The following is a 238,688-nucleotide window of genomic DNA, read 5'->3' as shown; positions in this document are numbered from 1 at the left end:
ATTTCCTGAAGGAAAATTGCAGACACCAAGCCCTTCTCCTAAAATAAGTTGGGTTCTGTATGTCCTTGATGCAGACCTCATGAATGTGCTGCATTTGGAGCGTTGTGTGTGTCAGTTTTTTTCGGGTCATTTCTCACCCAAACACTTTCAGCTGTTTATCAGATTTCAGGCCCAGGTATTAGGTAGCTAAGTGGAAAGAGGAACCAGAGATTACAGTTAAAACGTAAACTTGATTTATACTTTCAAAGATTTTTTGTTTGTTTGTTTCTCAAGAGATCTGAAGTGCAGTTCTTCTGTATGTCCTATTTGTGTACCAAGGGGTTTTGTTGTCACTCCACCTCCCTTGTAATTCCCTACATTTCAGGCAATCTTCACTTCCAAACTCTCATATTTCCTTGAGTGTTCTTTTCATGGTGGGGTGTGTGGTTTGTGTGGCTTTTTGTTTTTTTGTTTTTAACAAATTCAGAATTATTACACCTGGCTCTATCTTGAGGCTGAGTGCTTTAGGCCTACAAGAGTTATTTCCCCTTTTTGTTTTCAGTGAGATTGGCAGCTATCTGCCCTGTATTTATCCTCTCCCACGTGGATGGGGCTACTAATACTCATTAAGTAATATATCTTTGCTGTGTCAGATATGAACAGATAACGTAGCACATTAACATAGAGACTAATACGTTGTTCCACCTCCAGCTTTTGCATTCCTGCATCAGCTGGAAAATTACGTGGCACCAGACAGCCCTGGAGATTTGACACTCTAGTTTGAACAAGCTCAGCGGTTGTGGAATCGATGGGATAACCATGGTTTTAGTTCACCCTGTTTTTTCTTTCCTGCTGTAGGTTACAAGCACCTTGGGGCACCACAGAACTACGTGCAACGTTAAAATTAAATTGGAGACTGAAATAGTGGGTTTTAGAATTTGTGACAATGTGAGTGCTTGGATTTGGCCTTGACCATTGCCTTTTAAACACATATATTAGGAATTCTGCTCTTATTTGTCACCTAATTTCAATGGAAAGAGTAGCAACCTGATCATACTGGTCACCCCAAAGCTGTGGGGCTGCATTTCCCAGCTGGTGTGTCTGAACCCTGCTCTTTCTCCTCTGACTCAGCCCAGCTTCAGCTGTAGTTAGTTACCTCCTCTACATTTTGGGACTGATTGCCTCTGGGAGGCTGGGGCTCCTTAGGGATGGGGCTGGGAGTAGTCATGTTGATGAATGCACCTGGTGAGAGCTTGTTCAGGTGGGATCCAGGTGTCTGTCGGGCAGATTTCTCTTCTGGGCAATGCATCCAGGTGGCTGAAAGGCAGACCCAGGGTCTGATGCGGGGCTGTGTAACAGGGGGCCTGATGCGCAGCTGGCAAGTTGCTGAAAAGAACTTCACCAATGCAGATGTAAAACCTGCCAAATATAGTAGAAGAAAGCAAAAAATGTTTGTCTGCTCTGTGTCGGGTGGGTAATTTCCTGTAAGAAGCAAGTAGCAGTTTCCTTATTTTGTTTGTAGGTGAAGCTATCTCTGAAAAAGAGAAGACCAGATCAGTGGAGAAATTTTTTTTGCATGTGAGCTTGAATCTCAATTTCATTGTAAAATGGGTTGTCATGGACCAAACTGCAAGTGTGCATGTTGGGGATGTATTCCTGGACTGATCAAGTCTAAGCTGTTACCCGTAGAGTGGGATATGCTACCCTGGCTTGTGTTTCTTCCTCATTCTGTGTCTGTGGCAAGAAAAATTTGGCTGTGAGAGCACAGGCATTAAGACTTATGTCATACATCAGCCCACTTCTCATGTGGTGTTCCTCTGCGGGCACTGCCCTGTGTTCCTCTGGTCCTGTCCTTTGGCTGTGGCTTCAACAAGCACGCGATGGCATGCCAGGTCCTCCCTGTGCCTCCTGAGAGCCTGCTGCTGCCCTTCAGTGCAGTGCCTCTGTCCTGGGCTGAACAGAGGCACTGTGCACTTGTGTGAATTAAATTATTTCAGCTGTTTCAGAAATTTTCATCTCAGAAGACTGGGAAATGAGAACACCAGGCTTTGTAGTTGGTCTGACTTTTGTGCAACTGTGTCTGTGGTGGCCTGTGCAACTTCTTCATTTTGTCCTGTAGCTTCCCAGAAGCCACAGGCCTGAGTAGGCAAAGCATTGTGTAACCTGTATGCTGGTTTGGTTTTCAGTGTAGCCTGACAAGTCGACACACCTCCTTGCATCTGCTCACAGACCTTGCGCTTTCCTCAGTCTTATCTTTCCTAGGTGTCAGCAGCAGCAGTGATAGCAGCCGCGTGTCCGAAGCCTGGAACAATGGAGCTGGTAATTACAATGATTTCGAGAGGCATCTTGCAGAAAGCACAAATGGGAAAGTCAGCAGAGGATACACCAGGAAAATGTGATGTCCTGTGCAGGCCAAAAGAGATGTGCATCACATAGACTGTATAGCCATTTCCCTAAAATGGGAATGGTTGGTCTGGTTTAGAATACAATAGTTTTATTTTTTTTTACCCTGTCAAGCAGAATATAAAGCCTGTGAAAATGGTACCACAAATACAGCAGATAAACTGTGGGAAGTGACTAGCAAAGATGGATTTCCTTTGAGTGTTAAATTACACTTAAAGTCAAAAAAAAAAAAGTTTTAACTGTGGGAAAAAAATATATTTTAGAGCAAACTGACTTGTGCTTTCATCCTAGGTCAGCTGTGCAGTGTGGGTAGAAGAGATTTGGCTCGGGGAAGACATTTTTCTTCTCCTGGAGGAAATCCAGTAAGTATGGCAACAAAGTTCTTTTTAATGAAGTCCAGCTGTAATAACCAAAATTGCATTTATCTTTTTAGTCCCATCTGATTCTTGGTGGCATTCACCATTGGAGTTAGTTTGGCTAAATAACTTCTGGAACCTAGTGTCAGAGTGAGGGAGCAACAGCCAAGTATCATCGACTCATGTTTCTTGGCTAAATATGTTTGGTGCACCCTGATATTTTGCCATACAGCAAGGGTGCCTGTAGTTGAAATGCTTTGAGATACTTTAGCACTGATACAGATTGTGATACAGGTGATAGGAGACCTGCTTCCAGCAGTGATCCAGCTGGTTCTTTAGTTACTCTTTGTGTTTATGTTCTGGTGTGGCCACAATTTTGTGCAGAGTGTTTAAAACAAAACAGTGACAACAAAACCAGACACAAACCAAGGGACCCAAATGTTAAAGTACATGTTAACAATTTCATCAGGGTGCACACAAATGACAAGGTTTCAGTCTCTACCTTGTTGCTCAGGAAATCCTAATATCCTTAATTAGCCCATCTTTTCCCAGAAAAAAGCAGCTAGCTATGGTTTTGGGCAGCCACCTTGAAGAATATTCTGATCTGTGCATCAGCTGTGTATCTGCCGAGGACTACGTGGGACACTGGATGCAGAGCGGGACATGAAGCCGTGGTTCCTGCAGATATTTTCTGGTTGCTGTTTCTCCTAGGTTGTTGCCAGCGTTTTGCAGTTGTGTGTTGCCTGGCCGCAGTGATGCCTCAGGAACGTGCGGTGAGACTTGAAGCTCTCCAAGATCCCTTTGGAGATCTGATGCAAGCTGCGGTGTGGCTGCGCCTCTGATGTGGTTACGTGCAGAGTGCATGTCGGGGCTGTGACCCGTGTGCACCTTCTCATCCTCTCAGAGCTGCCATCTTTCAGAGGGAGTTGATAAATGTGTGCCTGGTGGATGCCCGGGTAGGCATCTTGGGGAACTGCTGGGCGTGTCGCTGTGACCTGGCAGAGAGAGCTAAGGAGTACGGAATTAATTCCACTGAAGAGGATAATTTGTTCCCTCAGGGCAGTGTGACACCTGAATAATAACGTAGGCATCTAAATTGTAGCTGAAGTCATTTCCAGAGTTGTTGGTGTGCTTGGTTCACTGAGTCAGAGTGGGCTGGGCTGTGGTTTAGGCATTGCTGCAGGCAGAGTCAGGAGCAGTGACCAGCATCTGCCCTAGCAAAGCAACAAGGAAGTTTCTTACCACGATGGTATGTTTCTTGGGCTCGTGCTTTTGGGCAGTGACTTGTGACAGAGCAAAGTGTGGAGATGCAGATACACTACGACTCTTGCAATCAAGCTTGAGTCCACTAAGCAAAAATGTGTATATTCTTCCAGGCTTTGTGGAAGAAATCTTAAGTCAGGTTTTCCATGAGTCTCACCTAAGGCTTTCTGCTCTTTTCTCTAAAGCAGAATTTCTTGTTGGCCACAGGCTGTAACTCCAGATCAGCTGGGCTTCTTATTTAATATAACAATTTCCATGGCCTTGTCACCCAATGTGTAATGAATAATTATGCTTTCTCGCAATTTATGTAATGTCACGCAGAAATAAAGGATGCACTGAACCATAGAGCAACTTCCTAAATTAATGCAATGATAGATTTGAGCCTACTGTAATTGATCTTTGTTTTAACTTTACACAGTGGTTGATTTAGGATAGGAATTCAGAAAACATGCAGAAAGCTCATCTGTCTTGCTTGTACCTGAGAGCACAGGGTGTTCAGGGTGGCCCCTTCAAAATCTCAGGTCCTGGTTTGTGATGGCCAGAAGCAAAGATTTTTAAGGAGCCATTGCCAAAAAGCCAATGCCTGCACAGTGAAACTTTGACTTTGGAATCCTGCTCCTTACAAATGTAGATAAACAATTCTTTATTTTCTGCTGATTGCCTAGACCTGTGCCCATGTAATCTATTTCTCTTCCGACTTACATCTGGAATAAAAATAGTGGTTTGCTTGGAATTCTTACTGATTATTGGGTTATTGTGTCGTTACTGTACAAAGTTCTCTCTGGGGACCTCCAACCTGAACCTCTCCTCTTCCCTACAGGCCTGTGTGGCTTGGCTACGGAGAAAGTTTTGGAAGAGGTCCACCAACGGAGAGAATGGATCTTCTTCCCCACCTGTAGAAACCAGTGTCTGAGGTATCGAGGAAAGTGTCCTTCTGTGAAAGGAACACAGAGTGGGAACACGGCCTGTGCTGCCCTGTGGTTTTGCCAACGTGATGGTGCAGAGGATGGGAGAGAAAAGGACGGAAAACTGAGGCGGACACTTAAAAGCATTGTTACACGAGTTGTGAATAAAAACAAAGGGGCGGGAAACGGGGTTGTGTGAGAAACGTGCTGTTCCAAATGACACAGGGCAGTACTTAGAGTGGGCTGGTCCCCAGGGAAACGGCTCTGTGCCACTTAGCACGCAACACAGGGAATCTTTTGGAGGAACTTTCCAAGTGATGTCACCACCCCGGATGTCATTCTGAAGCAACGCGTCTGATGGGGACCAAGTTCTGTGGTGCACAGCCTATCCTAAGCTGCAGTTGGAATCTCAAGCTGTCATCTCAGCTTGACTGGCTCCTGAAGTTGGAAGTATGCAGAAAAAAATCAACAATGTGCTCCACCCTATTTTCCCGTAAGGTCTAATCTGTGGTGGTTTGCAAAGGGGTTTTGTGCCCTGGCAGGAATACGCTGAGGTAGTTTTCTGGCAATGCGATGTAGTTTGGGAAGTTGTCTTGCCCTCTTATGCGTCTGTAACCTCCTCCCTTCATCGAGATGAGACATCACGAAGCTTGAAGCTACGAATCTCTCATGCAGAATATGAGCCCCACAAAGTCTTGGAGGGGGTACGTCTGAATCAAAACTCATCTTTAGGACCCAAGCAAGACGTTAAGCTCTTTCTTCTAATAGGAGCATGAGTTTTTCCGCCTGGAACACGATTCAACAGAGCAATCAACCATTTCTTTAGCTTTGAAGATGCGGAAATGGACGCTGGGTTAAAAAGAACCAGCTCCCAGCCTGTCTCTAAGAACAATTGCTTAGGGCCAAAATCTGAGTTTCCTTTCTGTTACATGAAGGTCCAAAGAGACTCCTCCTCCCTTCTCAGTTGAGTTCGGTGCTGCCTAGTCTTAAGATTTTCAGTACTCAGTGGTACTCTGTACTCTGTGTGTACCTCAGACCCTCATATTTTGAGAGGGATTGCACTCCCCCTAAATAATATGGGAATCCCGTTTTTCTGTCTCAAGGGGGAACGGTGTAATCATTGCAGATTGTGGTTGTAATCAATTGCCATGTAAATTAAGGCCATGCAAGTACCTTGTAGTGTTTCATCTTCCCTTTCATTTGTAGTCTGGTTGCTCCTAAATATTACGTATCGGGTGAAATGTCCTAAGAAAACATTACTTTTTAATTTGAACAACCGTCTTTTTTTTCCACACACCCCCCCCCCAAGTCTGCCAGGAGCTGACACGGTAGAAAGATGTGCTTTTCTCTTTTGTTCTCAAGAAGTTAGAGGCAGTGCCAATTTAAACTGCGACAGAGGCTCCGCAACGATGCAAGTCTATCTTACTACTTCAAATTCAGTGATGCTACCTGAGTGACCATTAATAAACTTCCAAGGATTCAACCGATTTAAAGCTTTTGGACAATGCCAATTATTTGAAAACATTCCTACAGGTTTATTTTCTTCATTTACATTTGTTTGCTCTCTCCATCCCATTCAAAGCAGTCAGGACTGGCTTGCTTCTCTCTTCTCTGGAAATTTGCACTAGGACCCGTTGTTAGAATCAGAATCCTGTTCTAAGAGCATGATGAAAAATGTTGCACTCCAAGTTGGAAATTGGAGAGGAAAATGTTCCTGTAGACGTAAGAATTGTACTCAAACAGCTGATTACACTTTTTCTTACCCCTTAACAGATGCTTACACCTTTTAACTTTAAACCTGAGAAGCAACGGGTAGTTTCCACGTTTCCCTTGGGGATTTTGTACTCTTTGGTATTTTGCTTCTCTACAAACAGTTCAAAATTTTAAAGTCATGTTGTCAGTCATACACCCAAACAACCTTGCACGGCATTACATGTTCCCACCCCGCAGCCCACCCCCAGACAGGTCAAGTCCTGAAGGCAAGACCAGACAAGTAAATAATGTGAACATATAAAACTAACTTGTGAATACATTATGTTTTGGCAGTTTATGATGCTATGTTTTCTCTGCTGTTCAGTGGCAGACCATAGGTGATAAGCTGCTGTTTTTTCCAAGCTGGAAGCATTAATGAAATGTGCTGGAGTTCCAGACGTCTCTTGGTATAGTTATACTGGGTGGCACAGACAGCTGCTGAAGAGCTAACAATATTTGACCACAGGAAGTTTTTTTTATTCTCATGATTAAATGGTAGTCAAATCTGCAGTGCACATGACTGTATGACTAGTGGCTGAGCAAAGCTTCTAGTTAGGTTGTCTTTCTGGAAGCAGCTTGTAATGGCAAGATCTTTGATCTCTTGGTTCAAGTCATCGTGGAATACACAGAACAGAACTTCTCCTGTGTGCAGCAGCCACCAGAGGTTGCTTTCACTTCTGCGCAGACAGAACTGGTGCTGGTGGTGGGTTGCAGTCTGCCACTCTGCTGATCTAAATTTGTTTTTGTGAAATCCATAGGGGAGTCAGCAAAGTAAAGACAACTGCTTGTGTTGTCATGCTTTACTCATCAGTCATCAGTGTGGCCACCTGACCTCTTGTGACAGTTGAACTGATTCTTTTACTTCTGTTTATTAATAATTTGCATGACACTCTCATCCTGACTTTCTCACATGCAAGAAAAGGAAATTGTTTTGAAGGCTAACTTTTCTCTGATATTGTAGTGATACTTTGCCAATACTGAGAACTGTTGTAATTCCCACACATTTAATCAGACAATGTGGCGTTGTGACTTCAGCTGCTTTTTCACTGTGCTTAGGTTTTAGTTGTATGTAAAATGGATCGGGAGGCTTCTTTTTGGCCTTCTGTTTGTATGTGCTTATTTCAGATTAAAACACTGCTCTTACTTCACTGCCCAGACAATATTCAACAGTAATTAGTCTAAAAATCAGAGAACACTGGAGACTGGAAGAGACTCCTAGAAACTGTTAAGTCCACCCTGCTGTTCGGAGCAGGGTCACTTAGTGTGGGAGGCTCAGGTCTGTCTCCAGTTGGGTTTTGAATATCTTCATGGACTGCCCATTTGGCCACTCTCCCATGAAGTATTTTTTTCTTCTTCTTAAATGACATTTCCTGTATTTCAGTTTGTGCCAGCATGCATAACTGAGAAGAGTCTCTCCTTACTTGCCCCTGTACACATGGATAAGATTCCCCTGGAGCTTTCTCACCATGACGCTTCTCAGGATAGATCCCAATACTTTTGCATGTGTGCATCTTCCCCCTGCCACACTGAGTTCCAGTCTTGCCCATCTTCAGTTGAGTGGTTCTGCTTTTGGCTTGAATATTCCTATCTCTATGTCTCTTATCTTTGTCCTGATTGTTGCTGTCTTCTCATTCCTTCCCAGCAGGGAAAAGTAGGACTTAATGAATGAATTCTAGGAGTAAATTTGATTACAGACACTTTCTTAAAAAAATTATATGCTAATGTATAGTGTTTTGGTGAGCACGAGCTAAGAATGAAGTAGCTGTTATAGCCTTTGGCATTGCATACTAAGAAAGCATTAAACTTTGCTGTATAAGCAACCAAATAAAGTCCACAAGGCATGTCACCTTTAAACAGCCAGCTTTCCTATCCACCTCTACATTCTTGTGCCTCCAGTGTGAAATCCATGGCAAAAATGTCATTTGGCTTTTCTGTATGCATTCTGTCATAGGACAATATAACCCTACCCTGCTTCTCAGCTTCTGGCCACAGGCATGAAGCACTGGTGCTGGGTTTTGTCTGGGATCTGTTCACAATACATTGTGCACTTCCAGCCTTTATACCTGTAATGCTTTTCCACATAGGCCTTGCACTGATCACAGCAATAACTATAACCTGTTTTGTAGTAGCAAAGGCCTTGTTCCCTTGTGAATATTCCTCAGGCCAGCCTAGAGACCTCAGCCGCTCCTCATACGTCTTCCCCTCTAGGCCCTTCACCATCTTTGTAGCCCGTCTCTAGACAGTGTTAAGGTTAGGAAGGGAACAAAGTCTAGAGCTCCACTTAGACTATGAGTGCAAAGGAGCCACCAAGAGGCTTCCAAAGAGGGGTTGAGGCTTCCAAAAGACCTCTCCCCTGAGAGCTGTTTTGCCTAGGTGAGGGCTGGAGGCCGAAGCTGTGAAAAAGGGTAGAGTTAGGAGCAAGGCTCCTCCAGCTCCTCATGGTGTGGGCTGAGAAATGCTGCTATGGAAAGGGTTGGGCTGCCAACAGGCCTCCCAATGAGAATGGTTTTGTTGGGGCTGTTGCTGGGATTCTTGGCTTAGTGCTCTGGCTGTGCCAGTCCTTAGGGTTAGGACCGGTAGAGAGACAAAGCCTGAAGCTTCAGCTGGAGGAGGGCTGCCAAGGGGCTCCTGTATGAAGGGGCAGGCTGCCAGCAGCCCCCTCCCCTGAGGAGCTTTGTGTCTGGGTTACGACTGGCCTCTGAGCCTAAGACTCAGCCCAGTCCTAGGGTTAGACTTAGAAATGAAATCCAACTTGGAGCTGCAGATTAGGGTTGTGAAGGGACTGTTTGCCTTCTGTTATTAGTTATTTCTGATGGTTCTTCTGCAAGTCATTTTGCTGCCTTGGTTGCTTTTTTTTTTTCATCTTGTCTATGTTCATTTTGTCATAGAATTTCCCACTTTGTTTGAATTCAGTCTGTCCTTGATGTCACTCATCTCAGGCCTGCTCTTGCCATCAGCTGTGTGGTAGTTTCCTCGTTTCTTTCTGACTGTGCTATTGACACTGCCATGGGTGTTTAGTGATCCTTATCTTTGTGATAAGAGATTAGGAAATGCAGACAGGTGGTGGGTCAGTTGTGCAGACTGTTGCCGTGTGATATATTTTGGAATTGGAGCTTCACCATTTTGACAGAAGAGGGAGACGGTGTGCAAGGGAAGGCTCTACAGGCTGCTGGAAAGGCCTTGCTGGAGAGGCAGGTGATTTTATGAAGCAGTTGTTCTTCTATTTGAACTGTTTCTAGTGCTTTCATCTTCCTGCTCTCCTGTTTCCTTCTTTGCAGTGCTTTACATCACTGGCGAGCCTTCAGAGGCTGCATGAGGTATTACGTGTGGACTCTCCTTTGCAAACTCTTTCAGACCAAGTGCAGTCTTGGGTCCATTTTTCCACTTTCAGTTTTGTCTTGTCATACTTTCCCTAGAGAGGAATGAAAATTTAATTACAGGAGGCCTCATAACCACCTTTTCTGTTTTTGAAGTCTGCTTTGAAAAGCCCATGCAAATTTATCACTGAAGGCCCAGTATTGTGAATAAATACCTTTCCTTGTGCTACATTCCTGTTCTGTATGTATTAAGCTCTGTGATCAGAAAGGAGGTGTTGTTATTTGAATGACAGAAAATACTCAGGGCCTGTTCAGAAATGAGATGAGTTCTTTGATTGCCTCCTGGCCAAAATGGTTCATCTGCTTTTATCTCTTAGTCAGCAGGGACTCGGGTGTTAATGGAATCACTGCCTCAGACAGCAGTGTTGGGGCAGGTATTCTACCTCAGACTAAAAGATGGGATTTTCAGCTTATGTTTTAGTCATCAGGGGCTTTGGGTTTTAAATATGGATGAAGTACTGTTCGTGAGCCTGTGCCTGTTCTCTGCTGTCTGTACAGAAGGCTTGTCATCACCACAGCCTCTCTTTGTTCAAGCAGTTTCAAAAAGGTGCTAGATATTCAATGTTTTTATGCAAGTGTCATTTGGTTCCTTCCTTAAGGGCAGCTTAAGAGTGTTTCATGTGCATGTTTCAGAAAGGACTGATACTCTTATTAAAAATGCTGAATATTTTCATAGTATGGTATAACGAAGGTCAGATTTTATTTGTGCACATATTATATATCTTAAATTGGAGTGACACCTAGTGGTGGGCATATTTATAATGCAGGAATAAACAGTGGTATACATTCTATGGATCCTTTTCTTGTGGTTTCTCTAAGTTAAGGCTTCTTGAAACTATGTTTTTATCAAAAGAGGCCAGAGCAGACCTGGGTTTGATTAAAAGAGGGGCTGTCCCTGGAATTCCTGCCCTCCACTCTCCTGAAATTCCTGTCTTCCTCCTGCATGCTTTTCCCTTCTGGCATCCTTTGGGGTGCGCTGCTTTGCCATCTATTGCCAGATCTCTACGTTAATGGAACAGATCAGACTATGGTAGTACTTCATATAAGTTTTCCTGCTCTTTCTTGCTGAACAGCTGGTGATGCACTTTGTGTCTCTAAATTAGAAACTGAAGGAGATGTTTGGGATGTTTTCTGCCAGTATCCAGCTGATTAAACAGTCTGTGTTAAAGAGGCGAAGCTTTCACTTGATCAGACCTTTAAGGAAAAAAAGTCTGTTTTTTAAGGGGGTGTAACGTAAAGCCTAAATCCCTGGGCACGGGCTTCGAGAGTATCTTGAAGAGGGCTGGGGGGAGGAGGGTTAAGGGCCAGTTGATCCAGAGGGAACAGCTGATCTGGAGGAGATGTAGCATACTGATAATGTGCTTGCAAAGGGCCACAGGTTTAAAAAAGTAGGTCCCCACAGCTGGGAATCAAACAGCACTGACAGCTGTTAATCTGATGGGTAGGGGAGAATGATCAATGGAAAGAGACCACCTGTTTGCCAACGACAAATGAATGGGCACAGCACTCAGTTCTGATTTCCAGGTGATTGTCCATCCATGAGGGCAAATTCCTCCAATAAATAGCAAAGTGATTTGTTGGTTTCTTCCTCAGGCTGGATCCAGTGGTGTTGGTAGCAAGCTCAGGATCCACTGTGTCAGTTCAACAGCTCTGCCCAAGGTGCTTCATCAGCAGGGAGAGGTGATAGTAGTAAGCAATGCAAGTAACACAGCATCCATATATGGCTCTCGTTATGAATCATCTCCTACACTGTTGTGATAAACTGCTTGAAGCATCTTCAGATAGCCCCAGTTACCCAGAGAGGCATTAGCAAAGCCAATCCACAAAGACAAACAAATAAAAAAATCACAAACATCATGTTGCCTGTAACTGTAGAGGAGCATAGAGACAATAAATTTTCTCTGAGTGATTCCAAATGCTGAGATGACAGGGACTGGCTAAGAAGGCAGGATTACATTATGGGGGTGGGATAAGTCCAACATCAGTGCCAATAAGGACCTTTGATCTCAAGTCAGTCACTTTTCTTTATCAATAACTAGGACTCCTGTAATGACTAAAGATATTCTGCATTTCTTCTTTACCATTCTGTGACTATTTCTGTTCTCAAGCATGCAAGTTTCAGGCATTGTTGCTTAAATAAATTTATGAATTGCATGACAAGTGTGAATGTACTGAATATCTTCAATGTGTAGTGACAGTGCTTGAAGTTTGGTTAGGTGAGGGCATTGTGTCCTTCCCATCCAAACAAGCTCTCTGAAGTACGTCAAGTGATCTTCAATGGAAAGGAATTTTTGGCCACTTGCCCATGTTTATATATTGAAGCTTACTGGTGTTGATTTTGGTGCAAGTTTTTGGCCTTTAATTTCTAGTAAAAAAGAAACTTGAGTTCTTAATTCCAAGTTGTACCTTGAATTTTGTTGAAAAAATCAGTCTGGGTTTTCCGAGCATTATGTAAATAACAAAGCAAGCAGAGCTTTCAGGGAAAGGTGGACATCTTTTCTTTGATCTGTATTTTTCAAATGGTTGTACTGTGGTCTGGTGGCTATTAACAACTTTTCATCTAGATGACGTGGTAGCACATCAGTCCTTCCTATGAAGGAAGAAGCAGCTGTAGTTAGAAGCTTGAGCTGTAAAGACTTGATCCCTTGATCACTGGAACAGGTTTAGTTCCAGTTCAAAATTTTGCTGTATTTCCCAAATTACTTACCATATCAAATGCATTTATGATATATTTTACATATATTTATATTTTATTTGTGTAACACTATAATGTTAGAATTGAGTAATATTTTAATTTTGTTGCACAACTTCTGTAATTCTTAATTTGTGTTGCCATTAATAAATTGGGCTGAAATGGGGAGTGAAAGGGAATGTTCCTCTGGTTTAACCCAAGTCTAATTTTCAAAACATAAGTTAGCATCCGTCTTTTTCTATAAAGATGGACACTATATATTTTCTGCAGCTTAAGTTATGCTGTTAGTTTTTCCAAATGGACTTATTTGCTTGGAATTTTGTTTTGAGTTACAGGCAAATTCTAAAATCTTTTCCCTTAAGTACAGCTTAAGATCAGATCATGTCAGATCAGTATGGGGAGGCTTGAAGTTCATCTCAAATTATTTGAATAACAGTAATGTGAAAGTCCTCATCTACAAAAAGCAAAAAATTAAATTTCTTTCACTAGCGAATTAAGCATATTCAAGGCCTGTGCTGATATCAAAAAATTATAATGGTGCTATCAGGTACTGCGATGGAGCATGGAACTGACCTGAAATGTGTTGCTGAATGTCAGCTTCCTAATGGTGCGTCTCCAGTTGGTGTGGATAACTGATGGTCACGCTGAAACTGTATTGCACCTAGCAGAACACAATATAAAGTAAGGCAGTAAATGCATTGCCGAGCGAGCAATGATGCTCAACACGCTGTCACCAACACCGAATACATAAACAGAGCACACCTACGTACATGTAGTTCTATAGTGCTTGTGGTGCTGTGGAAGCCTTTGTCATCTATTTGTACTGGCTGATGTTATGTTGGCAGTAAGGTAAAAGCCATGAGAGGGTTAGTCCCATATGTCAGCTAATGTTCACCGGTGTGTCAATTCCTCCATGCTCCTCCTTTCCAAGGAGGTTAAGTGTGTCCAAGTGCTCCTGGGGAAGGCAGCAAAGCCTTTGGCTCAGGGTGCTTCCAGTAGCACAGCTGCTTGCTGTAATGGGCATTTAATCCCAATGTTATCACAGGAGTGGGGGTCAGCTTTCTGGCAGGCTTCCTACTGCATCAGTTGGTGATGTTTCAACTCTGGGAAAGAAGGGGTATGATTTTACTTATTTTCACAGAATCACAGAATCATCTAGGTTGGAAGAGACCTCCAAGATCACCGAGTCCAACCTCTGACCAAACACTAACGAGTCCTCCACTAAACCATATCCCTAAGCTCTACATCTAAACGTCTTTTGAAGACTTCCAGGGATGGTGACTCCACCACTTCCCTGGGCAGCTTGTTCCAATGCCTCACAACCCTTTCGGTAAAGAAGTCCTTCCTAACATCCAACCTAAACCTCCCCTGGCGCAACTTAAGCCCATTCCCTCTTGTCCTGTCACCAGGCACGTGGGAGAACAGACCAACCCCCACCTCGCTACAGCCTCCTTTAAGGTACCTGTAGAGAGCGATAAGGTCGCCCCTGAGCCTTCTCTTCTCCAGGCTGAACAAGCCCAGCTCCCTCAGCTGCTCTTCATAAGCCTTGTTCTCCAGACCCCTCTCCTTTTTCTTTTACTTAGTGTTGCAGGTGTAACCGAACATTTCTCAGAGCTGATCCATCATTCACTTTGGTCACCAAATAACACTCGACATCATGTGCAGTGTTGGTTGCCTACCCCAGTAGTGGGCCTGTCCAGCTACCCACAGCAGGGCCTCTTTTGTGGCTATGTCTTTAATGGAGGAAAATAAATAATAAACATTTATTAGGGGAAAATATTAATTTAAACTGCATCTTGGCTGAGTTTTTAAATAGAAAAGAAAACGAGGACCCCATATGTGCTGTTCATTGCCCTGCCTAGTTGGACACTGTGATGTCTCAGGAGAGAGTGTCCCCAAGTCCTGGTCCAGGTGGCGTCTGGGGGTAGCCAACAGCGTGGAAGGACCAACGAGGTTTGGTACTGTGGAAACTTTGCACATAGGAGAGGGAGGCAAGCCTGCTGGGAGGATGGCATTCCTTGCAGAGGGCTGGAACAATGTCATGTCAGGGCCACGTCACCCTTCCCTACCCTGGTCTTAGATGAGTGATCACAATCAGGTGCTGCTAGTCTACTGGGAGGTGTCGCTGCCTATGGTGGAGGGCTGGAGTTAGATGATTTTAAGGTCCCTTCCAACCCAAACCATTCTATGATTCTATGAAGTACCTTCCCTTAAGAGTGGGAGAACGTAGAGGTTTTCCTCATACTACCACCCATGCCCCCCTTAGAAACAGCAAGCCTAGATTTCATCTATTTTCAAGCATTTTTTTAATGCACAAAGCTAAGCGGTGAAGTCCACCTGTAGGCTGCCTGAGATGTTTCTTTGAAATTGCTTGAATAATTAATCTTGTGTCTTTAAACATCCCTGGTGCAGAAGGAATGTCTCTGTATAAAAGAATACTGCGCTGGTGGAGTTGTCTCCCGGGTAGTCAGCCAGCAGTCCCACACAACATGAACTGCAGCACTTCATTTCTCAGTCACAAGCACTGTATTTAATAGTGTTATATCTCAGCTGGTTTTGTCTGCTGCACAGCTTGAAGAGAATCTCATATGAAATACTCGTAGACTTCAGTTACTAATCAAAGCTCAGCGATTTCCCTGAAGGGTTTATAGTTGGGTATTTGATACCTTGCATTTCACATTTTGAGCAGGTCTGTCATCCTTCTTTCTCCACAGGATAAATTAAGATTTGGTTCCTGCAAATATATTCTACAATAAGACTTTTAATTTCTTAAGATCTTTGTAGTCTGTGAAGTAGGACCTATTCTTGTAGCTATATGGCATCAATGTGCTGTTCCTATGCGTCCCAAGGCTAAAATCAGTCCCTGGTTAGGTGCATGAGTTGGAGTGTAGTGACAGGAAGGAGCACTTAGGAACTGCAGGAGTATTCCAGCTGTTTGTGTTGTCAATATGTTGGTGCAACTGTGCTCTCAGTAAGATAAACCCTCATAGCAACTCTCAGATAACACCTCATTTTTCATTCCCAGAATAATTTTAATCCTGACAATATTTGTCTAGTGCTGGAGAGCATCTTACATAGCAGCCACATCACCACATTCCTCTCTTCCCACAACAAAAAGTTCTGTTGCTCACTTAAGGCTCATTTCCTAAGGACAAATCTCCTACATACATGTTCTAATAAAGGAGTTCAGTGCCATCCTCAGACTAAAAATTCCTGGCCTTTCAATAGTTACTTGCATTTCATTTCCCATCTTTCAGCATTCATGCACACTAGGACATCTGCCCTGCCCATGTACTTTTGGATTCTCTTGTTTCATGATAAAATCTGGGTCAAAATGATCATGAGTAAAGATTTTGCACCTAAAAGATAAGTATAAATTGACAGAACTTCTTAAAGTGTCAGTGAGGCAGAAATAAATGACATTTTATATTCTATTAAAATACTGATGAAAGTCACTGAACAAAACATTCAGTTTTTAAACTTACTTCATGTTAGTGGCTGACACACTTTAGTAAGTCTTAATTCCACTTATGTTATACTCCAGGTCTTAGTATCATTTCTCAGGTCTGCGTACCTTGGTGCTAGTCATCTGAATTCCATCTGAATTTGCAGCCAGGCAACAGGTCCTTGGTCCAATCTTTCTGAATAGCATTGCTGATCAATCTGTCACTGGTTTCCATATATTGTGCAGTCTTTAAGTTGGTCGTTCTTGGTAGGGAAGTTGTTTTGCTCACTTCTTTTTGTCATGCATCAAATTAAAGCCTTGTTTTGCACTCGTTTTGTGCAGGTTCTTGCAGTTGTAATTCACTAATTCACTTCTCCCACAAAATAGCGGATAGCATGTGGTGTGTCGCTGGGTTGACCATGACTAAGAAGTCATTGAAGCTGAGAGTTAATTTTAATACTCATTAGCTGAAATGATTTCAGCACTACTTTGTTGGAAGAACATTTCTTTATGTGAGGATATTGCTTGCTCCTATTGAAACAACATTAAATTTCCCTTTATTGCTGTTATAGCTGTCCTTTTCTGCCTCTAATCATATTGGTAGGAAATGGCTGTAGATAAGTCTTGTTCTTATTTGGTCAATTATGCTTTGATTTAGTGTTTTATATGGGTAAAAAATAAAGTGCTTTGAGCTATTTTGAAGTGTGTGCACTGGAAGGTTTTAAATTCAGCCAATTTTGGTATATCCTATTTTCTGTTTCTGTCTGGATATCATTCAAGGTTTTTACTGTGCAATTACATTAGATTTTTGGCTTTGGACAGAGCCATAAAGTGAGACTGAAGCATTTTGTAACAAAGCCAGCTCCTCCAAAATATCTGTTACAGAGCTAGTTTAATTTAAGAAACTGTAATTAGCTGTCTTTTTCATCATTCTGGTGCAAATGGAAATTTTTGATAATTAAGTATAAAATGCAGAATATTTGTAGTGGAACATTGACTACAGACAGATCCAGATCTGGATCGTAACACGTGCGAATCTGATCAATTTTCCTGTTAGCATTCAGGAACTTCTCAGAATTTAACTTGATTTTATGACTTATCACAGACGAAGTGCTTTTTATCCAGCAGTGTTTGTAAGTAGTTTATTTCAGGTATATCATCACCCAAATCAAACTGCAGGCAGTAATTTGCTCTGACACTGGCAAAAAGACGACAAATATTAAAGTAATTGGATCTAAATCGCAGGTTGTAACCTTTATATGTAATAGTATAAAAATATTTATAATAATACTGTATGCACACATCTATACGTCCTGAGATAAGTTGTGACACATGGATTCTGACCTTGCCTCTCCAGACTGAGGTTTCCAAAATCATTTTGTCAATTAGGGCTTGTGTCAGTGAAAGAGATCCTCTTACAGGGTATGGGTTCACCCTTCTTTGTCCCAAAGCTCCAGTTCTCAAAGGCCAGCCCAGATGTAGCTTGGACATAGCTCAAGGTTTGGTTGCTGTTAGATCTTTTGCTTTGAAGATGCCTTTGACACTGCTGCTAGGTAGGATACACACAGCACAGTCTCCCTTCTGTGTATCTGTGCTTGGCCAACCCATGACTGAAAGCAGGTTTTTATACACTCTGGCCAGGAAGCGACCTTCTGACAGACTCACAGGCTCTCAGAGGGACCTAACCCTTTCAGTTGCTTTTCCTCATGCCAATGAAATAGTGCCAACACTTGCAAATGTTCTTGCTGTTTTGTAATTATTCCCTGGGCTTTTTGATGCTGCGTTTTGTCTGTCTGGCATAGTTTCACACCTTCTTTGAATACAAGAAACTGAACAAAAGCTCTGTGATGTAGCACTTCTCCATATTTCCCCTGTGGCCTTCTCACTGGGCTGCCTTCCCAGGTGGCTTTTTGCTCTCATGGACAGACAGGATGAAGATGAGATGATTTTTTTTGGAAAGGATTTGGATCCACGGCGGTGGTGTGGGCTGGTCTTCTCATACTCTGCCAGGCGCTTGGCTGTATACCTGCGTATCCTGTGGATCTTCGTAGTGCTGTCTTATCAGCTCAGCTCATGAATAGGTGCTAGTGTAGAAATTTGGCCCTCCATTACAAAGGGTGTGGGGGGAAAGTCCTTCTCCCTCACCACAGCTTTTTTTTCTGTAGTGATTATATTTTTATTAAACTTTATTTGAGGTGGAGGAGGCAAAAGAAAGCTGTCAACATGAAACCCCAGGCACTGATTTCCAAACTCACACACAAAATGTGGTTTAGAAATTATACATGCGTTGAGATGACTTTTTAATTGCTCTCTTGAGACATCTGGGGAGTTCTACCCTGCCAGCTTCATTCTGAATTACAGCTCAGCTGAAGGGTTATGCCTGAGGACTGAGAGCTCTAGACGTTCACATGATGGATATGGCTTGGACCTCACCCATTTTCTCTGGCATAGCTCTTACAAAAGTAAGACACCACCTAAATGGAAAGGGTGGTGGCATCAGTCTCACAGCTGGAGGACACATTGTGCAGCAGTGAGATGTTCATTGCCTCACCAAAATTTATCCTTGTTCCAGTCCTCCAGTATTCACTCCGGTTTTAAACTTGGAAAGCATGCGCCTTAACTTGTTAGGGTTAAATCGATGTGTAACAGATGTCTTTGCTGCTGCACATGAAACCTAATTAGAGCCATAGCTGTTTGCACAAATACTGAACTAACAGTCCAAATTATCTAAGTCTATATAAAAGCCATACATTCAATAAGTTCACTCAAATACACATACAAGAATAAGCTCAGAATTCAAGTTTTATGTTTAAAACATCCAGGGCTATTAGAACAGTTAAAAAAAATATGGTGGTAATTTGCCATTATCATTGTTTGTCAGAGTGCTTCTCGTCAGGAATTTAAAAAAATACCTAAAAGTTTGCTTTTGATAAAAAGCAACAATGATAATTTCAATTTGCTAACTGAAGATTTCATAAATGAGACTCAAAAATGTGCCGTGTTCCTATATGCCCATTATCCTGTTAGAGCAGAGAAGTCTGACAAGAAAGTTGATGCGATTCAATCTCATTCACTAGCCTTACTACACTCCCTGCAATAATCCTTGTATTTAATGTTCAGTCTTGCACTGTTTTTTTCCATTTCCTCTGCAAATGTCACGGAGGTTAACCTGGGGTTTTGTTTTAAGCATGGTTCTGTTTTGTGAATGTCCTTTTTGCGTTTCACTTCTTGTGTTAGACCTGTAAGTGTTCATTAGGGCACAAATGCTCAGCATGTGCGCTCCTTAGATGCTGCTGAAAATAATGTGAGTATTGCTTCCTGTTATTGCCATAAAGTGTTGATCTATCTTTGGAAAATCAGTCATTGCATCAATGGCATGCATCATATATTTGATGTCAGGCCTGCGTTTCTTGCTGATGAATATGCCTTTGAGTAATGTGCACTTGTTTTGGAGGTATACCATGGAAATCTAGTTGCTGCTGTTCTGTGCTAACGTGCTGTTTTTTTTTCAGGCCCCAATTGCTTTGGCAAACAGTGAAAGCATAGAACTGAGGAAGGTAACAGTCTGAAAATGTAAGGTGATGCACCAGGGCTGAGGCAATCCCAAACACAAATATAGCCAGGGTGGAGAATGTATTGAGACCAGCTCTGAAGAGAAGGACCTGGGGCAGCTGGTTGATGAGAAGCTCAACATGAGCCAGCAGTGCGTACTTGTAGCTCAGAAGGCCAGCCATGCCCTGGGCTGCATCAAAACAAGCATGACCATCTGGTCAAGGGATGTGGTTGTACCCATCTACTCTGCTCTTGTGAGATCCCACCTGGAGCCCTGTGTTCAGCTCTGAGATCCCCAGCACAAGAAGGACATGGATCTGTTGGATTGAGTCCAGAGGAGGGCCACAAGGGTGATCAGAGGGCTGGAGCATCTCTCTTATGAAGAGAGGCTGAGGGAGTTGGGGTTGTTCAGCCAGTGCCTAAAGGGGGCCTGCAGGAAAGCTGGGGAGGGACTCCTTGTCAGGGGGTGTAGGGATAGGACAAGTGGGAATGGCTTTAAACTAAAAGAGGGGAGATTTAGATTAGATGTTAGAAGAAAAATCTTTACTCGGAGATGGTGAGGCCCTGGCACAGGTTGCCCAGAGATGCTGTGGCTGCCCCATCCCTGGAAGTGTTTAAGGCCAGGCTGGATGGGGCTTTGGGCAACCTGGTCTGGTGAAAAGTGGGGTTGGAACTGGGTGATCTTTAAGTTCCCTTCCAACTCAAACGATTGTATGAAATTAAGCTAAATATCCAGAGAACTTGAAGCAAATTTATTCACAGCTGCCCAAAGCAGAAGAGCACACCTGGTACTGGGATCAGATCACAATTAACACTGCCCTGCAACTCAGAATTAGTTATGCATATTGCAGTAGGGCCAGCATATATTCCTGTTAAAGGTCCTTCTAACCCAAAGCATTCTGTGAATGTGGAATTCTTATATGAGCAGAGCATCCTTTCTTGTAGAGCCATGATAAGCAATTTTTGAGTGTTTACCACATTTTAAGCAAACCCAATATTGTTATTGACAAGAGTAGCCAGCATTTTTGTAAGTGATACTTGACTTTTTTGCTGTGGTATAGTCCAGGAGTTTTCATGAATACATTCCCAAAAATCTGAAGGCTTTTTGCCATCTTCTTTATGAAAATAATAAGTAACAGTTAATAACATTTCTTCTCTCATCTTTGGTGCATCTATGCTGATAAAAAAGGACTATAATATATGTTTTTTTCTGTATGGAGAGGCAAAAAATTACTCAGACTTTGCATGTACACACTTTACTGTACACATGCTGGAAAAGTTATCGTAGCTGTAATTTTTGTTTCCATGGTCTTGTACATCACCCCTGTGGCAGTGACTTATCTCATGAATGGTTAAAACATTTTCTGTAGATGCTACTTGTTTCTCTCTTTGCAGCTGTTGTTTCTGTCACAAGAGTCCTTTTCACTGCCTTGTGTAGAAATGTTTCTCTTCCCAGGCTTATTCACAGCTCTAAAGCCATCATGCTCCATTGTGAGGCTCAGTAGATGCAATTAACATCATCTTCTCTCTCAGCAACATCCTTTTTTGTACTCTTTTCTTGAGCTGTTCATCACTAAATGGTTATGTTAATGTATAATCTGTGGTACGCTGACATCCTGAACATTTTATAATTGGTCCTCCCATCTCAAGGAGAACATAGTAGGACTGGAAAAGTTCTAATAGGTGGCTGGTTTTCTGACAGCGATCAAGGAATGAAATTATTTCTGTACAAGGATGTAGCAAACTATTCCTCAGCCATACTCTCTGGTCCAGAAAAGAGAACTGATCTGGGTTACAAGCGCATAAAATTGTGAATAGCACACACTGTGTAGGGAACTTCTGTCCTTTTTCTGTGCAAGAATTAGTGGGTGTCAAATGAAACTAGCCAGTAGTATGTCCAAAACAAATGCAAAAGATAATTCTTCATAACATGCTGTTCAGTTGTAGAACTGCTCATCGCAGGGCATTGTAGACGCTAAAGATTTACTTGTTTTCCAGAAATGATTTGATTAAATCATGGAGGAAAAATGTCAGTGACCAACTTAAATACAAAGATTCACTTCTGCCTGAGGAAGTCCCAGAGGTGCTAATTCCTGGAAGTAAGCTGAAGCTTGGACTGAGCTGCTCAGATCAAACCTTGACATCTGGCAGTCTGTTCCCACTTGCTTGTGCAGTGCTATAATCTGGCACTCAAGGTTTTAATTTCATCTGCTGTGCAAATGCTGGGGAGAAGTTTGTCCTGAAATACCTGTGCAGCTGAGGAAATGGAAGGCATCACCAAAATGAGAAATAGTCCTGATGGTTCAATGAGACTAAGAAATGTGGAAACCAAAGAAATGGGGTATAGAGCCTGGCTTCATCTTTGCAGCCTCCCTTCAGGTATTTATTTACATTGGTCAGATCCCCTTGAGCATCCTCTTCTCGAGGCTGGCCAGTCTTAGCTCTCTCAGGATTTCCTCATATGTGAGGTGCTCCAGTCCCTTAATCATGTCAGTGACCTTTGACTGGATTCTTTTCTGTAGCTTCATGTATCTCTTGAACTGGGGAGCCCAAAACTGGACGTGGTATTTTAGTTGTAGCTCCACCAGTGCTGAGCAGAGGGGAATGAACAACTCTTGACTTGTTGGCAACATTCCTCCTATGGAAACCCAAGATACCATTAGCCCTTTTTGTAAGAAGGGCACATTACTGAGCCATTAATTAAGCTAAAGAGACCTTTTGGATCTGAAATGCCAATAGCATCAATGATATCTATGCACTGGGTGCAAAATCATATCAGTACAAAAGATGGATGTTTTTGCTAGTAGTACAGAAGCTGTCGCTGGTACAGAATATATATATTTCCACATGAAATATATATTTATATATATATAAATATATTTCTGTGAGAAATATATTTGCAGTTGAATTCAGAACGTGTGGCTCAGCACTTGCAGCCTTTTTCTGATCCTTGCTTCCTGGAGACTCGGTGTTATTTATAGAAAACTTCCAAGATTTCTCCTAGCAAGGCTAATTTCCTGCCTATGCCAGAATAGTAGAGGTGGTATATGGTAGCTTTGTAGTTTGCTAATGGTTTCATGCGGACATGTTCTGCTTATTGCCCCTTCTCCAGAGCTAATGAATAGTTAAATACAGCAGTCAGCTGAAGAGACATGATTCTATCTATTCTAATTAGAGCTATTTCCCTTCAATGATTGTATGGATCTTGGACATAATCTTTAGCAGCTGTAGCAGTGGTACATGCAGCCTCATGGGAGAGTTTTTATGCCTGTCTAGGAGACAGATCCTAGAGGGTCTAATGTCTCAGGTAGTGATGGGTGGGCAACATCTCTGACTGCAGATAGAATAGTTCTTAAAATATTAAAATATTTCTTTTTCCTGTTCTCCTTTCCCTGCACATGCATTGTTCAACTGTGTATCCCAGTCTCTACCTATATTTTGTTAACTCACTGAATTCTTCCTTCTCAACCCAGAAAATATTTGTATCAAAGTCATTAAACAAAACACAATTAAACAAATATTACTATTAATCCAAGGCAAAATGGAAGCAGCTAGCAGCTTGGTGACATGGCAGTGAACACCACAGTCTGGAAAAGTAGGGAAAAATAATTAAACTACATAAATATCAAGCAGGAGTTTGCAGTAACTTAATGTGTTCTTTGTCTTCTGTGCAAAAGAAAAAAAGTGAACATATCCAGACTCCTACTAGTGACTGAACAGAATCTGATTATATAATTTTTATATAATTTATATTAAAATTATATATATATATATTTAATTTTATATATTTTTTTCAGCAAATATAATTTGAAAAAAATGGTATTGTGGCTGCTCTGTATAGCGTAGACCGATTGAGACATGATCTAGTCAATGCCAAAAGCTGGCAAATGCCAGCAGCTACTTAATATGAAATGCTCCACCTCTCACCCAGACACGCATTTTTTTTCCACACAGATGTTAACAGCAATCAATAACAAGTTATGGCATTATAAAAATTGAACTTAGATGAAATTGTTGATGAAAAAGCAAGTTGGAACACATTCAAGGCTATGTTGTCTATCATGAAGGTTTTATCTTTTATGCTGCTCTGAAATATATTTTATATTATTCATGCTCTTGCAGTATTTCTGTCAACCTGCTGTGGTGTTACATGATTTTCGACAAGTTGGTGCTGCCACCTCTGTGCCATATTGCACACCACATGTCAGGATAAACCTCGCAGCAATGATGCTCTGGAATGTAATTGGTTATTAGAAGATGAAGCCAAGATGTTTGGGCCAGCCTCTATCTGAAATGAAAGGCTAGAGACAGCTCTGTCTTCTAACTTGAAGCAGGAAACGAGCAACACTGGAACACAATCAGTGCTTCCCCAAGGCTCAACCTTGGGTCCGGTGCTGTTCAATAATTTTATCAGTGATCTGGCTGATGATACTAAACAGGGAGGTGCTATTGACTCTCCTGAGGGATGAGAGGCCTTGCAGAGGGATCTAGATAGATGGGAGCATTGAGCCATCAGCAATGACGTGAAATTTAACACGAACAAATGACAGATTATGCACTTGGTACTCTCTTCCTAGAGAGGTCATTGATGCCCCATGCCTGTCAGTGCTTGAGACAGTTGAAAAGCTCTTAATGATAGGTTTTAAGTTTGGGTCAGCCCCAAAGTATTCTGACAGTTGGACTCGATGATCTTTGTAGGTCCCTTCCAACTGAAGCCTATTTTATTCTAGTCTAGTTTAGTCGAAATCTAAGGAGTATGAGATTACTGATAGTGGCTAAAAATGGCAGACACATAACAGGTTGTACTGGTGCTGAGCAGTTCAAGTTGGAGTGGGCTAATGGCAAAAATGTGGTGATAATGCTGAAACTGATGCAGAAGTCAAGAAATGGTGTCAAAAACACTGGTAGTTCATCAGGTAGAGGTCCTGGTTGTTTGTGAATGCGTCGGTAGCTAACATAGAGAAGAGATGGTAGCCACCACAGAGAACCCTCACAGTTGGGTTATTTAGCTAGATTTGTATGCATGAAGCGTGGTGCTGCCAGCTGCAGCATGTTTGATTTCAAAGGACGGTGCAATGACATGCTGGAAGGAAAGGCTGTCCTCTTCTGCTCATCAGCAGACTTCAAGTGCAGCTCTGGACTTAGAGAAGAGGTTTTATTACCAGAGTCTCTGTCTAAGCTCTCTAATCCCTATTCCCTGCCAAAACCAAACTCAACACAGAAATCTGTTCAGACAGATGGAGGCAGACTGTCATTTTATACAGTTTTATACTGTTGATATTCTGAGCATTATCCTTTGACCTGCCTGCAAACAGCTCACTTCATCTTTCCCCTTCTTAAATTCCCCTGCCCCAATTCAGTTTTGTGTGACAACACTGAAAACTGAAACCACAAAATGATTCTAATCCTCTCCCTCCAGCTTTTGCTCAGGGTCCCAAGCATCTGACACATTTGAAATCTTTCTTTAAAGAAGTGTGCTTTCTCTGCTTCCTCAGCTCTGCTAGCGCTGCTCCCACAGGGGAGTTCAGCTGGCAAAACAAGAATTTGCATCACCCGTTGACATGTGTTAACTCCTTCCTGACTTCACAGAGGATGGCCATGATCCTCCAGATGCTGAAGAACTGGGTCCACAAGTGTGAAATCTGTAGGTTGTTAGAATTGTGGGATATATCCACTGACTCCAAGGTGCATGAAGGAGGGCACATTTGGCATAGAGGGCTGGCTTCTCTTAGGCAGGTATTTTTAGGACTATTGGAGAAGTGTAGCTGTGATCGTGTCTCTTCAGGGTAGCTGAGCTTGAATTTGTAGATGTTTGTCAAATTAACTACTTCAGGGACTCTCGGCAGAGCAGATGCTAACTTCAGGCACACCATTCCTCACTGTCATTCTATTCAAGTACAGAATCACAGAATCATCCAGGTTGGAAGAGACCTCAAGATCATCGAGTCCAACCTCTGACCTAACGCTAACAAATCCTCCACTAAACCATATAACTGAGCTCTACATCTAAACGTCTTTTAAAGACCTCCAAAATGGCAAAGAGTTGGCTCCAGTTTTGGTCATGAATTCCTCAACATAACTGACAGAATATTTCTGAGATCACGCATCGCTGTGTGGACACTGGGGTGATCCTTGGATTTTCAGTTCTTCGTCACTATAAGCTCCTCTCTGAGGAGGTGACGGCTGCTGCTAGCAGAATGCCTCCAAGCATGGAATCCACCCAGAACTGCGACTTGCAAGCATCTGTGTCAGCTTTCTGCTTTCAAGTCAAAAATGGTGACTCCTGAGAGTCGTGTTCTGTAGTTACTAGGATGTTACCAGAGTTATTTGTATCTGCCTTCCTGAAAAGCAGATCAATGTGTAGCAACATTACTAATGGCAAAGAGTCACAATCGGTGAAAATTTCTTGGAGCTTAGATGGACAGGTTTTCTTCTGAACACCCAGGTACATCATGTGGTTCTCACAAAACATCCTTTGCTGGTTTTAGTCAATAGAACCTATTGCCAGTACGTTTTGAAGTTCCTTCAGTTCCCAAAGTCATAATTCATGGTCACAGTATCAATTGCTTCTCATTTCCTGAATAGCACTGATTTTTTTGCTGAATTCCATTAAAAAATGTAGCTATCCACTGCAGGGCTCCATTGGTCAGCATCCGTTTGCTTCATTCTCTTATTAACAAATCATTCTCTAAAACAGATGAAATATCTGTCACCTGTCTTATCTGATAGAGAGAAGTTAAAGGGTACACTACAGGATCAGAGTTTTACCAACATGTACATGGATGCTTCAGTCTTCTAAATGATTCCCAGCTTTCTCGGATACCCAAAGAGTTTGGAGACTGTGGATGTTTAACTTGAACATCAGTGTCACTGTGAAGGGATTATCTAGGCTGGTAGATAATGCTCAGTTTGTAACTAACGGGGTTGTGTTTTGCACGAGAACATCTAGCTGGAGCCTCTTCAGCCGGGAAATACTGGTTCTCTGCACCTCCGATTGATATCATAAACATAACCTCAACTTTATTTATTTATTTATTTATTTATTTATTTATTTATTTATTTATTTATGTGAATGAGACAACGAATCGCACCACTGGAATTTTACCTGGTTAGCAAAGGCGGGTGGTTGCTGCTCCTTGATGCATCACTGCCATGGGAGCACAGCAATCGCTTCTCCTGTGCTGACACCTGCATGTGCGACAAAGAGAGGAGCAGGACTGAGGAATGGCTGTGGTCTGGGGATTCTGGATCTTTCTGTTGGCCCCTGACTTTGCTGGACTGTCTCATGTAAATAGACCTGGTTTCTGGGCAGGTCACTTGGCTGTTCAGTTATGGCGGTATTTATTTTTTTTAATGCAAGATATCTTTTTATGTAAGGTGTTGTAGTTGGGAAAGTCCATGAAACTTTTCCACTGTGTAGTTTCTTAACTGCAAATTACATAACGAGGGACGTCTCCCTTTTTGGGACCAACACCTTGTCTGCACACACTGTTTTCTCAGTCAATATGTGAGCTTCTTGTTCTTCAGCTGTTCACTGAGAGAGCTTTAGGTGCTTTTGTGCCTGTTCCATGGGCTCTGCTGGCTCAATCCATCTCAAGCTCATGCCCTTCCTATTTCCTTCTTCATTGGCCAGATTCAAGAACTCCTTTAATTGTTTTGCATTTGGTCAGAGTCAGCTAATTGTAGGCAAACTCCTTGGCTTTGTCATGGATATGTGAAAACACAGGCAAAGGACAGTTCCCAAGTGCCATTTTTGGTGGGAGAAGACTATTTAGCTGTAGGGGCATGAGCTGTATGGTGCTACTGGCCCTCAGGGCCAGAGAATTGGTCCTGGCCTTTTTTAGTACCTCATGTCTGCACAGGCCATTTGTTCAAGTTCACTGTTTCTTTACCCACAGATCTCTCTAGCGATGTCTTCTGGCTCTGACTGTAGGCAGAAATATAAATACCATCTCCTCAGGACTGGCAGGATTCTTTATGGATTTCACAGACGTCAGTTACTAATGCCAACTGGAGAGTTCTTACCCTTCAGGGTACAAAATGCACCCGGAGCTGAGCCCCTCAGACTATCGTGATTTTTTTTTTCTTTCTATTTTTTTGAAATAGAAATGTCTATACTTTAGAATTTCAGAGTTATGTGCAAATGGATCTTCGCTTGGTGGCATTGACCTGTGATTAAAAACAGCAGCGATTTCCTTTAGGAAACTACCTGAGGGCCTGCTGCAGAACTTTTGTATATTTGGGGAAGCAGCCACATTTAGGGCTGGGGTAATTGGCGTTCACCCAGTCCCTGGAAGTTTGCCATCATGAGCTCAGCTGACAAATGCAGACACAACTCAAGGTCCTGAAGATGGTCAAGGCAGTGGCAGTGCCTCAGTGAATGCCTGCATGGTAGTGTTAGAAGGGGATGCACAATATCTGCCAAGCCTTACACTGGTGTTTGAACTTTGGACAGGCTGGTATCTGTGCCTGGAAAAGAGGATCTTGGTTTTACCTTTCTGGTTGAAAGGTGATCGCATGGCTCGTAGAGGGCAATGGTAACTCTTATTTCCAGCAGTACTGTATCCTGGGAGATGGTTTGTTATTGGTGAACAGTGAATGCTAGGTTCTGTGGTATCCAGAAAGCTGTTGTGCTCCTGCTGTTGTTCACCCTGTATGTATACATCAACTGTTCCCATCAGAAAGAGAACCACAATGGCTCAGGTGAGCTTGCCAGCCACAGCAGTACCACATACCTGAATGGGCAGCTTGATGTCCTGCTTAACCTGGAGTAAAAACAAGGGTCTGTGGGGCAATCCTCGTGATACATCTGTAGGAAAAGCCAGACCAACAAACTAGGGAGAAAAGATTATCAGAGGTTCTCTGACAGGAGCACAAGGAGCAAATGCAGTGGATGTGGAGGCATCGAGAGCAGCACATGCAGATGCCATTGTAAGGAGTGCTACACAAGGGTAGGAGCCATCCTTAAGGCACCTGTTACTGGGATATAAACGGGCAAATAGTGCATTCAGTGCAAAATTTGTACTAAGGAAGTATGTAGGTGAGGAGATCTAAGATCCCAGAATGGATACTGAGACCTTCAAGTGCAGTGTGGATGTGATGGAGTAGATGTGCTCTGCTTTGTACTGCCTGGCTGCAGAAGGGAAACTGCTCCCCTGGGAAGATGTTTTTGTCCACGTAAATGTGACCTGAGGTAACTGTAATGCAGTTTCTGGTACCTAACCACACACAGCTTAAATATGCATTGCTACTAAGTTAAAGACATTTTATTAAAAGCCACGTGTAAAGAAAAGCAAGAGGTACCGATACAATTTGATCTGCAGGAGGTTGTTTTTTTGGTTTTGTTTTGGTTTTCTGTTTTTAACTCTAGCAATAAACCATATGTTTCTGTGGTATGGATAGATTTCATACCTTTTAGGTAAAAATCTACATTGACAAACCCAATGAACCAGGTCTACCTTAGCAGCAATTATGTGGTAATTAGTCCCTTTTTTGGGAACAATCAGAGCTCCTCCTACTGCCTTTGGAGGAATACTGTAGGAGGAGCTGTACCAATTACGCTCAAAATACCTTGTAATTTTCACAGAAATAAAAAGTAATTAGAAGCTTGTCTTAGTGTTCTCATTATCTAAGCTGAGAACTGTTTCAGGGCTAGGATTTTAATTGGAAAATGATTGGAAAGCTTTCCCATAAGAACCATTCCTTTTTTCTTTGTATCCCTACACCTTTACAAGATGACTGTATAAACAGATTTTAGAATGCTTATTTTTTATGATCCCACTGCTAGGGAAAACAATTACTCCTCTGCTTTATTATTGTCAGGCAACTAAGAGGGCTACAAAAGCCTTTACATTTTCATGATGAGACTGTTTAAAATTACACATCAGCATGGGTAATTATTTTCAGTTTATATTATATTTTCAAAACAGATGTAAACTATAAAGGATACTAGCCAATTAATTGTAACTGGAATCTAAGCTTTGTATGACAGTAAATCAAAACAAAAGGTAATTCTTCTAACTCACTTTATTTTATAGTCGCTTTCTTCCTAGATTTTGAATTGGTTTTTAAAGCAAAATTTTACTATACTGAAGACTTACAAACAGTATGTAAGTAAAACTTCTGTAATATGAGAACACTGAGATTTTCCACAATTTTGTAAACATAATTATATTAAAGTTTTATGTGATATAGTCAAAGCACAATGTCAAGGTCAGTTTGGGAAGTTCCACTTTTTCCTTGTGAAGGCAGGAAACATATCAATAATTACTTTGGTCATGTTAAATTTACGCTACTACCAGGAGGCAGCAGCAATTGCTTTTGGTTTGATGCAAAATCACATTTAGGTGAAGTAGCATGTGGGCTTCAGTCAGGTGAAAATCTTGGCATTTGTTGGCTGAAATGTTCTGGAGCTTGATCAAAAAATCTGGCATGCCATTGGGTACTTTGACTGACAGTGTGGTAGAACTATTCAGCTTTAGGAAACCAAGACGGTTGGGCAATTCAGATTAGCTGAAAGAATAAAAGCATTTGGAAAGATTTAGCTTCTCAGGAGTATTGACTGGTTTTGTTTCCTTTTAGGTGCAAATTGAGGACATCTAGATAGCTGAGTGTAATTGTTTAGACATTTTCACCATGACTTCATCATCCCAATCCACACTTTTCTACTTTCCTGTAATCTTGTGAGAGCAGTTTTGAAAAGCATGTAATTATTCATCCTTGAGAGAACAGAGGATGCAGGGCTCTTGATGAGTTAGTGGACTCATTAGGACAGTAACAAATTATACTAATGAGTGGGGTACCTGCTGTCAAGTGTGATGCAGCACCTGGTGCTGGAGGCCTGTTGAGCATGGGATGAAGTTTGACTTTCATTTTTTTTCAGCTTGTTATAAAGTTGGCTTCAGAGATGACTTGGATGGTTAGTACATTGAAAGGATTGTGCTTATGGCACTAAGGACATCAAATTGTTTTCAGAGCCTGTTATTCTTCTTGCTGCTGAAGAAGCACCATTGATATCTAGGACCATTTTAGGTTGGTATAATAAAATCTTGCTTACCTAGGGAGGTAAAGAATGGGAAACTCTAAGTCTTGTAACCTTTGAGTGCTATCTCATTTTCTCCCCTTACCACTCACTGGTAAGCCTCTGGTAAGCCTTCCTAGCCTTTGGAAGGAGCCCAAAATTGACCTGGATTGTGCAGTCCTGGACCAAACTCAGCAAGAAGAGAAAGCATCTGCTTTGTAAGTTACTGCAGAGATGGCTTATTAAAAGTGCATGTCTCCAAGATGTGTCTGTTTGATTGATGGTAGTGTTCATGGCCATGTCTGTCCAAGCAGGATTATTTTACTTGCCAAACTAGTCTGGTAATGAAACAACAGATTTATCATGGAGAAAAGAGTCTACTAATAATAGGCAAGTGGTTTTGCTTCTTAAGGTGATTTCACCAGGCCATTGAAGAATATTTAAGAGAAAGAAAATATACTTCTTAATGCTTTAATTTACAATATTTTCAGATGATTTTTTGTAATTACTCTTTTTGAGGAAGAGTAAGAGGTTTTCAGTTTTGGAAGTAGTTCTTCATTTTCTTTCATTTTCTTTTTTTTTTTTAAGAAAAAAATGAAAGCAAAAGTCCTTCTGCTTTTGCAAAGTGACTGGTTACAAGAACTGACATACGAGTTATACTGCAGAACGGGTTGAACACTGAATATAGATAGCTGGCAACTCCTACTCAGGCATGCTTTGAAGCTGCATGTGGGCCCTTTTGCTGTTGGGAGGGTTAAAAGAAGACTAAATCTGCAGCCTTTCCGTTCAGATTCTTATTCAGTACTGGGCATTGCAGGATATATTGTCAGCTTCCTCCCTACCATCCCATTAATGAGAATCTGTAACAGAAGCTCTTCAATCTTATTTGATCAGAAGTGGACAGGTTGAGTCCTGGTACCAATCTACACAACTTGTACCTACACAAAACTCAGATAACTCCAGGTGTTAATTTTTATCTGTGTTTCCTTAAGTGCGTTTTTCCTTTGCTGGTTGTGCAATTACTTACTGGCCAAGCGTTATTTGTCCTGCTGGGCTGAAAAGCAGATTTTAATATGATGCAGAGCACAGAAAGTATGCTGCCTAAGCAATGAGCTGATGATAACATCTTCATCATTACCAATTGCACCATTTGTGTAGGAGATAACAATTGGTTTGGCTGAGTGAACTGAGATATTTCTGAACTGACTTGGACATAATTTTTGAAAGATGTCTGTTGGCTTGCAATAGTTTTATCTGAGACAACAATCAATCACAGTTGAAATTAGAGCCATATATCTCAAGCATACATTGAAATTCTGCATCTCTTGAATCTGAAGCTGTCGTAATTCTAAATAGTTTTATAACCTTCCTGTTTGAATTGTGGTTCAATGCTGACCATTGTAAAAGCAATCACTTCTCAGTAGATATAATGACAGTATTCCTATATTTGGGCATCCACTTCACTCCTATCTGCGTTTGCTTAGGACTTTCTCTGTTTCCTTGCAAGCTCATGCTTTCTGACCATTGCCACTTGAACTATTTCTGTATCTGTTGGCAGGTGTGCCTTTTGATTAAGTGAATGGAAATAAAATAGATCAACCTTATGCTGTGAAAGACTCCAGTACTTGCAGACACATTATATCTGTCATGTTTAGAATGATGGTTTATATAAGTATTGAGAGGAAAGCAACACTTCCATTTCATTTTTTTTTTATTTTATTTTTTTCCCATCAATTTAAAGTCTGATTCAAGGATATTTGAAGTATATATGCTGATGGAGTTTTAGTTGTATACTATAAAAGATCTCAGATAGTGAAGCCCATACTTTTGCATAGGATTTGTTGGACAGGGAACAGTGAGGTGTTTACAATGCATTAGCACAACATATTAAATTCTGAAGTACAACATTTCTTTCAGGTAATTTTTATTGCATAATTTCAATGGTGGCTTTTTGGATCCTATATAAATAGCATTCTTATCAGGTCAAATTCAGATCATTAATAGTCACATAAGACCTTTTTGATTGTTGTTGTTATAGTGCTGTTACACTGAAATTCCCTTTCAGTGAAGAATTTTTTTTCCAAAATCCAACCTAAACCTCCCCTGGCACTTGAGGCCTTTTCTTCTTTTCTTACCACTTGGTGCCTGGGAGAAGAGCCCAATCCCCACCTTGCAATAGCCTCCTTTAAAGTAATTGCATAGAGCAATAAGGTCTCCCCTGAGCCTCCTTTTCTCCAGACTAAACAACCCCAGCTCCCTCAGCCACTTCTCGTAAAACTTGTTCTCTAGACCTTTCACCAGTTTTTGTTGCCCTTCTCTGGACACTCTTCATCACCTCGATGTCCTTCCTGTAGTGAGGGGCCCAAAACTGAACACAGGACTCGAGGTGCAGCCTCACCAGAGCCATGTACAGGGGGACAATCACCTCCCTGGTCCTGCTGGCCACAGTGTTTCTGTCACAAGCCAGGATGCTGTTGGCCTTCTCGGCCACCTGAGCACTCTGCTGGCTCATATTCAGCTGACTATTGACCAGTACCCCCAGGTCCCTTTCCTCCTGGCAGCTTTCCAGCCACTCTTCCCCATCCTGTAGTGCTATGTGGGGTTGTTGTGCCCCAGGTGCAGGACCAGCGCCTTGGCCTTGTTGAACCTCATGCAGTTGGCCTCGGCCCATCAGTCCAGCCTCTCCAGATCCCTCTGCAGAGCCCTCCTACTCTCAAGCAGATCAACATTTGAGCCTAACTTGGTGTCATCTGCAAACTTACTGAGGGTGCCCTTGATCCCCTTGTCCATAAAAGATAAAGATATCAAAGAGAATTGGCCCCAGCACTGAGTCCTGAGGGGACACCACTAGTGACTGGCCTTCAGCTGGATTTAATCCTATTCACCTTTGAATGGACTAAAACTTTGTCATAAATTTTCTTTGCTACTACTGCTGTGGAAAACTTATTTCCTAACTGTATTCTCTGGATGCTTAAAATTATCCTAAAATGTGTCAGTGGCAGAAGAAAATCCATTCAACAACAGCAGGTGAAAATCTAAAAGCTGTTTTATGCTAGATGTTGCCCACATCAGTTAGTATACCAGAAGTGTGAAACTAGGCTTGAATCATCTTGTAGTCTTGATTAGACAATGATTTTATTTATTTATTTATTATTATTATTTTCCATGTACTAAACTGTTCTGGAGTAAGATGGAAAAGACTTGTGCTGCATACATAATTCCTGTGCATTTAAACTAGCTCAGGCTATGACTGTGCATTAAAAGGTAGGCAACAAAATATATTATATTTCAGTTTTCTTTAGTTTGCCACTTCAACTTCTGAAAAGCTAGTCGCTTTCTTGCTGACCAACTAGGTTTATAAGCTGTTAAACTTTTTAAAACTTTTAAAAAGTGTTTGTTTTCTTGCACAGCCATTTCTGTAGCTTTAAAATCTTAGTTTGTATCTGTTATTCTTAATTTCCATGTGAATAAAATGAAGTCTTGAGGCTTTCTCAAAGCCAGTATGTTACAATACCATAGTATTGTGTAAATATGAAGTGACTGGATTAGCAGAGAATGTTAGTACCAGGAAACTTTCTGGAAGATGAAGTGCTTGTTGGCTTGGTCTCCTACTACCAAGCAAGATGTGTTTGGAAAGCATATGGTGCTCCGTGTTAAATTACTGAGGGCTGGGCTGTTTGTCACAGCAGGCATTGCTCTGTCAGGACTCAGGTGCACCTCTTCTTAGTACGTTCAGGTTCACGTACTAAGATTTTTTCCTAATCTTCTGTTCAGACAAGTCAACTGTAAAATTAACCTTTCCATCTGACACTGAGCTTAAAGGAAAACATACTTCTTCGGGGTTAGTAGATACCGTGCTTAATCTCCATTGTTCCAAGTAGCTCTGGCAGTGACTAAGCCCACTTTGCTTCAGAACTGATGATTAACATTCCCTGCAAAGGTGAGTTTCCAGATGTGGCCAACCTAGCAACAACAGAAAACAAGTTCTTCAATAATAATTAATAATATAAGTAATTTGGGAGGAATTCCTGGGCGGTTTGAGATAAATAAGTAATGAGATTGGATTAAAGATCTGGGTTCTGTTTCATTATGTTTTATTTTTGAGATTAACCTTCTTTTGTCAGTCTTTGTCTCTATTTTTATTACCTTTTATGTCATGTGTTTTTTATGGTACTTATAAAAGTTAGTGATTGATAAACTTTACCAGACAGTGAAATACAAATTCAGTTCAATATACAATATAATACATTACATGTTTATAAACATATTTCTGTGACTCTAAATTCAGTTAAAAAGACGTTAAAAAGCCAGACAAGTCTCTGGGCACAAAGGAAATGCATCAGAGGATGAGCTGGCCTTATAAACTTGCAAATATAGTTGCATTAGGCTGAGCTAATCACTGCTGAGGCAAATGAGCACCAGACTCCGAATACTAATAGTAGGTTCTGGCCATAGCCTGTGGTTCAGCCACAGGGGGAAATCTCATTATTTGGGGTTGGCAGCCCGGGACCTGTGGCTGCCAAGTCTGAAAAAGGAGAAACGACTACTAAAAATGGGAATCTGAGAAAGAATTTAGAAATACACAAACAAAAATCAAACCCAAACAAGCCCTACTGGATGAGGGAACGGACTCTTGGAATAACACTTGTGTGTGGCTTAGGGCTAAGAACAGAAGGTTCCCCTTGTGTTTATACTAAGTCTTTGCCAAAAGCCTGAGTAAAAGGACTAGATTTGGTTGAAAGAGCATGTCAGCCACTTGCTCATACTTAAACAAAAGAGGTCAAGGAGAAACTGATACAGCCTAGTGAGATGAGGAGGGGGCAGTGTCAAGTAGTACATTGGGGGTGATGTTGCTACAATATATTTCACAGTGACATTAACATGTCTTTCACCACTGATTTGTCTTGAGCAGCATAAGCAACCCTGAATGACAGCTTAGTCCATTTTTCTTGTTGCACAGATTAAATTCCTTAATATAATTTCAGAAAAAGGTTGAGGTTAAGAAAGCCACAGGCAAGCATTTGAGGACTTGCTATCTGCCCTGATGCAGTATTTTCTCAGATACTTAAAAAAAAAAAAAAAAAAAAAAAAAAAGGGGGAAAGAAAAGAAAAAAGAAGTGGTGTAGTGGTGTTTATCAAAAACAATCCTGAATACAAATGCTGTCATCATATTGTGTACATCATTGATCCTTGGTTGGTAAGTAAGGTTATTGTTGAACAGTAGTTGTGGTGGTGTTATACTTGGGAAGGCCAAAGTCTATAGGGAAAGGCAATGTATATAGGAAGAAATGTTATCTCTGTGTTATTAATGTACGTATTATTCATTTTATCTTTATTTTAACCAATTAATAGAACATTGAAATTGGGCCCAATTTTCTGACTGTACCACCGCACAGCATGCTTTATCCTGTTTCAAATTATGACCATTTTGAAACTTGTGGGGTTTTGCTCACCCCAGCCTCCAGTGCCCTGCATAAGTCAAATATACAATTATCTCCCAAATCATGCTCTTTGCTAAGCTTGTGCCCCTGTCAGTTCAGTGATTTTCTGTATAAAGTCCCTGAAGTTGTCTGTTTGGTGGAAGAGGATTAAGCTCCTGTTGTGAACATCTGAGTTCCTTCCTCAAGGTCTGCAAGAGCAAAGGCTTTCCCTATTTATAGGATAGTCCTACATGTTCAGGGAGTGGTCTGTAGCTCTTGTATTGAAGCATTTGGTGGATAAGTTTTGCATTTGGCTTTTCCTCCACCTTTATGATTTTGTAAGCCTGGCTCATGTGCCTTCTCAGCATTTTTGGTTCTTCTTGCAAAGCAGCTGATCTCTCTTTCATCATTTTAGTTGCCCTTTTGTGTTATTTCCCTAACTCTGCTATTTCCTTCCTGAGATGGGGGGAGTAGGGCTGCAAATGAGTCTTAAGATGAGGGCTCAGCAAGGATTTTCACAGAGACAGAACAGTGCCCTCCCTTGCTTTAAGTGCCTTCTAAGCACTTCTTCTTCTTGCCTTCTGTGGAAGTGACAAACTTCATCATCAGCTGTTCAGTGCTGCGAGGTGCAACCCCTATCCCAGCCATTTTCCTGGTGCATCTTCCAGATCTTTAGGTCATGTCATGTACTCCCCAGAAGCATCCTGGGGACAGTTCTGACACCTGCAGGTGAATCTTGCTTCTTTTAGACAGCTGCAAATAGGGCTTACTCCTCTTAACAACTGGAGGCTGACTGCCCTTCCCCATGGTGTGGTTAGTGACCAGGATGATCTCCTGATGTGTTTGTGGTGCCCACCAAGCTGATGTCTCATTCCCCTTGTCAGCAGGACAGGGAGAGAAAACCTGATGAAAAAAACTTGTGGGTCTGCTGCTCCTTCATGGTCACTCTCTGCCCCTGCTCCATGTGGGGTTCCTCCCACGGGATGCCGTCCTTCCCAAACAGCCTTCAGGGGCTGCCCACAGGCAGCATCTCTTCAGGAACTGCTCCCACGCGGCTCCGTACCACGGGGTCCATCCCCCAGGAGCAAACTGCTCCAGCACGGGTCCCCACAGGCGGCAGCTCCCCCCAGACCCCTGCTCCTGCGTGGGCTCCTCTCCACGGGCTGCAGCTCCAGCCCGGGGCCTGCTCCTGCGGGGGCTCTCCATGGGCCGCAGCCTCCTCCAGGCCACATCCACCTGCTCCGCCGGGGGCTCCTCCACCCCTGGGGGGGCTGCAGCGTGGAGATCTGCTCCATGTGGGACCCATGGGCTGCAGGGGGACAGCCTGCTCCACAAGGGGCCTCTCCACAGGCCGCAGGGGAATTTCCACTCTGGCACCTGGAGCACCTTCTGCCCTCGTGTCCTGACCTTGGTGTCTGCAGGGCTGTTTCTCACTCTTCTCTCCAAGCTGTTGCCAAATATTTTTTTATCCTTTCTAAATCTGCTCTCCCAGAGGCCCAACCACCATCACTCACTGGCTCGGCTCTGGCCTGTGGCGGGTCCCTTTGGAGCCGTCTGGAGCTGGCTCTGATCTGACATGGGGCAGCTGCTGGGCTCTGCCCCCAGGGGCCACCCCTGCAGCCCGCACCCAGCCATCCCTGTTGCTACCAAAACCTCCCCACATAAACTCAATAAGGGTTATGCTGGCACAGACCAGGGGCACAGGGTAGGACCCTTCAGAATCCTGTTTGTGATGGCCCTTGCCCACATAGGGGCTGCTCACACTGCTGGGTAGGGAGGAAAATTTCCCATTTCTAGCAATGAAGGTTTGGCTGTACATCAGCTCCCACCATTTATTTTGATTTCCAGATTTTCTTTCATGAAATGTTCAATTCCTTTGCATCACAGGCTGTTTACCACATTAGCAATTCACTGTAATACCAATTTCTTTCGAAACTGTCAGATTTTGAGAAGTAACTGGTAGGAGTAAAACAGTTTACGTGACCAGAAAATGAAACCTACTCAGTCATTTCTGCAAGATTTTCGTTAAAATTTACTCACAAAGAGCTATGGATATTTTATTTAGAAGAGAATTGTATTCCCAGAGCCATATTGCTGGGTAGTGAGGCTGTACTTCTCAGTGGGGCTGATAAGGAGTCCCTGAGACTCCTCGTCCCAGATGGTCCTTGGTGTTCTTTCTCCCCCACTCCCTGCCATGGTCCAGTTCTGTTTGTGTCAGAGGCACATAGGCAAATGCTCCTTTATGGAGGCAGACGCTGAGAATGGTACCCATTTCATTGTGGGTACTGCTGCTGTGGAATTTCAACATAAATTTCCCTAAATGTGATGGGAACAGAGGGTATGAACGCATCTTAAAATGCATTGTTTTGGTTCCAATTTATTTTGAGGATGGGCACTCAGAAGCTGCATCTGTGCTGGGCCCCATGTGGTACCTCTGTGACTCAAAAGCATTATTACTATTGTTCATGTCATTTCAGTTCTAAGTTTCCTGATTTTCTTGAGTTTCTTCTCAGTTTGCCAGGCAACTACATCTGCAAGGTGAAGTCTGCTTTCTGATTGCTGACTATTAACCAGGTTGTTGCTCACGATCCCAGCTGCATCTAAAGTGCTACTGCAGATTGCTTTGAAGAAGGACCCTCATTATGAAACCTACCTTCTCTCAGGAAAAAAAATAAAAAAATAAAAAAATAAAAAAAGCTCCCAAGAATGTTGTCTGGGCCCATATTTGCCACCATTACAGGAATGTACTAAAATATGGGCTGCTGACAGATGCTGCTATTGGCCCCATCTTCTGTCCTAAGAGGCACACTTGAGCTGGTGCCAAAGAAGCTACTGGCTCCTTGGGATTTTGGAAAGTCTGTCCAGAATTAACTGTAACTTGTGACTTTGGTCTTTCAGTCCTTGGGGAAATAAAGAGCTGAGGCCTCTTTCTCTGAATGGGTGTAGCATCTTGTGCAGCCAAGCCGAAGGTTGAGCTCAGGAACTCATGTTGTTCTGTAGCAGAGCTCATGCAGATACTGGCTAGCGGATAGAGAAAGGGCTACTGTCCATATGGTCTGCACAAATGAGCACAAAATAAACCTGTAGCAACTGACAGTACAATAAAATTGCAAAAGATGCCCCAGACATGTACAGACATTTTACTCAGATGCCTATGCATGCCTGGATGGGATGATAGTTCTTTCATGGAGCATGTACTGGGGGTTAGTAATGATGTTAGCTCTCACCAGAACATCTAGCCTACTTTACACAGGCATTTCCATCTCAATGGAAATCAAACCCATCCTTTGCTTTCATAGGGCCCCTTCAACAGAAATGCTCATATTAATATAGCAAATGGCAAAAGACTGGGTCTCAAGATATACTGCAAAGGAAAAGTGTGCAGGGACTCCTGGTAGGAGATGCAAACCCTGGTCTGAATACACCGAGCTGATGCACTGCATGTGTCACCACAAATGCCTCCATGGGACATTTACCTGTAGTGAATCAGCTACTGGCTCCTGTGAGACCTTGTTGGGATGCCCTCATCAGTAGTCTTTCCTGTGTTTCCAGGATGCTGGGCTGTGAGGCATTTGCACTGTTGCCGCCTCTCTATTTCTCTGGGCTCCCAATGCTCAGAAGATGAGGCAATCAGAAAGCACAGTGTACCATTTGGGGGTGAAGTGGGCAATCCATGTCTAGTGTGGCATTCTTTAGAGGAAAAAATATTTGAGAAGTCTTTTTCTCAGTATTTTATCCCTTGAGAAAAAAATATTCCATTGGAAATGGAGGAAGGAACATGTCTTTTCTTTCATACATGTTTTTTGTTTTTATGTAGGTCACCATTCATAGACTGTGCACATTAGTCAAGAGCCTGTTTTTCTTCCTAAGGCATTTTTGTAGCTATGTGATGTGAGCAGTAGCTGTGTCTGTCATCCCTACACAGAAGGTGGAAACACCTACAAGGCACAAGGAAACTTTTGGATGCGTGGTAGGTATTGGGTCTACAGCCTGAGGCTGACAAGGACTAGTTGTCACTAGTAACTCCCTATAAGAAGCTAAGCAAGACTGAGAAAAGGTAGCATGTGAACTGTAAGTTCAGCAAAGTGCTTGCTCCAAATAGCTGGAGAGAGCGCAAACAAGACAGATGGTGTTCATCTGTGAGATCTCCTTGTTTGAGATGTTTTGGGATGATGATAAACCACCCTCAAAAGTAGAGTTAGAAATCATCTGCCCTAAAAGAGATTGAACAACAGCAGGTCTTCCTACAAGAAAGAGTTCTATGGTTTGAAATAGATTCCTCAGCTTTTCTGCAAGAGCCAGATACGTCTGTCTTCTGAACACACTGTAAAACCTGCTTCAGGAGGTTAGGAAGTGCATTTATGTGACGTGAAGATGCTTTTCTTTGTATTGGGTGGGTAGAGTTCTCTGATGTCTGAATACTTGTTATTGGGGAGTCTTTGCTTAAGTACTGGCTGGACAGAAGGTCATCCTACTGACTTCGGTGTAAATGTAATGCTTGTATGTTCAAATGCTAAACGTTTTAGAACATTTATTAAGGAAGGGAAAGGAAGAGGAGTGCAGATGGGGAAGACTGGTATCAAGAAAAGATCTAAGAACCAGTGTTGCCTTTTTTTTAAGAATCTCTCTCAACTCCTCGGTTTGTAACAGGTTTTTGATATCCACCAGGGGAGGTACACCGGGCTTCAGAAGCATTTCTTCTGCGTAGCATAGAATTCTGATCAGCATTTGTGCAACTGTAAGCTGCTAATTGCTATCTCCTTTCACTCTCTTTCAGTCCTCAGGATAATTTTAGCAACTGCACAGGAATGCTCTATTTTGCACAAGCATGAAGCGTCCCTTGTTCCCAGCCCACCAGCCACAGCAGCTGTGCTGAATAAGTTGCAGGATAATGTGTGAAATGTGTCTCCTTTAAGGTAAAGGATATAGGATATAGTTATAGGATGTCCCTTTTACCTTCAATTCCAAACTTATAAGTAGGTCCCACGTCTGTTGGCTACCTGCCTGTGGGTCCTATTTTGAGCTGTCTCACTCCAGGCTCTGGGAAGCAGTGGGAACTCCAAACTAAGCTGCTATGCTAGCAGCCAGCCAGCACAGGTAATTTGAAGGCTGTCAGCTGTGGTGGTAGAGGTTCAAGGCAACAAATCTTAATGCTGATTCCCGACAACAAAAATGTTGCATCTGAATTTAGCACTCTTTTTTACTCTTCTACTTGAAAGATCTGTTTTAAAAGGTGAAGTGGAGCACACATGGGAAAGATTTAGGTGCATCTTGTTGGACACGATGGTATGATATTCAGTGTATGTCTTATCCCAGTTTTTTCAATAAAGTCCTTAATTCCTACATGCCATCTAGAAATATAAGTAGTGGGGAAAAATGTGTATACATGAAGAAATACATCCATGTGTATTGCATGAAAGCTGTGTCATTGCCCACAATTAAGGCCAGAAAGATAAATAATAAGCTGTAAAATAGATTTTCCAATATGAAATATAAGAAGTGTGGTCTCTTCAGCTATGAAGGTGATTGATGATGTTACATAAATGCTTACATGTGGGAATGAGAAATGAAAAACCTCAGTAAGCAGTGGAGAAAAGTGTGTATACGTGAATAAATACCTCCATGGGTATTGAATGAAAGCTGTGTCACTGCCCACAATTAAAGCCTGAAAAATAAATAAGAAGCTGTAAAATAAATCTTCCAATATGAAACATAAGAAGTGTGGTCTCTTCAGCTGTGAAGGTGATTGATGATGTTGCATAAATGCTTACATGTGAAAATGAGAAGTGACAAACCTCAGTGCTTTCAAGAAAAGCAGAATAGCTTCAAGGTGAAGTTTCCACGAAGCTGTGATTTGGAAGGTGGGGATTTCCACACGCCAGGTAAATTTGCTGATATGCCCAGAGCCACATCCAGCCTTACTTCACCTTACACTTCTTATTCTTCATACACTGCAATATTCAATAAGCTCTTAATGCTTTTTTAATTCACTAATATTCTATAAATTCCAGCAACTGGCATAAACTAGGTTAGTTTTTGTTTTAAAATCAAAATCTCCATAAGGCATTGACAGATGTTGATATCAAAATAGCAGCTGTAGAGAACCACATTCTTGCATTAAACTAGGAAACAAAATGTTGTTGTTGAGAGTTAGTGGTATGTTTGTGTCAATATTATTAGACAGAATGAATATTAACTCTTACTGCCAAAACTTCCTAACCACTTTTCTCCAGATCTGTGTGCCATTTTCCAAGTGTCACATGCGATGGATTGCAGCACACAGGGTCTAAAGCAGTTTCCATGTTTGAAACTCCTTATGAAACAGTTTGCAGAACTTAGCTGATAAAGCTGCTGACTCTTTTGGGTTTGTTTTAGCAGCCTGGGATGCTGGAGGATAATTAGGTTTATATTTGCCCTACAGCTTTTTGTTCAGAAATCCCAGAAGAGACTGACTTCCATCACAACCTAGAGTATTGCTTAACATCAAAAGTAGTGGTAAATTTAAAAGCACTGGTCAGATGAACTTCAGTGATAGGTTTAGACCAATAAGTAGGTTCAGACAGGGAGATCATAACAGCAAGAATGAATGCAGGTTATCGGAGAGAAGCTAATTGGTGCTTTCATCAGCCAACTTCAGTTAAGGAAAGCCAGAAGCGTCCTACCACATGCTGCAGCTACAGGAACGTGTGACCTCAGGTACCAAAACTGCCTCCACTTTACTGCCACCTTCTCTTCCCTTGGTCCTGGCAGTTTCAGTCCCATCTGAAGGATGTCTGGATAATGCTATTTTCCAGCCATTTGGGGAATTATACAGCAATACACTCTTTTTTGGGGGGTCTTGTTCTTTTTGTTTCAGGGCCCCAAGCATGCTCCCCACTCCTGGGGTTGTGTGTCTGTGCGTGAGGTGAAGGTGCTGCTGAGTGACCATGGTGCTGGTGAACTGTGTGAGGAAGAGCTGTGTGAAGAAGAGCTATGTGAGGAGTAGCTGTGTGAGGAAGAGCTGTGAGAAGCAGCCTCTTCACTCAGCAGCTGTGCTTCAGCTCAGGCCCCGGCCCATTTGGCCGTGCCCATGCCTGGCCCCGTACCCTCTTTGTCTGCACCCCAAGCACAGACTCGACTCCCTGGCACAACCAGCCCCATTAGCCCCATGTTATAAAAGGTCAATCCTCTTTTCAAAACGGAGCTGTACTCCATCTTGCTATATGTGACTTCTGCCCCTGTGGTTACTCGCCATAGAAAGTTCTTGCTGTAGACCTTGTGGAGACACTATGCGTTGTAACTGTTATCCGCATGTAAGAGTAATGCTGTCATATCTAGTTTTCTTTGGTGAATGTCTATTTTATGAAACAACGTAATACTTTCCTTTAAAGCAACATATTCTTTGGTACATTATTGTTTTCAGGGGTATTTTTGAACATTTACAAGCTTCACTTGAAAATTCAGAGCTTTTTTCTTGCTGGATAGCACGTACAAGCAAGCCTGACCCTTTAACTATTTATATATAGTAAGTAGAATCCCTTGAACCCATTGTGACCTCTAGGTTGATTTTTTTTAAAGGATTCACCCCCAAGATAAATTCATGTTGCAGAACACAACTGGTGTGGCAGTTTGCTGCTGTACCACCACTGCTTACAACAGATGTAGTCCATTATGCTACGAAAGTGTTTTACTCTGTTTCATCAAAACCAGACAGTTTGGGGACACAACGTTCTTAATGATTGAATAGGAAGGAAATAATAAATGATTCTTCTGGCACAGGAGAATGTGAGGTCCAGCTGTTACCATCTTCAGGTATGGCTTACTAATATGAAAGAGTTTATATTGCCTGCATGAAGTTGTTCTTTATCAAATGACTTGGGTAAGTGCAATAAAATGGAAGGCTGTAAGCCAAAGAGTGGTGCAGATGTGCTACTGAATTGTCAAGAATTCAGTGGTACCTGGGCTACCAGTTCAACGCGGCTTTCATTAATGCAATATTCAGCACTACACTAGCAAAACCTGTGCTTTTGAATGACAACGCAGCCTGAAGAGATCTCTTGGGTGGCTAGGTGTACCACAACCTGCTCTAGTTCAGATACATATTCTTGAAGCTGCTGCAATGTGTGGTGCATAGGTACTCTCAATTCTTCAGTTAAAGTTGTTCAATTCTTCCCATTGGAAATAAGACACAGTTCTAACTTCATTAGACTGCAGTTTGTCACTTATCTCAGTCTGCTTTTTTTTTTTTTTTTTTTTTTTTTTTTCTTATGGTAAATAACTAAATAACGGTAATTTTTTCTAAGGAATAAATGATGAAAGAACATATTGGTTTGACCACATCAGTAACAAAATATCCAATTCTTATTCTTTGTATTGAGAAGACCCACAATCTCATTGCTTTGGACTCAGGAGACAATGATTGCTGGGAAGCAGAGGGGCTTGGATTCGAATGTCTGTTTTGTGATTTCTAAAAAGAGACATTAAAACCTTCTGTAAACAAACAAACAAAACAAAACAAGAAAACAAACAGGTTGGGAAGCAGATCTCAGTAGAGACTTGTGAGAGAGTCTCAGCTGTTCAGAAAATGAAGCTGAAGTGAATATGCCCCACTCTGGAAATGCTGGTCTCAAGCAGACATTTGTACTGGCCCTGAACAGCAGGTCTCTCTTTGTGCCCTTCTTAGCTTATTTGATTTCTTGAAGGGTTGGATGGAGTCTGTCTAGAATGGAAAGTCCATCCCTTTCATCGAAGGGGAGACTTAACTCGCTAAATGACCAGCAATTAGAAAATAAAAACAGGATAACGTGGTGATTCTTAAAATTGCATCACATTAGAAAGATGGTCTGAACTGAGGTGCCCAGAGAACAGCAGCTTAACCCTGTGGGCATCTCAGGAGCTGTAGGTAGCATCCAGAAGAGTTGCAGCAGCATACCCAATTTAATCAGGAATAGAAGCAGGTCCCATCCCAGGGTGCCCATTGGAAACATGTTTGGGTCTGGTGGGTGGTGATGCTAGGCAGCATCAGGAAGATCCCAATGGTGGCAGCTGACATGGCCACAAAGAAGGTAACACCCTGGAGGAAAGAATATTGCTACACTTGTAACTCCCTCCTTCCCCCCATCCCCAACAAATCAATGCTCTATTTAAAAAGATTTATTTTCTTTCATTAGTAAATCTTTTCCTCAGGAATCTTAAACATCTGGAAGGATCCTTCCCTCATCTCCTCTCTTACCCTAAATCTCATACACTTTCTTTGATGTCTGTTGGTGAACCCTATTTTGCAACTAGTTATGAGAATCTGATGACTAAAAACGTACTTTTTTTTTTTTTTTTTGTCCTTTCACATAACTCCCAAAGCAATGGCTGATGCAGAAATTTCAAGCGACAAGCACTGATGTATTAATACTAAGGAAAGTTCCAGGGTAATTTGTGACACTACAGTGCCCTGCCTCTCTTCCCTGTTCCCCTTTTATGGATAAATTTGAGGAATCATCACGCCTGTAAGAAATAATCCGTCTCCCAGCCTACCTACCTTCCCCTCTTTCTCTCTGGTGGGCAATGAAAAGGACTGTGCAGCTAACATAACAGCAAACTGCTCGCGTTATATATCATCTCTGTTTTCACTATATCTAAACTTACAGGGCAGGATCTGTTTCCTAAGATTGCTGTTTGCTCAAAAACCTAACATTGTTTTGAGGCTCTGCTGGCCCCAAAGCACAATGTAATATACACAGCAAGATTATCGGGGAAAATAGAAAGATCGCTGTGCTGCTGAAGTAATTTTTCCTGTTCAAAGAGAGCTGGTCAACACAGCAGTTTCTCTAAGTGTGCTGCTTGGAGGAATAGGAGAAAATACATTGCGAGAGGACATTTGTGTGTGGAGGGCAGCAGCCAGCCTGGTCTGCGGGGACCAAAGCAGGGAGCAAGGCTTGGAGGATGTGAGCTGCAGGTGAGGGAAGATGTCTGTCATGAGGAGGCTGAACGCTGTGCAGGAGCCAGAGGCCAGTTCACAGCCATTTTCATGGGGGACAAGCTCGTCCTGGCCTCATCTGTGTGTCCATGATGAATGACACAGTTGCAGAAATGCAAGCCTTTCCTGGTTTGGTGGCCACTTGCCGTCCTCCAGCAGCAAGGGAGGGCTGGAACTGCCAGGGAACCGGGCCCGCCTGCATCTTCCAGTGATCGCAGCCTTTGGGCATGGGTTGAAACCTCAGGGCACTAATGCTTTTGCTGAGGCAGGCTAAGTTGGCAAAGGCTGATTGCAGAGAAAGAAGGCTACACGTAGAAGAGAAGCCCATCCATTCCCCTCGTCCCCACCTCACAGAGAGGCTGGGTGAGGATAAACCTTTTGGAGACCAAGCAGCTGTGTTATGTCCTGCAAAGGGCCTCCTCCACAAGAAGCTTGGGCAGGATCCTGCCAGAGAATCACCTGCAGGTCTGGGTATGGGGCTGAGGCTTGGAGACTGACCAAGAAAAAAAATAATAATATCAAGGCTCATGCTTCCTGCAAGGAAACCTGGTAAAGGTCTGTCTTGTGCTTCAGTGGAAGTTCCTGTTAACAAATAGCAGCTCCTTGATGCACTGCTTCTCTGTCAGACTACAAATGATGCAACTGGGACTTCAAAACAATGTCAATCTCAAAAGTGAGAGGGAGCATAGGGAGAGATAGTGTCATAAAAAGGATTGCTCGTTTACTCCTTTTCTTCCAAATATCATTAATGTTCTGAATTTTTGTCTTAAAAGCTGCTGCTTGATGATCTCCTGACCTAACCCAGCTGGAACCGGTGTCTAAAACTTAGATTTCCATCTGGTTACTCTCTGCGTCTTTTTTTTCCTGTCTCTCTCTTTCTCCATCTTCACTGCTTGAAAGTTTCCAAAAGGCTACAGACCTATTTATATATTTGATTCTGACTTTTCTCTACTGTACTGCAATTTTTGCTTCCCCTGCCAATTTATTCTCTTCTGTTTCACTCTTTTTTTTTTTTCTTTCCTTTTTTTTTTTTTTCTTTCTTTCCTCTCACTTATTTTATGCTATCTGCTGTGGTGCTATTAAAGCTAACACTGGTTCTCTCCCATTCTCTGATTTCTAGTTGCCAGTTTTGAAGAGCTGAGCATTAAGAATAAAAGGACAGCATCACTTCATGATTTGTCATTGGTGCAGAGCAACAGCCACCCCGTTGTTCACAGAACTGTATTTTTATGTTAGTGGTGAATACATTCACTGTCATGTTCCTCGACTAGTTCTTATTCACCTGTTTACTGTTAGATAAATATAGACCAGTTAAATTCCCACTACTTAATTAGGTGTTTTCCTCTGAAATTAAAGTTTTCATAAGGATTAGCATACAGTTGCAGAACTGCAACAAATAAAATGGAAGTTGTGTAGTCTTGATTGATAAGAGTAAGCACACATTTCAACTGGCCCAACCTCTCACACTTTCTTAATCTGTTTATAGTCTCATGATCTTCTTGTGAAGAGTATCAGTCTCACTGCACAACTCAAAATGCAATCCTTCAATGTGTTGTCTCCCCATGCCCTTACATTTACATACCTCCGTGTGAGCTTTTGGCTGTGTTTCACAGAATCACAGAATCATTAGGATTGGAAAAACCCTCCGAGATCACCTGGCCCAACCACCCCCTGCCACCAATGCCACCACTAACCCATGTCCCCAAGTACCACGTCCAACCTCTCCTGGAACACCCCCAGGGACGGTGACTCCACCACCTCCCTGGGCAACCCGTCCCAGTGCCTGACTGCTCTTTCTGAGCAGAAATGGCTCCTCATTGCCAGCCTGAACCTCCCCTGGCACAACTCGAGGCCATTCCCTCTGGTCCTGTCACCAGTTCCCTGTGAGAAGAGGCCGACCCCCAGCTCCCCACAGCTTCCTTTCAGGTAGCTGCAGAGAGCAATAAGGTCTGCCCTGAGCCTCCTCTGCTCCAGACCAAACACCCCCAGTGCCCTCAGCTGCTCCTCACAGGACTTGTGCTCCAGGCCCTTCACCAGCTTCGTAGCCTTGCTCTGGACATGCTCCAGGGCCTCAATGTCCTTCCTGTAGTGAGGATTTCCTCATCCTTAGGATAAGTAGTTTCCTTAGGATGTATTCAGGATACCTGCGCTATTGATTAGCAGTAGTTACGTGCTGTTTCTGTGCTAACTGCACAGTTAGAGTCACCTAAATTTGTCATTGTCAGAGCTGGAAGCTGCACGTATCCTACACTGCATTGCTAATTTCTTAGAGTGAGACTGAATACTAAATCATCTTTATTACCTCATATATTTCAAATTAGCATATTAATAAATAAAATGCATATTGCTTTATTTCTCCACTGACAATACCATATGTTGCTTTCTGTAAGCCAAGACCTCACATTTATGTCTGTATTACGAGGCTGAGCCTCTCAGGGACCTAATTGTTTTCCATAGTAAATGCGTTAGCACAGGCAGCATGCCCAGTTGCCTACATTGAGGTGGGTTTTCACACCATCTGCTTTAAGCGTGTAAGCAGAAATGAAGAGGCAGGAGCTACAGCTCCCTACATGGTCAGCAGAGAGGGTCTTTGACCCTGCTAAATGAAACAGTTCACCCCAGCCTCCATTTCGGAGCAAACCACTCAGCTCTGAGACAAAACCTGGGGATGGGTTGCTGCAGGGACCATCCCTGCAAGCAGTGGGAATGTGACTGCAGCAGTCGTGGTTCCCTGCCTCGCACAGCCCTCCAGCATGGGCCCAGGACCCCTTGTGCCACTACACCCGTGGTGCCCAACAACCACCTCTTACATGGAAAGAAAAGCTGTCTTCTTACCCAGGACACTCCTTCAGATCAATGTCCCAGGGATAACATATACCCTGGTGGCCAGGTGCATAATTTGCAGCTGTAGAGGGAGGCAGGTGTGCAATTTTTCCATAATTAATGAAAGCAGACCGCTACCTTTGAAGGACTCTAGAAAGAGACCCTATGGGTTCAACTCCCACCCCTCCTCTTTCACCTAGAGTACCAGGCCAGAAGTGCCTCCTAGATGTGTTTGTGGCCACCTGGCAGGGCCAGATTGTAAGCAGGAGTCCCCACCGAGCCCAGAGAGGCTTTCTGAGAACCAGAGGTGTCATTCTGCAGTGAGTATCAGCGACTGTTCAACGCTTCCTACTGACAGCATTAACCTGCCCATGAGATTAGCATATACGCAATATCGGTTGCTTTGAAGGGGTCAAGAATCACCCGTAATGTAATTTTCATGAGTGGTTAAATTCATGTTTAAAATTATCACTCTGGCAGGTGTGATGCTTGTCAGGGAATTTGTTAAAATTTCTAGAGGGAGTTCCATAAAACAGTTCGCAGAGGACCTACTTAAAAAGTGCAGCGGATTTTAATGCCGTCAGTCTAACAAATTAGTCCAATAGATTAAAAAAGATGCCTATCTGCAGTGGTGAAAGTAGGACTTTTGAAGTACAGGCACAGAAAGAAATAAGCAAGGAGGCAGATAAAAGTCTCAGCTTGCTGCTGTTCCAGCCTGTTTCCCCACCACGGAAAGTGCTGGCTTTCATCTTTCATGTGCCAGGATGATGTTCTGGCTCCTATCAGTCCATTTTAAGCACCCTACGTGTCTACTTTGCCTTTGCGCAAGGAATTCATGTGGTCCAATTTCCTTTTCAAACTTGCTTATCCCCCATTGTACAGTTCCGTCAAAGAAAAACAACCAAACACGTTGTGACTGATTCGCCATCTGTCAGATCCGGAGGCTACGACCAACTCACTGAGTCAGTAACTGAATTCCTCCCAGCCTCTTTTCGGTTTCATTTGCAAACCTGGGATACAGCAGTCCTGTACAGCATCCTGCTCGGCGGTGATGTTATGTCAGGGCCGATAGCAGAGGCAGCTCATAGCCTGCTGCTTAAAAAATGCGGTTTCCACTTCGTGGGACTCTAATTTGAAGCTTAGATTTTACTCTGATGGGGTGGGAGCTTATAAGGCAGTGAACTCATACGGGGTCAGCCGCTACTTTTTATAGGAATGCAGAACAGTGTGGAGTGATCCATAAGCCTAAAAGCCTTTCCAATTTATTTTTTGGTTTTATTTCATTAACTGATGGACTACTGATGCGCCAGTCTGACATAATCTGTGGGAGGATTTGGTTTAGAAGTACTGTCTACCTTTTAGAGAGATAGGTCCTCAGAAATCAAATTTGTTCAGTGGCCAACAGAATCAAGGGCTTTTTACTAAAACTGACATTTTTGCATGTGGTTCTCTTTTTCCTGCCCGTGTCTTTCCTAGGTGATAGAGATGATCATCTTCAAACAAGAGCTGGTTACTGTATGATCCCAAGAACCTGTGTTTGTTGAGAGATGAGCTGCTGTTCTGGGCCCACCTGCAGCTCTTGAAGAGGTTTCTCGTTGGCAGACAGAGGAACCATTCCATGTTGACATGTATTAGGTTGAAGACACGGTGTATTGAGAGCAGTGCTTCTCTTGTATCTTGTGGAAGTCCTTGATTTTTATGCTGCCAGGTGTTGTAGCTACATAGCTACAACTTCTGGAGGGTAACAATGACTTGATAAGGACGGTAAGCCATCATTTCAAGTACATGAATGTAAAAATTCCCAAACTGTACAATAGTAAAAGACTCCCTCCCCCTCCATTTTGCACTGCCACTGCCTTTCAGCATACGTGGGGCTGCTTTTTGAGGCAGTGCATGCAAGTGGGCTGGCCACGTCTCACCCTGGGAAGCCTGCAGAGAGCTCAGTGCACAGCCATCGGTGCACCAGGGCCGCAGACCCACGCAGGGCATGCTTGGGTTTAGCAGCACTCTTACACATGTTGCTGCTGACTATCGGAGGCTGTTTCAGTCAAATCTTGCTAGTTCTTTCTTTTGACAGCCAAAGGCAGAAAGGAACTGTTCTCCTGCCAAAAATCCCGTCCCCACTCTACAGCATGAAAAAGCTGGAGGTCTTAAAAATAGCCAGAAAAATTTAACTTCAGAAAACACGTGTCTCTTACAATTGCGTTTTCAATGGGTCTGAAGTGGGTTTGCTGGGATTTATATATTTAGCATGAAAGAGAGAGCAATTATGCAAAATATGAGCTCAAATGATTACTTTGGTAAAGTTATATGGAATTAAAAAAGCTTATGGTGTGAAGTCTTCGGCAGCCATAGCTCCAGTGCTGCCAGCGCTGCCTGTCAGGCAAGAAACGTGTCATCCCACAGTTCTGTCAGCTTCATCCTGCACTCACCATCCACTGCTAATACTGCAGCTCCTCTCACTTGCTCAGCAAATTATTTCCAACACTTGACCAGTAGGATTAAATGTGCGGTGTCAGTAGGTTCCTTACTAATAACTTCTGACTTTAATTTTGAAAGGGTTTTACAGAGGATGTCTGTAGTGTTGCCCCAGATTCAGGTAACTGAGGTGGAAGGTAAATTATTGGCCTAAAGGCATCCTGCACACCAGGACACCCAGAAATTTAAAAGAGTAAATTTAAAATGTGAAAGAGTTAAATGGAAGAGAATGTAAATGAAGAGTGACTTTTCTTCAACTATTGATGTTGGGAACATAAAGGAGAACCCAAAGCAGGCACGAGAAGGAAAACTGTGTTTGATTTTTTGAGAGGTAAGGGTAGATTCAGATAAGTGAACAAAATGAGTGTGTCAAAAGGGTGGAAATGGCTGGACAAGGAATGCTGTATGAGGATCACAAAACTGTTCTTCTTTCCAAAGAAACCAAAGAACGTTGCAAGAACAGGAGGATTTTGGAACAAATGAAGTTTTAAGGCAATACACAGTTTATTTCAGATTATATTTATTCTTAAGTTCCTATTTACATTCTCCGTTTTTCTTTTTTAAACTACAGCCTTCCTTACAGTCCCAGCCCTCTGTAACCAACACATATTCACAAATTCAACCAACTGATGTGATTGAATCAGGATCAGGATTTGTGCCTTGTCAGAGGGCTCACTTGTAAGAAGGTACCCAACTACATTCCTTGGCAAACTGGCAATGTGTCATTCTGTGTTCAGAAGATTTCTGAACCTTGAGAACTACATACAAACGTAGAAAATGTGTAAGAGAGGGTTTTGACATTACTAGCAGTGAACAACAAAAGATCATTGCTTTTCCCGTGTTAAAGACATTAGATAAACTGCTACTGGAAACAGTATTTGCTGATTTATTTATTTTCTTTTTCTTTTTCATATTTAGCTAGGTGATTTCCCTCAGGCCAATGCAGTGATAGATATCTCTAAACTTATGTAGCAACTCTGCTGATAGCAAAATATTGTGAATATCAGAGGGGGTTTCCCATCACAGTTTAAGGCATCATAACCTAAAGAACATGAAAGTAGTTTTGGAGCCCAAAAACTCAAGGAGTTGCACACTGTATTGCTAAAGCTTGCATGAGGCTAAAGACCAGCTGCCTACCCCCAAAGCATTGACTGAGATGGAAAGAATCCTTTACCTCAGGATCTTTTTTTTTTTTTTTAAAATGCACTGTCTGCTTCATGTACAAAATATAACCAGCATTGAGAAGGCAGAACCTTCTCCTGCCACAGTCAGATCATCTTCTACCTCGATGTCCACGTAGCTCCATGGCTTTACATTCTTGCACAGCAACCCAGTTTCTGCTAAGAAGCCATCTTTTTAAGATGGGTTCTTTTTTTTTAAGACCACCATCTTTTTTTTAAGACCACCTACAGTCTTCTTGGGAGGTGCGAGAGACATTTAAATCCTCTTGGGATGAAGCAAACCCATGATTCAGGTGTCCTGCTTCCTAGGTGAACCATTAGGCTGTAAAATAAAAAACCTACTGAATCTCACTGTGCATCTTGGCTGGATTGAAATAGCCAGGAGATTTAGGCACTGATCCACCTGCTTTTGAATGCCAATAAATCCTGAGACAGCAGCTAACTCCCAGATATTCAGGCCTGGGGGAGTTCTGGGCCATGTACTAACAATATATAAGCAGTAAAATCCTGTAATTATTCCTGCTGTATGCTGAAATGGAAAAAATCATGTGGGGTTTATTAAAGCTGGACAAGTTCTTTGACCTAGTTCACAACATGACCTTGCAAACAGTTGTGCAAACACACCTTGAAGGGAGGGATGAACCGGTGCAGCAAGTCTTGAACAGTCTTACAATTAAACATTTACTCTCCTGAAAGAATAACGTGGCTAAAATCCACACAAATCCTTCTTTGGATCTGACCCCCACATCTTAGATTACTAATCACACCCATGACATATTGCACTACTGTGAAATCATTTATAAGGCAGCTGCTATCACGAAATCCAGGTGCTACGGAGAGATGATCACAGTAATGAAAATCTACACACAAGACAAACAAATCCTCCCTCTTTCTCATGCAGTCACCCTTTAGTGTAGTGTATCCTGCAGCTGAACTTCTTTGTTGTGTTTCTTCAGGGAATACTTTCAAGAGAGAAGCTTGACAGCATGATCTGAAGAGAAATATGTCTATTTTTGATTGTGTTGGGCCAGCCATGAAAAAAAAAAAAAAAAAAAAAGCTTTTTTTGTTAGCTCTCTTGAGTCCCTATTGACTATAACGTACAGAATGCCTCCAGCTTCTGAGATGGCTGTTAAAAAGACAGGTTGTTTTTGTGACAGCCAGCTGCTGTGACAATATGCTATGAGAGTATTCCTTCTAGCTGGCTGGGGATTTGGTGTGAATATTTTCTGTTTAATGCACTGTGTCCCACATTTTATAGTTGGGCCTTGCACATACAAGTATTGAGTGCTGTGCTTCTTGGGTGCGTCGGGAGGTTTCTGGAACATTACAGATCTCTCCACTGGTGGCATTTTAGAAATGTGAGCCAGTCTGCTCCTGGAGAGCTCCCGGACCTGAGGGGGTGACAGTTTCTTGCAGCATGCCTTTATTCCTGATCCTACAGCTTGGATGGGCTGCCTGGGTCTTGCTTGAGTGCTGGGCTGGACTGTAACAGGCTGTAAAGGAATAAGGAACGCTCTGTGGCAATTACACCATATCATCCAAATCTCGATTAAAAGCATCAGAATGTTAACATGTAATTCTTACCTAGGTTTCTCAAAAGTGGAAGCTGACCTATTATATTTAAAAATCCTCTGCCACATCTGTCACTAACTGGATTCACTGCATAGACAGCTGTGCGTATCTTGTGTTTAGCAGCCAGAGCCCACTGTTGTATTCAATCGGTGTTACCTGGATGGAGCACAGAGCACCAGCCTTTCACAGCTTGCCTCAAAAAGGCAGAGGCAAAGCACAGACATGGTTGCATGCAGCAGGCCCTGTAGGACTCTGCTCCCCTTCTCAGTTAATAACTGATGTGGCTGTGACTAGTACTGCTCACAAGGTGTGGGCTGAGAAGTGCTGATCCGGTTATTATCAAAACTTTCCATCTATGGGCCAGGCTCGTTACGATGACCTTTACAGAAGACATTTTAGTCAGTAGGAAAATTGTGTTTATTTATTTCAATACGTGCCGTTAGATCAGGCCTCAGGAATGAAGCACATCTGGTGATATTCTGCTATGACTTCTGTCAAGGTTTGCCTTGCACCTAGGAGGCTCTGCCATGGGTATTGGCCAGCAAAGGCTCCCGTTTCCTCTGAAGGAAACACGCACTTTTACTTCATGTACTCTCCACCAGGAGGCACAGTTTTCCTACCAAACCACTGGAAAAAAAAAAGATTAAAAAAACGAGTTATTCCACTGTATTCCGTCTGATTTAAACCTTCATCTTTATCCCGGTGAGAACCCCAAATAAAAACGCTTGAAGATGGGATTACCAAAACGCTGCGCTTTCATTTTTGCGAATAAACATGAAAAAATCCCCAAGATTTTTTTTCTTCCTCTTTCACGCTAACAAATCTGTTCCTCTTTGACACTAAGGATTGCCCTAGATCTCCCCCCCACCACACACACACGCACACACTTTGACCACTCGGCGCTTTACAACACCACAGGTTTTGTAAAAAAAAAAACAAAAAACTCTCAATTTAGCTCCACAAACGGCCGACTTTATTGATTTTAACCGCGGCTCCCCAGCGGGGGCTCCGTGAGGCGGAGGCACCGGCGGACCGGCGCTCGGCAGCGGGGCCGAAAGGCGCGGCGGGGAGGGCGACAAAATGGCCGGGCGGCGGGACGGGGCGCCTCACGGGGCGGCTTCTCCCCGTCGGACCGGCCATGAGGGCGATGATGGGGGTGAGGGAGGCGCTGGGCGGCGCCATGGCGGCTCTCAGTGCGCGGGCGCGGCCCCGGGCGGCTGCGCGGAGCGGCGAGGGGCGGCCCCTGGCTCCCTCCGGGCCGCGCTGGCCGCTGTCCCCGCCCGCCCCCGCCTCCAGCTCCGCCCGGGCGCTGGGAGCGGCGGCGGCGGCGGCAACTTCCCCTCAAGTGTGGCTATGCGACCCGGCTGAGCGCTGGCCCGGGAGGGGCGGGCAGGGCCAGCACCGCCACCACCGGCAGCAGCCCTTCCAGCCACCGCCGCAGCAGCCCGGCAGCCGCCCGCCCGCCTCCCCCGTCCCCGCTGCCCTGCCCCCGGGCGGGGCGGGACCCGCGGCGGCCGTCCCATGTCCCGCAAGGCCAGCGACAATGTGGAGTACACGCTGCGGAGCCTGAGCAACCTGATGGGCGAGAAGCGGCGGCGGCAGCAGGCGGAGGGGGCCGCCGGCTCGGCGGCGGCGGCTGCTGCGGGCGAGCGGAGCCTGATCGCCGCCGAGTCGTGCTCCAGCCTCAACAGCGCGGCGTCGGGCGCCGAGCTGGAGCGGGCGGCTCGGCGGCAGTTCCAGCAGGACGAGACCCCCGGCTTCGTCTACGTGGTGTCGGTGTTCTCCGCCCTGGGGGGCTTCCTTTTCGGCTACGACACCGGCGTGGTGTCGGGGGCCCTGCTGCTCCTCAAGCGGGAGCTCAACCTGGACGCCCTGTGGCAGGAGCTGCTGGTCTCCAGCACGGTGGGCGCCGCCGCTCTCTCCGCCCTGGCCGGCGGCGTCCTCAACGGGCTGTGCGGCCGCCGGCCCTGCATCCTGCTGGCCAGCGGCCTCTTCACGGCGGGGGCCGGCGTGCTGGCAGCCGCCCGCGACAAGGAGACCCTGCTGGGGGGACGAGTGGTGGTGGGACTGGGCATCGGTGAGTGGCCGACCCGCCGGGACCCCCCCTTACGGGCTGCTTGCGGGGCGCCGAGGTGGATGCTGTGGGGTTTTGGGGGGTTCCTCCGGGGTGCTGTGGGGTTTTGGGGAGGCTGCTGGAGGAGGGGGGGGTCCCCATCTCTGACGGTCCAGCCCGGGGGGTCACGCCGTAAGGTGGGTTTGAGGGGGGCTGAAAGCATGCCCGGCTTTCTTGGCCCTAAATACCTCTCGTCCCGCTCCCTGCGTGGCTCTAGATGCTATGGGGCACCCAGGGGATGCTGTGGGGACAAAATCAGGTAGTAGCGGTGAGGCAGCAGCCTCTCTTCAAAGACATCTGCTTTGGGAGGCTTTGGGCTTTGTTAAGGACATCAGAACACGCTCACCTGTACCCGTTGTGTAACTCACAAGGAGTTGATTCTGCTAAAACTTTCGCTCTACTTGTCCCAGAGAGCTTGAAGCGATGGGGAGCATTTCCTCCAAGCTTTCAGACTCCTTTCTGCTCCGAGTAAATCCTAAATATCCCCAGGATTTTGGTTGCTCTTCAGCTGCCTCCCTGTCAGGCTGTAGTTTGGGCGACGTTCATCATCAGGGAGAGGCACTGTGAGGGTGTTTAAAGTCCTTGCAATATAGTATCTAAAAAAAAAAAAAAAGAAAAAAAGAAGTAAATCTGTCTGGCTACAGCCTTGCAGCCCTCCCTGTCTAAAAGCATGAGGACAGGTTAAGAATTAGACTGGTTTCCTCTAGTTAACTGTGTTCAGCTTCTTAACCATTGAATGATTTTTTTGAATCCTCTGGCATGCTGTAAACACGCTAGCTGGGATGCAGCTCGTAGTCTTATTAAGGAAAGAAGTTAGTGAGTCATAATAAAGGCTGTCGGAAATAAAATTGGCTCCGTCCTCAGAAGGGCTCCTGCTGGTTTTCCTGTGCCGTAAGGGACATCTTTCACTTGCGGTTTTCCTACCCCAAACTGGGGGCTTAGTTCTTCCTTTTTTTTTTTTTTTTAAGTGCTAACCCCCTTACCCCCTTTATACTTTAAATCCAGGCTTCAGACTGCCAAATGTTGATAACCTCTATAACGCTTAGGAGACAAGAAAACAGAATTATGATGTGAGGGGGCAGAATGGGTTCTTTGAGGGTGTCCTTATGTTTAGTGGTAGCTACTGAAATACCAAATGGGACCCTCTTGTGCACTTAAAAAGCTTCTCATGTTATTTGTTGATCATAACCAGTTACATTGACATCTTTGGAGGTGGAGGGAGTGGAGAGGAAAGGGGATGGTTTGCTTGACTTTTGTGAATGTATGTCTCAGCAGGGTGCATGGGCCTGTTTGAATTGTTTTATGGTGGCGCAAATAAATGCCAGTGGTGTCCTCTGAGGGATGTCAGGCTTGGTGCTTAATGTATAAAATATCACAGTGGAAAGTGGGAGCTAAGGGGTTGCTGTTTTGTAGAGCCAAGGACCTCATGTGTGGCCTGGGGAGAGAGATCTCTGTTCCCTACACACATCAGGGAGAGAGGTGGTCGCTCGCTGGGGTCTGGAAAGCTGATGTAAGGACCGGGAACAGTCCTGAGAATTTTGGAGCACAAAGACACTAATTTATAAACAATAATTAAAAATTTATAAACAATAATTAAAAAAAAAAAGTGCTATTTCCTTCTTTTTATCAGAGGTTGCTCTTCTTTCCGTGTGGTAGAGCTCATGGCTGAAAACAAAGCATTGCCTTAGAGTGCTGTCACTGAAACACCACAAGAGTCAAATTCTAATCAGATTTATTTTACAAAAGAAAAAATTGGGGTTGAAAACTGTTCTCACGCAGCAAACGGCGTTCACCGTTGTTAAATGCTGCACTAAATCCTCCACCAGAGGGAGCCTGGATAATTTCATGAAGGCGTTAGAAATTGAAGGAACTTTTAACCAGTTTTTTTTTTCTCTCTCTCCTTTGGCTGCCAACAGCAAGCAAGAGCCTCCTAGCCCTGGTTTAAGGAGATCCCTCGGTGAAGCGTCGCTTCGGATGCAGTGCCAGCTGCTGAAATGCAGAGGCAGAAAGGGGTAGGGGCAGGAAATAAACTGCAAATCAGTAAAAACTGTTGTGTATAATTTGAGAAGTTTTCGAAGTCTTTCTTGTAGCACTCTATGAATTGCCCGACAAGAGTTGCACTCCATACGTGTGCATTTATTTACTGAGCTACTGTGTTACGTGCAGTACTGCGGTGCTCTGAAAGTAGATGGAGTGAGTGGTGGTTGCCTGTGTGACTTTGTTCAGCCCTATCTGGTACAGCGTGGATCTGTGCTGATTGTGTCTGTGGGAGAAAGCGGGCTTTTTTCCTGCGGCTGTGATTTAGAAAGGGCTGTGGTTAAACTGAAGGATGAAAACCACAGGGCATGGGCTGAAATGAGCAACATCTCTCACCTGTCTTCTCCATTTCTTACCATTTTCCACAGAGCTATTTGTAGACAGAAGAGCTCTCCTTTTCTCCCCAGCACTTTTCCAGATATTTCTGGAAAATAAAGACCTTCTCTCAAGGACAAACAGAGTCCTCGTATATTGCATATTGCAAGTGTTGAGCAGGTCTTTGTGGCTGGAAGCAGTCGTGTTGTGTTGTTCCTTTCCTTCCCCCCAGTTGTAAATTCAGAATATATGGAATGCCAGAAATGGAAACCACATCCAGCATGATGAGTGAGCTAATAAGCTGAGGTCTCTTCAAGTCTGGGTTTTTAAATGCAAAGTTCAAGAAATGCAGTGGGTAAATGTCCATCCCAGGCTGAAGTTCTTCAGAAAATTTGCGGTAAAACAGATCAGGAGCAAGGCTGCAGCCATCATTCCCTGCTTCCCAAGCAGCTCTGATGTCCCTGACTCTTCAGGAATTTGGCTGAGCCTGCTCTCAGGAATGTAACATTTGGAGGGATGTTCGTTACAAAAAACGTGGGCGAAAGGCAAACATTTGAAAAATTGGATCGCAGGGGCTTGGTAGTGCTTCGTGTGAGCTTAGCTGGGAAGAACTGCATCGGTATGGAGCATACTTGGACCTTTTGCATCTGATGATGCAAAGTTAAGTGCGCAGCTGATGAGTGTGGGTGTTGGCATGGTGTTTCAGGTAGCCTGCTGCCCAGATCAGGCTTTCAAAAAAAACTTAGATACCAGCTGTGGAAGCTACCCAGAGTTTAGGAAGTGGCAGAATTAAGCTCACTTGTGCAGTATTGGTTGCTGTCATAATGTACAATCATCAGTTGCATGATTAGATTCCCCTGCCTCGTTCAGCATGCGGAATAGCTGGTACACAATTAATGAGCAGCTCCTCAGCATTTTCTCTTGCTCAGTGCATAGCTTGCTGTTCGGGGCGTATCTTTGCAATGCAAGCCCACTGAGCAAGCAAGCTCACTGCTTGCTTGCTATCCAAAATGTCTAGCGTTTGTTTTACATGCTGTATTTGACCATGGCATTGATAGTGTTCCTGGAGCATCTTTTTATTGTGTATGTAGGTCACTTCCCGAGCAGAGGTAACAAGGATCTATGCAGAACCGGGCAGGAGGGGAAATGGCTGGCATATGGTGCAGGGCTCCCCTGATGGGACTGGCTCCTGCTGACGTAGGGCCAGGAGCAAATAAAAGTAACGGAGTATAACTAAAGTGCTTGCATCAGGTAAACACAGCTCTATATTATTTTTACAGTGGTTAAAAAAAAAGTGAGCCCTATCATATGTGGTAGTCCAGGTGATGTGGAAGTATTGGAAAATAACCAGTGCGATCAAGATGAGGGAATGCTTTTTGTTGTTTTACTTCTGAAGTGTACTACAGAGCTTTTTGCAGGTGTGCGTTTTTCTCTTGGAAAATTGCAGGTTAATCTCCTCTTCTTCCCCCCTTCCATCCTGCCATGGGAAGCTTGAAATCTTCAGTCTGTTTTTATGAGTGGACATCAACCAGTTTTAAAGGAGTTTATTCCTTGGTACATTTTGGAGGAGAAATACACCCTCAGCTCCCAAATACATTGTGGCAGAGGCCTGTAATTTTCGATCCAGAGATTCACAGGCTGTTTTTTGACTCTGGACACAATGGTTTGTAAGTATAAGGTTGCCGTGGGGATGGTGGGGAGTGGCAGACAAGCGGCCTTGCTGCTGGGATGGGGTCCGTGCCGCCACTGACCAGAGATGCTCCTCCGAGTTTCCAGGCTCCGTAGCTGCCTAAATTCCTGTGTGTGCTCAGGAGCTGGCTCTGTGCATCACAAAAGCTCGATCTGTCGGCTCTTGGGCAAGAAGATCTGGTTCATTACTGGAAGGGTGCGTTAGCTTCTGCCTGCAGCTGCGATCTTGCAGAGTACCAGGGATATATTAAGATGAAAAACCTTATCTTTCGAAGTCCTCTAATTCTGTGTGCTCTGGAGCCTATGCACAGTGCTGCGATGTGCAGCAAGTGCTGGCTCTGCTTCTCTTTGGTTAGATGCTGCATTGTTGGTGGTGTAATACCAAAAAAACAGCAATTTATACATAAATATTGCCTCCTTTGGCAAATATTTGGAGACCATTTCAGAATAAAGCTGTATACACAGTGAGTTATAGCTAAGAGAATGTTTGGTTCTTATCTTTTGGTTCTTCCAGAAATTGTTTAAAGTTATAAGGGTGTTTCCTGTGTGTGCGTGTGTTTCTTTTCCTTTGGGGCTTTTTGTTGTTGTTTTTATCTAACTGAAAGAAAAATAATAAAAATCCCATACTTCATAAACCTTGAAATTGAGGCATGGAAATCTCGTAAAATAACTTTCCCTGTACTTGGTTAAACTGCTACTCTGCTATCAAGGCATATTCCCTGCTGTATTTTAACTATTTTTTGTTCATGCTGAAACAACACATCCAGTTCATACGTTGCATAAATTGCAATTTCTATGGTACTCTTACTCTTCGTAAGAAAGGCAGCTTGAAGGAAACTTACGGGGTTAAACACAAGTATTTCCTTACGTGTCTTGAAAAACCCACACAGATACCCACAGGTGACCGTATTTCCAAAATGCCTTGCTTGCTGCAGGAAGAAGAGGATGGTGCCATCCACTTACCAAGTGTGATGGTGTTAAATCATTTGGCTGCAGCTCTTGGCTTTAAGTAACTCGTTTGGCTGAAGCCTGTACCCAGCCCCATCGCAAGAGGTGCAACGGAGGGCATCTGAGGACAGCCCAAGCAGCAGATTTCAAATGCTAGCCGCTGACTTCTGCTACGAACCCTTAGAATATGCACTTCATTTTTATTCTGAGCATACTAGTATGTACTTACTCAGTTGCATCCTGAGAAACAATGGGAAAAAAAATAGAAATACTGACAGTGGGTGCTGAAACAGTTTTCTTAATGATTTTTTTCTTATTTAATTATCAGTATTTGTATGTTCTTAAATGTTGTTGTTTTTTTTTCCTTTTTTTTTTTTTTCCTTAATATATTTATAGAATATGTTGGATTTCTAGGTATGTTAGTTTCTTTTAAAATGGGGCATTTTAGAAATCTTAGGGATTGTTCCATCAAAGTACGGTGAGCTTTTGTGTTTCAGGAAGCCCTGAAAATCAATTATTTCTACCTAAAATGGCTGAACTCAAACCAGACCACTGTGACTGTGGTACCGTGGAAATGTAACGGGCCTTGTGAACAGTTTTGCCTTATGTGGTGAAGAGCTGAGTTTTTATCAACTACTGTACAGTTGGTGTGAAGCTCCTGAAGAGGCTGGATCCTGTGGGACACTCGCTGCTGAAGGCCTAAAACCATTGACCACTGAAATGCAGGAGAGTTTTCCTTTCAGTTTCTTTACGTGATGGTTATGCCTGTGGACAAAGAGCAAGGCAAGCAGTAGTGAATGTGTTGTGGAGATCTCGGGCAACACAGCTCCGGATGAGGGTTACAATCATTTCACAACTGTAGCTAACCTGTCCTTCTGTAGGTCTTACATTGTAACTTGAGTGTAAAATGCATTTTGCTTATGATATTTGGAGAAGAAATCAAGATTTTAAAAACCCACCTTTCTTTTCTCTCCATTTCTGACCTTCCTGTGTTTTGTGGGAGGCTTTAGGTAAGTGTTTCTATTAAGAATTCAGCCAAAGTGCATGCCTCTTCTGAAGGAGAGTTTTTCACGTGTGGTTTCTCACTCTGAATAGTTGTATACCCAGTCACTGAAGTTGGGTTTCTCAGCTCAGGGACTTGGTGCCTTCTTCCTTTGCAAGTCACGTCCACTTACATCAGTGAAACGTGTGTGCTGTTCCCTCAGCCCCTGGCTTGGCTGCATGTGGGCCATGATCAGCTTTGAGCTGTGCCCTTAGTAAATGTGTTCCCTCCTCTTTTTAGGCTCTTATTTAGCTGGCTTTCATTTAAATAGCAAGGATGTTAAAAGCCTTTGTCTTCTGCAGCGGGGTTATATAGTCTTGCTGTTCACTCCTGGTGTCCTCCCCTTCAAGCAGTATCTCCTTGCCACCCGTGCCCAGGGATCGCTCCCATGCCAATTTGCTTAGGAGCAATGTTTTCTTCTTTTTGTGCGGCTGTTGGGTTAGGAGGCTCAGACACTGAAGCAGTTGTGAGGATTGAAAAAGAAAAAAAAAAAGAGTATTTATTGATACAGCCTTGTCCTTTAGTGATCCCTCAAGCACCCTCTCCATCCTCCCCAGAGGTGGGTTTTCCAGCTGCTTATATCCAGGAGCAGTCACCCCAGCTCTCCTGGTTGAACTCTTCTCCCCCTGCTCTTGATTTCTCTGTGTAATTTGTCTGCTGAGTCCAGGGAGTACCTCTCTGGAGCAGGTTTTCTCTCTCTGGCTGATCTGAAAGGCTTTTTGGCCCTCATTAGAGCTGATGTTTTCCAGCAGCACCTGGCAGCAGCCTCAGAGCTCGTCGTTCACTAGCGAGCATTTCACATCAGTGAGTGCTCGCGCTCCTGAGTCCTGAGGCATTTCGGGCAGGCTCCCCAGCCCCACTGGTCCCTGAGGTCTGCAGCATGGGGACTGAAAGGTCCTCTGCAAGACCCAGCAGCCTGAAGGGAGAAGCAGGGCTTCCCCGGGAGGCACTTTCAGGCCTCAGGTCTGGGCCTTTTTGGTCTCTTTTCGTATGTTTGAGAAGCCCTGAACTTCCACGGGGCTCCTGCCAAGCAGGAGCGTTGAGGGGCTCTTTGATATAACAAGCAGCCAGCTGAGCACCTGCAGCTAGGTAAGCATGAAAGTGATGGTTGATCTAGGCACACGCACACAGAAGTCAGAAATGGTGGCAGACCTGCTGTGCAGAACAAAATTTGTGCCCCAAATGAGATTCACCTGGCAGTAGCCCATATTTTCATAGTCTAGACAAACTTAAATATTCTGCGAAATCTACGCTCTCAGTGGCAGCCGTAAGGCAAGAGTTTCCAATCTTTCTCAGAAGTGGGAATTTTCTGCAGGCTAACCTTTTCTGTCTTGGGCAGAAACATGGAGTTACAGCCCTTCTGTTTCCAAAATCTCATTTGGCTTGGGGCATCATGTGCATGATTTTCTCCACTGTAGCTTCTGCTGTGAGCTTTCAGGAAGGCAAAGCCAGCAGCTGTGGTTGTAGTGAGCCCATGGACGTAATCGCTTTGGAAAAGGAAGGTTGAGTTTTAGGAACGTCTTCGTGTGTGGCCATGAATCTTCTGCTGTCTTGTCCTGATTTGGAAGCCCAGTCCAATGAGTTTCAAACTGAAAAGGACTGAGAGCATGCCTGGTATCACACACCTTGCATTGCCCGTACAATCTGGCTTGCAGTCTTGCAGTAAATTGGGAACATGTTCCAGCCATGAGAGAAACTCATCCGAAGAGATCACTGGCACGTGTCAATAGAAAAAGGACTTTAATTTCTGATTGCTCTTGAGAAATTCTCCATTCTGCAAATACTCAATCTGTACGAGAATGACAACAAGACCCTACAATTCCTTGAAAAATCTACTTGCAAATCTTTCTCATATTAGTTTTCTATCTATGTATCTTTCATTATTCATAACAGGTCTAGTTCTCAAATTTCTTGGCCAGGATTTTCAGCCAAGAAGACAAAAATAAAATAAAAGAATATATATATATATATATATTGAAAACTAGCCCCACCAGGGCTGTCTGGAGTGCCCTGAGAAATCTTAAGGGAACAACTTCCTCCATGCTGTTCTTCTAAATGAACATGGAGAAGCCGGATATCCTTCCATACTATTACCACTTTTTAATTTTATTTTTTATCCTGCTTAGTAACTTCTGATAGTTTTCTAGGTATATTTTCATAGTTGTAGCACTCCTGCTCTCGGTTTACCAGGTATGACCTTTGAACTTATACATAACTGAAGATGTCAACAGCTTGAAATTTAAGCCTGTCTTGGACTGACTGCACCATTAATGAGTAGGGGTGTGTAGGATTTTTTTTTGTTTTCAACCTGCTGGTTGATCTCTATAGTTTCTGTCTCACCATTTTCTTCTCTTCATGCTGATAAAGTCATGAAAACCTGTAGGTGACCCTAACGAAGTGTCATTTAATGACTCTGTTACAGTGGCTGATGCATTGCTATCAGGTTAGTGCCGCGATTCTGAAGCTATAGGTTGCATTGATTATAATCAAACAGAAAAATTTACTAGGTATTGGTAATACTTGAAAATGATGGTAGTCATCCTGGTTTGTGCCCTGCTCCGAGCTGCCTCTTAGGTTTCCTTATAGGTGCTTAGAAATGTTTGGAGGGAAAAGCTAATAAATATGTTTAATAAATGACTTACTCCTGATGAGCTTTTTTATATATAGATAGATAGATACAAAAGGAGAACTGGTAGAAAACCAAGCATGTTAGTGAGGGCTGTGGTAGTGAAGCTGGAGCAGCTTTGGAAATCCAGAAATAAAACTGAAGCATGGAGCTGCTTGTGTGATGTGCTGGAAGGTTTTTGCTGTCTGACTGAACATCTATCTGAATTGCAGTAGGGAGCACTGAAAATGGGGAGCCTATGGTCTTGGATAGACGGTGAAGAGAGACCCACGAGGAGGATTCAGGATCCTGAAGTTAGATGCTTCGAGTCAGAGGCAGTGCCACTGTGGAGTCTACCTACTTGTGGAACGTATAAGAATAGGAGAGAAACGCTTTGTTAACATATTTTTTTTTTTTTGTATAATGAAGTTTCAGGTCAATGTGCTACATTCATAAATCTTAAGCCAGTTAGGAATAACTGCCTGATTGTTATTTCTACCTTAATTTTCTGTTTATAGCTGTATATTTAGGAAGTTTTGTTTAATCTGTGAAGCTAAGGATTAAAAAAACCAACAAGGGAATTTGCCACTAAATACTTGCTCCCTTGATTTGGTTGGTGAATTTTTTTAGGGTTGCTGTGATGGATCCTGGCAGCCTGACATCCAGGCAGGGTGGTGTGGCAGGAGATGAACGAGGCCACCAGGAGCATGGAGGACGTACAGGCAGACACCAAACCCCTGTACTTCAAGCATGCGCTTCAGCAAATATTTACGTAAAAGTGACCTTTTTTATTTGTTTACAGGTCCTTGATTACTGGACTGTTGAGGTCAGTAGTAGCTATATCAGCGCAGGAATGGGGAATCTGCCTGAGGGGAAAAGGTAAGTCCAGTTTTATTCACTACTGAGCTCACCAGCTGAGAGTTTTGCCTCACAGGCTCCCTGCTGCTGCATTAATCATAGGTGCTGCTGACCTCACCAGTCCAGTTCACATTGGATCAGCTCGGATGGAAAGCCAGAGACATCTGGACAACAGCTTCAGGATCTTGAAGAAAGGGGTGGAAAAGGCAAAATGTCGCGCATAGACATTCAGGATGTTTTTAGCCCGGGGATTTGGTCACTGTGGTAACATTTAGAGCCAAATACCAGGGTCTGGTTTTGTGCTGTGTATTGTTCTTGAGTAGGAGGAGGAATTGGGCACAGAAAGTAGATTCTTTCTATTGTAATGATTAACTGGAACGTTCCTGGGAAAAATTATTGGTGTGTGTAGCAGAAATCAGCACAGGAGCTCTCACATAGTGTAGAGCATCACACAAATAACACCGACTTCTCTTTGGTTTCTCTCTTCTAGTAAATGGGAACGTGCTTACTAAATTATCTGAAAGCTTGGCTAGAAAGGTGCTATTTATCCTAAAATTCTGGCTTCAGGGGAGGGCTGCCTACACCTGTACACTCTTTGTAATTACCTCTGCGTGTCCTAATGTCCTGAAGGTTCAGTGCTTCCCTCTTCTCCTGCTCCAAGCCTGCCGTTTTAGTAGGGGAGGACAAACAAAATGTTAACATGATCAACAGCTTGTGTGCTTCTCCTTCTGCAAAGGCTTTGGTTTTAATGTATAATTTTTAGGTCAAGCTCTGTTGTTGTTTTTGCTTTCATTTGTGTCTGCTGGTGGTGACTTGTAAAATAAGGAAAGATGCAGCTCGTGCTTTGGCTTTGATTCTGCCTGTCCCCACCTATTTCTGAATCTTTATTCCCTGGAGCCAAAAGCTGCCTGTTGTATCACTCTGCAGGGCCTCTCCCTGACTCAAAGTTAATTGCTTTGCCTGACACCCAAGTGCTATCTGGGTGATTAATCATTATCCTCTTAGATGTGGAGTGCTCCCTTGCTCAGACGGAAATGGTGCTCTGAGCTAACACACACAGCAGTGCAGAAAAGATTTTACTTGGTAACTTAAGACCAGCAGGGCTTTCTCCTCGGTAATATCAATCGTATCTTTAGCAAGATCTGAGCCACCTGTTTAGAATACTTATGTTTAGTGTATTCAGAAGTTAATTCTGAGCAATTTGCCCTATAGTGGTGAAACTTCTTAGGCACCTTGTGTGTTTTCTGTTTTTCCTTACCTAGAATCTTAACCTGTTTTGGGCTAGTTTAGTTGTCAGCCAGATGCTCACGGTCATATGCTGCCTTACATCTTTTGTCTATGAATATGGACATCTTTTGTCCATGAGTGTGGATTTGTGTGTGTGACTGTTTTCATTGGATGCTTTGCTGAGGTGTTAAGTACTCATGGCTGTGGGCTGGCTGGCTGAGGGCAAGCATGCCCTGCTTGTTAGCCTGCTGTCTTTTGTGTGGATTCTGCTTTTCTTCCTCTTTCCAGGGTACCTGAAGTGAAACTACATGCTAGGTGTGATGAGGACTTCTTATGGACCACTACACAGTAAAAATACTCAGCTTTTCCATTTATCTCTGTCTTGTTGCCAAAGCTTCTTTATCGCCAAGTTTTGCCAATGAGGGAACTTCATTTGGACGGGGATAAAAGGGAACCGTGCCTGCTATGTTGGCCTGTAGAAGGGAGAACTGGAAGTGTGAGAGTTGAAGCAGCAATAATTGTACGTCAGTAACCCATCTGCAAACTCTGTATTTCCTGGCCTATGTTGGTGAGAAGGGATCTGTGGTCCAGGTGTCCTAGGCAGTCATGTTGGGAGGCCAGAATCCAGACATCCAGAGAAGCCTCTGTGCCAGCATGCACAGGAAGGATCAAGGCATGGTATGCAATGACATTGGGGGATATTCTAATTAGGAATTGGTTGTGTTTCTGTGGTAGGAAAAAAGTGTAATGGAAGGTGGCTATGCAAAAGGATAACATAAACCACTTGTGCAGGTGGTCAGAGTGATTGCTTCGGGGATGTATTCCACAGCTGGGCTCTGGAGGACAGAAGGTATGAAGAGCTGCTTTGGGGTATGGAGCAGTTTTTTGCTTCTTCAGATTTTTCTGTAGTGGTAGCATATGTTTCTTGGCCTAATTCTTTCCCCTTTGTTAAATTTTTATCACGTAGGGATGTATGTTTTTTGGCTTAGATAACGTGGAGGTCTAACACCTACAGAGAGTAACTGGTTTTCATCAGAGCCGTGGCAATGAGTAAGAGAGAACTTCAAGAGGCCTAATTCAGCACTCCTTCACCAGCCCTCAGCCGGCGTGATTCCACTGTCATTACTGCCACATTAATTACTTTGTCTCACGATCTTGATAAACTACTAATTAGTACAGTACTTTACAGGAGATGTGAATCTGCTCATCAGGTAATCGCAGGTTCTTAGGAAAGTAAGGTAGATACGGATGTCACACTGAGCTACAGCTGAAAAATACAACTTCAGAAAGAATTGTTAGGGAAGTTTCTAAGACTTTTAAGTTGGTATTTGAAGATGAAGTGTGTAATATTTCTTTGGAAATGCTTACATTTGTCTTGTATGACATTTTGCTTGCGGAAATGCTGTTTCTTGCTTAAACTAAATGATTCAGTAAGTTGCAGTAAAACATGAAAAAAAAGCCTGTGTGCTTACTTCTCAGTCTTGTGTAAATATGTTCCCAGTGTAGCTGAATCATTCAGAAGCAATATATTTCTCGTTTTGGTTTAGATTTCTATTTGTTATGTGTTATCAGCACTAAAATACATGTCTCCCTAAAGCAGTAATGGACCGGGAAGTGTTCGGTCTGCTGTGTCTCCTTTACACCATTGCTCTGGATTGGATTTCAATTTGCATTGTCACAAAAATACATACAACCCTGAAGCAATAATAGACTGAAATGTGTTTGGTCTGCTGCATTTCATTTTCACAACTGCTTTGTGTGTTCTGTGCTCTGGAAATTTGTCCTGTTATGGGATCTATAGCCATCTAAGTTTTCTAAGTCATAAAAAATTTTGCCAGTGCAAATGCCAACTTGGGTTGCCTGTCTTAAGAGCTGGAACCCACCCAGTGATGCTGCGTGCTGTAGCAGCAATAAATCCTGAAAAAGAAACATATTTCATGCTGATGCAAAGGACAAGAGACATATGCCCTTGAACTCATCTTTGCAATATTTCATGTTATGGCAAGATGTTGTGCAGTGTCATACAGTTTTATGGTCTTGAGGTTGAATTACAACAAGCCTTGTGTTACGTTAAATAAATACACATAGCTGTTTTAATTTGTTACTTAGTAAGCTGGTGAACTTAAGGCTTGCAATAAGAAAATGCCTGTTATACTGCTGAAAGGCCTCACTTGCGCTTTGCGAGACCCCAAATGTCAAATGTACTGGTATTTGTGAAGTGAACATGAGATTGGTCTGTAACTCCTGGATCTGTTGCTGCCTGGTGACCTGACTTCAAAGTAATAGTGGCACTTTGTGCCTTCAGGTGCCATTCTGTAAGGTGGGGCTGATTGATGTTTGCTTGCATTTTTGGAAGGCATTCTGGGAACTGCAGGTGAACGACACCTTATTTAAAAACTAAAAATAATAAAAAGAAATCTGTAATTCCATCAGTGGTGATCTGTTCAACATTATGATTTATGTGAATGCACTTTGTAGATTTTCCATTTCTCAGACTTCTCCTACAGTCAGACCTCTTCTCTCTGGCTTCCTCTCCGTCCCATGTGTTTGGCAGGCAGTACCCCCAGTGGCAGTAGTCAGTGCTGTGCCTGGTGATGCCTGATGCTCTAGCTCTTACTGAAATGCTTTTAAATTATTTATTGCAAATCTTACAATTACTGGTTGTTATATAATTCCCACTTGGCTCTGTAACTGTGTGCTGTTCTGTTTAACTGGAAACACAAAGCATGTGTTCATTGATACATATACAAATTGTCAGATACTTGTCATTGCTCAGAAAAGATACCTTAAATCAACTCAGGTCTATAAAAATGTTTTTAAGATGCATCTCAGTGGAGTTACGTAGATTGTAATTTCCAGAATTTAACCTGACATGCTGTATCATTAACTGCTGTAATTCTTCAATTACTCCCATGAGCCTTTTCTATTCCTTACAAGCAGTCAGCACAAGATTCATTAAAGGACTTTGTTACTGAATGCTTGTGGTACTTTCCAGCTAAGCTTGAGTTTTTCTGCTGTGATGTGCTGAAACAGTACGTGAAGGGTCTGTACGTCTTAGCAATTAAAAAGTCCTTTAAGCTAAGAAAGGAGAGCAACATAATCTCAGAGCGAGCGGATGAACATGGATGTGAACTTGACCGTGTTGGAAAGGTGGGTCACGCTGCACCTGAAGGTAATGAACAGTAGGCATCTGCAGTGCTGAAAGCAGCTGCTCTGCATTGGAAACAGATCCTGGGAAGTTTTTCTTGTCACAGTACTGCAGGAGGTCACAGGCATTAAGGACTGGGGTTCTACTATTAAAGGAGTCATCTTCAGTCCAAGAGTAGCAGCATGCTGCTAGAACAGAGACTTCCTTCAGGCCTTATCTACATATAAACCTGTCAGCAGCAGCTTTGCAGTGGATTATAAAACTGTTTTTATAGGGAAAAGACTCTGGTATTTTATTAGTTTCTTACTGTGTACAAATATAAATGGTATTAACTGGGAAGGTAGGAGAGGGTAATAAGGAATTCAGAAATCCAGTCACCCGTGAGCTGTTTGGTCCTTTGTTGCCAGTTCTTGGTGCTTTATTAGAAGCTCTCATGACTGGTTTCTTTCCTACTCACAGTTACTCTTCGTGCTCAGTTTAATGAGTTCTTCTCCAGTAGATAATTAATTCTGCCTCCTGATGTTGCCCTTTTTGCAGTATTGTTAGCAATCCGTACTGTTTTGATTTGGGGGAAAAAAAAAAACAAAACAGATGTTTGAAAAAATGTAAAGCAATTTTTCCACTTTTGAATGAAAATTCAATTATCTGTAGCTAGATTTTGCTATAATTGATGTTCCAGTTAGATCTTGCTTTATGAAAACTTTAATTAAAAGATCAGGTGAAATATGACTAGGTTATAGGGAAAAAGAAGATGAGACACAATCAGTACTTCATAGAGTTACCTCACAAAGAGCTCGGCAAGGACTCAGAGCTCCCTCTCCGCTTTAGTGTTAGGACTGTCAGTTGTCCTCAAATACGAAAATTTCTTCATAACTTTTCTCTGCAAAGGCAGAGTAATGATGCAAGTGCAGAGCTTGTGAAGTTTGTATTTCAGAGAGATCCTGGCCTCAGTCGTTTTTCTTGGTGGTGGTTTGTGGCAGGAGTGTTTTCATTTAAGACTTGAACCTGACATTAGAATGTCTTCCCCCTGCAAAAGAGAAAGTGGCTTTATTTTTACCTGTAAAGCTTTCAGTTTTCAGGACAATCTGTGTATCAGCAGAAGCAGGCACGAAGGAGGTTCATAAAATTAACAAGAGACTGTAGCAGCTGTGATTCAGAGTACAAAAAAGATGAGGCACTTAAGGCTGAAAGTTGGCACACTTAAAGAGGAGCACGTTTCATTGTCTGTTTAGTCATCTTACGACTTACAGTGATGTATTACAGCTGGAGCAGGACAATTCACAGGAAGAGTGGATTTTGTCTTAACAAGGATATTTACTGCATCTGTGTTAACAGGACTGAGGTTCTGTCAGATACGCCATGTTGAATGACAACTCTTAATTCTTAAAGCTGCTGCTTTTCCCTTCCCTGCTGCCCACATCCAGTAAGGAGGAGACTGCCAGATGAGAGAATCGGTACAGTGCTCAGTGTTGCAGAGGGCATTTTGGATACCCATCTTTACTTCCTTTTCATCGTTAGGGAGCCTGGAGTTTCCAGGGTCTTGTAACAATTAACAAAACTTACTGAGGTCATTAGGATGCCTGCTCACCTTTGACTGCAGGCTGGCTTCCAGCCCTGTCTTAATTCTCCACCACTAATGTGCCCTGAGCACAAACACGGGGAAGGGAAGAGCCTCTCTGTGGGGGTGGCCCAGGACCTGTGCTCCTCATGCTGTGAGCTGGTGTTTTGCATCCTTGTCCTCTGAGCACTATTATTAACAAGCTCTGCAAGGTTCAATTTTAAATAAAGCAATCCTGTTAGCAGGATTACATCTGCTGCTTGGAAGATGTCTGTCCATCAGGATGTGTCTAAGAGACTGCAAGTTGTCAGAAGCTGAAAGCCATGAAGGTAACATCTCCCAGGCTTTCCTGGGATTTTCTGTCTACCACCAGTCTCTCCCTCAAGGCCTGGAGGCTTGTTTTTAGGAAGCTCTTTGGCAGTCCACTGCCCTGAGAAAATTTGGCAGTAATTTCTTCCTGCCTGCTCCTGATTAGTTTTGAGACTCCTCAGCTTTTGCCCTTTAGATGTTGATAATGGAGTAGCTGATCTGTTCCTTTTTTCCCTTCAGCGCTTGACAGCTCTTGTTTGTCATCTTCTGTGGATACAGCAGCCTCATTTTTCACATGTAACATCTCTCTTTTGCCAGCACAAGCAACCAAGGGAAGTAAATGCACACCAAAACAGGCTGAAGTACCCTTGTATTCCTTGACAGCTTGAGTGAATCATCACCTCGCCCTGCAGTTGTGACTGCTGGTCTAGACCATCACAAGCCACTTCTAGGAGTAAGCCTGCGGGGCCTGAGGGAGTTCAGCACTGGTTTGATGAAATTTCCATCTAATGAGGATGCTTCAGTGCAAGGTCCTTGTAGCAGCCAAAATCCTTTCTGGGACTTAACCACGTTACGTGGGAGATCCTCACCTGGGGTTCTCCATCTTGTCAGGTCCATCTCCTGTTACAGTCACATTTCACTGGCACCAGGCAACTATAATTGAAATGGGAAGCTCCAGACCCTGGGGAGGACTTGCCTGGCAGCTAGGTATTTGACAGGCCACTTCTCATAAAGCAAGGAAATGTGCAGTGCCTGGACTATAAACTCACGGTGTTGACTTAACCTGTGTATACTGGGAACACCCTTGTTCTCCCTAGCATGCAAAACCTGTAGTTATCTTGAGGAAGAAGTTTTACATTGATTTCTATCCCCCCACACCAATGTTTAGTGTTGCAAATGAAGACACCATTTTTTTTTTTTTCTGTACGGTCAAAAATGTGTTTTATTATTTCTACATGGATCACTTGTTTTAAATGTAGCACATAGACACAACACTGTGAATGAAATATCTACCACGGAAAGAAAAAACATTCACTGTGACGTATTTTCATGACAATGATACTTATGCTTACATTCACAAATGCATTATACTTGCATTATAATGATATAATTGAAACTTATTTTTGAAAATTGTGTTTTAGGTTGTTAAAGGCTAGAAAGGCTTTTTTCTTTTTTTTCTTTTTTTTTTTTTTCTCTTCAGAGTAATAGCTATAAAGCCCTGTAACTGATACCTGTCTTCCTAGAAATGATCCTGTGTCTTGCATAACTGGGTAACTAAATACAGTAATTTGTGTTAAAATATGGTTTTCTTCATTGATAGTTGTGATGTATTTACGTGTTGTAGACAAAGAATTACTGGGAATGTAAACTAGACAGAGTATTTTTATAAATATTCTGGCTTTCCAGAAGAGTGTGTGAACACATTCAATGTTACTCCATAATTTTTCTCTAAAATACTAAGTTTGCAATGAAATTACTCTTTCTAGATTTGTTTTTGAAATTAATGACAAGTGGTTACTAAGAAACCACATTCTTCTCTTCATCTTAAGCTACGTGTTTGGAGTCCATTGCTGGATTTTCAGTTAACTGAGTGAAACCTAAAGCAGTGAACAGAAAAGTTAACCGGCTCAATTGTTTTAATAATTGCTCTTGTAGAAACAGAGTTAAAACCAAGTTATTTCTTAGTTGAAGATGTAGGGCTTCCAGTTTAAGTTAAAGGCATGATTCTCGAGTTCAGCTTCTGACGCTTGCCTCGTTTGTTTTAAATATCACTTTCCTTAGAGTTGGGTAAAGCTGGGTACTTCCATAAGTTGGATAAAGCATCACTTTACTAGGACAGAAAAAGTGGCTTATAAACAGAAGTGCAAAGGTGGAAATGGGTAAAAGGGGTATTCATTTACTGTGTAACTTCCAAATCCTAACCTTGTCCTCTAAAAATAAAATTTATCTGCACAGAAAATCTTCCCTAAGCCTTGAAATGTTCAACTGCCGTTGTCGTGGGGTTGTGTGTATGTAGGTTTTCTTCTTGTGTGTGTGTGTTTTTTTTTTTTTTTTTTTGTTTTTGTTTTTTGTTTTTTTTTGTTTGTTTGTTTTTTTTTTAAACAAACATGTAAGGATTGCACTGTTTTAATGCTGGCTTTCTAGCATAAATGAATGGTTATGCAGATGGGTTCTGCCAAGTCTTTCAGGGTCACTCTAAGGCAATGCTTCCTGGCTGAAAGTTGCTGTTTGCTGGGCTGAGTCAGCAGAACCAGCTGGACGTCTGCTCTGTTCCTGCTTGTGCTGATCCCGTGCCTTAGCACAAGGCCACGTCAGCCACCAGATGACAAGGCCAGAGTGGGAAAGGAGCTGCTCGGGTGCAGATCCACATCCTGATCCTCTGCCTTGCTGGGAGGGGAGGAGCGGCCGGCTGAGGAAGCAGCTCCTTATCTCTCCCTGTGCCTTGGCCATGCTCACCTGCCTGTTTTTCCCAGATATAAGTGAGCAGCTGTACTATGCAAGCTCTGCACATGCTAACAGAAGTCTATAGCAAAGCACTCCTGATACCAATTGCTATTTATTAAAACTTAAAGCTTCGCTTTCAAAACAATGAAATAAAGTCTGTCTTATGTGTTTATACAAGCCATCATAAGGAAAACTATGCTGTATTTCTGGTTTTTAAGTGGAAGAAAAATAAAATGCTCTTATTTTCCTGACGTGAAAAGCTCAGTACTATGGCTAAAAAAGAAAAGTTTCACTGAGTTGTAAGTAAATATATGCTGCTTCACTGTTTCACAATGAAGTATTTTCCACAGCTTAAGTTCACAGAGTCTGTCTACCTCAGTGCTTTTAGTAGTTTGTTTGTTTTTTTTTTAATAGCTTTTTAGGGCTAATAGTCTTGTTTTCTTTTAATGGTTCTGAAACATACTTCATCACAATTTTTGGTACCTGTCAGGTGTAGAGAGCCATAGCAAATCCAGTATTGAAAATCAGTGATACTCTCTTCCCTGCCTATGTGCATATATGTATATTTTTTGAAAGAGCTTTTCTTCCCCTTTGGGTTTCGTAGAAATGCTGTTCCAGAAATAACAAATCTATTCCTACCTGGTTCATTGTAGAAAAAAAAAGAGAAAATCCATTTCAATGTTGAAAACTTCAAATTATTAAATACATATTGATAGCTCTGTAAGTGACCCAAAAAAAGACATATCACAGAATCATGGAATAGCTTAGACTGGAAGGGGCCTTAAAGCCCACCCAGTGCCACCCCCTGCCATGGGCAGGGACACCTCCCACCAGCCCAGGTTGCCCAAAGCCCCATCCAGCCTGGCCTTGAGCACCTCCAGGGATGGGGCATCCACAGCTTCTCTGGGCAGCCTGTGCCAGGGCCTCACCACCCTCTGAGTGAAGAATTTCTTCCTTATATCTAATCTAAATCTCCGCTCTTTTAGTTTAAAGCCATTCTCCCTTGTCCTATCGCTACACCCCCTGACAAAGAGTCCCTCCCCAGCTTTCCTGCAGGGCCCCTTTAGGCACTGGCAGGCTGCTGTAAGGTCTCCCTGGAGCTTTCTCTTCTCCAGGCTGAACAACCCCAACTCCCTCAGCCTCTCTTCACAGGAGAGGTGCTCCAGCCCTCTGATCATCCTCATTGCCCTCCTCTGGACTCAATCCAACAGATCCATGTCCTTCTTGTGCTGGGGATCTCAGAGCTGAACACAGGGCTCCAGGTGGGGTCTTATGAGAGCAGAGCAGAGGGGCACAATCCCCTCCCTTGCCTTGCTGGCAGTGCTGCTGTTGATGCAGCCCAGCACATGGTTGGTTTTCTGGGCTGCAAGCACACGTTGCCTACTCATGTTGAGCTTCTCATCCACCAACACCCCCAGGGCCTTCTCCTCAGGGCTGCTCTCAATCCATCTTTGCCCAGCCTGTGTTTGTGCTGGGGATTGCCCTGGCCCAGCTGCAGGGCCTTGCACTTGGCCTTGTTGAACTTCATGAGGTGCACGCAGGCCTGTATTTTGTCTGCATTTAATTAAATCCCAGTCTCTCCTGACTTTGACACTCACACTAGATTTTCTCTTTACATCTTTTTGGACTAATGTAACATTGAATAATCTTAAAGTGACTTTGGATAAAATATATATGTTTAAATTTATGCCCCAAAGGAACTGTTCTATAGTACTAACGTTGAGGCTGAGTGTCGTGGTTCCGCTCGAGTGGGCAGCCGAGCTCCACCACAGCCGCTCTCTCACTCCCCCTCCTCAAAGAGGAATGGGGAGAAAATATGTGAAAAGGGCTCAAGGATTGAGATAAGGACGAGAAAATCACGCAATAATTATTGTAACGGGCAAAACAGACTCGGCATAAGGAGATAGTAAGATTTATTGCCTACAACTAACAAGCGAGAGAAGTGAGAAAACAAAGAAAAAAAAACCAAAAGCACCTTCCCCCCCCATCCACCCTCTTCCACCTCCTCCCCCCGAGCGGCGCAGGGGAACGGGGAATGGGGGTTATGGTCAGTCTACAGCACTTCTTCTCTGCCGCTCCTTCTCGGTCACTCTCGTCCCCTGTGCTGTGGGGTCCCACCCACGGGATGCAGTCCTTGATGAACTGATCCGGCGTGGGCTTCCCACAGGCAGCAGCTCTTCCAGAACTGCTCCAGATATGGGTCCGTACCACGGGGTCCATCCCTCAGGAGAAAACTGCTCCAACCTGGCTCCCCTACGGGCAGCAGCTCCTGCCAGATCACCTGCTCCTGCGTGGGCTCCTCTCCACGGGCTACAGGTCCGGCCCAGAATCTGCTCCGGCAGGGGTCTTCCACAGGCGGCAGCCTCCGTCGGTGCAGGGCCACCTGCTCCACCGTGGTCTCCTCCACGGGCTGCAGCGTGGAACCCTGCTCCACCGTGGTACTCCATGGGCTGCAGGGGGACATCCTGCTTCACCATGGTCCTCACCACAGGCCACAGGGGACTTCTGCTCCGGCGCCTGGAGCACCTCTCCCCCTCCTTCTACACTGACCTTGGCGCAAGGCTGTTCCTCACTCCTCTCACTCTCCCGGCTGCTGTGTGGCGCAGCGTTTTTTCCCTGTCTTAAATATGCTCTCACAGAGGCGAAAAACAACATCGCTTATTGGCTCGGATCTGGAAAACAATGGGGCCCTTCCCAAACATGGGGCAGCTTCTAGATCTTTCTCACAGAAACCACCCCTATGGCTCCCTGCTACCAAAACCTTGCCACGTAAACCCACTACACTGAGGTTGAATGGGAACCCTGTAATTGAAGTGGTTCCAATGCTTTTAAATATTAATTTTCATCTGACCTTAAAAACTTTCTCACTCCTATTTGCTTTTGTGAAAAATTCCCTTCCTCCTATTGTGAAAATTGTATTTTCCCCCTCTAGCTCTCCTACGTATTCTCTAGCTGTCCACTGATTGTGGCATGTCTTGTATTGCCTTCAGCATGCAGATGGTAGTTGATAGAACTGAATGCTTGCAGTTCTCTGGCTGTGGATAATATTTACTCTATGTGAGTTATAAAAGCCACTAAAGATTCCTGCAAATTTTTATGTCTGATTTCAGGTTTAATTTTTATTTTAGTAAGCTAAGTAACAAACTGAACAAACTAGGTTTTATTTTCATAAACTTTCGTGCTCTAGCCTGTAAATGGTAGGCTTTTTTCAATCTTGCCTGAAGTGTCTTGGCTCATTTTTTCCCCATTTTGTAACCATTTGAATAGTTCCTGTGATGAATAGTTCCTTCATGATTACTGGGTTTGTTAGATAGTCGTGTGTCTGCTATGATAGGTGGTTTCTTTATACTATTCTTGCCAGATACCGCCCTGGAGATGTTAGAGAAAGATCTTAGCACTTTTGTTACACAAGAGTTGTACTCGGCATCTCTCTCTCTCTTTTTTTTTTTTCCCTCTCTCTTTTTCTTTTTTCCAAAGATTTGGGTTTGCATCTGTAGCTTTTGATCAAAGGAGAGTTTATGCATGTGATGCAATTCACGAAGATTAATGGTATCTCAATTGGTTTTGCATTTACAATATGACAGTTGTGGTTATTTCTAGTGGCACACTTATTATTTTATCTTTTTATCTTATTTTTTTTTCTTTCTGAATAATGATTCTATGTTCCTGATCTCTACTGATATCCATGACAATGATGAGTCTTCAAGTGGACAGCAGAAAGAGTTATTCATTCTGTCTCATTAAGATAAGGTTGCTGTATACAGTTGAAACGATATCAGTTAGGTAAGAGTTTCATTTATTTTCCTTCAGATTCTTTAGGGAATTGGACTCCTTCCAAGTTGGACGCTATATAACAACACAGGTTTTTGGCACTAATAATAATAGTCAGTCTGGTTTGGGTCAGTGTCTGGATAAGAACATAAGCGTCAGCAACAACTTTGTGTATTAGATGTTCAACAATACAGTTTCTCTAAGATGAAACAGCTCATTCTGCTTGGATAAATTAGTGTTTAAGTAAAGTACAAGACTTTGGTGAAGTCTGCTGACGTTAGACCCCCAGTGTAGAGGAGCTGCGCTTAAATCTGCTGGTTACTGAGATTTGTGTTCTCACAGATTAATGTGCTTTCAGTGCTAGTGTTTTGTCCCACTGAGCTGACGTATTTCAGAGCTCTGCTGTAGCTGAGTTCTGCCAAACATCCTTGATACAACTTCCAGTAACCATTTTTAACTGCTGTTAATGCCTTTACTAGATACGCGTGGTGGGTGGAGAGCTTAGGTATTAGTGGGGACATGAGCCTTTCCCTGATATTTGCTCTCAAATAAGAGCTGTTTCAATGAAGATTTTAGCTTTATCTGCTAGGCAAGTGGTTAGTGTACTAGAACAGTGTACAAATGTGCTGCTTTCTCAAATATTTCCCATTAGCTTGTTTAATGAGGCACTCTAATATCCCCTCAGGCTGACTGTCATTACTGAAAACTGAAGTGTTAACTGTAACAAGGACTCTACAAGACTACAGAAAGGCTTAATTTTTGTTTTGGTGAATTCTTATAATTGGTGATGACTTTACAATATGCTTCAGAGCTGCCTGTAGAATAAAGGTTGGTGACTGTTCCAGCTCACATATGTGTTTTTGAAAGCTAATGGTCTTTTAGAATAAATACCCTTTGTGGTTAAAACGTGTCCTTCGTTAATGATAGACATCCTTCTTCCCACAAACTACTTAAATGGTTCTTCTTGAGGCTGACAATCAAGAATATAGGATTACTGTGGAACTCACTGCTACTTTCACAAAGTTAATGTGTTTCCTGCCCTTATCCCTTTGAATATTACTACTCAGATGCGAGAAATGTTCTGAAATTATGTAATGACAAGAGTGCCCTTCTTGTCAGAAATGAAGTATCAACCTTATACTGTAATTTGTGGGAATACTGCAGAAAGAAAATTATTGATGAAAGTGTCTGTATAATCTGATCTACTTCTGGAATCAGTAATGTTTAAAGACATTAAATTTAAATTGTATGTCCAGTGTCCAAGACATAAGAAGTTTATCAGATTTCCTATTTAATTAAAACCAAAACATTTCACCCACCTTGAATTCCTATTCCAACTTTCTCATAGCATAACATCTTTTCAGCTGTTTATTAATATTTCATTGCTGATTCTCTTCTCCATGAACTCACTTCTTTATCAAGTGGCCTCCACAAATCCTCCATCTGGGGAGCCATTTGCTACAGCTGCTTGGAACCCTTACAAGTAGCATAAACCACCACAGGCAGCTTCTTAATGAAGCGAAATTTAAAGTTACTTGCATTAAAGTTTAACATTTTAATGAAAATTTGCTCTTGACAGTTCATCTTAAGATATGTGATAGAGAATATTTTAACCAAGATAAGAGTTATGTTTTTTTTAAGTATCTCAGTGCACCTTTACATGTCAGCGAAGAATGCCTTCCCAGTGAATGAGGCATTCCCTCCTGAAATGAAATGTTTCAGTAATTTCTGTTTCTGCTTATTTATTTGGAACCTCTAACAACAGAAATTTCTGTAATGAGCTCTGACTGTTCTTTGATGTTAATGGAGATTAATGGCTCTACTACTGGACTGTGAGAGCACTGAAACAGGATGGAATATCTTTGCTATTTGTATTTTTTTTTGTGATTCACGTCCTGATTTTAGTTTGGAAGTAGATGGTGTGGTGTCCCAAGATGGTTTAGGCCAATCTCTGTTACCATGTGTGGTTCTGCCAATGGGGTCAGTACAGGCTTTGGATCTTGTGGTGAACTATTTAAGGGAGATTAGTGGTATAAAAGCCTGTGTGGGCAGGGGGATACCCACACATGGTAACAGAGCTGGTTTACCAGTGGGTTCAGTTGTGTTGGTGCAAAGGATTGGTACAAGCTGGTGGGAAGGAGAGACAGAATGACAAAATGACACACAGGCACCAATTCCTGTAAGGGCTTCCTTAGTGCTTCATATTAATGATCAGCCTTTTTTATTCCCCAAGCACGAAGGGCTGACAATTATGAGTTGTGGGGTGTGTTGTTTCTTTGTTTTATGAACCTTTTTGGTAATCAATACAGCAACACCAAAAAAATTGCCAAGAATCCTTCCCAATCCTTCCCAGTATTTTTGCTGCTGCTGAAGCTGGTTATTTGTTGATGCTGTTGAAATGATAGACACTTACATCCCTGGTACCTTAGAGCTTTTTTATTACGTTAGGAGTAAAAGTGCATCTCATTCAATATCCTGTCTCCAGCTTTTGTTGCTCATCTGTTGTTTATATGACGCACCTTCCCTCCTGTCTGCTAGATATGATTTGAGCTGTAGTGGAAGTCCTAGTTGTTACAGGATATGTTTATAATGTATTTATCTGATCTTGAAAAAAAAAAAAAAGCCTAAGTTATTCCATCTCCGTAGTATTTTTTTTTTTATGAACAAGAGCTTGGATTTTGTTTTTATTCTTTTTGTTTTGCTACATTAATCTAATTTCTTAAAATACATAATTAATCATTCTAATTATCTTGGGGCTTCTCCTTCACGACCTTTTTACAGAATCTCGGAGTGGTTGGGGTTGGAAGGGACCTCTGGGGATCATCTGGTCCAAAGACAGACACCCAGAACAAGTTGCACAGGATGGCACCAGGCAGGTTTTGACTATCTCCAGAGGAGGAGACTCCACAGCCTCTCTGGGCAGCCTGTTCCAGTGCTCTGTCACCCTCACAGTAAAGAAATGCCCCCTTATATTTAGCTGGAAGTTCCTGTGCTTCAGTTTGTGCCCATTGCCTCTTGTCCTCTCACTGGGCACAACTGAAAAGAGACTGGTCCCGTTGTCTTGATGCCCTCCCGTCAGATACTTATACACATTGATCAGAGTCCCTCTCAGCCTTCTCTTCTCCAAGCTAAACAGGCCCAGCTGTCTCAAACTGTCCTCATATGACAAGTGCTCCAGTCCTCTAATCATCTCTGTAGCCCTCGTCTGGACTCACTCCAGTAGCTCCATGTCCCCCTTGTACTGGGGAGCCCCAAACTGGACACAGTACTCCAGGTGAGGCCTCACCGGGGCTGAGTAGATCACCAGGGGGAGGATCACCTCCCTTGACCTGCTGGCAACACTCTTCGTAATGCACCCCAGGATACTGTTAAACCTTCTTGACCACAAGGGCACACTGCTGGCTCATGGTCAGCCTGCTGTCCACCAGGGCTCCCAGCTCCCTCTCTGCAGAGCTGCTCTCTGCAGGTCAGCCCCCAGCCTGTGCTTGGGGTTATTCCTCCCTAGGTGCAGGACCCTGCATTTGCCTTTGCTGAACTTCATGAGGTTCCTCTCAGCCCTTTCCTCCAGCCTGTGGAGGTCCCTCTGAGCGGCAGCAGAGCCCTCAGGTGTGTCAGCCGCTCCTCCCAGCTTTGTGTCAGCAGCCTTGCTGAGTGTGTGCCCTGTTGCATCATCCAGATCACTGATGAGTAAGTTGAACAAGACTGGACCCAGTACAGACCCCTGGGGCACACCAAAAGCTACAGGCCTCCAACTAGTCTGCACTGCTGACCACAGCCCCCTGAGCTCTGCCATCCAGCCAGTTCTCAGTCCACCTCGTGGTCCACTCATCCATCCCACACTTCCTCTCATCTCCCCTCATCTACCCAAGCCAGCCATCCCATCATTTCTAACTCTCCTGTCAGTAAGTTTGTTGACTTCATTCCTGAACTTCGTAATGAACTCTTTATAATGCGTATGTGCTCATACTGAAAATACCTTTCTGGATGGTAATGGGATTCTAAGATGCCTTTTCACACCTGGTTTCTATTGATTGTCTTAAAATTGGGCTGTGTGCTCTCTCTCGTCTCTGCTTTGCAGTGGTAAATCTGCAGATTATAGTAGCAGTTCTAGTAATTAGTGTCGTAAGTGACTATTTTAGAAGTGGAAAATACATTTAATATGATGATTTCAGTCCATCAAGTCATCTGACGTTTCCTGTACAATAATTAGCTGCATCTTGTGGTTTAAATTTAAAGAACCTTCAATTACATTTTTTCTGAACCATATTCTTTACCGAGGTCAGGAGGCTAATGCCTTGGTTACTCCAGTGGATAAAGATTGGGGTTTCTGCTGTCCCTTCTCAGATTTTGTAGCTGTGGTACACAATGTAGAGCTTATAGTTTCTCTGACAGACTTCCAGTTAATTGTTTTCATTTTCTTTTCCTCACATCTTGTCACTTATCAGCTTTATTAGTTAGGTAGTAATATGCTTGCCTGCAGCAAGGATCTTTTATTTGGTGTGAGCACTTTAACAGTGAGAGCATATTAGAAAATGTCATCTAAGTGTAAATGAAAGCATTCTCATATGAAAGATAAAGAAAAGATTACATTGCAGCCATATTTACTTTGCAAGGAAAGCTGTTCTTTGCTTTCAAATTTGATTAATATCTGTCCATTAAAATAACTACATAATGAATACTGGTTATGTATTTTAGATGTTTTTATAGTTGATTAACATTTAACTCGCTCTCCTAGACTGTAGCGGGTCTTCAGTTGAAAAAGAAAAATGTGCAGAATGCATTCTGAGGTGGCTGAAAGCAAAACTGTAGTGTGAATAATGTTATCAAATCTAAAATATTGCTTTTTTTCCTTTAAAGTGGTATGAATTCTTCCTTAATTTGGTTTGTGTCAGAATAGCATATATATATTATTTCTCTCTCTCTATATATATATTTCTTGGTGATTTTTTTTTTTAGAAATAACTTTGCTTCTGTGTATGGGTGCTGGCTGGATGGCAGCCAGTCAAACTGGGGAGGCTTTCCTAATCACCTCCCCCCATCTCCTGAAACCGGCTGCTCTCTGTTTCAGGCTCAGAGATGAGATATTTTTTTTCTGCTGAACTGAGTTTTCAGTTTCGATGTTTTGAACCTGTAGGTTTTGGGAAACCCAGCAGAGGCAGTAAGGTCAGAGAACAAGGCAAGGCAGCAACGGTGTGAAGAGTGTCACGGGGAGAAAGCTGATGTGGAAGCTGCAGAATCACAGAATCGTGCTGGTTGGAGATCACACACCCACAAAGATGGTTAAAGAGTAATAAAGCATAGGCTCCTCGGATGGTTTGGGTTGGAACGGACCTTTAAAGCCCTCCTAGTTCCAACCTGCTGCCATGGGCTGGGACACCTTGCCCTAGACGAGCAAGGTCCTGGGCCAGCTGCACCAGATGATCTCCAAAATTTCCTGTCAGCCTAAACAATTCTATGCGATTCTGAGCTACTACTCTTAACTCCGTAGGTTTTTCTAAGAAATCACGTGCTGTTCATTGCAGGTTTGAAAAGAAATCCTTACAACTGTTGTGTTAATGCCAGCTGCATACCTGCAGTCCCTGGGTAGCTTGTGACTGGCCTGCTGCGTGTGTGCGGGCTCCCCTCTTCCCTGCTAAGTCCTGTAGCCATTAACTTTCTGGCAAGATCACAGCAGAAACAGTGAACCTTCTGCTCTCAGCTCTTGTTCAAGACACTTCACAAAGGTGTTTTAAACTTCGCACGACCCTTATGTTACAGCAACAGGCTTTAGGTTTTCAGTAAATGGTGAGTGTTGCCCACAGCTATCAGTGGTTCCAGCAGTGGTTCCAGTGGCTCCAAGGCTGATGGCGTGCTCCAGCTCTGGCCCTAGCTGTTGGTGCTCTGTTCAGTGGCACGGCTCTGCTTTTGGGATGCCTCAGAAGCAGATTTGGCTGGCGTAATTTGAACAAGATTTCTCTGCAGATCCAGTGTAAAATCAACCATCAGAAAGAACTGAATGGACTAAAATGCCCCTCAAGTATGAGTGTGTAAAAGGTAGCTTTTTTACAGGTTATCTATTCTTCTTGGTTGTGCATGTCCCTCTAGCTACTTTCCAGTAAAATCCGTGTACAGACCTTGCCATCGTTACCTCTTGAAGTAGCTTCACTGGAGGGTTATTTCAGAAGTAGCCTTCTTGGGAATGGTGTTATTTTTCTAAAGCTTTTAATGATACCCATATTTGCAGGCCATGGGGAGGGTGAATACTCAGGACTGACTTCCAGTAGCTTCCAAGAGAAAGATGTAAGGCTGGTTTTCTTCTTGTCCCTTGAAAGAGGGAAGCAGAACAATATTTCTCTCCCCAGTCCATATTGCAAGACCAAATCCTGTTTCTGTACCTGCAGCCTCCTTGTTGGCAGAACTTGGTCTCCCACATCATTCCTGCTGCTCTGAATTCAATCACCTTTCATTTCCGTGTCACTCTCGTAGTCAGCGGGGAAGGTGGTTATGGCCCATCTGATTAAATAGCCACTGGCAGGCAAAGTGTTTTCTTTCCAGCTTTGAGGCATTGTGGCTTTTCAGTGAGGATTGCTCTGAGTAGAGTAGTGGAGAGAAAAATATAAATGGACTCAAAAAAAAAAAAATCCAACCAAACAACCAAAAAACTGAAACCCTCCAGAGATATCAGACATCTCTAGTCCATGAATTGTCAAACCTGGTGATTACTGGAAACCCATTTAGCGTGCTGCTTGGTGCTTCTCCTACTGCAGGGGGACTGCTTGGTGCTTCTTCTACTGCCGAGCCTTTCCTAGGTCTCTGTGGCTGGTCCTTGGTTGATGGTTTTTGTTTTGAGAAAGCAGATGTACTCCTACGCTTTCCTGTAATGGCATTTCCATTATATGTGTGCTATCTCCATCGCTGCAATTGTAATTAGTGAAAACACTGATGTGAAAGATGCAAGAGAAACATCCCTAATGGTGAGGCGTGTTTGAAAATTTGCTTCTATATCGCAAGAGGCCATCTGAATGCTTTTCTCTGTGGTGCCTTCTGGTTCACTTTGAAAAAAGGTTGAATAAATTTTTAATGTTTTTTTTTTTTTTCTTTTTTTTTTTCTTCTGACATTTTATGTGTTTTTTTTGTTGTTGTATGTGGGTTGCTGAGTCAATAGCAGCAGGAGGCACCGGTGTGTCCCAGGAGCTCTGCCGGGAAGTGGGCTATCGCACGGAGCGGCTGCTGCAAGCATCTCCCTATCAGAACAAAAAATCTTCTGATGCTGTTTTATTATTAAACAATTTGTATTCCTCGCTCGAGCTCTGGGAGGCTCCAGCAGCTCTGTCAGGCTAACCTTGTTGCTGCAGGGGATTTTGTGCTCTTAGTCTGATGAGCCAGCTGGGCAGTGGGCGCCTGCTTAACCCTCCGCCAAGTATTTACGCCACGAGGCTTTTCTGCCACTGTGTGTGGTGGAAACCATCCCTGTGCTTCAGGAACCTGTGCACCCAGTGAGGCGACCCCAGCTTGTGGGGTGGCGTTGGCCTGTGCTGGTGGAGGCGATGGGGCTGCCTCGGGGAGGATGAGCGAGGGGAAGTGTTGTCCCCACTGCTGGTCAGGTTGCGTTCACTCTACTGAGGTGGTATCTCAAGTGGCTTCAGGAGAAATGGGCTTCTGAGTGCATGCCGCCAACATATTTCCATTTTTTTACCAAAAAAATGTTATATATATATAGTTGGATGTCGCTCTTGGTTCTTCTAATGAAAAAGGAATACAAACTTCCTTTAAATGAGCATGAATTTGTTGGTGGATATGGCACCCATCGTGTGCTGTGCTCAGCTCTGCTCTTTATACGTCACCAGACATCTGTTCTTACGGCTCGTGTATGCGTGCGTGTGTTTGTCTTCCACGTGGGCATTTCTGTCTTTGGCACAAGTGGCTCATTTAGAGCCAGCCCTACATTCACAAGAATTATTGCCAATATCAAGACAGAAGAAAAGGCATCCGTGCTTTAGCTTCAGTCCTTGCCTCCTTATGGTGGTAGAACTTTTAGTATGGTGTTTGGGGTAGTTTTAAACTCCAGAAAAGTCCAGAAATAATCGATTCTGTGTAGCAATAACAGAGCTGAGAACTCTTTGCATCTTTTGATGTAAAACCTTTATCTAGCCACTTTCTGTTAAATATGCTTACTGGGATCATAGCTTCTCGTTATCTCAAAACTGTAAATATATTTATGTATTTTATTTAACTTCAGTGTACACACAGTGTGAATTAGTGACTTATTCCTTGCATTGTTGCGTTAATCCTTGAACTTGGGATGCAGTCACTAGCAGCCAGTGTGTGTGCCCATTTGCTCTGGATTTTCTTCTGGAGTTCATTAGGTGTATTTTCTTCCTTGTCATCTTCTGGAACCTGGACAATCCCAATCTTAGTATTTCACGACAAAAAAGGATGTAATATCTCTTTCAGTTTCATAAATGCAATTTGCTTTATTCTTGTAGGTGTAGCATCTATGACAGTGCCCGTGTACATCGCAGAAGTTGCTCCACCACACTTAAGAGGCAGATTAGTCACCATTAACACTCTGTTCATCACCGGAGGGCAGTTTTTCGCAAGTGTCGTGGACGGACTCTTCAGCTACCTCGCGAAGGACGGATGGAGGTTTGTGCGTCTTCACTGCTAAAAGGAAAACTGATGTAGTTATGATTTGGGCAAGGCTAGGTAAATAATTGAAGGAACGTTTAGTGGTTGACAGCTATCGTAATTTGTGTTAGTTAAATAGAGTTCACATAAAAACTGGTAAAACTGCATACTGAAATGGGACTTTAATAATTAACTTTTGCTAAATGATGTACAATGGTAAGCTTTCACTTAAGCTTAACATTCACAGTATGTTTAGGTTTTCTGACTTAACTAAACTCTAAAATGGATGAGCAATAAATATGCATCAACAAGCTTGTATGATTGTCATGACGTTTATAAAAGTAGCTCGCCTTTTGCATTTAGAATAATTACATCCTGATTTTTCAAAAGGCAAATTTCCAGTGATTGTGGTGCTGCGTGCACAAAACAGAGGTGTAGACTGAATATTCTTAACTTGAGCAGTAGCAATCTAATGAGAAATGGAATGACAGATACTGTAGTATACCTTTATAGTTAAAAGTTTGGGTTATATAGAATAATAGGAATCTCTTTTACTCTACTTTCTGGATGTGTTCTTTGTATAGACATTGCTCAGTGATTCTGGACTGCACCTACCTTCTTTATGCTGGTGTGTCATTTGAGTGATTAGACATTTCTGTGGCTCAGTATTTTACTTGCAGTGCTGATGTGAAAAAATCATTAAGAGAACTGTGTGGGAGGAATAACTTATACTACACATTCCAGCTTCTGGAAACTTGTGCTTAATTATGTGTGCTGTTCTCTTGAAAGTCTCTTGGGAAAGAGGTGCATGTTGCTGTAAGGTCTTCAATTTCTGTTTGCTACAGCCTGGAATTGTTTTGCTATTTGAAAATCGTAATTTGAATGATCCTCCAACCTTCAAAAAGCTTGCAAATTAAATATTATTATTTTCACTGGCTTCTGATGGAGCTGAATAAGGAGAAATCCTTAAGTGGACTCATGTTTGTTGTTGAGGTTATGAACAATTCATCAGGGACTTGGTATTCAGAAGTGCTTAGAAGCTGATCTTTCTTTAGTATGTAAAGAAATATGCATTAAAACAAAAGTAATGTTTTCATGATGAATCTACAGGTTAGTCTGTGTATGTCTGAAGATTAAAGAAGTTTGAGGAGTTTGCTTTTTGTCCATACAATTGCTTCCTTTGCCTCTTATGTAAAAAGATGCCATATTTTGACCTGAAGAAAAAAAAAAGTCACTTCATGCTGATTTTATTTAATATAGTCAATTCTAGTTCTGCTTTTTGCTTTCTGAAAATGCATTGTATACTCTAGCTGAAATGGAAATAGCATTTCACATTTTCACTTGACGCTTCTGATGACCTTTTTATTGCTATGCATCCGCATGCTTCCACAGACCACGTGTCCGGTTATGGAGGATTGAGAAACAGCCTTCACTGAAAGAAACGTTTTATAGGATTGTTAGTAGTTGTCCTAGTTTTATAGGATGGTTAATCCCTTATTGCAACTAATGAAATACAGTCAGTTTTTAGAAAGGGTAATCATGATATGCACTAATGCATGTCCAAGTAAAATAAACTGAAGTATTTGACCCCCAATGCCAATTTTCCCAGTTGTTGTGTTGTTATTTTAAATTCACTTTTAGCTTAACTAATTTGCTAACATAGGTCCCTGTGCATGGAGCTGGGTGTTGACAAATGGACAGGAAAGATATTTACTTAGAAATGGAGCTCTGGGTCACTGTTACTGTTACAAATGTCTGTGTGCTTTCTCTTTGGGCAGATTTTTGGGGGTTTTGTTTACCTCACGGGTTAGGGTTTTAGCAGGGGAAAGCTTTTGTGGATGTATCTGTGTTTTTTTTCCCTTCAGTGGGCTGATACATATGAGATAGGGATGTGTCTGAAATCCGTATGTTTCAGTAAATGCCACCATATTGGAAGAAAAATCCACGTAAACACAGTATCCAACAAGTATTGATCTTATTGGAGCTGTTCAGATAAATTAAAATCTGCTAGCCTGAATTTTTCATCTAGAAAAGAGGGAGTTGTGTGCGAGGCCAGTGGTGAAGGGGAAGGAAATGTTACAGCTTTCAAGGTAGTAGAAATAAATTGTGGAAAGCTAAGAATGGATCTACTGTGCATTCTGAATCATAGAAAAAAATGCGTTGGAAGGTACTCCAGGGTCTCAAGGCTAATTTACAGCTCTTCAAGCAGGGTTAGCATCAAAGTTAAATCAGGTTGGATTAATTTACTCAGGTCTTTGTCCAGCTGATTTTTGAAAATCTCCACAGGTAGCCATTTCCACTTCTCAGGACAACTCACTGATGTTCGATCACTCTTACTGTGAAGAATTGTTTTTCCTCAGCTTTGATCTGAATTTTTCTTGTTGCAATGTGTGATTATTGGCTCTTGGCCTTCCACAGTGTACATCTGAGAAGTGTCTGTCTTCATCTCCTCCATGAGCTCCTTTTCACGTGTGAAAGATGCAATTACATCCCCCCTCGATTTTCTCTTCTCTGAGCAGCACAGACTAGGTTCCCTCAGCCTCTTTTCTCGTGTGTTCCTGTTGCTTTTTCGTCTTATTGATCCTTTGCTGAGCTATCCCTGGTTTGTAGCTCACTCTCATGTTGGTGGTCCCAGTCTTCTGCATGTGGCGTGGTGCTTTGAGTAATGAGGAGTAATTGTTTTTGCAGCCTGCTGGCTCACACTGGATATCTTTTGCTAATGCAATAACGCTGTGTCTTATGTACATGCCAAGCACTGTTCTGCAGGACTGAGCCGAGCTAAATGAGGTGAAACTGTTGAAGATGCTTTGGGCAGAAGCTGAGGCTGGGCTCATGGTGAGGTATGCAGGGATGCTCAGCTGCAGTGCTGGAGCTGTTGTTTGGGGATTGCTTATTCTTCTGTCCTCAGCTAGTTTACTGCAACCTGAGGCTGAGCAGAGAAGTGTACAGATGGTCTGTCACCTGGAAAGAGTGGCCAACGTGCACATGGCGAGACATCCCAGATGTTCACTCCTGAGTCATCCCGTAGAAGAAGGAAAATTACAGCAATTATCGTAGCTGTTAGTGACTGAATGGCTGTGCATTGGAGTGCAACAAAAACCAAGAAGGAACTTTACTTCTGGTTGGTCTTGGAAATGCAGGATATTAAATTAAAAACAAACAAAAGAAAACAAATATTTAACCTGACTCTTATGTCAGGTTAGCTTTATAAACCTTGGTAATGCCATCTTAATAGTATTGCAGCAGTATGTCTCGGAAGGAGAAATGCTACAGCAGCCTTATTAAATTTCATGCTGGATTTTTTCAGGTCTGCTAGACATCTGGCTTCGAATGCAAAGTCTTGTACTCTGTATAGAAAAGAACTATATTAGATTTCTGAAGGCTGGCTCACTGCATGTAATGTCCAAAATTGCCTGCTTTTACTCTAAATTGGTTATATCAAAGTTGCTTGATCTGAAAATTGCAATGACTCGTGAACTTGCAGTGGATGTATGCTCTTAACTGAACATTTTCCTCCTGCCCTGCTCCTTGTACTCCACTTTGACCAGAAACATGTCAATTGGAAACTGACTGTAGTGACTGAGCTCTTTGCTCATCTTTTCTATCTTGTTTGTGATAAACAATCCAATAGAGTCCAACTGGTAGTTTTAACAGGCTAGATCTAGCTTTCACGAGCCTCCATTGAATTTATTTTTTTTTCCTTCCTAAGATGATTGCAGGTACCCAACTGCTTAATTTTGGAGGTTCTGCTGCACTTAAGGGAGTGAAGGGCTTTGGAGGAACAGAAATGGGGTAATTTGAGTGTAAAGGACTATATCTGTTTACTTAGATGTACCAAGAGATCTTCTTGCTTGCAGTTTGGCAGAATGCAGCAATTGTGCTTTTAATTTCTATGGCTTTGGTCTCCCTGTCATTTGAAATAGAAGAGGCTTTCTGAATGGCACACTAATACAGATATTGAATATACTGTTTGTTGAGTTCCAGCGGTGTATATATTAAAGGGATTCTGTATACAGCTTCCAAAAAACTGTTTGTGGAGAGGGAGGAGCATAGGAAGAAATGAGGACATTGATGAATGAGAACATTAGTGAATGAGGGATGAGAACATTAGTGACACTTGTTAGATATGGTGGCTGACGACTGCTTAACTAATAGTCCTTCCACAAGCTTTGCATTTTGAATTTATTTTCTTTTTCCTGTTTTCATTTAAAAAAAAAAACAAAACAAAAACTAACAATGAACTGTATCATTTTTAAAATGCTAGAAAATGAATGACTTGTTTACAGTTTTATTTCCAGACCAAGATGTACTGGTATGACCTTTGGAAATTTTTGCCCAGTTTAGGACAAACTTGAGGGCTTGGCTTGGGGATGGGAAGGCTGGCCTTACATGCACGTTATCCAGGGATGGCCATATTCTTTACATTGCGTTTTGTGTGTTTGTCTGTTTTTTTTTGTTTTTTTTTTTTCTCCCCATTCTCCATTTTTTCTGCCCTGTTATATTACTCATGGTTTTCTTTGTTAGATCTGCAAATATTATTCTAAGAAAGTCTTTTTCCATTTTCACCCAAAATGCATTTGGACTTGTTAAATATGGCTCATGTGGCTCATTGTCCCAAAACTAGGTTTTTGTTAATGGTTGTGTTCTCTCTCCTACTCTGTTGACAACCTCACTGCATAGCAAGCTTATGAAGACATCCATGGGAGAGAATTCAGAACCATTGGTGTGAAAACGTGTACTGAGGATAAAAGAGGAGCTAGAGGAGAGCTTTGCTAATCCCCCTCATTTCCTGATTGATCTCAAGGTGTGAACTTATTTATGAGTACAAGCTGCCCCAATATTCAGTCTGCGTGCTGGTTTCTGGAGGTGCTGTACTGGTTGGAACAACTGATGTGAAACCTGTGTCATTTGCAATAATGCGCAGGTGACACCAGCTCCATTTAAGGACTTTAATGGAAGCCAAAATAATGTGTCTAGCACAAATGGTTTATCAGATGTAGGGAAAAAGATTTAAAAAGGGGAACAAAATTACATGGTATTCCGTAATTCTTGTTATTGAAGGAATACAAAAATGTGAAGTGGGTGGATCAGAACCACCCATGAAAGATGGGGGTATGCTCATCTTCCACAGCCTTTCGCCCTGCTTTAGTCTGAGCAAACTGTGGTGTCTCTGGGTGTTGTCATAGGTGTCAGTGCTGGCTCCTGGAAGCGCAGCTCTCCTGCCAGAGGTAATTCTCTGCTGAACAGAGAACTGGCATTAATGCTGTCTGTAGTAAAATCCCTCTGGGCACCTAAAATGCTGTTTTGATTTAAAACAACAGTGCAGCTGCCTGAAGATTTAGGAGAGAGATCTGAAAGATCTAGTGTAAATGGATGCAGTGCTGGTTAAATGAACTTTTTTCAGTGTTTCTGTCTCCAGTCAGAAACAGGCATCTCCTTACACAAGAGGCTTATTCCCTGGCAATGCGTATCTGTATACACGTACTTACTGATCAAATTAAGCATTTAGGGCTGGCTGGTTTGGAGTTTATCATTTTTTATACGTCTGTAAAACAATTAGCAGGATTTCAGTCTCATTTTTGTCATCAGCAGCACCCAGCTGTTCTCTCTGTCTTTGCTTTCTTATTCTGTTATTCTTTTCTTATATTTTCATAAAAGGGTTTATCAGTTTTGAAACCACTGGAATGTTTGAGTTTTTATTTAGCCTGATTGAATGTCCTCTGAAGCAGTGGCTGTTGGGTCAGAGACAGCAGAACATTCAGCCCGTCCTGAGACACACTGGAGCCGAAAGCGAAGGTCTTGTTTTCTACAGTACTGGAAGAATAGGATTCATGCCTGCTTAATTTCTGGCAATAAAGAATATGAAGGGAGGAGGTTTGGTCTTGAGCTCGTCTACGCAAGTCTTCTCGTAGCACACTTCTGTAGCCAAATATGATAAGTTTGTTTTTTTGTTTATTTATTTCCAGGTACATGCTGGGGCTTTCAGCTGTGCCGGCAGTTATACAGTTTTTTGGTTTCCTGTTTCTTCCTGAAAGTCCCCGATGGTTGATACAGAAAGGCCAGACTCAGAGAGCACGGAGGATTCTGTCTCAGATGCGCGGCAACCAGGCAATCGATGAGGAGTATGACAGCATCAAAAACAACATTGAAGAAGAAGAAAAAGAAGTTGGAGCAGGTATGCTGAATGCTTGTTCGCATCTCTGTGTATCAGTGAGGAGCTAAAAATCAGACAAAATGGTCAAGCTGTAGACTGTGAGAACTGGATTGTTTGCTTTTCTTGACAATAATGCTTTTATTTGAAATATTTCATATACTGGTAATTTCTGAGGTGAGCAGATGTTTTTATAGTCCTACAGTTTTAAATTTAGTTCTGATCTTTTTAAACGAGGAAGAAGTAAAGTTGTGTAGGATTCTAAGTTTATACTAGCTACAGCTATGTGAGAATTGCATTCAGAAAATTACTCAGTTTAAGAGTGCACATCTTGAAGAGTGGAAATAAAATGAAGTTTGCTTTCTTTCCTCAGTGGAAAAGACCAAACAGCCATTAGGGAGATCAGAAGGCATTTTACATTTATTCACATTAGACATGTATCCAGAGTTTATATTCTGGCTGATGATAATTCCAGGTAAGCAGGCTTTGGAAAGATTTACAAACCTAGGCATGTAATATAGAAATCATTTTTCAGTGAAGGCAACTTCTGAAGTCTTTTAGGTCTGCCCAAGAGAATGAAGCATCTAAATCAAATACTTTTGCACTGTTTTGGGATTCTTATGCCATAATTGCTCAGAACTTTCTGTGTACTTCGGTATGTATTTGTGAAGCAAGACTACCATTCCATTGACTATTTTTTTTTTTGTCTATTAAATATTTTTTCTTTGCTATGTTCTGGAACTGTTAGGGTAGGAATCTTGAGTCTGTGAAGTAAGACTTGCCTTAGTTCTTGCTTCCTTAAATGTTGATAGCATGGTTCTGTAACTTCTCAGAGATAGCGGAAAGAAAAATTCAAGTTATTTTACAGCTGTAGGAATTGAGATTTGACATCTGATAGTACCTAATGTCATTGCCTCATTGTAAGCTCTAAGGCCAAACTCAGTAAATGAATACTTACTTATCTGGAAAAAGTTATTTGGTGCATTCTAATGACAAGATTTTTAAAGTATTCATCACTGATTTGAAGTAAAGCTGGATTTTTCTCCCATTATGTTTTTAAAGCTTTTGGATGCTTTTTTTTTTAATTATTATTATTTTATTATTTTCTTTTTATTTTTGAATCTTCATCAGGGGAAAAAAATAAGTTTCTTGAAGTCAATTTGATAAAGAGCTTTAGTGGATTTTCATAGAACAGGTTGGGTCCTGTTCCAAGGTTCTTGGTCATAGTAGTCATTGGGCTGTTTGATTCCAGGGAGAGCCATTTAATGTCTGGTATTAAAGTTTTTTCTGCTTTGTAGAAATAAAAGGAGCAGGTGTTTGACCCATTCTGTTCTGTATTTGTAGTCCTTGGGCTACACAGTGTGGCATTCATATTCTCTCTCTATCCTCATTCTGCTGTTTCACTATTTGCAAATTAAATATATTTTTGTTGTAAGACTGCAGTAGGACTGACTCCAGCTCAGTTATTAAATCAGTCCTCAGTACAGCCATAACTTGGACTGGCACACTAGATATGAGGCTTTCTGGTCTCTTGATTCTTTTCCAAAACGCATTGTCTTGCTGGAGTTTAGATAAGTCAAGCACATTCCCATGGAAAAGCTTGATTACAGAGAAATCAGCATTTTCATCATAGGCAATCCACAGCTTCAGAGCTATCATCAAATGGCATTAAAAAGTGAGGGTAGTTATGAGTATGTGCTGTCCCACTTGTTATAAATGCTTAGGAAATAGACATATTAGATAGTTAAGGTCACTCTTGATTTTGATAATAACTTGATTGTAATTGCACTTCATCCCATTTCAGCCATAGTCTTCATTGTTGTCAAAAGATATGTTGTATGTCAGCATCAAGACATAGGTTGCTATTGTTACCTGTCTGTGACTTCCACGTGGTATTTACAAGCGGTGTTGAATTGTAATTAATTTAATTTCTTGAGGCATTACCTGGTTAGTCAGTATTGAATTTGGTATGTGTGGTACAGGAGTACCACAATGTGTGGTACACATTGCTGTTCAACGTGGAATATGTGCAATTCAACAAAATACAACTTTGTAGATCAAAAATCATCCTGCTTACTTTTAGGTAATAGAGTCTGTTCCTTTCTGTCACTTCCTCTCTTGAAAAAGAACAGATTTTCATTAACTGATACATAAACATCTTTGCCAGTTCGTCAGGGCATCACTTTCTAATTGAAAACAAGCCTGTGTTTGACTCCTTCTCTACAAGGGAGTAACAGAATGCAACCAAAACATATTGTCCAGTCCCACACTAAAAACTGTAAAGCCTTTTATAACTGTTTCATCAGCTATTCTTGTCACTGAAATAATGAATCACAGGGGAGCCTCGTCTGTGTTGCTTAAGCTACTTCTCAAAAGGTTTAGTTTTAATGTCTGTCATAATACCAGAGTTTTTCATTGCAGTTTCCATATGGTCATCAAGCAGCTTCTGTAAAAAGGAAAAATGTCTTGAGCAACAACTTTGGTTTCAGAAGTCTTTGGTGACGATCCTGCTTAGCAGTTTATATTTTAGCATTTCAGGTTGGTATCAGGAAGAGAATGCATCTTTGTGACACTTTCCCTGTGAGTGGTTATGCAAAGGCATTGCATTTGCACAAGACAAGTTGAACCTTGGTCAAGTCCAATTGATCAGCATATTTAAACACCTTCTCAGATGTCAGGACTGTAGTGCAAGAGAGGGCTCAGGCGTGATTCTTCCCTCCTAATCCTAGATGTTTAACAGATGTCCAACATTCAAAGAAAATCATGGAAAAGTATCAATTTGTATTACCTTTTTTTGGATGAAAGCACCTGTAAGTTGCTTGTTTTTTCCACATGCCCCACTTGTGTCAGTCTTGACCTGTGATGTGCCAGGATGCCTGGTATTTCACACAAAATCAGTAGTGATGAGTATAGTACTAACTTGACATCCTGACAAAATAAATATCATTTGCATTAAGACTAGACTTTTATTTCTGTGTAGATAAAGTGTGTGTAGCCACGGATCATAATTACCCTAGGAGAGCAGTGTAACCTCCCCCAGCCCTATTTAGTCCACATTTCTCAAATTACGGTTGAGACTCTTGACCTTCTCCGCTCAGGTGGACCTTTCCGTTTTATAGTCTGTTTTTAAGCATATAAGAGAGTCAACTTCTGATTGTGAAGATGTTTTTGCATGTTATGCTTTGTAATTCTCTCCATGTAAAAGTTGTGCTGGGCTTAGTGGTGTGTGGAACAGTGCTGCTTCCGTTGAAGTCTACTAAGTGATTTAGAAAATTCATCATTGCACTGTGGTATTGTTTAACCTGCCATTCTGTGTCCGTACCAGAATGTTCTGTAATTCTGTATTATTTTTTTTGAGACCAAGAACAATGTATTCATACCACTCTTACTCCTTATTCATACCACTTTTACTCCTGCAGTATTCACTTGCTTTACTTCTTTACTGAATTTGCCATCGGATCAGTGAGTCAGTCTCCTTTTTTAGGTTTTGTATTTCCCTGCAGGAGATAAATGTGTTGTCATATAAAGGAAAAATCACCTCATTACCATTAGTTTTCAGCTTATACCTTTATCCAGTTAACTGTCAGTTAAAATAGGATGTTATCAGGGAAGAGAGCTGTCCCCTCAGTTCTTCCTGGCTACAGTATATTTATATTTCTTTCAACTTTCCTTCGTAAATAATATTTTAACTTGTCAGTATTTCTGCCTGTGGCTTTGGCTGCAATCATTTGACACTTGTCTCTCTAGGGAGATACTGGAAGCTTTCATTATTTTCAGTCTTAATCGTAATATTCTCCTTGCTTCTGGGAGTCCTTTTTATCCTATGCAATTGTCTGACATGCCTGGAATTCAAAAGGATATAGACATGCTTATTGTTATTGGATGTCAGCTAGAATCTATTTAATGAAAGTTGGTAATGCTGTGATGCTCTAGTAGGGTTCTGCAGAGCTCTGAACCATTCCAGCTCTAGGGACGCCAATCCTTATTTAAAATGAATCCCTCATTCGTGGGAACGAGTGGCTGCTGTTACCTGTAACCAAGAAATTAGGTGGAAGTCTTTCAGGCAAAAGGAATAAAAGAGTTCAGCCAAGGACATGTCCAAGAAGACCCCAAATCCCATATGGTTGATCGTCATATCAGCCAGAAATTCTTGCTTGTGACAATGCCAATGCAAGGGTCAGATCTGGGTTGGTTTTGCCTTTAGATTTCGTGGGGAGTATGGCCAGCTCGTGAGGTACTAGAAAGGAATGGCCTCGTTCCATTCTCTTATTTTAACTGGTTGAGCAGCAGAATTATTTCCTTGTCTGTTCTTTTAAGAACAGAAATTCTTCTTGTGTGGGGGCACGTCTTCACTGGAATTTGTTTTGTTTTTACTTGAAGCCATAAAAACAATCTCCTGGCTAATTTAAAATTTAGATAATGCAGGCAAGTAAAACATGGAGACATTTGATCTCGTGAAAGTACACTAACTCAATTCAGGGTATGATCAGATAATGAGGAAAAGCCTTCTACAGAAATCACCAAGGAATATTGAAAGTATGAATTACTGTACTAAACAATTGATAAAGACAGATAAAAAGCTTTTCTGGTTCCCCTTTTATCCTTAAAGCCTTTTAAAAGGCTGGCTAATTCTCAGAAGTATGACCTTTGAAAAATCTATAAAGTCTATATGAGTCTATAAAAAAAAAAAACAACACTTTTTTTTTCCTGCCATACCTAGAAATGTAGTACTATGTGTTAAAAATAATAGTTCATTTCTGGTAAGTTAGAGCTCTGTTCATCCCTTCAGGTTGCGGATGTAGCCAAGAGTTTGTGAATTCCTGTGTGCTTTGAGGGGCCCCTACAGAGTTTATACCTGGCAGGACGTTTGGAGTTGACCTTGCTTGAGTGGCTCGTAGCCAAAACCAATCCCTTCGTCCATCAATGTGCAATGGGTTTTCAATGTGCCTACATAAATTAAACAGTTACCTGGAAATGGGCATTAATTGCCTCTGAAGTTAAGCTATTTTAGGGTAGACTGCTCAGGTGGACATACTGGAACAAATTCTTTACCTGAGGCTCAAGCAGATTTTCACAGAATCACAGAATCACAGAATTTCTAGGTTGGAAGAGACCTCAAGGTCATCGAGTCCAACCTCCAACCTAACGCTAACAGCCCTCCACTAAACCATATCCCTAAGCTCTACATCTAAACGTCTTTTGAAGACTTCCAGGGATGGTGACTCCACCACTTCCCTGGGCAGCCTGTTCCAATGACTAACAACCCTTTCAGTGAAGAAGTTCTTCCTAACATCTAACCTAAAACTCCCCTGGCTCAACTTAAGCCCATTCCCCCTCGTCCTGTCACCAGGCACGTGGGAGAACAGGCCAACCCCCACCTCGCTACAGCCTCCCTTGAGGTACCTAAAAAGAGCGATAAGGTCACCCCTGAGCCTCCTCTTCTCCAGGCTGAACAAGCCCAGCTCCCTCAGCCGCTCCTCGTAGGACTTGTTCTCCAGGCCCCTCACCAGCTTCGTCGCCCTTCTCTGCACCCGCTCAAGCACCTCGATGTCCTTCTTGTAGCGAGGGGCCCAAAACTGAACACAGTACTCGAGGTGCGGCCTCACCAGAGCTGAGTACAGGGGGACGATCACCTCCCTCGCCCTGCTGGTCACGCTGTTCCTGATACAAGCCAGGATGCCGTTGGCCTTCTTGGCCACCTGAGCACACTGCTGGCTCATATTCAGCTGACTATCCACCATCACTCCCAGGTCCTTCTCTGCCTGGCAGCTCTCCAACCATTCCTCTCCCAGTCTGTAGCTCTGCTTGGGGTTATTGCGCCCCAGGTGCAGGACCCGGCACTTGGCTTTGTTGAACTTCATGCAGTTGACCTCAGCCCATCGGTGCAGCCTATCCAGATCCTCCTGCAGAGCTTTCCTACCCTCAAGCAGATCGACACACGCACCTAACTTGGTGTCATCTGCGAACTTACTGAGGGTGCACTCGATGCCCTCGTCCAGATCATCGATGAAGATATTAAAGAGGACTGGCCCCAGCACCGAGCCCTGGGGGACGCCACTAGTGACTGGCCTCCAACTGGACTTGGCTCCATTCACCACGACTCTTTGGGCCCGGCTATCCAGCCAGTTTCTAACCCAGCGAAGCGTGCGCCAGTCCAAGCCAAGAGCAGCCAGTTTCTTGAGGAGAATGCTGTGGGAGACGGTGTCAAAAGCCTTGCTGAAGTCAAGGTAGACCACATCCACAGCCTTTCCCTCATCTACCCAGCGCGTCACTCTGTCATAGAAGGAGATCAGGTTCGTCAGGCATGACCTGCCTTTCATAAAGCCATGCTGACTGGGCCTGATCGCCTGCTTCCCCTGCAATTGCTGCATGATGACTCTCAGGAGGATCTGTTCCATGAGCTTTCCTGGCACTGAGGTCAAACTGACAGGCCTGTAGTTTCCCGGGTCTGCCCTCCGGCCCTTCTTGTAGATGGGCGTCACGTTTGCTAGCCGCCAGTCGATTGGAACCTCCCCTGATAGCCAGGACTGTTGATAAATGATGGAAAGTGGCTTGGCCAGCTCCTCTGCCAGTTCCCTCAGTACCCTTGGGTGGATCCCATCCGGCCCCATCGACTTGTGCACATCTAAGTGCCGTAGCAGGTCACCAACCAGTTCTTCATGGATAATGAGGGCCACATCCTGCTCCCCATCGCCTTCCACCAGCTCAGGGTACTGAGTATCCAGAGAACATCCGGTATTGCCGCTAAAGACTGAGGCAAAGAAGGCATTGAGCACCTCCGCCTTTTCCTCATCTCTTGTAACTAAGTTTCCCCCCGCATCCAGTAAAGGATGGAGATTCTCCTTAGTCCTCCTTTTTGTGTTGATGTATTTATAGAAACGTTTTTTGTTATCTTTAACGGCAGTAGCCAGATTGAGCTCCAGATGAGCTTTGGCCTTCCTAATTTTGTCCCTGCACAGCCTCGCTACTTCTTTAAAGTCCTCCTTAGTGGCCTGCCCACTTTTCCAAAGCTTATAAACCCTCTTTTTCCTCCTAAGATCAAGCCACAATTCTCTGTTGAGCCAGGCCGGTCTTCTTCCCCGCCAGCTCGTCTTTGGGCACGTGGGGACAGACCGTTCCTGCGCTATTAAGACTTCCCTCTTGAAGAGCGCCCAGCCTTCCTGGACCCCTCTGCCCTTCAGAACTGCCTCCCAAGGGACTCTACCAACCAGTGTCCTGAGCAGCTCAAAGTCAGCCCTCCGAAAGTCCAATACAGCGGTTTTACTGGTCCCCTTCCTGGCCTCGCCAAGAATAGTGAACTCCACCATTGCGTGGTCACTCTGCCCAAGACAGCTCCCGACAATCACATCCTCCACCAGTCCTTCTCTGTTTGTGAAGAGAAGGTCTAGCGGGGCACCACCCCTGGTAGGTTCACTAACCAGCTGCGTCAGGAAGCTATCTTCCACGCTCTCCAGAAACCTCCTAGACTGCTTTCTCAGGGCTATGTTGTGCTTCCAGGATATGTCAGGGAAGTTGAAGTCCCCCACGAGTACAAGAGCTGATGATTTAGCAACCTCTGTCAGCTGCCTGTAGAATTCCTCATCCGTCTCCTCATCCTGGTTCGGCGGTCTATAGCAGACCCCGACCAGGACACTAGCCTTGTTGTCCCTGCCGATCCTAACCCATTTTGTATAGCAGAGTCCTAAAGGGAAGGGAAAAATGGAACTGCATGAAACTGCACGAAAGCTTAGAGAACCATTATAAGGGAAGATGGTTGTTGTTCTGTTTTTTTCTTTTTTTTTTTTTTTTTTTTTTTTTTCTTCCCCATTTCAGATTCATTCCGAAGTTTCTGGAAGTAAAATTAACTTTCCATTGGCAGCGTTGTTATCTTCGTATTAGTCCGGGGGTTCTGAAGCTTACAGAAAATCAAAGCTGGAAGTCTGAAAACTGAGAAATCTTCCTTTTCATCTCTGTAGTTGAAAAATATATTTGCACCTAATTATTTTGTTTTAGGCCAAATGACATTATTCACAGATTGAAGCTGAATTTGCAGATGTTTGGGTGGTATTAACTGCTGCTCTTCATCTCAGGTAGCCTGTGGGCCTGGGAGTCTGAAAGCAGATCTGGGTGCTGCTCCAAATCCGAGTGCCTCGCTGGACACAGCTGCTCCCTGGGTTTTGCTTAGGAACTGTTTAGGAACAGGTTTAGGATCAGGTATTTTGTTTAGAAACAGGAACAGTTTTTGTTAGGAACTGGGGCTTTGGAAGAAGTACTGCTTAGCTGTATAATTTGACTGGTTATTAAAAGTTTGCTTTATAATAGAATAAACTTCAAACAACATTTGTGACTGCATGCACAGCAGTTCCTCCCCTGTTGGTGCAGGTGAAACACACAAAAGCAGGGTGGCACGGGGTAAGTTTTATTTTAATGAATCTGCACGGAAAGATTCCTGGAGGAAGTGAACTCAGAAGATTTGGGGAGAACATTCTTGGTCAGTAAAAAGAAAAATGGGTGTGCACTGAATGGGTGATAGTAAAGGAACAAAGCAATCAGAAAATACTAGAAATAATAATAATAATAAAATAAATAAAGAAAGAGAGATGTGGAGGTGCTGGTTATTGTACTGCTGGATGGAAAGCCTGTTCATAAGAGTACTAAGGCTGGTTTCTTACCCAGTACAGAAATGTGAGAAAAACTAAATGGTGGGAGACACCTATAAGCTGTCTGTAACACACAGGTTGGGCTTTTCAGTCTGAGGAAGTGAGGCGGGCCAGAGAAAGAAGCCTGTAGTGGTGAAGGGTGGTGTGGGATGTTAATGATGGGTAGGATGAATGGGCAGCACACGTGTTTGTAAAGGAAAGTTACAACACTTGGCTCAAGGCTTAAGGCTCCTGGCAATGCACCAGCCGTGCCAGCCATGGCCTCCCAATAACATCACCTTCATCTTTGGCCTGGATGGAAAATAACTGATGGAGGAGTGCTGGAGCTATCAGCTGAGCATGGGGAGCCATCAGGCTGCTGGGCACGCCAGCTTTGCCAGAAACAGGAAGCATCGTGTCGGATTCCCTGGGTATACTTCCATGAGGGATGGGCACACACCGTGCTAAGAGCAGAATTCAATAGCTCACTTAATTTAAAAAATAAAATTAAATGTATGTATATATTCACCGTTTCCCTGCTGGATCCAGCATCTGGTCTGAATACGCACTTCTGAGCTGGATGCTCCAGCTTGAGCTGCGTGTTTACGTGCGTCAGGGATTTGGACAAAATACACAGAGTTGTGTGAAATTGTTAATGGGCATAGTGGAAAACTTGTTTTTAGGCTGCTAAGGAATAATTATAACACTTCACTAAGCTTAGTAATATGATTAATTATGTAGCTCTTAGAGCAGGGTCTGTAACAGATTTTGGAGACAATCTTGTAGCTTCTCTGCTCCCTGACCTTGTCAAGATGAGTGGAAGCTCTAAAATGGATTTAATAGTTTTAATAACAACACAACCATGTGAATACCACAAACAAGTAGCTGAACAAAGTTAAACTGTTGATGCCATTTTAGCCTTTTCAGTGTGATCATTACAATCACTAAAAATTATTACTAATATTAAAATTGCTTTTCAGTGTGTTAGGAACCAAGAAGGTGCAGGGCTGACTCTTCCTCCACTGCTGCCACTGAGGTGAAGGGTTTGGTGCGAGGGTGGAATTTGGTACCCCCCACTGAATGTCAGCAACTCTTCAACAGCAGCAGCTTTTCTTAGGGTCTGTGGACCCTAACATGAATGCAGTGTTTGCACAACCTGTTGAAACTGAAGTCCTTTGTTAATAGGAAGAAGCCACTGGGGAGCAAAAAGGGTTTAAAACTGTTTGACTCCATTCCTTTTATATAACTCCATATCATACTTATGTAATCTTTATTCTCTTTGGACACCTTCACCAAAACATTGTCTGTGATTTTGTCCAATGCTAATCTCTGCCTGGCTTTTTATCACAACAGCATTTTGTTGGGCTGTTTTGTGGGTTATTTTTGGGGATTTTTTTAAAATCTCTTCTGTTTTCAAGATCCTTTATTCTGCTCTTCTTCTTCCTGAGGGGTTTGATTCAAAGTAAGCACCTATCCTTCCATGTCTCCTGATAGTTAATACAAAATATTCATGCAGTGAGCATTTTGGTAAATCTTGTCAACCAATTTGAAGTCTATCATGACTGTCATGCTGCAATGTGGTGTGGGTTGTGTTTCCTTTGACTGAAGATGGATTAAAAAAAAAAAAAAAAAAAAAAAGAATAGCTTAAAGTAGTTTGCTGTTGTGTTGCTGCTGTGACTCCCAGGCTATGCATTTTGAGTCCTCCCTTAAATAATTTTGAGCTTTCCCTATGTCCAGAAGGCAAGCTGCTGGAATTTTGTCCTTCTGAAAATGCATGAAAAATGATACAGTGCTTCTATGCTGACTATTTTATCAGAATATAGATTTAGATCCAGTGTTTTTACCCAGTAAATAAAAAGAAGCTTCTCCTTTTATTTTATGAGCCAATTCGGAGCCATCGGTGTGTCAGCCTTGACTCAGAAGCAAGGTGCTGGGAAGGAAGGAGCAGGATTCCTCTCTGCATTATTTCGTTCCTGAATAGGAAGGGGGAGCACCACCTTCTTCTTTTGTCACCTGGATGAATGAGGCCGTGGGCTTACTCTTTTCATGGGCTGCTTTTTGGCAGTAAAGCGCTTTCTAGGAAGCGTATTGTGCTACTGGAGCCTTTTGTGTGCCAAGATATTGTTGGCCTCCTGGAAAATGTCAGCGCAGATTAGGGGGTTTTGTATATGGTTGAAGCGCGTGTGTCTGGTAACTAATGCAGCGTGAATAATTCACAATGAATAATTTGTCTAATTAATTTAGACTTCCTTTCTGCTTGTCAGTTGTCTGTGGGGAAACTGCAGTTTCCTGAGACATATTTGTTTGGGAAGTGTTACAGTGCTTTGGAATTTTTCTGTGTGAAGCTGTAACAAATGCAGTGAATACTTAACATTTTCAGTATAAACTCTTTGGAGATTGTGTTTTTGACAAATATTAAGCTGTGTTTCAGTCATGTTCTAGAAATGCCTTTACAAAGAAAACTCTAAATTGCTCAATTACCAAACTGAAATTTCTTAGAAGAATCAGCAAGACTATAATTTCCTCTTCCCTGTGTTTTCAGGTTTCTGTTTTGTTAAAAAAAAAAACACAACCAAACCCAGTTCCTTGGGGAACTTTCCTGCTCTGGCACTCTGAAATGAAGAATGGTCACCAGAAGTCATTAGCACTCCTTTAGCACTCTCTTTTTTTTTCCAGGAAACCACTGTCCTGGTAAATTTCTCTCCCTCGGTCCTCTGAGGAAAGGGTCATCCCAGTGCTCTAGAAGTCATCAAATTGTGTGCGTTCTTTTCCACCGAACATTCAGAGATAGACGCTGCATTTCTGTGTAATGGTCATTTTCAACTTTTTTGTCCTGATTCTGGACACACTTCTGTATTTCTGTTTCTGTAGAATAAGAAATAATGTTTTCAAAAACAATATAGTTCCATGTCTAAGTATACTCAAATATTTGCCAAAAGTCATATGGAAAATGTTTTTATCTAGTCAATGTAAGTGATCTGACCATGCAGCTGTAGTGATCGATGAATGAAGAAATCATTTTTCCTAATATTGTGAGTTTCTTTGGTTACAGAATATGTTTAAGTGTCTTAGAAAAATGTCTCCTTTTCCCTGCCATGCTTAGCGTGCATCCAATTCACCCATACAGAGTCAATTTTAGGCTAATATTTCACATCATCAAACCTAGTACGTTATTATTTTTCCCCTCTCCTGTTGCAATTCTTGTAGAATTGCTAGCAGAATGCCAAAAGTTCAAGTAGCTGGATTGCTTGTAATTACTTCTCTATGTTTAACTGAACATGCTGCATGTTTATTCTGTCCTTTAATAATGAAACAGGCATTTTTGCTGTAAAACAGGGTAGCCTGGACCCGCCGGCAGCTCTGCTGGTGGCAGCCACATGGTTTCTGTGGGGCTGTGTTTGTGTCCCCAGTCCCATGGGAATTGGGGTGTGAGGGCTTCCAGGCACTTCTTTGCTCTGACACCTTGCAGAACGCTTCTTCGGGGCAGAAAGAAGGTTGTAGGTCTTTGTTTTGGTACTTAAACTGCATGAATATATGCATACACACATAAATATACACACGTATTTTCAGAGTGCTGAAAACCTTTCATTTCTGTCTGCGTTCTCCATGGCATCAGTGGTTATAAAGAGGACAAAAATAGTTTTCTTCAGTGTGTTTTGACCTGTTTGCCATCGTTTATTGAAAATGGAGAAGTTTAATTGCAAATATTGAATCTAATGGTGTGCAACTGCTCTAAGCATCAAATTATTATTGAAGCAGAAGTCATCTAAAGCATACTTGAAATTCGATTGAAGAACAAATAATTCTAAAAAAAAGCTGTCCTTTTGTGATGATATGCAGTGGATTGCACTAGTTTGATTTCATTTATATATAAATGCATAAATATATTATAAAACACAAAATACATGCAATTTTCATTGCAGTTGAGGTGGATCTCACTTAAGAGAGTGCAAGTATGGCTATAGATGGATAAATTATAATACCTTCTGTAGTGTATGATATGGAAAGTAGCCTACTGGCTCCGAGCCAGTAGACCTCCTTTTTAGTTAAAGCAAATATACGTTTCTATGGCAATAAAATCAAATTTAAAATGTAGGTGGTTCTGACTGTTGCTAGTCTAAAATGAAGGTGGCAGTTGCAGAATAGTTCATTCCATAGCCAAAGGAAAATAATATTTCTATTAAAGAAAAATTGATCTAAATTGCCCCATACTTGACTTTAAAAATTTTGGAATTGTAAGCTCTTCCTGGTATTTATTTCTTTCCCCATTAAATTCTCTTTCTTTCTTTTCACTGTCCAGGAAAAATAGGACTCTGCATATAAATGCTATACAAATCTTTTGTTATTTTCAAATAGATTTAAACTTCAGTGGTGATTTGTATTACCTTTTCATCTTTCATGTATGTTGGGACTTTAAATTTTTAATATTTTGTTAAGTGGTGATTATTTTTAGTGGTACTTGGAGACAAGAGGCTTAAGAGCCTTGGAAAGGAAGATAAATTAAAGCAATATTTACCAAAGAACACCAGATTGGCGGGGTGGGTAGGGGATCACAGGCTGCAAATAAATATAAGAAATGTTTACCCTACTCTAATTGCAGCGCGGGATAACAATGGAAGAGGTCTGAGACACCATTTCATCTCTAGATTGGATTGTTGTGAGCTTTACATGCCTAAAACCCCGCTGAAGCACATTCCCAGGGGAATGATCCATTGTGGAATATCCAAATACCACCTATTCATAAACAAGTGACCTCAAATTAATCATCCTGCCCCCATCCGTCATAGCTGGTGTCCTTCAAGCTGTTTAGTTGTTTGGTCTCCAGGTCTTCTGAAAATCGGTAGGACAGACTATAGGAGTCTGAGGATTGCATAGCTGTGGGGTGATTTCTTTTTCTCTTTATTTTTTATATATTTTTTTTTTAATAAAGGAGTATGGGCAGCTTATTTCATGTGTAAGATGATGTTTGAAGTCCAAATTTGCAGTTATTTAAGCATAGTGCGTGCATCTGTAAAAACCAAATGGTATCTTGTTGGTCACTCACGCTGATGTGTCGTGGGCCCTAACAGACCCAGACCTTGTCAAACACCAGAAACGTTCACGTGCACTCAGCAGGGTGGGAGCGTGTGGTAAAAACCGGATCCTTCAGTTGATCTTAACATCAGATTTTACAAAATCTTCTTTTGCCACAACAGGCAAGAGTTTCTCAAAGTTATAACCTGAGAATACTTAATGTGTAAATAGCAACTTAAATTTGCAGAGTTTCTGGTATTATCCATGAGGGGCACACTCATTTCCCTCCTTGCAGTAGGTCCTCACGTGGTTGTCCTTGGTAATTCATGTAACTGCGGTTAACTACTCGGTGTCAAAGACAGCGAATGAAATAGAGCAAATAATGTAAATAGTTGAGATATAAGGAAAGGGATTTGGGTTGCTGGGCTGTCAGTGAATCTGCTGGTGTTGGTGCATTAATAGGGAAAAACTGCCCAGCTTTATATAAATCTGTGTATAAATGGAACAAATTATGGATAATGAATAATCTTAGGCGCCTGCAAGTAATATATGTACCCCCGTGCTGCATAATGATAGTGTTTTAAAATATATCTTGACATTAAGTATTAGTTGATGTAAATCCCTGAAATAAACAAAAAGGGACATTTTAAAATATAGCTTAAATTTATTCTATGTTTGAATAAACAACCCAGCAGCATTACAAAGGAGTTATGGGGTGAGGGTTTTTTTGGTTGTCGTTTAGTTATTTTGAGGCAAATAATTTGTATTTTACCAATTTGGGAAGGTTGCTCAGTTTAGCATTTTGTTTTCAGCCAAGAAACATTCCCCACCATCTGCAGCCAAATGGTCTTTGGTGCTTTGTATGCCCTGGCTCCACGTACAAACCATCAGCTGCTCCGTGTAGCCCCCCAAAACAGGGCTGGGGGCTGTCATGACATTCTCTGTACAGGTGCGGGCAGATACTTGAACAAGCGAGCTCTGGAAAACTTTCACGGGCCTTTCATGGATGCAGCTGCAGTTTCCTAGACTGTGCAATTTATGGTATGCCAGGAGATATGACATGACAAAAGAACTTTAAAATACGGGCTTCTGATATGCTTTGAGTTTACAGGTTTTTTTCTTCTTATCTGCTGAAACTGGTTTTCAAACTCCACTGAGGGTTATTCTGAAATGTAGTTTTAATAAGCTTGCACTCTTCTGCCCTGCTGATAAACTTTTGTTCCTTTCTTCCCTAACTCTAGTAGAGATAAATTAACCTGAAAAAAATTGTACATGCCTTTTTGTATTTTTGATAGGAACCTCATGAAGGGCTGTCTTCAATTTTAGCATAGCAGTTTCAAAGCAGTTTTCATTTATCATGACTTGGATAATTTAAAACAATCCTCTTTTCCCTCCGTGGCTCTTCTTAAATGCATTAATTTTGTTTGGTGATAAAATTTCCCCTCTATGTTCTTCAACCGCTTGCAAATTTGGATGTTGGTTTATGCTGGTGTCAGTGTTAGACCTAATTTTTGTTTACATTTAGAAATAATGAAATTGAGACATTAGTGTTACATTAGACAAATTGAGAGAGATTTCTAATTGTAAAATATAACCATTGCAAGCTACTAATCAATTTTGTGTAAATCCTGCCCAGCATCATACTCAAAGTGTAGTATTTTGTTGCCGTGGTGATGAGCACAGTAGGGTTTTCTTCAGGATTCTTTCCAGCAGCTTACGATAATTGAAATGGCTACAGAGAGAAAAAGTATCAGCTCCAGCCTGAGTTGCATCGAGAGTATAAGCCTTCGACGACATAAAACTATTTTTACTCTATGTTACCATTAGGAATGCAGTTGTAGAAATGCATCCCAAACTTTACCTGTGGAGTAAACTTGGATTTAACACTTAGACTAATTCAAGAACATTTAAAATGTACTTGTTCAACTGGAAAAAACAACAACAACAACAACAAAACCCACAACATTGCTAGAGACTTAAAGGATTTAATAATGCAAACTGCAAACCTTTGTCCATTATTGAGAATCTGCATGGTTGTCATTTTTTGTTTGTGCTTTTTTTTTTGTTTGCTTGTTTTTTTGCTTGTTTATTTATTTTCTCTTCAGTGATTTGTTCTTCTGTGTTGATAAAGCAGACAACAAAAGATACATCTTATCAGGGCTGCATATAGTTTTTCTGTGTCTGTAATATTTCTTAGCAAAAATTTGCAAAAAATATCTACGACTGCAGTAACTATATTACTCCTGTGCTAATACATCACAAACTTCTTGTGTGCTTGGTAAAATAACTTAAGTAACTTGTAATTTCCCCCAAACAAGATTTTTTTTTTTTTTTTAAACACAAACAAACCATCTATTGTTGAACTGTAAAAATTGCAATGTGTTCCTGCACTGCTGGGAAGCACAGCATGGAACTAAACTCCATAAAAGCTCCAGCTTTCATTTCTCATTCAAAGCTCACTTTCTCCTCTTTTCCACCATTTGAAGCATTTTGGGCAGGAGCCTATAAGGTGGACTGAAGATAAAGGCTTCAGTTCCTCTGATAACTTCCCCACTATTAAGATGCTAGTTGCTGGAGAGCTCAAGATCAATTCAGTGTTTTACAGAAAGAATAGCTGAGGTGGTCTGACTTAATTTCTGGCAGAACTAAGAACAGACCCAAGGTACCAAGTGCTTTGCCTACAGCATCTTTCTGAGCCACAACACAGTTCCCATGCGGTATGTGCCACCTGTGAAATGCACGTCTGCCATTTACTATTCAGTTTGTTACTTGGCATCTCCTAGTGATAATAAATCTGCTGCTAGAGGATTATTCTCGTCGCACTTCGTAAAGGTATGTATGGACCCGAGAGGCTGCAAACAGATGGTTGCACTATTTTTTAATTACCAAAATACATGTGTTGGTAACACCAAAAGAACATTCAGCAGTAATATTAGAAGGACATGTAGAAGCAAAGAGAAGCATTTACACATTTGTGGAAGTGAAAGAAGTAAGTTGCCTGTAATTTTGCTTACGTGTTTATTCCTGTAATTCCATTAGTCTCGTCTTGATCCAGCAGACACAAACAGCAAAAAACCAGGAAGAGTAAAGGAAGATCATCAACTTACATGATATTTTACCCAAGTAGTCTTCCAGTTTCTGATCATTTGAAGTTTATCACCCATGAAATTGTCTGATCTCCCCACGCACACTTTTAGTATGTTAAGCATACTTAAACTTTAACTACAGACCGGCCACAGAGTGATTAATCATGGTTTTAATTCTGTTACTTTCTGTTTTACGCTGAGTTTTCTTTCAGCTTTTCAGGAGATGTTCTTGTGCATTTAGATGTGTGGTTTTCAGGTTTACTGTCTGAAGTAGGAAATGCCCTACTACAGAAGGTGTGCAACTCTTGTTCTCAATAACCGTGTTTTCAAAACCCATAATGGAATGAAGTGCAACTATTCCCATTTTGAAGAGAGAAAATGGGATGGATTTTCACCAGAGGAAGTTTTGAAGGATCCTGTGAGGCTTGTGGGGGGATTCATGTCCCACAGCTACCCATGGCAACACTATACCATCCTCAAAATGTTATGCTAAATTACATGAGTACCTATCTGCACCCTGGGGCGAGGGGACAGCAGATGTCAGCCATGGGTGGAACTTTTCAGAAGCTTTAGGCATGAGTATTGACAAAGCTGACTTGGTACTGACACTGCTGTCAAACGTACCAAAATGTGTGGTGCTAAAACAAGCAAGTATTCAGGCTTTTATTCCATAGCTTATCGCATCTTGGTCCTTGAATACATTTCCACTTCCTAAAGGGTGATATTCTTTTGTATATCCTTCCTGGAAGGTTGGTTGGAATATTTTGTATGTGTGTAAAATGACGACAAAGTATTGCTGACTTGTACCATTGGATCCCAGTGGATCCTGGATGTGTGTGGGGAGGATTTCTGTGTGGTCTATAGGTATCAAGTAGACAAACACGAAACATTCAGCAAATATGGTGCTGTGAAACAGGGTTTTAGAGATATCTGCTTGAAGCCTGGTGCCTGGCTTGTGCTTTCACCAAGCTTGGAGTAGCATGTTGCTTTTCTTTTGAGCTGTTCAGAAACCTTACGCCGTCAGTGGAGCCTGTTCCTGTGCTCTCATTACACAAGCTGAGCTGCCATGTGCAGACACACAGTATCCCTCTCACAGTCTCTTTAAAAATTAATACAAAGCAACACGAACAAGAAATTTGAAAATGATTACAAAAAAATTGTACCTCCTAGCAAACTAGGGTAGTGCATCCCCAAAGACAGATGTGGACAGGCAATCTATGCACATTACATCTTGACTGGTTCGAAGGTGAAACATCCATTTGTATGAAAAGCTGTCTAGTCAAAACTGTAGTCAAAAATTAAAGCCCTGATGCTTTTTTGAAGTACAGGCCCCCTGAAAAATGAGCTTTGGGCAGTGCTTATTGTCCTAGAGCTTTTAGTTGGTTCATATTTTCTTCATTTTCTTAACCTGCTTTTATTGCTTCTTGAGATCTACCATTGTCTGTTGATTTCCCTAATTCTTGTGGTACCTTCTGGGGATAGATGCTTCTTTCTTCTTCTATTATAATGCTGTTTCAGTAGCAATGGCTAATGAATTGGTATCCACAAGGAATACTTAAGAAAAATTGAACAGAGACTTGATGATTGCAACTACAGGTTTTGCAATACTTGAGGGAAATCAGGATTGAAATTTTGACCATGTTTACTGTTGGTCTATATCTGTCTTGTCAGCCTGCCTTAAATGAATTTTCTCTTATTTTATAGCCTGTTTACTAAAGTTGTCACATCTAGAAAGATACAATGTCTTGCGAGCTAGTCCTTGGAAGAAAATATCCTAAACTTTTCCTATATGTCAGCAAGAAGTTGGGATCATCTCTGGTGATGGATATTTCATACTTTCAGTGATGGTGTTATTCCATCAGGTGGCATTTGCAATAAAACAATTTCCATTAGTGCAGTGCGTCACTTGTGAGCCCGTGGCTCTGTGGTGCATCTCAGCAATGTCCTACCCAGAGCTCATGTACTTTCCAAAGGATCCATTTGGAAGCTTTGTATGTGCTATTTTCATTAAAGTGTCGTGACACTGGAATGAAAAACAAACTTGGGGCTGGTAAAGCCACAGCTGAAGCTTCCCCAGTAATTCTGAGAATCTAAAATATCAGTGAGAACAACTGACTGTGAGAAAGAGCTGTGAGAAAGAAGAAGAAAATTGCTTTCTTACTTGTTAGGACGGTCGTGTTGTAACGATGCTGGTTGTTCTCCCCCCAGATATACATTATTCATAAATTCTGTCCAAACCCCTTGGCCTAACCGTGTCCAGAAAGGTTTGTTACTTCTGGGGGCAAACAAGACCAACAGAGGCACTTCTTCAGTGTACCTGGAAGGGTTGGCTGAAACGTTCATTTTGAGTGCCTGTCTGCATACATTTACCCTTTTCTTCAAGTCTTGAAACTGAATATGTCCATTGAATGTAAGAAAGATTCTTTTAAAGTATATTCTATGGATATATTTTCCTCTGTTTTGTATATAAAACGTGAAGCGCATTTTAAGGAGCAACTGAATTATTTGTATAGTTCATTCTGAGAAGTCTTGCATTATTCACTTTACTTTTTCCTTTGATTTCAAACCACTGGCATCACTGCAGTGTTCTCAGAGAAAACACGAACAAGCAAAAATTCATAAACATTTGTTCCGCTCTTATTAACTGAAAAGCCGTTGTCATGCCGTGATTAATTTTGGTTTTCTGCTCTTTGGTATCTACATGTGTTTGAGGCATGTTTTCCAATTGATATCAGACGTGAACAGTCAAAAGTATCACTGTTTCAGCAACAGATTAATGTCAGGTTACCTTTTTAAGTATTTATTTCCATGCATGTAAAGTAAGGGGGAATGTTGGAGACCCAGATGTTACATCTGCATCACGCTGCTCAGGAGCTGAATTACTGAGGTTGTTTTCGGTGTTTTTGACCTAGCACTGCCAAGTCCACCATTAAACCATACCACTAAGCTTTACATCAGCATGTTTTTGAAGGCCTTATTTACTATTTGAATGTTATACAGCTTGTTTGTGGAAAAATTACAACTGGTACAGTCTTTGGAGTTGGCCCTTGCGATGAAATGTCATAAGGGCCTATGGGAGCCATAGGCCAAGGACCAACTAATGGGAGTTGGTATCATCAGCAAGTTTGGACATTATAAAGCAAATACCCAGATTTTGGGAGGAACAAAGTGTAAGTAGGGTGTGGTGTTAGGCAGGCTATTAAGAGACCTGACTTTCAGTAAGAAATCAGCTAACAAACACCCAGTGCAGGGATCAGTCCCGTAGAGCTTTGTGGGAAGTTCAGCCTCACCTTGCACAGAGGAGAGGGCTCTCTGGTGTTCGTTTGGTATGCTGCTGATCTGAAATGGTTACATAAAGCTTGATGTCTCTTTCTTAGGTGGAGCTCAGTGTTTTTGCTGTTGGTATGTCAAACACAGTTGCTTCTGGGAGCTTCTCCTTGCCCAAGGCCTGGGAAGCCGCGTATCACGTCGGTGACATTTCTGATCATTGTTTCTGTCCGCTGAGAGTAGAGAAGCCTCCCACTTCAAATCAGTGTCATGGCAATGCCATCTATCAAGACGTGAATGGCAGAGCGAAATACTGCTCTTCTCAATCACGGGATTGAATTGCTGTCCTTTGCTGGGGAAGGTCACTTGTTTCAAATCTGAATTCCTGTACTGTAGCAGAACGGGGTGACGCCGCTTTAATTTTCTCTATGCTTAGCCTCACAGGTTGGTTTGCCAAGTGAATTAGCTGGAAGAATCAATGCAAAAAACGTTCAGCCTCCCTTTCCCTATAAATAGCATCACTTATCACATCTTTTGAGGCTTTCACTTCCCCTGTGAAATCCTGTTTCTCCGAATCTGTGGTGGAGGGTCTGAGTGCCCGTCAGCAGGCTGCAGCAGGGGGTGGCTGGGTGTTCCTGAGGTAAACCCTTCTCCATCAAGCAGCAGAGGACAGGTCCCTCATCCTTGCTTCTTCTCCCTTAGTTCACTGAGAAAGGTGAGTTACAGCCTAGCTTCAGGGGTTCTCACAGGAAACTGTGGGCTATTCTTTAGCAATAAGTAATATTAGACCACTAAGTAATATCAGACCACTTCCATATCTTGCTTTATAGATGATGTAGTGTGTAGTGTTTCTACGAAACGCTCTGTTTGGCCCCCCGGGTGTGACTGTCACCTGGATAGCCTCGTCAGCCCTCTGCTGCCCATCTGAGCAGAACTGGCTGCTGGTGGACAGTCCCGTGCCTGGCCGAGGGAGAAGCAGGAGCAGCCTTCCTCCTCACAGGTCTTCAGCACACCCGAAAACACCTACTGTGAGTGCCCTGGTGGGTTCATGCAGGGGAGAGACCTGTTGTGCTCTGTGGCACATCTAAGAGTTTTCTCCTAAGCATTCTCATCTATAGACAGCAGCAAATTGTTTTCTTTAAAACTACCTCTTTGAGAAGATCTGTTTTTGTTGTTCTTTCTTTTGATAAATTATATCCAGAGTCACAGCCCCAAGTTTCTGCTTTCCTTCTCCACTCATACCTCATACCCAGCTTCTTTAAAAATCTTGTGTTTTTTCTTTTCCTTAATGCTGCAAAGGTTGGTTTGAGATCAGGGGAAGAACCACACCGCCTGCCGATGTCAGACAGTTGCTCTCTGTCAGGCTCCTGCCTTGCAGAAGGTGTGTGCGGGTCAGGCCAAAGCTGTGGTGGTGTTGAAAAGCAGAAAGTACAGAGTGATTCGTGTTTGGTGTGAGGGCTTGGATCTGAAAGCTTTAGATTTAAAATGCACTTAAATTGTGGCCTTCCCTGAGGTTTGGGCTATGGAGACACATCTCAGTAACATCGCATTAATCTCTTTGGTATCTAAATTCACGTTGGCTTAGGGATGATAATATGCACCTAATTTTGTTCCTAATGCACAAGATTGGGTTGACATTTGACCTGAAAGCTTACTTTTAATTTCCAACAACTTTTAGCAGCAATATGGTATACACTCCTTTAAATTGATTTTTAAAAGCGAAAACCTACTTATTCAACTTTTCCATACCTCTTCTGACAAATTTATTTTAAAATCTAAAGTCTCTTCCTTTTGGTTGTCCTGAAAATCCAGGATGCAGGCAAAGGGCTTAGGACATAATCAGCTATCAGAGCTTGCCTTTACTGTGCCCCCTAAAGCCCCACCACACATTTTTTATTGTTACTTCCTAAGCTTGTCTAGTAAAAAGACATAGAGCCCTGCGGGAGGGCATAGGACCTTAAAATTATGTTGTAAAAACAAAACAAAACAAAAACCAATTATTCTGGAGGGAAAAAAAAATCTGCTTCTTGCCAAAAAATGCCAGCAATAATGGTCAAGGACCTGCGTTGACTCTCAGCTTTTAGTAATAGAGGGGAAGAAAAAAAAGTAAAAAAGCTCAAGCCCATAGGCAGCTGCTGCAAAATTTATTTCATTGAGCTAGCATTACAAAATACTGAATTAATTTTGTCGTAGACTTCTAAATTAATTTTGAATAAAACCTAATAGTTTACAGGAGCAGCTCATTGCTTTTTTTCCTGGTTTGGTTTTATGCAAAACCATTCCAGTTGCTGTCAGCTGCTAAAAGATGCATTGACTACATCTGCATTTACGTTTCGTCTCTGAACAGCGGTGTAGCTCTGCAGTGAGTCTCTTCTCGTCTCCCATTGTCACCCCATGTACTGCCTGTTCGGATGGTGAGGCAGTATTAGGGCCCATGGAAAAAATGCTTTTGGGGGACCAAAACAAGAGGTCCACTCCAGGGATACCCTCAGTGTTCTCTGACCCTCTTGGAGATGTGAATGCTCAAATCAATGACAGGGTCTCTGGCAGCTTCTAACGGCCCATGAGTGGCAATACTCTGCCTCGGGGATCAGACTAAACCCATTCTAGCAGAAAACCTACAAATCATGTGCTGTGTACACTGATGGGCCTTGGCTTCAGACTGCTTCAACCTGATGATCCCCACCTGCTGCTTGCATGACTTGCTGAGATGCACATGGCCATGCCTGCTTCTTAAACCGTGTGTTGCCCAGTGGAATTAATTTTCTTTGTAAATGAGTGAACTATTTCATTAAAGCATGTTGTATAACAGTGTACAGGGAAGTCATTAACTTTTTAAAGCAATTGGGGTTGGTTGGGTTATATGTATCCGCCCCTTTTGCCAATCAAAGTTAGCACTTCTCCAAAGAGGGAAGGACCTCACAGTATTGTCTCTCCTTAAGGAAATTCCTCTTCTTGGTGGAGGAATTGATCTCAAAGCTGCCCTGCTGTGCCCAAACTTTTCATCCCAAGTCTTGCTGCTTACTCTTGATGTTGGCTGTGGATTTACAATCGAGTAATGTTTGGTAACACAAGTGATTCGTTTGTGTTTTATTGTGTCAGATGCAGAAATAGAGACACACAGATAGCATGCCTCAGTGTTACTCTGCATTTTTTACTATATTTGATCTTAAACATCCACCATTTCCTTCAGGTGAATGTTAAGTGCTTGAATGAGAATTCCTTCATGCATTCATAGCTTGGTAATTAGGCAAAACACTTATGGAAATTGGTTTATGACTACAGGCACATGGGCTTTTTCTTTCTCTGTTGGCGTTTCTACGTAAAATTACCAATGGCTAGTGTGTAGTACCTTAGTGGTCTCCAAAATAGAAAACATCCTCTGCTTGTCTGGTTGTCCAAAGTCAACGTGAAGTTGTGAGCTCATCAAAGATGGTGTTATTTCTGTGTTGTAAGCTTGATTTTTCCATTCAGTTCATACTTATTTAATTTTATATTTGCCTTTTTTCCCCATGTGTTGTAGTCAGGTTGTTCTTACTTCCACTGTCCACTTTCTCTGCTTGTCTGTTGGTGTCTTCATCTCAGCTGTGTCAGTAGAGAATGTCTATAGATATATCTACAGGGGAGAACATAGATAGCTGTATATAGGTAGAGAATGGAATTAGTTTCTCGGCTAGCTGCACAGCTTGTGTGATCAGAATCAGAGATGTTTCTCAGTGACTAAGTGGCAGCTCAGAGAAAGCCAGCAAATATGAGGTCAGTGAATGGAGATATTTGGAAATCCACCATGAAACGTAGGTGGTCCAAACGCTGCAGCTTTCTTCCAGCTTTGCTCTCCCTCTGGTTTTGTTTACAAGTTTTCCCCCGGACTTCCTGCCCAAGAATTTTTCCTTTCAGCCTGCTTAATAGGTTGGTGACAGTTGGCAGAAGGCACAGTTGGGCAATGATGCTCTTTCTGCGAAACATGAAAATATTTTCCTGGTATCCATATAAAGATGCAGATGCTTCTTATATCTAACACTGGAAATGAACTTTCATTATTTCCTGACGCAATCTGATGCCAACCATGCTGCTGTAAATCCTAATGTTTTGAAGCAGATTTGCTGACACCTTCATGTTCGTCAGCCCCTGAAGCTGACAAATTCTAACTGCAGTAATAGGAGTAGGTTTTTTGATATTTTTTTTTTTTTTGGTTTACAGGAATTAATACTGCTCTTTTTAGGGCTTGTCTTTAAAGCATCTGTTTCTTCTAACAAGGTGTGTTGCCTCTAGGAAGAAGTTAAGCATCCCGGAGAAATAGTTACTCTTTATTATAGAGGACATGCATGGCTGCGTGAACTCCTGCCCCTTCTCTGAATCACAACCTGATCACAGTCTGTGAAGTTTGCCCTGGAGCTATGAAGATTAGCAAGGTTACCTGAAATTCCAGCCACACTAGCGATACTTTTTTCCTGAAAAAAAAAGAAAGGAAAGTAAGGAAAACCTGGGGAAACTGAGATGTTATTCAGTATCTGCTAGTTGCTGAGCCCATGCTTTCACTGGGATGTTGTGAATCACTGTGGGAAGTTTGTCCGGCTTCATGCTTAGCTTTAGCTAGTGCATGTATGCATCTGAAGCCCTGGATAAGAATTTGTACTGGTCCTATAATCGACTTCTCCCTTAGCCCAGTTGAGGCTCTTATTGCCTTTAAGAATGGAGTTTAAGTCATTTTGAAATAGCGTTGCAGCTGAGAATGCTTGCTGCGTTTATGCAAGTCATAATAACGTTGAAACCCTAAAAATGTCAGTGAGCTTGTAATGTGGATATTTTTTCACTAGGCATTCCTTCCGAACTCCAGCAGACTTGGTCTGGAACTTGAACACACCAAAAATATTTGAATAGCACATTTTAATAGCATCTTCTTTGTGCAAGAATTAGCCTGAAGTGTGTTTTCCCATATTTTTTATATATAAAATATATGTATTGATTTTGCTGTATGTGTCCTGACATTGCCATTGCTGCTAGCTCTGTTTCCATCCTTGCTCTTTTGTCTCCCTGCAAAAAAAGGAGCATTAACAAATGAAATTAGGAGGGAGCCGAATGTGACATGTTCCCATGTAGCATCTTTGAGGACAGCTGGGATGCTCAGGAAGCAGGTTGCTGGCACAGATGTATAGACACAGGGACATGGCTTTGGGGAATTAGAGCTTAGAAAAAACAAAAACCAAAGGAAGCTGAAGAGATTTTTTGTTTGTTTGTTTGTTTTTAGTAGATCGTTATGCTTTTTGTAGTATAATAGCGATTTTCTTTTCTTGGTCAGAGGGTGGATATAGACCAGCTCAAAGCAAAGTATTGTTTTCCTTCAAATCCATTTTTTACTTATTTTTAATTTAGTATTCACTGGCAACCAGAGCACGTTCCTTTGTGTTGTCTAGTGGTGCAGGGCGGTTCAAGCTGTGCAGGGGAGTTTTGCTCTCGTTTGGAGCTGAAAACCAGAGCACTGGTGCACGGGGACAGGGTGAGCCCTGATTCTTCTTGACCTTCAACCGTGAAACAGGGAGTCAGATAAACAGACTTCAGTTCTGTGAGAGTGCTCCCACCCCCGTGCTGAAAACAAACCCATAATTTTTACGTAGTGCTTTAAATAGAAGTTGGACGTTTCTATTCCTTAAAATAGCGTGGAAGTGAATCAAAGCAGCCTCTGTTCTAGATGTTCTTCCAGTATGGACACATCTGTGCCTATCCCACTAACCAGGGCTTGATGTGGCCTCTGAGGACTGCAGCAGGACGACCCTTCCCCAGGCAGGACTCTGCATGAAGCTGAGCAGTACCCAATGGTGGGAAGAGTCAGGCGACCTCTGTGCCTGCTCCCTTGGTCAGCACGGCCCCAAAAATGCAGCTCTAGGATGGTCTCTGGTGCTTTGGAGATGCTGCCCTTGCACCAGAGTAATGGAGGCAAAATCAACCCTTTCCAAACAAAACAAGTTCAAATCATCTCCTACCCGTAACTCCTCTGGATTTGTGGTAGTGTCTCTACCAGCTCTCCTGCTACCACATCTGTGTCCTTCTGAAATATCTCTGCATGTCCTGGGAGTCAAAAATATGCTGGTGAAACTCTGTACTGTAACCACTAACTAAAACCTCACATTGATCTTTTGATGTGCGGTGGCTTTCTCAGCCCTTTGTTCTTCTCTGGAAAAATGGTATTAGACATCACTCTGTGATAAGCTGGGTTGCTTTTACTGTGATAATGTTTTGTGGGCAAAATCACACAATCACAGAATATCCTGACTTGGAAGGGAGCCACAGGGATAACCGAGTCCAACTCCTGGCTCCACACAGGACCACCCCAAAACCAGACCATGTGTCTGAGAGCGCTGTCCAAACACTCCATGAACTGTGGCATGCTTGGGGCTGTTCCCACTGCCCTGGGGAGCCCTTCCCAGTGCTCAAGCAACAACTGGAAGCTGTAGTCCTACAGCAGGTAGGTGAGGTGTGTGCATGCTGCCTTTTGGAGGGGAACATTTTCAGTACAAACTCTGCCCTCCCCTCTCCTTGCCTGGGTGGGCTTGGAGATCACTCAGTCTTCCTGCATCTCCTACTGAGTGTGGGGTAGTGTGACTCCTTGGTAGTTACATCAAAACGTGTATGTTTTTTGAAACATCCCAGTTTTCCTGTGAGCCTCACGTTTGTTCTCACTGGCTTGCAAGTCACGGTGTGCAATGCTTGCTCTCAGTAAAACTATGAGGCATGTTTGCTTTTACCCAACACTGGAGAAATCCTGGTGCTCCTTTTCCTTTTTCTTCTGAGAGAATAATCCTCTTGTGACAAATTTAGAATTGGTATTTTAATATTTTTTATTGGTACCTATAGTGGAAAAAAAGAAATGTGTTTCGGTGGACACTGAAGTGGCTCAGATCACTGCAAATGTCTGAGAAATGTCCCTTTGCTTAAATCTGCCCGTTTGGAATGGCAGCTCTGCTGGGGCTTGGATCCGCTCTTAAAGGTTTTGTTTTACTGGTGTGATTGGAGCCGTGTTCCCTAGGGCCAGCTGTAAGCTGCTGCATCAGAAACACAGGTTAAAAAGGTGACATCTGTCAAAACTTAAAGTTTCACCTTAAAATTCTAAAACAGGGCTCAACACAGGAGCAGGAGAACAAACAGATGATAGCATTTTCTGCACAATATCTATCATTTGGATATTATTCTTTATTTCAACTTGCTGAGGGTATGAAAGCAGCATGAAAACCTACCTACTGAAATTCACGAGGAAATCTCAGCATTCCTGTATCCTTTTGAAAAATAGGCCCCAGGTTTTGAAATAGTTTAATAAAATCTTTATGATCTTGCTTTTTATCTGCTAGATCTGCAAAGCTGCATAGGAGCAATGAGACGGAGCAATGAGCATGCTCACATGATTTTATCTTGTAAGACAAGCAAGCATTAATATACACAGTTATATACACAGTTAATTATGTATGATTTAGATTGATACATATATTGATTTTTTTGAAGGAAAAAACATGCTTTACTGGGGAAGAGTTATCAAGTATCATCTTACACTCCACTGGATTTTCAAGATTTTTTTTAAGAACTGCCCTTTAAAGTATTTTATATGTATATGGAAACTTCCTATAAACATGGCATTTAGGCAATGCCATTCTGTCTCCTTTATGCTGAAAATGATCAGAGGGGTTTCCACTCAGTATAAGCTAGGCAGCTCTCAGGTTTCATGTTGTTCATAGTATGTGAGGGACCTTGAAGTGTCTGTTACATAATATTAATTCTATTTTCCCTAAAAACAGAATCATGACATGAGAAGATACCTTTTGCCTGCTGTTCTGTGCAGCATTATCATATATTTTCTTTAATTCTGTTTTATCTATGAGCCTTTGTTCGGTGATTCAGTCCCAGCTGATGATACAGGACATCTGCACGTAAGGTTTCAAAATTACTTTTAAGAAACATTTTAATGAAAGCAAGACCCACAGTGTGTTCTCCTATTAACCAACAGGCAAAAAATATTTCAGCTGTCCAAACAATTGCATATAGATCCAGCTACTTGCTGCCAGTCTCACTGACCTTAGCAAAAACTGCTCTTGGAGGCATTCTCTGAAGTTTTTTGCAGAGGAAAGATCTTGTTAATGCTGGAAACCAGAATTAACAACAGTTAATTTCCAATTAATCTGGAAACTGTGTGGTGGATGTACGTTAAAAACAATCCGTGAATCTTTCTGGATGAAATTTGTTGCTACCACTGACAGCATTATGAAATAAATGAGAAAAGGTTCCTAATCTGGCTCTCCATAGAGTCTTTTTTGTGCAAAATAAACTGCCTCCATGCTGGTTTTGTATTGATGCTAATGATTATATCTGATGCGAGATTGTCAAGAGTCATACTTTGTTGTGAAGTACTTTATTATGTCTGAAACTCCAGAGTGGCTCAAATTTAATTCGCATAGGCTGTATGTGAATCCTCCAGAAATTGGAAGATTTGAAAACTGTCATGAACGTCAGCTTTTCATAATCTTTGGTTCTCATGATAAAAATACTTCTTAAGATCATAGCCCAAGAGATTGCTATCTGTTCTCTGTGTTTTTAATTGCAAATTATTACTAGTTCAGCCACTGACAATACTTAAGCAGGTAGTTGGTTTGGATTTGCTGCTCCAGTGAGATCTAATCTGCAGTAGCAAAAACTTGGCTCTCTTCTCTTCTCTTCTCTTCTCTTCTCTTCTCTTCTCTTCTCTTCTCTTCTCTTCTCTTCTCTTCTCTTCTCTTCTCTTCTCTTCTCTTCTCTTCTCTTCTCTTCTCTTCTCTTCTCTTCTCTTCTCTTCTCTTCTCTTCTCTTCTCTTCTCTTCTCTTCTCTTCTCTTCTCTTACGTTATCTGAACTTTAAAAAGAGAAAAAAAATACATTAGTTTTTCAGATAAATCGCACAGATAAATCCCTTTTTCCCCTTTTAAGGAGAAGGTCTAAACTAAATACACTATTAAGACAGTAAGCAAAAGAACAAGCGTGCAACAGATCGTATCCAAAAGTTCCCATTGAGACTTTCATTGAGCTCCAGAATTCTTTTTCCAGTTCTACTAAATTTCCTTTTTTTTTTTTTCATTCCCTCCAGGAAGTGTCTCCCTGTGTTTAATTTGTTCAGAGTGCAAGGAATGGAAATCTATTTCCACTATTAAAAACACTGATCTAGGGCGGGAAGGCGAATATTTCATTTGGAAACAAAGGACAGAGGATAAGGGGGGGGGGGAAAAAGGCAAAACCCTAACATCTTGAACATCTTGGCAGAAAAATTTGCCAAAAATGTAAGGTTTGAATTGTGCCATGTTGGAAACAAAATACAATATCAGTATGAGTGTTAATACAGTAACAGCTGGAAAGATCAACTTGATAGTAGATTACTGATTAGGTTAGAGGGAACTCTGAGTCATCAGCTTTTCTTGTGCTTTTTTAATTAAAAAGTAAATAAATCACTCTTGAAACTGTCCTCACTGCAATTTTCTTCTAAGTGTTTTTCCTTGACTTGAACTGAAAGAAAAAAAGCTTTCCAATTCCAGATTGATAAACGCTCTGTGCTACCATTCATTAGGTGATGAGAGTGTGGAGTGGGAAGATCTTCAGGCTGTTAAAATGCTTGGCTCCTTTCGATTGTGCCTGCGTAAGTCTAGGTACATCATCTTATCTTTCCTCATCTGCTTTCTCCAGCTGTGAGGATCGTGTTCCCATTTCCTATGTAAAGCACTTCTGGAGCAGACCATGAAAAGAAAACCACACTGCAGGCTGTGGGTATGTCCAAGTCATCCTTAATGCCTTTATTTCCAAGGTACTTATCAAGACAGAAGCAAACCATAATGTGACACTTACTTTTCTTTGTCCCTACCCCAGTCTTCCTACCAAATAAACAGGAAAAAAAAACATCTCACTGCCCTCCTCCACAGGTTTTGACAGTACCAGGCTCTGGTCCAGCTCCATGGTCATCGCCTCTCTTTGGTCATCGTGAGCACTTCTCTCAGCTCCCATTGGCATCATGTAAATGGTGCTGTTACCTCCTTTGCCATGCTTTCTCCAGTTTGAACAGATTTCATTACAGTGGGATGTTTTTTATAAAGAACATGTAATACAGAGCCAAAATGAACTTTTTTTTTTTGCTTCCCAACTTTTGACTGCCTCTCATCCTATTCAAAGGCATTCTTAACTGCTGCTTTCTTTGTGCCAGTACTCAGTCATATAGATTTTCCATCACTAGAGCTTTATGTCAAAGAATGTGTTATCAAGGGAAAGATGTTTTTTTTTTATTCCTTTTACAAATAGAAGAAAATTGCTTTGTTTTCATGATTCCCAGAAGACTAACACAACTTCTTGTCAAAACAAAAAGAAAAAAAAATCCTCGTTCTGAGTGTTTCTGTATGGATTAAAAAGATAATTTAGAGGGACCATTTATTTGAAATCTATGTTTCCTGAGCAAGGAAAAAAAACTCTTTCAATTCAAATAGGCATGGAAAAACTCCTTGCATTCCTTAACTTTAGAACCAAAAAGATTGTGTCTAATATACTTTTATTTTCTATTAGAGCTGGCTCTGTTGTTATACCATTGGATGTTTTCACTGTGGAAAACCTAAAAATCCTAAGAATCAGAATTTCAGAATCCTAAGAATCAAGAATTTCTCATTCTTGGCTGATGGGTGACTGACATAAAAAAGACTCAAACAAGCAACCTTTTGAGCTTTCTCAAAGGAACAGAGAACTGTATGGACTAGGAAGTTTCCTCTAGTGCTGCAAGTTATTCTTCTGATGCTAGTAGAAATGTAAAATAGTGGGGAAGAGCTTAGTTTGTAAGTACAATTGTTTTTTATCTGTTCAGGATAAATAATGCAGTTTTGATCTCAAAACTATGTAAGCTATTTCCTAATTTGGTCGATTTTACAAAAGGGAAAAATGAATGAAGTTGATACTTTTAGAAATAATAATAGGCTAGTGAAGGGGAAGAGTGTTTGCTTTAGTATATCACACCTGTGATAGCTCTGGGTCTTAAGCAGAGGAATGTTTTCCAGCTGATGCAGAGATAGCAGGGCTAGAAGCTGCCTTTCTGTAAGGAAAGGCCAAACAAGAGGAGTGGTTCCTGCATCAGTGGTCTGCTATCCACATCACCAGCCTTCCGTTTCTGTCTGTAGACCAGTTCTTTGAAGGCGTGTCTGGATGGAAGAGAAGGTATCGACTAATTTTAGGATGAGAATGGGTTTGCAAAACTAATTTGTAGGGTAAGCTTAACTGATGCTAAACCTGGTGCTTGGTAAGCCTGCTTTTTCAGAAACACTCCTTTACAGCAAGAACACAAAATGCTGGCAGGAGCCCTAGGTAGCTTTAAGCTGTTGCTACAAGCTGTCACCTCGATTGGTTGGCAAAAGGGTATTCAAACCTGTAAATGGCTTTGGCACAGTTCAGTCTCTCGTCATAGTTTCCTGCATGAGGAATTTTGCCAAGTACTGCACTAATAAGTTGAGGGGCTGGGGCATCACAAGGTTTCCAGGCACCAGATGCCTGCTCGCATTTGCTGAGGGATTTTCAGGTTTGCTTTATGTCTATCTACTCTATTTTTTTCCCCTGGAATTATATGTAGCATATTTTCAGGAGGAGATGCTGAGAAATCATTAATATCCATTCTTCTACTTTTATCTTTCATTATTTAAAATCCTTTCAGAACTAGGACTTGTTGGTTTTGTTGGTTTTGACAAGTCTCTAGATGATGTAGTTGGCAGTGGATCACACCCAAACTCCTGCGGTTTCCACGCTATCCCTTTTCCCTACAGATGAAAACCAGAAAGCCTTCCCCAGTGATTCAGAACGTCTGAACCAAGTTTACTTACAGGTTATACCTAACAACAAGAAGACCAGCTAAAATATAAGAAGCTGGTGTTAAAAGCTTCAGGTAACTAACACAGTGTAACATTTGGAAAGCATCACTCACCTTCTGAGTGCATAATAATTTGTTGAGAACAGCTTCTCCACATCTTGGTTTATCTCAGCATAAACAAAGAGGTCATCCTTGGGTTGTTGGTTTGTTTTGTTGTTTTGAATGCAAAACCAAACTCCCCAATTTTACTGTGTTTTTTTTTCCCCCCTTTTTCTTACAAGGATGAATGTCTGGTTAGCTAGAAAGCTTAGACCAAGCTCAGACCGGTTTGAACACAGCAGTCGTTCATGCAGTTTCACCTCTACAACAGCAGTATCCCAATTTTCCCATTACTCTCTATCAGTTGCTGCCATTTTGCACTTTCACTAGAGAAAAAAAAAAAAAAAGCTTCATCTGGCTTTTACTAGAGCGTATTTTGCAGATAAAGTAATTATCTGAAGGCACAGTACAAAAAAGCAAATCTAGTCTCATTAAATTAATGATGACTTTATTAGGTCTCATCCTTTTGACTTCATTTTTATTCGTAGTGTAGAAGGAGAAAAACAAACACCTCAGTGGTTTATCAAGTTCAAGCACAGGAATGTGCCTAAATCTCCTAGCTAAGGAGAAGACAATAGCTTGAAGGCAGAAGTATCATGAACAAAAAATACTGACTTTTGGAGATAAAGATCTATTTTTTCCACTGTAAAAATTGCCAAATGTTTTTTGTTGTTGTTTTTATTCCATTTTTTAATTTCTATATTTTGTTGCTTTGTGCTATTTTAGTCTATTGTAATAAGAAGAAATATAGCAGTTATCAGAAACTATTGAACTACATTTTTTTGAACTACAGTTTTAGTTTTCAAAAGATGTATTTTCAGTAGAAAAATGTGTTTCATTCTGAAAACTTTTGCATCCTTCAGTTTAGAAGCATCCTCTGTTGGGAACAACCATGATTGCTTAGTTTCAAGATGGCTGTAGTAAATGAGCACAGCACAAGATGGATGGTGGGATTGAAGACAGGAAAATGCAAAAATAGTTTAGATAGTTTTAAGGCCAGGTATTTTTAAGAAAAAATTTCAAACCTTTCTATTTCAAAAAACAGACAATTTATAGTCCAAGTCCTTTGATTTTTTAGCTGAGTTTGAAAAGCGCCTTTAATATAGAGATAATGATTTCTTTTATGTCTTTCAGTCTGTTTATTGGTTTGTAGACCTGAATTTTATGAAAGAAAACCCTTTAATTTTGTGTATGCCTATTCATATGTGCAGTTGCTGTGATACAGATTTGCACTGAAACTTTTTAATCTCTGACATAAACCAATACGCTGATTTTAGCATCATGGTTCTGATGCAGTTAGTCAGAAATCTGATTTAAAAAAAAAAAAAAGCCACAAATACTTAGTGAATTTAGGTGACTGGATGCTGGAAAGGTCTAGGCAGACTTCAATACATGGTCTCACACTTTTCTGCAGTGACCCACTTCAGCCATACAAACCCATTTTTGCAATTAAGTTTTGCGGAGAGTTCATGACTCCCTCCGAGTTGCAAGCCATTGTCTGGGAACAGCTGCTTTAATTTCGAGCTATTCATTTCAATGCCTTCTTTCTAATTGTTTTGTACAATGCCTTATTGTGAAGAGAGTTTCATGTAACTTTCATTGAATAGCTGATGGATCGGGAATTGTTAAAAACCTTGCATCAGTTCCTTGTGAAACTTCTGCCTCCTTTCCTACCAACCCCTGCTGTAGAGTTCCAGCTCATTCAACAAGCCTCATTGTTGGGTCAAGATTTAGGTGAGCTGTGTAAGGTCTTCTAAAGATAAAGACAGTTTTTAAGCTTGATTAAGGAATTTATAAGAAGTTTATGAAGAACAGATGATGTCTCATAGGCATTCACGAGCCAGGGTTCACGACAGATGCTGCAGAATCCATTGTGGACCAAGAGTTTTAAGCCCAAAGCCTTCATGCTCAAGTGGGATGCAGAGCATGGAAAGCTGACGGCTGATATTAGTGAATTATGCTTGAGAGATGCATTTATTAGCATTTTTTTTTTCTGTGTAGATCTTGTAGTGGAGGAGAAATCTGAGAGTATGTGTGAGCTGTGGACGGTTCCTAGCTAGCAGCAAATGTTTTGTTGTCCTGCTACCAAGGAAATGCCACTTTGACTCCTGAACCCTTTGATATTGTTGTTTGCCCAGCCGTGCCATGCATCTTGTATGAGAATATCTTACCTTGCTTGAGGTTGGCTCTGTTTATCAGTAACTTGATTTCACTCACACAGAGAGATGTTTTGGAGGTCATGCTGCACCTATACGGCAGGACCTGTCTGAAATCAAAACTCATTGTGTGTAATTTGTTCTTTGCTAACAGACCAGTAATGGTTTTTATTTTGAATCAATACACGTAATATTTTCTGTATGTTCAGGGAGGACTTCAATGAAAATGTAACAGTGTAGCCATAAAATACATGTATAGATCCTCTTCACCTCCAGTTACAACTTACGTTAAGCTTTTTTTTTTTTTTAATTTTGATGGCAACTATTTTGCCTTGTATGTATTGTCATCTAGTTAGGTGTTCTGGGTATGTATATCAGGTGTGATAAGATGTATAAAACCTAGAACATATTCTTGTGAACTGTTCTGACCCAAACAACAAACTAAGCAGAAAGAAATGCAAGTAAGTAGTAGAGACAAAAAATTATTTTTGCCTGGTTTTGTATAGTTTTCTGTATTAATTTTTTTAAGGATACTTTAAAAATTTAAAAGTTGCAGAGAAGAAAACTTTCTCTGTTTGCCACAAATGTTTGGCTTTCTCTTCAGTAATAAAGTGTTTTCTGACTTTTGAGTCATACCAATGCTACCAAAGGTATGGATCAAGTTTAATTATTTTATGCTCCCTCTACTGGCCTTACAGCTGTGCAGCATAGACCTCGCCCACACCTTAAAAATACCCAAACTTGCAACAGTTTTTTGGAAATTGAGAGAACATTGGTGGGAATTGGGAGAACATTTTTATCAGCGTGATTCAGCTTTGAGCAGTACGTAATGGCATTTCTGAAGTAACCCTTCAGTTAACAGTGGGAACTTTTAGAAAAGGAACGAAAATGATATTTTGTGATAACTTTGAGTACATTCAGTTACAACAGATGTGCAATCTGTTGGTACGATATAGGAGAGCTGTGCATCTACCATCAATTACACTGTACGTTGTGTCCAAAAATTGTTTCATTTTTTTGCTTGAGCTTCATGAAAATCATCTTAACGTAGTACAACATGGAAAAGCAGAACTGAACTGAAAAAGTTGTTCAAAAATAAGTGAAATAGCCCAAACTTGTTTGAAGCTAAGGTGCAAAACCTGTTGTGCCTGGGAACGTTGTCTTGATAGAGATCACTTAAGAACTATTACGTATTCTTTTTTGTTTTGTTTTGTTTTGTTTGTTTGTTTTTGAAGCTGGACCTGTGATCTGCAGAATGCTAACATACCCTCCAACTCGAAGAGCCTTAATTGTGGGTTGTGGTCTGCAGATGTTTCAACAACTGTCAGGGATTAACACCGTCATGTATGTATTTACTGCTTGCTTCTCTTTTAAAAATACTTTTAAAATATTTTTTTAAAAGTCAATTAGACCAATAGCAGTTGTAGATGGGCTTCTGGACAAATTTTGAAATGTGAAAAATTGAGTGTGAGAGCTGGAATGCTGGTTTTAAATCTGGATATTGGTATATTTGGTATCTCAGAAAATTGGTATGAGAAGATGCCTGTGTAAGGATAAACATTTATATAGAGATGACAGTGCAAACTACTGAGAGACATTATTATATTTTAGGCTTTACAGTTAAAGCTATGCAAGTGTAGATAAGAAAGTACTCTTATGGCTTGAATTTGTGTGCAAATAGATCAAAATACTATGAGGGCTGGACTGTTGACCATGTAAATTGGATGGAAAATTACAGTGAAGTGCTAAAGGAGGTAAGATGCTGAGGCAAGAAGCATTTGCCATTATTCTATGTTCTATTACGTGTACGAAGACTCAGCAAATGTAGAGGTGAAGAAGAATATATTGGGTTTTCTGATAAGCTGTCAGCTCACATGAGGAGTCGCTTTTGATAAATGTGCAGTGCACAAGACCTAGTTTAAGATGAAATTACTGCTAAGCTATCCTGCAAAAGTAGCCATAACAAATGATTTCCATATTGGTTTAAGAGCAAGTGTAAAATATATTGCAGTAACATCTTATGGAGAGAACTACAGCTAAATGAGGAAGATAGTTAGGAAACAGTTATAACGAACAGGTAAAATAATAAAGCTTTTAGTGGTATCAAGAGCTACCATATTAAATATTAGAGTAAATACCTACCATCTATCATAAGGGGAAAAAAATACAGTATTGTTAAACTACAAATAAGGGAAATCTGTAACACACTTTATAAAGAGGGACTTTATACAGTAGAAATTGTAACTCAAAGTGGAAAACAGGAGAATGAATAGCTGCTAAGTTAAATGTGAAAAACAGAGGACAGGCACAGAAGGAGCTTTGAGGAGATCTTCAAGCTCATCAGAACCAAGAGACCCAAGAGGGTTTCAAGATCCAGTATGGATCAAGGCTCTGTGAGAACAGTAGCAGAAGATAAATCTGCAGAAGCCAATCTTAAAAGACTCCTTTTGCATCTGTGTCAGTTATGGAAGGTATATCAAAGTTCCCACACTGGAGCTTACACACTGGAGCTTTCAGAAGGTCTGCTTCAAATTGAAGTGTCAGGGGAAGAAATTTTAGAATAAGCTGATTAAAATGAATTATAACAAATTGCCTGGACTAATCAGCCTACACCCAACAAGTCTGGACTACTTCAAATACGTAGTCAAAAAGAATTTGGAAATGTAGCTTACTCTGTGTGAAGCTGCAACCCAGAAAGTTTTATTTCTGTCCATATCAAAATTAAAATTGTATTAAAATCAAAGGAGAAGATGTGTTTGTAAATATGAAAAAAAAAGCACATAGGGAAAGTAAAATAATAAAGAAGAGCCAACGCAGTTGCTGTAGACTACTATAACTTGCAAGTCTGTTGGATAGGAGTTGCCAGAGTTTATTGAAGAAACCAGGTGGTCAAAAAAGTAAGAGAAAAGTCTTGGTTTAAGAAACAAAGCTAAGAAATAAAGGATAAGAATGAAATATCAGTTATCACAATGAAAGAAAGTCAGGAGTAGGATCCTGCAGGGATCTATGTGGAAGTCTTTACTATTCAGCATTTTTAAGTCAGTGAAAGGGGCTAAACAGCAAAAATCAGCTTGTACTCATACACTATTCAGAAGATGAAAATCCCCAAATCTGTGAAAATGAACAGCTGTGGGAAGATGATACAAAATAACAGATTAATAAAATGGCAAAAGCGTTAACTTTTTAATACTATTCAATAATGCTTACAGGAGGGGGCTGGCTAGAGATCTTGAAGCTGAATATAGCTCCGTACAAACACCATGATGATATCCCTGACCAGGCTGGAACAGTGCAAATAGTTGTCAATGTCGTTTTTTAAAATATTGATAAACCAGGTTGTATGTGGAGAGAGAGACCCAGCATTTGAACAGGACGGTTAGAACTCTGCAGCTTGAAAGAGAAATAAGCTCAGAAGAAATACATGATATATAAAACTGCTAATGTTGCGCAGAAGTTGGGGAGGATATGGTTATTCATTATTTCTTATAACATAGTTTTGTTGACTCCTGGTTCTTACCCAGCAGTTGGTTTAAAATAAACAGAAGGAAACATTTTTTCATGCAGTTCATAATTATATAGTGGAACTCATTGCCACAGGATGTTACAGATGCCAAAAGTAGAAATAAGTTTACAAGGTAATTGGGGAACCTGATATAATAAACATTGTTAAAGTATTAGTAAACATGATGTGGATGCAACCTCTGGCCAAGGACAATCCTTCTCCTGTTTTGGTTCTTACTATTTCAGGGATCTTTATTAGGCTAGAACCAAAAATTGACAGTTCACAAGTCTTATGACACCAGTAGGTTGACTCTGCTTATTTTTACCTTCATGTGTTGTAAAATCTCAAACTACTTTCTCTGTAGGAGGTTCTACAAATAGTTTGGAATTGACCTAATTCACTCTCGAATGTGTAGGAGGACAGAATTGCAATTATAAAACATAGCGGAATCTTAACTTCAAAATAAGAAAATGCCTATAATAAACACGTGAAGGCACTGTTGTTAAAGGGCTGCCTTGTAAACCATTTCAATTATCCAGTATTTTTCAATAATCCAGTATAAGTACAATTTTGGTTATCAGGTATGCAAGATGAACATTCTCCTATGAAAGGAGATTTTTCAAATATAAGTAATCTGCTGTCTGCTGATTTACTTGCATAGAAGTTGATGATTGTTTTTTAACACAGTAATTAAGCGGTACCTTATAAAACTGTCAGGTTGCGTTAACTCTCTAAGCACTGTTTTCCTCACCATAACATTTGGTTCTGTCATTCTGGAATTGCTGTTTTGTAGCAGCAGGAAAATGGATGTTGTAGGGTTGTGTGGATGTCACTGGTTTTGCAAACTCACTTACCAAAATGTGTTGATCACCAAAATTGTTTGGATGGTTATTGTTCACTTAAATTTTTGGTGCTACTGAGAATCCTATTTTCTTCTACACCCCTTTGTAGGCTGCAAGAGAAGGGGCAGGTAACTCTGACTTGTTTTTGGCAACCTTTCCCTTGCAGAGAATTTAGCAGCCTCCACTTTTCCCCTTTGCCTTTACAAATTTCCATGGGACTCTTCTGCACTGTGACCAGTTAAGCTGGCAGTGTCTATAATGGGCCCCAACTTGTTCTGATCTTTTGACTTGGGGCATTCCATTACTTCTGATGCAGAAGAATTCATTAAATCTTGTATTTTAATATAAGAAGGAAAGGCCAGAGGAATGGTTTGTGTGGGTCTGGAAAATTCAATTAAAAAAAATAATAAATCAAATCACAAAGCAGGACAGAGAAATGAAAATAGAAGGAAGAAAGCGGTTGTAGAATAATTTAATACTTCCCCAAATTGCACACGCTTTACTGAATAGCTCTTCTATTTAAGAAATCACAAATTTTAATTTAAAAACTGTGGGTGCTAGAGGCAGGGAGTTATATAGAGAAATTTTGCAGGGGTCTAAAAATAGTCACCAACTGTTCCCAGGAGTAGAAGAGATCCTAAAAAGCAGTGGAAAAACAAAGAAAAAAAACCCACAAACTAAAACACATGGAGTCAACAATAAAAATCTAGAGTTTCAGTACTTAAGGGTTAATTTTCTGGTTAAAAATTGGGTACAAGTAGTGGACCCAGTGAAAGCAACGAAGTCCATGTGTAGCTGGATGTCCCTTGAGAATGGTGAAAGGAAGAACTGCGGTAAGAATTCTTGAGGTCTGTGCTCTTGCCATGCTGTTTTGCAATAAAATGATTTAGTTTTTGCACAGAAAAAGTTTCATATTGTATCAGCCCTGTATGTGCACGAGATCCAACCGTGAGGAGCCGCGGTGCTGAACGAGATGTTATTGAAATGGTGAGGACTGCGTGCAGAGCAACCTCTGCATCGAGGGGGTGGATCTAAAACGGAAGCAAAATGTAAAAATAGGCTAAGGAGCGTGTGTCTCTCATGGGAACAAATGATAAATTTAGTCAATAAAAGAATAAAGCACAGTGACCTATTGATTTGATTCTATTTTATTTTTTTTTCCCCTAAGAACAAGGATACCACTGCTGTTAGAAGGCCTGAAGTAGAAGAAATGTTTCCTTTTTGTCCTGGCTTTTGCCAGTTTAACTGACCTGTAAGAGATAAAGTCACACAATTTTAGACAAGCATCTCTAACACTGCTGCAAGCAGGTCTGAAATGGTTTAACTTTTCCCTTCCTTATCATTTTGGTATTTTCTCATCTTGAAAACAGAAGCTCACTCTTTCAAGCCTAGATTGACAAATCTGCCTGTATACTGGAAAGGGCTCTGGGAAGGAAGTTATGGTCCAGGATAGCAAGTTAGCTATTTAATAGGAACATATCCAAGAATTGTGTTGAAACAGTGGTAGGCAGGTGTTTTCAAGCCCACTGTGATCTGTAGTTAAAACATTGGAGAAGAGGATCATTTTATGGTAAAACTGCAAGCTCAAATTTCCCATTAGTTCCATCTTAAAAATAATAATAAATAAAAAAAAAAAGGCAGAAAATCACATTTTTGGAGTGGGAAAGAGAGGGGGCTTGAAAGATCTGGCTATTTCAGATTGTCTGGTGAAAACCATCAATAGAGTACATCGGCGTTTCAGCTATATTCTCAAATCCCAGCAGGACTGTGACTTCTGAAAACATTTCTGATACTGTGCAGCTTTATTGCAGTCAAGAAAAAAAAATCACAGGCAAGAAAGCTTTTTGGAAAAACCCTGAGTGATCTTGAATGCTAAGTGGTAATTTAGCCATAATTGGAGACAGTTCAGTATTGTCTTGTCAGAACGGCATGTAGGTATTGTTGCCTGTGCTGGAGTTAGTGCTGCTCTTTTTGGGGCTGACCGATGTGCTTTCATGCAGGCTGCCTGTGCCCTCAAGACTCTCTGTCTGAGATAAGAGACAGCTGGATCATCTTAATTAATTCTGTTCTCACCAAACTTAAAGAAAAGTGGACTTGATGAAAGCCAAACAAAATAATTTGTTCTGCAGTTGAGTCAGTAAGCTTGATGTGATGTTAATTTAGTCATTTGCTATTATCTTTTCACATTGCGTTAGAAAAGCTTTCTGTAACAGGAACGTGGTGTAATGTATTGACGGAGAGAGTTTATGGCCTTCAGCATTTTTATTAACATTTAAGTTCGTGTTTTTGCTGGTGTATGTGATCTGTTTTTCCTAGTTAATAAAATGATTTTTTTTTATTAAGATATCCTTGCATCTCCTAAAAGTTAAGTGAATCCACATGTAAAATTTATTCATGTCTGGATTTGGTCCACAGATGCTTTTGAGCTTTACCAGGCTCTTTTTTTTTTTCCCCCCTAATCTGTGCAAGCAAACAAAAGAACATCAACAACAACAAAAAAAGAGATGTTTTAAAAAAAAAGCAACTTTCTCCAGCTGGCAAGAAATAGGGAGTGGAAGAAAATGCTACATGGAGAAGGGAAAAAGCTCAGAGTAATGAGGAGAAGAAGCTGGAGAAAAGAAAGGAGAAGACAAAAGAGGACAAGAGGAGGTTATATAACAAGCGGAAATTGAAGGTTTGAAGATACGTTAAGAATATTAAAAACAATTAACATGAGAAGTGAATGAATACCATACTGAATGTAAATGAGGGAGTGAGAGAAAAGGAGTGAGACTGGAAAGAAGCCAGGATACTTCTGAATCGTAATGGATGCTAGTGAGGAGTTTAATGGAGTCAAAGAACATTTCCCAGCAGTTTTAATAATCAGGTTTATTGTGCAGCAATTACAAGCTGAGACCTGCAAGGAGCTGTAAACCTCAGCCCCTGGTAGCCGCAGTGAGCCCCAGGCACCAGTCACCTCTGCCTAGCATCACGCCCCAGCAGGAGCTTGCTCCCTGTGCTGCTGCCCCTGGGGACGGCTGCCTGGACACAGCAATGTGATTTAACCCTCAGAGGGATTGGGAAAGTCAAAATTGAGTAACTCTGCTTTCGATTCCAGTTCTTAAACTTCTTTTTAAAAATAAAATACTGAGTAGGTAGCATAGGACAGAGGCTCCAGATAAACCCTTGGTATTTTGGTTGGAGATCATTGAAAAGTGTCTTGTCAAATGGTAGTTATATAGGATGTCTCATGAATTACAGCAAAAGTAGTAGCAACCTGCTTTTCTCCTTCAACTTCAGCAACCATAGATAGATTTATAATCTAAAAAGTAAATTATTTATGAACTATACCAGACTTATAATTAATAAATTGGTTATTGAAAGGAGGCTTTGCCAGACCACTGACTCTTGATCTGTGCATTGGAAAGTTGTCGGCATCTGTAAACAGGTTGTACTGGAAAAATATAACAGTGGGTCACATTTTTCTTGTGGTTTGTAGCTAAGCATTGATTTTAAGGTTGTATAAATTTCTTATTGTGTTCTCTGGTTGTGCATTTTAAAATGAAATCCAGAAAATAGCATACTTAAAAAAGCTTTAAAAATGTTAAAATATTGTCCAAGTTGCACAGCATTTATTAAAGAACAATATATCTTTTATTGAGGTCTCCATTTAGATTTAAATTGGGTGACAGGAATGTTTAAGCAGATTGCCATGTAACCTTTTATTTTGTATGGCCAGTTGACCTCTTACACCCAACAGTGATCTAAATCTTACAGAAGAGAGGGGCAATTGCATTAATGTTTTTAAAACAAGAGACTTTTAATATTGTCAAGACATTTTTGAGAAGTTCTGGCAATTGACAAGTCTAGCTGTCTCTGACTCCAGCACAGTAAGCTGCTACTTGCTCAGTTTTTTACCTTTCGATATTATTTTGTGAATAATATTTCTCACTTATATCTTTCTCTTAAATATAGCATTTTCCCCTTAGGCTTTAGAAGGTGTTTAATAAAAACAAAAGACAGCTTATGTTGCAGGCCCACTTGCTTTTTGGATAATAATCCTCTAAATATTTTACTGAGTTTTGATAAATACTTGCATTTATTTTTATTTTTGAGAAGCAACCCTTCATTTTACAGGGTTATCCTTTCTTCATATTGAAAGATGCTTTATATAGTACTGCATGCAAGCTCATAATTAAAAAAAACTTCAGTGGAGAAATGAGATGCATCTTTAGAAAATGACTGGTATAGTATCTAGCTGCTTTTCAGGCAGTTTTGGGAAAAAAACGTTCAAGTCTAGCCTAGCACTCTAGGGAAGGTGACCATCCTGTTATACCAAATGCCTCTGTTATACCTGCTATACAGAAATAATTAATTTATAGCATGTCTTCAGAGGAAAAAATTTAGCTAATAAAGAAATTTCATATCGCTCAGAGTAAAATGTTCCAAATGAGTGTTTCTGGAAGCAGCCTGTACCAGTTTTATAGTACTTGAAGGAAAATGAACCCCTAACTCTGGTGTTTTAAAAGGTTTGCACATTCAGCAACCACTTTTCCATAGCAATGTACTATTACCACAGCTGAGCTTGTTTCCTTTTAAATAAAGGAAGCAATGAATATATATATTAAATAAACATATATATATGTGTATATAAACATTAAGGAGGGAGCTTCAAACACCTGATACTCACCATCTTGTCCTTATCAGACACTGGATTCTTGCATTAAAAAACAACAACAACAAAACAGACTCTGTTACAAGTTTTCCAAGCCCTGGAACTTAGATGTTCTGTTTTGTTTTGTTTTCCTCCTTGAGCTTCTCCAGGAGAAGCCCCACCATCATTTCTCTGCCCCCTGCCCTGAAGTCATCTCTGCTTCTGCCTTGTGAGGGGAGCAAACCTTATAGGAGGTGGCTGAAACACACAGATGTGTTGGTGACGGGATGCCAACAGCTGTGCCCAGGAATTAAAAAACAAGCAAATAAACAACAAGCCAGCCAGCTAAGGAGAACTCCAGCAGGTCTGATAATAAAATTAACTCTTTCCTTGAGCGAGAGGATGCTGGAATGGGGGGAAAAGCTGGAGCTGCCTCCTACTTAAATCTGGAACGTGACTTGAGCACCCTGCTGGTATCTGGAAAGGGAAGAAAAACCCTGATTCAGGAAGGCAGTTCAGTAAACTTGAAATTTTGTAAGTTTCTCATGATATTGCTGAAGTTTTTTGACACAGAAGTATCACCTTCTGTGTCAGGAGATGACTCCTGCGCTTTACAAGTTCTGTTTATAGATAGAGTAAAATGCTTTTTTGGATTATTCTTGAGTGTCCTTTGCTGGAGATGGCCTGTGTCACCCCATGCTGTGTGAGTATGACCACGTGCACACCTCAGCAGCTTAAGGGTTTAGTGGTTTAGCTCGAAAGGCAGTAATTTATCAGCTGAAATAACTGCGAGAGTTTGCTTGGGATACCAGTCAGAGAGTAAGTCTGCATAAAAGAGCAACAAAAAATGTCACCCGTGAGGCAGTGTTGATAGCACCAAAAACCACACTCCACTCAGTTTCAAATTAAAAATAACATTGAACAGAATATGGATCTTCTTCTCCTGTTGTGCTGACCTTGTGTGGTGATGAGAAACTAGGCTGAGTCGGTTTGCAAGTACAGATTTACCGCTCACCGTAAAGCAAGCAAGCAGAAACCTGTGGCTTGGGTTATTTGGGCAGCGCCCTGCACGGGGCTGCAAGGCTCCCTCTCAGGTGTGAGCCTCTTGCCACTCGTGCTACTTCGTGTGCGTTTCGTGTTTTCCTTCCTTTTGAAATAGGAAAGAAAAACTGCACCTTTAAGCCATTAAAAGGAAGAAAAAAGATGCAAAACAAACCAGCGAATCGTGATGGAGCTGTTAACTAGATGAAAGCTGTAAGATGTTCGTCTCATTTAAGAAGCCGCTTGCTTTGCCAATTTAACTAGCCAAGGCTTTTGGGAGACGGCTTTTAAGGATGCGTCCTTGTCCTAAGTCTTGGAGATCAAAGAATGAGTAATTCAGACATACGAGTTTTCAAGGGACGTGTACCGGAGAGATCAGGGAAGTAGTTCAAGATGTTATATAATGGGCATAATGGGATGAAATTAAGAAAAGTAAAATCTGGAATGATTATCAGAACATGCTTTAGTTCTTGGAGATATTACACTGAGAGTGTCTCTTAGGCAAAGTAGGAAACATTCATCATTTCTAACTGCTTGAACTGGTACATTCTCTATTGTATTTGAAATAACATTTTCTTTTTTGGTATTTGAATTAGCAGCTCTGTAATAGAAGGTAAATGCAAGTTCATGTTTAACAAAAGTTTCCTTTATCATAAACTTTTATAACCTCTCCCAATAATTCTCTTAAGCTATACATGTATGATAAAAACAAAAAGAAACCTAAGCAAACTTATAAAATAATAATAAAAAAAATCTTAGACTGCCAAGAGGTCGATCTTGCCAAGCCTCAGTCTTGATCTTGAGGCTGATGTTTATTTGTATTATAATTTTTCTCACATTTAAAAAACAAAGAATGAAAAAAACTTTAACTGGAGGGGAAGCAGGTTCAGAGTACTATAATGTGTACTTAACTATAGATTTTCAGCCTGTTTTGAAACACTGGATTTTTTTTTTTCCATTTCATAAATCTTTAAATACTTTTTTTTTTTTTTTTGATTTCTCTGTTGCTGAACATGTTTGTTTACTTCTTCCCCAAAGCTGGACCTTTTGTAAAATCTTTTCCTTTTTTATTTTTTTTTTTTGCCTTTTTTCCTTACTTTTTTGACTAGTGTCTTGGGTTATTAGCTAGAAGGATTTTTTCTTTTTAATAAAATCTGATCAGCAGGGACTATGTGCACAAGCACACATCTCCCCCTGTGCTTCCCCAGCTTTTCATAAAAATTAATATAATTTTCAGTGCTAGACTAGCCAGAATGTTAAGACGTTTTTATCAAAACACTGCAAAACAACTAACCGTTGTGCTACAAGGGCTTTTTTTGTTGTTGTTTTGCCTTAATATATATATATATATTTTTTTTTTTTTATATGATAGATAATAAAAATCTTTTCCTATAGTTCTCCAGGATGTGAAACCATATTTGAAGAAGGATTGGCACTTTGGAGAAAACTCAAAACCAGAGTATTTCTTTAAAGAAGAAATGTATTCAAAATGATATTTTCTAGCATTTCTTTTGTTGTTATTGAAGGTTTTGTCTTCAGTAGATTTTTTTCCCCCCATTTTTTTTCTGCTTTGGGCTTCTACTCTTCCTTTTGCCTTTCGTGAAATCATAATGCTATTTGATTTCTATCTGTTGCCTTGGTAATAACTCTCGTGTCACAAAGTCGGTATTAACTTCACTGCAGGACCATACAGGAGGAAATATATGAACTGCATGGGTGGGAGCAAAGTCTTTGTTGGAACATATGGCTTGGGTTATTAGCAATTATGGTAAAACAGTTACCTGGAGAAAAATGGCTTTGTTTTACTTCTTGTCTATACGTGGTGTAGCTGTTGAGAAGTCTGTTAAATGCATCTCACTCATGCTGCTCATATGTAAAGCCAAGTAATGAAATGAAGTCAGAGTAGCAATGTTGTTTATAAATCATTCATGAACGAATGCTGGAGGAGGCTCCCTAAATAGTAATACTGGTTTGTTTGTTTGCTTGTTTGTTTTAATGTATTATTTGTCTGGATAGCTTCTGGAGAACTGTTCTGTCTTGACAGTTTCTCTTGTAAAAATTCCCTTCTTATGCAGTTATTAATGTATAGTAGGCATAATTTTGTTGAATTGTATGTATGTTTCTGGTATCTCTATCAATTGTTTGGTTTTGAGACCAGGAAATCAGGTAGCAATCAGCGACCAATTTAATTCAGTTTTCCTTAAGGTACAGTAGGGGGAGAACATTTTGTTTATGTCCTGGGTGGCTCACTTGTGAAAACAAGGACATGTATTACTCAAATGTATTCTTAGCAATAATAAAGTGTCTACTTAAACAGAAAACAAGGAATAATACATGCAAAAGAATTCAAAGCTCACAACGCAACACACCTTGAGAAGATACAAAATTAAACTATAAAAGGTCACCTGATTAGATGCTGCCCAATACCCCAACACAAAAGCCTCAGTGAAATATATTACCGATCCCATTCAAACGCAGAGTAAGAGATATGATGCCCTTTAGATCTGTTTATTCACCTTTACTTTAAGGGCACAGAAATCAGCCCTGTAAATTGGATTCTTTGGAGTCTGTCAATAGGAGTTAAATCACTGCAGTCTACTCAAAATGCTTTATGCAACAGAGGTTGAGAGACAGAACAAAGATATATATATATATTCACACTGAAAGGTTATGCTCAATGCAAGAAGTTACCATAAATGGAAATAGTCCAGAAATGGATATAAATTAAAAAAAAAAAATGGAGAAGAATGCAAGAAAAGTGACATTTAAAGGCTAATCAAGACGCTGTTATTGTGAGAAGTCTGCAAAAGAAAGATTATTGTGATCAAAATAGCCCATGCAGAAGGTGTGGTATGGAGTGCAGTCACCAAATCGAAAGAAAAATAAGAAAGCACTGAAGAGACTCTTAATTTAGTGTGGTGAGGAAGAATGTAAAGCCAGTGAGGGAAATAAGTCGTAACAGGGAGAGTGTTAACGAGGAGAGCCCAGGGCATAAGCGAGGGTGTCAGGACCCAGAAACGAAATGGAAATGTGCTTCCTGCATTTGTTTTCTAGTAGTTTCTTTGAAGATCACGGGTTAGCAGAGCTGGAGGGAAATCTGATGGGTGCAAGCTGAGTTGGATCCACTCCAGGTGAGGAGAGGAGACTCACCTCTGATGGCTTAACATGGTTGTTTTTTTTTCAGAGTAATAACAGGCCTATGGGAGGTAATAATACTTTAGTTAATGCATTCTGAACTTTTTCAGAAAGAGCAAGATCCTTTTGTGATATTGTATTTCCTTTCAGTAGTTACTTGTACATCGCATCCTCCCAAAGGCATGTTTTACAGATGTCTTGGAAAACAGCAAAAAGTTGCGAGACTAAGTTGTCAGCAGAATTTCAAGCATTTTCAATAAGTTTAATTATTCTTTACATTTTGTAAAGGAAAAGAAAAGCACATAAATAGCATACTGCTGATTCAAACTTCTGTTTTCTGAAGGCTCCTTTTTCACCTAAACTATTTTTTTTTTTGGTCAGGATTATGCATGGAAGGTGCTTTAGAAACTATTTCTAGAAGAAGGGGAAGGGGGACAAAAATAATCATTTAAGACGATTTGGGCTTTCTTACCCATACTCAACTTCTTACTTAGTTATATTATTTCTGCTCTATGTTTGTAGACTGAGAAAAGAGATGAGAAAGCTTGAACTGTTAAACTTTATAAGGTGACAACAGTTTTCAACTTCAGGTCTTTAAGTCATAGGTGTAGCATCAGAGTAATTCATTTGTTTTTTAAGAATTGAGAAAAACTCTAAGGAAAAAATTAGATTCTCGTTAGTTTTTTCAGTTTGTTACTTTCAAGGCAAATTGTCAGAAGTCACACAAGACAGAGTGGAGTCGCTGTGTGCATTGCAAATGTATCCTCAATGAGCCAGAATGGGAAAGACAACCATGATGTCAGGTGGAAAGGGAGGCAAGTTGTGGCTTTCCTCCTGGTTTTTCTGGTCTACCTCATGAGAAAAGACAACCATTTGTCACATATGCTTTAATCCCTCAAATGTTACCCTTTCTACTGGCTTTTCCAATATTAAGAATTAGATCTGTCAGTGCTCTAAAGAAATACTTGTTGCCTCTTTATGTGGATAAGAGAGGGAAGCAGACAGAAGTACTGTTTCATTGCTTTTGCAGCAAGGGCTGTTAGGAGCCAGGTAAGATCTCAGTAAAACTTGGACCAATTTGGCTATTTTTTAAGCAAAGTTTTGAATGTAACCTTTTAAAAAATCTCCTTACATCCTACATCTGAGCCTTTAATAGGGTTGGAGAACAAGGGAGAAGAGACTGCAACCATAGTTTAGTGCTGTAGTGAGACACAAAGTCCTGAAAGAAATCATAGCAGTGTGCAGCATCAGCAGTTCCCTTCCATTTGCACACAAGAACAGAAGATAAGGGATCTTAAAAGAATGAGAAGTGTAAAGTTTGTTTGCTAGTGATGACCCCTTTTCAATTTCACGTTCCAAAAATCTTAGATTTTTCAACAACCATTTTAATTTTAATATTCAAGAATCAAATTTCCATTTTTCTGTTAAGTTGGGATATATGCTGATATATATGATATATGCTGTTTGTTTGCAGAGGAAATAAAAGACGGGATACAGGCTGATGTTTTTTCTGATGCATGTAAGGAGAGTGGCTTATTATTGAAATAGGACAGCTTTTAAGAGAAACACATGCTCATTCTGAGTCATTTTCCATTCTTTCTTTTCATACAGTTTCATATAATGATAGAGAAATAATCATCATGTTTAAGCATTTATAATTTGAAAATTGTCAAATACAAAACTGTTCTCTTTTTCTGTCTCGTTGGCTTTATTAGAGTTTTAAATAAGTAAAATTATCAAGGCTTAATTCACTGTATTTTCCAGGGTATATAGTCCTACTTTGAATGCTTATATCTTACAGAAAAGAACAATTCTGGGGGGAGGTTCTTGTCACACTGTGAAAAATGAACACGAGCACTGCCAGAATTCTGAACAGAGGCAGGAACAGGATGTTCTCGTGGTAACATGGATATATAATATTATTGAGCGTATGGATATCTGGGACACAAGCTCTGCAAGATACTGGTCAGGTCTCTACAGGCATTTGGATCTCACTGTTTGTTTCCTGATTTATGACATTTTTTAGCTTAAACTAACCATAAAATAATTTTAATTCTCATATGGTTGGTTTCATGGAATCATAGAATCATTGAGGTTGGAAAAGGCCTTCAAGATCCTCAAGTCCAACCATCAACTTGACCTACTGAGTCCCATCATTAAACGATGTCCCTGAGAGCCATGTCCATGTGTCTTTTAAATACCTCTAGGGATGGGGACTCCACCACTTCCCACAGCAGCCCATTCCAATGCTCACGCTCTCCATGAAGAACTTTTTCCTGATGTCCAATCTGGACCTCCCCTGGTACAACTTGAGCCCATTTCCTCATGTCCTATCACTTGCCACTTGAGAAGAGTCCGTCTGTCTAAAAAGTCTGGACTGATTGCCTCTTCTTGGAGCATCTCTGCAAAAGATTTGGCTGTCCAATGCTGTCTTCAGTTGTGCTTGGGCAACTGCAGTGACTTTTCCTGACTTGGCTGTATGTGATGCCACCATCTATGGAAACTCTTCAGTGGAGAAATGCTTATTTACCAGATAGTAAGTAAAGGTGAGCAGTTTGAGATGGTGAACTCCTGTCCAGTTCTGGAAATCTTTGTTCTCTTAATAGCATAATACGCTACTGGAAGCAATTGGTGTGACGGGGAGACTGGACAATGCTAGAGAAGGACCTAACAGTAGAGAACAAGAGTGAAAAAAGAAATACAGAAAGAGAGAAGAAAAACATTTTAGCTGAGGTGGGCAGTGCTTGGAAAGGTACTGGAAAGTGTCTGTTGGAAAGAGAAATGAATTCCCTCGCTAGAGGCCTAGCTTGCTTGCCCTTCCTCTCCACAGAACAGGAGCCATGTTGAGGTTGTTGCCTTATGAAAGCTGAGCAAGTAGCTCTGAGTCATTTGCGGCAGCATTTTGGCTTTGTCTTTTGAGAATATAATGAAGCAAATGGCTGTGCTAAAGAGAAGGAAAGATGCTGGTATAAAACTTCTTTCTCAGGTAGCCACACTAGTATATACATACTCTTGAAAGCATTTTTAAGCACATTTTCTAACTTAAACTAGTAACTTACTGCACTTCCATAAAACGACAGCTTTTAGCTTCCTGTGACGTGTTTGTAATGTGCACTAGTATTCACGTGGTGATAAGATCTCATATTTTTGAGCTTCTCTAACTCAGCTATGAGGCTCAGTTTGGCTTGTTTGTACCTTGGAAGAAATCGTGGGTCAGCTCCAGTAAAGCTCTTGGTGCCCCTGATCCTTCTAGCATTGCGTCGGTCAGGGTGGCTGGTGCAGGATGACTGCCTCAGCTGGGCAGCTCTGAGGTCCACCATTCATCTTGCGGTATCAAAGCTGATCTGTGCCTCATCTTTGCTGCAAACCAGCTTTTGGCTTTTGCTAACAACATTATCCTGTAGCAATCCCATGCTTTGCTGCATGGTAGACTGTCATGTATGGAAACTCTAGGAGTAAATGTAGCATCCACGTTTCAACATTTCAAATGATGTAAGTATGTCTTAGGTTCTGCATATTAGCTTATTTTTGTTGTACCTATATATAGTTATGAGGAGGGTATTGGCAGCTGATGTTTGTTGTCTTTCTGAACTAGACGTTTTCCGCGGAGTTGAAATAATTTGCCTGTTTGGGGATTTATCCTGGTTTCATATAAGACATTTTCCCTTCCTAACAGAAAAAAATTCGTTGTCTGGAACAAATTAACTGCCATTCAAGGACTAATTTCTTCCTTCATGGCAGAAATTCCTTCCTCCATGGTACTGCTCTTCAGGCTGACTGCCACGCTCACTGTCACAGGCACTCCCCGGGGACTTGAGATCAGAACCACATCTGTTGCTCTGAGTCACAACTTCATCCCATCTAGCGGGGTTTCAGTGTTCATTGCACTAATTAACAATCAAGTAGAGCAATATGACATGGCTTGGCTGTTTTAACATATCAGTTAGCTTTCTGGAAAATTCAAGGTATCAACTAATTTCTCTGTCTAAAAAAATGGTTATATGCAGGATTTTAAACATGCATGTATTTCATGAAAGGAAAAAGTAGATGGCTGCCTGGTATAATCTTGCTTGTGCTGTAAGCATCTAAACGCAGCAAAACGTTAATTTGTGGAAGGGAATGGGCAGGCAAAAACCGCTCTATAAAGGGCAGTAACTCTTTCCCTATGTGAAATTAGAGGTATTGTGAGAAGAGATGAGTGAAAGGGAGAGAATGGGAGCAAACCATAATGCTTACATTAGTTTCTCTCCTTAAAATAGCAGAACAACAAGATCAGCACTGAAACTTCATAGTGGCACTGTGTTTTTTACTTTTAAGAGTGGACTGCCCACCAGTTTGTCCTCACCTCTACCTAGACACCTACACTGCTTTACTTAGACACCTGTAGTTCTTCTCAAAATAACAACACCTAATTATATTGTGTTCATAAATAGTTATAATTTGTATATATAATAACTCTATCAACAGATAAATGTTATAATTCTGTTGGCTCTTTTGTATCCACAAGAATACAAGTTATGTATCTGAAGTCTGCAGGCTGCTCCTATCTCTGGGTAATTCTAGAGGTACTAGAAACTGATAAGAAATTTTAGGTTAAAGATAAATGAATAGTACATGGACTATTTCTGGGTAGAGAAAGGATGAAGACATGGCAGTTTTAAAATAAGCTATTATTCTGTAGTATGTAGATTGAATCAGCTTTATTTTTGCAATGTATGGGTAAAAACATAAACATGCAAAGCATTCATATCTTACATATTGCTGATACTGATAAAGGTGCTTTATATGTTTATCTGCTTGCAGTGTTTGCAAATAAAATTTATTTACAAAATTTATGTTAGATATGGTAAATTCAAGAATCCTTGTATATCTAAGACAAATTTAACTGATTATTAGTCTTCATTGAGGGAATCAGGGACATTGTACTGATGTCCTGAGAGCTTGTGAAGTTTTACTAGCTTTTGGAAAAGACTGAAAAATTGTCTTACTGGGTGGTGAGAAGGCATTAGAACAAACATTTCTCAATCCATCACTGCTCTGGAGGTTTGGTTCTGCAGTCTTCTGAACCCATGTTCTCTGTCCCTCTTGCCTGACCACTGACTTGGAGAGCATGGCCTTTGCTTGGGAAACCCGATCCCACAAATAAGGTGGCACCTTCCCCAAGAGCAGTAAGGAAGGCTTGTTTTCTAATTCTCCTGCTAAGTGTTAGCCAGAAAAGGACAACATATCAAATAATAGTAATATTTTGTTACTTGCTCAACAAAGTAAACTTATTTTTCTGTGAATTACACAGTAATATACTTTGTGTCCTTGTGACACAACCTTTGAGGAAAATTTCTTCCAATGCACATCTGCAAATATTTGTGAAGAACACTGAAGAGAGGCATACTCTAATGGCAAAAGGCACAATTATTTGCTGTATGCATGCTACTACTTGTTATATTTTGAATACTGTTAATTTTTTGAACATGGTACCTACATAGACAGGTCTGCCCAGTAAGTATTCAAGATTTTTTTTCCCATCTATTTAAATGTGTTGTCTCTCTTTTTTTTTTTTTTTTAATGCCCCTCCATGTGAGAGCACAATTAGCAAAAGTGAATATTTAGTATTCATTTATTTCAGAAGCTGTATTTGTATCATACACTTTTGTCTTTGATTTTCTCTGGTCTCGCATTATGTGGCAGTCTCTTTATGCCTATAATAAATGTTGACAACTCCCAGCTCAGCAGTTATTCCCATCGAATGCAGGCTGTGACATCACTCAGATTTCTGAGTGCCAGCATGAGATAAGGGCTTGAATGAAAAGCAGCTGGCTTAAGGGTTGTTTGGAGAAAATGTTACCGAGCCTGGTGAGGGGCAGCAACCAGCCGGAAGGAGGAGCAGCATGTCAGCAGTAACCTTCAGGAGATGCCCAAACCTTCAGCACTCAAAGACAAAGCAAACATCGTTTTGGCTTCTCTCAGAGGTAATTCTGATAAAAAGCTGTTGCTCAGCCAGTGAGAAGTGGTGCTCACTTCTTTCCAACATGATGGTGTGGCAGTGATCCAGGCATTCAGCCACTGCTGCTGTATGTTTGGATGAAGAGGAGCACAGTGAGCTCCAGCTTATGCCATGCACATGTCTCTAGCTTCTTAACTCATCCCAGTGGCACAGCAGCTTGCTGTAGCCTCTGGGCTAGTTGTAGTCACGCCATTGCTCTACTTTCTGCTTGCTTCTTGAAGAAAGGACAAAGTTGTCAGGCAGATAAGCTGGGTAGCTGCACAGTGGACCACTCAAGAAAATTGATCAAAATCTCTTTTTGAAATAAGGCAAAGAAACCCTCTCAAAGCAAGAGCAGCAGAGGCTGGTGGTGTCGGCATGCTGACACTGCTGCACGGCGGAGAGGAGTGGCACTTTCTCATTATCTCATCACTCCCCATCTGCCAGCATCCATTTGTAGGTTGTGGTTTTTTTCTTCTTCTTTTTTTTTTTTTTTTTTTTTCTCTTTTTGCCTTGTGTTCGCTTTGCAAGCTTTCTGAGAGAGGTCATTTAATTGTTCTGTATTCATATAGCACTTAGCACACCAAGTCCTTTCCAGTGGGGGTGACAGACATTTAGTAATGCCAGCAACCTTTGGGAATGAGCCTATTCTGCAGTTCATTTCTGATGGGGTCATTTTGCAGGCAGTTCTCTCATAAGTAATTATTTTTATCCCACTGTAGAATTTGATGTTCTGATTTACCTCTTTCACCTTACCCCTAATGTGCACTGGTGGAAAGCCTGCACTGTTTTGGTTGAGTTTTCCCATCCGGAGAGAAGTCCGTAGTCTTGTGCAGGCTGGGGGATGACCTGCTGGAGAGGAGTTCAGTGGAGAAGGACCTGGAGGTCCTGGTTCATGACAGGTTGGCAATGAGCGAGCAGTGTGCCCTGATGGTCAAGAAGGCCCATGGGATCGTGGGGTGCATTAAAAGGAGTGTGGCCAGCAGGAGGTCAAGGGAGGTGATCCTCCCCCTCTACTCTGCCCCGGTCAGGCCTCACCTGGAGTACTGTGTCCAGTTCTGGTACAAAAAAGACAGGGATCTCCTGGAAAGAGTCCAGCGAAAGGCCAAAAAGATGATACGGGGCCTGGAGCATCTCCCCTGTGAGGAAAGGCTGAGAGACCTGGGTCTGTTTAGCCTGGAGAAAAGAAGACTGAGAGGGGATCTTATTAATGTTTATAAATACCTGAGGTGTGGGAGACAAAGAGATTTGGCCAACCTCTGTTCAGTGGTTTGTGGGGATAGGACAAGGGGCAATGGCCACAATACAGAGCCCAGGAAGTTCCTCACTGACATGTGAAAGAACTTCTTCACGGTGAGGGTGACGGAGCACTGGGACAGCCTGCCCAGGGGGGTTGTGGAGTCTCCTCTGGATATATTCAAGGCCCGTTTGGATGCCTACCTGGGCAGCCTGCTGTAGGGAACCTGCTTTGGCAGGGGGGTTGGACCCAATGATCTCTGGAGGTCCCTTCCAACCCCTACAATTGATTCTGTGATTCTGTGAAATGGTCACAGGCAGCAGCTACCCGCTTCTCTGCCATAAGTACCTCATGCCTCTAGCAAAAGCAGCCTTCCCTCTTAAAGAAAAACAAAGGTAGATAGTCCTCTCTATCTGTTGTGGGAAGGAAAATGAGCTTTACTGATTATATAGGACACTCTTTTTAATAAATAAAGTTGAAATTTAAAATTATTTGTGAAAAGATGTTCAGATGTCACCCTTCTTTGCCAGTACAGACATAGACGGATGGTAGGTGCACGTCAGTGTTGGTGTCTGAGTGTACTGTAGTTAGCAAAGCTCAGTTTAATTTATAACCCCAAATTATTTGTCACTATACTTCAGTGTGCTTTATTTTACAGTGTTTAAGTGAAGAACATGACTGTCTAGTATTAGATCTGAGAATTTGTCAATTCAGATTTGATAAGAATTTACTGGCCTCTCCAGTGTGCCATCTTATATTAAATACTGTGTGTTTCTTATAACACCTTGATAATCTGGGTAGTTTGCCAGGCAGCGCTAATTACAACAGCAGTTGCAGAAGTGCTATCGATCTTCTCAGAGTTGAAGTGAGGTGTGGATCAGCGGTCAGCCCTGTGAAGAGTGCCAGGCTCTCCCAGCCACAGGAGCCACAGACCTGCTGAAACCCTGATGGTCACCGTGACATGGTGACAGCAGCATCCAGTGCTGGGTGATGCAGGCAGGTGGGGAGAGTCCAAGGCTGAGGCTCAGACAGAGAGGAAATGGTAAAATTATAAACAAAATTGTGAAAATGTAGTAGGTGTGTTGTAGAAGTAGAAAATGAAATAGCAACTTAGCTTTAAGAGATCACCCTTGCAGAAGCTTTGTTTAAAGATGTGTGTTAGCATCACTTTACAGTCTTGGAAATAAGATATTACAGGTTCATGTCATTGTTGGAGGCACTGTTATGAGGGGTAGTGTAGCTGCATGCGTGTAGAGGAGTCTTGCTGCTGTATTTACATATATTCCTCTCTTGGCAAGGATCCCCAAACAGCCTTTGTTTCAGTAAATCAAACTGGATTTTTTAGACATACCTTACTTGGGTTAATCCTGGATGTTTTTCTTGATGCAATAACTAAATTCTGGGATGGAATTAAGAGAAATATACTCAACATAATTTTTAATCTAAAATTCATTGAAATGGCAATATTCAGAAAGAGTGGGAATTAGCACTAGAAGGCCAATGCAAAAAAAAAATGTGTGATGCCTTGCAAAGTGAAGGAAGAAAGCAAAAAGGCATTAGCTGAAAGAAAAAGAAATATGAAGGAGATTGCACATCACCCTCTGAGCAATGTAAGACTGAATAAAAAGCCAGGAAGAGTGAAGACAAAAGGAGCAATCAGTAGGGAAAAACAGGCAGAAGCACAAGCAAGATTTGAGATGAATAGGGGAGTTTTAGCATGCTGCTGCTATATGCTGCTGTTAACTTCTGCTATATTGGCATGGGAAATATTCTGAACAAATATGAACGGGGCTTGTATCTTATTAAAGGTTTCTTTATATAAGATAGTAGCAGACCTTTGAATTTTTGAGGGATTGCTTTACATCCCACATTTTGCTAACTTTTTAACTTTTTTATTGTCAGCCAGCCATGGTTTGGCTGGCCTGTGTGCGACTTAGCGGTTGCCATCCAGCTGATTTTACTTTTTAATATCATTTGAAACACTCCAAAGCACAAAAGGTGGGCTATGACAAAACAACGGCAATCAGATTGTAATTGATGGGAAGGCAGATATAACAAGAAAAGCCATCTTTCCTTTGTGCAGAGATATTTTGGGTAGAAATGAATAGAACAAAGGCAGCATCATCCTGCTGGTCACTGAGTCACCTGCTGACGAATATAACTCTGTCACACCTTAAAAAAAATAAAAAGATATTTAAAAAATAGTAGCTGGGTGAGAAACTAAGTTATCTGATCCTAGGCCATACAGCAATCTGGTGGCACTTGCATCTGATAAACGTGGTACAAAGTTTTGCTAGAAGTGGTTTGCTCCAAGGATTGCAGGCCATCTCTGAGCAAGTGACCCAAATGATGGTTATATGGCCAGGACAATCAGTGCAAAAAAGTGGGAACATGTGTGTACAGATTACCCTTCACCTGGATTTCTCCCTCAAAGAAAGGAAAAATTTGTTTGTGGACAATGCTGCTTGCAAAGATTTTTGCTTTTCCTTTGAAATGGAACTAGAATTAGAGCTTGCCCCATAAGTCAGGCATCTGCTCAGTTCATTCTTCTGCTTTATATTTTTGTAAATCTCCATTTTTTATTTGCCTTTTTCTTCTCTTCTTATAAATGAAGCCTTTCAATAAGCACTAGGAATTTGGAAGTGAATGTCCTCAGGCAAGAAGACCTTTCCTTTGTGTCAATGAAACTCACAGAAATTTCATTTACGGGATGTTTTTTCTCCTATCAATTTCACTATTCCTGCCAATCTTGGATTAATTTATCTTGGCTACTTCCAGAAGAAAAGGACTTTTATTCCAGTGCTATTTCTGGAGACCTCCTTAGCAGACCAACAAGGGCTGTGCAATAAGGATACACAGCCACAGTCCTCAATTGGCTGAAGTGGAATATTTTGCGGAATAGTAAATCATCTGTCTTGCACATTGTGAGGGCAGTCATCTTCCATCACCTGGGCTGTCAGGTCTGGATGCAGTTTTCATTCAAGGTTGCTATTTCTAAAAGGACCTTTGGGAAGAACTGACTTTGTCTGAAAGCTGATGCCTGGTGCCCTGTAATTGCTACTTCATTAAAATATTTCAGTTCAAATTCTTGTATGCCCCTAAGTTCTGGATGCCTGTCATGGAGAGTCTCAAATGTAAATTTTTGTTCAATGTGACATTTTTGAGCAAAATCCCAGTTGCGAGATTTAAATTAAAGTTGTCAGGAAGACTGGTTTTCTCTGGAGACCTTAACAAGGCTTCTGATAACAGAGTTTCAACCTTATTCTCACTTGAATTTTACGCAATTCTCTTATTTTGTCAGAAGAAATCTTTCATTCCGATTTCCATGTAACCTGTTCTAATAAGGAACGATAAGTATTTGCCAGATAACCAGATCAGTAAAACCTACTGAGTGAAATGTGAATATAAACCTAAATGAGTTTGTTTAGACATTACAGTCCACAAGCAGTGCACAGATGATCATAAAACTGCTTATTAAACACACACACAAGAAAAAAAGAAAAAAGAAAAAAGAAGGAAGAATTCAAGTTATTCATCAAAGTGATTTTGGGCATTCTTGTAATGCATTTTTGCTGTTCATTTTCTTAGACAATACTCAAACTGGTAGAATACTTTTCTGAAAATGCTGTAAGTGAATTACCTTCGTCTACATAAGAAAACTCAGGGAATATCATGCAGTTTGATATTTACTACATTATTAACACAGAACCCTAAAGATTGTTCTACACAAATCTTGTGCAGACTGCCATTTGTTTTTACCAGCTGAGTGTGCCTGAGTGTTAAAAAGGGTGTATAAAACCAATTTATGTGTAAAACACAATTCATTTTATGAATAAGGTGATTGCATAGTCATCTTCATTCTTTGTTGTTCATGCTGTAACAATTGGACTTTTTTTTTGTTCCCTGAATCCATAAATTTGAATGTTCAACTTCTCTGGATTTCTGCATCCATTGTTTTATATTTTAAGTACTCGGTAGTGTTTAAAGAAAGAAAGAAGAAAAAAAAGTGAGCAATGACTGGTGTGTCATTTACTGGAAGTCTTGAACGGGTACTTCTTCCCCAACCTAGTTATGGCTGAATCATAGAGAATTCCAGAAAGAGAAAACATTTTATCCATTAAGAGCAAGCTTTTCTAATTGCATATGAATATAAGAAAACATAGAATTGTTTCACCAAATAGTGGGAAAACCAGGAAATTTTGTAGTAGCCAGCCTTTAGCATGATAGAACTTATTTGTATTACTGTTATGTTTTAAAAGCTCATTTGGGGAGCAAGACAGTGCTGTGCTGTGTGGTGTAGAATTATAGAGCAAAAGGATAGCTGTTTTTTCAAGAGATTGCAATTAAAAATTAGGATAAAATAATAGCCAAATAGAGAGCAAGTAGTGCAAGCTAATAAAGGAAAATTGACTAAAAGTATGAAGAATAATTGGATGAAGTGGGATAAATAGGCTATAATGCATTGATTTAACAAAGAAAAATCAAGCTGTAGATCAACCAGATGCTATTCTTTGAATAAATAACTGTTTTTACTAAAATGAGAAAAAGCTGAAAATTTCATTTATCTGGATACCACCCATGTTTTGATTATTGTTCATGTGAAAAAATTGTAATTGAGCTTCAGTTCAAGGGTAGGTGGCATTGTTCAAGAACCATAAGATAAGTAAAGGTCTAAGCAAAGATGATGTGACAGAAGGCTGTGAGAAAAGGTACTGCACTGGAAAGAGTAATTAATCTTTCCTTATTTAGCATTCCTGTTGTAGACCTTAGTGCCAAAGGTTTCATTTTGCCAATAAAATTGAAGCAAAATTAGGATTTATTGCCACTGGCAATAAATACAGGCTATAAATGAGAAGGCAGTTCCTAACCTCTGGAAGAGGATGGCTGTAGAGCACAATGTAAGGTGGAGCTTAACTGGTTTTATGAAGTGTGTTGTGGTTTCCTGCAGTAGCACAGGATTGATTTAGGAGTTTTACTCTAGTCCTTTCTTTTAGATAAATCTCAAGAAGGTTAGAAATGGTACTCACATGTCTTTAATGCCTGACTGTGAAAATGATGGAGCAGCCTTTAGCTGTTGAGTTAACTTGTACTGAGTTCAAATCACTGAATAATACAAATTAAGAGGAAGATGTAGAGGCCATTTGGTCCACCTTGCTGTTCCAAGTAGAGTTACCTTCAAAGATAGATTGGGTTACTCAGGGTTTAGTCCAGATGAGATTTTAAGGTGTCTAAGAATGGCTGTTCTATGGCCTTTCCGGGCAACCCCTTTTGGGGCTTAAACATTCTTGTGGTGGAGAACTTTTCCCCCTTATTTTAACTGAAATTTTACTTCTTGCAACTTGTGGTAATTGCTTCTAGTCCTTCCAATATGGGAAGAGATTTACTGAGCTGGTAACCCTGCCTAGGTTGTGGATGATACTGATGAGATCCCCCGTAACATTGTCTTCTCCAGGCTACACAAGACTCTCAGGTCTTTTTCTGTTTTAAAGCAGTGTTAGAGCTCAAAGGGGATAACTTCCTACAGTAAGATGCAGCAGGCTGGCTGCATTTGAGTTTTGATTTTCATCACTATTATTATTATTGTTGTAAATGTGCACCTGATCCAGTGGAGCAGAAGCAACATGGGAAATCCCAGGGCCCTGCCATCATACCAATTTATGTGTAATTAATCTTTCTTATGGAAGCATTTTCTGCTCAACTGAAGCCCTGCGTCCTGCCATTGGCTGCGGGTTGTATAACCCAATGTGCTTCTGTTTGTTTGGTACATAGCATTGATTTCCAGTAAGGTAGCACAATGATGGATCTAAGATTAGTTCTGTATTCAAGCTATGATTAGGTTAATTTTATATTAAATTATGGAATTAATACACAATTAAATAAAAGTAATTATTCTTCCTCATATCTTCACTCAATTCCTTTAATTAAGAAAGAATACCTTAGTTTTTCTTCAGTTTGCTTTCATGAATAGTGTTTGCCGAGCGCTGGGCTTGGTGCTGACATTACCAGTGTACCCTTTTGAAGCATTGCTCAAGTGCTCATCGCTAGGGCACATCAGTGTTAAAGTTTTTGTGAGTATTACTGCAAGTTGTGTTCAAAACAGAGCCGGTCCCCTCATTCTTTCTTTGCACAAGAGGCTCTGTGCATGGCATGGAAGATGATCTTGGCAGTACGCTTTTATGGAAGAGTCTGGAAGTCAGCAAAGGACAGTTTCAGCTCCTTAACAATCTAAAAGATAGCTCCAGGTTTTGTTTTCATTGCCCTGAAAAACAACCCCACTCTTCACCCCCTTTTCCAGAGTACTGTTGCTGTTCAGCCTATTCCTAAACTGTAGCACAGACCTCCGTAGGGTGCTTCTGGTGAGTGTTAGGACAACGGATGAATACCTACCTTTGTTTCCTTTCTCTTTTCCAAGGGTTTTCAAGTATTATCCACATATGAATGCTCTCATGAGAGGTGTGGGAAATATATTTTAAAAGCTTTTGCAGAGGAAGAACAAATATAAAGGAGTGAAATGACATTTCCAAGGTTACAAAGTCAGAGAGCTGGGATTAAAATTTAGATTTTTGATCTTGGCCTTGAGTTCAAATGATGAACTCTAAGGTACAGAGAACATAAATTGTATGTATTTGCTATCCTTGCACATGGAATAATTGGTCTGAATAGTGTGAGCTGCCAGGGATTTAAAACTTGGCAGCTTAATTAGTTGCGACGAGGAAATGATAAACATGAAAGTGATCTTCACCCAGAGGCAACAAAGGAAAACAGACAGCTGATATGGAAAGTGTTTGTTTGAAGCATTTAAACCCAAAGACCATTCTCTATCCTTCCTCTACTAGGTGTTCACAAGTAACAGTGACTACTTCAGAGATAAGTTAAGCACAGTTTCAAAAGGAACTCAAAAATATCCAGCATAGAATCTTTAACAAAAATCCATTATTTCTTGGTCTTGTGTCAGAAATTTTCACACAATTTTATCTTTTAATACAAAGTATATTTAAATTTTATATATAGCATACAGCAGTAAATGGTGAATACCGAACTGTGTACATGGTATAAAGAGTAAGTTCTCTCCTATATGGGTGAGTAAGTCATATATAGGAACATTTAAAAAGTTGTGTATATAAATTTAAAGGAGAATTTGCCTGCGGAATGTAAGTATACAGCATATAATGTGCTCCAGAGGTTATCAGACAAGTTTATTGCCCAACATATGGTTCATAGATTAAAAGGTAACTATTCTACACAGTAGAGAATCTTGGTCTTTATTGCATTAGTTTTCGCAGAGCTTTATATAGCTTTAATAATGTCGATGTGGTACTTAATTGCCACATCTCATACTGAAGAACAGAGCAATGTGTTTGGCCTTTTACATAGGTAGCACATTCACAAGCACTGCCTTGCTTTCATTGTGCAGGCTATGTAGAAATGTACGTTCCCAAAATAGCCATTCAGTGTTTTTCGAAGTGCAGTTTTATTTTTCACAGTACATTAGAAACGAGGCCTATTTCCTAGCTGCTTTAACTTTTTCATTGCATCCTCAGAGTAATGCTGGTTATACTTAGCATTTATGAATGGCTGCTGGTGGGGAAGTCGCAAACCTCACAGCAGCAGGGAAACATAGCTGCGCCCACATAACAATTAAGAAAGTACAATTTAAGAGCTAAACCCGTGGTGGAATGAGTAAATTCAATTTCCTCAAGTAAAATTTCTGGGTTCTGCACATTGAAGGTAAGCAGACCGTAGGGTCTGTGCAGGGGATCTGCTAAAGTCAATGGCTTGAGCAGAGGACAAACAAGCCATGCTGTAGGAGATGGCAAGGGGACAAATAGCTCCCTCCAGAGTGGGGTGATACTTGCCTCCTCTTATAGTTTTCAGGCATGAATTTCCATCTAGAGTGAGGTGTCTGACCTGGGGCAGGTCTTTCTCCAAAGAGGTCAGCAAGGTCACTTTAAGGTGCAGTAGGGCTTGGTGATTTGGGCACATAATGCACCAGATGGTGCAAATTTTTTTTAAATAAACTCAGCTTGAGAGGGCAATTCTCTAGAGATTCTCAAGGCAAGCTTGTTCTGGGTCTTCCCAGCTGGTGATATTATGCTTTGTATAAAACTTTTTGGCTTGGGAGATAGAATCCAGTACTTCTCACCTGTGCTGTGAGCAGAGCATCTCCACAGAGCAAATGGAGGGCTGGAGCATGGGTGGGAAGAGGTTTAACCAAAATCTTAGGTTAGAGCAGAAGAAATTGAGAACGATGTTTTGCTTCTTTATTGGAAGAAAAGCAGAACCGCTTACTTGGGATGCTCACAGACTGCTTTGTAGTAAGTGAGAGGTAAAAAACGAGGTTGTATGGACCTAGCTCTTGAAGAAGAAATTTTAAAAGCAGCAGCTGGAGGATGCATGCAGGTAGATTAATCATTCAGACATCAGAAATCAAAACCTTTGGTTTTCTGATTGTCATTTATGTGCTGTGTTAATGTTATTTCAATTGTTAATGTTATTTCAGTGGTATTATCCATCCTGAACACGAAAGGAAAAAAAGTCTGTATATTGATGATGTCACTCTAAGGAATTTTCCTGGGGTCTGCCATGATTTTTCCTTTCTCTGCTGGAACAGATGGGATGAAAGACAACAGAAAATACTGAGATGGAAGCAGACACTGCCAAATTAATATTCACACTGCACACATTTAAGTTTGCTGTGCAATTAATTTTGTTTTCTAAGGAAGGAGAAAATACAAGTCTGTTGAGATCTAGACTATGTGCAGCGTATGTCTGAAATATATTACAGATGTAATATTTGATTGTATGAATATTAAAACCTGAGACTGGATTTAGAAATCTCAATTAAAGCACCACGAGTGGCATGAATGTTAAAGGTGTTGAACAGTTGCAGTTTCATGGTATTTGGTGCTAGAAACCTCCAAACATATAAATTCCGGGGTGCAGATGTAGAATGGTCAGCAGAGGTTGTTGGCTTTGGATATTTTTGCCATAACCTGTCTTCCAGAAAAGGACCTGATCTGCCACCACAAGCAGTGAGCTGAGATGGTGTCACAGCAGAGTTACTCTTTCTGGTTTGTTTTTTAAACAGTCCTGGAATGAGTGTTGATAATATGGGTGCATCTGTGTGTTTGAGCCCAGGGAAGACTTTTGTGCCAGTTATTTCCCAGAATTTATTTTTTTCTTACATAGGACATATGCTCAAAATTGTTACTAGTAAGGGCAGCGTGCCCAGTAGTGAGTGCAGCTCTGGTGCTCTCATACGCACATATGCATGCTGTTACTCCTCATTGCTCAGCGTGGAGTTTTCCCTGAATGGCTGTGGGATTGGTGCCAATAATTTTTTTTTAAGTTTTATTGAGTGGTGCTGTAATAGACTAATTCAGAACGAGAAGAAAAGTGTGCATTTACTGTAAAGTTCTCAAAGTAGGTTTCTGCCTTTTATTCCAACATCACTGGGGGTGTGTGTTAGGGTGACCATGGTGGCTTTAAGAGCTCCTCCGTAGCAATATAGCAATGCTGGATGCTTGGGAGTTCCTTTTTTCTTTTCTTCCTGATCCAAAGAAACCCAAAGCCTCTACGGTAGTTAAGTTAGACTTGCCATGGTTTTGGAGCTGCCTAGCTGCTCCATGCTCAAGAGCAGCATCGTCTCTGGCCACCTGTCCCTGATAGTTGTTATGTTAGGGCGAGGAGGAAGGAAGCTGAAGAGCACTTGCTGGCTTCATCAGTTTTAAAATTGATGCTGGTATCAAGGTCAGCGACCTCAGAAAGAAAGGAGGCTTAATACAGCACTAAGTGACTGATTTCTACAAAACAGACAAGACTTAGATTTAAAATTTCTCAGGAGATCTGTGTTAGATGGTCAGTCAGGTTCTTACAATAAATAAATAAACAGCTTGTTATCCACAAAGGCTTTATTATGGCCATCTGGAGTTTTTCTTGCTGATTGGAAGATATTGCAATGACCCATTGATTATTTTAGACCAATTTTTTGATTCTTAGTAAGAATTCATTGCAATCATTCTCGTGGGCTGAGTTCTAAAAATGTTAAGCTGTGCAAGATAAACATTATTAATGCAACAGCTTTTAATTAAAATTCAAAAGGATAGAATATTAATAAGATTTCACGTATGAACTAATACTTGTAGTGTCACTGGAATACTAACTATTTTTTTACGCCATAGACAAATTATTTTGATCATTTGTGTGATTTCAATATAGAAATGGAGTTCCACATGTGGAGGATTGAGGTTTTTAATGAAGACATTTACAGATTTGGGAGATGTACAAAGATACCTCGTTTCTGGTGCTGTATGAATACTTAAAACTGTGAATTTTTAGATTCATAATGTTTTAAAACACATGTGCAAGATGAAGCACTCAGAAATGAGATGGCAGAAATAATCAACTGTGCAAGGAATGGGATGGAAGGATGGTAAGAGAGCAGGATCCTGACAGGGCTTCTGGGAGGTGGGAGAAGTGGCAGGAGCTGGCCTGAGCCTGGTGGCAGCAGGATACGTGGGCAGAAAGCAGGAATCAGTCACAGAGTAAATGGGCCTGAACCAGAGGGTAATGTGAAATAATGTGATCCCATCTGTAAAGATTGCATCATATTTCATTACACCATAAAAGGCTGAATTAATGGCAAAATAGCCGTTTTGTGGCTGGAAGATTCATTTATTTAATGTGTATTCTCCAGCTTATAAGTACATACCACCCGCCTTCGCTGTGTGGGTGCAGCAACATCTACAGAGTGTGCAGTACTGTGTTCTGTGAGTAATTGGCAGAAAATGGTAGATACATCATTTGTGAGCTCCTAGCTCTACCTAATCACTCTGCATCAGCTGCATTCTCCCAAGCAGCAATGTGCTTGTGTCCTTCTACAAGAAGGCCCATGAATGTATATTAATGAGTTTGTTGTGGAGGGGAATATTGGGGCTGATGTCATGCATCTCAGCCAAGGAAAGGGCTATTTTTAAGCTGACATTGTTTTGCAGTTCGTCTGTGTATATATTGAAGTTATGATTGTAAATACATTGTTGTAATTAGAAAAAAAAAAAAAAAAAAAAAAGGAAATAAAGTTCAGATACTCCAGCTTCTATCTACCAGGGAGGTAACTTATGGCAGTTATGTCAGTGCTATCTAATGTAGTGTAAAATGGTTTCCACAGGAGGCTCCACCAGCTGAGGTTACTAGAGCCACCCTAGATGAAGCTCCACAGAGTACACATAGGGAATCTGACTCTGCAAGGAGGTGAAAGAAAGCATTAGAGCTGCAGCATTTTGAAGATGTACTATCTGAAAAGAAGCACTGTGAAAGTGGAGTAGCACTTTGCCATGCTAATCCTCTTTTTTCTTAACTGAAAAATGACTGAAAGGTCAGATTCTATAAGGAACATTAAAATTATGTATTTTTTAACACTTCGTGATGCATTTATTAATATACTGTTTTCCTTCTGTGTTTTCCTTTTCCTTTTCATCCTTCCCTTCCCTTCCCTTCCCTTCCCTTCCCTTCCCTTCCCTTCCCTTCCCTTCCCTTCCCTTCCCTTCCCTTCCCTTCCCTTCCCTTCCCTTCCCTTCCCTTCCCTTCCCTTCCCTTCCCTTCCCTTCCCTTCCCTTCCCTTCCCTTCCCTTCCCTTCCCTTCCCTTCCCTTCCCTTCCCTTCCCTTCCCTTCCCTTCCCTTCCCTTCCCTTCCCTTCCCTTCCCTTCCCTTCCCTTCCCTTCCCATTTTTTTTTTAAATATTGTTAATGCTCTGTACATTTAGCAAGTCTATTGATTTTAATGAGGACTGATTTGTTTTTCTGGATCCCAGACACCTTATGGCAGGCACTAGTGCTTTCCAGCATTAGAATATCCTACAATATTAAACATAATTTAAATTAAATTGAAGTTATCAGAATAAATGAGTAATTGAATGAGGTAGTTTTTGTGAAATACCTGGGGGATTTTCATTCCCTGCTCTTATACTTATTAATTTGCAGAGAGCACTTATCTGCAGTGAGACTCTGGAGTGTCATTATTCTGGTCCAGGTAGCACTGGGGGATGACTGCAAATCCTCATCTGTCTTTCTCCTCTTCCCAAAAGCCTTGGTGATCTACATTTATGAAATAGGGATGATGGTGGTGATTCCCCTTCATAAGGGTTCTGTTGAAGTTAGGCACTTATACATTGAGTGAAAGTACCAAAGACAAGATGACAATGTTGACATTTTGCTCTTCATTGCAGTGCTAAGCTGTAGGTATTACAGAGAGCAGCCTATTCATTCTATTCTGGAAACTACATCTGTATTTTGGGAAGAGGAGGAAGGTCAAGACTTTGTTGCTCCTGGTGCTTTCATTTAATTTCCAGCACTGCCTGAGCTGGAAACTTCGGTTTAACTCTGTCATTAAATTCAACCCATTTCTTTAATGGGTTTGACTACAGGCTTCTGTCCTCAAATTTACAGAGCACTCTGTCAATTACAGACTTAGGTTGAGGGTCGGTATTTTATTTTTTTTCCTTTTAAATAGTAGTCTGAAATCCTTGTATCTTACCATTTTTCTGTTATGAAGAAGAAAACAATTTCCCTCCCTGTAGTTTCTCATGGTGACGTCTGTGCAAGACCCACATAAAAGGGGGTGATAACTGAGTTTAAAAAGTGTGGCTGTGTGCAGAGATGCACCTGGTGCAGCAGGGTGAATAAGCATAAAAATGGAAATGGGTTTTCCCCAATCTCACAGCAGATACTGCAACAGTATTTTAAAATGACCCAATAGCTGTGTGACAGAATCCCATTAAATTAGGAAAGTGAATGCTCCTTTGTGTATCCTGGTGATCTTAAGCCTCTGAAGGCATTTTTAATCCCTGTCAAACACTGGTACTTTCACTTTGCTTAATAGCTATATAATTTAGTCTCTTTACACACTAAAAAAATAACAAATAAAAAATCCAGTGTTTTTTTAACATAATTAAATGGTAATCCTTAAAACCTTTGTGTGTCTTGCCTGTGCATAGCATGTGGTGAATCAGAGAACCTAATGGATGATGTAAAGAGTTTTCTATCAAACAGGACCAAATTTTAAGGATTTTTATCATCAAAATTAACTTTTTTTTTTTTTTTTTTTTAATAAGACAGTCACTATGTCATTTCACTCTATGCTGAAAGCATTCGTAACACAGTGCGCTATTACTGCTAAACAGGGAATTCAAAGATGTAATTACAATATGTAAGTATACAATGGCACTCCCCCAGCTTGCCTCCCAGGCACTGTTTTTGAAAATCAAGTACAGACTTTTGGAAAATACAGCAGCCTTTTCCTTCAAGCGCTCTTTAAGTCTTTGGCAGCCTGTAAATCAGAAGAATCTGCTATGAATTGGAGGACTTAAGTGTGATTTCAGGATCTGATTCATAGATATTTTGGCTTTTAATACTGACAGTAAAGGATGCCCATGTGTTTCCAGCAGTCCTGTATCATAGCTTAAGTCCAGTTGCCTTTGGGGCTAAAGAGCTGGAAGGGTCTTACTGACATAGAATCGTGGAGTCATTTCGGTTGGGAGAGATCTTCAGGATCACCAAGTCCAGCCATCAACCTGACCTACCAAGTCCCATCACTAAACCATGTCCCTTACTTCCACGTCCACATATCTCTTACATACCTCCAGGGATGGGGACTCCACCACTTCCCATGGCAGCCTCTTCCAATGCTTGACCACTCTCTCCACAAGGTGTGGTCAAGCACTTCTACAATCAATGCACCGACACCCAGTGCATTGATTATAAAAGACTTTTTGTTTCTTCATTGTCATACACGCACGTCTCATCTCTGCCACAAGAGATGCCAGCGACATGCACAAAACAGCAAAAGTGTCATAATTGATTGAAATGATTGTTAGGCAACTTTTGGAAGACAACAATAGATATGACAAGATGTCCTCTGCTGCCCTGCTGAAGTGATTGATTCATCATGGGAGGATGTGTTGTGGTTGAGAATAAATTAGCCACAAAGTTTGTATATGTAGGTATATAATTGTGTGTCAAACAATATGTATTCAAACTTGCAATATTTTCTTGTGTAAATATCATTTTTCATATTCTCTGTGATTTTCAAATGCAGAAGATGAAACTAGATTTACTGATAGTTATGAGACATGGTAGCTTTTATTATTTAGAGGACAGCAGTGTCTTGCAGGAGGTACCAGCAACTGAAACTGCATTGTGCAGAGCAGAACCTCGAGATAAGTTAATCCTGTTATTTTGGGTGCTGCCAGCCTGCAGTACAGCACAAGTGTGGGTCGTGAGGTACTTTTTCAAAACAGGAATTGAAGGAAGACAGTGTACATGCTAAAGAGGGAAGCAATCAAGTCATGTCATTTCATGCAAGAGGTTTTCAGCATAATTTTAAAAATCAACTAAGAGGTTGAGTAAAAAGTTTACGATCAGGTTGGATCAGAGGAGAGCAGAGACTGTGAGGGAATCATACAAGACCTGACAGAACTGCTGTGGGTGGGCAAATTCACCCCCATCTGTCACTGTATAGCCCACCATATGGGCTGCCAAGGGGTTGTCGAGGTTTTTCGGTATTCCCTTTTCAACTTAAGAGGTGATGTTTTGATGCTTTAAGAATTAAATGGCTTTTCCTTGTGGTTTTGTGCCATGATCTGAACTATTTGATATACTAATATTATGGTTGTTGAATTAGGAATACACTGATAATGAGTAGGAGTTCAGTGACAAAAAAACACTGGTGGAAGGTCTCAACAGGAGGAAGATGGGAATATCAAATGGGAGGAGCAGAAAACCAGAGTATCACCTCTCAGCAGTTAAATTCTTGAAAGTAGATTCAGTTTAATAGCAGAGTACAAGGTTATAAATCTTCAGGTCTAAGAAAATTTTTGTAGAAATCTGGATATCACCAGTTGGAAATGGAGAGGAGAGGCTTGCTCTTTTAGTCATCATTCTGTCCTACTGCTATGTTGGTATTGCTAAATGTCTATATTGGGAGAGCTGATCCAAGAGGTATTAGGAAGCATTGCTATAACCATGTTACAGTGCTTCTTGCTATATGTTTATCGACATCCTCATTTAAAAAAAAAATTAAAAGTAAAAAATGGTGCAATATGGAGCTAAAAGGGAGTTCAGGAAGACTGGAGAACTCATCTTCCAAAAGGAGACTAAGTAGCTCACTTAACCTAGCAGAAAGGTGTTTGAGAAATTATGATTGCTTTTTAAAATCAGAGAATAAACATCTCAGAGGAAGAAAATCTCTTCATTTTTTATGACGATCTTGGCACATGAATGAATGTATGTGTGACCTTGCCATGAAAAAAATTGTAAGTTAGAAGAAGTTTTTATCAACCAAAAATTTGAGATGTCTCAAACCTTTTTTCATTAGGATTATCAGGGACAGGAAAAGTCAATTTATTTGAAGATGGAACAGTTTTATTTCATTAAAAGCTATTATTGTGAGGTGGTTAGCTGTACATTCAAGGGGTTCAATGACCAAAGAGGTCTCTTGCAGGCATGTCACTTTGTTCTTTTGAAGTGTATGATAAAAAAAAACAACACCACACCTTGCTTACAGAAAGTAAATGTTTTAATGACTATAAGAGGAGTGTTTGATAACATTGGATAGTTGTATATCTCATTTTGATAAAGAAACAAAGGAGGAAATAATATTTTTCCCAACTTACTTGAGTTTCTGTAACCTAAATGAGCCATTGATCTGTTGCATAGAAAAGACCAAAGGGAAATTACTTTTTAAGGAATCTAAAGGCTGTAAACTGATTAACACAGTAGTCCTGGGAATGGTGATGAATCAAAGTGATGAAATGGATTTTTACAGCCTTTGTGATCAGCTTTATTATATGCCTAATGTCAAAGATGAGGTTAGATCTTATCCTTTCTGTGACTTTCCATTTTCATTATTCATAGCCAAAAGAAATTCAGCATCTGAAACATTTTGTCTGACAAAGGCAATTCCCACTGAAAGCTGTGTCTGCGTTCATGTGTTTTGTAATATCAGTGCTGCTGTTGATATTAATACTACTAGCTTTATTATAGGAATGCAAAAAGGAGCCAACCAAACCAGTGTCTAATTGTGCAAAGCAATGTTTCAAAATCACAGCATGGTTGAGCCCAGAAGGGACCTCAGGAGGTCATCTGGCCCAACCCCCTGCTCCAGCAGGGACGTTTAAAAAGCAAGGTAAGGGATTAGACAGACATGATAGGAAATGTAGCAGAGTTTGAATACCTACCCAGGTCTCCAGACTGGTGTCCATGATTGCTCTGAGTGCAGCCTCTGCATGTGAGTGGAAACTGCTGCATCTCCCCTGTCACTGCCATGGGACGTGAAATTGGGAGGTAGAATCACATAATCCAACGCTCCAATTATATCAATAAATGCTGCCATATTGCTTTGCAGTCCTTATTTCAAACAAGTCTAACAAAGGAATATTGTTTGTTTCTGCAGCACCTTGCCAATGTGCCTGTTTCCCTTCTCCAGGCTTCACATGGTGCTTAGCAGGGCCGTAGCATCCCTCCTTCCTGAGAGCCGCCACGCTGGGAACATATGCTGTCTCTGGCTCCTTCCAGATATACCAGCTTCTTCCTATCTTGTTTTCATTTCCATTACTTTGACATCTCATTTCCCATATGTTGCCCTTGCTTTCTCCTGCTGTTTCTGTAAGTTCATCTGCACAGATGAGTTGCCACAGTTTAACACATTGGTGAAGCTGTCGTAATCCTGCAGGCTTTTAGTGATGAAAATGGAAGCTTAAACTTTCTAGATTAACCGTTTTTCATTACATAGGTCTAAACAAGTGGGAGAGGCAGATGCAAGTGTGCTGTTCCATAAGCCTGCTTTGCTCTAGAAGTTGTTCTCTAGCTCATACAGCCCATCTTTCACTAACCTGCAGTTACTCCATATGCTTGGCCTCTTTCCAGTAGCAATAATTCCAATGGGAGTTTCTTGGCTTGTGCTTGCTCTTTCTTTAACGCCTCTGAATATTCAGAAATGCCAGACATGATATGATTATTGGGCTCAAGCTGCACACAAAAGAGGAAGGCAGGTACATTTGCAGGGTTAAAAACAGTTAATAACAGTAGCACTATTGCTCAAGTTCATTTTCAGTATTCAACAAAAGTGTATCACGGACAAAGTCACATCAGGTCTTTGAGTCAGTGGAGTGATTCAGGACCTGCATTTGGAAGCCTGTGGTCTTCCCCCACCTCCTTCCCCTGCAGCGAGCAGCATGTGGGATGCTAAGCCAGCCCCAGCCATGTGTTTATTGCTGCAGAGATTCTGTGTGGCACATGATGGCTATCCCAGTTGTTGGGCTGTTGCAGTTCAGGTTAGCAATGTGTAAAACCATCTTGATGTGTTGTCACCTGAAGGTGAAATGTTATGGATGGCTTTACCTGTTCTCCTAATCTTTGTCCAGATGTATATAGTCAAAGCATGCATCAGAACAGGCTGTCTTGGAGAACGTTACGGCTGTAGTTACAGGGGTGTGTGATGGTCTGCAATAGGAAGAAGACACAGAATAAGTCAGAACATTTGAAATTTGAGTTAAACACTGTTGTTTGAATCAATGTGAATTAGCATTAGACCCTCAGTTCTTCTGACAGGTTGGTATCTGTCCAAATGGTGACAAGCATCCTGATTGGCATTGGCATAGTCCCATAGCAATGAGCTACCTGGCTGGGCAGATTGCTCCATGGCTCCTTGCAGCACTTACACGGCCAGCCTGCAAGTGTCCACACCAGAAATGGTGGACCTGCCACCTCCCCCCTGAACCTTTCACCACTTAGAAGTCAGCTGGGGAGCAAGACTTTGTATGAATGCTGTAAATAAAACACAGCTATTTTTTAAAAATAACTGCACTTTGTCTTCTGCTTGGCAGCACAGGTCACTCTTGTTGGGGCTGTAGCCAAAAGGAGGTTTTGACAGCCCTGGGTGTGACAGCACAGCTGTGTGGGGCAGGGGATGCTGCAGTGCCCTCACTGTGTTGTCCGTGCAGCGCTGCAGCCTGGTGCCTGGTCCAGTGCAGTGCCTGTGCTGGAAATCATCAAACTTGGTGGCAATAAGCTTTAGGATTCCCTAAAGAGAGAAAGAAGAGAAACAATGTCAAGGTGTAGAAGCAAGACCATTTTGTAAATGTGGGTTGGCTTTGTTATGATTACTTTTCTTTCTCTTAGTCCGGTAGTTGTGACATTAAATGACCTGATAGAGCACAAGGAGAGGTCATGCACAATTGCAGAAAAAGAGTGTGTACATCTGTTGAAATTGCCACCATTTTGGAACTCCTTCAACATTTAATCATTTGTTTCTTGGCTCTGGCACTACTTGCCATTTCGCTTTGTGTTATTTCAACTGAGTTGCAAAAAAGATGGAGGGATTCATTATCTCTGGGGACTGTTTTTCTTGGACCGAGTAGTTTGAGTAGTTGGACAGTGATTTCCAAAGTATTGTGCTAGAAAAATTCAACAAGCCCTTGCAAACCCGTGCCAGGGTATTATATCTTCATTTTCTTAAAAGCAACAATGTAAAATAAATGCTTTTAAGATGTTGAAAGGTACTTCTAGGTTATTTAGATTTATTCATTAATTTTAGAAGAATGACAAATTCTGTCCAAAAAAGCTGACATCATTAGACAGAAACTTTGTCAGGTATAACAGATGGGCTGGAGCAGCCCCTCCTGAAAGATTGGGGCAATCAAAGCTGTGATGCAGACAACCTGGCAGCTTATCCACAAGCTTTTTTTGGTTTTGATTGAGAGCTCCCAAGCCTGGCATGATCTCCTCTGCTGCTGAATGAGCTGACCTGGGGCCTGATGTGTTTCGAATCATCTAAAGACCTCCTTAAGGGGGCATTCTCCATTTCTGCAAACATTAGACATAGTCACTTTATAAAAATCCTGACTCTTTACAGGAGGCGAGGGCGGAAAGTGAGGGCGATAATTTGCTTCAAATCTATACTGCGCATTTTCAGTATAAATATGTCATAGAAAGATTAGTCTGGGTATTCTTTACTGTGGAAATGCCTCAGTTGTTTTTTTGTTCTTGATAGAGCAACATTATAGTCTTGACATCCTTGCGGATGATCCATATTAAAATATTTTATATTTATCTGACTCAGCTACTTCGTGTGGTTTTGTAATTGTGTTTATCTGTTTTGAAAGATAAAGATAAAGCTTTAAAATTCCAAGGAGATGCACGTGCTTTTGTCATTTTTTTTACATTTTAGAAAATAAATTAGGGCTGCCAAACTTTGTCACTGACATTGCATTCCCCATAGGAGCTGCTGTATTTACTGTGGTTGTATAATATCACAGCCTGACCTTTTTCTACCACACAGTTTTTCTCCCTGTCAGGAAGAAATTAAAAAGACTGCACTAATAGGCCGTTAGGGCTGCACAGGTTGGTATTAAAAATGTTCGTATTTAGTGCTTATCATAATCTATGCGAGTATTCTTCTAAATTTTGGAAATTGGATTGCTATGCCATAATAAACATCTCCAGTGTTGCCCAGCAGCCAAGCTGTGTTAGCGTGTCATTTGGATTTTCAGTTTATAAATTCCTCTGTTTTGTTTTCCTCAGAAGTGAAATATGTTGTTTATTTATGGATAAACGGTGAGCTTCTAGCTGAGAATATATAACCAGCGGGTGCAAAAAGCAACTTGGAGCTGCGTTGGATGTGGAAGGTACCTGTTTGTATGGGTCTGGAAGTAGACCGACACGCTTTCAAGTGATTCTTTACTCTTTGCTTTTTTAACTATCTAGTATCAATGCACTATGCAGTGCTGCTGACAACTGGCAATTTCTGGCTTCACAGTATAGAACTGGATTTTGAGAAGATTTAGATGTGTAGAGCTAAAAGTGGCTGCATGAAGCCTTGTCTGGTTGAAGTAAATAGGAGTCTCATAGCAGGTGTCAGCGTGCCAAGTCTTGACATTTGTTGTTATTTTTCTACCTATAAGAAGAAAAAGAAAAGCAGTATTAGGAGATCAGAGACTGCCTGGATGCTTTTGGTGACTGGAGTAGTGCAGTATGATGTAAGTTTTGACAAGCAGTTAGCAATTTAATTTAGAGAGCCTTAAGAAGTGAGGGCGCATGAACATTAGCATTTTAATTCCAATCACGTCTATGCTTCGTGAATCTCCATCTCCCCAAGATTCACACCGCTGCAGTGATCCCGGAGGATGCAATTCTTTGTTTCAGACAAAACGAGCATGGAAGAGATGTTCCAGCGACTAGAAGGCAGGTCATCCACGGAGCCAGGCCTAAAACATGAGGACGTGAAGACGCCAAGTCCTCAGTGCCAGCAGCTTCACTCTGGGGATCCTCTCCTGCTGCACCCCAGGAGTTGCTTGTATAGCCTCAAATGGCAGCATTGGTGAGGAAGAGGAGCTGAGGAAGGGAACCAAGAGGAGCTAAAGACCTTGTCCCAGCATACAGGGCAGTTAGTAACATCCAGCCATCGGTGTCATAATTTATGACTGGTAGTGTCTCAACTGACTCAGGTGCTTTCACAAGCAGTCAGCTGAACCTGTTGTACATCATGGGCATGTCCATCATGTCCATCATCGTCCATCACTGGTCTGAAATAAAAATGTTTTATGCTTAGTGGTCCCCATGTTTTTTATGCTAAAATTTCCAAGGGCAACACATCTGGGCATTAAGACAATGGGGTGGCATTTAAAGCAAGCTGCATTTTGAGCAAGGGAAAAAAAGAAACCCAAGCTTTGACATTTCTGATGGTTATTACTGCGTGAAACCAATGGGCTGTTAGGTATGTGAGGGATTGAATATTCAGTATTGCAGACGGCACAAATTAACAGAACAAGATGGAAAGTGCTTATGCAACACGAACAAAGCTATTTGCGTGTTTTCCTGAAGGTTTATTGAGCTCTCCCTGAGAACACAGGCACAATATCTGTATTCATCTGATCTCTGTGAAAAACAATAGAAGGCTTCCTTTTTTTTATATTTTCTTTTCATTTTGTTCATTTGAGTTATTTATGAGTTCCCGTTTGTGTGGAATGGTGGATTCATTTTAAAATTAAACAGAAACTTCTGTCAAACTCTCCTGTTTGGTGCAGATTCACATTCCTGCAACGTGGTGCTAACGCATTTCAAAACGATCATGTTCTGGCTAGACAGAAGTAATGCAGTGGAGAGTGTCAGGCAAGCTGGCGGCAGGGCATTTAAGCTGCAAAACCTAAAACCGGGAGTCTGGGAGGATTGCTTGCAACGTGTTGGATGCCATAGATTAGTTCTGTGTGACCTTTAATGAGAGTGAAAACATATTCAATTTTTGAGCTGTCTTTCCCTAGACAGTACACTGAGTGCTGAAATCCCACGTTTTGGCAGAAAGAAAATAGAGCACAAAGCAGTGGCTGTGTGGATTTATTTAAATTAAAAATGCAAACCCCATTTCTAGCAGAACGTGACTGACCATTGGAAATACAAACAGCCAAGGCAATGGCAATTCGCCTCTTGATGTCCTTCAGCCAAAACTTCAGTCGAGCACAAGTTGTGCCTTGGTGATGTCTGATTTCCCAGAGTAATTGGGTGTCAGTGTGGGGCTGCATATGCAGGAGGTCACACTTGATATTTGTTATTTGTTTTGATTTACAGTCAGGAAGTACAATATGAGCCAAGTTCAAATCAGCGGTGTCTGTCTTACAGGTACTACAGTGCTACCATTTTGCAGATGTCGGGAGTTCAAGACGACAGGCTGGCGATCTGGCTGGCCGCCCTCACAGCCTTTATAAACTTCATTTTCACTCTCGTGGGAGTCTGGCTTGTTGAAAGGATGGGTCGCCGGAAACTCACGCTTGGCAGCTTAACAGGTGAGTGCTTCGTGAGTGAATTGGATAGGCCTCATGGTAACACGAATAAAATGAAGATAAAGTTTCAAGTGCTAATTTTATCAAAGTAATCCTCTTCAAACTAATGATGTTGACCCCTGTCTCCTTGCTGAAATCCTGTAGGTTTTCAAGAACAGTAATACAGTACCACTGCTAAGAGCTAGTTATAAAAATAGAGGTTTAGCATCTTATTTTTTCACGTGCAGTTTCTTTTTCAAGCTATGTTTGATAATGCCTTTACTTAGCTTTTTATACTTTTTTGTTTGTTTGTTTTGGTGTAAGGAATCAAATGCTTGGAACTTCACAGCTGGTTAGTTTTTAGATCTCATGTACATCTGCGATATGCAATTTCTGGCTCATTAATGTGAATTCAGAACATTTTATTAAGAACTACTGGAGAAAGCATATCACACAACCATCAAAGTATTTTTTAAAAAGTAAAGCAGTTCTTTGCAGTTAGTTCAAATGCAATACAGTCAGTGCATTACCTGCATTCATGTGACTGTAATTGGTCTCTTGCATGAGGGACAAAATCACAGAATTCTGAATTTCTGCATTTTGTCCAAATATTCAAACACTGTAACTCGGTGATGCAGCCACCTGTTAGGAGCTGGAAGGGCAGAGCTAGCAGTCTTGCCTGCACTCAGCAGCATCCTGTTGCTTACCTGGCCCATGCCCTTCTAAGTGCCCGTTCTGGCTGAAGCACGTCCCTGGCCCTGGCTGAACATCTGAAAATCTCATCAGCTTGCCATTGATGTCACATGGCAGAGGGGGGACCACCTGCCAGGCCGCTGCCCATCTGCAGACCCCTAGGGACAGCAGCCAGTCTGCGCTCACAGTGGTGGAATGCATTTGTGTAGGCCCAACGCTGGCTGCAGTGTTGTCTGTGGTTCAAACAGTTGCCCAAATTGGTGAATTAAAAGATGCACTTTGGAGTCACTTTGGTGTTTTTAAGTTATTTTGAACCTGTATTTGATACCATCTTGATTTGGAGTTGAGAATCCAAAAGTGTTTTTAGGTTCCTGAACTTGTGATCTGAGTTCAGAAATGTGGTCACAACAGGAGAGTAGTCCTATACAGACTCCTGTACCATTCCCTGTACCCAACACCTTTTCCCTGTGGTACATGTGTGTTTTCATGTCTTTCTGGGGAGTGCAAGCCTCATGACATTCTCCCTAGACTTGTTTTGTGGGTGCTGCCTCTCGTTTATACTCTGTTGGAATGCAGTATTTACACATTAGGCCCTCATACCTCATATGTGTGGCCAGCCCCTCAGGGGTTCATTGCTTATCTGGAACCATCATATAGGTTTCATTTCCACACAGACTTTCCATAGAATCTCAGAACTCCTTGCTTTCTGGCTCTCATTGACATATTCAAAGGTTATAAGCTTGAAATGTAGATGCTAATGTGTCTTGTAAAGCATGAGTCATGGAACAGATGAGAAGATAGAAAAAAGGCACAGAACTAACAAAGGAGAATAATGCAGTTAAAGGTCATTTGTTTATGATATCTGGACACAAAGTAATTATTAATAATATCCATGTTCTTTGTTCTGTGGTCAGTGGCCCACTGTCACTCTGCAGCATCTCTTGATCCATGCTGTGTTCTTACAGTGCTCTTTATCCTATGGTCCCTGCTTTAGGAAAATAAGACATGAATAATAACAATAATGAAATCATGTCATCTCTCTGTGCTATTTAGAGGGCTTTTTTTTTATGCAAGGGTTGACACAGACTTAGGTTGTGGTGAGTATGATGTGCTTTACTCAGCAAAAGGGCTAAAATTATAATTACTGAATCTGCTGATGGGTTTGTTTTCAATAGTGAGTTTTCTCATGTGATAAACTTACATTTTAATGCCCTATTTTGGTCTGTGTTTCTAAGGAAATTGACCTTCACATGGAGTTATTACACCGACTATTTTTCTGGTCTTTGGACAAGCTGTATATGCTCCAATTTCCCATTATATAAAACGAGGGCAAAACTACTACCTTTGCTGGCTGCTACAAGTTTATCTTGGCAACAGTTCTTCATCTTTTTTTTCCTCTTCTTCTTTCTTCAAAGTTGTTCACTGGGAAATGTGGAGAGTTTGGCACAACTGCAGCATCCATTTTATTTGTGTTTTCCTTTTACTCCTTCAGCAACTGGCAATTTGAAAGCATGGTGCTAGTTGGGCATTTGTCAATTTTTATCTCTGTTTGTAGCAGAGAGGATCTAAACTACCTTTGGGTAGTTTATTTATTTATTTACCTTTTTTTTTCATCTCAGTTAATGGCATACTGTAATTGTATGTTTTTGTTAATCTTAGACAAACTTTCCACAGAATGACAACCTATAATAAGCTTCATTCACCAGTTTTATATACTCTGTACTTTTCTGAAGAAATAAAACATTTGCAGAGGGACTGTAACTGCGTGCTAGTGTGTTTGTTTAACTTGAAAGACAGACAAGGCATATTTAGAATGAATATAAATAAGATTATAGGTCCGTCTAAATATATGTTGCGATCTGGTTTATGGCATTTTGAAAGTACAGTAAATACAGAAAGTACAGTAGATCTAGTACAATATCATGCAGGCAATATCATTCCTGCCCAGAAAGCTAGGATTGTCAGCATGCCTAGCAGTCATAGCAGTACAAAACCCAATTTAAAATAAATTGAAATTACATTTTATGGTGGATAGGTGCTTTCTCACAAGTAGTTTGTAACTGAGTTCAAGATCTTAGTTGCCTCTGTCTAGGTAAATGTGTGGTCCAATAATCTTCAGTTCATGCATATTCATGCCTATTAGCCATGGCTGCTGCACAGACACATTCATGGTATCTTGGTGCTTAAGATATTATTTATTCCTCAGAAAAAAATAATCATACACTTGATGGGTTTGCCTGCTAGGAAACTTATGTTTTTCCCTTTAAGAGCATCATCCCTGACCCAGCCCCAAAACTGCCAAAACAGTAAAAACCAACAAGTAAAAAACATGTACAAGAATGAATAATTTCTTAAAGAGTGGCAAGAGTGATATGCTATATTTTTAATGCAGTGGCATTTTTAAAGATTTGTAGAGATGCATTTCTGAGAATTTCTAACATACAGAGCAAAGGGTTGCTGAGGAGTATTTTTAATTAAATAAAGCATTCTTCATTTGCCCTTAACCATTAAGCTATGTCATTGCACATTTCTAAATGTGTGCAGCCTTCCAACTGGGATGTACTTGAGTCTATTTTTGTGTGGTAAGGGAAACGTCATTAAATAATCAGAAACTAACTTACAAATGAAGTTATAACTAGTTTCATATTTTTAGTGTTGTTTGTCTGTACATCACGATATACACAGTCTGTGGGACCTCCCAAAATATGCCACATAAGTAGCAAGTATACAAATAGATATAGGGGATAGAATTAGATGCCTCATCCTGTAGCAAATGTAGATGTAAATGTTTCAAGATGTCCAAGTTTGGGTTAGCTGCAATACTCATAGTGATAAATTATATTAATTTCATTAAAACGATACAGCATATTGTGTGTGTGTGACAAATCAGGTAGAAAAACTGTGTAATGCTCTAGTAATGACCTGTTTTACAAAGTATGAATCCTGTCCATGCACAAGGAATTTGCTGGAGTCAGGAGCCCCCCCCTAAGGAGGGGGCTCTTCTCTCGCAGATTTGTTATGTGTGCTGTTTGAAACAAGAAATTCAGAAATTGCAGTTGCACATTTTGGTGGCATTTGTATAAAAGTCAAATTTCTCTCATTTCACAAAGGCAGGAAGAGTTGATGAAACAGCTGATGCTATTTTCTATTTTACAGGAAAGCCTGCGAGTCTGGTAGTGGGAGGAAGTGTGATGATTTAAACGTTGCTATTAAATTTTACCTTTACAGCATTATTTTCAACACTGGAGAAGAATATATCAGTTCATTCATGCAGTCTTCAATTCCACATGCCACAAAATAGTATTGACCTGTTAATTTAATATCTGGACATTAAACTGAATGTACTTGACTTTAATATCTAACCCGTTTCAAGATGGGGATGTAGCAAAGGGTATTTTTCTTAGATTCTCATCACAACTGCTCAGCATAATTGCAAATGCTGTATGCATAATAATGGGGTGCCTTGCTTTCCCGAGCATAGCTCGGTTCAATAGAGAATTATTTCATGTTCTCTGGAGAGGAGTATCACATTGTTCTTTATCTGTATTTTTAGGTACTGCTGTAGCACTCATTATCCTAGCTTCGGGATTTTTGCTATCAGCTCAGGTCTCGCCAAGAGTTACACTTAATCCACCAGATCCTTCACATCAAAACTCTACCTGCACAAAATACAGGTGAGATTTCATGATCATTCATCCAGTCTTCTTGAAGATTTTTTTCCAGTTAATTGGGTATTACAACTTCATGCAAGTAATGGAATTCTCACAGTCCAGTACAAGGGACTAAGTTAAATACCTAAAGTTAAAATCTTTACTTTCTTCAATAGAGAAAATTAGATTCTTTCCTTAAATGCTCTGAATAATCCCTTGGAGTTTCTTGGATTAAATAAGGCAGTTAAGCACCAGACTAGACACTTGAGATCTCCTCTGCTATATCAGACCTGCTACAGTTTATAGCAGACACAGTTTGGAATATTTTAAAAGTAACTTGTAAAATATACATGCTGTTATTAGTCCACTCATAGATTTGTCATATATAACAGCTATGAACTGGTCAAAAAGATGTTTTCCTTGCCTTTTGTTTTACTGAGAAAAATAATAAGAATAATAAATCTTTAGAACAATGGTAGTTACAAGCAAATGTGATTTTTGGACCTTTTTTTTTCTACAGTGGGTAAAACATTGCTTTTGTATACAGTTGTGGTTTTAAATAATATTACTTCTAAGGTGTTAGGAACGTGCTGTTTTCTATATTTTGTGTGTTTTTATTCTTGTGTGAGTGCTCTTATGCTGGAAAACACCAGTGCCCTAACTGAGAGAAGAGTGGCTACATGGCTGAAGAAATTTTTATTTGTGTTCAAAATCCGTCTTGCATGTGCTGGTTGTAGACATAAATATCAAGAAATGAGCAGTAGGCATCTAGTTTCTTGGAGGTATTGGTTAGAAATATGGTTCATGGCTTCACATATGACAGAACATTGTCTCTAAGGAGGTGAAATTTTACAGACCCTGGGAAGGGGATGGAAGGTCTTCAAAAGAGTGTAAACAGATGCTAATAACTCCAACATTAGATACTACCAGATACGAGAATTGCAACTTGCAAAAACTATGTTTTTCCTTCTTTTCCACTGCAGTGTCACCTATATTGCTATTTTTGAAATGTGCCTATTCATCTTCCTCAAATGGCGAGCAAAATAATTAAAGGATGAAAAGGTGGAAAAAGCTTTCAAATGTTCTTGTTTAAGAATAAGATGATGTTAATAGCAAGATGTCAAAAGGATTTGCCTAGGACTTAAGTTAACTGTTTGGATGAGATGTCTGTAGACAGCTGATGCACCATTTTCAGAACTCATTATTTGATATCTAATGAACATAGGTGACTATATAACCTGAAACAGTATATAAAACTGCATAGAAGAAACATGACTAGTTCATCTTAAGGAGTATAGAAAATTATTTGACACAATTTTCATTTTCCAGTTAACCACAGCTAGTCAAATTTGGATTCACTATGGCTTGCTCAGCATGTTCTTCTGGACAAAGCCATGAAAAATTAAAGCAATTAGTTCTAGAGAAGGCATGTTACTTAATTAGTTATTGGAATGCTTTAGTCTGTCATGATTTCTGACATGGAAGAGAGCAAAAGCAGATATGGTAGAAAATCAAATGGTCTAACAAAGAGCAATAAAATAATTTAAATATTTTCATTTGGGAGTATTTTGAAAAAGAAAGAATTCTCTTAGTTTAAAGATAAAAGTGAACGTGTAGGGGGAGTTAAGTTAATGGCAGTGGCCTCTTGCTTTTTTATCCATGTTTTAGCTCACTTTGGTGTAACTGCTGGTATCTTACATTGCTTAGCACTATACCTTGCAAGCCTTGAAGAGGTCTCAGAAATCTCTAAACATGCATGCAGCATGGCCAGCTCAGAATATGGGGATGTTTCTAACTATAACTTTCCTTTGTCTCTGCCAAAACGTATTTACAAGTTAAAAAGAACATTGTCAAAATGTATTTTGCTGACAGAAGTTTTGGTGATACTGTGCGGAGTAAAAATGCTTTGTATGTTTGCAGATCTGTTGGGTTAGAGTAAGCGTGGGTGTCCATAATGGAAGCCTCAGAGCTACTACAAACAGTCTGTTTGTTTGTTGTTCCCTTGATCCATATTCCTCTGCACAGATTAATTTCTGCTGCTGGAATAACAATGAAGATAGAACAGACTGACAAATGAAGAACACAGCCACTGTTCTGAGAAATGCACCCAGGGTTTGAATACTACCTTCTGAAAGAGCCGTGCCATGCAAACAGATATGTGTTGTGTTTTTTTTTTTTTTCAGAAAACAAACCAATAAGACACATTGCAAATATCAGGTAAAACATTTTCACTTGGTGTAAAGAGGTGAAATATCATAGATGAGCAACAGTCAAAAAATAATATGTATATCCATGAAAAAATCAAATGTAATCCTTATTCGTAAGGACATCGTGGAAGTAACGCAAATCCAGCAGGATCCTTGAGCACTAAAAGTCTCTTTGCATCCTCACAGGTGGACCTGGGTGGGTGTCTCACTGTGGAAAAGCAAGGTGAACACTCTCACATGTACCACCCTTAAATCAAACTTAATTTTGGCACTCAACCCGGGTAAGGTACAGGTGTTTGCAGTGTGTGACCACCTTTCTTTGATCTTCATTCACTAGAACAGCTGCGGTCTGTTATCCTTAAAAGGATACCTGTGGTCCCTTATCCTCAAAGCCATAAAGAAATTCAGAGGTAAATTCAGGAGTACAAAACAGCACAATTCCAAAATTTGCCATCTGAGAAATTAAGATATGAGTTGGCTATTCCAGTTGTTTTCCCATCTGCTCAAAGCTCCATAAACATGTTTCCTTTTTTATGTGGGATTTGCCTGCTTCTAGAAAGAGGTCAAGTCTAGGGGACATGCAGTAACCATGTTCTGGCTTTTCCCAATCTTCAACAAATCAAAGGTGTGACCATCCACACCTTGCTTTTGGAAAATGATCCATTTTTGGACAGTAGCCATCGTCCCATTTCCTCGTATTCTTGGTCTTTTTGTCTTCTTTCATTCAAGTGTCTATCTCTTTTACTGTACTTCTTCAGATTTGGTCAGCTGTGCAAGACATAACGTGAACTTGTGCTGCATAAGTAATGCTGCGATGTGGGAATGGTATCTTCTGCACTGATCTCAGGTTAACCCTGAGTCTCATACCCTAGGGAAATGATACCTGTACAGAACTTCCTCAGGTTCCTTCCCCATCTGATTGTCTTCAGAGTTCGACTAAAACAATCCAGGCAGCAGCAGCTGGTCTGGGCACACAAGGCTTCTCTTGTTTGTTTTTGAATTAGTCACCCTCACATGGTTCGTGTTCCTGAGCTCATTGACCATGTACTTGCACACCACTGAGATGAAGGCACCAGTGCTTAGTGCTGATACACATCATATTCGAGGAAGCTAATAGGCAGAAATAGGTATTTTCTTTATGAATTTAGCAAAAATGTTTTATAATGACCAGGAATGAAAAGCTCAGCCCAGAAACTAAAACTGGTTTTACTGTATTAAATAGCTTTAATATACATCAAGTAAATAAATACTCTACTAATAATGCATTTAAGATAGAGAGAGTGAGTATATTAGCTATTGTACTTTATTTTTCCTAGTTAACTCATTAAAAATCTGAGTTATCTGCCAACTGGACATCAGGATTCTTCATGCTGTTGCTATATCACAGAAGCAGTATTTTTTATAATATGATTCTCATTTTATGTTTCCAGTGTCAAAGTGGCTGATCTGCTGGTCATTCTGATAACTCAGGATTGCAATAATAAGTATAGTAATGTGTTACTGCTATTAAGTTCAGAAGATTATGAATATGTAAAGAGAGAAACTTTTCAGAATAATTTTGCTAGCTCTTAGGAAATGTAATTAAGATTCTGATAGACAGTTTATGCTGTAGAACTGTAGAGTGATCTCAATATAGTCATGAAATTTATTAAGTAGATAGTAAGGATATATCGGTTGGTGATGCTTTTCCTTTTGCTGGTGTCTTATTCCTGTCAATCAAAACTTGTCATTTAAATTAAAAATCATAAGGAACAGGCAGCACTATGTCAGTTACAAGCACCTTTAATTTGAATGGAATTTGAGGAAAAAACTTCCCCAATTAACTTAAATACAAAAATCTGAAGGGTTACTCATCTAAAGTATAAATTCAGAAAAAAAAAAATCTAAGACGGATGATTGATACTTATGTACAAGTAGATCAGGATGCTTTTTATGGACTGTCAGCGTCAGCACACAGTCTGCTGTCAAGGTGCTTATGGTACTAGAGATGTAGCCGTGAGGACCTAAGCACTTAACCAACGTGAGGTTTGTAGAGAGCAGTTTCCTCTACTGGAGTATTGTAGGTAGGAAAAATGGATGAGCCACTGGAGTACTCCTCAAGCCTAAAGCAGAAGCAGCAAGCACCAAGAAGCTGAGAACAGTTGCTCTGTTTAAATCATCTTGCTTATTTCAGGCGTGAGAGTTCTGGAAAAGAGGGTTTTAAGGAAGGTTTGGAGAGAACTAATGTATTCAGATGTGGCTGGCATATCAAGAAGAGTAAGTATTTAAAACTCATCCGAAAGTTTTCTTAGGAACAGGTCACTAAGGAACAGTCTCAGTGGACTAGGTGGAGCAGGAGCCTGATCTGAAGATGCGAGGCGTTGATTGTACAGGAATGTAACTGGGACTTAGATCTGTTCAAATAGCTGTGTGGTGAGATACAGAACGGCACGCAGAGTGTGAGTCTTGTGATTATAAAAGGTAGCTCTTCCCAATGGGCATCATTGATCAGAAACACACGTTACCTAAAGGATTGTCAGTAGAGCCCAGCAAACAAGCTTTTGTAGTTTGGTTTCTTGCAGTTGCAGTAAAGTGCTCCTGAAGTCCTGCTGGGTTCTTCTCATTCTTTGTTAAATATCGTATTTCCTGTGTCCCAGATATGACAGCTTGAAGTAGTATCTTGCAGTTCCCAGGCATTTTAACTACTTAAAGCATCCCCCATATACTTTGCAGAGTGATATTTAATCAGAATTTAATGGTTAGTGTTGGAAGCAACACAGGAATCATCAGGAGAATAAGGAAGTACTTGATTTCGTGCATGAGGTGCAGTGAAGCACGTGCAAACAGCACTAGACCTCAAACACAAGCATGAGACTGTTTTGAACAAGGTCCTAATAGCTAACTGAATTGGAGTTTGTGTATAAAAATTAAGTAGGGAAGGTAGAGGATTGTGTGCATAACCAATTCTGAGAGCAAAGAGTAAGCACGAGGGCATGCCAGGTAAGACCAAAGATCCATCTAGCCTAGAACATGTTTCCCGTGTGACAAACAGCAAGCTGGGAAGAGTAGAAAAGAGCACAATCAAAGTGACATTGCCTTCCAGCCCGTGGTGATTTGCAGTTTGTGTTCTCTTTGGTGGCATTTGCTAATCCTCAAAAGATACTGCAAGGCCCTTCTGTCCCTACATCAGGCATTTCCTGCCTAAGATGATATTTTATGTAGAACTGCCACAGTTCTACGAGGAAAACCTTGTTCAGAATTATGAAAACTTGCATCATGCAGAGCAGGAGCGGTGGGTTCGGCAGGCACTCAACAGTGCAACTTCTTTTATGGAGAAGACAGTTGGTGAAGGCACTTGCAAAATGTCTTACATGTTGTGAGTATATCAAGTTTTCACACCTAGCTACTACTTCACATACACAGGCTGACTGTGCAGCATGTGCTCAGTGCGACTGATGAATCCGATACAAGTGGAAAGAACACATCACCATGAAACATCCTTCTTTGTGAATGTCTTCTTACTCTGAGAGGCTCTTCTTGCTACCCATGTAGCACGATATTAGGAAATTCTGGGAAAGAACTATGTGGTCCACAATATATTACCAAGCTCAGTTTGTATTTCCGTAAGTGGATGATAGGAATATATTAATACAGTTTCCATAACTGGATAACAAAATGCATAAGGCAAAGTTGAAGGTTCCTAGAAGTGAGGCAAAAGTGAAAATTGATAAATGCTTGAAATTAACAATTCAGAAATCAAGGTTCAGCCTAAAAAATATACAATAATCTGACAGAAAGAGCAGCAGCACTTACAGAACAAAGGCATTGGACAAAGGTCTCTTACTACTAAAGCACTCAACAAAAAGTGGCAAGGTGCAATTTGCAGCTCAAATTAAGAGACCCCTGAGAATTGCAGGAAAGCTGTATTTACAAGGTCATTTTACAAATGTAGAGCACAAAACACAATGGCAATCCAAATGTAAGTGTGGAGTATTCTAAACAGCAGGGGGAGAAGCAATTGTGAACCTTTCATTGGCATCTGGAGGGTCACTTCAGCAGGACAGATTTTATTCAGTCTTTTTAGAGACTGCACCAGAGGCTACTAAGCTGCACTGTTAGGAAGGAAGGAAACCAAAATTTCAGTATCAGGCCAGATGGGTCCACTTAGCCGATTAATAATACATCTGTACACTTCAGTTCTCTCTGAAAGAGGAAGGAATTGTCATCTTTGGGATCAACCTGTAGCCTCAGAAAATGTTTGCAGGGCAGCCTGCTCCAGAGCAATGCGCCCTGAAAGCTGGCGGTGCTCGGGCTGACAAGAAATTGCCAGCACTTGAAGTTAGTGCTGTCAGGCTTTTTAAATGTCAGATATTCCCAGTTGGTCAGATGAAAAGAATATAAGAGCCTTGACTGAGTTGGCAGCCAGAGTGGGGAATTGCAGGCTTGGGGATATCTACTCTCCTAACTGTCCATCACCTTATCAGTAAACGTGCTCTGATAATGAAGCAGGATCCCAGAAATCCCATTCTGTGGCACTTCCCAGTACTTTGAGGAGCCGGGATACTGAGGCTTCTGTTCTGTAGACTTCGTTCAGCTGAGCTGCAAAGAAGCTGGACATCTTGGGACCTCTGGAGCCTTCTCTATTTGTTGTTCCTCCTCTCCACAGGCTGAAGCACCTGTCTAGACACTTGCCTTCTTGTGTTGCCTAGGAGCCCAGCTGTGAGGGAGCCAGGCACATTGTAAAACCTTCCTGCTGCAATGCTGCCTGGTTTCATCAAAATCAAATCATCTCTGCCAGATATTTCAGTCCTGATGAATTGACAGGCTGATTGAGAACCATCCTGTCTGGGAATTTTCAGCTGGCTCTTGACAAAGGAACCTGTTTGCAAGGCACTACCTCGTAACCTTAACATGGGTATCAATATTTCAGTGCAAAGAGCAAGGAACGCATTTCCTTCCTATAATTGCATGCAAATATCCTTCTTAACATAGACATCGTGGATTATTCTGGTATGGACCTTTCAATGCCGTAATGGATCTGCAGTGTACATTTGAATACGTAGCAGTATTTCTATTTTCTGTTTCATTATTCTGACATATAGTGGGCATATCTGGGTAGCACTGATAAGAAGGTACATTTCAGGACAGGAAGGAGATCTGTAGTTGATAGTTACATATCAGTAAGTATTATATTGTGCATTTCTTTCCCTGGTATATTGTGCATCCTGATTTGTCTACATCACTCTGAGCATATATGTGAGAATATGTGACCAAGGTCAAATTGATTAAATATTTCTATTTAGCAAATACATGTAGGAATGGGGCTTAAGTGAAGAAGAGCTTAAGCCTCAAACTAATACATGTTTTATTTCCACTTTAATTTTTGGAGAAAAAGATTTAGAGCAAGCAGCTTCAGCACATTATTTTTTTTCTTTGTTTTTAAATTGCTTATTTTTCAAAAAACAACATTCCCTGCTTATTTCAGTCTGTGTCTCCAGCAGCCATTGCTCATTATTAACTGATACAGATTTGTTTACTTTTTTATGAAACAGTTGTGTTGATTCTATGTTGGAGTTTTGGAGGAAAGAAACCCATTGTTCTCCATCTTGGAAAGAAGTGATGACAATCTGCCTTGTCAAATCAACATAAAAAATTGATATCAGTGCTAAAACAGAGCACGGAAGAAAGCTGGATTGTATGGACAGCAACAACCTCGCCGAAATCTGCTGGGAGTTAGATTTGGAAGTGCTTTAAGTCTTAATGTATATTAACATCTAGGTTTGTTTCCTTTGACATAAATTGGTCTTGTCTTCTGAAGCCAAATCCTGAACTCCCTATATCGCTAACGATAAAAAAATCCTAACATAAGTGTAAAGGGTTTTTTAAATATTTGTCATTTGACTTTCAGTCTGAAAGACAAGCTTCAGAAAAGCTGTGGAAAATAATCAAATTGTGAAAAATAATAATTTTAAATTACTTTAGCTGTTATGAGTAGCTGTGACCTCCGACATTTGGCATCACATGAAATGCAGCAACCTTTATTAAGTCGAACGCCAACTGCAAGACACAGTTGTGCATACTCAATAAAGCCTGAGTTGCAGCTGAACTAACAACCCTATAGACAGACACTGGGATCAATAGTCACATTTTTTGATTTTTTACTGGACTGCCGGGTGGGAAAGGAGGAATAAATGAGATACTTTCTACTTCACAATTGACTGGTTACCAGTACCCAGCTCTGTATGTGGTTTTATGGAATTATCAGTAAAGTGAGCCCAGTAGGACACAGTAAAGAGTGCACAGTTTAGTCCTGTCATTCATCTCATGCTTCGATTTTTGTGAGGACACTGAAGTAAATGACGAGGCATCCTGTCCCTGCTCTGTTCTCCCTGGGCAACACCATCAGAGCGATACCCATCATCATGTCTAATTGTCATTCCTCTGCATTCTCGTGCCTTGCTGATGTTCTGGCTGGTGCTGCTTACTTGAATATGTTCCTGCTTGAAGTAAGACACAAGAAGAATACATCTAGAGAACCGTGAATCCTGAAATTTTCCTGAGACAGTTGTTGCCTACAATTGACACTTCAATGTGTCATGGTTTGCACGTGATGTTCACATTAAATATAATTTGCATATAGTTGACTTGAAGATCCACTACCTCCTTTGATAGCGTGCAGTGTTCAGAAGTGGCTGCTTTCCGTGCCAGGAAGGCGTGCTGCATGTACTAGCAACCTGAATCTTTTTAGGAATTCATGTTGTTAAAAGATACTTTGATATACAGCATAACTTGGTTGGAAGGTGTTTTACGATATGAAAATCACATATTAGCATAAATTACCATCAAATATAAAATAGATTATTAAAAATTTATGAAATAAAAAAATACATTTTTTTTATGTGCTGTCTTCTGTACCTGTCAACTGTGTTGCTCGCTGTCCATTGCTGTCCTAATATTGATTAATGAAATGCAATGAAGTTTCTCTAATATAATATTGGAGTGGTCCTTTCCTTTCATAGTTGATAATTGTGGTTATATTTTTCTCATCTATGCTTGTGAGAGAAGAAAGAAATGCTTACTACTGTCAGATATGATCAACTTCTGCATGAATGTTTTGTTTCATCTCCATTATAAAAAATTATTTCTGCAGTTTATAGCTCTATTAATAAGAGCTAATGTAATGCAGTTTTTCCAATTAAAAAGAAAAAAAAAAAAAGAGCAAGCTTTCCAAACCTGGATTTGATCTCTCATTTATGGAAGAGGGAGGTATACTTAAAATACATTTAGTTTCTAAAGAGCAGACAATCTGGAAATTCTGCAATAATTTGATAATTTAGAAAGCTTCAGTGTTAAAGAGTACAACATTCTTAGACTGCAGAAAAGTGGGAAAATGCACGGTTCAAAGGAATACATTGTTTTTAATGCTTTCCTAGACTCTTTCTTGCCAACTACCACACAAACTGACCTTATTATCCCACTTTTAGAAACATCTTAGTAAGGAAAGTTGAAATGTCTAGATGTCAAATATGCTTTCAGACTTTTAAAATCTGTATAATCTGCTTTTCTGATTTAGTTTCTTGTGACTTCATTATGCAGTTACTTTTACTTTTGCTAATAACAGTATAGTTACTTAAGCAGATTATTTCTTTGTTCACTGAGTCATTGTTATAGATGCACACTCAGAATTATTAGGATTATTTCATTGGGTTTGTTGTTACACGTATACATTTTGAAGGTATTTTGGTCACCTTAATTATACATTCCCAGATAATATATTTCAAAGTTTAATTTTAATTTAAAATTTACAAGTTTGCTCCAGGTTATAAAGTTTCTTATGCTTTTATTTTTAACTCCTAAAGTTGTCCCTCAGAATTTATGAGGGACTTTACTGATAAGAGTGTATCTCCAAGTCTCAGATGGCTTCTTGGAAGCTAAACACTCAGGTAGTTTAACCACAGTATCAGTGGTCTTGAGCATTTGTAAGATCTGTGGACGATTGTGCCAGAAGCTTTCAGATAACTCGCACTGTATGAAAAGTTTTGGAATGTCTTCATAGTTTACATGCCCGAATCCCACTCCATTTGAGGTAGGTTTTAGATTGATACCTAAATGAAATACCTATAGGGCTTTTGGCACCTAAGCTCCCAGTAGGGTCAGTGGGGACATGGTCAATAGAGTCTGAAGAAGTTTACTGCCTTGTCACTTGAGTCAATCGCAAGACTGCACTGACCAAACTTTGCCTAAAATGTAAGCATTTCTTCCTCTTTGAGAACCCCAAGGCAATCTGAGACATCTGCATGGAGCTGGCAAGTATGAAGCGCAGGAATGATCTTCAAGAGCACTGTTCACTGCCATGAAGGGCAGGCAGGATGTATTTTTGGGCACTAGATGCCTGTATGTGAATTGACTGCACTCTGTCCGTTAAATATAATGGGAATTCAGTGCCTGAGTTCTCACACGGAGGCGCATGGTGTCATAATTTCAAACTGACTCCCACATCCATATGTGCCCAAATCCTGCTGTTGTTTTTTAAATTAAAATTCATTCTTTGGGTGAATTCTCCTGCAGCCTGATCAAGATTCATTGGGAGCTTTGCAACTGGGCTCACCCTTTGCCAAAACGTGGTACAGAAGATGGAGAAAGCTATTTGTATTCTGTTTTGGGTAGTTTCTATTATCTTGTCTCCAACACTGACAGCTTGACTATGTGCATCCCAGGAATGATTAGGTGGTGCTCTTGGCTTTGACACGTACAAATAAATAAAGTCTTCCTAAAGTATTTATTTCTTTCTCTTTCAGTTATTGTAATGGATGTATGTTAGATCCAGACTGTGGTCTCTGCTACAAACTGAATAAATCAAGTGTTGTTGAGTCCTCGTGCATCCCTGTTGATAAAGATTCTACAATGAAAGCAGCTTGGGGCAGGTATGTCACTTTTCAAGATTTTCTGGTCTTATGATCTACTGACTGTGTATTTTGCACTATTGAGTACACTTTTAAACACAAAATGTTACTCTTAGGATATTCTGGAAGAAATCCTTAGCTATGTAAAGGAATGGGTAATTACATTCTAACAAATATTCTAAATAAAAGCCTTGACCCTGGTGTGTGCAGCCAGCTCTGCCCCTTAGAAAGTATGGCAAAAGTGTACTAGCGATTAGTTAAATTAACTTTTCCCTAAGGTTTCCATTCATTTGAAGTGGCATGTTCCCTAGATATACATCTAAAGCCTTCTGAGTTAATTTTCTTTTAAAATGCTTTAATTAAGCTACACTTTTAATATTGGCCTAATAAGGAAACCTAATTACTCTGCTGAAGAATCTAAAATTATAAAAATCTGAAAAGTACAAATTGCCAAAAGCATGCTTTGCAGGCACAGATTTCTGTACTGGGCTTAAAGTGAGCATCGTGGTGTACGTTGCACTTGGGGTGTAAAAATGTGTGAATTCACAGAAAAAAAGCTCCAACATAACTGCAAAATATATCACACCTCTTTTTCTTAGGCAGCACAATGATTCCCTGTGAAGTCACAGCAGTTTTCAGGTTTTCCAAAATACTGACTGTTCTTAAGAAATGACTTTGTGAGATGGATTGAAGTCCCATAAGGGCTTTCTTTATCAATACTTTAAACTTGATCAGGGCTAAGATATTTTAAAGAATGGTTGAATGCCATAAATGAATCGTGTAATTATTGCTGATAAATGTTTAATTACTGCTGATAAAACCTTATCTATGCCACCTGCGCATCATAAACATACTTGGGAAATATGCAAAAGTTTGTGTGGTAGTTTGGGCTTTTTTTTCATATGTGTTTCTCAGAAGTTAATTCCAAGTATCTTAGTGGTAGTGAGTCATATTGGGCAGAATTTGGAAGGTATGGAGATATCCACTAATTGTAAAATTGTTAATTAAAAATTACTCTAAAATTGCCCTCATTTTGGTTTCAATACTGTTAGGGTGTTATGCCTCGTGGCTCATTCTATATGCAGAAGAGGGTAGTTTGTGTCCTTCATAATCCTATTTTAAAAGTACTGGGATCATTTTGTGGCAATTACTCTTTGTTAATAAGTAGCTGTGAAGACTACAATAGCTCATCCCTCTTGCATATTCTGTGACTGTCTTCAGTTGTACATACCTTGCATATTACCTAGTACCCTGATGTGCTCAGCAGCACTTGGACTCTCACGTTTGTCTAGTAACAAATGTCTTCATCAACATTCATTTCATATATGCTGTAGTTTTGAGTACTATGTCTATACTTAGCAAAATCATAAAAGCATGCGCTATGACATAAATGGAAGCATAAACTTGTTACGGATAGTTGATTGATAGAGTCAAACTTTATTTATTAAGCAGTCTTATATAACATGTAGTAAATGTAGGCATCAGAAATCCGTTTATATTCATGATTCAGTCTCACGGCTCCTTGTTGTACAGCCTATTGGAGCAAGTTAGATAGGAAAGAAGAAATACTTCCATTTCAAATTGCAGATTTAAATATTTACATCTTGTACAATAATTCCATAGTATAAGGACCTTGTTCAAAGTCTTTCACGCAAAAACTCTACACTTTTAAATTTGTTATATTGGTAGTCATTAGAGTAAAATTCCTGCCTCGAGAAATAAATTCAATGAAATAACTGTATTTCTTTCTCCAAAGAGTATGTGTTCATCCCCATTTCTAGTGTTTAATTCATGAATTTCTAATCTTGTCTCCACCTGGTCTGTGTAATCAGGAAGTTTTCTAGCAAGCTGGTCCTTCAAGCTGTGAAATAGCACCAGGTGGTACCTTCTGTTCCACACCCTGTGGGACAGGCATGCATTTTCCCTCCTTCTCCTCCTTGCAAATACGTGTACTTCTACGTAATAGTCCACAGGTCTTGACTTACAAGGGTTCACATCAACATATCCCTCACTTCTGGTTCCTCAAATGCTGACTCTGCTTCACAGCAAAATCAGTCCCACAAAGAGGATTTCTTCTACAACCAAGAGGACTGCAGCAGGGAAAACCATGTAGTTACATTTTCATTTGTTCTGAGCAGCAGGGATCTGTGTCCTTCTGCCAGCACAGGGAGAACAAGTGCCTAAGGCAAACCAACTGCACTGGTGAAGAAGTTACGACTGCGCCGATGCTAGATATTGCAACCCCTTCGTTTCAGAGTTATGTTGTCACAAGCTAGATTTACAGCAGCGGGTATTTAAAAATACATGGCATTTTTATGATCAGAAACTAATTTAATGGTTTAAAAGATGATTTTCTGACTTGTGAACATCTGCTACACATGCAGGGCCACATGCAGCCTCTTTGTATTTTGCCTCCTGTGTATTTTGCTGGTTTAATGCCATCCAGGGTTGGCTGAATGTGTCTTAATGTCTTAAAACCTCCAGAATTAATTCTGGCCAATTTCTTTGGCCAGAAATTTTGTCGAGGGGAGGAGGAAGACCTGGGCTGTTTGTCTCGGATCTGTTGGACCTCAGTTTGCCTGGGTATTAGCAGAAGCAGCAGCTCTGGCCGCCTTCCATGCTGTGGGAGGTTCAGAGAAATGGCTTCTACTGCACTCGTGTTAATGGTGCCATGCAGTGCGTTTCTCTGCTGCTGTGCTCGAGCCTGCTTTATTCTTTTCATGCTGGAAAGATGGGAGCTGCAGCCATGGACAGGTGCATATGGTCACATCATATGATGTATGTACAGCCACATAACTGCACCCATCGTAACCCCAACCACACTGACATGCACTCAGGGGCTTGTCTGTTCCTGGTGTGTAACCCACCAGCCAGGTGAGAAATGCTCAGAGGCACCAGGAGAGATCTCGTTGTATTTTTCACAGCACTCTACAGCCTCACAAGCTGACAGAGAAAGCCCTTCTGTTTGTGTGTTTATAGCTTTGCTCTTCCCAGTTGATCCCAAGGTACTTCCATAACGCTGACATAACAGGCAATGTTTTGACTGTTATCTTAAAATACAGTAATGCTTTTTTATTTGCAAGAAGTTTCCCCAGTGCCAGCATTGTGTACTAGACACCACCTCTATTTTTTTTGTTGTTGTTGTTAATCATATTTATTCAGTTACAGTATGTTCTAAATTGAGAAGTTATGGAGAAGAGGAGGGGAAAGGAAGGAAGGGAAAAGGAGGGGAAAGAGCAGAGATTTCAGCCTCCTGTGGCTGCCAACAAGGCTGTTTATGTTGCTGTGGGTTGTCATAGGAACCAAGGGAGACAATTAGACCATCCAAATGTTTTTCAAGAAGAATATAGCATTTTGGTTCTTTTGAATATAGAGAACTCCATGGCCAGCAGTGGCCCCAGGGGAGGAAGGATGCCATGGAAATAGTGTGAGAATAAATCAGACCAAGTCCAAGCCTGGCCTTGAAGCAGCACGGGTAGTGCACAACTGGTACACTTGCGAGATCATACACGTAAGGCAAAGAGAAGAGATTTTTTTTTGTTGTTGTTATTTAATCGGTTACATAAGCCTGACTCTCACACTGGGATAACACACAGAGGAGCATCTTGTCTGCCTCACCGGCACAGTCAGTGCTTCGCAGCCCGTGGCATCACTGAATCAGTTAACAAACAACGGCTGACGTGCAAACCTGGCTGCCTTCAGCTCTGCCCAGGGACATATAAAGGATGGTTTCAAGACAGTAAGCGAGAATATCCTTAAATTATTCACTTTGTAATAAAAGGAGAAGAGCTGCATCTTCTCTCTCGGTGTTATTTGAGGTTCTGTGTTGGGACTTTGTTTTCCGAGGTCTGCAAAAGTTTGTGTTTGGCAGTTCTGGACAGCTGGCAGTTCTGTTCTCTTCATGAACATCGTATTATAAAATCCCCACAGAGCTGATAAAAAAAGCATTATCTTGGTGTTACAGATGGGGATGCGATGGGAAAATTGCAATACACAGCTCGGGTGGCACAGCAGAGGTCATAAGCAGAGTCAGCTCTTAGTGCTGGATGTGGAGGAGATTGCATTCAATTCTGCACTTCCACAGCATAAACCAGGATCTAGTTCTTCCCCACAACTTCAATTACTCCCCCAGTGCTCTCAGAAACCTTGAAACTTCTCCCTGTGTGTAATTGCAATAACCCTAGAGGCCAGCCAAGAGTGCTCTGGAAGAAACTTTAAATGACATTAATATTCTTACAGCTGAATGAATGACCGTGGAAGGAAAGGAGCGACTAATAGTGCCTTGACATGACATTAACCTTGACATGAGGATATTGTCAGGACCACAGTAGACCCGCCACTGCGAGCTAAAAGTCTCTCATGAGCGACTCTGAGCAATCTCCCTCTGGGGAGAAAGATGTTGACTTTATACAGTAAACAATGATGAAGAAATAATAACATCATCTGCAGATCAGAGGCGAGCCTAGAAGCCATCCTGTCCACAAAATTAGCTGGCAGGTCTCCACAGTCCCCTGAGGAGGACGACTGGGAGCAGAAATCTATAAAGGGAGAAGAGCTGAGTGATTTGCTTTCTTCTGCCATTTTTATTAACTTCGTTAGGGGAACATCTTCCTGCCATGGGAGTTTAATGGTTGATGGAGAATCCGGCTTTTGCAAATATAAAATTCTCCTCGCCGAGGACATTGGGTATGGAGGTGAAATATGAGCACCAGGGCCTGTTGCTCACGTCCATCATTTTTTGCATAGCTGTGCCTCAGAAACCTGTTCTGGGGAAAACTGGGTTTAAACTGCATGGGCAATGCAAGGCAACTGATGTGGCAGCTAAATCCTTCAGGAGAGTTTCCACCACAGGAATGTGCCTCATGGCCTCAGCATTCGAGCCTGGATGCTGACTAGATTCCAGTGGTTTACAAGAAAAAAGAGGAGTTCATTAGCTGGGTTCTCAGACCACAGCCTGGTTTATGTCTACTGGGGGACGTGCCAGTCTGTCACAGCCTTGTAAATATTCTGGAGAGTTTTAAATCCATACTGAGCTGCCTGTTGTCTAATCCATAGCAGATGAGAGTGATAGAAGTTATTAGAATGCTTTTTTCTTTGGATCAATGATAGATTTTTTCTGGAAATATCAGGTTCCTTTAGCTGCTTAAGTGAAGAGACGTGAATAAGTTCCTTATACTCGTGTTGCTAGTTGCTATCTTTTGCAGATGCTTTTGCAGTGAGACAAGTCCATTAGCAAAAGTTGCTGTGACTGCTTTACTAATACCAAAAATATGTGTGTGTCTTCGCTCAGTTAAAGACTGAGACCCTGTTTTCAGGACTTGGTTGGGCGGGGAGGTACAAACCTCCCCTGTTCCCATGGGCAGGCTGGCACCAGGGAGCGCTCCAAGGATGAAGAACTCCTCTGTCCACGTGTAGACATTGCTTCTTCTGTGATGCAGGAGGGGCTGGTGAAAGATTTTATTGCTGAAGTGATTATTTGGAATCTTTCTAAAATGGTATGGAAAAGCATTACCAAATTCACCAGCAATTAGAAGAGAAACTCGTATTTCTCTTACAAAGTCTTCAGAATGATAAAGATTATGCATAGGATTGTGGTTCTCACATTTGTAAAGTAGAAATGTGATAGAGGGAGTAAATTGCTTCAGGGAACTGGCAATATCTACAGAATATTTACATCTGTGTGTACATCAGCATTGCTGAGAAGAGCTGTCATTATAACCAGTAGTCTTAGTAAAATTTCTGTCTGGACCATGCTAAATGTTTACTAAATTGAAATACTCATCACCGCACTGGGAGCCAGAACACAGAATCCCCCCCCTCTCCCTCCAGGTATCATTTAAGAAAGAAAAACAAAATAGTTGCAGTTTCAAATAGAATTAAATTCTGATTACAGTCACCATTTGCCAGTAAGGATGGAAGTGTGGAACAGCAGGGCTTCGGCACACGGTGCTCTTTGTCCTCTTTGATTAGGAGGACATCCTTCAGGGTAATAATGCCTAATGTAAGCTAGGGAGGTGTGTGGAAACAGAAATGAAAGAAAGGTCTGAAACTGATTACAGTCTTTGTCGGCGGAAAATCTAAGAACAAGGTCTTTTCTGAGAGGGGGGCACTGGCGTAATCACCGTGGTTATGTGGGATGGAGAGGGGTGATTCCTGAGAGCTGGGGAGGCAGAGGAGGAACTTCAGAAATCTTGTGTGCTTATTTTAATGCTAATGGCCAAGGGCAAATAGGAAGAACAGGATAAGGTGATGCAGAATATTGCGTCCTCAGCCGCAGATGAAGCCTGTGCTCTCGGTGACACAGGAGCAGGTAGCAAAATGGATTCAATTTTAATGTTCTGATCCTCTCAGCCACTCTTCCCCCTCAAATCTTTAAGGCACTGTGTTTTTAAGGTCTTTTAAAAGGAAATTATTACATGGTGGGCCTGATAACTTTGATCAGATCTTTTTAAGCATTTAAAAATATGGTGAAATCTAAATATCTACTTAAATAATTTAAATGAGGTTGGACTATTGTTGCAACCCTAACAGAAGATTCAATCCTTTGATGATTCTTTTTAATGTTGGGGGAGCATTTTTTTATAATCTCACTTTATGAAATTATAAGATTTTTGACTGCATCTAATGCCTGAACAATTAAGGTCCTTTGTATATTGCATCTGTATCTTAGGTCTGAAATAATAAGCGGAGCTACATGATAATCTAAACCGAAACTGTTTATGTTCCTTTAGGGTAATTACTTGGGAATTACTATTAATAGCTCCTACTCATTACATCTACTCAACCAATGGCAAATTCTGGATGCAGGAAAGGAAGGACAAAATCCACGCCTCGTCAGTCCTGTTGTGAAGTTCTGATTCTGGAAGCATTTAGTTTATTTGCTGAAGAAAACGTTTATTTGTTGGAGACATCCAGCACAAAATAAGATTTTAAAGCAGGTCTGCTTAGTTTGAAATGCCATTTGGACATTTGTTCTCTACCTGCTTGTAGATATTGCAGGTCGCTGGTGAACCCTGCTTTCAGATCTGAGTCTATATTACTATTTAAGAGGCATTTTGAAAGAAAAACAAGGAAGAGACAGATCCTGACAGCTGTCTGGGTTAGTTGCTGTAGCTACTACTCAAATGGCAAAGCACTGAGGCTACTGGAATGGAAAAGCAAAAGTGGCCCCTGTGCTAAACCATTCCCAAATGCTGCTTTATGTCAGTAAAAAATGTGTTACAGCTATTTAAATGGAAAATATGTTTGAGTCACTGCTCTTCACTGCTTGAAAGTGGTCCAAGGAAGAAGATGCTGCAGCGTCTAAAATCTGAATTCATATCCTGTTGAAGTAGAAAGCATTCTGGTTATTCCAGCCATTCGCTGGCTGAGATGGGACTAGAAGGGAAATAATCTTGTTTCCCATTTAAAAAGCTTTCAGTTGACAAAGGAGATAGATAGGATAGGAAAGGGAAGAAAAAGCATGCCAGCATCCATGAGAGAATTGCCAGTCTCATGACAAGGTGCTTAGACTATAGGGATAATTCCTGCAGCCTCTTTCTTGCCCTCTCACAAAACGTACATTGGGGGAAAGGATCTTTTCTCGACTGTAGGAGCCTGCTGCTAATTAGCTTCTTCAGCTGCTCGTCTTTGCAGGGGCAGATGGAAAGGCCTTGCCTCACCCTGCTGCCTCTCCTGGGAGCACAGCAGGGAGCTGCCCCTGGGAGAGGGCTGGGAAGTTCCCCTTCTGCCTTGGAGACAGAGCAAAAGGGCAAGAGCTTCAAGTTTTGAAGCACGTGGATTATTATAGTTATATTTTTTTTTCTGAGAGAGGAATACTGCCAGTAGAGGTTTTTCTTGTGTATTCACTAATGACTCTGAAATTCAGATTTAAATAAAATCCTCAGTGAAAATTGTCTCAACAGATTTTTTAGGTTATTACACTCTGAATTGAATTTAATAAATATAATTTTTCTTTTTTTTTTTCTTTTTTTCCTCTCTCTTTTTTTTTTTTCTTCTTTCTTTTGAGGAAAAAGACCGTTTTAAAGGCTGATTTCTTGGGGAATTTTATTGATAAAGAACATTCACCGGGGTCAAAAACAGCTCTCCTCACAGGAGCTTATACCTTTAACAGCATGCAAAGTCCTTATTTTACCCACCTTTATTCCATAATAAGTAATTCTTCAGCAATCACATCATCTGATATAGTAGAACTGTGATCTCTTCCCTTCTTTTCATAATATGAAAGCTTATTCAGAGGATTTTATTTTTTTTTCTTTTGGGGGAAAATAAATTAACACATTGCTACGTTAGGGCTGTTGAATAATTCAGGATGCTTGATGATTTTAATTCATATAAATTATTGTATGTGCTGTCTGCATGTGTGGGTCATTTCCTTGAGAAGGTACCATCACTCCTTCCGTGGCACAAGATGAGCCAGAGTTATCGATTCATTTGATTTAAAGTTGCGACCTTACTTTAACCTGCCGTATCTGTTAATACAGCTAGGAAATGGGCAGTCTGCTAGAGAGCAGGTCGTGCTGCTGAGCAGTGGCACTTCTGGCTTGTAGGCTGTTTGGACTATTTTTTCCCCTTGGCTTTCCACCCTTGTCATGATAGCTTTGCACAGATGATGGTCAGAGAATCATAGAATTGCTCAGGTTGGAAAAGACCTCAAAGATCATCAAGTCCAACCTTTAACCCAGTTGATGAGAGAGAAGTCTGAGGTTTTGCATGATTATTTACTCCTTAAGACCTGGGATTAGGGTGATGTATATGCCCATTTACCACACTTTCTTGGTAAAATAACCGCTGTTAAAAAGCACTTATTTATGTAAAGTTCATTTTATCTGTCAGAGGCCAAGGAAAATAGGAATTATTTTGATTTCTGCTAAGTTCTTCTACTGTCAGATACCATAATTTGAGTTTAATGTAATAATGAGAGCCTCGGTATGCAACGTTTATGAACATCATAAGCTAGAGAAAGTGTAACCTTTTATAGTTTCTGTATTTTATAAAATTCCTTGCATTTGCCATAGGTATTGTACCCACATGCACAAATCAAAGCAGAGTGACACTGTATGTTAAATGGCTGCTCTCACAAATGGGATGTAAAATAATTGCCTTGTTATAAGTGGTCTTTGGGTATTTTTTTAAAAATCTCCTTGGGGCTCCATTTTCAGTTACAGAATTAATGATTTCCAGAGCATTGACCAGGACTGACAGCTGAGGAATCATTCTTCATATAGCTCCCTTGGTTAATTTAATTGAGACTCTCCCCAGTACCCCCTGTATGGAAGGGATGTGCTGCCTGCTTTTACCTTATGAAGCTGCATTTTCTCTGAGTTTTTTAGGGCAAAGACATTGCCACCTACTGGCATCAGGGAAAACCTAGTTTTAAAAAATGCTCTTCCACGATTTATTTAAGGAAAGAACACAAGGTCTTCATTTCTTAGTCTAGATGGATTTTGATTGTACTGGCAGAAAAACTGCTGCTGGCAATAGTTAAAATGCAAGACTTGCTTCTAAATTATGGTTACAGCAATTGAACGTAACAGTTCAGTACTTCAGCTGCAGGTTGGACAAAACATTATTACCAGAACTATTAACATGTAATTTTTCCACATATATGTCAGTAACTAGAAACAAAATAAAGTGTGGAAGTGCTAAAAAAGGCATGCTAATACACGTAATACTGATCTGTGCTTTAAGCTTTTTGTCCTTACTTTTTTGTCCTTCTGCCCAGGTTTAACAAAAGAGCAGATTCAGAAAAGTATTTTTACCCTTCTGCTTTTCTCTTCAGTGGAAATTTCAGAAGGATAAAAATTTTATGTGCTAGATCTGTAACTCAGTATAATTTTGCCAGCATTTCCCACCTGTGGGTTTGGGGTAGGATTTTTTATTTATTTGACAGCAAAGTCTCACCACTCACTTCTAACTTCATATACCAAATCTCAACACAAAAGCATATTTTTCACAATTCTTTTGCACATCTAAAATTTTGGGGTAACTAGAAGCAATATGATTTTTTCTGTCTCTTTATTGCTTGCTGGAGTGTTTAGAAGCATTCAGAAAGATAAGATTATAACACTGAAATAGAACCTATTTCATTTGGAGGTGAACCTCCAGTCAATATTTCTGTCAAGTCACGTTCAGACTGAGTTACAACAACACCCTGGCTTTCTTTGTCTTTGGTCTTTTCTGACCAGGGTCTTAGATTTACTGTAGGCAACTCTAACTGAAGAGATACTTTTAAGGTGTTGACGGCATTCATCTGAACAATACTGCTGGTATTGCTGACACATTGTGAACAGCACAAACGTGAACGAAGAGTACTTGTAAGTGCAAGGAAGATGAAGAAGTGTGGGTGGGATTTGTCTTACTCAGCTTCAGATGTCTGAAATGTTGACCTTGATCTCTCTTGTGGCACCTTGACTGATGGAATAAAAGATGCTGGTCCATATTGTTCTTTCTGTGCAGCTGGCCTTTGCCTGTGTTTTATAGAACAGACTTCGTTCCATCGTGCTAGCAATTCTTCCACACTATTCTGTTAATATTTTAAAGGAGAAGTTTTAAGAGAGTATCACAGATTAGTCATTGCTTTTGATATTTTTATTAATATTTAAGCGTAACCCTTTTGCACAGAGATTAAAAATCCTTCCCCTCTCCCTCTTCTCCTCTAAACTCAGAGCTGGGCCCTGTGCTTAGCCCGTGCCAGCATGACTTCCCAAGGCAATCTGTCCTCGTACAAAGTAGGAAAGAGGGGTCTGCTCACAGAAGCACCAGTAACCAGGAACTTGTAACCAGAAGAACTTTACAATTCTAATTATGAGGGAAATTAAATGTAAAATTGGATGGAAAAAAAAAAAAAAAAAAACGCAAATGAGATTAAATATCATGCAGGGATTTATTTGATAGTAAACTTGAATGAAATTCTAAAATGCTGCATTTTATATCCTAATTCTCAGATCAATTTCCTTCAGTAATTAAGTATTAATGCTGCAAGGTGATAGAATTGAAGAGACTAACTGCTTTTACATATGGAAGCAGAAACCAGGAATTCCTGAGCTCTGTGACCCTGTTTCTGTCAGTAATTCCATACAGAACCCTGTGCACTCTCCCTCAGCTCCCAAAAACCTGCAAAACCAGTGATGACTCCAAATATCCACAAGACAAAAAACGTGTGGCAGGAGCAGCAGAAGCGCCCCAGGGTAAGACAGACAGCACTGAGTTTGCACAGCAGAGAAATATCTGATGTGCTGTTCTCTCACAGACACCGAGATACATACAGGCCCTGCTTTTCTGAGCACCATTTTCCTGAAGGAGCTGGAACAGAATAAAGCCTGCCTGTCTGCAGGCACCAGTAGGTACCAAATAATAACGTGGGACAGGCCAGTGGAGAGTGCCCAAATCTGCTTGTTTTCAGGTAGAAACCACAGCATGGTGTAGGTTCGCACCAGGACCCCGCTGGGGTGTCAGACAGCCTTCTTCCAACTCAAAATTATCGCTCCCACATCATTAATGAGCAGCTCATTTCTGAGAAGTAAGGGAAGCCAGTAACAGCTGGATGAACGCACGTGTGAGCGCTCCTTGCTGGAGCAGTTCTAGAAAGCACTTCTAGAAAGAAGTGAGCTTTTTCTGTATAGCCCCAGGAACTCACTGGGCAAGCTGTGAAGCATCTTCAGGGGTCACAAGGAGTCCATGAGTCTTTCCCAACCCTCACTATGGCCAGGAATGAATAAACAGTTCACTTGGTCTCCAGACTGCCTCCACAACACCTTTTAGCTGTTGTGGTGCACAGATAGCTTTGTGCTCCTGTTAATACTAAAAATTGTGAGTGATTGTCCCCTTGTACGTGGCACTGGTGAGACTGCACCCTGAGTACTGCATTCAGCTTTGGGTCCCCTTGCTACAGGGAGGATGTTGAGTGTGTGCAGATACGAGCATCAAAGCTGGTGAAGGGACTTGAAAATAAGATGTATGAGGAGTGACTGAGGGAACTGGGGTTGTTTAGTCTGGAGAAGTGAAGGCTGAGGGGAGAACCTCTTTGCTCTCTGTAGAGAGCAACCACCTGAGAGGAGGTTGCAGCAAGGAGTGTGTCTGTCTCCTTCCTCAGGTGACAAGGGATAGGACATGAAGAAGCTGTCACAGGCTGTACCAGGAGAGGTTTAGATAGGACGTTAAGGAAAATTCTTCATGGAGAGGGTGGTCAAACACTGGAGTGGGCTGCCCAGGGAAGTGGTGGAGCTGTCATCTCTGGAGATATTTGTGAGATGTGTGGACGTGGCACTTGGGGACATGGTTTAGTAGGACTTGGACTTGGTTGGACTTGGTAGGTCAGGTTGATGGTTGGACTTGGTGATCTTGAAGGTCTTTTCCAAACTAAACGATTCTGTGGTTCCCAGGTGCTTTTTCTCAGGGCTATGACCATGAGAAGAGATATTTCTTTTCAGTCCTGACTGCTCTGAGCAGGACCAGAAGGGCTAGGGGGGCTAGTGGCAGTCATCAAGGTGGCAGCAGCTCAGGTCCCACCAGCTGCTTCATGTGCAAATCATGATGTGAGCCCCAACCCCATCTCATACATCACTTCTCTCGCGTCCTGTCACCATCCAGCCCTGCACAACAGTACGTGGTGCTTAAGATGCTCTACCAGAGGGGCTTGCCTCATCATGCTGAGTTCTTCACTCCATTCACGGGAAGCAACCTGTATTGCTTCCACTGTATTTACCCAAACTGAGCATTTCACTTTGTCTAAACATTATTTTCTATTTGCACCCCGGTGAAGTTCTTCAAAACTTGATGATATTTGGATGAAAGAATTAGTGAAAACTACACCATTTAGTACATGAAATTCTTCAGTATAAGACTGAGGACCAAACTAAAGATTTCTCTCTTACTGGATCTTGCTCCTTGTCGAGATCAGCTTAGACCATTTTAAATATAGCACTGGAATCTGGGAGGCTTCATAACTTGGCTATGGTACTGTGCTGGATGGACCACATTTCTCTGTGAAGTGGTTGAAGTCCTCATGCACATCATTAGTTTGGAAGCTGCAAGAAATGGTAGAATCTGTCATAATGGAGCAATAGTGATAAAAGATTTGGGTTAGTCGAGTTGTTCAATCAAAAATTCATGGAGACAGGTAAAATTCTCATGTACCAGCAGGCACAGTCTCTTGCAGATGCAGAAGCTTTAGCAGCAAGATATGCCTGTCAATAAATGGGACAAAACCAATGTTTACATGCATATATTTCAGTAAGGACTGCCAAAAAGGTTAGTGCTGTGAGAACAAGTTTTGTTCTATCAATTAAAAAGCAGGAAAAATTACTGAAGGCCTTGGTCTTTAAAGTAAACAAATGTCAATGACTGTGAATCATTAGAGCATATCCATGAAAGGGGAAAAAGGACAAAAATCTTATATTGTCCACTGTCTCAGCCATACCTGAAACAGTGCACTCTTTAGTTGATTCATGTTCATACTCCTTTTTATAGCTTTCAAATACACAGATTGATCTTTAAAGTTGCAAAAAAATATGTTATTTTCTCTTCTTACGAAAGCATTTAGCAGATGTGGGCTTTGCTTCTTCTATAGCGTCACCTTTCTGCAACTTTGACCTTGTGTGACATCCAGGGTCAGTGAAGCTTTGTTTGGTATTTTGGAGGAATATTTTCTGCAGCTAAATACCAGCATATCAAGCTAATAAGTGAGTCATACATCTGGGAAAAAGCTCTTTAGAATGTATATATATATTTTAAAGAAACAAAAGCATCTCTATGTGACTACAAAGAAAAAAAAAAGTATCTTTAAATAATTTACTAAGTTTTATGAAGAATTTATCCCAAAATAATTACCAGATAATACTCTTGTTTATTGATTGTATACACTGGCATTTGATTCTCCATCTTAAGAGTCATCTCTCCTTACTGTAGGTGTCACTGAATCTTACTTTTCCAAACCCTAAAAATAGTCTTCTGGGTATACATAAGAATACATTTGTGTCATGGCTTCCTAACTTGAGAATACCACATCTGATTTTTACAGCTATGATTTCAACCTGTGAATCCCTTAGCTGGGTGTTACCCAAGCCTTCTGCCTGATGTTTAAGCCTTCTGCCTGATGTTTAAGCCTTAGACTTGTATATATATATATATATATCCAATATATATATATTATTATAGATTGGACCTCTGTACACTCAGTTTGTGTGCTAATATATTTAGATATTTGAGTTTTATATTTAAAGTATTGTTTTAAGATGTGCATTGTCTATAAATGCATATTTAAACATTTTTATAAGCCTTTTTCTGCAAGAAAGTGCAAAAAAGCCTTTAAAAAGCACAAAATGTTGATTTATGATCTTTCTGTTCATTTTTTTTCTCCTTCATTGTTGTCTCTTGACTGAGCAGCTACTTTTGTACCATCAGTTATTTGGTACCTGAAAGTGTCTGATGTTTAGAAATACAGGATATTACCGTATTTTGAAACTCTGACCTATTATGTAATGACTGAAGTCACTGAAATGAGCACAGGTAGAAATGCATGAAGGACAGTGATGTTAAGCTAAGATGCTTATACTCAAATCTAATTAAGAGTTTGCATTTTGATCAGGTTTTAATTTTAATTCTGTCCATTAAAATTCTGCAGGCATGACTGCAGGTTGTTTAGGTGAACAGATGATGATTATTTTCCATAGTTGTTGTATGAGCCCCCACAAGTTTATGCATTATTAATGTAATATTTGAATTATTTATGATTTGTTCATGACAGAATTATGAAACCATACGATTTAATTATTGCTAGTTAACTTTAATTTATGCTGGGGGAAACTGAGTGTGTCCGATCAGGATCAGAATTAGGACGAGAAGGGGGCACTCTCTTGAACACAGGTACGTCAGATGCTTCCTGACAATTTTATTACCATCTGTTACTTCAGAATAGTGGAAAAAAGTTCAGGAAGAAAACGAAATCAAATATATATGGTGTGGTTAAGGTAATCATGTGTCCTGTAACAAAAAATGTGTGTTCACATATTTCTGTTCCTAGTTTTTAAGTGTGCCATATCTGAGACTGGCTTATGGGTGTACCTACCAAATGCTACCAGCTGCTGCGGTATCTCAGCTGGGAGGGCTTTAACGTCAGATATAAGCCATTTTCCCTTGTCCTGTTTGAGTCTGTGTGTCAAGGCAAGGAGAGCAGAGCAGATGATGAGAGAAGCATGCCTGACAACGGTGCAGTAGGTACCAAGGGTCTGCCTCTCTCTGTCCCCGGTAGATGTGATGGAAAATGAAGCTTGAAGCAGCTGTGGCCTGAAAGCAGTGTGGGACAATTGTAGCCAGCAGCCTGGAGGAGGCCAGCAGAGCTCAGAAGACAGCACTGTGGTGTAAATGAAGTCTAAAGGAAGTCTAAATGAAGTCTAAAGCAAGTTGAACTTTGAAAGGATAGGAATGGGATTGCAATATTAAAGAGAACCTCCAGTCCCAAAACAAATCCAAAACTGAACATCTGTCATCAGGCATTGAGTTATTTAATCACAAAAAGCTGCTGGCTTAGACCAGCAGCTAACAAAGCACCCAAAGGGACACTGCCATACAGCCGAGCTGCTTCCTTTGGCAAAAGATGCAGGACCTGTGCTGCCCACCCTCGGCTCAGAAGTAGTCACACAAATACTGAAACAGCCAGCATGGCAAACAGTTAAAAACCCTCTTCGTGTGATGAATACGGGAGAGTTATTTCTCATGGGAAAAAATTGGTCCTGTTTTCAGTCATTTGGTAGTCTCAGTCTATTCACATTGAAGAATAGCTCTGACACTCTCTTTACTGGACAGCTTCAGATGCAGTTGCAAAGCAAAAAATTCTCAGTTGGGGAAAATGCAAATGTTTGAATTAAAAGTCCTTAACAATTTTTTTATTTTTTATTTTTTTTTTTTTTTTGCACATATGTATTAAAAGCATGTGCTTCTGTGTCTAGGTGGTCAGAAACAGGTAAATCAGTACTGAATCTGATGCAGGTGTGCTTTCTGACAAGACCAAGAGGCATGAGGGAAAGCAGTTATGTCTTAGAAATATTTCTGTGAAGTAGTTATTTCAGTAAGGTCTTCTGCTTCAATAAATATTAAGTATTTTTTTTTTTACCTTAACAGTGTGTATGAGTTACAGTGAAAAACTCCTTATGATTGATTTTAGATTTTAGCAGTCTGTAGGGTCTCAGTCTCTTTGTAAGAAAGAAGTCAAATGAATGATCAGAAGACAACAGCCAATACAGAAAGAGGTGGTCATGGTGAATAACTGATGGTTATTTCTATATCTGTTAGCTGTCTCCACACAGATCTGTAAGAAATATTCATTTAAATGTAAAACACTATTAGAAATTCCCATCCTATAGCACACAATAAAGAAGGCTTTTCTGAATTCTGTGGCTCTGAAATGTGCAAAGTGACCAGGCTTCTCTATTATTTTTTCAGTTGATCTTTGAATATTTGCTTTCAGTCTCCCAGATGCAGGATAAGAAGTGCCAGTCATTCAGCCCAAGGAGAACATCCTTCTGTTGGCATTGTGCTAGCCATAGTAGCTGCTCCTAAACATACTTGGCATGGAATGCATTGCATGGAGAAAGAAATTACTTTTTTTATTGAATATAAGATTTTTTAGATATTTTGGACAGTGGCAATTACTGCAGCTATTGTCCAATTAAATCACTGTGGTTTCAGTTCTTTGTTCAAGTTCTGCTCACTGCTCTACATGCTTAACTGACAGATCCTATAGCAGTGGGCTTCACAGTGATAAAGACAGTTTTTCACTGATGGGCAAACTCATTTGACAGGAGCTTTCTTGCAGTAAACTGAACTGCATTTCCAAGACTTTAGACTGCATGTTAATGTTTTAAAAAATCATTTCCAGTGTTAGCAAATGGCTGCAATAAATGTCCCGAAATGCTGATGATATTTTTATGTAATGAAGGTTAAGTAATGTCTAGGTGAATACTATTAAATTCTATGAGTACATTTTTCAAGGCTGCATCTGTTTTATGCTTTTCTGTCTGTTTTTTTCAACTGCCATCATTTGTCATAAGAAGTTTCACCTGCATATTTTTAGCAACATTTGTTTTAATGGGTGAGTTAGTTCTCCATGTCAACTACAAAGTCAAAGCACTGGATGCAAACTTGTCCAGAGAGTCATGGATCTCCAGTGTCTCTTCTCTGAAGCACAGCGTCCAGTAACTAGGGGACCCTGAGGCAGTTTTGATTCAGCTATTAGTTGTTTCAAAGTTAATTTATTGTTTGCCTTTAGGAAAGAGTTACACTGTTTGAGACTTCAGATAGCATCTTGCCATATATGTGTATATATATACAGATAAATAAAATTAGGTGCTGTAAGGAGCAGAACTTTTTCTTCAAATCAGAATATACTGATTTATAGTGAAACTATACCCTACAGTTTCACTGGTTTCTATGGATTATGCTATTGTCACTTTTTTCCATATTGGTGGATTAGAGAAGCGAGATGAATGAACCTGTAGCTGTGAACTCCCCTGACTCTAGAGCCAGTGAATATTAATTCCAGGCACATCTTGGATCAACCTGAGCCCAAGCTTCACCTGATGGACACTATAGAGGCAGTTTCCAAAATTCTCCTTAGTTACTTGTCTGACTAATATGAAATTATTGCACAATTAAACTGTAACCATACTAAATTATCTCCTTTAAGTAATTTAAAGATAGAGGTCTGTTCAGACAACTCAAGATCTTCAGCAGAGACAGAGAAACTGTAAGAACTAACCCAAATGTCAAGGAACAGATTCTTCCACAGAACTAGTAATTGCTTGTGGAAAAATAATTTTAATTTTCCTCAAACATCTTTCATAAAAACCTTTCGTAGTCCTAGAACCTGTTACTCTTAACTAGGTCTGTTTTCTGCTCTGTCCTTTCCATGACCAGATTTCTGCTGAAAAGCTGAGTCAATAAGCTTGACATAAATTTATATTGTTCATTTTGACTGACTGACATGATATAAAAGTCAGCACCCTACACAAGGAGTTTTTTTTTTAATCTCTTTCACAGAGATTTTTTAAAATCCCTTGAATTGGTGTTACACCAGAGACTAAGTTGATAAATTGTCAATTATCTTCATCTGGATAACCCAGACACAAAAGTCTGACATAATAACAGCCCTTAAGTAATTTTACTCCTGTTGGAACAAAGAAATAGCAGATTAGTAAAACTGTGAATTAGATCTAAATTCTTTATGTATCATCAGACCCCGATGTTAAAATTTATCTCAGAGCAGGATGTGTAATTTTGAAATAAGCCTGCTCTAACAAGCTTTTTAGGGATATGAATGATAACGCTAGTGATTTTCTTTAGAAGTAATTTATTTCCATAGTCTGATTTGATTTGAATTTTGACCTTTTAGGATTTTTAGATCTAAATCCATTTAAGATGCTTCTGAAGGACATAAAAGACAATGAGAAGTCGGTAACCTTCATATTAAAAATATATGAACTGTTCAGAATGAAACATTTAATTCCAACAAAAGCCATATCTTTAGAGACACAGTCCTCACTCTGCAGCAAAGTAAAAATTAATGGAATTTTGACAAGAAAATCAGCTTTCCTGTGCTGTGCTAACATGGCCTTAACATCTAACAGTTTCCCTAGTTTGTAGTTTTCTATGTTGTACTTGAGAATTATTCTACTTCTAAATTGGCTCAAGTATTAGGATAATTTAGACTGATTATCAAGGAATTGGTCTTATCCTGTTTCATCCTCTTATTATTAACAATAACATCTTAGACAACCTGCAACAACCCTTCTTTCACCTTTTTAATGTGCTGTATAAAAGTAATTTAGGAGTTGAGGTTCAAGGCTTTAGATCTTCTGAACTACAGGCTGCGTCTGAGAAAGGATGGATTCTGTGACTGTGAAACCAAATATATAGTGCATATAATGTAGAAATCTGCTGCTGTTCTGATTTATTTCCAGTCAGTAGAATTGTTCACATCAATTGTCAGAAAGTTGGGTTTTCACTAATTATGACAGATGAGCTTCTTAAATCGTCTGGGGAAAATACATAATGAAAGAAATTCATGGTAAAGATTTTCAACGTAATTCTGTCGTGTTTTCACTTTGGCAGTAATTTCAGAGGAAATGATGTGGTCTTTCTTCACAGTTTGTACTAATTACCCAGAACATTTTATTTACACACTCCTTGGGGTGGTACCTGACTGCATAATTTCACGTGAGTTCTTTACATGGAGTTTTCTCTGTGCTTTTCAGCTGGTGAAGAGATCAGTAGCTTCTTGACTGCATTCTATCATAGATGCTCCCTTAATACAGAACCAAATTCAGAATTTTATCTGATATTATACAGCCATTATTAATGTATTTGTTAGCAAAATAATAGCAGTTGTAGGACTGCTAGTGCAGCAAGAATTAGCACAGTGACAGTGCCTAAGTAAATCCTTAGACATGTAGTCTTGGCGATGTACTATTTTTCTACATATCCAGAACTACAAAACTCCAGCAAATGCAGATATCTTTGCTTTTATTCCGTGTACCATCCTATTTTGCTACCAAAGGATAAGCAAAGCAGAGAAGCTTATTGCTGCAAGGTTTCTGTTAAATCTAGTCTTCAGTGCTATTTTTCCTGTTTCAATGTCCTGAATCTGCTTTCTTGCGACTGAATTTCCTCTCAGTTGCTGTCAGACAGCAGAGAAGTCAGTGGCTTCGGCAATAGGAGGCTTTAGAGACATCTGTTTTTCCTTTATGTACTTTGTGTTCTACTTTGTCGAAAGTAGGACACATCTGGGAGAGGTAGTGGGGGAAAGAAACATCCAGACCTCCCTGCGGTTGTGTCCGTATGAATCAGCAGGTTGGTTTGCACTGATAGAGATGGATGCAAGATAATAAACCAAGTACGTCTTTGTTTACAGCAACATTTGAGAGAAAGCGTGAGTCTCTTCTCTGAGGAGCTGCCGATCTGGCTGGACCAACTGGAGAAACCAATTTCAGCATCAAGACATTTTAAAATGCTAATCAGCTTGTATTCATTACCAAACACCTGCAAATGAAATTAGAGTACCAGCAAAGAAGCAAATGTGCAGTTGTACAAATGTGTGACATTGAGCAATCCTGTGGTTTCGCAGTGGTGCAGATACAGAGCAGGCCGGGATGGAAGGCGGCAATGCCATCTCCAGGGGTTAAGTAATTAATCTTGCAGACATTGTTTTCTTAATGTGTAAGGAATTGCTGGCTTAAACAGAGGAATAGTTCTCCAGCACAGTTCAGTCTTCTGTATCTGAGACATGGCGCAAAAGTGATTTAAGCCATCTGTGATGAGAGAAATGTAGGGCGGTATTGAAGTGTCAGGTGGACGCCAACAGGGAGTGATCCCGGCCTAGCTGTCATAACATAAAAGAGATGCCAAGCTAAGCTGTGAAAGCGCAAAGTGACATAAGAAAGAACCTGGGGCAATACAGAGAAGCACAATGAAGAAATAACAAGGCTGGCAGTTGTACTTTTGGCTGAGAGATAGTGAAAATATCAGATTTGGCAGCTGCCAGCATCTTAGGCTGCTGAGTGATCTGGTGGCCAGGTGGCAGCTGAGGCCACGGGCCTGTTGTACTCGGGCTTGAGGGACATCTTTTGAGGGGTATTTGGTTGAACTCTGTTGTCCATGTATTATTCACCCCCAAACTGTATCTGTGTGTGTTGAATGAGATAATTGCAAGGGTTTGTCTGTGGTTTTGGACATGGATTTTTTCCAGGATTTCTTGGTTTAACCTCCCTTTTAAGTGTATTTGAATTCTGGATTTCCAGCTGTCCTGAAACTGGGTTTAGGACTTCATAGTGGTGTTCTGCTTTAAATGTTGTTTTATGGGTACATTCGTGCCAACATGAGCATGGTTTCTGCCCCAGAACACGTGGTGGGTTGGCCACCAGTGCTCACTAGCATGAGTTCAGCCTGGGGCCAGCTGGTTGTTGCAGAACAGAAAAGTTGGAGAGGAAATGTTTGGTTGGAACTTGCTTTTGAAAGTCAACTGCAGTGGTCGGTCCCCTGAAGCATTTCAGGGTGTCTTTGCTCCCCCATCTCACTTTTCATTGTCCAGCTATCATTTATCACCCATTGCAGGCTTCATTCCAGTTTTTGTGCAGATGAGAGGGTAAATCCTTCACATACATACTCAGCTAATCTGGAAATTGTAGTCCAGGCAGATGTTCAGCGCTCTGTGATTTCTGCTCCTCAAGTAAATAACATGGTTTGCATATGAAAGGGAGGTGTCTGCCTAAGTCTGCTCTCCCAGAAGTGCACATTTTTTCAGCTGTAGCAATTGATATGATTGCAGCTGAAGTTTCTCTAGTTACAGCAATAACTTGTCCATTTAGACAAATGCTAATTTTCAAAACTGAGATTTATAACAAAAAGATTAAGTTGCAAGTATCCCTTTAAAATATAATATATTGTTAGCAGTCAGATGAAAATACATGATTTTATATCTATTCCTAGAAATATGCAATTTCTGCATAGTCCTGGCAATGAAATCACTTTTTCTTTTAGTAGCTCAGGCACTGTTTACTTCTGTTTATTCTCCTTTTTACTTTCTAGTTAGAAATACTGCCGCCTTCTTAATTATTTCACTGTGAAGAAAAAAAAGTTTATTTCTCTTTTCTGTACAACTTCACTTGGCTGTGGCACACTCCATAGACTTTACTCGTTACACCCACCATGCACTGCGTACAGCTCGTCAGTGACTAACGGTGACTAACTTTCATTTGACCTAAATTCTTGCATCTTGAGCTCAAAGTCCTGCTGCTGCAGCTCTTGCTGCGCTGTGTGATACTCATGTGAACAGCCTCATTGGCTTTGGTATGACTGCTGGCTTAGTAAAGACGATGCATTTGAAGGAGTAGATACAGGTCAAATGTTTAAATTCAGGAGTGTGCTACTGGGTGCTCTTCCTAAGGCCACACAATCAAGCACAATGTTATCTGTAAGGCACAGGAAAAAGTACATTTCTGAATGTAGTATTTGGCTCAAAAGTTCTTGATAAAACAGGGTGGAGCTTTGCTCTCTTAATTTCACACTTGTCAGCTTTTCATACGATGTTATGTGCCATGTTTATTTTGAGATGTCATCTATTTCCCTGAAAATTCTTTAATACTGGATCTTATTGTTATTTTTCAGGTGTTCCAATGAAACTGTATTCAAAAAGGAAGATTTGTTTTGGGCATACAATTTCTGCCCCACTCCGTACTCTTGGACAGCACTTCTGGGCCTTATTTTGTACTTGATTTTCTTTGCACCTGGTAAGCAAACATTTGTTTTTGCGCATAAGTGTAAAAAATTATAAAGGTAAAATGTCAAATGGTGAGGCTACGCATTAAACTTGCTCTTCAGTCCAGCCATTAAGTTGAGGTTGATCTTTCTTTAATTCTTAGGGATGGGTCCCATGCCCTGGACTGTCAATTCTGAAATCTACCCACTTTGGGCTAGAAGTACAGGAAACGCGTGCTCATCTGGAGTCAACTGGGTTTTCAACGTGCTCGTGTCACTGACCTTTCTGCATACAGCTGAATATTTGACATACTATGGTAAGAAACAGTGTGTCCATGGGTGCTGTGCTGGCACTGGTGCATAGATTTTCTTCTGTTTGGGTTCTGGGACTCAAAGTTGTTTTTGCAGTAAAATTCCAACTGTGAACGCAGTGTTCTCAGCTAACTGTGGTCTAGTAAAACCAGAGACCTGATATGACCTGCCTGGAGTTTGATCCTGCTTTCATAAGAAACATTTCTTTCTGTCCTTGAAGGAAAATCTAGAAAGTTGCATAAAGCAGAGAAGCTGGAAAAAAAAAATACATTTTGGCTTGGTGAAAAATGCTGTCTTCCACTTAAAAAGACAGCATCAGCAATTTTCCATTTCGCGATGGCATCCAAGGCCATTATTAGATGGTCCTTGCAGAAACAGCCGTGTAGCTGAAGATGCTATCGTCCTGCTCCCAGCTGTTGATTAAGTCCTGTCTGCTGAAGCCTGTGGAGAGATGGTCAGATTACTGCTCAGCCACTCCAGTACGAGTCATTTAAATTACATTAAGTTGCTACTGAGTTTTTGTGCCCTTCATAACATTACTAGTGCAGAGCCTTTCAGCAGCACTTGTCATTCCTTAGAGTCTTTGGTCTGGAAACAAATGGCAGGTAAATGTTTCTTGGTCCTTCAGTCCTTTCTCTGTCCCTCTAGTTGAGGTGGGTAGCAGGGGGGGATGAGCTCTTTCTCACTGCCAGTTTTCTTTGCAGAGGAATTATAAGTAATAATTAGATGTCAGAGTCACAAACATTGTTTTAATCCTGTTTCTTTTTTGCTGAAACTTCTCATCTTTGGCAGTTGTCTTAGTGATTCCTTTGCTGTTAAGAATAACTAAGAAAGTTCTTGTCTTCCATATCTGCTTTTTTTATTGGCTATGCACTAGTTGCTGTTTATCTTAACAGCAGAATGACTTGCCAAAAAAAGGACGAGTCTTCTCTTCCATATTAAATTAAATTGCTTTTGTTAATTGTTGCAGTGATGTAGTAAAGCAGTCTTCTACACCCACAGCCAAGCAGCTTGTGGTGTCCCCCCCTTTGCTCTTACATGCCCCTTTGATATCCACAGCCTGCTGCTTCTGCCGTTCCCCTGCACGGAGGCAGAGGAGGGGATGGGATGTTCTGTAACTGACTGTGCGTACTGTTTTACATTGCAGGAGCCTTCTTCCTCTACGCAGGGTTTGCCGGCCTGGGACTCGTTTTCATCTATGGCTGCCTTCCTGAGACTAAAGGGAAAAAACTAGAGGAAATTGAATCTTTGTTTGAAAACAGGCTATGTACATGTGGTATGTCAGATTCTGATGAAGGGAGGTATATTGAGTATATTCGGGTGAAGGGAAGTAATTACCATCTTTCTGACAATGATGCTTCTGATGTGGAATAATTTTCAGCTGCTGATGTATTTAATCATTTAAAAGCCTTCTGGGGGAAAAGCAGCTCTCTGGTGACCTCACTGCCCTGCTTCTGGTCTGGTTCTCCTTTCTACTGTCTAGTTAAAAATGCCTTCATGTTCAAAAACGCTCCGTTTGGGAGGAAATCAATATGCTCATGTTTTCTTGATAACAAAAAGCAATGGCTTCCAACAGAGACTAAATTCCACGATTATATAAATCAACCAGGTGTGTGCAATCCCACACCATCACAAGGTATTTCGTACAGTGCACTGTACCAGGTGAATATAGAAGGCTATATAGGTGATCGGTGGTTGTCCTTATCTTCAATACTGACAAAAATTAAAATCATGCAGTAGCTAATCAGAAAGTAGCCAACATCTGTCCGATCCCCATCCCATAGCAGCCTAGCAAATAGCTCTGCTATGTAACACAACGAATGATGCTGCTGTAATGGTAACCATTTAAAAGGTTTATCTGATCATGAAACTACAAATATCTGATGTGTCTATCAGAGGGAACATTGCCCAAATTTACCCCAACAGAATTGCGTTTGTGTTCATTTGAGATAACGAGTAGAGAGCCATAGTCACCTAGGCGGTGTCTAACTAGGGTGGCATTGAGGCTGTGTTATCCCAGGCCGTCTGGCCACTGCTGCTCTTTGAGGACACACTACGATCAGTAGTTGGTGTTTGTGAGATACACTGCCAAAAATAACATCCCAGTAGCAGGAAAACAGAGCTAAGCATGTGGCCGCGTGTACAAATGAGCTGGTGCATATTGCTATGGACAACACAGAGGCTGCAGTTAGTTGGAAATGAACGATTTTTGTTTTCCTTTTTCGCATTTGAACATTTGGGTTTGTGCCTAGTTTTGAACACAAAATTTCATGAGCTAAAAGATATAGAAGGAGGGGAGAGGTTTTCTGCTGCAAAATGCACAGTGGTCATCCCTCCTGTGCTTTTGCTCATGAATAATCATATTGCCTTCAGTTTATCTTCATATATGCAGAGTAAGTGAATCCCAGCACATTTTTCCTTCAAATGCCCTTAGTCAACCAGTGTCTTGCTGGATCTAAAGAAAAATATTCGTGTTGGGCAGAAGCCTACATCTCATATTAATTGCCTTACTGAAGCATTGCAAAACTGTCAAGAAAATGTCAGGCACAAAAATCAACTTGGCTGCCTTTAGCATGGTAATGAAAATATTAATGGCATTTTATTCACCTGCCATGATTGCTTGCCTTGGCAAATTGAATTTTATGCAGCTACATAAAAATACTGTTTTTTTCCTTCTCCTGTTTCCTTTCACTGCTTTAATTCTTCAGAGATGTGAGTTTGAAAGCATCGAAAACTCAAATTTTTATCTTTGAAACATTTGCTTCATGAAAGAATGTGGAAAGCTTCCTCTGCCTGTGGGCTGCTCCCCATTTATTTGGTAAAAATACCTTTATTTTTATTTTTTTTAAGATTAAATTGTTGGGTTCTCTAGCTTTTATAGATATGTTTTGTGCACTTTTTAAGGTTGAAAAATATTTTGAGGGTAGGAGTACTGTCAAAATGAAACTGGACATTTGTTACTAAGTTATTTTTATTGGGTAATCTGTGGGGTTTCATTGTAATGATGAAGTCTGACACTACGCTATCTGATCTTATATGGGGGGGTTTCTTACTCGAATTATTGAACTTCAGTGATTGGATATATTTTGGGTTAATTTCTTTTTTACTTCGTTTATCACAGAAGTATTTTTAGAAAGAGAACATTTTAGAGCATCCTTCTGTAACTTGACTGGGAATAAAAGGGGAAAGCAGAGCAGGCAGGGGGAACTGCAAATGAGTCGTTGCGAGGAGCTGACTGACCTTGAACCTCCCTCCCCTTGGTGGCGAGGGGGCTGCACTTCGAAGCCCTCGATCTTCCCTCTCCCATAAGCGCACAGTGCTTCGCGCCTTGCATGCACTCTTCAGAGCCTCCACCGAAGGTGCAGTAGCTAACAGGAGAAAAGGGGTGCTTGGCACAGACAAAAAAAAAAAAATCAGGGTGAATTCAGGGTGAAAACCCATGTGCTGGAAGACCCTTCTTCAGAGCAGTTTTATTGTCCAGAACAGCACGTGAAGAGGTGTTTAACGCCCGCCCTGTGCTCACCTGGTGCCCTACACAGAGACAGATTTCAGTGGGCATTTACTGGCATTTCAGAAGAGGGCCTTACAGCTCTGATCCCCCCAAACGACCCCACGCCTCACGCTGCAGGTCCCTTGGTGGAAGTGGTTTGCGCTCCTGGTTCCAGCGCTTACCCCCTGCTCAGCTGTGCTCATGTCCACAGGCAGAGGAAACCACAGCATTTCCGTGGCATAACCGAAACAAAGTCCCCATAAAGATCGCTGGCACAAGATCAGCCTCTTTTTATTTCTTTCAGGCAGTGCTGGGGCTTTCTAGCAGCAGCAGACCATCTTTCTTTGCCAGCATTGTTCCACAGATGTTCTCAAAAGTAGCATGGGATTGTGTGCGGCGCTAGGCTCATTTTCTCACACCAAATCAGTCTCACTGGAAGCAGTTTTCTGAAATTTTGCATCCCGTGCCCTTTTTCTGGAGGCAAAGCGATCAAAACACAACCATTTTGTTCATCACCAGTTCATCACCAGTTGCTACTGGTTATGAGGGTGCAAAAAATATCGGCTTCTTTGCTGTCACCCGTTTCCCACCTGCAAAGAGTTGGGTTAAAGTCTTCCTCCTAGGGTTGTGTCCTGGTTTTGGCTAGTTCCAGCAACTAGGAAGAAAATTAACTCCATCCCAGCCAAAAGCAGGACAACAAAGGTTGCTTTACACAAAGAAAACATTCCACACCTTAGAAACACTCAACCTGGCACCAAGCATTATGTATCATAAAAATGAGGTCAAATACTTGAAATTAATCTTACACAATTAGGGTTTTATTTTTAGAATCTGTGAACATTTATAATGTATGGAGAAAATTAAATAAATGTTTCTATTTTGCAAAGATTTTTTATATTTGTGCATATTTTAAGTTTTAAGAGATTTTGCTAGGGGTAGACATAGTAACATTCCAGACAAAAGAATAAAAAGCTGAATAATTTCTTAAATTTATGAAGTAGCATAAATAGTGTGTCTAAGCACAATATCATTCTATTGAAAGCTTTCTGCAGAAGATGTGAAATGGTTTCTTCACAAGGACTGCACATTTCATTCAGGTATTCTGTGCATCAGGAGTGCTAGCTTAATGATGCTGGTAGAGCTTTGCATGAATCCCGTCTTGGTTGCGCACAGCAATTTGAGATATTTTAGTAGTTCTGATTCTTTACAGGTTTTGGCCTAAGAGGAGTATAAAAGAAACAATTCCTGATGCACTTCTAATCTTTTAAAATTTAATTCACCTATACTAGTTTATTAACCATGTTAAATCGTTAAGTGTTGGGGTGGGCGGTGAGGTAATTTACAACTAGTTTCTTCCCCTTGTCGCTTTGTTGATCAAAATCAGGCTTTAAAAGGCGGAACAAACCTGTTTTGAAAATAAACATAAAACAAATCAAGCCCCTAGGACTCATTCGGAGGGCTGAAGTTGCACTATTGCATGCGCCTCAGATTGCTCCCAAACTTTTGAAACCCAGCGAGCTGCGGTGACAGCCCCGTCAGACATCTTGTGACAAGAGAGGATACGTCCTAAGGAGCGTTGTTCCAGCGCTGATTTATTTTTGTGAGAGTTGGAAAAAGCAGCATTTCACCAGATTGGGAGTTAGGGTGGGGAGCGGGGAAGGAAGAAATGATGCATTGACAGCTCCACAAAGTCATGTTTGAGTAGGGACGGGTGCCAGAGCTGAAAGGAGCCGTCGGTGACCTCCCTCCTGTGAGGCAGAAGGACCAGGGGACCCAGAGGTGGGGCCTGGAGAGCAGGTGCTCAGCACAGGTGGTCCTGTGGATGGGAATGGGGATGGGCAGACCAAGGGGAGGAAGGGGGTGAGGACATGGCAATAGAGTTTGCAAAGCTAATGCTTAGTTTCCTTTGTGAAATCTCTTTTGCCCTTTCAAGTCCTCCGATTGGGCCTCAGGAGAAGGTTTGATGTTGAGGGCAGCTGCAAGGCCCCAGCCCTGAGCGAGGGTCTTCCCTTTGGACACGAGGGTGTTGGGTGCCATTCCACGGGCTAATTAAAGCTAGACCATGTGCTCCTCAGCTTTATACCCAACTTCCCACGTCTCAACGTTAACACTACACCAACATGGTCGTCTGGGAAGTCTACTTGGACTTGCCGAAGAGGCTCTGTTAGCCAAACATTTCTAGGCAAGGAAGGGGCAGAGTCTTTGTTGTACAGAGGTCTCAGAGTAGAAATAAAGACAGAAGAGCGGGTTCTGCGAAGCACTTTAAAGAGTAAGATATCTGTGCACTTTTTCAGAGGTAGTCAAGCTAACCAAAACCCATTCCTCTGCATTGGGAAGAAAATAGAGCTTTGTGTACCAGGCCAGAAGCAGATAATTCCACAATATGTGCTTTATGGCAAAATGTGTTTTTATTGCGGGTAACATTTACAGCTTACATGTAGCTGCTGCCTATCAAGTGACTCGATTGTTCTCTGGATTTTAACAAGTCACATTTTTGTGCAAAAATCTTAGTGGTTTTCTATCGATCTTCATCGCCTTGTGTACAGTACAGTTAAGCATAATCCACAAAGTGGTCTAGGTTGTGGCAGTGTTAAAAACGTCAGCACAGTAAAATCTAGGTGAACATTGTTAAAGAAATATTGTTGTTTGTGATACTGGGGGTAAAAACTCCTTAAAGGCAACTATATTATAGATTTTAAAAGTCTGAAAAAAAAATGGCAGTTCTTATCTATTTTGTGTATGTTTTCATATAGAGGAGGAGTTTTTTATGTGCCAATAACCATCACTGTAGTGTTTTGTAAATGGGTGTTAATGGTGTTCCAGAGTTCTGTATATGAGCATATACTTTAGCCACGATGACCTGTTAGTGTGAACCAGCGGCATGTTTTCAATCTTATCCATGCCTCTCCTTGGAGGCGTTCACTTGTCAGCTTCAGTAGAGCTCATGCACACCAGGGGAAGCTGGACCAGAATCAGGCCTCAAGAACCCAGAGATCACCCAGATCCCTCACGTTGTTCCTACTCGGTGTGTTACATCTGAATGACCTGGTTTGTGTAATTATAAAGCTTCAACTATGGTTCAGTTACACTCTTCAGTCCTGCTAAGATACAATTTTTCAAAATTTGGTTTTCCATTTCATCACATTTGTATAAATAAGGGGAGCGCTGATGAATTACGAATAATGTCCATGTATTTCTAAAGGAAACAGTTTAACGTCAGCGTTAAAGTAAAGGCAAATTTCTCTTGCTGCCTTAAACATTACACAGACTTCGGAGAGGACTGAATGTATGACTTCTGCAGGAGAAACTTCATCTGGCAGGTGGGATGCTCGGCAGGGAAAGAAGTGCCGTGTTTCTGTGGTGCTGGGGCTCCAGCCTCACCTTACACTGCAGCTCCTGCCTAGCACATGCCTGCCATCTGTGTGATGTTAAGTATTTGAGTAGTACCCATGAAATTGTTAGAATTATTATTCTTGAAATTCTTCATGTGCTCGGGTGTCCTGCTGGTCCGGGGCATAGCTGGGAATTGGCACGAGTCGTGTGTCTGCTTTTCATCTGGAATCTCACAACCCTACAAAAGCATCAACCGGATCTTTCTGCAGCAAATTCCATTCAAGGTTTTTGGGGACATTATTGGAGACCAAATTGATAGAAATAAATACTTTTGTGTTCAGTAATAACATGCATATGGTGCCATCAGGACACATGGTATGGTGTTCAGTACAAAACAGGTTTTGGCAAAACTAATTGTCAGGTTGTCCAAGTTATTTCTTAACAATGTCGAGCGTGCCATTTCCTTTTGCAACCAGTCAAGCCTATAATGTATGAAAGTGTTGTACATTTTCTGAAACTTCAGTGATGTATGATTATTTAATTGACTTCTCTTCTGATTGCTTTAATGAAGTTTGGTCTTTACATAAAAGTAAATATCTTCAAAGAATTGTCAGTGCCAGAAGTGTAAATGAACAAAATAAAAGGTGAGATACTTAATTACAGAATCTTTCTCGATGCTTTATTTGTGTGGGTACTCAGGTCGCCTTTTAGAGATGGAAAATGGCATTGCCCAGAAAAATGAGCTAAAACAGGCTATGGGCTTGCCTGAGATAAGTGAAGGAGAAGAATAATTTTCAATATGATTGGTGTAGTCTTAAATAATATGTTTTAAGCCAGAGAGAGACTGGCACACTGGGACGGAGTTGCTAAAGGCTGTAATTAACCACAGCTCACACTGAGCGGCAGATGACAAGTACCAAGGTGAAGGATGACCAGGGAAATGGGGTTTATGCACTTCTTTGAAAAGCCTTCTGTGGCCTTTCACAGGCACGGGTGGCCCAAGTGTCTCCTTAACACACCACTGGAACAGCAAACTCCAGCATGGGGCTGGGGCTGGAGGGGGCTCTGCTCACTACTGGCGCATCCTGACATCCACCAACAGGGGTTCAGTGTCCTCTACCCAAACACAAAGCAGTTTTCTGGCAGCAGTTTGTGCATTCAGACTTGATTACCAATGGGGGAAAGGACAGAAACAGATTGTTTCTAGCTCTGTGTGTTTTATTAAGAAAATTGAGTGAAGACCCTCGTGGGAGATCCTCTAGATGAAGTGGAAATGGGTCCTGCTCCTCCCTGCTGTGTCCACCCGCTATCGAGCCCTTGGGAAGTTCAGAATCACCCCTGACAAAGCTGTGTGGCCTTTTAGTCCCTTGCAGAGGGCTCCCCACCCCTGGTGGGGAGATGGAGGCACAAGGAGAGCGCTGGGCAGGCCACTATCGGTGCTGGATCTTATCTCCGGGATGGGGAGAGGAGGCTAATCAGTTACTCTGACAGGTTATGTTTTTAGGTTTCTGGCCGATAGTGCTTGTAAAGGTGACGGATGGCTGCTGTTCGGATTACTTGTCACCAAAACCACACATTGCTTTGTGGGGTAATGAAAAGCTGGTGGCCCTGCTGTCAAACACTCTGGTTTTTGCTTTCTTCATGCCAGCTACTCTCACAAAGCAATTCCTGATAGATCTAATCCTGCTGACGTGATTCTGGGCTGATGTGCATCCAGCAGCACTTGCTCCCAAATTTTTGTCAGCTTTTTAGGGTCTGGCCCCTGGGCATCACAGCTGGGTGCTGCCACATCTGCACCAAGGCCACCCCCCGGGTGCTGTGAGGCCTTTGCTGCGGGCCTGGCACCATGGGCCTGCTTTGGGGCTGCTGCAGGTGGGAGGAAGCACCAGCAGGAATTAAAGACAGGGTGAAAAGTAACAACCCTGCTTTGCTGATCATGGTGGCGGCCAACGCAGTGGCACTGAGCTTTTTGGAGAGAGATCTTGGTGACTGCCCCCCAGCACCATCCCTCCAGCTGCCCCACAGCCCCCTGAGGGCTCCCCGTGGTAGGGATGAGAGGGCTCCAGAGGTCAGGATTTGGTTTGGTTAGTTGGTTTTTTTAGGACACATTTGGGTCTGGGTTTCAGGAGGATACAAGCAGCCATTTGCTTGGCACACAAGCGAGCCCTTTGACTTAGCTAGCACACTGATCTGGGGGACGTTGATACCCCCTGGAAGTGCTAACAGAATCCGTAATGCTGAAAAATCAAAGCAGGGCATCTCACGCGGCTCTGTAAGATGTGCAGGGTAGGCATGGAGAAAGAAGTCCTGCATTCAGCAGCCCTGTCACGCGTTCAGACCAGCACCATGCGGGGTGCGTTTCGTCACAAGAACAGGGCCAGGTGGCTGCCCCCACAGCAGGGTGAGGCTTTTCCAGCCCCCGGGGAATCCAGGTGTGAGAAGGACAAACGAATGCCCCCTTCCAGCAAAGCACTGAGCCATTTGCCCGTCCCCGGTGGAAATTTGGGTCGGGGAGATCCAAGTCTGAGGGAGTGAGGAGCATTTTGGGGCCCATCAGGGCTGGAGGTGCAGGAGCAGGCTGAAGGGGCTGGGTTAGTGGAGATGAAGCCCTGATGTGAAACTGAGACCGGCTCAGGTTGCCGAGGAAACGAGGGTGGAAAGAGCAGATCCCAAACAGGGGCTGGAGGAAGGAAGCAGGTGGGGAAGGAAGTGGGGTGGGGGCTACAAGGGAAGGCCGGCGGTGTGACAGCACGGGGACACGGCGCCATGGAGAATATGTGGCTCCCCCCTTCTTTCTCCATCACAGCCCCCAGCTCTCAGGCTGTAGGGACAGCAGGGACAGGGCAGCGTGGGGCTGGGGTGCAGCTGCCACCACACCACGGCACACAGAGGTTTGCCAGAGCCCAGGAGGGGCAGATCGAAGGCATCGGAGCCTTGTAGTCCCTGCATTAGCTCCCTGTGCTGCCTCCTCCATGCAGTAATCAGGTTTCCTTTTCAATCTCCTTCTGATAAACAGATTGAACAGGCTAAATCTCTCTGTACCGTGTGTTTTTATCTAGACTTCAGATTTCCATAAGCTTGTTCTTCTCTATTTATTTTATTCTCTCTTTTTTTTTTTTTTTTTTTGACATTTTTTGGGCACGGCAGCATTTGGTCAGCGCTTAATCTCCCAAAGCCACACACATACAGAGGATTGCCCCTGGCTTCCCCTTTGCACTGGGACAGGGAGGGCCCTCAGCACCCCATGCCAGCCCTGCCAGCACTTCCAGCCATCCTCCTGCACAGCAGTGTGTTTTGATGCATTTTGTTTAAATGGAGCCAAACATTATCATTTGCTCATAGCCTGTTTCCATGTTGCCACTTGCTTGGCATCACAACAGAAGAGGAGGTTCCTTTTAACCCCCTCAACGTGTCACCCTGCTAACACAAGATGACTTCTCCATCCCCAAAGTGGCCGGCAGCGGGTGGCCTCATCCCTGCTGGGAAGTGATGCTCTGGAGTAAGCCTTGCTGCTAAATTGGTGCTTGGTTTAATCTTTTCACTGCAGGATGGCATCAACCCCCATCTGAGTGCTGTCCTGTTTTGTCCAGGATGTCTGATGTGACAGCGTGCCCCATTCCCGGGCTGCCACAAGACATGGCTGCAGCCAGAGCCACTCTCTGATGCCACACAGCTTCTTCTGCACTGTCCTCTGGCCTTTGGGGTACCTTTGGGGCAGGGGGAGGTGGCTGCAGAGTTGGGCTGGCACTGGCATCCCTTCAGCTCTCCTCTCACAGGCAGGGACCAAGGCTAGGAGTGGTGGGAAGGAATTAAGGGCAAGCAAAGTTTTCATAAGCTGGGTGGAGGATGACTGCCACCCCCAGCCTGGCAGTGGATGGGACAGCTTTTAAATGCTCTCCATATGTCACGTTACGTTATGGTGGGTGGGAGCCACAGGGAGGTGCTGAGGGCATTGGTGTGGTTTATTCCTCCCTGGGTGCCTGGTGATCGCAGCTGCTGCAGCCCAAAGCTCAACTCCAGCTGGCCCCGATCCGAGCAGGGCTTGGGTGAGCTCGCACAACCACAGCTGGTTTGGAAATGTTTTAATCTGACCCTCAAACAGTACAACAGCACCCTTGCAGCCTCCTGCCTTACCTTCTCTGATGTCTTCTGGAGGAGCATTCCCCATCCCCTTGCACCCACCTGATATATCAGCACCTCTGCAGCCATCTGGGTGCTGCACCTGAGCTCCCCGTAGGCTGCTGTGGCTAGGTGAGAGGGAGGGAGGATGGTGTTTGGCTCACAGAGTCGTGCGACCTTTCTGGAGCTCAGCATCACCAGCCCTGGAAAAGCCAGCTCTGACTCAGACTGTCACCTCCAACCTGTCAGAGGACGGTAGCAGAAATGCCATTTGATTTGTTGGGGACGGAGGAGGATTTGGATGCAGAGAGTTAATGCTTTTTCCAGAAAACCTCATTCTTTCTAAATCAGCTCTCTGCTAAAACCCTTAAAAAGCCAATTCACAAACACTTTCCACCTGAGAAATAATCACTTGTATGAAGACTTTAAGCTTCTCATTTCTCACAATGATAATCCTTCACAAAAATGAAATCAGGATTTCTACAAAGTTCGTAGAGGCTGTTGGCATAACAATGCCCAGCTACACACTGCCTGAGGAACACAATGAAGGTCCTGGTGGCATTTGCCCAGAAAACTTTGTCTGAATCCTTACCTTGCACGCTACTGTAATTAGAGTTGGTTTGATAGGAAAAACAGGTTACCAGCTGCACATGAAAACTGCTTAGGACTGAAGCTTGGGGTAATATTTTCAGTAAGAGAAGCTGTCTTTCCATCCATATTTATTTGTAAATGTTCAAGCACCAATACAACAAATTAACAAATTAATTTTGGTTAATTACAGGTACACTTCTGTCCTTTTCCCCAGCAAAACTCATTTTGTAACTGATTCTCACTGAAAGCAGTTAAACAACTGCTGTGTAAACAATTCCTGTGGCTTCCCCAGAGGCTCATCACTCTTCTAGCAAGATTACTATGGATGAAAAAGGAACAGCTCTGTGTCTGTCCTTGCCTCAGAGAAAGCTTGTGATGACGGGATGTGTGTGATGGGTGATGGTCATAGTACTGGTGGCTAAATAGCACCAACTGCTCAAATGTCACCTGAAGGAATCAGGGTTGGAGGCTGCCACTCCAGACAGAGGAGACTCCTGCCAAACCGAGCTCAGCTCTTTCCAAAAGTCACAAGAAATCAGAGGTGAAAGAAAGCTCCTGAGCGCAGTGGGAGACTGACACTGAGATAAGGAGGAGGCATGGTGCTCTTCTAATGCAATAACAGTCACATAAATACTTTAAAATACTCCTCCAGTGGCTTAAAAGAACATGCTGGTTTATTTATCATCATTGCCAGCACACATACCACTACAGAGATAGTTTTTATCCTTGCGTTTGGTTTGTAATCACAGGTAAAAAATTGCAAAGCAATTGGATTTTATAGGCTCTCAGCCAAAGACTTTGGAACATGATGGTCTGCTTTGATTGACATAACCCAAGTGCTGCATTACCGTGTTAGAGAGAAGTGTGCAACTCTTGCATGCAGTCAGAAAATTTGTGTCTGGCTCCAAGCTGCATATTTTCAGCCCTTACTGGGAAATGGTGCAATCCAGCCTGAGACCTGGCTGATTTTAAAAGCTTCTCTATGGTGGCATCAGTGCAGTGGAGAAAATAAGCTACAGCCAGTAAGAGGCCCTAAATTGTGTGAGATGTGAGAAGTAGCTTACTGAGGAGGTGTTGCTTCCTTTGAAACACCTGCACTGGTCCATGCAGTGCTACCAGTCCTCCTCTCCCAGCTCAGACCTGCTGTCTTTGCCCAGTAGGTTCACTGGAACAGACTGGGAATCTGCCTCGCCCTGCAGATCAGATGTATCTGCCCGAATTGCGGTAGCTTCACTCACTGCAAGACTCAGCCAGGTGATGTACAGGGTGTAGCTGGGACAATGCTTGCCTTGGAGATGTCCTAATTCCAGCCATCAGGCTCGTGTGGCACAGTCTGAGCAAGTTTCATAACGCTGAGTGAACAACTGCGCCTCACAAAATACTGGTAACTGCTGAGCTTTCAGCAAATCACGAGCATTATTCAGATAAATTATACCCCCTGTGAAGAAGATGATCATTGCAGTTTCAGCTAAAGAAATGACTAGGGAGCTTGCTTTGACAATAAATTGAGGCAACCTAAAAAAGAAAATCCGCTTATGTCAAGCCTTAGGAAGTGGGCGGTGAATTGGCTAAATGATAGTTCCACATTTCAGAAGTCCGGCTGTGAAGCCACTTCCTGTGTATGCAATTTTTATGTATAAAAGACAATGCTATTTTCTTCAAAGTGAAGAAAAGTCCACTGACATTTCCGAGAGATGCTATTTTTAACATGGTGTAGCTATAAACCTGCAAACTGTTCAGCAGTGAAGATTGCCTTTTTGGTTTCAAATATAAAACCCAGAAGAAAACACAGCCGTTGGCTTGATGATGAGAACTGAGACAAAGAATGGTGAAGGAACTTTTCAGTGCTGGATGATACACATCCCAACATCCACAAGACCTTTCATTACAAAAAGTAGAAATAAAAGAAACTGACCTGCAGTGTGTAAGGACTAGCCTGAAACATAGCTTACATGCATTTATGGAAGGATGTATGGAAATATAAGCAGAAGGTGTCAGCAACACAGCGAGTCATCTTTACTAGGAACTATTTTAAATGGGAAGAATATAACCTAGAAACAATATTATCAGGAAATTTTATTTGTTATTTGAACCTTCAAACGAATACTGTAATAAGGAAAAAAAATAATTTCATATTTTCAACCTGCTGGCAAAACACAGAAACACATAAAAGATTTGTCAGTATTAACAGTCAGTATTAACAGTATTAACAGAGACTAATCAATAGACTGCTGTGGAAGGAAGGTTAAGCATTTGGGTTTGTTGTTGTTGTTTGTTTGTTTTGTTAAAAAATAATAAATTAGTTCCTTTAAAAGTACCTTTTATTTTATGTGTGCAGATCTGCATTTTCTGTGTCACTTTTATGTTTTCGTTTTTATATTTAGTACAAACACAGGGCAAAGGCTAGTTTGCCTGTTAAAATGGGTAAAAATCAGACAGTAGTTCTGAACTAAGAGTCATGTGTCTTGAAGTGAAATTGAATCTCTCCACTACCTTCCTGAGAAGCAAAATCATCCTCAAAACACACAATCCTACAGGTATATGGTGGGAAAGCAAATCTAGTTCCTAAGGTTTATGTTCAATAAGCTGTTGTAAAATCATTGTTAACAGTCGGAGATTTACAGAAATCCATAGTTGGAGAAGGTAGATAGAGATCCAAAGTAAGTAATAATGTATAAGTAACAACAATAAGTTATAACAACAATATTTTGTCTAGCCAGGCTAGAAAAATCAAGATATGACAACTAAATTAGACCTACTGAGAACAAGACAAACTTGGACGTTTTATTTCAGTATCCCTTACAGGCCATTCTATTTGCTCACTGCTTTTCTCTCTCCTTCATGACATCGATGTAGTTCAGAACCTCTAGAGTTGTTTTGTCTGCCAAACTCAGATACTCGGCTTCAGAAGAAAACGCTGCCTTTCCTGCTGCGCTGCCTGTGCCTGCAGGCTGCATTGCCTCATGCTCTGGCATTTTGTGCCCTCCAGTGGTGCCGGGAGGAGGGAGCCCCTCGGGGCTGCGGGCAGACAGGAGGGAGCTCCCACAGCTGCACACCCGCACGGTGTCACACTGGGTGGCAACATCCACCCTCCCTGCTTCTGGGGCACAGCTCTCAGTCTGTGACCAACCATCACGCCTTGTACTGGCACTGACGTGCTCTTTTTTACGGGTTTGGTGTAAGGAGCCGCCCTCACCTGGGGCAGCCTGGTCTTTATTTGCCTCCTCTGTGGCATGTGAAGTCGTGTGTTTCTGCTGAAGATGGTTGTCTTCCGCCCTGGTCAAACTCCTGCAGTGCTGGAGAGGCTCAGGTCCACTGTGAGGGGCCTTGGGGGTCTCTTTGCTTGCTGAGCCGGAGGTGTTGGCATTGCCTGTCTGGTAACACCGTTTGTCCACATACTTCTTCTTGGCTGTGTCTTCCTCTTCAGACTGTATGAACAGAACTGTGTGAGTAACTGTTAAAGCAGTTCCATAACTAAGTTAACAATCAACCCCCAATTACGTTATGAAATAAACTGAAAGGCCAGAAGTGTCTGTTGGATTTTTGTGTTCTTCCTGCCGGAGTGTGCGCCTGGCCTTTGTTGGAAAGGTGGGTAAGGTGGATCTTTCCTGTCATGCAGATTTTTTTATTTATATATTATGGCCTTTTTTGTTTAGTACTGGCTGAAAAAACACACGGTGTCAAATCCTCCTCCCTTACTGGCACTTAAAGGCAGCAACACCCCAAGGAAGAAAGCAGAAGCTTGCTTAGCATCTTTCCACAGTTGGGTTATTGTAATTTCACTAGGCTCGGTATTGTCAAGAGACCAGACCACGGGGCTGTTTAACTACTTAGGAAAATTTACATCTAATCATTTCTTGTTTCGCTCACATATGAAGTTGCCTTGTACAAAACAAAACCATAAATAAGATTCCAGCTGCAACCACCCTTAGATGTGCCCAGACATACAGATATCATTCAAATGAGCCCCTGTAAACTCATCAGGGAGCAGCGCTCACCATGTCAGGACTAGAGCTGAAGCAGCTTTCTGTCTGTCTTGGCGAGTAGCTGGGTGAGGGGCTGCTGAGTGGTGACTCCACATCTGAAATTTGAGCTCAAACACAAAGAAAAGTTACTCACGAAATATTCCCCAAACATCCAACTCCCAAGCACAGAATGCAGAATTAAGCATAACTACTACTTCTGAAGCAGCTTTAAGATACCGTTTCAGGAATAACATGCTAGCAAGGTCAGTCTGGGATATGGCAAGAGTCAATTCTCCTTCTCTCGAGACAGCACATCACAGCAGAATGTGCGAGGCGGGTGGCCCAAAGCTAAAGCTAAGCTGCTAATCTGCACTGGCAGCAGCCTTGTGCTACCCAAGAGGAGGGGTTCTGCAGGGCAGGGGAATGGATTGAATACAGCAGAAACCTTGCAGACATTGGCTACCATACAAGTTATGTGGGTTTATGCTCATGTTTTTCGCTCAGAGGACCCTGAGAGGTCTTCTGCTCTGAAATACAGCCAGCACGGCTGACCCATACAGCTACTGAGGGAGCAAAAAGGATGGGGGATCTCTCTGCTGACTCCCCTCACCCCGTGCACATGTTGAACTGCACAGCGTAGTCTGGTGGAAGAGACTACAGACTGGTAAAGGCTAGACTAGTAAAATGAAACAAGAAAAATTTCATGAGCTTATTAAATAATATAAAAGGCTTGTCCAAGATTTTTTTTCCCACCAGTGGAGATCTGCAGGAATAGAAAGGAAGACAATGTCTGGCATTTACTTGGCCCTGTTACAAGACGGTGATGTTTCTGGAGTTGTGATGTTCAGCTCAACACACCTGACCTCTCTCATGGATTTATTTATTTATTTTGAAGCTAACCCTACTTTCAGAGCTGGCTTTTCAGTTTAGGGGACAAATTTGGAGGATATGGGACAATGAAAAATATGTGGCTAATACTCACCAGAAAGAAGGCAATCTGAATTTCTCTCTTCAGGAAAAAGCTAATACTTAGTTACCTGGTAATGGTCTCTATACAGTGCTGCATGAATCAAAAATAGGAACCTGCATCAAATGAAACCCCTACAAAGATGAAAACTCTTCTCCCTGGCTTTAAAAGTAAGTTTCAGTTTCATATATAGAGAAAATTTTGATTTTTGACTTAATAATATATAAATGGTACTAACCTTTCTTCATCTTGTGAAGGTTTGAACTCACTCCCAACTTACATTCTTCCTCTTGTGCTGTTGCAAACTTTTGAAAACAGGCATTAATAGCGAGGGCTCAGTTGGTTCAGTACCTCAGGTTAGGTGAGGAACCTTCTGTTTCTCTATTACATAAAGGACTCCCTGCAGATTATGCTAAGGGGTACAAAACCCCTGAGCAACACCATATCCACCTGAGTGACTGCTACAGGCAAAGTATCTACGGATTTTATATGTATGATGGCATAGGGCTCCACTATAATACTGAAGGATCCTGCATATAACCTCTGTACCCTGCCACAGAATCGGACCTTAGGGTAAAGAGTAACTTCTATAATGCATTTCAGGCATCGGCTTAGGGGTGAATCAAACCATGTAAATCAGGGACCTGAAAGGACTGGCTGAACCACTTAACTGGAAGCTGTTCTTTCTGGACTCCTCATATAAAGCAAGAAGATTCCAAGTAAATTAATTCAGAGAAGCTAAATTCAGTTTCTAACTGCTGTGGGTATTCCTTCTTCACCCCAAATGAATGGTGCAAGCACTTTAGTAGTAGGTAACACCAAAAAAAAAAAAAATCTTTAAAAAGTTACCTCTTCAAATCCAAAGAGCTGATTCTGTTTCCAGACTGCTTCTTTCACAGGCTCATCTCTGAGGGATGCAAACATGAGTTCTCTGAAAAGTGATTTCCCCCGTAGTTTTAATTGTTTTCTGAAATAAAGTCACTACTGCTGACTTCTTTGCATTCAATTTTTGTTTTGTCTTTGGTAATCATGAAATGTTTCCCACAACTGAGATAATTCAATTAAGTTATGAACCTGAGATTTTACACCAAGTTTTTTTGTTTTGGTTTGGTTTGTTTTGGTTTGTGTGTTTGTTTTGTTTTTGTTTTTTAACAAATTTCACTTTTGTTACAATCCAAAATATATTATGAGATGACTGAAGACAGCACTGCTTTGTTATGTATCTGTCTGTGACAAAACTATCTTGATGAAAAAAGCAGGGCACTCACATGTGTTAACTTTGGCCGAGGGAAGACACTAATTTCCTTTGTAGTCAGTGAAAGGAGACAAGGTCTTTTAGAGAACAAAATCACAACAGTTTCACTGCAGGGAATCTTCCTCTTTAGTTATTACAGACAGATGTACAAAGGGCTTACATGCACGTAAGTTTATTCACATTTCTCACTATTATTTTCACTGGAATAGGCCTTCAGTAATATTGTGTAGAATTATGCCTTCAGGTCCTCTTAGCCAGGGTTTCTGCAATTCAGCAAGATGTCTGCAGTTGTCACTAGTTAATAGATGGACTATTTTTACTGCACTCACCTTTTGTTTAGTGAATAGTTCTGCACATTCTCCTTTAAGTTGGTCTGCTGATCATGATAATAAGCAAACGTCTCTAAAATCAAAAATAAATCTTGTTTTAAAAATGCAGTAGCATAAATACAATTTGAAAATATCTACTGTCAGTTTCTAAAAGTAATTGATTTAAAATTAAACTGCGGCACCACAAAGATTCATAACCTGTTTTAGGTCAGAGCAGACACACCTACATATATATATATATGTGTGTATATATATATAAAAGTGTGTCTAAAAGAATAAAACATAGAACATATGACCCTAAAATGCTGACACTCACCATTTTTTTCAAATATCGAAGGCTCTTCTTTGTTTCCAGATGATACAAAGTAGTGCTGTCCCTCATGACAGTCCTGCAGGTGGGTTTTATGAAATCTGCCCTTCTGGTAGCTTGCAAGTGATGCATTGTTATTTTTACACAAAACCTGTTCTGGAGCTGTGAAAATGCCTTTCAGGTGCCTGTCTACGGATTTGTTTTGGGCTTTAATTGCAGGATGAGCTTCTCCAGTATCGTAAGTATAATCTCTGTTGGTCATTTGATTTCTGTCTTCAAGATCAATGAAAAAATTGGGAGTACTGCTTTGGTTAACAAAAGGATTAAAATGCCTTGTGGAAGGAGTATTATGGATTGATTGGCTCTCATCTTCAAACAGTGCCAGAAAGGGACAATCACTTTCATGCTGGGGAGCTTTCAGTTCTGTGGTTTCTTTCACGACACCAAACAATGGTTCTTTTATTCCTTCACTGTTTTCTGATTCTTTACTGGCCATTATCACCGGATTTTTCCTGGCAGAATTCATATAGTCCAGCCTTTGGGGGAAGGGAATTAAAAAAAAAAAAACAGTTTGTGTAGTATATAAATCAGCAAAATGCTAACTGCTAACACTACAAATGATCAACTTGATAAAAAAATTTCAGACTTTGCTTCTCAACACACTTGCTTCTATCCTGAGTGTATGTTATTTCCACTGAAAGAGTGCCTGTATTTTATTTCAATATTAAAGTAAGGCTGATTTAAACAGAGTTCTGTTTTATGTTATCTCCAAATGTGCCAAGACATGGAGAATATCCTTGAGAAGGAAACTGTGATTTATAAAATCAGCCACAGTATGTCACTGCTGCTCCACTCAACTGACCAAAGAAGTCCACTCTGAATTAAAAAAAAAAAAAAAAGAAGAAAAAGAAGAAAAAGAAGAGGTAGACAGCTTCTTCAGTTCATAAAACGTTTATTCTTCAAGACTACAGTTCACTCTTGCACTGAAAGCCCATTACAAGATCTGAGCATTGCTTAATTCCTGGTCTCTTCAGCAAGACAACTTTTTTTTGTAATTGAGGTCTGTAATCCTAATTAAGCACAAAGGTTTTCTACTCTACAGTCAGGAGGCCAGTCAGGCATTTTGTTTTGCCCATACTTCCCTCCCCCACTTCTGGTAGTAGTGGTTTTGAAGAATGCTATCATGTTTATCATTAGTGTGAAAGCTATCATGCTTTCACTTATTTGGATATTAATTTAACATTTTGTCACTTCTTTCTAGGTTTGATCTCTTGCCTGACATTTCAGAAAATCTGAGTGAAGAGTTAAGAGATTTATATATGCAGAGAATTAGCAGAAATGGCCATGGGCATTCAAAACATGCCTTTTATTAAAATAAAACAAAAATGATCATAAAAAGACAATGCTATCAGTGGAACTTGAAAATTGAAATGTGGTAAAGTAAAAACTTATTAAAGAAAAAACTTATTAAAGAATGTCTTGATCAGAAAATACTTGGAACTGGAAAAAGATCCTAGAGAACTTAAGGGAGAAAGTGCACATGAATCAGTTGTAAAAGACTAAACATAATACAGTTTGTATCTAGAGAAGGTTGGATACAACTGAGGAAGGTAAAAACATTTTGTGGAGCAATTCCAGCTGAACATTTTGTAATACTAAGTAAAAGATAACAGTAGATGAGGAAACGGCTAAGCACTACTCAGAGTGAAAGACTTATTTTTACAAGACACCTACAATTTTTAGTTAATATTTAATGAACTTGAGGGTTCACAGCTCTCAGATGTGTGCACATCTATTCCATCAGCAGTATGCTACAATTATGTTAAATGCTTGTTTAAGTTTATACTTTTCACATACTGTGAAAGATACGTCCTTCCCAGGAGAGTTGACAGCTACTAAGGTAAAGGAATTTATTGATATAATGGGTGAAAAGCAAAACAAAACAAAACAAAACAAACAACAAGCAAAAAAGCAAGCAAACAAACAACAACAACAACAACAAAACATAAGGAAAGCACATGGAAATGGAGTTGAAGAACTGTTGGAAAGGAGATTTCACATTGTCAGTGAGCCATGAGTGGGTGGAAGACTGTGAGAGGTGCCGTGACTGAGGAGAGTGCAGACCTGAGGGCCTGTGGAGAAATGAAAAGGGAGATGTAGGCAATGTAAGATTATGTAGGGCTTTAACATCAAGGTATTCATCAGGAAGTCACCAAGACATACAGCAAGGTGAGCATTGTCCTAACTTTAGGTTTTGCTGGAGAAAGCTAAGAGGAGCTAGGAAAATTGAGAAAGTTAGGGTGGTTAAGACTGGAAACTGCTGTGTCCATCAAGGTATTGTGGTCAGTGGGCTACCCAGCGCCTTGACCCCCCAGTCAAAGAGAGTGCAGATATTTCAGGAACTGCAGAGTAGTGTATGGTCTTTTTATGGCTCTCTCCAGAGACTGATATGAACTTTCAGTCAGAAAGCAGACTTACTGAATAGAAAGAATAAAAGAAAATTAGCCTTGTAAGATGCCTAGATACAAAGAAATAATGCCTAGAAAGAAACCGTTCAGTGAAATAAACTGTTCAGTACCAATGACTCTGGCCCTAAACCCTCTGTGATTAAAAGATTTTTAATCAGCAAATGTAAAGAGAAAGCAATTCTAGATTTCTGTCTATTCTTTTAGAAACAAACTATGTTTCTCATTAAAGTATTTATGAATCAATTCTAAATTCTAGCTATAGTAGAATATATAGAATATATGTAGAATATATAGTAGAATCACATATGAAAGAGAAGGGGAGTAAATCTTTTTGCTCCTGGAATCCCAAATATAAACAGTGGAGGTGGAGAAGTTGCTCAATTGCTACAACATCAAGGTCATCAGAAAAGCGCTTGCAACAGTGCCCAGAACTAATGAGAGTGGCAGCTGCTCCCCTCTCCTTGGCCTGTCAGTGAATCCATGCTTCTGGATGAATTGGGAAATACCATTCTGTTTACAACATTGCAAAAATTAGACCGTGGTTCCAAGAACCTACCAAAATCACAGTTTGCTGCCTCTCTGCAAATCTAAACAGGTTTGTATGTTTGGTCTTCTCATTTAATTTTACTTTCTATTTTAAAAGCACTAAAAATATGTGAAAAATCAAGTAACAATAAGTTTCAGGTATTGCCCTTACTTACTTCACTGTGATTTTTGCTCTCTCTAATATCAGATCACTGCCTACCTTTGCACTGGCTCAAACAGCTCCGGAGGCGCTGTATCAGACTTCCTTAAAATACACTGGCTCAGGTGTTTTGAAAGCCAAGGGTCTTGATCCGAAATAATTCCTGGCTGAGAAAATGATCAAAACTGTCAAACTCTGAATTTATAGAATAGTTATAGCATTTTAAACTTTAAAGTTGGGTTTGCAAACAATATACCTGATTTCCAACTGGTTTTACTCCTTTTTATCTTCACAGTAAAGGCCAAAATATTACAGCCCAACTGAGTTCCATACAGTTCATACTTTTCCGTATTCACATATCACTGCTAGCATGCAAAATGCCCTTTTAAGCATCCCATGCTCCCATGATATCGACAAGCTGGATAGACTGGAAAAAGCTGACATTCCACCAAAGGTCACAGAATCACAGAATTGTGATTCTGTGTGGATGGGATCTCAAGAGATATCTAATCCAACCTTCTGTTCAAAGCAGGGACAGCTTCAAGGCTAGTCCAGATTGCTCAGGATTGTTCAGGATTGAGACTCCACAGCCTCCTTAGATGACCTATTTTGGTGTTCAGCTATTTTTGTGACATTTTTTTACTATAGAAGCAGAATTTCCATTTTTTAAACCTGTGACTTTTATTTCTTGTCATTTCACTGTGCACCTCTTAATCTGTGCTGTCTGTAACTCTGTTTAGATTCTGGAAGACAGAGTCTGATTTCCTACCTCATCCCCTTATAGCTTTCTCTTTCCCAAGCTATACAAACCCTCTTTGCTCAGTCACTCTCAGGTCCTTCTCTGCAAAGCTGCTGCCTACTCAGTCAGTCCCCCACCCACACAGATGTGTGGGGTTATTTCTTTTGAGGTTCAGGAAGTTCCGTTTGTCTGTGTTGAACTTTATGAAGTCTCTTTTGGCCTTCTGCAAGTCAAGAGCCCTCTGAGCAGCAGCCCTCCAACTGTAATGACCACTCTGTCAAATCGGTGTCATTTATGAACACACTGAGATGCTGAGGGTGCATTCTGTCCCATTATCCAAATTGCTGATGAAGATATATCAGACTTGCTATTAAATCCTGGGCATCCCTGCCAGTTGCCAACTAGACATAAAATAATTGTCTTTATAATTATTTTGAGCATGATGGTACAGGCAGTTCTTTACCCAACTTATCATCCACTCCTCTGGCTGATACCGCCCCACTTTTGCTACAAGGATCCCACGAGGTAAACTTTGTCAAAAGCCTTCCTAAAGTCAAAGTAAGTAATATTCACTGCTGACCCTTATCCATAGAGCTAGTCATTTCATCACAGTTAATCAGATTTGTCAGGCACAGCATGGCCAAGGGAAATGTATGCTGGCTGTTCTCAGTCACCTTCTTGTTCTTCATGCAACTTGAAATGACCTCCAGGAGGTCTGGTTCTGTAACAGGTGAGGGATAGAGGTGAGCTGAAGATCTAGAACTTTCCTGGATTGTGCTTGTCTTCTTTGCACATGGGCATAACTTTTGTGTATTTCTTACCGCTGAGAAGCTGTCCTGGTCACCACAGTCTTTCAGAGATAACGGGCATCTGCCCTGCAGTGATGGCAGCCATCTCCCTTAGTATACTTAGATGCACCTTGTCCAGTCCCATGCATTTGTTTGTGTCCAGCTTACTAAGGATTCCTTAACCTGTTGCTTCACTGCTGTTTTTTATGTCTCTCTCCAACACTGGGCTTGAAAACGTGCCAGAGAGCAGACCTTGCCAGAAAAGACTGAAGCAAAGTAGGTCTTGATTGCCTCAGACTTCTCCATGTCCTTTGTCAGTAGGTCATCGATTCTGTTTAGCAGTGGACAGCATTTTCTTTGGTTTTCTTTTGCTGATGACAGAGCTATAGAAGTTCTTGTTTCCTTAGGCCATGGGATCACCTGTGATCATACGACGCCCATTTATACTAACGGTACATTCAAGAAAGCTGTATTTATAACTGTAATAATATACTTCAGGTTTCTTCAAGCAATGTTACAAGCCAGAAATGAAAGTCAGCCACAGTATGTGGCTAACTTCCTTCCTGCAGATATCAGCAACACCGAAAGTTCGACAAATATAGGCTCAAATTGAGTCTGTTTCATGCCACTAGAAGAAATATATACACAGAAATGTATACACAGAATAACCATTGCCACTAGCCTACAAGAAATGTTGCTTGTTCATAACTAGCTTCAACATTACACTAATTCTATACCCCAAATAAATGAAATTTATTTTAAAATAATTCTGAGGAAATGAAAAATATTAATCAAACCTGGTTTTGCTGCTTATCTTCATAGGTCTCTTCCCAAGGGTTGCCCATTAGGTTTGTATTGAAATTTTCTTCTGAAAACTGTGCACAGTTGGAGGACCAAAAAACAGAAGGGGACAATGGACAGGTGCTAAAAGCTGTTGCTATGCTGTCTTCATGTTCCATACCAGAGTCAGCATAAGATAGTTCTGTTACTTGTGGTAACTAGATAAAAGATAGCAAAGAGATTTAATTTATTTAAGCCTATTTTGATCTAAGCATAAAATTCAAAAAGATCAAACCTTTCTATATCTTTTACATCTCTTTCCACATATGAAAAAAAAAAAAAGACAAAAAAATCATGTATTCTGATATGATTTTTTAATTAAAAACATAAAGTAGTAAGTGTTTATTTTAGGAAAACACTTAAGTACCTACTGAAGTTGAAGCATGCACACAAATGTTATCCTGAGGGGAGATGGGTATAAATACAGTTTTAGCTTTAGGTAAATGACCTGTTGAATTGGTTCTTAAGTAGAAAATTAAACTTATTTCACTCCAGTATGAAGAAAACTCCAGCATGTTGTGAGACCAACGATGCTATCTCAAGCACAGGAGAAATTTGAAGAAAAAAAATCATTAAATGCTTCTGCAACCACGGCTACATGGAAGCACTGCCTGTAATCCAGTTTATTCAGTGACAGCTATACAAGAAACTAGTGCAATGCAAAAGCTTTGTACATAACCTGCACAAAATCCTTGTGCCACCAGTTTCTAGAAAGCTAAATTATGAGTATTATGGCCCCTTTTTCTGCCTAATAAAGCAGAGATAACACAATTATTTTAATGGGATACACTTTACCTCATAAAACTTTTTAAAACATTTTATTTCAATAAACATGATTTAGCCTTTATTCTTTGGTCCATACATTAATTTCTGTGTGTGCACTGCATGTGTTTTGATGAAATGATATAAACCTGTTCATTCTGGTAGTGTCTGGGGAGAAACTTAGCTGTCAGTTTGATTCCTTATTCCTGGACACGTTGAATTTGAAATATGGCCTCTATATCTTCAAGCATCAGAAGAAAAAGGGTAGTAAAAGAAGGCTGACTTAATGCGATATCCAAAAAGGCAGTGGCACCTCATGGTGATCTTGATTGAAACACATTAGACGGATAAATTTTCACCCCTGCTAAGCAAGTCTTCCCCACTCAAGAGGAACTAGGAACACATCTATCTTTCTATCAGAAGATGGCTTGGCAGCATGAAAGCATGAAAGGGCAAAGAAGATATGGAACAGTACTGAGTGAGCAATTGCTCTCTGCTCAGAATCCTTTCTGATATAAGCAGCAGGAGTCAGTGGAGCTATATTATCAAGCAAGCTTGAGTAATATAAACTATCTTCTAACTTTTTTTTTTTAACGCAGCATTGGAATTTATCATTAACAAATCCTGATTTTAATATAGAAAATGCACTTTAACCTCAATAAGAGTGTGAACTTCCCAGTTGTATCCACTGAGACTTGTACATAAGTTTCTCTTAAAGACTCACTTCTGCATATACTTCTCACATTTCATCAATTTATGTTATGCATATTGTATTTAATTTACCTAATCTTGGCCTCAGTTACTTTCCCATAATTTCTGTCCTTTGCAACTAGTTAGAGCATTACTTAGAGCATTCTTGAGTATTTTTGGATTGCCTAAAACAAGTTGAGCTTTTCATTATATATGTGAGAAATAGAAGGAATAAGTATAAAACATGACTGTGAAATAACATATCATTGTAGACTTAAGGAAGAAGCCTTCACATGTATTCATGAGATTTGATCACTGAAAAAATCACTTAAAAATACAGTTATTAGTACATATTTTTACTTTGACATCAGTGAAAACAATAAACTTACATCATGCTGGTATTTTCCCTTCTCTAAGAGATGCTTCCTTCTGCTGTCCAATACTTGCTCTTGTAACCTTGTAAAATTAATAAAAACAGCCCATGAAATATGAGATTTGTAAGATTAAAGCATCCTAACTAGAGTATTAATTTCAAAGAAATTTAACAATATTTTTCCAGATGTCTACAAAGGGCTTGATTTTAAGCAGATTTGACCATAAAGTCCATGAATCAGTCACATAAGGGTGTCTGAAATGAATCGGAAAATGCTGTAAGTGGAAGATGCTGTTTGAATAGTCTGCTCTGTGAGATACACTTAGCGCATGAACAATCTGACATGAGTCAAGATGTATATGTATATATTTAAATCACTCAGCTTCATGTTTTGAATTTACATGTTTCTTTATTCTCTCACTATAGGAGTATCACTGGAATGTCAGAAGGTGTCATGAAACTTCTTTGTCTTAGAATACTATATTTATGCTTACTTAATACCCCAAATATACATTTTTTCAGTCCTTTCAAGTCAGGACACACATGAGCATAAGCATAAAAGAGATCAATCAGTTAATCAAACGCTCAGGAGATTGGTCAGTTTCAGATGAGTCTTTCTTTCCACACTCCTGTGCTATAGTACTGGCCTAGACCTCTTCTCCCAGTTATCCAGTTGCTCCCAAAGTGACACCCTTCCATTCATGTTAATATATACACAAAAAATAGATCATTACCAGGTTTATTTTCCTCTGCACTGCAATGGTAACTCCTTTTAATTTTTTAGAAAGCAGATGAAAGTACATCATGAAACACCTTTTTCAGAACTTCAGTGTAGCTTAACTACTGCCTGTTTTATACAAGTACCTGTTCTGGATGAGGTCTAAGTTTTCTGTATATTGTTTATGCAGCGGTGACTTGGGAAGCTCTAGATTGTACCTTCTAACAGGAGCTTTTAAGTCTCCAGTGATATCAATGTGAACTGGCTTCTTCTGGTTCACTGTAATGAAAACATTTATAATGTCAGCACTGGACTTGGAGAAAGGCAATCTATTTAAAGCCCCCCCCCCCCTTTTTTTTTCTTTCTTTATTACTAGCAATGTAAGAGCTCTATTCTATATGTTAGCATAGCATAAAATTATTTATGGTCAACTGTGGTGTATGAACAGGCTCTTTTGCCCTGTTCAGTCACCTCCTAATATTTATAAGCACGGAAAAGCAAGTGCTTCCCAGTCTAGTCTATGAATATCTTACAGAGGATAAGAGGTAGGACTTAAGTTTTAGGGATTTTTTAGGATCTTAATAACAGATTTTAAGCTCTCTGTCAGTTCTCTGGGTAGAACTGAAAGACTATTCCAAATGAAAAAAAAAGAAAAAAGGTTATTAATCAGGCAGTGGAATACAAATGGAGACCCATTTAATGACAAAATGAAAAATAAATGGTTATAGGTTAAAATTAATGAATGGAATGAGGAAGATGCATAAGGGTACAAGGCTTTAAAGGTGAAATAGGTAGTAGCCCAGGTTATTTGGTTCCTGGAAATATAATTTGGCCCTGATTTTTTATTCAGTCATTATTTTCATATTTACTTATAATTTCAACATTTTATTTTATTTTATTAATGCAATGGAAAAAGAACTGAAATAATAGTAGTAATAATAAAGGATAACTGATTGGGTTAAGTGTGAGGTCAGAACACTGTTATACTAAACTCACCAGTGCTGTCTTTTTTGGTTGATATTTGGTTAACAACATATAGATTGAGAAGATCTAAACTGACTGCTGAACTTTTAGGAGATGATGTTTCCAGAAGCTTCATCTTTGATTTAAGTCTCTTCTTTTCAAAGAATTCCTTTTTAAAAAAAAAAGACAGAACAAGTTTTTGACAGAAACTTCATAACACTTTAGCAGTATATATAATTATATTGAAAAAAATCCTAATAATAAAAACACATGATTAAATCTCTCAAAATTCACACACTCTGTCTATATAATTTAGTTTATTTTTATTAACTTGAAAAAGATTGCTATTTTAATTTGGTCATATTCAAAATAAATCTAAATAAATAAATAAATAAATAAATATAGTATCATATAATATATATATAACATGTTATAAATATAAATATATATTTTGAATAAAGTCAAAGTATGATCATTAAAAGTGTTTCTTTAAAATAAAAGACATATCAAAATCCTGCAAGGAAAAAGTCTTTAAAAAAAATTAAACCTGAGCTTTTTAGGCAGCTTATAAATGAATAGGCAAACAAATCAGCAAGATCACATACATGTGGTCATCTATATTGAAACAAACAGTGTATTGTTCTCTAAACTTGTCTTCCTTGGCACAATAAATAAGGTCTCGTGACAGAGAGAGAGAGAAAGTAAAGAAGAAAAACCTCTAAATTACTGAATCACCTCTAAATTACTGAATTATTATTAATTGTGTAACAGTAATTACAAACTTACCATTGGGTTCACTAATTTAGTACTAAACACCACTGTGTGCAACAATTTAGTACTAAATTACTTGGATCCTTTCCTGTTTTCTCTCCTACTCTGAAGCAAACTGCATAGCTGTAAATGATGCAGCTTAGACCAATGACTCCCTGAGAAAACAAGTATTTTGAGTACTCACAGGCCTTCAGAAGACTAGGCAATGATGTCAATGATCTCTCACTGTCTCTTAGGTGGAGAGTTTTCATTTCAGAGACTGGCTCCATACCATCAGCCTGTTATTTCTCCTCCTGTACATGCCAGTCCATCTGCTCTGGGCATTGGATGGTACCAACATTGACGGTGGGGCTTCCCTATAATGTTCTCTTTTTTTCCCAGCTGCTGAGGAGAAAACTGACTTCTCCTACTACAGTTATAACTATCTTCTTGTACTGTTTTGTTCCCCTTCCCTGTTTGAAATGTATTCTGCTAAGCCAGATATAAATACATAAATTTGATTCTATTATTGCGCTTTCAGATTTAAAATACAAATAAGTTGGCCTACTTTTGTGAGTGCCAGAATAAAGTACATCAATGAACCTAACATTCTTTTACGTAGCACAGAAAAAACTGCTGTGTATACGTGTTAGGCTAGCTGACCATGTGGTTGTCGCTGTGAGGCTCGAAACAATCCTGTGTGTCAGCACATACCACCAAAATATAGTAACAGAAGTAATTCAGTAAAACTTAAATTGGGCACATTCATGCATTCATTCATGCCTTCTCCTACTACCTCCTCTTCCTGCTGGAATTCAGTGTAGTAAACCTAGGAAATTAATTCTGTTCTAAAAGCTAAGCACAGTCAGGCAAACAGGTTACAAGTGTTACACTACCTTTTACTACATTACCTTTTGCTTTCTCCTTTCCTGCTTTAATATGACTCTGCTCCTGAAAGATGCAAATAATTATTCTTTTAATTGTAAGAGTGTAATCTTGAGTCATGGCCTGAGTTACACATCAATGTTATTAAGAATTTTGGGCACAAATTATCCTGTTCTGTTACAATGGATCAAACCTTCAGGTAGTAAAGTCAATATAACTCTGTTGAAGTCATTTGGACTGATTCTGATTTACTCTGGAAAGGTTATCAAATATATTGATAATTCGGAAGGAAAAGCTTTTAGGCATTTAACCTGTAATGCAAGAAATCATGAATTCTTAATTTCGTAAAACATTACATAAAATCTACATCGATATATTTAATTCTTCTAATTTCCTACGTCATGCTGCAACACAGTTACAAAAGCACATTAGCAAAGAAAGCAAAGGAGCACAGCACAACTTCCTGTCTTTCAGAACTTTACAGCATACTGTGAACATTGTGTTTGTAATAAAAATAAATAAGATTGTTACTACAAGTTTCATTGAGCTGCTGTTGTTTGTGCTGTACAGGAGACAGGTATACTTTAAAATACATGTATCACTTGTTAAGCATAGTTTTAAATTGATTGGTTGCAGGACGCTGCATAAAATAGGAGCTCTGGGTCACTATTGTGAATGTGGTGAATACAGCTGCAATGTTTACGTCAATAGGATTAGCACTTTTATTTGAGAACTAGAAGCCCAAAGGCTGTAGTCTTCAGGGGGTAAAGAGGTGGGGAGGGGACACAGCTGGGACAGCTGACCCAAAATGACCATGCCATATGGTGTCAATAAAAGGCTGGAGAAAGGAGGAGGAGGGGGACATTTGTTATGAAGGTGTTTCTCTTCCAAAGCAACTGCTACTTGTGCTGAGGCCCTGCTTCCTAGGAAGTGGCTGGACATCGTTTGCTGATGGGAAGTAGAGAATATTATATTTTCTTTTGCTTCCACATATGACCTTTTCTTTCATGAAACTGCTTTTATCTCAACCCACAATTTTTTTCCATTGGATTTTCTATCCCTGTCCAGCTGAGGAGGGGGAGTAAGAGGAAGGCTTGGTGGGCACCTGGTGGCCAGCCAAGATTGACCCACCACAGCAGCTTTCAGAAACTTCATTTTTCTGGAAAGCCTTATTTTGCGTAAAGCCTTATTTTAATTTGATTCTATATATACTGTCAGGATGACTACAAAATGGTGCTTAGCAAAGCTACTTTCAAATGCTGACAGAACCTGTGAGGTTTAAATTTCTAATAGATAGGCAGGTGTTTTGGCACCCAATGAAACTGAATTATTTATTCAATAATTGAACATACTTGTTTTTTAATGTTACCGGTCTACTGGTGATTATTTTAATATTTCAGTGATTCTGAAATATGCCCTGTTGTGAGGGGGCATGGGGCCTGCCACACACCCCATGGCCCTGTGGGTCTCTGAACGGACACTAGGCCTGAAACGCAGAGCTCCACTTCTCCAACGGGAGCCATTTCTGGCAGCTCTTGATATTTCACTCACCGGCTGCCTCCGACCCAGTTCATTTTCAGCCACAGAGGAAGCAGAAGAGGCTGCTCTGTGCAGGGCTGGGGATGGGGAGGGCAGGCAATGGCCCCCACAGGGATGATGTGCCGCCCGCCTGGGTGCGCAGGGCCCACTGGTGGCGGCCTCCTCCCCGGTGGCAACAGGGCAGCTGCCTTCCATGCTCCCAGGCTGCCCAGTGCCAGCAGAGAGGAAGGAGAGGGTGCCACAGGGACAGACAGCAGGAGGAGAAGGACAGGGATGAGCTCTGCCTGCTGCCACCATTCCTCTACCACGGACCCCTTTCCTCTACCGCTTCCATTTCCATACAGGCCGCTGACAGAAACCACTGCCCCTTTGTGGGGGAGTCACAGTCCTCTCGCTGTACCATGTGCATCAAATTCGCAGCTGTTGGAGGGGGTTACACAGCTGCTGATGTTGTGGTGCCACAGCTACAATTGGCATCATCTGTAGGGCAAGAGGTAAGCACCCTTCTTCCCACCCTACCACCCTCTGGTATTTTGGGGGTGAGGTGGGAATCAGTGAGTATTTGTTACTAGCAGGCACCCTCCTCCTTGAAGCAACTTGCTGCCACTTACAAAACAACCATTACGATTTGATATAAATATTTTCCTGAGGTGTTCCTTTGCTGAGATATCTTCCGCTTAACGTTTTTGAGGTGTCAATGCTGGATAGCCATTGGTACAACAATGTGTGGAGTGCTCAGAGAGATTTAAGGAGCTTACTATTAAATATGACCAAAGCTTTTTCTTTCTTTTAATTTTAATAAGAGTTTATAGAACCCATGGTTATAGGATTAGGAAAGTGAAAACGTCTTCTGCTTCTTTAAAATATTACCAATTAAACTGAATAAAGTTAT

At 41.0% G+C, this 238,688-nt stretch overlaps 1 protein-coding gene across 1 annotated transcript; it reads left to right on the top strand.

The window, feature by feature from the left end:
* Positions 1-55,489: 55,489 nt before the first annotated feature.
* SLC2A13 (solute carrier family 2 member 13) lies at positions 55,490-209,156 on the top strand. The gene is made up of 10 exons (XM_084302400.1): positions 55,490-56,245; positions 86,699-86,858; positions 92,807-93,015; positions 128,305-128,413; positions 169,106-169,269; positions 173,492-173,612; positions 184,573-184,698; positions 206,836-206,957; positions 207,090-207,242; positions 208,385-209,156. The coding sequence occupies exons 1-10, from the start codon at positions 55,690-55,692 to the stop codon at positions 208,609-208,611; spliced, it is 1,947 nt and encodes a 648-aa protein (XP_084158526.1). The 5' UTR covers positions 55,490-55,689; the 3' UTR covers positions 208,612-209,156.
* The last annotated feature ends 29,532 nt before the right edge of the window (positions 209,157-238,688 follow it).

Source organism: Netta rufina, assembly GCF_964035555.1.
Source record: "Netta rufina genome assembly, chromosome: 1".
In the NCBI taxonomy this organism is placed as follows: domain Eukaryota; kingdom Metazoa; phylum Chordata; class Aves; order Anseriformes; family Anatidae; genus Netta; species Netta rufina.
This window is presented reverse-complemented; position numbering and strand designations above follow the sequence as displayed.

Coding starts and splice junctions, on each gene's coding strand:
- SLC2A13 (XM_084302400.1), top strand. CDS start 55,690: ATGTCCCGCAAGGCCAGCGACAATGTGGAGTACACGCTGCGGAGCCTG. Junction 86,859..92,806: donor CTCGCGAAGGACGGATGGAG/GTTTGTGCGTCT, acceptor ATTTATTTCCAG/GTACATGCTGGGGCTTTCAG. Junction 173,613..184,572: donor TCTACCTGCACAAAATACAG/GTGAGATTTCAT, acceptor TTTCTCTTTCAG/TTATTGTAATGGATGTATGT.